The sequence below is a fragment of the Phlebotomus papatasi genome, chromosome 2 (genome assembly GCF_024763615.1).
Source record: "Phlebotomus papatasi isolate M1 chromosome 2, Ppap_2.1, whole genome shotgun sequence".
Classification (NCBI taxonomy): domain Eukaryota; kingdom Metazoa; phylum Arthropoda; class Insecta; order Diptera; family Psychodidae; genus Phlebotomus; species Phlebotomus papatasi.
The window spans coordinates 26,187,303-26,468,704 of NC_077223.1; the positions used below are offsets into that span (position 1 = coordinate 26,187,303).

A 281,402-nucleotide genomic window follows, 5' to 3' on the forward strand; every position below is an offset into this window, starting at 1 on the left:
TTTTTGAGGCTACGAAAGCATATGGAATGATCGTGAATATAATAGCTGACTACATTAAATTACGAATTTGAATAATCCATAACACAATATGGTGTTTACGTAAACATAAGACTAGGAATTTTGGCGGTCATCGGTTCCACGGGCCAATAGTATTAAGAAAACAACAACAATTCAGGATTTTCAAATAGTTCAATGTGTCGAAATCAGTCTAGCACGTCATCGTAAGGTATTCTATAGGAAAATTTTGGTTAAAAAGGTTCTCAGATAAGTCCTGACTGAGTTAGAAATAGATTTTGAACAACAGGGTTATTTGGAAGGACGAACATGATAACGCGGTGAATTACCGTTAAGAAAGAGGGAAAATTGGTTAAAATTTTCCAATAAATACCAAGTCTGGAATGAAGTTAATCATAAAAGAAACATTTTTTATGATGAAATTGAATTTGTTTAACATTTTTTCGAGGTGAAACGTTGTGTGTGTCTCCTCTCGAACAAAATTTTTAAATCTATGGTATACAAGAGCAAATATCATTTTTCTATGTTTCAAGGATATTAACACTATGTTATTAAAAAAGTTAAAAAAGTTAAAAGTTAAAAAAGTAGGCTTATCAAAGATGGTCTTATTATTTTGGCCACCACTGTGTATTATATATACAGTAGAGTCTCCTAAATTCGAACGCTCGGGGGGTATTTTTGACATTTCTCACTTCCCAAATTCGAACGATTTTTTCAAAACTAACGAAATTTGTGTGAGATTAAATTGTACTTTTCTCGAACTTTCTCGCAATTTTTAGTGGTAACATACTTCCTTTTCATTTTGCACGATCATAATGCATGTAAACATTCAGGAAGAAGCACATAAATATGATTTTCATTCATCCAGAATACGAACTTTTTAACAAAATCACACAATTGGCATTTTGAATCCAAACGTCGTTCGAATTAGAGAGATTCAGATTTGAGAGACTCTACTGTATATATATATATATATATATATATATATTCTATTTATTATATAATTATTATTTTATAATTATAATAATTTAGTTTGCGAAAAGTTTTCGGCAAAAAGCTTTTGAAAACTGAAAATTGAGAACAGTTACTAGCGCCATTCGTGAGAAAAAGCAGAGCCCTCAATCGGAACAATGTTTTTGGTATAGTGGCACTAATTCATGAATTCTCGGCATAATTCGGAAGTTCACGGAAATTAGTAAAGATAGTGTTAAACTTTTATTAACTATTACTAACTACAGTAGAGTCCCACTATAGGCCATCGCTCTATAGTTCACAATTTCTCGACCGTTGATTTCAAAACACTGATTTTAAATTAGGTTATGTTTTTAGTACGCGACATGCAATGTTGTCATAATTATTTTAATATTTTTGACAAACTTTATTGAGTAGTTGCGATAATTGTGATCCATAATGAAGAGAGCGAGGACAAGTACCACAATCGCAAAGAAAGTGGAAGCCGCCGAGCAATTTCAATACTAAAAGTCGTTTATAATTTAAAAAAAAATGACAGTGCGACCCAAGTGTCAAATCTGGAACCAAATATGGCCTATAGCGAGGCTCTACTGTATTACTAAACTTTTAGTAATTGGGATATAACAAATATTAGAATTTTATTTTAGATTTATCATGCTGGCTGGAATTATCAAACTCATGCTCCAAGAAGAAGCCCAAAAACTCTACAATTATAAAAATGGAATTGTATAATATTATATATTTTTGAAAATTTAAGTATGCTTGTACCTTTTGTTGTGTTAATGTGTGTATCCTGTGAGAGACGCCGCTGTGAGCATTTTCCTGAGCGCAGGGATTGCTGGCAGGCGGTGTTGGCGATTTGCTAAACTCCGCTCGGCAGTCTTTTGCCATCCGTCGAGTGATTCAGTTCGCTCTTTCGCAAGTGAAATTGTTCTGGCACGCAACAAGGACTTTATTTAGTGTGCGATACTAACATTTATCCCAGTTTAATTAACTTTCTTTGCTGAACTTTTACCGAAGTCAATAATTTCTAGAACTACGTAAAATCCAATGCTGTGCTTTGGTTTGTGGAAAGTAGCCAAGGACTGACATAGGTGAGTTCAGTAAGAGTTACCATGTGGGCTGAAAAGGTGAACGACTATGTCGCCTATGTCCCTCCCCAGAAATACACTTGCCTATACCCTTGCGGTTTGTCTGTAACTGGGTTGCCGAGCCCATTTTCCGGGACTGATAGTGAAAAATTTATGAATATGCCACAAGTGTTTGCCATTGTCTTCAGCTGTAAATGGGCTCATGTGGGTTTTCTCAGGAGGTGAAACGTGATAATAGATATAAGTGATCCTTCAGGTTATTTTCCACTTTGTCAGGTCCTCTATTTCCTTCCACAGAATTTACATGGTTGAATTCATCATAATCTGTAATTCTGCTAGAATGCCAATTGTTTAAATTCTCTCTAATTCTATTGTCTTACCTGGGAAAATTCTACACATTCTGTTTTGGAAAACTTTCCCCCATGTGACAATTAAAGCTCAATTAAGTCTTGTAACTTGTTGATTCTCCCCAAGAATAATATGTTGTGCAATATGTTGTGTCGTGCTTTGTGATGATATACAAACAAATTACACCAATTTAGTATTACGTGCAAAGCGATATTTTTTTCATGTACCCATAAGAGGATTAATAAACACCCCCTTCCTCTGGGAATTTAAACAGTTGCAGAACTCTTTGAGCGGAAAAATTTCCCTGTTTTTTTATTGAATCCCAAATGAAAAATAAACATGTGCTATTATCTTTTTTTTTAATATTCTTCCAAAGTTCATATACATTATAAGGTTTATTCTCATTTTTTTTTTTAAATTTTTTATTCACATTCCACGTAATATGTACAGAAAGTTTAAACATAAAATTGTGCTGTAAATTGCTTGTATGATTAAACAAGACGGAAAAAAAGTAGAAAAAAGGCAAATGAGAAATATCAAATATTCTTATCGTTCTAATTTAAACATTTTTTTCAAAGCAAATTTTCAGATAATTCTATTTTGGTAAAAAAAAATTAAAAAAACAAGAAGTTTTTAAATAGTTTTTCCAAAGCTCGGTTTATATTTTAATTATTGATACATTAGCTAATTATAGGTAGATTTTATAATGCAAAACAATTTAAAATGCTTTTGGAAAATAATGCGGTTAGAAGCTCTAGTAATCAGGACGCATTATAGAAATTTTCAATAGAATTTTGTGAATAGAGCATCATCTATCTACACATACAACTTCCATACAAATGAGTCTCATACACAGAAAAAAAAATTTCGTAAAATTGTTCGTAAGTGTTTGTGAATGCTCGTAAATTTTGTAACTTGCAAAAATAGTTCGTAAAAGTTTGTACTTTCTTCACAAAAACTCTTTGTAACATGATCACTTAATGAGTATTTTTTGTTTTTTCACAAACATTTGTTTGTAAATGTTTGTAAAGATATGATAAAAATTTAATAAAATTTTGTCGTTTGTTCGTATTTGTTCGTAAATTTTTGTTTGTCTGGCAAAAATTTACGAACAAATGACAAAATTTTACGAACATTTTTTTTGTGTGTTTACGAACAAATGTTTGTAAAAGAACAAAAAAATCTCGTTAAGTGATCATACTACGAACAAAGTTTGTAAAAAGGACAAAGGTTTACAAACTTTTTTTGTGGGTTTACGTTTTACGTGCATTTCGTATGTCTCAAGTAGGAATTGACAAACATTTACGAACATTTGAGCTTTTGAATGCTTTCAATGCATATTTATACACTTATAAAAATCGAGTATTTTTATATCTTTTATTTGAATTAAGAATAACGAGTTGCACAGTTTTCGGCAATTAGAAACCACTGTGACGAGAAATTATAATGAACTGCTAATCGGTGCACGGTTTAAAGATATTCTTTAACAAAAAAATTATTTAAGCACTTTAAATATGTATAAAAATATACCTAAAATTTCAAGAAGCTTGATTGTTTCTATTTCTTCCAAAATAAATCACAAAAAATGCTAATTTTTGGCTATCTTATTCAAGAAACCTCCTCAAGTATTATTTAGTAGTAGTTTCCGTTTCTTTTTGATCACTAAAAGATGGAAAATTTCAGGAAAAAATATAAAAAAAATACAAAAAAGTTTGTCAAATACATCAATTTGACAAACTTTTTTTGTTGAATAGACAATGCTTTTTGAAGTACTTTGGTTGATCATTTGTATTTTTTTAAAAATATTTTTCTTGAAATTTTCCATCTTTTCCTGATCAAAAAGAACCGGAAACTTTACTGCGATCACGTACTCAATAGGTAATACTTGAGAAGGTTTCTTGAATAAGAAAGCCAAAAATTAGCATTTTTTCTGATTTCTTTTGGAAGAAATAGGGTAAACGTCCTAATTCAAAACCATTTCCAGACATTTTAACTTTGACAGAAGATTCAACATAAAGTAAATATTTTTTCTGAAGAAAATTACATAAATTTGCTCCTTGACTCTTCTAGAATGTTACTGTTTAGTGAAAATTCTTTAAATATAATTTGAAAACTTCTTAAATACAAGAAATATTCGCGAGCGTAAAATGCTTCTATTGGAAACATATTAATCCAATTGGAGACAAGGGAAAGTTTCTAATTGGAGACAAACAGTGTAACTGAAACCACTACGAAAGGCTTCCAAAACCTTGTTGAGTTGCTCTTGAGTGCAGGATTTGTTCTTATTCCTGGTATTTTCTCCTTTCCCATCTAAAACAATAGGAAAATCTCTCCAAAAAAATCATATTTTCAGGGTTTCCTATTGAAGCATTTGCAAATACTTCAGAAAACCCGTTATTGTTCACGAAATAAGTAATTATTTCATTTGAAAACTTCACGTACTGTTAACAATAAAGATTAGCACTTAATTTAACTAAAACTAGCCAGAAATATGACATAAATGTTAAACAAAACGAATAAACGACAGTCACTTTATTGTGTTTTTCATTGGAAAACATGGTCGATCGATGAAAAATTCGATGGTGAAAAGGTGCACTTTTAATTTTTCTGAGAAATTAACAAATTAAAATTTGTGAATATGAATGGATTTTCGCTTTATTTGGAGCAAAATTAACTAATTTATGAAAGTGAGGTATAGAAAATATATAAATATAATAATTTAGTGCTGTATTTTTTTGTGAAAACAATGATGTTTGAAAAAAAAAAGTTTTGTAAAATCGGGGGGCTTTTTGCCCGCCAAACATTTTTTATGTGCTTGCTAACATTTACGAACAAAATGTTTGTAAAAGTACAAGAAATGCTCGTCAAGTGAACATGTTACGAACAAAGCTTGTGAAAAACTACAAACTTTTAAGCACTTGTTTGTGGGTTATAAGATTTACGTGCATTTCTTAAGTCCCCAATAGGAATTCACAAATATTTAGGTACAATTTTACGAAATATTTCTTTTCTGTGTAGGAATAAAAAAATTAAGTTGCAATACACTTAATTTTTATTTGGTTTCTTAAGTTTGAAATTTAGAAAATATTTTTCCTATCACCGTTATCAATGTTTGCTATGAGAAGTTGAACATTTTTAGACAGTTATAATTTTTCAGAAAAACTTGCAGAATACTTTCGGTAATACGTAAACTTATTTTAGGAATTTTTTCTTGCATTTCTTGGGAATAAATTCTTGGGCTCTACTGAATCTAAACTTATTTGAGCCAATTTATAAATCATTCAAAATACATTTTAAAGTAGCTTATAAGTAATAGAACTGCTTATCGGACGAAAATCACTTATCGGTACATGACCTGTTCAGCACCGATTCATAACCGATTGAAACCGGATCAGACTTGCCAGAAAACTGAAGACCTTTCCAACGAGCCCAAGCATGAACCCATTTGAATGAGTAATACGCTCACTGAAGCCTCTTTAATATTTGACTTTGTTTGAAGGATATGTCCGCTTATGTAATCTTGAAACAATCATCCTTAAAGAGTTAATAGGGTGAAATGAACGTCTATTGACACTTTAAGAACTCGAGTCAGCAGTCAGCACCTATTGACACCCTACTCTATACCATTTGGAATACGAAATTTGAACATCTCTGTTTATAGTAAAAGGTATATTAAAGAAAAAACGTTATATTACTTATATTTTACTAGATACATTAAATAATTTTCAACATTGTGACAAAAGTGTCAATAGGGGTTCCCTGTCGAACAGACGTTCCTCCGACCCTATTATAAATTAAATTGTAAATATTATTTACGATAGTTTTCTCATGAAGTTTTAAAATCCTCAAAGAGTTTCTGCAAAGACATGATGAAAAAATAAACTTTGAAATATTAAATTAAAAAAATACAGAAAGATATGTTTAATATATTGTCGGTTGCACCAAATGCAGATACGACAATAGTTTATGCAACCGACAATATATGAAGATATTTGTAAATATTTTATGGTTTCGCATTTATTTAATTTTTGAATTTGCTCAAATTATGGTTAGTAATTGTGGAATGATAATAGCAAATATAGCACAGAACATATCTGTGAATAATTACAAATTTATGTGCCATAAATTTTATGCTATTTGTGAAGCAAATATTTTATAACCATAAAATTATAAACTATTTTATAATAGTTCGTATAATAGGTGGGCAGCCGCATTTTTGAGATTGATAAAGGAAATAAATATATTATTATTATTATTATTATTATTATTATTAATTAAAATTGTTTAAGTTTATTGGTCAATGGAATTGAAGTGGATACTCCATCTGTGGATTGAAACCCACTCTGAACAGCTTAATGAAAATCCGTTTTCGTATTTTGCTGTTTATATCATTGCCACAGATTTCTGTTGCACTGAGAAAATTTTTCAATGTGCATACAATAAGGTAAACCAGAGTCAGTAAATGGAAAAGAAATTCATTCAATGATTTCCAAGGGTTGTACATTTATTGAAAGATGTGCAATAAAGGATTTTTATAAAAAAAAATAAACACACCATCTCTTGAGAAGCAACTGAAAGTGGGAAAAGTAATTGAAAATTTCCACCATAAATTCGCAATGGAAGCAATAACTTTATTTTTTTTCTGCCTACGATAAAAAAGTTAGCAGAAAATATAATATATTGAAATCCGATAAAAGCTTTTACGCCACTCGTAAGCGTTGATGAACCATTCTGTGAGTTTAATCAGTATTATTCGTGACTTTCGACATTCATTTTTTTTGCGCAATGTCATGAAATTTTCAAATATTTGAAATTGGCGCCTGATACAATTGTTTTACAGAAGTTTTAACAATTTCGCAGTAATGGAATTGCTAATTTTCATAAAATTACCATTGTAACTTTCTGTCACTGGTTGCGCCTTAAAATATTTTCAAAATGGAAATCCTATTTATGTGCATTGTTTGCTAAAAAATAATTATTATTTTAACACCATGACATGGTAATTTATATAAAATAATATAGTCAATAATTAAATAACATCTAGTCTATAAATCGCTTTGCCGGTAATTTACCAATTTATTATTATCGGTTGGGACTGATGTCGTCCGGTTAGAAATTTCAATATCTTTCAGTGACATCTGAATAAAAATACTCTCCAGATTAGTTAAGTTTGAAGTTTGTACAAATTCTGCCCGCTCACAAGTAGATTTTGATTCTCCAATAGTGTCTTGGATGAAAGGTAAATGGAACTCTATTTGCACAAAAAGTCGTTGAAGTTCGAAGAACCCAGCGAGCACCAAATGCTAAGCTTTTTCAAATCAGCTGAAAACATATATTTTTTCAGCTGAGCTCTGCTGACCTCGAAGTTACACTAGCGATCGCAGTGGCAATTAGTCAAAGTTATTCTTTTTCCCCAATCGAGTGAGAGACTTTAATGCACTTGGTTTTTGTCTTTGCTGAGTTGAGTAGAAGCTAAGGTTAACCTTTTCCATTATTACAATTTTATGATTCTTACAACAACCACATTTGACATTAAAAAATAAAGCAAAAAATTTAAAATTCACAAAAATTTTAAAAAATCATATTTATAATATATTTTGAATAATATGTATTCTTAAACCTTTTCCGACCAATAAATTTAAGTTTTTTTGTCTAATTTTATCAAAAAATATTGTGAATTCATTTATAAAAAAATATACTACACCTAAATTAAAATTGCATTGCCAAGAATTCTTGTCCGCTGTGATTTTAGAAAATTAATAACCCAAGAAATTCTTGGGAATTCTCAAGATATTTTGATATTTAATGAATTCTAAATTCGAGAAATATTGAAAAAACTTCGGAACCTCATGGAAATACCAAGAAGATCAAGAACATATAGAATTTAGAGCCTCTATAATTTTTATTTAATGGTATACACAGTCTACTCAAAATTATTTGAAATGATTTCCAACAAATTAGCATATTTTCCTGACTTTAAAGGTATTTAAAAACTCTCTTCTAAAAAATATAAATGCATATCATTTTAATTTAAAAAATGAATCATCAAATTGAATAAATTTTTCATTTAAGAAAGAATACGTACAGTATTAAAAAAACGATAATTGTTGGTTTGTTATTTTACCACGATAATAAAAGTAGTTTTTTGCGTAAAAATGCGCTTTAGAAAATTTATAATCGAAAATTTATAAATAGAAAAGTGCAGCATATACATTATGCATATGCATCGTGCACGGATCATACATTTATTTCACTTGTAAAATATAAAACATTTTATAACATAAAAAAATATATATTTTCCGCATTTGCCGCAACAAACAAAAACGCTTTTATGTAAATTTTTCAACTTAAATTGTGATAAAACAATTATATTTTATTTTGTAGTATCCATAGAAATTTTTTTGTAGTATTTTTAAAAGGCATTATTGAACTCATTAACTCTTTCCGGACCGCAGCATATACTGTAAGCCAATTTCACTTTTTTTTTTAAATCAAAAATATCTTTGCTCAGAAATTAATTGAGGTCCTACAAAAAAATATTTTACATTTAGACATCCTTATAGTTTGTAATCATTCACAAGAATAGGATTTTTATCAGTTCTGAATAATTAAAAAAAAAACATTGTTTTCCACAAAGTATTCATATGCTGCTTTGTGCACTCAGAGTCCCAAAAGAGGCGAAAGAGTTAAGTGGGGAAGTCACAACTTTTAAATGGATTTTTTAAATGCATCTGCAACTTTATTTACCATAAAAAAGTTAAAAAAGTAGAAAAATCCTGATTCAAGATCAATTACAATAGTTGTGACTGACTGTGAGCATAATACATCAATGGCTGTTCCAGGAGAGATGCCAATATTTAATTGCGAAAATTGAGGAAAAAATGCTTTTTGCAAAAGAAAAAACATATTTTTCATAAATAATGAATAATTTTATAATCCCCGACTGAATATTTCCTCAGAAAAAAAAATTTTGTTTTCTCGGGAAAATAATGACGCAATTCACTAAAAAATGCAACATTTTTGGTCGGGAGTATGTTTAATACACCTATTAGATCATTCTCTATAGGCAGCATACCGCAGCATAATTCCTATAATAATATAAGTAATAAAAATCGTGATTATAATATCCCCCAAGTTGATAAATAATTTCAGGGGAAATTCCAAGTCCATTTTGACATTTTGAGAGAAAAAGAAAAAAAAAATGAAAGAGAAAATTTGCTGCTAAATGCTTCCCGGCGCCATCTCTCGGCAGTGTTTAGTTCTGCCATCATCCACTGCGAGCGCTAAACAGTGCCATATTCATGTATTTGCTTAGCACTTTTTGTTCGAGAGCTGCTGATTGGCCAGCAGACCGATTCAGCAAAAAAATGCTGAAAATCCTATTTTATTCTGCTAACTGTGCTCGCTGGGAATTCAAATTCAATTTCGAATTTTCATACTAAATTTTCGAACAAGTTGGGGAAAATTTATCAAATATCACACTAAAGAGCTGGCAAAAGAGTTACTCAGTGATTATGGGGTGATTGCATAATGGGACAAGAACAGTAATCGTTGTTGTTCAGTTTTTTTCCTCACAAAAATGTGAAGACCGTCACATTTTGACACTTGAGCACTTCGAAATTCGAACAGGATGTTACTTCCGCCACTTTGCGAAAGTGTTAAGAAGTAAGAAAGTCTCTTTTTTGGATCTTCAAATAGATTTTCGAATTTTTCAAGATCTACTTCTGTACGGAAAGATTAAATCTAATAGATTATTTGCCTTTAATAAATCCGATCGTAATGCCCTAAACACACTTACGACTTGAACTAAGAGATAGATTAACATAATTACAATTAAAATAATGATTTTACTGAATTCCTATCAGTTTTTTGATACAGAAAGTGATGGAAATGCAATCTAATCATTATTTTGATTATAATTACTTTAAGCAGTCCTTCAGCTGAAGTCATAAATGTGCCCGGGGCATAAGTCAAAATTTTCCAAATAGTTTTGATTGATAAGTAATTAGAAAAGTAAAGCTATATGGCTAAGCCTTATGTCTGAAAACCCTGAGGCAGCCAAAATCCCGAACACGAAATTCCCGTAAGCTAAAACCCCGAATCTTTCCGTACAGAAGTAGATCTTGAAAAATTCGAAAATCTATTTGAAGTTCCAAAAAAGAGACTTTCTTACTTCTTGATAATTCCGCAAGGTGGATGAGATACATCCTGTTCGAATTTCGAAGTTCTCAAGTGTCAAAATGTGACGGTCTTCACATTTTTGTGAGGAAAAAAACTGAACAACAACGATTACTGTTCTTGTCCCATTATGCAATCACCCCATAATCACTGAGTAACTCTTTTGCCAGCTTTTTAGTGTGATATTTGATAAATTTTCCCCAACTTGTTCGAAAATTTAGTATGAAAATTCGGAATTCAATTTGAATTCTTCGAACTTCAACGACTTTTTGTGCAAATAGAGTTCCATTTACCTTTCATCCAAGACACTATTGGAGAATCAAAATCTACTTGTGATCGGGCTCAATGCCGAAATCCCGAAAGGGCCAGAATCCCGAAAGCCAAAAGCCCGAAAGCCAAGATCCCAAATTTTCAAAATCCTGAAATGGATGAAATTATATGGAGGATAATTATGTAGAATAATTTCCTAAGATGCAGAAAATTTCCTTTTGCCTCCATCGCGAGTGCAATCGTGGGAGCTATGACACATTTAAGAATTCGGGATTTTATCTTTCGGGATTTTGGCTTTCGGGACTTTGGCGTCCAGGATTTTGGCTTTCGGGATTTTGACCGGTATCCCTGAAAACCATATAAGTTACCACCACAACAAAACCGAAAATACTAAAATTAAGATTGTAATGAATCTCAGCTGAAAACCTAAAAAACATACTTTTAAGAGAAATTTTGGGAGAGGTTATGGTAGAAAGACACATCTATTTTAAGGGATATTTATCTATATGTGGGAGTGTTATGGAAAATTTGAAGTGGATATCTGTCATCGTTTAGCTTCTAATTTGATAACAAGCTTACGGACAACATTCCAAATATAACAATAGGGGAGAGCCGCATGCTTGAGACACTTTTTATGTTTTGGTTTTAAGATATTATTTCCAAAACTCAGAAAATTATCTTGAAATTTTGTATAGCCCTTGGTATAGCCACTATTGTAGGCTTTGTTAAAATAACTCGATTAGTGTTTTTGTCACATTTATTTATATAATTGAAAAGTAATCCACCGTGTTTGAAACATGCAGGCTCTTCCATATATTAGGGTAAGTGTGCCAAATTTCGACATAGTTGCATGCAAGCGCCAAGGTCTCAAGTTTGAAATGTAATATTATTAATACAAATTGAATATTTTTATTACTTCTTATTAATGAGTGTTTCTTAGAACCTTGTAGACAGTTTATCGTCTTTATTTACTCTAAAATAATTCTTAATACATTTTAAAATAAATAAAAATATGGACATAGCTTTGGTGCTTTATTTCGGCCACCTTCATTCTCCTAGTTCTTTGCCCATCGAGAATTCTTCACATATCTTTTTCACGTCATTTTGTTTGTCGAAGCTACATTGTTTGTTATTCTTTTGCATTGTATAATTTCTAGAGTATGTAAAAACCAAAAATTCATAAAAATTCTAGGAACAAAAAATGTGGCCGGAATTTGGCACACTTAGGGTAAGTGTTCCAAATTTCGGCATAGTTGCATGCAAGCGCCAAAGTCTTATGTTTGAAATGTAATATCTTTAATAGAAATTGATTTTTTTTATTCCTTCTACTTAAAGAGTGTTGCTTAGAACCTTGTAGACAGTTTATCGTCTTTATTTTCTCTATAATCATTCTTAATATATTTTAAAATGAATAAAAATGTAGACATAGCTTTGGCACCCTATTTCGGCCACCTTCATTTTCATAGTTACTTGCCCTTCAGGAATTCTTCCAATGACTTTTTCACGTCATCTCGTTTGTCGAAGCTACATTTTTTGTTATTCTTTTGCATTGTATAATCTCTAGAGTATGTAAAAACTAAAAATTCATGGAAATTCGAGGAACAAAAAAGGTGGCCGAAATTGCAAGCTGGCCCGAATTTGGCACACTTACCCTATCCTATATTATAGGTTCTTTTGCATTATCGGTTGGGAGTTGGGACCACTGCATTTTAAATTTCAACGCCATTTCAATCAAAATTTGATTAAATCTATTGGAAAATATATCTCCAAAAAAAAAACATAATAAAAAAAATCGAAATCGCATATATTCAGATCATTCATTGGTGCTTATGGATAAAATTTTTAATTGGTATATTCCAGAAAAAATGATATCGCAGAAACCAAAACAAACATCAATTTTGAGGGGAAAGTTAAAAGAAATAAAATTAGAGAACTTAAGATTAGGGGGGTCACCGAAGACCTAGAAGTAGATATCTAGAACTTTTTAAGCTGAAATCGATGACAAATTAAAACGAGTGAATTATAAACATTTTGCTCCCTGAAATAGTAAAGATAAATTCAAATTCTAAAAATGAATTTTGATTGCTCTAGAGATCATTGCTCCCCCATTCCCATTTCTACTCCAATCCAGATTATTTAAATTTAAAACATACATGCAAGAGATTCATTAGATGAAAATTTTGCTTAATTGAATCTCTTAAATAATCAACTTTATCCTTAGGGTGAAGGTAATGAAGCGAATACTTCAGACGAAACTATCTCTTGGAGTGAAAATTCTACTTTATGATTGGACTTTTGTGTGAGGGGTTGAAAACTTTTTAATTATTCTTTGTCATTAAAACACTTTGAGTGAGAATAATTTTGGTTCTTTCGGAAACCATTCATGTGGCATTGACCTACCCCGAGAGTCCATATAACCGTTGTAAACCATGGGCATTGGTGGGAGAAATCTTACTTCAATCCCCTTTTTGTTGGGGGATATTTTATCTGAAAAGCTCCTTTTCCTGATGAAATGCCTTGTGAGAGAGAGGAAATTCTTGGTGAGATACAAAACGTCCGTGGTTCGATATGTGAATAAAAGCCATTTGTCTGGGTGTCGAAGAAGTTCCTAATACAGCGAATAATAAAAATTCAATCCGGAAAATTCTATTCATATCGCATAAATGTTAAATTTATTTCACATCGTCTCCCCACATGATGTTGATGCAAATGGTTATCGTACATTTGGGGTGTAAAAGAATAGATATATGACATCACAAGAAGATACATTGTAGAAAGAAAGACTTTTGGTCCTTTTTTTTGAGACGATGAGAATTCTCTTCATTTTTCCTCCCTCAAGGACTCCCCTTTCTCACTTCCTTTTTGACCAACCTTCGCAATTGGCGATGAACGTGAAGGAATATTGCCATTTTACTGCATGCGATTTCCATTTCCGGGCACGTTTTGAATTATCCACTGAGGTTGAATGTGATGTGTTCCATATCATTGCCCGGAGGATTAAGGCACCTGACACGCGTCACGAGATACCGTAGAAAGGAGATTTGTGGTGAATGTATGAATACAGGAGGAATTGTTTTTAATGGGATATATTCAATAAAATGATAATTTTCACCCTAAACTTCACATGCCTTTTTCAAACTTGGGGAAACATTTTGGGCTCTGGATTTTCACATTGCCTGGAGCTTCATATACTCAGAATTTCATAATCTTTTTTGTGAGTTTCATACGTTGCCATTATGATAATGCAAAGGTTAGCTATGTAGGTAGGTAATTCACAAAGGGTACTCAGCAATGATATAAAGACCAAAAGAAAAGGTTTTGCCTTGGGTTTTATTGGGTATTACAATATGCACGAGATTTAAAGCATTCCCAATAATGATGTGACTTTGACTTATAGATGACAACATTTTCGTACCACTCGATTTGTCCTGTGTTCTTTAATTAATTTGTTACATTAATCTTTTTAAGGAAATTGGAGATTTAATGGCTTTGATTCGTTAAGGAAACTGAAAAAATTGACGGTACGAAATATCTGTCATGTGAAGTTTCAAAGATTCAAAGCATTCCCTTATAAATCTCTATACGGTTTTGATCAAAATCCCGATAGCCAAAATCGCGAGAGATAAAATTCCGAACTCCAAAACTTTTGAAGACCAAAATTCTGAATTGGTCAAAATCTCGAAAACCCAAAATTCCGAAAACCTAAATTCCAAACACGAGAATTCCGAAAACTAAAATCCCAAAAGCTGAAACTTCGAATGGTGAAAATCCTGAAAGGGCCGAAATTATATGAAGGACAATATGTAGAGAAATTTCCCAAAAGACAGAAAATTTCCATGTCTTTCGGGATTTTGGCATTCGGAATTTCGTCCTTTCAAGATCTTAATGTTCAAGGTTTTGACGTTCGGGATTTTGATCGGTCCCAAATTTACAAAAACAAAAATCGGGGCAAAAATTTATCTTATAGTGTATCGGAATTTCACAATTAATTTTAGATTTAACTATTTATCTGAATCTTAATATTTATTTAAAAACATAAACATTTGTGCCTATAAATTTGTAAGAAATGAAAACACGGGATTTTGACCTTTGATCTTCTCCTCTTTTATTCCTTGCCAACGTTTCGGAGCTTGATGGCTCCTTCTTCAGGTACAGAAAAAGAATGGTGGGAAAAGGATGTCAGGGAACTGGTTCACTACTACTTTTTAACAAATGGATTCTTTTTCCATACCTGAAGAAGGAGCCATCAAGCTTCGAAACGTTGGCAAGGAATAAAGGAGGAGAAGATCAAAGGTCAAAATCCCGTGTTTTCACTTCTTAAAAACTATTTCATTGGCCGAAAATCATTATATGACCTATAACTTTCCAGTGATTTTATATCTTGAATTTTCAAAATTTGTCGAGGGATACAATCTTCCTTTTTGTTAAAGAATTAATTAGGGGAATTTAGGACGAAATATACCAATTTGTAAATTGTAAAATTTTATATTATCGAACATAAAAAAGACCCAGGCTTCAAATATTTACCATTGATAGCTTTCACGGACCTCCTTAAACGTCTTAAGTTTTAAGAGACACAAGGAAGGAATATTAAAAATAAAAGTATTAAAGTTTTTAAGATTTTTTTTTAATATATTTTACTTATTGAAAATATCAATTTTGATCAAAGTATTTTCCAGTATTCATACATTAGTGAGCATTTCCACAACAATTGGGATTTACCTACTGCCTCTTTAAGACCTTTTCTAATAGTTTCTTATGGTGTCTACATCAGACCTGTGCTCGTTAAAAGTCGTGTAATATCGGAAATTTTGTGTTGATAATTTTAATGGAAATTACAGATAGCCATACCTGTAACACTAATCCCGCTCATTCACGGTGCCATGATAAATATTTTTGCGCCAAAAAGACATAACAGACATAAAAACTCATATAGAAAGAAATTGTCTTCTTGATATCTTTGTCGGAAGACGGATAGCTGTTCACTACACACCCTTTTAATTGAATCTTGCAGAAATACAAAGAAATTGAATGCAAATATTACTTCAAATAGAAAGTTCTTAAATCGCGCGCAATTCAACTATGAGAGAGAGATAGAGATACAAATAACTCACTTGACAAACGTCTGGAGGCGCTGCGGTTGCAAAAAATCTCTGAAATGTGACAAAATATTTTCTTCTCTATTTTATCCTTATTAGCAGGTCGTGTCCCTTCTTGTAATTTGTACTTTCGCACTCCTTATTAACCAAAATAGTGTTGTTCAAAAGGGTTTTTCTCAAACCTATCCTGAATTTTGGGACAGCTCAAAAGAATATGAGTCTTCCAGCTCAAAATTTCATCCCAATGTTTTTGGCCGCGATAAGCCTTGGTCTGCCTGAGGAATCTTCCAGGGCGAAAGTCCGACAACAGAAGCAATTTTCGTCAAATTGCCTTTTTTAAAAAATTCTGACGTTTCTGCTTACAAGGATAGGGGAAGTTTTCTTTAAAAAGGCATTTTTTAAAGAAATTGCTCCTAGTGTATAGAGGCCTTTATTCAGAAATTCTTTTATCAAAATTTTCTATTTGAATTAAAAACTGACCAAATACACAGGATCTGCACAAAGTTGCACTTACTATGCTTTATTTGTCTCCAGTTCGCCTTTTCTACTTTTATCAGTGGAGATATGTTTCATGACAAAAACTTTTTTAGTTAAAGACATTGCTACTGATTTAAAATATCCCAATTCTCAATTTTACAGCTCGACCTCAGAGAATTCCGCAAAGCTGGGACGCTTTGCCATATCTCTTTGTGTGAATATTGTGAATATTTAATTAATCACATTCCTCATAAGTTTGTGCAAGCGATGTAAGCCACTTCCTAGATTAATTCTTATTGTAATTGAGACTCTTGATTTTTTTTAAAGAATATTTTCTATATTCTTAAATTTCTGTATGAAAGAGTAGAAGAAATCCTGAAGAGGAATTTTCAAGATAGGATTTTTTGCAAAAATAATATTCATGGTAGTCTTATAAGTAAGATTGATTTTGTTATTCTATTTATCATATCTTTTGTGGGAATTACAGAACATTATACAAGCTATACAATGCATTTAATCCCTCTTCATTTGAGCGTCTCAAGGTAATTTTCAGAAGATTTCTAACATCTTGAATAAAATATTGTAGCTCGTTCTCCATTCATCCCCACATAAAACAATGAATTATTTAATAAGTAACATAAAGTAATAACCCCGAAAAATTCGCAATGAAGCAGACTTTTCCAATTGTAGAACATGAAAAAGTTATGTTTTTCCACCAGCTTTTCTGCGGGTGCGTGGTGTGAAAAATTTTTCGCACGGGTGTATTTCGTTTTTCTTTTTCTTGGGGTATGGATATTTCGGATAGACCCAAAAACGGGTAACAAGTATGAGACCATCCTGAGGTTATCCATCTCTGTCGCTTGAATCCTCGTCCATTTCATAAAATTTTCTCATGTTGCCATACATATTCTTATGTGGTAGTTGTTGACTTTTTGGCTAGATGGGGAGTGGTTTGTGTAATTTATATATGGGCCAGCAAAAAAGATTCATGGTGAGCCCATAAGAATAAAGCATCCAACACGATTTACGAACAAACATAGCCACTAAAAGCTCACCGTTGCCAAATAAAAATATAGGGGTTGGGGTGTATGTTCAATATTCTCTCTTTCGATTTTGACCTCTCTTATCCAAAAGGATGAAAATCGACATTGCCATTTACTGAGGAACTTTACCTTCGATTTTAGCACCCTTTTCCACCTCCTGACTGAAAGAGGCTCTTAGTGGCAAAGTGGTCGATACACCGGGAACTTGAGTAGCTAATGACTCCAGTGAATGACGGAGTCTTTAACCCAAATACCACCCACCCATTAATTCAAGTCCATTGAATCAGGATAATTGCAGTGCTATATTTCTCAATTGAGGGCAGAAAATGCATGAGGCGGAACGCTGTAGTATTCACAGACAAGGGGTTGAAGTAGCAATTTCTCGGTTCTTTCCTCCAGGAAACTCGAGATGATGATCATTTGGAGGATGGAATGGGTGGGCGTGAGAAGAGATTCTTCACCTGCTAATAGTGAATTACGGTGTCAAATGAGAAATTGACAAGAAGTAGAAACAATTCTCTAACCAAAATCCAATTATGTGTGAGGTGACGAAACAAAAAGTAACTCAAGAAGAGAAACATTTTCTTTGAGTTGTGAATTTTTGAAAAGTTCAAGAGGTGATTAAATTATCATCGTTATCTTTCAGATGAGATTTTTTTCTGGTATGTAGGGCTGTTCAAATATTCTTACGTTTTTTTATCACTTGTGTTTTGTTGCAAAATTTTATATCATATTCAAATTTTCTATATATCTTTACCAAGGTAAAGAAACCTCATACCATCCAATTCACGTCTTACATATTCGTTTACGCTGTACCTATAAATTTCTCATCAACAGAAGTTTCGTTCTTGAATATCTCGTGTTTGTATTTTTTTTCTTTACTCCATTTTAACATAATGGAGTTAGGGTGGTGTCACCACTTCTCGCCAGTGACTCACTTCTCGTCACTATTAGTTAAATCGAAGAAAAATCATATGATACGAGTAATAAAAAGTATATCGGGAAGATAAACTAACGCTGAATATATTTTTTAATATTATTGTCCAAAATAATTAAGTTTGGACCTTTGAATTTTTAATAAAAATACATTCTTTTAAGTAATCCACCGTTAAATTGAGGGACTATTAGTCTGATATATCTATAGAAAACATATCTAAGAAACTTTGTGTCAAATTTAAGTTACTTTATAATAAGGGTTTAAAAATTATAAGTAAATTAATTTCAGTTTTTCCTAAAAGTGGCTATAAGTGGTTACTCCACCCTATGTCTAAGAAAATTTAACGATTTTATTAATTTTCATATAGTTTAAAAATTATATTGGTTCTTATTCGGAAAATTAAAGACGTATAAGGGATTCCTGTTCAGAGGACCCAATATGTTATGCGAACTTTCTCTAATATTTAAATTTTGGAATATAAAAAAATATATCTCCATGAAGAAAAACATTTTATATTGAGGGTTTAATATTTTTTTCCATATTCTTTTAATGCTATTTAGAACTCAAAGAGAGGGCAATTATATAATCCAATTTTTTCAACTTGTGATACGGCCAGAGGCCAAACGGTACGAGATATCGACTTCCGGTCTTCGACGACCCCCCTTTAAGTCAACATTATCAAGGACAGCCGTTTTTCTTTCCCCCCACCCTTTCCCTTCTCCACCGAAACTTTGTACTTTTGGTTTATTTCGAAAACGACTCCTAGATTTTTTTTTTCATTTTCTTTTAAGTTGCAATGGGATATTTAATGTGATTCATGAAGGTTATCTGTAAAATTTATGAATTCTGGAGTCCTGAAGGGAATTTTGTAACAATATGACATGTCATATGATAAATTTTGATATTATAAATTCGGAATTAGAATTAATTCGATACTTTAAGTGTGTTTTCGGTTAAGGAAATTGTTTCAAGAAAATTGTACACGGTGATGACCTTTGTTCTTTCTTCTCTTTTATTCTCTCATATGACGTTTCGGAGGCAGATTTCCTCCTTCCTCAGAATTTGTTAAAAATGCATTTGTAGACCTGAGGAAGGAGGAAATCTGCCTCCGAAACGTCGTATGACAGAATAAAGGAGAAGAAAGAACAAAGGTCATCACCGTGTACAATTTTCTTAATTCTATACCAGTTAGCAACAAATCGCTATTGCAGAGGGTTTTGTGACGCTGAGTATTTGATTTGAATTACATTTTCGAATAGTTTTCTCGAATTTTCCACATAAAAATCCTGAATCTGTCATTAAGGCAATGTCATGCAGTTGCAGAATTCTCCTACTGGTGTGGTTTATCTTGGAATTTTCTGATTTTTATATTTTGTCCCAGGTTCTCTTGCGAACTTTGTCTATCTGCATCTTTGACCTTCCAACAGATTTTGTTGTACATACTTATTTATGAATTTTATAATTTCCGAAAATCACTTCAGGATGTTTCTCCTTTCAGGTACAGAAGCTTATTAAAATCTTATAAAGGTCAGGGCGAATGCCATGGGGAGTGATGTCGTTTCCCTTGATTACTTGAAAATTCTTTTTCCGGTTATCATTTCTGGATGGTGATCCTGCCAATTCCTTGGATGCTTTTAAAGATATGAACTCGAATCTCTCTAATATTAAGCACCGGTCGTCTTCGTATGGTTTGCTTTTAAACCTGAAAAGCTCCCAAGCTATCATTATTTATAGGAAAACTGCCTTTTTCGATCTCTATTCTTTAACACGGAAAAATCATTCTTCTTTGACTTCATTCTTCTTCAACTTCGTTCCAAATGATTTGCGTGGGTCTGCAGATGGTATTCGACAATTTTTTCAGATTAAGTCTTGAGGAAGCAGTTATCTGGTCCTTTTTTCATTTTCTCTTTATCACAATTAAGATAAGAGTGTGAGGGATGAACCCTATTTTTTCAGTAAATAAATATTAAATATTACAACTTCTCTATGCCCAGCCGTTACTAGGGCTTAAGATCAAACGGTTATAGTTAGCGATTTGAAGATTCACCATTGGGGCGCCCTCCAATAAATCGAAAAAATGTCTAACGATATCTAACTACGTTGTCAAACGATCGACGATTGGATCAGCAACTGTGCCAACTGCATTTGCTTTGTGTTTACGCTCGTTGCAAGCGCTAAGCTGCGATACCTACTGGTAATACCGCTTTTAATCGTATCTTCAAACAGTTTCTAAAGATAAATGTTTAATAAGATTTTGAAGAGCTATCTCGACCGATTGGGGCAAGTATGTATTCGTTTGAAAGGTCATGGATTCCCGAATAAGTGCAAATTGTTTTATACCGGTTATGAATCAGTAATGAAATATGAAATCAATTGAATGCAATTTAGGTCAAATTTGTCGTAATCAGTGAAGCAGTTTCAGGTTTCAATCGATTTAATTGAACATTAGTGAAATTCTATAAAATAGATAATTTACGTATTTATGTTAGAGAAGTGTAGGGTTTGCTAACAGTCGTACAGAAAAATAGGATACTCTGAAAGTCTGAATATGAAAGTCGGCTTTATAGTAAGGTGGGGTAACTGGATCGTTTCCCGAAGAGTGCCACTTAAACGCATGTTTTTTGGACTGATGAAATTCTTTTTTACTTCTTCTAAATCCATAGAATTATTCACTGTTTCATTCAGAAACATAATGTAAAAAAAATATCAAAAATATTAAAGAAAATTTATAAAATAATGATAATACTGCAATAAGTCAGCATGCACTAACTGGGTCGCCTTTTCGCTAATTCACTTTTAATTTAACCTTTGGATTTAAAATACTTTTCAGCGAAAATATCACTGCTGGGAAATTTTTAGTGAAGAACCCAGCTGGTACAAGATTGAAATGAGTCGATTACAGTCAAGTGTGCTAATCCGGGTACTCACTTATTTAATGGATAAAAATATTAGTTTTGCTTTTTCTCAACTTGAATAGTCATATTATGTTACTGTAGTGACTATTTATATTACGGAAATAGAAATAAAAATATTATTTTAAGTGGATTAGTCATAAACGATCCAGATAGCGAAGCGCCCGGATTAGCACACTTGACTATAATAAATAAATACATGAAGTTGAGCTGTTTCTTAAGTGTCCGCTTTTCCAAATTTAATTCTAAGCAGATCCTTTTCATTTTATCACGAATCATATTCAAGACTTTTCCACGTATCTATACAAGAACATTAGGAAATACAATTTCTTCAATTGAACAACTTTCATCCTTCATTGCGAAAACAAATATAAAATTTAATCTCAATTCAGGATTCTATTTTAGACTCCTTTATTAACCAAACTTTGTGTTTACAATTTCCCCAACAAATCTACTTCAAGATATTTCGCAAAACATCGTGAATTATTGAGTAAGCATCCCTAAACATTCTATAACCCTCCAAAAAAAAACGTCATATCGCTCGTCGTAAGCATCAAGTATTGATTTATTTAGTGAGAAGAAAATCAAATCAAATTGTCGAGCCATCAATGTCTGGAATGGAAACAAAGTGGATCTTATGAAGGGGAAATTTGTGTGCAGGATTTCCTATATAGCAAATTTGTTAGATCTGAATGAAATTTGTGCTTGAGCTTTAATAATGCTGTTGCGATGGATGTTTCAATGAAATTTTGTGCAACAAGTGTTCAATGGGGTGAATACCATATAATTTTCCCAACTCTAACCGTATTATACCAAAAGCTCTGGGGTATATCTTTTTCCATCCCACTTTTTTTTCTGCACATTGACTGCCAGAGAGCTTTTTCTATGTTGAACAGAGTTAGTTTGCTGTTGGTTCTGACACGGAAAATTGATTAGATTTCACTGACATTGGCTTAAATTGGCTATAATTTGAGGTACACGGTTGATTGCAAAAGTACTACAGGTTAATTGATACTTTAATATGTTTTTCTTTTCAATTTTTGTACATTCGCTTTCACAATAATGTTAAAGCGAATGTGGTTCATGTTAAATGGGTGGAAATCCTTAAAGTCAGTCGTAATTTCTTTGGGGGATTTATCGCCATTTTCTTCATGATTTGATATACATTGGAGTAAAACTGAAAGAAAAGGGATATCATATGATAATTTCTGATTCATATACAATAATCCTTTGTGTCGACCTAGACAGAATCTCCAAGCCATATATTTTATACAAAAAGGATATCAACTTACCGCTCCATCCCTTTGGTTTCTCTTGAATCCCATGAGAATTCATAGCAGTGGGATGTCCCATGTGACATTTGCTTTCCTTGCAAATGGTTTTACAGGGTCTATTGAGTCAGATTTCCCATCAGTGAGGTGGTGGGCTTTCTAACATCTAGAAGAGGGTGTCACGCGGAGAAAAGCCACCCTAACGACCCAATAGTACTCATCGAGCCGGATAACATCGCGCTCTACAACATAAAATTGCCCTTAAACAACTTTCGCCCCAATCCGTGTGGATTTGATGCTTCTGACTGACGTGTTCAATTTGTGAAAGTTTACCGAAAACTTTCTCTTTTCGTCCTGTTAGCCGTAACTTATACGAAAAGTTTCCAAAAGCAACTGCCGAAAGTGATAACTTTAATTCGATGAAGTTCTATAAATATTAAAGTTCTATATTTTCAAGCTTTAATTTTGATTGCTTCAACTGATTGAGGTCAAATATTGGAATGTGTAGGGTCGAATGAACACCTCTTCGACACGGAACCCCTATTGACACTTTTGTCAAAATCTTGAAATTTATTTGAAGTGTCTAATAAAATGTAAATAATATGACGTTTTTTTCCTTAATCTACGTTTTCTGATAAGGCTAGGTGTTCAAATTTCGTATTCCAAATGGTACAGAGTAGTGTGTCAATAAGTCCTGACACGAGTTCCTAAAGTGTCAATAGGTGTTCCTTTCACCCTACCCTTTTTTCAAACTCTTTCATCCATTTTAGTATGAGCTTCATGTTAGATAAAATTTAAGTGATCAAATTTGACGTTAGAACGTTTTCGTTAACATGAGTATTTTCGCTAATTCAATCTTTTTAATTTCCAAAGATAGGGGTCCAAAGTGCAATTGGTAAGAGCTTTCGGTTCTTGGGCGATGTGACCCCAAACTCGACTGTCACAAATTGTGAGTACGAGTCTCGCCCGGTGCAAATGACAAGCGTCTGAATGGACATAATTCTCAGATAAGGTAAAGTACCCTTACTCGACCGGGTTCCTCTATTCGACCGGTGGGTCAATTTTTGAATATTTGATGGTGAATTTCATCAATTTCTATGAATTTGTCACTGATTCGTATTATTTAAAGAATAATTGACCTATTAATGTTAGATCATACACAAAATATTATAGTAAATATAATTAAATTGAATAAATAAATCTACCGGTCGAATAGAGGAACCGGTCGAATAAAGGGTACTTTACCTTACAATGTAATCTGAATAAAAATTTGTAAATTGAAAAATGTAGAAAATGGAAAAAATCCCGGTACATCAAAAATACATAAAATAAATTAATAATGATAATTTCTGAAGCGATTTATTTACGGTTATTTGTTTTCAAAATTGAAATATAAGATGAAAATATATTTAAAAGAGATAACAATGCGCCCCAGGGTCTACGGCGTGCTCGAACTCTTGACTAAAATGCACTAAAAATCAGTTATGCATTGTTTCACTGAGGAAATAATGATTGGACCGAAACGATAGGAATTCAAGCTTACGATTATCCCTAATTGTGATCTTGTATAGCAGTGGATAAAAGCGCTGGTCACCTTTTTTGGCGGTGAGATCCCTGGCTCTATTCTCGCAATCGTGAGTTCGAGTCCCGTCCAGTGCAAAGAATTGAATGTCTAGATGGAGACATTTTCACATGTGATAAAAGAAAACGTAATGAAATGGTCCGCCTTTACCATAAAATCCGGGAGCGCGCAAGAAATATCCGCTTTGCCCGAAGCGCTCATGGGCGCTCTTCTATGATTTTAGTTCTTCCACTACGAGATGTAACATTGATAAATGTGATTAACTTGTTATACAGAAGTCAGTTCTTCTATTAAAAATGCAACGGTCTTGATTTAAAAGTCGTAGGTTGCTCTAACGGTACCACAACAAGATATCCGTAATGAGAGGGAATCAATCTTGGTGTGACCGACAACTCGGGAACATACAGCTCTGTGTTTTGGGCCCTTAGGTGTGGTTAATTCGGTGGCAGCCAAAATCCCGAAAGCCAAAATACCGAAAGCCAAAATCCCGAAAACCAAAATCCCGAACGCCAAAATCTCGAAAACCAAAATCCCGAACGCCAAAATCCCGAAAAGGCCAATATCCCGAAAGCCAAAATCCCGAACGCCAAAATCCTGAACGCTAAAATCCCGAAAAGGGCTAAAATCCCGAACGCCAAAATCCCGAAAAGGCCAAAATCCCGAAAGCCAAAATCCCGAACGCCAAAATCCCGAAAAGGCCAAAATCCCGAAAGTCAAAATCCCAAATGTTCAAAATCGTGAAAGGGATGAAATTATATGGAGGAAAATGTTTAGAATAATTTCCCAAGACACAGAAGATTTCCCTTTGCCTTCAACAAGTGCGGATGCAATCGTGGGATTAGCTATGACACTTTTAAGAATTCGAGATTTTGGCTTTCGGGATTTTGGCCCATTCGGGATTTTGGCTTTCGGGATTTTGGCCTTCGGGATTTTGATCGGGACCCATTTGTTCACTCTGTGTGGTAGTCAATATATAAAATTAAAATAAAATATTTATTGATAACTTATTGGTTTATCAGTTAAAATAGATTCAGACAATCAGAGGGTTGGCCTAGCTGTAGGAAAATCCATTTAAGGTTCAAAGCTCCTCCATCACTTTTCTACATTTCGTACGATCCGTAATCATCGTCCGCTGGCATTGTGGCAGACCCATCCAAGATTACAATGCCTCTTTACCCATTTCGGTAGTCATGACCGAGCTAGCTCATTCTTCCCGTCTGGCTAGAAGCTACAATGTTTGGTTCGATGACGTGGAGTTGCTCCGGTTTGTGGTTTAACCGAATATGGAAGTCCTCCGTTGAAAGATGTACGAACCAGTCCGACAAAGTCTTTTAAAGACCAGAAGCACCTCAGCACGGTTTATTGGTGCTACTTCAAGGATGTAATAATGAACTTTAACGGTTTATGGATGAACGATTTATGGGTATTTCTTATAGTATTGGTTTCTACTCAGCATTAAACCTCTCGTCTGTATTTGAATTGGTATCATTCCTTCTAAGAGATTTCCTAGCATTTGAGCCTAGAGTCAGGCTAATGCTCGAGAATATCTAGCCTGTAGGATTTGGCAATAAGTCAGACAGTACAGGATTAAGTAAAGGAAATTTATGTGGAGAACATTTAGTAATTGATCTGAAACTCTCACTCAGTGTAAGACGTTTTGATATAAATTTTAACTTTCAAATTCTACAGGCTAAACATTCTCGAGGATCAGCATGAGCCTATTTGGGCCCTAACGTGCTGAACAGACTGCATTCCTATCAGTTTCCCACTTAGCCGTCTTTTCGCTTAAACCGTGCTTCTACACTAAGAAAAAAAGTGTGTGCGATTAACTTTTTTCCTCGTAACATTAACACTTTTTAGGTGTAAAGTTATCATGAAAAAGGGTTCATTTAACCCCTAATACACCTAAATAGGGTAATATTTACACCGATTTCGGATCATTAATGCAGGGTAAAATTAACATTTCCGGAATGTTATTTTAACTTTTTCGGATTTCTCTCAGTGCATCTAGTTAGGGCATTAAGGCTTTTACTTTTTCATGGTATTTCTTTTTGCTCATCTGAAAAAGTGAGGAAATGTCAAAAATCTAGATTAAAAATGATTCCAAATAACTTCATTGGTATACCCTTACTTTTTTATATGCTAGGGAGACTGGGGCAAAAAGTCGCAAAACGGATATTTTATTTTCTTACAAGCTACTCGATCGCTTCAAAAATTTCTAATTAGCGCAGTTTTATAGGAAATTTACCGCTCTACAAATTTGTGAAAGTAATTTTCCACTATTTTGTAAGGATATACGTTTATTGAGCCGATTTCTAAAAAGTAATTTTCTGACCATTCTCAAAAATGCTGGGGCAAATAGTACCAGACATTGGGTATTATCACATTTCGATTCGCTAAGTTACTGGCTTCCGTAAATTTGAAAAAAATACCTAGAGGACATAAATATAGAGGACACAGGATAAAGTGATATAATTTGGAATTAGTGTTACAAGTTGGACAATTCGCTGGTACAAGTTGGACATGGCTTTTTTCTTGATAAATACAGTACAAAATTTGTTTTTAAGCACAGGGAACCAAATTATAAAACTAAAGCATTAAAAATATACAAATAAAAATGAAGTACTAAATTTATCAAGAAAAGAGCCCTGTCAAAATTGTACCATATTGTCCAACTTGTAGCACTGTCCAACTTGTACTACTTTACCCTACACCTTTGTAAAACACCGTTTTCTCTATCTGAATGAGAAAAGCGCTTTTCAAGCTGTTTTAGAAAAAACACACAAAAGACTGCAAATCGTTTGACCAATGCAAACAACAAGCAGCGAGACATGATAATGACATTTCCTTTCGCCGTGAGACATCAGAAAGTTCTTCACTTTTTGTTAGTTTTTGCTCTATACCTTTTGTTACTTTTTACCTCAAGTGGACATTTTTAATAAAAGGATTTCTGGAGAAAAGAACCTTTGTGAAATTCTAAAATAGATAGCGGATTCGTATTCAAAGAATCCAAATTATTTAGGAAATATTCATCAGTGCATCGATTTTTGAAAATAAGTATGTAATAAAATTGGTATCTCTTGTGAGGAAAATATTTCAAAAAACAGGCCTAAACATTTCAATATTTTTTTATTTTCTAAATTCCTTGTTCGAATTCTAAGAAACTTACGACATTGAAGAAGGTTTATGGAGGCTATCTAGAAAAAATTTTGAGCCGCTATCTTTTTTTATCTTGGAAGATATTGAATTTTGAATTTTTCGATTTGTGACTTTTTGCCCCAGTCTCCAATATAGTTTATCGTTTTATGTTCATGAAGGTTTTAATGATTTATATACTTTAGGGATTATACTGATTGTACAATATTCACAATCCTTATCACACATTTTCCAACATATGTTTTAGTCTTAAAGCATATATTGATGTTTTGTAAAACCTAAGACATAAAGAGTGTTTTCTGCTATACATTATTTTTCAATTTCCTGAGAAATTTGCAATCCTAATGCTCGATCATATCAGATTGTCCCAATTCAATTCGTTTCACGGTGCGTTTCCAGACCATTCTTCATACTACTCCTCCACGTGTCCTCGACTTTATTTTCGTGTTGATTCACTTCGACATTATTGAAGTGAAAAAGCTATTTCCGTGACTGAGGGTGGGAATGCTATAAAGATGTTGAAAGAACGGAGATGCTGATACATTTTATGTACCAAATGCGTTGAATTTCAATCTTAACTCTTATGCGCTGCATGTATTCTTATCCATGATTTGACAAAAGTGATTCCCCAAAGAGAGCTTCAAGTGAGAAATCACATGTTCCCCCATTGTATGTCTTCTCCCACAGTTACCGATTTACTCACCGAATAGCACTCGTTGGTTAAAGTTGATGTTGTGGATGTTGCAAAAATATTTTTCAATTTTCCCGAAAGCTCTCATGACGGTGACACATATTGGAAAAGTTGCTCCGTTTTGGGGGTGAAAATTTCTATGTCAAGTATATTGGAGTACATGCTTACCAGTAGGGATGTTCTACAAAATCCAGTGCTATATTGTGCAGAATTTTTCCACAAGAAGTGATAATTGAAAATTTTCATTGTCTGAGACAAAGTTACTTTCAATTCCTTTTGGTGTGCTTATTTGACGATGATTAATTGTTCAACACAATGCATACACTGCAGGCGTCAAATGGAAAATTAATTGCGTTTATGGAATAATAACTGCTTGAACAATTATCATCTTTGAATGAAGCATGACATAGTAACTAGTATGATTAAATAATTAAAATTTTTATTACTCTAAAAACGTATACGAACAGAAAAAAAAGAGTATTTAAAAAAAAGAATTTGTTGGGGTGGTTACCGTATTAAACGTAATAGCCAATTTAAACTAGTTCATAAATTATTAAGGCGACGTTAATGGCTAGTTGAAATCTGCTAAGGAATGAGTTATGTAGTGGAGTTTCACTAAAACTAAATCGAGACATGAATAATGATAATTTTTGTTTATAAACATTACTTTCCTCACAAAGGAAATCTCTGAAATAATTTTAAAATAGTTGGGTGAATTTTAATAAAGGGAGGTCTGCGGCGCAATTGGTAAGAGCATTCGGCTCTTGAAGAAACTTAAAGAACCTTGAAGTTTTAACATTAATTATTCATTCCTTTGAGAAAATATCTTGCAATTAATACACTGACTGCTTGAAATCTTTAACTGCAGAAAGAAGCATTAAAAAGCTAATGATTTCATATATTTTTTCCAACCAAATTTACGCTTATAGTAAGGTTCGGATCGTTTTCCGAAGAGTGCTACTTAAACGCTTGTTTTTGGACTGATGAAATTGTTTTTTACTTCTTCTAAATCCATTGAATTATTCACTGTTTCGTTCAGAAAGATAATATAAAAAAAATTATCAAAAATATTAATGAAAATTTATAAAATAATGATAATACTGAAATAAGTTAGTCTGCACTAACTGGGTCACCTTTTCACTAATTCACTTTTATTTTAACCTTTGGATTTAAAATACTTTTTTTTCACAAGGAAAAAAAACAATGAATGTTTTCAATCAACCAGTTGTCATTAACGAAAATATCACTGCTAGAAAATTTTTAGTGAAGAACCCAGCTGGAACAAGATTGAAATGAGTCGATTACAGGCAAGTGTGCTAATCCGGGCACTCTAATGGATGAAAATATTATTTTTAATTTTTCTCAAACTTAAATAGTTATATTATGCTACTGTAGTGACTATATTACGGAAATAAAAATAATTATATTATTTTAAGGGGATTAGTCATAAACGATCCAGATAGCGAAGCGCCCAAATTAGCGCACTTGACTATATCAGTTATGAAAATTTTTAGATCATGTCAAAAATCAGCTGAGTTATTTCTCATTTTATTAAATCTATCACTTTAAAGTGTCAATCCTTATTAACTTTATTGAAATCGAATTGATATATGAGAAAAATATCCTCAGTTCAAAAAAGTTGAAGATAGTCATGTAGAAAAAATTAATTTGTGTGGGGGTCGCTAAGCACTTGGAACCATTTCTAACCCACTGAGAGAAATCCAAAAAAGTTAAAATAACATTCCGGAAATGTTAATTTTACCCTGCAGTATTGATCCGAAATCGGTGTAAATATTACACTTTTTAGGTGCATTGGGGGTTAAAATTACCCTTTTTCATTTTATTTTTACCCTTGAAAAGGTGTAAAATTAACATTAAAAAATGTTGATATATTTTTACACCTAAAAAGTGTCAAATTTATGAGGAAACAAAGATAATCGCACCCCCGTTTTTTTTCTTAGTGCCGGGGAGTAGACAGATCTGCAATTCATAGATTATATGGCTGCCGATGTACTGATTATTGAGACAGATCGGCGCCAATAAGCCGATTTGACCGACTGATCGGCGCCGATCAGCCTACTTGCCATTCGCCGTTCATTTTACACTTAATCCCGGTATTATGCACATTTTCGGGATGGAAAAAATGGCGCGAAATGGCATTACGCATCGAGAAAATTTGCATACCCGCAGGGGCTTTTGACTAAATCGGCTGTACAACGAATTTCGCGTGGAGTAAAAATAGTTCAAACAAAAAGATTCAACTGTTTAATAGAAAAGCATTAACAAAGAGTATTTTTTGGCCAGAGTTCTTCAATAAATGGTAGTGTGGAGAATTACCTATAAATATATTGTGGTGTTATAAATCTGTCAGGGACTGTGTGTTTCTTGGGCTTCCTTCTACCGTTTGTGATATTCACGTACCTGTGGTAAACAATAATTTCTCTGTGATAGGATTCTGTGATATCTAATACCCTCTTCTTCCTGCCCAGTTTACCTGGAAATATATATTCCTTTAGTAAATGTCTTCAACAGTGATCCGGAACGTAGGCGGCTGGCTTTTCCAGAAGACGTTTCCTCGATGACCACCAAATGCCCTTCACCAAATCCACTGAGGCAGTGAAACACAATTTTCACCTTCACCAATTATTTATTTCCACAATTTCTCCACTACTAGATTTCACTGAACACGTTTAACTCTACGTCACGTAAATTTTTCTGTAGTTTGAACTAATATTTAATTTATAATTTACAAAATAAACTAATAACTTTTCTTTCCTCACGTCTCTTTGCAAAAATCAAGTCTTCTTACGTAACTTTTAGACTGGAGATCCCGCTCATTTCCCCTACTTTCCTTCCAGCTGATCTTATTCACCACTTTTTTCTCCTTCTCTCTCCCTCCATGCATATTCAAAATCCAACCGTCTTTTGTCTCTTATTTTTAAGAGATCTCCAATCAATGGAAATTCTATACAGGTAGAATATTTAAAAAAAAATTAATAAAAGAAATTAAAGTTTTATTCTGAAGAAGTAGCAAAATGTTTTCAAATTTCTCGCGTCGCAACATAGTAGGGGAGACTGGGGCAAAAAGTAACAAAACAGATATTTTATTTTTTTACAAGCTACCCTAGTGCCCCAGAAATTTCTAATTTGCAGTTTTATAGGAAATATACTGCTTTATAACTTTGTGAAAGCCATTTTCCTCAATTTTGTAAGGAAATACATTTATCGAGCTGTTTTCTAAAGGGTACGGGTTTTGAGAATTTAGAAAGTATACTTGTAACATCTTTGCCCATCAATGGAATACTTTTAAATAATTAATTTAGGAGAGTCATTACAGCGTATTCGTCTAATTAATTTTGATTTATAATTCCTAAAACCGCGACCCCAATAGGGATAAGCGGTTGAAAATGAATGAATGAATGAATGAATGAATGAATGAATTCCTAAAAGTTTATTGCTTATTTTATATTTTTAGATATTTAAACTTAGATCTTTTTATAAAACAACACCCATTTAACATGGTATCATATAGAATTCACATTTCCTCATTTCTAAAAGCATTCTTTCGTTTCGCTGTCCGCATCAAAATATAATTAGGAAAAAATCTATATAAATTACAACGCAATATGTGAAGACTGGTGCTGAAAATCAATAAACAAAACTAAATTTAAGGTATTATAACGTAGAATTCCAGTGTAATTTAGCCTGTAGGAAAAAAAAACTGAAAGAGGAAATTTTGCATGAATCAGGGAAATGATGAAAATGTTGCCTAATATCTTCTACCATGTTGTTTAATATTTTCTTTGGTGCAAAATAAAAACACTTCCCCCCATGATTGTTCAATAACAATAAGCGGGGGCGGTCGATTTTGAATAATTCATACATAAACATTAATGAGACACAAATATATAGAATAACACGAATTTTTGTGTCTGATTATTCACTGTTACGTTACATTTTGGCTTTTTTTCCCAATCCCTCCTTTAGTCATTTTCGGTCTTTCCCAACTGCTGAGTTCTTCAATGCCGGGGGCAAAACTATGTATGTTTTATGTGTGTAATAAAATACAATCAATGGCATTTTCACATAAACTATTTTCCCCATACCAAAATCTAGGAGAATCAATGTTAAATTAGAACATGAAATTATGCGATTAGTCACCATTTCGCTCCTTTTCATGAATATCTTCCAAGTATTGGTGGTAATTAATCAGTGTTTTAAGGAATCCCTTGATTGTGTTGGGAAGTTTTCGTCATTATGAAAAATGATCTATTTTCTGCCAACACCATGGTTAATTTTATACAAAAGTCTGCAAACTCTATTAACCCACTTTCCTTGGTTCTTTTTTGCTACACTCACTTCATTCACCGGAGCCGTATGCCACATGGCAGAAAATTAAGGGGTGATAACTAATGCAATAAAAGAATACACAGTCTCTTATTAATTTCATTATATTTCACTGAAATTATACCATAAATATTGTTTTTTTTTTGTATTCAGAATACTTTCTCTTATGTTCGAGTATATTCAAAAAAAATATTATGAAGTCTTGGAAAAATTGTTAAAAAAAACTGGTTGGGAAATTTGCAGAGCGTTTTATTTTCGGATTTATAAGTTTGAGCACCCTTTGAATTTTCTTTCACCATTGGTTTCGGTTGCATACCTGTCAGTGATTGAGTTAAACTGGTTACGAAACATTCAGGATAAGGGCTACTTCATCAGTAACATTTCAATTGCCGATATCCGAATTATTATTCTTTTTTTTTTTTATTTTTAGGATTTGATTAACAAATTCCCATGTCCTATGCTTACTGGAAGAATAGTTTGTGCTAAAAACCTAGTTCAAATTCACAGTGACACCTATCTCCAGACGGACAGGAAATCCAGACGGATATTTTGTTCAATTACAATATAAAAAAATTGGAGCACTTCAATCTTTCCAAGAGATCACTAATCACTAATGGAAATGTTACGTATTTTCGTTTTTATTTGGATTTTAGGTTGATAATTTAAGAGTTTACATGTTACTTGATATGGAATTTCACTAAATCACATCATCTTAATTAACATTGCATTACCCAGAGCAGTTTATATTTGAAGCTGTGCGAATACAAATATCTCTTTTAAATCAGTAAAATATACTGATTAATTTGAACAAGTGAAATAGAAATACTAAACATATTAAAATGTATGCATTTACAGTTTGTAAGTAAGGAATTGAGAGAAAGATTAAAGTGATGGTACAACAAATAGGTTCGAAGGAATACCTGTTCGACGGGGAATACCTATTGGTACTTTCGTGAATATGTTGAAATTTAGGGGAGACCGGGGTACAATTAGCCAGGGGTAGAATTAGACAACGGATTTTTCTCGTTTCCCTTAAAATGTACATTGAGCAAAGTATTTTTTAATGACAGTGGGAGCACATCACTATATTTTCTGAAATATTTATAAGTCTGATCCTGTCATCCTACAATTTAGAAGCTTATAAAATGGGTAAAAAATTGTAGTTGTGATGTTACAGTTTTTGGCCCAGCATTTGGTTTTCTGAGTTTCTAGTCAAGATGTCATAGTTTTACCTTGTTTCTGGTTTAATAAAGTTAATTAAAAGATATATTTCGCTTGGATAGTACTTATCTCATTTTTTATATAAGATGAGGATCACTTTAAAAGCCCTCGGAGCAGTTGAAGTCATTCTTCCGTGGTAGGCTAAAACTGCAAATGATTTTTCGCTAATACATGGATAATTGTTGGATGAAAAAATACTATCAATATTTCTAGCAATATTGCCATTTGGATATGCTATTTGAGAAATAAATTTTTTCAGGATGTTTGCATCAATTTGGCCGCAATTAAAAGAATTGCTTAAAAAACGCAGATAAAGCCTTTTACTTTAGGTATAAGTGACATATTTAGCATTAGTGGGCTTCAGTGTATCAAGTGAAACAATATTTGGTATCCCCAATTTAAAATTTCGTCTGGAAAACTAGTGGCTATTAATACCCCAAAAATGGCTATATCTACCCGGGCCGAGGTTACTTGTAGTCAATGTGTCATACTTTTTTCATTATCCTCTCTAGAAAAAGTCAAGGATTTTAGAGCTTTGAATTATACTGTTTCATATAGCCAATATCCTAATGCCACTTATGAAACATAAAAACATTAGACAAACTTTAACATTTTTTCATAAATTATGCGCGAAGAAAAGCCTTCATTTGCTGACTAAATCTGCCCCGGTCTCCACTATGATGTTTATTTTCAATAATCTTACCTTTTTTATAAGGATAGATGTTCAAATTTTATATCCCAAATGTCACAAAATATAGTGCCAATAGGTCACGATACGCTTTCCTGAAGTGCCGATAGGTGTTCCTTCGACCATAATTATATTTCTTTAAGTTCCTGTTCGCCTGCATTGCCAAGTAATTTGGAAGCATTTACTCTGATATGTATTGTGAATCGGGTTTTCTATGTTTTCTTGGTGAGATTGGTTGTGAAAAGTCGGTGGCAGCTTTGTATCAGACACATTTAAGGTGGATTATGATAAAGTAAGATGGAATGATAACTTTTTGATACTATCAAATCGATAGTATCGATAAATCTGTATCTGGTAGATTTAGTGAATGTCGGATTTTTAAACATTATTGGACCATTTATTGTACCATTTTTAAAAGAATGTAACTGTTGATGAATATTCATATTAGTTACAAAAAGTGGAGGTATCATTTTAACAGAATCGATAGTTGATACGGTCAATACTATCGAAAAGAAGTTTATATAGGATAAAGTGATATAAGTTGGACATAGTTTTACAAATTGGACAATTCGCCGGTACAAGTTGAACATGGCTTTTTTCTTGATAAATACAGTACAAAATTTGTTTTTAAGCACAAGGAACCAAATTATAAAACTAAAGCATTAAAAATATACAAATAAAAATGAAGTACTAAATTTATCAAGAAAAAAAAGCCCTGTCCAAGTTGTACCACTTTACCCTAACGTTTGAATTCACTTCCAATCAGAAAAAGAGCGTTTTTAGTAAGTTCCCATAATTCTTGGTTTTAATTTTAAGGGTTAAGGGCAGAATCACATTGACAAAGCTCACCGTCATCGTCAAAGCCTCACCGTATATCGTTAATTTTATGCATTTTCATAGCAATTCTTACGTAAATTCTCAATTACCGTGTTACCTTATCTCATACTCGGTCGCACCAGGTGAAAATAATATAAGAAAACTGAAAAAATAAAACGAAAATGCGATAAACGATGAGCAAAAAACTACGAAAAAAATGTAGTAAAATATCCTACAGTTTTTGATCACCGTTTATCGCATTTTGGTTTTATTTATTAAATTTTCTTATACTATACTTTCACCTAGTGCCACCGAGTATGAGATAAGGTAATACGGTAATTGAAAATTTGCGTAAGAATTGCATTTGAAAAGGCGTAAATTAACGAAATACGGTGAGTATTTTACTGTCAATGTGATTCTGCCCTAAGTCATTATTATCTTTCGTTATAGAAATCCTAATGATATATTGGGAATTACTCACAAGATTACCAAATCTACAATAAATTGAAGGGGATTATTCATTTATTACATTGCGAAGATGCATTAAATATAATTTTCACGGGAATTTCACAAAATGTCTTGGGAAATTCGACTAGGGTAAAGTGATACAAGTTGGACATAGTATTACAAGTTGGACAATTCGCTGGTACAAGTTGGACATGGCTTTTTTCTTGATAAATACAGTACAAAATTTGTTTTTAAGCACAAAGAACCAAATTATAAAACTAAAGCATTAAAAATATAAAAATAAAAATGAAGTACTAGATTTATCAAGAAAAAAAGCCTATCCAACTTGTACCACTTCACCCTAAACATTACAATATCGAAGGGGATTTTTTAAATAGGAATCCTTGGCAAAAAAATTATTCTATATTCTGGAGCTAAATGTACAAAAGTTGTAACAGTTAAATGCTTGTATCCAGTAGCCATATGTTATGGACTTTACCTTATGCAATAAGCTATATGAAAAATATAAAACCCGAGCATAGGAATTTTGATTTTACCAGAAGCAAGGTAACAGAAGTTATTTCCGTAAGATGTTGGGATATTGCATAATGTCATCTCAGGAAATTGCAACTTATTGTCCCCTGGCTGAATGCAGGGTGGGAAATTGTTTTTACTTCACATATTTTCCATTTCCTTCCATAGATTACGTTCATATTGATTTTCTCTTCAACAAGCATTTTTATACAATATACATAATATAATTGTCGTGAATACTGCAAATGACTAATTATATTTTCTGCATGTCGAATCCTTTTCAGATTTTCCCCATCTACTTCCAACGTCAAATGAGGAGATTGTGTCACAACGTCCATGATGGAAATATTATCATTGACGTGTGATAATTAGTGCTGTGTACCTGGGTCGGGGGTGAAATTTCCGCTAATTTGCCGCTACAGCGATGGTTAAATGTATTGTATGTGCCAGAATTAATGTAAACATCAAATGTGGTGAAGTAAGAGTGAATTTTTCGGGTTAGATAGACGGTGCTGAACAGAGTCTTAAGCTAGATTGTGGTGTTTAATAATGACAAGTCAAAGAACTCCGCCACATAGTCCAAAGGCGCCGAAAATTCAGCAGCAATCATGGGATGATTGCAATACACCACCAATAGACATTTTTGATCCAAATCATTCATCATCCCCTCAATCGCCTTCCATAACATTCGAACCACCGCCAAAGAGTCCGAAGTCACCAAGGTAAGCATAAAACACAAGTATATATTCAAAATGAACATTATTAAAAAATTACAAAATATTTAGAAAAAAAAAATTGTAAAATTAAATTAGAATTTGGGTTTATTCATGAAGTTAGATAGGGCCTCAGAGACTTGTTATAGAAACATTCTTAAGGATAATTTACTGCTCTATTAATTTGGCAAATACTATTCTTCTCTACCTGAAAAGAGAATGTGCTTTAGAAACAATTTTCCAAAAGATGAATTCGTAGAAGTTATCACAAAAAGCTGGGACAAATATTTCCACATAGGGTAATTGTACCAAATTTCAGCCAGCTTGCAACTTCGGCCACTTCTTTTGTTCCTCAAATTTCCATGAATTCTTAGTTGTTTTTTATACTCTAGAAATTATACAATGCAAAAAAAGAACAAAAAATGTCCCTTCGACGAACGAGATGATGAGAAAAAAGCTATGGAATAACTCCGCGGAAGGGCAAGGACCTATGAGAATCAAGCTGGCCGAAATATTATCCAAAGCTTTCTCTATATTTTTATCCATTTTCAAATTTATTAAGAATATTTTTTGAGGAAACAAGGATAATAAAATATCTACAAGGTTCCAAGCAACACTCCTTAAAAAGATGTGACAAAAAATGTCGAAATTTGGTACAGTTACCTTATGGGGCAATTTGAGATTTTGATTGGTATTATTACAGCTCTCGAAAATAAAAGGATTATCCTATTTTTTACTTTTCTTGACTACTTTAACAAGTAGGGACACTGTGCCAAATTTCGGACATCCTACAATATTGGACACTTCTTGTGTATACAGTAGACTCTCGCTCAATCGGTTCTTTTTCAATCGGGCGAAAAATTTTATTGACATTTTTCACGTTTAATTATAAAGCTAATTTGCTCAAATTCGCAGCAGTTCTTCCTATTTTATCGTGATTCTTTATAATTGAGCCCTTTTTGTGGAGTTTACAATGACTTTGACGCCAAAATCTATCGATAAACCGGATGACATTTCACCCCAAATGCCCATTTGAGAGAGAGTCTACTGTATATAAACTCCATAATTTTTGTTCAATTTTCTAAGATAATGTTGTACAATGCCCAAAGAAACTAGAGAATGTCGCTTTTATTAACAAAATGCTGTATCAAAGCATTGGAAGAGCCTCTGAAGGCCAAAGCAATTCGTGAAATTTGGTGTCCGATATAGCACACAAAACAATATCTATACTTCGCTTACCTTCAAATATGTTAAGAATAATTACCAACAAAAGAAATATGTTAACCACTTAGGCTCTAAAAAATAGAGGAGGGCCTTCAGTATTCGTACGTATTCTGAATTCGAACATTTTATATTTTTTCTACGTTGTTTTAACGAATTTGACATAGGTTTTTCAGAAAATGTGTGACTTAATACTAGATATTAAAATATATTGCCATAGATCAAATTCATTAAAGGAATATGGGAAACTATATGAAGTGTTCGAAGCCAGAGTGTGTGCGAAGCTTGAAAGCCTTATGTGCTTTCCGGATCATTTTGTGATCCGTATAGTAATTCCGTAAAAGATGAATAGTGCAAAATCGACCATAATAGTTGTTTAATTTAAAAATGTTTACAAAATACACAACATCTTGGTAATTTATTGGCACGTGATTGAAGATTACCACTATTATAGTTGAAAAACTTTCAACAATGTTGTTTAATTTGAAAATGTGTAAAATTTTAACACTATAATACTGTGAAATCGGATAAATTAATTATTTAATTACTATATGTCTAAAATTTCTCACAATTATAGTCATAAAAATTTATCAACAATGTTTTGTGATCTAAAAATTTTGAAAAATTCTAAAAAAAATACCAGTATTATAGTATGATTATAATTTTTCACATTATTATAGTGTGAAAAAATATTTATGGTATTATGGTATTTTTTTGTCACATGATCAAAAATTAATACTATTATAGTTTGATCATAATTTTTCACACTATTATAATGCGAGTATAAAGTTGTATAAAAATTGTTGAATTTCTATTTAAGACTTATACTTCAGTCGAGATGCTTTTCATTGGGCAAAAGTCATATAGAACATCAAATACTTATATGCATAATAATTATATTGTGAATATCCGAATATCAGATGTAATCATCTCGCATTAGGGCTGATCCCGAGTACAGGAAGAAACATTACAAATATCTCAAAAAACAAAAAAAATCAAAATCTTCGAAATGAAATGAAAATTCAACATACAGAATTCAACAATTTTTAAATTCAACAACTTTAAATTAAACAATTTTAAATTAAACACTTTTTTCCAAATTTATCACTGTGCTATCACACCTATGCTTTACACGGTCCCAAGCTTTATAATGACTATATTTTTCGTATGTTTTTCAATAAATGTGACTCATCTTTTCTATATTTTAAAAACTAGGGGAAAGTGTCTTGTTTTTAAAATATATTGCGGAGTCGTATTTATTCAGAAACAGGAAAAATTTGGTCATTGTAAAGCTTGGGACCGTGCAAAGCATGGACACTTCCCCTAATATTCTTTTTATTGCTATATTTTAATCTATATTTTCTGAAACTACTTTTCGAAAAATTCTTGTTCATTCAAATCTAATTTTTTCCGGAACATCAAAATAATGTATGCACATTTTGGGCTTAGTTTCTGTTAATTCAGATTTTTACAGAATCAATTTAAAATTTCAATTTCTTATTGACGAGACAAATATTTCGGTTTTCAAACGCTGCCAAACTTTCCGTCTATCTGTTATAAAATGTTAAGCAGGTTAATCTGAAAGTCATTTTCACATGCCAGATTTATAAAAATTTTATCTCATTTGAAACATAATATTTTTGAGCAAGTATGACAATTGTAGCATATTGATATGTTTTGTTTTAATTCGCAAAATAATTTATTTTATTAGAATCGGAGCGGTACGGTTTTCGATTTTGGTGAGATTAAAATGTGATAAACTGTTTTGATGCGTAACAATATTTTTTTAAGGAGAAAATGGGTTAGTAGTAAACACGGAGTAGTTGTAAACACTGATTTTTATAACTAATGCTTTGACTTTCGTCAACTATTTCTTCAGTAGTCAAGAATCACTATTGCAATCTATAAATCCATTAGGTATTGTCTTCTGAAGTCTAATATTTAAAAAAAAATATAGCAGTGTTGACTGCTTCCTCGCGTTTACTACTGCAATATTTTCCCTTAAACGCTTAAATATATTTCCATAATAGACCTATTGATGTGATCCTAAAAATCCGTTTAACTTTTAACCCTTTAACGACGAGACACTTTTTACGGACTGAAAATCAACAACAAAAATTAAACTGAGAAACATAATCAATGATAAGTCTTACATCTAACCTTGGAAAGTCCAACAGAGTCTGATTCGGTGTATTTTGTGCTTCTATGAACGATAGGGACAAAAATAGCCCAAAAATTTAAGTAATTTTTCTGACAATACCAATGAATAATATTTTTCGCTTAATTGAAAATTATTACGTAGGTATGAGTATTGTAGTTTATATTGCCAAAAGGGTTTTGCTTAAAAAAGATTGGAAGTATAAAAAATAAATAAAATCAATTATGAATTTGAGAATTTAAAAATTCGCCATTTTTGAGCTTAAATATTTAGTACATAGCAAATAGCTAGAGACTTGCAAAAAATATTCTGGATTCCTTTAACCTTGTACCTTAGAATTATGTACAAACATAAGAAAAAAATAACTTTAGGTAGTCAGGAAAAAAGATTTTCTTTATGGGACACCGGTGTTTTAATCGTCCTTAAAGGGTTAAATTAAGTTAAATTGTAAGTTGAAATCATCAATCTGGCAACACTACTTTAATTTATGATCTGTTGGCAGGAAACTACCCACCAGCCCGGGAATAGGATGCAAATTCGATTATCCTGACACAAAAAGCCCAACGGGGAATGTGCACCGCTCGGTCTACAATTCACCCCACTGCTCCAGCTATAATTACGATGTGCCCCCATCACCACGTGGACCCTCCAAGTCGCGCAAATTCATCTATGATGCCATAAGCCCCAAGTACGACTGCACAAGTAAGTTATCAATACCGTGCCCCCCAATAATTGAATTTTGCCCCAACAAACAAGTCACTTTTCTAAGACTGCCTTTCGCAATTTGCATTGCTGACAGCATAAATTCTGAGACGCTCTTGTGCCAAAAGGGGAAACAATTTGCATGTTTTCCTTTGATCTGCAAAAATTCAAATTATTCTGACTCCAGGGATTCTTAGGGAATGACTAAGCACATTTTTTTGCTCGGCTGTCTGAAGAATGCTTAAATTGTTTACACTTTGGGTTCCATTAAGCCATTTTTTTTGTAGGTTAAGTGATAGGCATATAAAAAATCTTGTTGAAGCGAATAACAAATATATTTCAATTCAAAATTCGTCTGAAGAGACAACTGAGTGGGACAGAGCTTTAGCGAAGTTTGCAAAATGAAATATCATATAATTTAATGCTTCAAAGGATGTTTGTTTTCATTTTAATTGAGAAAGAAAGTATTTCAGAAGAATTCTGGGTCTTCTGTTCTGGTTTATGTTAAAAATTATAATGGGAAGTTTTTTTTAGCATAAAAAATCTGCGGTAGTACTACGAATTTGTATAGGGGGAGGGCGGGATAGTTTACAAACTTGTTACAGCGTAACTTTTTCAAAATTATTTTGCTAAATAAATGTGAGCAATATTTGTTAAAGACTTATAATTGTAATTTTTTTAATTGGTGTAACATTTTTTTTTACAATAAAAAAATAATGGGAGTTACGGCGCTATCACATTAAGATTTTCACAATTTAAATTTAAATCCAATTGAGCCAATTGAGCATTATAAGATTTCTAGAATTTACTTGAAAATTCTTACAACCAGGATACATTTTGCAATAAATTTGCTCAATTTTAAATAGTTCCGCGAGATTTTTGAATGTGAATGTTTCCGGAAAATGTGTGATAGTCCTTAAAATGTCTTATAAGTCACTTATCTGTTATTCAGAAGAATCCCCAAAGCCAGAAGAAAGATTTGAAGTCATATAAACAGGAGATTTCTTGGCACAATAATGGCTTTGGAGGAACTTAGCAAATTACTCCCGATACTGATGCTTTAGTCGCGTACAAGTTTATCACTAAATTACTGTAGGGGAAAGTGACCATGCTTTATACTGTAAAATGATTTCCAAGGTTTGTGATTATTTTCTGATTACCACACAAACCGAAGCGATTCTTCCACTATGATAAAAAAATGTCTCACTTATTAGGTTTATAATCCCATCTCAAATAGTTCCTGAAAAACCTTAGATTTTCCTCAAGAAGAAAATGGAAATTCAGTTGCGATTTTTATACAAGTTGGGTCCGGGGCCTTCCTGTATAATAATTGATTCGACAATTCGGAGGCCCATTTTCACTGTAAAAATTTCACCGGATACAAAAAATTGCACATCAATATTTAGACGGAACTTTAATCTATCTGCTTAAATCGTTTGTACGACTGATTTTTAGTTTTAAAATCACTTTTATGTAATTTTTTCTAAGCCATGTTTTTATGACATTAGGGCACTAGCGAAAACCATTTTTTCACTTTGAGTCCAAGAAAATATCACTCTGCAACCTTAAAATTCAGGCAGCAGGGTCGAAGGTTATGTCAATTGTCTATAAAATTGGAGGATTTTAAAAGGTGTAATTATGGAAGAATCACATCTAATGATAGAGTTACCACTTTTAAATTATCATTCATGGACCCTTCTTAAAATATAGGATGGACACAGGCAGAATTTATGAATTGGTCACCACCCACAAAAACAGTGTTCCCAAGTAAAAATATTTTTACATAAATATTAGTACTGATGAACCCTCTATGTGCCTATGATAGTAGTTTTCCTGAACAGCGACATTAATTAAGAAATACTTATGAAATATCATGTATTGAAATTACAGTTTTGGACCTATTTTTGATTTTTGCTTCCTAAAACTAGGAAAAAAGAGCTAGGTTCCTAATTTTTTCAGGAAGTGTGAGACTTAGGAGCAGCTATTAAAATATATTGCGAAGAGTCACGACTATTGATTAACACAAGAAAAAAATAGTTATTATCAAGCTTGGATCGTATCAAGCATGGTCACTTTCCCCTACTAATCTTATTTTTTGGCACACATTACGAGTAAATAAATTTAAGTTGAACAATTTGGTTCAAAAGACTACTTGTTTAACTGTAATAAAATTGAAATTAATGAGCAATTTTAACACTTTAATTTGCTGAATTCAAATTTAATTGAGCATTCACATTTATGCTATTTTAGCGTGCTTAAACATGGTTTGTATCAACAAAAGAGCAAAAATGTATCAATTCAAATGATTTTTAATGCAAAATAACGCATAGGAACAATTCATTTGAAAATTAAATTGAATTTACAAATTCAAAAAATCCTAGTGTGACAGCATGGTTAGATTAGGGGGAAGCGGGGTTCCTTTGAATTGGGGCGGCTTTGAAATTGAGGTTTTGACCAATTGGTTTAACAAAATGCTCTTGGAGTAAAAAATCTAGTGATAAAGTCTATTTCAGGTTATAAATGTGTGATTCTTTCATTTCAAATTTGGTTTGTAAACGAAGAGCATAGGGTAAATGTCCTAATTCAAAACCATTTCCAGACGCTTTAACTTTGACGGAAGATTCAACACATTAAGTTCATATATTTTTCTGAAGATAATTACATAAATTTGCTCCTTGATTCTTCTAGAATGGTACTGTTTAAAAAAACACTTTTTGTTCACGAAATAGGTAATTATTTCACTTGAAAACTTTACGTACCATTAACAATAAAGATTAGGACTTAATTTAACTAAAATTAGCCAGAAATATGACATAAATGTTAAACAAAACGAATAAACAACAGTTACTTTATTGTGTTTTTCTTTGGAAAACATGGTCGATCGATGAAAAATTCGATGGTGAAAAGGTACACTTTTAATTTTTCTGAGAAATTAACAAATTAAAATTTGTTAATATGAATGGATTTTCGCTTTATTTAGAGCAAAATTAACTAATTAATGAAAGTGAGGTATAGAAAATATATAAATATAATTATTTAGTACTGTATTTACCATGAAAACAATGACGTTTCCATTTAAAGTAGCGAAAAATTTCCATTTGGAGGAGGTTTTGAATTAGCTTAATTTACTCTATGGTATCGAAAATTTGAGCACATGTTTGAAGATAGTTTGCAAGGTCCAATTTTATTTTATTTTATTTTATTAAATAGGTATTACAATAAAGAACCTCGGTGTATTCTTGTTTTTCTTTCGTGCTATGAAGGCGTTTCAATTCAACTAATTGCTTAACCGGATTTAATATTAACCCTCTCAAAAGTAATAATAGTTCACGCGAAATATGTTTATTAATTACTCAATGAGTGTGTAGAGCAAATTTGCAATCAGATAAGAAAATTATCCTTTTATATCTCATTTAGCAGAAGTTTTTATGTCACGCTTTTCTCTTCAGACTATGTTTGAAAAAAAGCGTTTAATTAACATGAGTTATTTTCTTTTTTATCCACGCAATTTGAGGCAAGGTTAAATGATGATTATGATGTTTGTAAGATTATTCCATTATCCCTTAAATTTTCCACATAACGACTAGTCCTGAGACTGAAATTTTAATTTTAATTGATAATTTTCTCTCAATGATAATCCTTGCCTTGTCACACAAAAAAATACTCATTTAAAAGACTGAGATTTAACGTGATCCCCAAATACGTTGGTTTTTGACACCTATTTTAATGCGTGCTTTACCACGTTTAAATGTAATTTCTTTTTCTTTTTGACTCATTTTTCTTTCCTGGAACCCATTTTTTTCCTCGCTAAAGCTCGTAGTAATTTATTCTATGTGCGCAAAAATTCCTAAAAAAGGGGTGGAAATATTCGACTCACACCCTTTGATCCATTATTCGATGTCACAGAATTGTCTATCTTCCATCCATTGTATGGGCTTGGGTTGGACACAGAAATTCCTATCTTGTGTCTTTAGTTATTGTTTTTTTTTCTTAAAGGAACGCACATCTTTTTTTCTGTTTGTTTTAGGCAGGAAATTTGATTTCTCTGCCGGACCCATGTCATTGGAGGAAACCAATATGAATTGTTTCGATGGGAGTAGTACGAGTAGCGGAGGAGGACCACAACCTCCATCACCATCAGGACACTATCGTCGGTACAATGGAACGCGGAGTAAGAATTACCCTATGCGAGTGTTTGATGTAAAGGGTGGCGGAGAGAATGGTACGAATTTTAAGTACGACGTAAAGCGCCATTCCGTTGTTACGGAATCTACGCTATCTGGAGAGTCTGAAATTAGCACGGCTACTACGGCATTCTGCAGTAGTAGTGATCGTGGTCGTGGCAGTAGTATAACTAAGAGCGAAAGTAGCGCCCTCACGGACGATACTAGCGCCACCAGTAAGATGGGAACGTCGGAAGCTACGGCGTCTCGGCACAATTCGACAGAGGATAAACAGCAAGCTCAACCTGAAACTCATCATCCTAGAAGAAGTACTTCAAAACGTCGTTACGCTATCAATATCACCCCAAATCCGGGATATCAGGTAAAATACTCTACTTCTATAGTAACCCTTTACCAAAAGTATGTAATATTCGTACAAACAGAATAAACAGTAAAGCGAGGTCCGGGAGAAATTTTCATTAAGTGAATGATATTCACAGAACATTTATTTTCAGTATGTTCTCCCTTTGTGCATTCTTTCGCAATCCCTGAAAAGTTAATTTCAATTTATGCTATATTGAGACATGCTATATAATTTTGCAAATATTTACACTATATTTTTTTTTAGAGTTTCTCATAAACTTTTATGGTTGCAATGTGCAACTTTAATAACAATATACAGTAAACAACTTATTTTAAGTGTCACAGTGGGCTGTCCTAAATGAAAAAAGTTTCTATAATTTCTTCAGTTAAGATAAAATGACAAAACATGAATGTAGATTATAAAAATATCAAGTTATCGTAACATTTTATGCAGCATTACTATCAAAAGTATGTTATTGGTATGGAACTTTACACTTTATTGTGAGAACTTTATGAAATATGTTTTAAGAAATGGCAATATCGGGTCTTTCGCCTCTTGATAAGTTGATTGTGAGACCGAATACTGACTTTCATTTCTTGTTATTCTTCTATTTTCCTTCACCAGAAACTTATTTATGGAGGTAGGGTCAGATAGGAGGGTTTTATGGTACAACTGCATCTTTAACTTATATGTCATTGTTTTAATAACAGTTTGAATGTTCAATGAAACGCAGTCATGCACAGACATATTTTATTTAGGGGAAGGCTTTGACGTTTCGCACAAAAAAATTATGTTCAAGTGATTTTTTCTGACTATCACAGGGGGTGAACAAATATAGCCAACGGTTGAACCGTGAGTGGCAGATAAGCAGATCGCGCCGAGCAATCTCCAAGATTGCGCTGATCGCGCAATCTGTTTACAACAGGATCGCACTGATCGGCAATCAAAATGAACCTGAGTGGCAGACTTGTTTACCCCTTGATAATAATATTTACGGAGCTGCCACTTAATTCTCTTTTCTCGGAAAGACCATTTCCTACTATCTTGATTTTATTATCCAAAATTCCAACTATTACCAAATTTCATTTTCGTACCACTAGGAATTCTCAAAACTGTCGCTTATTGTAGGGTTTTAAGGAATAGCTGTTGAACAGGGAACACTTGTTGGTAGTTTCGGTAAAAATATTGATATAAAATGCAATACAATGGATTTCCTTAACGTACCTTTTCCTCTGTAGAGGTGTTCAAATTTTATACATTTTACAAATAGCACTATAAAATTGCTAATAAAATACAGAAAATACAGGAATTAGATTCTGAAATACTGAATATCTTCTAGATAATTGCAAATCACTGGCTTACTTTTGTGCTGACTACTTTACTAATATATCTTCTAAAACTAGCTAGAACATCGTGCTGACTAATTTAGATATTGCCCCCTCCGGTGTAGGCCAAAATTCCAGACACAAAATCTCGAATGGGTCAAAATCCCGAAAGCCAAACCTTGAAAAAGGACAAAATTATACGGAGGATAATGTGTATAATAATTTCCCAAAACACAGAGAATTTCCCTTTCTTACCAACAATCGCAGTAGTAGTAGTATAGTAGGTAGTTGTATAGCATAGTAGTAGAATAGTAGGGAGTAGTAGCTATGACACTTCTAATAATTCGTGATTTTAGCTTTTCGGGATTTTGCCTTTTGGGATTTTGGCTTTCGAAATTTTGTCTTTAAGGATTTATGCGTTCGGGATTTTCGCTTTCAAGATTTCAGCCCATTCGGGATTTTGGCTTTTCGGGTTTTTTGCTTTACGGGATTTTGACAGTAGTTTGGATTTCGAACCATTCAGGATTTTGGCCTTTTCGAAATTTTAGCGTTTATGATTCTCACTTTCGGAATTTTGACCGGGACCCCCTGTCTACACTTGATTTTTAGCTGAGATTCTTTACAATCTCAGCTTTTGTAGTCTCAGGTGAAATCCGACCTCGTCAGATCGGGCCCAAATTTTGAATATACACGTTTTGACACTCATAGATCACGAATATCATATGCGCCAAAAATCTATTTTCGTGGACGTCCCGTCCGTCTGTCCGTCGTATAACCACTTCTGGAGAGAGAACGGAAAGAGATGTCGACAAGCGGTTTTCGGCAAAGGTTAAATGTCGATGGGCGGCTAGAAGTTGACAATGTTAGACCCTCCACCCTCCTTCAGCCATCTTGGAACACCGCCAAAATTTGTTTTCTCAATAACTCAGCCCCTATGGCATGGATCGATCTCAAATTTTAATATGTTATAGCAGGGCCTAAGAGCTTTCGATCGATATCAAATTTAAGGTCCCCCGATCCCCGTGACCCGAGCTATAAGGGGTCAAAAATTGAATTTTTGAATTGTCATATCTCCGCTTCTAATTAACGGATTTGGAAAAATTTTGGTGTTTTAGAAAGTTCTCGTCGAGTACTACAAACCCTTATGACACCCCAATTTCATGCGATTTAATCGAAGGTTCGATTAATTTTAATCGAAAATCATTAATCATTACTTAAAATCATTTTATTTCGAAAATCGAATTAATCGATTTTCTATTAATCGATCTCGAATATTTCGAAAACTAGACTATGCCTTTTCTTTAAATTTTAATATGTTGTAGCTGAGGTCAAGACCTTTCCAACGATGGGTCGCACTCCTCCCTTGATGTTCCCTGACCCGAGCTATAATCAAAAATGTCTTGACCGGACCATATTTTTGGTGTTTATGGGGCGATTTTGATTAAATTTTGGTATATGTTGTATCTGAGAGCAAGATCTTTCTAATAATGGGTCCCATCCGTCTGTACCCCAACCCACTGTACCCCGACCCTTACTGTACCCATATGGACCGGACTCTATCACTTATGTTTATTAACCGATTTCAATGAACTTTTTTTTTCTTTTGTTGATCTTCCCCACTCGAACTATTTAAAATAGAAAATGACCAATGATAAGCCCAGATAAGCTTATGGTAGCTGAGATTCTTTACAGGTGACCTCGAAATGCGTGCAACTCGGGGTTCTTGCAACTCGGAATGCGTGAAAATTCGATTGTGAGTTGAATTTTGGGGTAAAGAATCGCGTCGATCCAATTTTATCCATTTCGACCACCGAGAACAGTTCACTCGACGCGATTCTTTACCCCCAAAATTCAATTCACGCATTCCGAGTTGCAAGCATCCCGAGTTGCACGCATTTCTAGGTCACCTGTAAAGAATCTCAGCTACTATAAGCTTATCTGGACTTTTTTTTGGATATTAAAGAAAGCACTGTTAGAGGGGTGAAATGTAAAGAATTTGGATTAAGTAGAAGTTTTTTCACAATAATTTTATTCTTCAATGTGTAGGAAGGTAATTCGAAAATATGAACATTTTGTATCTAGATATTTCTCGTTCCAATGCGTTATGTTGTATGTCTCATAAAATGGTATTTGGTAAAGCTAGATATGCGTGATCACTATATACATACTCATGTACTAAAATAGATTAATCAAATTATTTATTGTTAAATTTACTTAAAACCGCTGCTGCAGATAAAATCTATTATTAACTAAAATTAATAACTTAATAATGTCACCATAATGACGAAAATTACGTATCATCGGCTTAATTTATTGAAATTGCTAATAAATTTGTATATTTATTTGTAAATAGAAGTGGACGGGGTGGAATAAATATTAATAAGTTACTGATAACAGAGGCAATCAATCATGAAATTTCATATTCAAATGAAATTTTCTGTTTTATTTTTTTTTTGCTACAGGCTATCCATAAATCGCATTTTATGCTGGATCGCACTTGTTCTGACAGTGTGGTCTCCCAGCGCTGTCGGAAGTCCACAAGCGACCTGACTGATGCCTCTCTTGAAGCAGAAACTTCCGTGAGTTCCATCCCAAGACGCCGAGGGAGTTCCAAGGTAACAAATCCCTTGACGTTTGTCTTTGGACGCCATTTCACGCAATGTGCGTTGGGGGGCTTTTTTACAGGGTGGTCTAGCTTACCTGGCCAGTCGCCGCAGCTCGAGAGAATCTATGAAAAGTGCCGTGTCAAATTCATCTATCTTCTCTAACGAGGATATCGGTCCACTAGCATTTCAAGCCACAAGTCGCGGAAGACAGAGACGCACATCAAACTTTTTGGAGCTCCCTGGTAAGTAAAAGTTTTTGAGTTGACTTTTGAAAAGCCCGTACTACACACACTACATATCATTTTCGTAGATCAAAGTTTAATAATAGTAATTTCAAGTTAGAAGTTTCACTGCAGTATTGAATGTCAGAAACTATTGATTTTTTGGCACATAATAGTAAAAGTTCCAATATGTGAAGACTTCATTATTCTTATATGATACCTTCTTGGATATTTCTTTGTGTCCAGGATCAGATATCGAATGTATCATCATAAAAATATTGCTTTTGCAAAAGCCAAGCTTTTACTCGTCATTTACTTGACTCGTGACAAGGAAATACATTTTACTCCCAACTTTGTCTTTCCTTTCAACGTTTAGAAGTCAAATGGAACCATCCATACGGAAGAATAAAAGACTTTTTACGAGAAATATTCCTTAATGCTATTGCTATTGTAATTTTCTCTTGAGTGAAATGATGAAAAATTGTGAATTTTTAGTTCTTGAAAGCATAGAGAAAGAAAAGAACATCAAAAATGGGACTATTTTACTTTATTCTTGGGTGATGGAGTAAGGTATGCGTTCGAAAAAATGTTTTTAAATAAAAACTTTTAAAAAATCCTAAATTTAATTTTAAAAGTTGTTGGGAATTTATTTACATGATATTTGCTTATTTAACCACATTATAATTAAATTTTTACAAAGAACAGATAAAAGTAAAATATTGTCAATTAAAAATGGAAATACAGTAGAGCCCCGCTATAGGCCATCGTTCTATGGTCCACAATTTATCGACCGTTGATTTCAAAACACTGATTTTAAGTTAGGTTATGTTTTTTTAGTACGCGACATGCAATGTTGTCATAATTATTTTAATATTTTTGTCAAACTTTATTGATAATTGAGTTATGATAATTGTGATCCATGATGAATAGAGCGAGGACAAGTATCACAATCGCAAAGAAAGTGGAATCCGTCGAGCAATTTCAATACTAAAAATCGGTGATAATTTTAAAAAATTACATGGACTACAGCGCGACCTAAGTATCAAATCTGGAACCAAATATGGCCTATAGCGGGCTCTACTGTGAAGCACGAAAATTTATTATTAAGCTTTGTACTCACTTCGCCTTCGAACATTTCATATTTTTTCTCATATTTTTTCCAAAGGTTAATATATTTCAATAGCTACACTGGTAAAAATGAAAGGATCAAATTAGAATATATGCCATCCTTTTCAAAAGGATGGATCATATTTGACCCTTTGAAAGGATCACTAGTGTCTCTTGAAATTTTGTAGGTAAATTTATCACGTTCGTTAGATTATGTTTTATCACGAACTTATTACTGATACCATATTTCATTCATCTGAGCGAACGCAAAAGATGATTTTATCACTGTTTTTGTTCGTTTATTCCAGAGGTAAATAAGTGTCAAAACAGGGACACTTTCAAAGGATCCTCGATGATCCTTTTATTTTTACCAATTGGGTCAATTTGAGCCTTTTATTTGTACCAGTCAGTGTAGTCTTAAGCCACACATTCCCTTAAAAATGGATAAAATTAGTCAGATTCATTAAAATAATATGGAAAAAATTTGAAGTGCTCGAAGCCCATTATGTGTGCGAAGCTTGCAAGCATTCCCCAAGTCATATACAGTGGCGGCCATAATAATAGAATCAACTCCGCAAAGACCACTATTTTACCATGAGCATTTTTGTTTATTCCAATTGGTTCAAATAATTTTGACATAGAAATGTTTAAATAATTACCTTACGTCAAATAAGTGTTGTTTTGGCCGCTAGAGTTCTCTATTTTTCACAGAATACATCAATAGTGAAATTTGGTTAGAACAACACAATAAGACCACTTTTAATTAAATTAAAGAATGTGGTCTATAAATCAAATAAGTTTAAATAAAGCCATATTTAGAAACTATAATTGACAGTTTTCCAGTTTTTTTTTGGCCGAACTGAATTTCACTATTAACGTATTCTGTGTAATATAGAGATCTCTAGCGGCCAAAACAACCCTTATTTTACGATTCTAATAATTTGAAGATTTCTACTGTAGAATTATATTAACAAATTGGGGGATAAATACAAAAGTTAAAAAATATAAGCTTTGCATAATGATTCTATTATTTTGGCCGCCACTGTATGTAAAAGTTTTCCTCGTAAATTAATCATGATAGTTGAAGTTATTAATTGTGATGAAGTTTACGCTGATTGATTCATAAAAAAAACTTTAAGGTGGTGACCGTTTCAATATAACAACCCTTTTCGGTTCAGCTATGTACGTGAAAATTAATTTTTAATGGTAAACAAAATCTAATTGAATTATTTGTAAGCCACACGATGCAGTTAATGCCATCACCAGCTTAGTCAATTATTCAAAAGCTTTTTTATTTGGAATGTCTGTCTGGATGCGCAAGAAAATCATAATTTTTCTGTAATTTCCTATGGACAAGGGCAGAAAAAATAGTCATCAGTATCTGTTTCTGGAGTAATATTCCTATAGATAAGCAACAAAACTCCACCAGGGTTTGAATTCTAATTCGGTGAGTTTTTCACGTGATAAATTCATCGATCTGAGATCTCTTTTTCTCTGTGTTTAAAGAAACTTTTTACAAAAACTATCATTTATATTTAAGATACCGTGAAGGTTTCGCAAATTACTTTGTGTGAAAACTTTACGAAATACTCACAAAAAACCATCTAAGACCTGTGAATTTCTCACGTGAACTCATGAATTTCAGAATTCACCCTCAGAGGTCTTTGAGTATAGAAAAATGGGAAGGGAAAATTTATGATCAATAGGAGTATTTTGTAACCATATGACAATATCATATGACAAATTTTCGGGTATATATGGTAAATTCGGGGGAAGGACAGCGATAAGACCCAGTGAGCGTTGAATGGCCATTTCTAGGAGCTCCATGACGCTCTTAGTATCTGATATGAATCTGATTTTCGATTAATTTTTCCGAATTTACCACATAAACATTTTAAATTTGTCATATGACATTGTCATACTGTTACAGAATTGCACTACATGACGTTCTTTTAAAGTGTCTTCTTATGAATTAATAAGAAAATTTTATTCTTAAGCTTTGTAACTTTCGAAGCTTTCGAAGGAGGGAAAGGGATCCCCTCCGAAAATTTCATGAGTAAACCAACAAATCTTCGGAAATGTGGGAATTTTTTTGAAGCGCAGGAAATGATCCCAAACAGCATTCCCTTAGGTTTTTCCTCTACTGTATCCTAATAGTTTCTAGCATATGTCTAGTAAAAGAGAGTAATTTCTTGCTTAGGGTAATCTGTGTACTAACTCACCAGATTCAAATGATTTATGACTTTTGGGGGAGAAGATGGAATAATCCTGGGCAATTTAATCTTTTGTAAACCGTCCTTTCTGGATGTAAACATAACTTTGTAAAACCACTCCGTTTTCTTAGATTTTGCAACATAACTAAGATATTTTCTTAATTTACGAGTTTATAGTCCTATAAACATTTTAGTTTCATTTTGAAAATCAGTCCGCTTTTCGCGATTCAAGAATCCCAAAATGATGGTCTTTTTGTCCTAATTTATTTTTTTCATTTGACCTATTAAAATTTGTTTAAACAATATCTGCAATTTCTTTGGAATTTTCTTTGATACAAAAATAGCTAAATCTGTAAAGTAGATATAGGTTCCAAGTCTATAAAAAAAGCATTTTTAAAGAGATCATATTTTTCAGAACACATACTTTATTTTTCACTTTCAACCCTACATGTGTGGGAGCATTAGTCGTGAAAGCGAAAAATATGATTTAGAAAATAGAAAAAATGCGATTTCCACACACTTGCTTGCCATCACGGCATGAAGAAATTGACAAGGATGGAGATGAAAATGTGAAGCCACTGAGGGAGACAGGTGAATAGATGCTGAAAACATTATGGTATCTCAACGTAAAACATATAACATGAACATATCACCGCAATAAATGTTTATGGCACTCTACATGGTTGGTGAAACATTACCAAAGTATAAGGGGACGGCTTTCTTCGTTTCCCATTTGCCAACGTAAACACTTTCCATCATCACAGGAAAATTGATAAGTATGTATGTTTGGGGTTGTTGCTCCTCCTACCCCAAGATATCATCCCTCTCTTATCATCCAACATATATTTTCACTAAAAGTCCTACCCCAGAGTGTCTTAACATCGTGGAGATTGAATATTTTGCTGAAAAAGTTGGTTTGAGGAATATATTTTCTAAATTCGGAACAATACTCTTGTTGATTTTTCAATTATAAGTCAATTTTAATTGAATTAAGCTTTGCTATTAACGAACTCTTTGCATATTTAACCTTTCTCCACAATTTGATGTCTACATAATTTTTGGGGTACGTAATGAAAAGTGTCCATTCGACATTTTATGCCCTTCATGGGCTTACTTTCTCATCACAGTATGTTCGAAAGCTTTGAGATTTGAGAGGAAATCTCTTTCAACAATTTCACCATGGTCTACAACATCAACAAACCTTAGGCGTGAATATTTTAACGAGCCAAAGACATTTGACCTTTGTCTTCTAACTCAAACATCTTTCACAGACTTTGAAATTCATGTGTAATGTGTTCTGTGCTAGAAAGCTTTTATAATTTTACAATTTATACAAGAAACACTAGCAAATTAATTGATTAAAAGTTGAACAAAGGTGATAAGTAAGATCTTTTAAATATAATTTCAAAAAATTCTCGATAAATAAACTTTAGTTTTTGTGTAGCTTGAACACCAAATGATGGAGAGCGATATTATAATATTATATTGCTCTTTGGAAATTACCAGGGAAACAACTTGTTTTGCTTGCGATTTTAAGATTTTGATATACTTAAATAGATACTAATAGAAATAGAATAAATAGAAATTTCAAAATTATACTCCTTTTTGCTTGTATAAATAATATGAAGCAGAAAACTCACAAAAATGATTGCATTCCTTGGAAATTATAAAGGGTTTAACTCTCTAACTTTTAGACCTTTGCGTACTTTCACCTTTAAAATTTGTCATTCTTTTTTCTTTATTAAAAAAAATACAAAAAGGAGAGTACAATTAAAGAAAAAGAGAATAAAAAACACTGTAAGTTGACTCTGTCGGAGTCTGTCTGTATATGGTAAAGAAATAGCTGTTGACTCTATTGGAGATTAACTCTATTGGAGATTGACTCTATCGAGGTCCCACTGTATAGGGGAAACTGGGGCACCACCAAACACTGCGATTTTTTAATCAGCTATTCGACTTCTAAGGACAAGACCTATAGGAATTTATAGGCACTATAGGGATGCTTGTCTACTGAAGAAATGGTTGAGATGGTCCAAGTAGTTAAGAAATAAAAATTAGTGTTTGGTGCTACCCCGTGTTTGGTGGTGCCCCAGTTTCCCTATGCCTATATAGGATATAAGACCGCATTTACCTGAGCAATTCATGTCTTAGTAAACATGTTCTGAAGCTGATGTTGCTTTGGATATCGAGGTTGATCAGTTTTAAAGGCTAGGCAATAGTATATTAGACCTTGCCGAGAGCGAATTTTTGGCCCAAATGCAGTAACAATTTTTACTAATAAACTTCGTTTAGAATCCGGGCATAATAATTTTACCGTTGCGCTGGAATTCTCATTTTCATTCACATTTTGCATTCATTTTATTGGACCAAAAACTGTTACTTAGGGTAGGGGCTCATAATTTTGGACAGTTTCTTATTTTGGACACTTTGAGGATAAAATTGGACACTAAAAATAAATTGATTAAAATTATAGATTTTTATTCCAATATTTGATGAATAATGAATTCTCTCTGAATAATTGTTCATTTTGGAAGATTTTAACACTAAATATAAATAAATATAAATATACAGCCAAGTTCTCCAAATGAACAACAAAGTTGTCCAAAATTCGAGTCAAATTCACGTCTACATATCAATTCATTTTTAAACGTATTAAAATTAATTTTAGTAAAAACAAAGACAATAAACCCTTGCCAAGTTCCTAAACAATCCTTCTGAAAATAGAGTAACAAAAAAGTCAATTTAGTATTGAAAATATTGCACTTCAAACTTGGAACATCGATGCTTATAAGCAGACTGTCCAAAATTATGAGCCCTTACCCTATATACATTTAAAATATGAGATCGTATTTTGCTCAAATCTGCCATTACTTAAAGCGTGTGTACGCTGAAACTCCCACATTGAATAATGGCTCTCAAAAATTAACCACAGCATATGAAACAAAAACGAAATTATTTTCGGAAAGTTAATTTTATTGGGATTCTGGTCTTTTTTTTTAACCAATGGCTTCTAGCCGAATTTTCGCACCTTCTTCTTAATTTCCTTCATTAAGGAGTTGACAAACCCATCTCCACGGTAATGGATGGCTTTTTTCCACTTCATTGCGAAATCCAGTAAGTTTTCGGCTATCTGGCCCTTCTTCCTGAGATTTGTTTTCAAAATTCTTCAGTATTTCTCTATCTTCCGGGGTGCAGGACGGGTTAAATTTTTTCCCATAGCCTTGGAATCCTTTGAAAAGGTTTTCGTTGAGTTTCCCTGACCTTGTTTTAGTATTTTGACGGTGTTTGTCGGTTTTATGGGGAGCAGCTTAAGCTTTGTAGGTTATCAAACCATACCACTTCTTGATTTTATGGACCAAGCTTCAACGTATTCCCATCTTTTTCCCAACATCTCGCACGGAGAGATTCAGGTTGTTTCTCGAAAAGCTCAAGCACTTTCTTTTCCATCTCCTTGTCTTGAATCCCAGGCTTTTGGCCACTTCCTGCTGGATTCTGACGAGCAACAGTCTTGAGTTCTTTGAAGCGAATTATAATCTTCCGGACAGTAGAACGGAACACTTCCCGGTCAATTTCGCGATTTCAGCATAACTCGCATTTGGATTTTCGAGATTATTGTCAATTTTTTAATCCTTGTATGCTCTCCATCTTCTTCTAATTAGGGGAAAGTACTCTCCCTTAGAACGTTCATGCTTTCGATTAATGTGAATTTTCTTTTATTTTTCCTAAGAGACTTACACATTTCTACTAAATATTAGGTAGCTCATTATCAGTGATTGATAATTATATCATAATTATGTGTTATTCTCTTAGGAAACATAAAATAAATTCAGATTAGGCATGAACGTTCGAAGGGAGAGTACTTTCCCCTACTCAGTCAAAAAATAATATTTTTTAACAAGAATTTCACCAAAAGAAAGCTACTTAAATTCTCTTGAAACGACCGACGCCGACGAAAAAGAAAACAAAATTCAAAGCCTAGGGGAAAGTGCTGTCCCTTCAAACGTTCATGCCTTCGAACAATGTGAATTTTTTTTGGTTTTCTGAAGAGATTTACACTAAATTATCACGAAATTAACAACAATTGATGATAAGTCAACCAATATTTAATAGAAATGTGTAAAGTCTCTTAGGAAAACTAAAAAAAATTCACATTATTCGAAGGCATGAACGTTCGAAGGGAGAGTACTTTCCCCTACTACGACTGACTTTACGTCAAGCGTTGGAGAAATTGTTTCATGCGCACGCTTTAGGTTGTAAACGAAAAATTCTTGAAATCATAATGCGAAATGCATTAAGAGCAGCCGGAAATCTTTATAATTGCACTTCTATTTGTGTAAATAGTCCATATAGAATGAAATTTTAGAACAAGATGTAGCGTTTGGTTTGGGTACAGATGAAAAAATTGTACCAATGCATTCGCTTTTTAAAAGGCTCTTAAAAGATAATAGTCAACAGCTTTACAATAGAGCTCCACAAAAAAAATCAGATAAAATGGAGATTAGATCTTAAGATATTAGGGTAAAGTGGTACAAGTTGGGCTGTGGTACAAGTTGGACCAATGGTACAATTTGGACAGGACTTTTTGTCTTGATAAATTTAGTATTTCATTTTTATTTGTGTATTTTTCATGCATTAGTTTTATAATTTGGCTCCTTGCGCTTAAAAACAAATTTTGTACTGTATTTATCAAGAAAAAAACCATGTACAACTTGTACCGGCGAATTGTTCAACTTGTAATACTAATTCCAAATTATATCACTTTACCCTAAGTGTTTTATGCAGAACTGTAAAGCATCGGTGCAATTTTGTCTGTCTCTGTATTTTCAAGCGTTCCCAGCAGGATTTTCCAAAGGGAACAATCATTTGAAGAATGATTTAGAAAGCCAAAGAAAATGCATTTTTACTTCTTGTTTCGTCGAGATGATGGTTGAAGTATTTTCATTTCGAAGTTTGAACTATTTCGGGTGTCAATATGAGTCAAACTGTAATTTGTTGCCTCTAAATCAGATCAACGATGGCCTATAATTTAATAAATATAAGTCGTTTAAATTTTTCGAGTAACAACGATAAATTTGTTCAAATCGAAGGCTTTTTATCTTTTACACCAGATATTTGTGGGGGAACTCAATTTTGCAAATTGTTCCTCAATTACTCTTATTTCTGAAGAATGTGAACATTATTCGGATTTATGGTGAATCAACTCTAATTTTTTAACACTGATCTTCAGAAGAAAGAACACATTTTATGAATATATCTTTAAAACATATTTTTTCTAAATATTTCAAAACTTGTCTGTTTTTACAACGTTAGTGTAGGGTAAAGTGATATAATTTGGAATTAGTTTTACAAGTTGGACAATTCGCCGGTACAAGTTGGACATGGCTTTTTTCTTGATAAATACAGTACAAAATTTGTTTTAAAGCACAAGGAACCAAATTATAAAATTAAAGCATTAAAAATATACAAATAAAAATGAAGTACTAAATTTATCAAGACAAAAAGCCCTGTCCAAATTGTACCATTGTCCAACTTGTACCACTGTCCAACTTATACCACTTTACCCTATACAAAACTAATGTCGCTCACTTTTTTAGAGTCAGCTATTCTAAGCTCTAAGAAGAATATTTCTTACCGATGCTCCGATATAAATTTGTACAATATATTTTGATAAAAATATAGAATTTATTTATTCAACGTTTTGTTGTTGTTTACGAAGTAGACTTTCAATTATATTTTATAATACGTTCTGGCATTTTTAATATTACCGAGGAAAATATGTCAAAATATCAAGAAAAATCTTATAACGATAGAAGATACTGAGGAGGGAGTGATTGGAAAAGTCAATTTCAATTCTATTTGAATTACTAAAGTTTTATTTTTCACGCCACGCGTTACATGTAATTTCCCCATTTGCCTCCTGGACAGATACTTTTTTTCCTTTTACCATTCCACTTCTGTTGAGGTAATCACATTCTACGGAGGACACATACAGCGACAATCCAGATATTTTTTGCCCCCCTATATAATTTGTTGAGTGGGAAGGAATCTGCGAATTGCTTTAACACCCACCCAAACACTGCGAAGTAAATAAATGTAATGCGAGAAAAACTTTCTATCACGGTCTTCTTTTTTATCGATTTATGTTTTTCGTGCAGAGATTCTATGACCGTGTGATGATACTGTATTATACAGATCTGTTTAATTTCATGGATTAAAAACATTTTCGCAAAATACTACTTTATATAAGAGAGAAGCCTATTTTAACGTTGGCTATGCTGTACCAAAATCGATATTTTCCCATTTTACTTGTTCTTCCTTTGGAGCAGACCACAAAAGATTTTATAAAATCAAATAGAAACTTTAAAGGGATTTTCTCATCGATTAAATAAGATGAATATCTTAAATTATATTCCTCACTTTAGAAGTTATCAATATATACAAATTATTACGTTGTATGTATATTGCGTTAATGAATAAACTTTTTACAGACATTGAACGAGCACCCATTACAAGGCATACTTTTAATTAAAAGTAAACCCAAATTAAATGATATATCTTATTTTTTGAAACGGATATTTAATTAGGATTAAAATCAAATTAAAACCTAATTACTTTGATCTTCTTCTAGAATATTTATGATTTAATCGATATTGTTTTGGCCATAGGGGAAGGTGGGGCAGTTCATGCAGCTCAACCCTTTTCAAGACTCATTTGCTAAACGAATATGAACATGAATCATATTCGAACTTACTACTGAAAAATGGAGTGTAACTGAGTTAGGAGGCAAACAGATACCTATAGACTCTCTGAAGTCCCTTATACGGGCTTCAGACCTAAGACTTAGCCATATGGCTTAACTGCTCTATTTTTTTTATCAATCGCGATTTTTCGGAAAAATTTAACTTAGGAGTGGATTATTACAGATAAGTGACCTATAGGCATAGGGTTATAAAAAAGCATTAAAACTGCTCGCTATTTAGGATTTTTAGATCTTCGGGAACTGGGCTAAACGCTCTAGTCTGAAGCCGGTCTTAGTCTACCGGATAGTCTCAATGGTGTGCATTAGTGGTGTTTCTCTTTTCAGAGAGAAGAACATACACAAGATTCTTTGCTAAAGCTTTTCCTGAAAAAAGATACATCACTGCCACTGATGCGTCCAGAAGGAAAATTTTTCGATGATCTTTAGGATTTTACACAATGTGATCGTTGCGTCGTCACCATCATCGTCAACGTAAATTAATTCGTTTATTTTCTAACAACCCCAGAAAATCTATGCAAGCCATTGTGAAGAGACCTCGACCCCAGGACAGACCTAAGGCAAGGTGGCTGAATCAAATTCAGGATCTTGCCTTGGAGCGCCTTGGGATCGAATTCGAAAATCTTCCTAAAGTGGCGCAGGATCGACAAGCGTAGTCTACACTGAGAAAAAAGAGGGTGTGTTTTACATTTTTTCCTCAGAAATTTAACACTTTTTAGGTGTAAAAATAATCAACATTTTTTAATGTTAATTTTACACCTTATTACGAGTAAAATTAACATGAAAAAGGATACCTTTAACACGTAATACACCTAAAAAGGGTAATATTTACACCGATTTTGGATCAATACTGCAAGGTAAAATTAACATTTCAGAAAATGCTATTTTTTCGGATTTCTCTCAGTCAGTGTATTAACCTTGATATTATGGGACCGCGACCCCAATAGGTACAACCGGTTGAAAATGACGATGATGATGATTTTCTATCAAAAAAAAATCTATAGTTGATAGTATAAAATTTCCTTTATAAAATAAAGTCAAAGCTCTAAAATGTATTCATTCATGAGTATTCGTAAAAAAATAATGGACAGATGAAAGGTTTTTCCTTTAATAAATAAATAATAAATAATGATGCTGGCACAACGTTCCATGAAGGAACTAGGCCTTGCCGTAAGAAGATTTCTAAACGTGCATTATTGTAGAAGTCAGTTTTTCTCGTTTTTCTATAAATTTGTAACGGTCATAATTTTTAAAATTCATGAGTTAATTCCCCTCACTAGAGGAGAATCGAGAGGAGAGCATTCATAGGGAGAGCGAGATAGTCTTGTGAGCATCGGGTTCTGAGTTCTTTGCCTCAGGACATGTATTGAGTCGTCTCAGGGCCACGGACTACATCATTACTTGTTCTTATACGGAATGAGATTGTCAGTCCGATGTCCCGTGGAATCAAGTAGGGGAAAATACTCTCCCTTCGAACGTTCATGTCTTTGAATAATGTTAATTTTTTTTATTTATCCTAAGAGATTTAGAAATTTCTATTAAATAGTTATCTTGTCATTACTTGATAATGACATGGAAATTGTGTTTAAGTCTCTTAGGAAAAATAAGAAAAAAATCTATTTATTCGAAGGCATGAACGTTCGAAAGGAGAGCACTTTCCCCTACAGTGACGCTCACTGAATGCACGGTGAAAGCTAATGACGATTCGAACCCGAGACATTTGCATCATAGAGCAAGTGCTCTACCACTTGACCCATTAAGTTTTTCGCTTCAAGGTTTTCGCTTTAACAACTAATTTTGCCAGCAAAACCACCGTTCTTTCTTTTAACTTTTATGCCACATCTGTAAAGCGCCCTTGCGCCTCCTACATCACCACGTTCCCGTAACAGGTTGCAATTTTTAAGTATTAGCTTCGGTGATAATTTTTACATAAGCCTATACTTCGGGAGGACAAGGCAAATGACTTTGCCTATATAGAGACCTTGTGCTTGTGGTCAAAATGAGGAGAGCAACAAATATTTCCCTCTACGGTTTACGTGCAGTTCTTTCCACTTCTTTTCCTTAGCACTCTGCTAATTTGTTTGCTTGACATCCCTGTTCCCCGGTGAGAATCCTTGGTTGTAATGAAAAAGCGGCCTTCAGCGGTGAAACGGGCAGATGATGCATCTTTAAGCTACCCCATTCTCCCCTATCATGGAAAATTTTATGAATATAAACATAACGGTATGAAATAATACGTAAAAATGATTCAATTAGTGTCAAAAAGATTGATTTGATCTCAGATTTAAGGGTAAGAGAAATTGCGTGAAGAGTAAAGACGGAAAAGTAGACTCCATGAATATATTATATATATTCATGGAGTATGCCACTTATATATAATTATAGTTAATTAAATCGCTTGTAAATTTGTTTTAGTTTATAGCACGTAAAATTGACTGTGGACCAATTTGAAATGAGTGTAAAATCAGTATTGGAAGTTGTTAAATTGTATTAAGCGTTTTCTATCAAAATCTCGAAATCCGATACTAACGCTCATTGATAAAATTGAGATAAACAGAATCAAAAGGTAACTCCGGTAACTCATTTCAGGAAACTCGAGCCAATCTGACCAGAGAACCCATGGGGAACCCGGGGAACTTATGGGGAATCCATGGGGAACTCGGGGAACTTACGGAGGACTCGGGAAACCCATATATTTTTATAGGGAACACTCGTTTTCAGAAAACTCGGGGAACTGATGTATTTTTTCAGGGAACTCACGGAGGAGTCATGAATTTTTTCAGGTATTCACGGGGAACGCGGGGAATCCATACATTTTCAGGGAACTCTCGGGGAACCCGGGGAACTCATGCATTTTTTTCTGGGAATTCGGAAAACAGATATAAAATATATTTTTTTAGGGAACACGGGGAACTGATGTATTTTAATTCAGGAAACTCACGGAAAATTCAGGGCACCAATATATTTATTCGGGGAACCAGGAGTTCGAGCCACTTTGCTTATCAATAACCCCTTGAATAAAATTGGAAATTATTTGTTGAAATAGATCGATATTACGTATAGACTTTGTGTTTTGTTGATTTATTTAAATTTATCTTTTAGCTGTAATACTTTTTGGTAAAAAAATGAGCAATTGGTCTTAACGGGCACAAAAGCTGAATCGAAAAATTTTTAATAACCACTATCAAAATCAGCCTACATCTTGTCAGATGTCGTCTTTTTCTTGAGCAAAGGAGAATCTTATTCCTGCTCCTCCTTTAGTTTGAGATCTTCTAAATTGCTTGTTATTTCGTGTTTAGATTTCAATAAATGATAAAGTAATATATTCTCACCATTTTCACCTATAATATTTGCCCTTGTATTTGCCCATTCCTATCTTTCCCCTGTTGCTGGATTATTATACTTTCGCAGACTATAAAACAAACTGTGTCTTTTACCACAGAAGAAACATTTATAAAATGCTGCCTAACAAGACTTTCCCCGAAACTTACATTAATTCTATCATAGGATCATCTTTTTTTTCGTGTGAATGGCGGAAATGTGCTATATATCCAAAGTTATTGCTGATTTTATTTCATTTCCACCCCATAATAGAGACAATGAATGGCCACTTATGTGATTTAACACTGTTGGTAGTGGCAATAATGACAGAAAATGATGTGTGTACATGGATTAAAGTTGAATTTATTGATTATCATAAATAGAGGGTGTCTATTTCTCTCATTTGCCTTTCAGTTCCGGATCACATCCGGCCAAGGGTGTGTTCATTGCCGGAAAGACCGTACAATCCTCGTCAGAGTGACGACCTGTATCGTCTACGCACATTTTCCATCAGCAAGGGAACTGTTGTGAATTGTGGGGATTCCATTATCTCGAGGCGTTCTCGGAGTAACACCAGCGTTAATTCAACGACCAGCAGGTAAGACCCTTAAATTAAATTTACAGAAAAACGATTTTTCAAACGCGACCGATCCCTTTTGAGACATGACATCCGGTACTAGCTTCCGTATGTGAGTCATTCCTGGAAATTCCAGTGATGCTCTTACAAAAGTGAAAGCATCAATTCAATGGTCAGAGTACAATTCGATGTTAACTAATTTATTGTTGAAGCGTGACTTAGAAGAAATTCCATCAATTTAACTTAACTTTCTGGTCCATTTTCGGCGAAAGGAAAAGCGGAAGTTTGCAATTTTAAAAACATGAATAGAAATTTGCTGTGAAATTTACGTTAGATGAGATTTAGTTTAAAATTCATGAGGAACACTTTAACTTATGGTTCTTACAAACCATTTCTCTTTCTACGAGTCAACTATAAATACTGTACTTGTATCCTCGGAACTAGCATTTCATGGGACTTGTACGAATTCACAATGTTGAACTCTTTGGTGTAAGGAGTTAAAACATTTTAGATATTTCCCTAAAGAATTTCTTCTGCAATTTGTTGTATTTTTTTGCTGTCTTTTTAATGACTCTCAAAAAAAAATCCTCAGAGACAATTGAGAATGTTTCGCAAGACATTGAATTTCCATGAGATATTTTGAATTAGTTAAATTACAGAAACGTCTGTCCTTTTGTGGGGGATTGTTAGAGAATTCAATGGGGAATTATTCGGGACACAGTGAATTTTTCAAATGTCGTGTTATCTGTCTAGGACTTCTTAAAATTTATCAACCGTTTCTTTAAACCTCACAGGGCCATAAAAATCATTTAGCCTTATGATGTACAACAAGTTTAAATCAATTTAATTCTTGATTCAAGAATACTGACATATTTTTGTCAGTATGCTTTTTGTAAGATTTTAACTTTAATTGATAAAATACGATAGAATCTGTTCGAAGATAAGTTTGTTAAACTCTCTATTTTAGTCAAGACACACGTAGAGACATTAGAGTATAGACATATAGACATTTCCAAGACTCACCGGTCTATAAAAAAGCGAGGTGTGTTTCGAATTACCCTCGTTTAAACGGGCCGTATAGAGTGATAAAGAAAAGCCCAAACAATTAATTAGGACCCGATAATTTATGATGGGTGTCAAGTGAAAGAGGCCAGGAAACCACCATTTGAATTATTTGGCAACTCAAGTTCGGGCCAAACTCCCTATGTAACCTTCTTTTCTGCACACTTCACTGTTCGCCCTCTTTTTCCTCGTGCATGCCATCAAGGTAATCGACGGATTGTTGTGAAAGTTGAAGCATTTATCATTCTACTTCGGATTTTGAGAGAGAGAGGGACAAGAGGATGAAGAGGATTCTTGTGAAAGTCACAGTGAAAATGATTTCTAATGGAAATTAATGAGTGGCGAAATGTTAAGTCACTATATCGTTTTACGTGAAGGGTTTTCTATGAATTACTTCTTTGTTTTCGCTCAAAGAAAACTTACACTTTTTTGAGTGGTTGGATTTGATTTTTGACCACACTAATTAACTCTCAGGGCATGATTATTAAAATTATTATTGATATTAGGTAAGATTCTTAATAATGTCACCTAGTATATTCATCATAAAATCTCATGTCCTCCGATCGCGCTCAATCTATCGCAAAATGTGTTTGACTAGTTCCTAATCACGAATATATGGATGGCTAAAAAACTTTTGCGTTCGTCCGTCCGGAGGCTCTTTGGACCTGAATATCTCCTAAATAAAGAGAAATATCGACATACGGTTTTCGGCAAAGGCTATATTCAGGTGAAAATTGCTGCATTGACCCCCTACCTTTCTTTTTGCCATTTTGAAAACCCCCTCTATTTGTTTTCTCAATAGTTTAGCCCCTATGGCATTGATTGAACTCAAATTTTAGTATCTTATAGCTAAGCCTTAGTTTAGAAGGCCTTTAATAATAATTATTATTAAAAAAAAGAAACCGAGTTGCAAGCACCCCTAGTTGCACGCATTTCGAGGTCACATGTAAAAAAACTCATCTGAGTTTATTACTGGTCATTTTTTAGCTGAGATTATTTACAATCTCAGCTTTTGTGGTCCGAGGAGAAATCTGACCTTGTCAGATTGGGCTAAAATTTTGGATTCACAAAATAGATCTTCGTATTTAGCCATTCAGTGCGTCAATTCCGTTACAATTTATTAATAGGGTAGACGCTGGTATTACCAAAACGCTTCTAATATCGATTAAGCGATGCTTGTAATATCGACTTCTCTTTCCAATTGATGGATAAAAAAATAATTTTTCTACATGAACTTTATTATATGATTGTTTAATTATTTTATGTTTCACGATGTCAAATAAAAAATTTCACAATTTTTCCGGTAATATTTGCAAAATAAAAGTGATTTTCAAAAATGTGTGCACAAAATTACAATAGTAGCCATTCCAACTATTGATTGACTATAACAAGTTTTCATTTCAAAAATACGAATATATGGTTTTTTGTCAGTTAAAGTTGATCATTTCCTTAACTGATCGATAATACCCCTGTCTACCCTACTTAAAATTTACCTAGTTTGGACATTTCGTCCATATACGAAAATTCGTTGAATCATTCCTAATAATGGTTTTTAAAGGTAAAATATTTTAAAGGCACTCAAGAGCGTATTTTCTAACCGAATGTTTGCTTGACTTCTTGGAAAGGTCTTGGAATTCTTGACAAGTCTGAACCGATTTCAATCGGTTATGAAATGGTAATGAAATAAATAAATATTTTTTATCATAAATTCAATTATACTTCTTAGCTATTTTTTGACGACGTTTTGAGTGATTTATAAATCGGTTCAAATCGGTCGTGAACCGGAAAACGGTAAATGATGCAAGAGTATTTTTAAAGAATAGCATCTTAAGTCACGAGTCCGAGTTTTTCACAAAGTCTAGGATATTTTGCCATCGATTATATTAAAATGCACTTTCATTCATTTTGATGGGAAATAGTTTAGTGGCAAATGAATAGATAGAAAGATTTTTGTACTCATAAATATAACAAATTTGTTGCAGGATATTCTACTACGTCACAATAAAACAAAATTAATCAATTTGAGATACAATTCCAAATAGAAAATCATATTACAATGCTGATGATATGTCTCCAGTGTTATAAGGAAAGCAATATGGACTAAGAAGATGGATAAAAATATCAAAGTGGTTCCAGGTAGATTACTTTAATTGAATTTGGAGCTTCATTGTTTGCAGTATTTCTCATATTTTTTTTCAAAATTGATCCATTTCTCTGCTTCAATTTCTATATTATTCAAATAATATTTATAGCAATGCATTTCAAATACAATTAGGTATGGGATAGATGAATGAACGCAAATATTAAGAGTTTCCTAAAACAATTTTTATATTTTCTTCCTGTTACTTTTCCCAAATTGATTTTTTGTATCATTACACAGAATACATATTATCAATATTATAAAATGATTTCCTGTGTAAAATGGTACCAACTACAATAGCTGGTCCAACCTACAATAGCTGGTGTATGATTTAAAAATTACTGAGACCCAAGTCAAAAGGGACTGTCAGTCCTTGGGAAAGTAACGATATCCTTCTGAAAATTCACGGCTTTGACATTTTATTTATCAAAAACGGTTTAACCGATCTTAATGAAATTCGGCTCAAAGTCGATGTATGTTAAACTAGTCGTGCTTTAAAGCCATCGCGCATTACAGGGCAACAAAATGAAAAGTTTTTTCGTGTGATGGAAAACCATCGGTATTTTCGGAGTCCTTGATGTGCCGTGTACATTATCTCTCAAAAAAAGTTTTTAACATTAACAGTAGTAGCAATATATAATTTATACCTATTCTACAGGGCTGAGTGTTAAATATTTATTTTATGTATAATCGTTAGTATAGTTGAATACTTACAAATTATGAATTCTATTTTGTTTTCTGATTCACATTTGATTAGTTTCGACAGATAGGGAAAAGTACTCTTCCTTCGAACGTTAATGCCTACGAATAATGGCAGAATCACATTGGCAGTAAAATGCTCACCGTATTTCGTTAATCTACGCATTTTCTTTGCAATTCTTACGCAAATTCTCGATTACCGTATTACCTTCTCATACTCGGTGTCACTAGATGAAAATAATATAAGAAAATTGAAGAAATAAAACGAAAATGCGATAAAAGGTGAGCAAAAAAACTGTACGATTAATTTCTCTAACAGTTTTTTTTAATGACCGTTTATCGAATTTTCGTTTTATTTCTTCAATTTTCTTATATTATTTTCAGTTAGTGCCACCGAGTATGAGATAAGGTAATACGGTAATCGAGAATTTGCGTAAGAATTGCAATGCAAATGCGTAAATTAACGAAATACGGTGAGGTTACGACGAGCATTTTATTGTCAATGTGATTCTGCCCTAATGCGAATTTTCTTTTAGTTTTCCTACACACATTTCTATTAACACAGACTTACACATTTCTATTAAATATTAGTTGGCTTATCATCAATTGTTGATAATTCCGTGATAATTTAGTGTAAATCTTTTCCGAAAAACAAGAGAAATTCACATTATTCGAAGGCATGAACGTTCGAAAGGAGAGCAATTTCCTCTACTTCTTGTCTTTATCCATATTTTTTGCGCATTATTAAAACGGACGAATGATTTGAAAAAGTGAAAGTTGATGGAACAATTGAATCTGAATTGGAAGTTACTACACTCAGAGAAAAGCACGCGTGATTGAAATCAACCAACAGGCGTGATTCCGTGATATTTTAAAAAGTGATAAATATGAACATATTTGTAATAAATATTAACACGTCCGTGATACAAATAAAAGAAATCACGTCAGTGATAAATAGAAACACAGCATGATGCTATTTATCAAAAAATGAAATATATTGACTCCAAGATTCAAACACGGGCGTGTTAAATAGAAACACGCCGTGTTCCTTTTTAATAAATATACAAATTGCCCCAAAATATTAATCACGGACGTGCTAAATGGTATCACACCGTGTCCTATTAACAAATCCTCAAATTTCCGCGAAATGTTAATTATCGACGTGTTAAATAGAAACACGCCCTGTTAATATTTAACAAATCTTTATATTGCCTCAAAATGTTAATCACGGACGTGTTAAATAGGAACACGCCATGTTCCTATTTAATAAAACCTGAAATTGACCCAAAATGTTAATCACGGACTTGTTAAATAGGAACATGCCGTGTTCATATTTAACAAATCCTTATATCGCCCCAAAATGTTAATCACGGACGTATTAAATGGTACCACGCCGTGTTCCTATTTAACAAATTCTTAAATTGCCTCAAAATGTTAATCATGGACGTCTTCAATGACATCACGCCGTGTTAATATTTAACAAATCCTTATATTGAACCAATATGTTAATCACCCACGTGTTAAATAGAATCACGCCGTGCTCCTATTTAACTAAATCTTAAATTGCCTCAAAATATTAATCACGGACGCGTTAAATGATATCATGCCGTGTTAATATTTAACAAATCCTCAAATTGCCGTAAAATGTTAATCACGGACGTGTTAAATGGTATCACGCTGTGTTACTATTGAACAAAACCCTAAATTGCAGCGAGATGTTAATCACGAACATGTTTAATGATATCACGCCGTGTTACTATTTAATAAAACCTCAAATTGCCCCAAAATGTTAATCACGGACGTTTTAAATGGTATCACGCCCTGTTACTATTTAACAAATACTTATATTGCCCCAAAATGTTGATCACGGACGTGTTAAATGGTATCACGCCGTGTTACTATTTAACAAAACCTTAAATCGCCTCAAAATGTTAAACGCGGACGTGTTAAATGGTATCATGCCGTGTTACTATTTAACAAATCCTTATATTTCCCCAAAATGTTAATCACGGACGTGTTAAATGGTATCGCGCCGTGTTACTATTTAACAAAACCTTAAATCGCCTTAAAATGTTAATCACTGACGTGTTAAATGGTATCACACCGTGTTCCTATTTAACAAATACTTATATTGCCCCAAAATGTTAATCACGGACGTGTTTAATGGTATCACGTCGTGTTACTATTTAACAAATCCTTATATTGCCCCAAAATGTTAATCACGGACGTGTTTAATGGTATCGCGCCGTGTTACTATTTAACAAAACCTTAAATCGCCTCAAAATGTTAATCACGGACGTGTTAAATGGTATCACGCTGTGTTACTATTTAACAAAACCCTAAATTGCAACGAGATGTTAAACACGGCCGTGTTAATATTACGCCGTGTTACTATTTATCAAATCTCTATTTCACCTCAAAATTTTAATCACGCATGTGCTAAATGGTATCATGCCGTGTTACTATTTATTAAATCGCAATTTTTCCACAAAATGTAAATCGCGGACGTGCAAAATAGTTTCACACTATGTCACCATTTATTAAATTTCTAATTTGCCTAATAATGAAAATAATACATGTACCAAATGGTAGTACTGATTGATACTGTTTAGCACATCCGTGATTCACATTTTGGGGCAATATAGCGATTTGATAAATAATAACACGGCATGATACCATTTAGCACGTCCGTGATTAAAATTTTGGGGTAAAATAGATATTTGATAAATAGTAACACGGCATGATACCATTTAACACGTCCGTGATTAACATTTTGGGGCAAAATAGACATTTGATAAATAGTAACATGGCGTGATACCATTAAGCACGTCCGTGATTAACATTTTGAGGCATAAAAGCGATTTGATAAATAGTAACACGGCATGATACCATTTAACACGTCCGTGATTAACATTTTGGGGGTAAAATAGACATTTGATAAATAGTAACACGACGTGATACCATTAAACACGTCCGTGATTAACATTTTGGGGCAAAATAGGTATTTGGTAAATAGTAACACGGCATGATACCATTTAACATGTCCGTAATTAACATTTTGGGGCAAAATAGACATTTGATAAATAGTAACATGGCGTGATATCATTAAGCACGTCCGTGATTAACATTTTGAGGCATAAAAGCGATTTGATAAATAGTAACATGGCTTGGTACCATTAAGCATATCCATGATTAACATTTTGGGGCAAAATAGGTATTTGGTAAATAGTAACACGGCATGATACCATTTAACACGTCCGTGATTAACATTTTGGGGTAAAATAGACATTTGATAAATAGTAACACGACGTGATACCATTTAACACGTCCGTGATTAACATTTTGGGGCAAAATAGGTATTTGGTAAATAGTAACACGGCGTGATATCATTAAGCACGTCCGTGATTAACATTTTGAGGCATAAAAGCGATTTGATAAATAGTAACACGGCATGATACCATTTAACACGTCCGTGATTAACATTTTGGGGGTAAAATAGACATTTGATAAATAGTAACACGACGTGATACCATTAAACACGTCCGTGATTAACATTTTGGGGCAAAATAGGTATTTGGTAAATAGTAACACGGCATGATACCATTTAACATGTCCGTAATTAACATTTTGGGGCAAAATAGACATTTGATAAATAGTAACATGGCGTGATATCATTAAGCACGTCCGTGATTAACATTTTGAGGCATAAAAGCGATTTGATAAATAGTAACATGGCTTGGTACCATTAAGCATATCCATGATTAACATTTTGGGGCAAAATAGGTATTTGGTAAATAGTAACACGGCATGATACCATTTAACACGTCCGTGATTAACATTTTGGGGTAAAATAGACATTTGATAAATAGTAACACGACGTGATACCATTTAACACGTCCGTGATTAACATTTTGGGGCAAAATAGGTATTTGGTAAATAGTAACATGGCGTGATACCATTAAGCACGTCCGTGATTAACATTTTGAGGCATAAAAGCGATTTGATAAATAGTAACACGGCATGATACCATTTAACACGTCCGTGATTAACATTTTGGGGGTAAAATAGACATTTGATAAATAGTAACACGACGTGATACCATTAAACACGTCCGTGATTAACATTTTGGGGCAAAATAGGTATTTGGTAAATAGTAACACGGCATGATACCATTTAACATGTCCGTAATTAACATTTTGGGGCAAAATAGACATTTGATAAATAGTAACATGGCGTGATATCATTAAGCACGTCCGTGATTAACATTTTGAGGCATAAAAGCGATTTGATAAATAGTAACATGGCTTGGTACCATTAAGCATATCCATGATTAACATTTTGGGGCAAAATAGGTATTTGGTAAATAGTAACACGGCATGATACCATTTAACACGTCCGTGATTAACATTTTGGGGTAAAATAGACATTTGATAAATAGTAACACGACGTGATACCATTTAACACGTCCGTGATTAACATTTTGGGGCAAAATAGGTATTTGGTAAATAGTAACACGGCGTGATATCATTAAGCACGTCCATGATTAACATTTTGAGGCATAATAGAGATTTGATAAATAGTAACACGACATGATATCATTAAACTCGTCCGTGATTAACATTTTGCGATAAAATAGACATTTAATAAATAGTAACACGGCGTGATACTATTTAACACATCCGTGATTAAAATTTTAGAGCAAAATAGATACTCCCTCCGTTCCGAAATAAGTCGTACGTTTGGCGAAAAATTAGGGATTAAGGAATGGTTTCAGAGAATGTTTTTGTTATTTGCAAATATCTTGTGTATGAACTATCCTCCATGTTCAGGGATAATATGGGGATCCTATCACGATGGTATGTTGAGGATTCGATATGTTGAAGTTGTCCATTTTTCGCATTTTTTTCAAAGAGCTCCGGTAGATAGTTAATTACTACAAGACGGACTGTGATTAACATTATAGGCTAGAAATTGTTCTAAATTTTTAGTATGAACAAGTAGAACTCAATAGTTATTACCGATATGACGTTTTTTATTGCTCAAATTTCGCAGAATGAGCAATAAAAAGAACATCCTTTTTTATGTTTTCGAATATCTGGATGCAAAATGGTGAGAGATAGGGACTTGGGACCTTCAGCGGACCCCCCATAAGTTGACCCTGGGACCATTTATATGTTTCTCTAAAGCATATCCAGAATTGAAAAAAAGAAATCGCACGACGTGTTTTCGAGCAATCCCAAAAAACATGATTTTGGAGGAAAATGGGACAGGTGGGGGCAAAATAAAGGACATATTAATGGTCCCAGGGTCAACTTATGGGGGGGTCCCCCGAAGGTCCCAAGTCTGTATCTCTCACCATTATGCACCTATTTTAGATTGAAAATAAAACGCCATAAGACATTTTTAAAACATTCGTTCCTCAACTTACCATGAAGACTGGACCCCAATTTTAGTGCTGAACATTAACAATAGTTCTTTACAAGAGATAATTGTTGATACACAAAACATTTACCAACAAACTTTCCCTTAATCCCAATTTTTCCCAAACGTATGACTTATTTCGGAACAAGAATTTTTCCCAAACGTACGACTTATTTCGGAACGGAGGGAGTATTTGGTAAATAGTAACACGGCATGATATCATTTAACACGTCCATGATTAACATTTTGGGGTAAAATAGATATTTGGTAAATAGTAATACGGCGTGATACCATTAAGCACGTCCATGATTAACATTTTGGGGCTAAAATAGACATTTGATAAATAGTAACATGGCATGATACCATTTAACACGTCCGTGATTAACATTTTAGGGTAATATAAGAATTTGTTAAATGGTATCACGGCGTGTTATTATTCAACTCGTCCGTGATTAACACTTCGCGGTAGGGATTTGTTAAGTTGGAACAGAGCAAAATAAAAATTGAGTGAATAGTATCACGGCCTGTTATCATTTAGAATGTCCGTGATTATTATTATGTGGGAATTTATTGAGCTTAATTCATGGTTTTTGCTCTGCAATTTTGGTAAAAATGTCAATAATTGATGCATACTATATGCCGCAGCTTCCTTGAAATGCATATGTGTCGCTCGCATGAATTATAAGTTACAGTGTCACTTATAATTCATGCGAGCGACACATTCGCGTGTGAAAGACATTTTCGCAGAATTTTCATTCGAATAAGGTGGAACATCCACCTTCACCCTTTTGATTGTGCTGCTTTACGGCGGCTGAAGGGCTCAATGCGAGCCAGTAGATTTAGTATTGGGTAGATATAGTATTGGGAACACGGCGTGATACCATTTAACACGTCCGTGATTAACATTTTGGGGCAATATAAGGATTTGTTAAATAGGAACACGGCGTGTTCCTATGTAACACGTCCGTGATTAACATTTTGGGGCAATATAAAGATTTGTTAAATAGTAACACGGCGTGATACCATTTACCACGTCCGTGATTAACATTTTGGGGCAAAATAAGGATTTGTTAAATAGTAACACGGCGTGATACCATTTAACACGTCCGTGATTAACATTTTGGGGCAATATAAAGATTTGTTAAATAGTAACACGGCGTGATACCATTTAACACGTCCGTGATTAACATTTTGGGGCAATTTGAGGATTTATTAAATAGTAACACGGCGTGATACCATTTAACACGTCCGTGATTAACATTTTGGGGCAATTTGAGGATTTATTAAATAGGAACACGGCGTGTTTCTAATTAACACGTCCGTGATTAACATTTTGGGGCAAATGGGTGGTCGTGATAAATACTAACAAAATATCACATCGATAATCACGGCCGCGCTTGATTTTTCTTTCCTAAATATCACGTTTGTTATCACGCGTGTTGCAATATAACACGTTTGTGATAAAAATTGGCTTTTCCGAAACGTGATTATATTTAACATTTTTGTTAAAAAACAACCACGGCTGTTGATTGGCTGTTTTAACACGACCGGCGTGTTAGCATTTATCAATTTTTGATTAATAGAATCACGTTTTTCTCTGAGTATACCCAAAATATCTACCTACACTCTGAAATCTAAATATATTTGAATTTCCTTTGATTTTTGAACATTCTGTTATGTCAAATATTTCCTCTCATACGGGGTTCCATGGTGAAAGAATGTGCGACAAGGGCGCACTTTCTGGAAAAGCGGTGATGGACGGAGAAAGTTTGATTGGCACGTATTACTACGCGATGGTGAAAAGATAGAGCTTTCCCTGCTGTTTCATATAACCAGATGAACCAAATGTTCTCTTTGGTTAAAATGAAAAATTCCATTCTGAGAGTGTGTATAAAAAAAAAACAGAAATGTCACCCTTGGCCCCATTTTTGCCAGCGTGTCCGTCCATACTCTGAAGGTATGGTGGATTGTTAATGTTTGGATAAAAAAATGTTCTACCATTTATCTTTACTCGCATGGAGATGTTTTGTATAAATTTTTCCATCAGCATGAACCTGGATAAATTCATTAAAATTGAGTGAAGTATATATATTTTTTTTAATAATGGGATCTGGGACGGTGAAAGTAAAAGGTAAATGTTCTCATTTACACCATCAGGATCGATATTGAACCGTTTTACACAATGTTTTGTACGTCTACAAACATCGCCACATTTAGAATGATTTTAATTGTAAATGACAAGATAAATGAGTTTTTGCCACCCAAAATTTCACTCATCTTTTGTTGAGAAAGATTTTATTCATCATATTATTAATTTAATTACATCACATAACTACATTGTGAAAATACCGCAAAATTGTTTGCAAGACGTTAGAGGAAGAATGTCTTGGCATCGCCAGGCAGCTTAATTTCGCATCTTGACGGCAAATGGCACGCAGGATGGAAAATGATTAATGAATATTGCTTAGGCTGATGGTGGATGGAAAATGTTTGTATTTCCCACCCAAGTACACTTTCATTGCTCACATTTTCTAGCACAAACTTTGAATATTATGCCAAGGCGTAGAGCTTAAACAATTTTGTCTTTTGGGAGTGCAGCAACTTCTTCAGAAGTATAGAGATATTCAGGGTGATAATGCACGAAGCATGATCACCCGGGGAAAATTAGGCAAATATTATTCAAATCTAGGTTTAACAAACTCCCCAAAAAGTTATTTTGAACCATCAAGCAAAAAGAGATAACAACTTCTGAAAGTTTTTTTTCTTGCTCAGGGACTTCCACAAGTTCCGGAAGAAACTTTCATTGTGTTAATTATGTATATCGTCCAGCGTAATTGTTGAAGAAAATTAAATTGGTATTGTGGGAGCGATAGGGCCTCAGGAGAAAATCTTAAGGATTATGTTATCTGAATTGAGAGGTGATTTTCGAAAAGTTTTTGTGATAGTGAATCTTCTTGTTTAATTTTTAACTGTGTGCTTAAAAGTTTTGTTTTTTAATCTACTTGTGAATCATTCAAGTTTCAGAGACTTCTTAATTTTATGGAACTGGTACATACATATGATACCATAATTAGGTGAAGTACTTAAAACTTCTGCTAAGCTTCCGTTGCACTTCAAACTTTAGTACGAAAAAAATGATTTTATACAAATCCCAAAGCAACAATTAGCCCTAACTTGACCTTCGAAAATATTTAACCTATAATATAGCAGTAAGTGATGTGGTAAAGGAAATTTATGCAAAGTACTTCGAGTAACTTGATGCTACTGTCAGTGTCTGTAAGTCTGAGTTAAATTCTAAGAGCAAATTATTCTTAAGGATAAGCTTAACTTTAAAGCGTGTCCACGATAAAATTGTTCCCAAGAATAATGCTTTAAAAAGGAAGTGTACTATTATATTAAAAAAAAGAAAAATATTTTTTGAAACTTCAATTCATTGTAGCTTTATTAGATATATTAGTTTTTTTTATCAAGTATTTAATTGGCGAAATCTCGAATCTTCATCTTGAGTCCTCCCATCAAGGTCTGTACAAGATCATCACCGTGGTACTTGGTTGTTTCATTCCATTTTTTCTTGAAGTCCTCAATGTTCTCGACGCATTTAGCCTTCTTCTTCAGATCGTATTTGATAATAGCCCAATATGTTTCAACTGGACGGAGATTTGAAGTGTTTGGCGGATTTATCTCCTTGGGTACATAACGAACGTCGTTCTTCTCGTACCATTCTTTGGTTGCATTTGAGTAATGGCACGACGTCAAATCTGGCCAGAAGATCGGGGGTATGTCATGGCATCTGTACAGAGGCAACAGGCCGCTTTTGGAGGCATTCCATGATGTAAATTGACGAGTTCATGTTGCCTTGCATTTGTTGATCAAATCCTATGAATCAAACACACAATTTCACCAGAGCTTTCGACACTTATCGTATCTTTCTCAGTGATTCTTGGTTGGTCTTTTCTTTAGGATTTTTGTCACTAATTCCTCTACTTTATTATGCATCAGTTTTGAATTTGGTTAGGAGCTAATTTTCTTCTTTCTCTTTTGCACCAGTCCGTTCGCCGTGCAAAAAAAGAAAGAAGAAAATTAGCTCCTAACCAAATTCAAAACTGATGCATAAGAATGTAAAGGAATTAGTGACACAAATTCTAAAGAAAAGACCAACCAAGAATTACTGAGGAAGACACGATAAGTGTCGAAAGCTCTGGTGAAATTATGTGTTTGATTCATAGGTTTGATCAACAAATTCCGATCCCACCGGAAGGACAGATTGTCCTGAAAAACCTAGCTTAAAGTTCTTTAAGTTGATTCTTCATTTCGAACTCACGTGTGACAATGTCACAAAAATTACAGAATTCCTCTACGGAAATGTTAAAGTTCTTTAAGTTGATTGTTCAATTTAATTTAAATGAACTTGCAATTGAAACGTCATAGTTTTATTTCAGAACTGTAAATCTTTAATGCTGACACCACCTGTTGAATTAAAAATATTCGTGTATAAGTTCATTTCACTTCTAAATTGATGGGGAAATTCCTATTTGACTTTTTAAATTAAAATTTCAGTATATTTGCCTTTTCGCTAGTCCTTTACATTTAAATGTTTTATTGGACATTAGTAAGGTGCATTTTTGTATTTGACTGAAATTCATTTCGGTCCTAATAATAAAATTGCACTGAGATGAAACTTTTTTCCCATTTTTCTGTTTAAATGCTCTAGGAGATATTTTATTGCTGTATTGCTGCGTATGCTTTTATGACAGATATGTATGTTTTATCCTTAATTTTTGTTTAAAGATATCCATATACTTAAAATCTAAGCAAATTCAGTAAAAGAGATTACATATATTATGATATCACATCATGATTTGATCATTATTATGATTTAACCAAAAATAGAACCTTCAGAAAAGGTCAATAAGTAACATCGTCTGAAAAAAACTCCCTACTTTAATATCTTTCGTTCTTCGTCATTTTCCTTTAGCGGAAAGATGATACATAAAGATATGAAAATCGGTGACAATTTTTAGGGTAAATAACTTTTGAAGCACAGGAAGATGATTTGCGTGTAAGTTATTGGGTTGTATAGGGGAGACTGTCCAAATATAACTTATCTTCAAATAGCGTATCGGTAATCAAAATAGATAACTCAAGTTGCGAAGTTTATTAAAGAAAGTTCCCCCAGATATAAAGGAGAACGGGCATATTAAAGATACTTTAGGGTAAGTGTGCCAAATTTCGCCATAGTTAATATAAGCACCGAAGTCCTAAGTTTGAATTGCAATATTTTTAATTCATATTGATATTTTTTGTTACCTCCTTTTCGGGAGGGTTATGTGGAACCTTGAAGACTAGTTTATCAAATTTATTTTCTTTAAATCACTTCCTAAAATATTAAAAAATTAATAAAAATATGGACATAGCTTTGGGTAGTATTCCGGCCACTTTGTGTCAAATACCGGTCACCTTTTTCTGACTTTTGTGACGCAACGGATAGAAAATTTCAAAACGTCAAACGAGACAAATTTAATATTTTGTTTAATACGATTATATGACCCACAAGCCCTGAGATCTTCCGTGTAATTTGTCCTGAAGACCTGAAGAGTAGCATCTCAAATTTACGCGCAGATTCCCGTAGCAATGTGCCCTTCCTGAACTCTTTCAAGACATTTTCCACATAATCCTTTTCATAGAAGCGATGGTTTTTTTTTCTCTGGACATTGTAGAAGTCAGAAATTGAAAACAAGAACACAAAATGAATAAAAAATTTAGGAAAGCAAAAGATGTTGCCGGAATAGGCAACACTACCTCACCGGAGAGACGCTCACAAAGTATATACTTTTTTACGCGAAATACAGGATCTAGCTGGGAAATTTCACCCGAAATTTAAAGATTGATTCACTATTAACATAAACAGAAACAATCTTTAATGAAAACTAATCAATTTTCATGAAAAACACCAAAAGAAAATCTTTTGTACTTCACCACAAATCGTAAGACTGCTTGAAACACATTTGATCTGTCACATTTTTTGTAAGACTCTTTCCACATTGAGTTTTTACAACGCAATTTAAATTCAAATTATACCTAAAATTTACCGGTCTTTGTGTTAATACATCCTAAAATGAATAAATATTTAAAAGCAAAATGAATTCATTGACTATTCGAAGATAACATACATAATTTTAATTAATTTATTTCCATGGCCGAAATTACACTCAAAGTGGCCGAAATTAGAAGCTGGCCGAAATTTGGCACACTTCCCCTATATTTTTGTCAAAAAAATAGTTTTTTGACAAGAAACTTGAACTAATCTGTCTTTCCGTTTTAGTGTTCAATGTTAAAAAGACAAACAAATATTTTAACAATTTTGACATAATGAATTTTTCGCCTAAATGTAATAAAATTTTAAGAAAATATAATACTGCCTGTTCTTCATTTTGTAGTCACTTACCGATATTTAACTTTTGTTGAAAATCGCTTGTTGATATCTCTCTCCATTCTCTCTGCAAAAGTGATTATATGACAACCGGGACGGTTGGGATTGTCGTCGGTCGGGACAAGACGTTAACGAAAATCGAATTTTAGATTTTTTTTAAAATTTAATTGTCAATATCTTTTGCTATCTTTGGTGAGTAATTTTTTGATACTTTTCCTGTTCCAAACATCCCCGCTCTCCTGTATCTTCTACTTTTGCCACTATCATGCTAATTTTGGTGTTATTTACTATCGACGTTGTGCAAAATATTAATTTAGTAGCTGTGAAGATGTAAGGAGAGTTGTTCAGAAGGTTGAACAAGTACACATTCGGAGACTCCCGAAGTGGTATTTAGGGAGGTATTAAACGCGTTGATGATACTTATCTCTTCCTAGCTGTTGGGATTTACGTCTCTTCGTAATTAGCAAATGTAAAACGATTTAATAATGAGTTTGAGAGGGAATTGACTCTGAAATTTATTTACACAGAGCGAAATAGAATTGGTGGCTACATTAAATAGAAATTAGCTCCATTGAAATGTTATCGACTCTCTCAATCCCCTATACGTGCATTGGCTCTTGATTCTGCGTGTGGTTAATTCATGGAAAATCGTCGGTTAGTTCATTGGGGACTCTCAATACCCAGGAGATGAATTTATGTGGGTGAAAGTAATTTTTTTCTGCCTCTCTCACACTTTATTCACTGGTACATTGTGAAAGAAAATTTGTCTTGAGACATTTGTGGAATGGGAAGAATATTTTTATATGTATTAAATAGAACTTCCATGGGTTTAATTTCAATCCCATGGTATACCCAGAGAAGGGTGAGATTGGGGTGTCGGGTCGGGAGTGAGAGATGTAAGAAGAATCCTTACCCCATAGAGATTTCATCCTGAACGTTTTTCCCTAGCTTACCTAAGCCTGAAAGCTCCCGAGGATATAAGCTGCAGAGGTATAGAAAGATTCTATTTTTGGAACAACCTCACTCCAAACTTTGAATCCCTAAAATCTGCAAAAAGGATCATACTATAAATTTCACCTTTAACATATCTATCCGAAATTTTTGAATACTTTTCTAACAATGTCTTCTCATAAAAATTTACAACAGAATTCTTCATAATTTAAAATGTGTCATTTACATTCCAAAATGACCTTAGCACCCTGCGTGTAATTCTGACCAAATGAGTTTACCTTCAATTTCATCCTTGTTTAATTTATCCGTCTCGCCGTAGTCAACAACGTCATGAGATGTGGCAAATGCCAGCACGAGATCAAATTCAATTAATTACGAAGAAAAGTTAGATGAAGAAAAAAATATGAGATTTTTCTTATTACCAAGAACTGGAATCATTGAAATAATATTTTTCAACACCCTGGATATCTCTTATCTCCCAGGATAAACTCACAAGATTTTGCCCCTGGGAAATTATAAGTCAATTACACATTAATCAAAACGGAACGAAGATGCAGAAAACCCAATTTTCCTACTAAATTATTCTCTAGGATTATGAATTATTCGCTGTTATTAATATTATTTATTACAGCAATCAACATGTTATTTTTTTCGATCAATTTTTACTCTGTGCTTTATTAAGAATCGGTGTTATTGTTCGGAATCAATAAAAACAGAACAGACAAACAAGTAATTATCTGCTTTTCCGTAGATGCATATTTAGATATCTTTATTTCAAAGTATTTTGATTCAAAAATGTAAAAGGTAATAAGTACCACTGACAATTTAACAATAAATACAGTGAGTGTCAATAGTTTGTTACCTAATGTATATTTGAGAAACCAAGTGGAAAAAATGATAGAAAAATACTTCTTCACTTTTTAGTTATTGCAAATAAGGTCCCTGGTAACCTGTAGATCTTTATATATTTAAAAAAAATAATAATTTTATTTCATAGAAAAAAATGTTTTCCAAAAGTTTATCATTTTTGATACGTCAAAAGGGTCAAAAGTTTGTTGCTGTTGAAAGAAAGTGTAAGATTGGTTTCTTGGCTCGTAAGATTCTATTGGTAAGCAAGATCAATCTTGGTAAGAGGTTATATTTTTACTTTTTTAGCATGTTTCAAATACAACTGCAACCTCTTACCTAGATTGGTTTGGTTTATCAATGGAATCCTGCAAAGGAAGCAGTCATTCTTACCAATTTCTTTAATTTACGGTTGATTTTGAAGCTTCTATTCCTTCTATAACCACTCACTCCTGAATTTTTGGAGCGGACATCATGGAATTGCTGTCAGAGATACATATAATGAGGTTATAAACCCTCTGGAATCTAATCTCTGGGTTTACCAGTAGCGTTTTTCAGATGTAATCGCGCCTCATTACTGTAGATGTAGAGTATTTTATTTAAAGTCCTTCGTGAGTTTTCACAAAATTTGGCAATTAACGACGCAGATTCATTACGGCAATATTTCTGAACGATTTTTCATCTTTTAACCTCTTTTAACTTGTCATTTTTAACCTAAATTATAAATTATCAAGAAAACACATTATTTCTTGTTATTGATCATCATTTTTATATATACACATATTTACAATTGAAAACTTTCAATATGTACAAACCCACCATTTGTCTCTTAAATGACATAAACTCAAAATATAACTGGTTTGCATTATGGTTGAATGTTTTGATCATTTTGAATTAGGGTAAAATGAAGCAATTTGGAACCATTTACAATTTGGGACATTTGAGATTTTCTCATTGTTTCAGATGAGCAAAGAGAGGACAAAGACCGTGAAATAGAAGAATAAGACGATTAAGAAGAAAAGGAACTGCTTTTATTTCTTTTGAATCTCTAAAATAGTGAGAAAATCTCAAATGTCCCAAATTGTAAATGGTTCCAATTACCTCATTTTACCCTACTTTTTCAAATGAGGTAGTAATTTTTTGACGTATAAAAAATGATCATGTTTTAAAAACTTATTAAAAACTAGTTTAAAGGATGTAATTTGCAGATTTTGACGCTTTCCGACTGGCGTTGAACAACTAGGCTCAAAAAGCCCTATGTGTCCCCCTATTGATAACTAGTTCATTAAAAAAAAATAAAATTCGCATCGTTTGAAGGTTCACTGTGTGCGAACCATGCTAACATTCCCATACTAAGTCATTGGATTTTATAAATTTGCCTCAGTTCTTTCTAAAATCTATTTAGAAATATTAAAAATAAATAAAATAATAGAGAGAGAATTGAGATAGGGTTGCATTAAAAACGCTATTTTTTCGCATACTTCTAATGGAATCTGGTCTTTAAAGTTGTGCAATTTAGATAGAAAAAAACAATTCTTAATCTAAATTTAATTATGGCTAGGTCTACCTTCCTTGAGAAATATGCGAAAAAACAGTGTTTTCAATGTAGCCTCACCTCTCATTATTGCAGTAAAAAAGTCAATTTCGCTAGCACGGTATTTATAAGATTCAAATAATTTCATGTAATTTACACACAAAAAACATTGTCTTTGGATCCAACTCAAAAATTGTTGAATTTTCATTTCATTTCGTTTATTTTAGCTTTTTTGCCTTTTTATACATTTGTAATGTTTTTTCCTGTACTCGGGATCCTCCCTAATGCGAGATAATTACATCTGATGCTCGAATCTTCACGATATACTTATGCATATAAATATTTGATGTTCTATATGACTTTTGCCTAATGAAAAGCATCTCGACTGAAGTATATGTCTTAAATGGAAATACAACAATTTTTACACAATTTTTGTTTAAAAATTCAACAACTTTTGTCTCAAAATTCAACAATTTTTGTTTAAAAATATAACAACTTTGGCTGAAATACTCAAGGCTTCACACTATAATAGTGTGAAAAATTATGATCAAACTATAATAGTGTTAATTTTTGATCATGTGACAAAAAAATACCATAAAGTTGTGTATTTTTTCACACTCTAATAATGTGAAAAACTATAATCATACTATAATAGTGGTAATTTTTAGATTTTTTCAACAGTTTTAAATCACAAAAACATTGTCGAAAATTTCTTATGACTATAATAGTGGGGAATTTTACACGGATCGCAATTTCGATTTCACACTATTATAGTGTTAAAATTTTACACATTTTCAAATTAAACAACGTTGTTTAAATTTTTTTTAACTATAATAGTGGTAATTTTCAATCACGTGACAATAAATTACCGAATTATTGTGCATTTCTTAAACATTTTTAAATTAAACAACTAAAATGGTCGATTTTGCACTATTATATTAGTAAAATTTTACACATTTTTTACTGTGTAGTTAAGTTGTTTTTTTTTCAAAAGATTTCTATATTATTTTTAATATTATGTCACATATGGCAACTTATCACGAGCTTGCACGCCCAATCAGCCTCAAAGGCTTCATTTTTCCTAAAACTTCATATTAAGAAATTCCACTGAATATGATGTTTGTAGAGATGAGAGAAGTTGTGTGGCGAGTATTTCAGGTTGTATATCAATTTTTTTTTCAACAAGTTAAGAATCTTATTGAAGAGAGGAAAAATGAAAGTTTATTTTGGTATATTTAGATATTTTCCTTTCGCAATCACAATTTCCTCATCGTTCTGCGTAGTCATGACGATAGAAAGAATCATCACCACATTGTATATTGCTGAGGACTAAAGCTCCATCAGCTTTCTCGTGAAAGGTAGATGTATGGGGTATGGGAAGAAGTTTGTCTGATAAAATCTCTGAAACCTGTTGAATCCATTTTCTGGGTGAATTTTCCTTTTAGAAGCATATAATGTCTTTTGTGGCATTTGAATCTTCAAGTGAAATAATTACATGCTATTCATTAATATATTTTCTCTTTCTCTCTTATATAACATCATTTTCATACTTTTTATAGCATCAAATGCCCCAAAGCCTTTATAATTAAATTTCCAGTGCAAAATTTAGCTAGAAAGTTTCCTCCAGGAGACATTATCTTTGACTGGTGGAATTTTGAAAATGGCCAAATAAGATATTTTTTTAGTTAATTAACTGAATTATGAGATATTATTTGGAATTGTTTATTTTGACAACCCTTTGATCATCCAAAAGGTATACTTTAGTGAAGTGAAAGTCTTTTAGCAAAATACAAGAAAAATTAAATTTAGCAGAGATTTAATCGATTGCTACACGCGCCTCAGGAAATATTCTGGATGGAATAAGTTATTCGACATGTTATATGTATGTTTAGCTTGTGAATCCTTGTCCTTTTGCATGGATTTGTTGGGCGTCTTTAAACATTGTTCTTCCATTTATGTAGAAATTCTATTCTTTGATACACGAACCCATTGAAGTGAAAATAAAGCACAGACGAATACGAACGTGCGTCACAGAACTACATGTGGTTTCTATTCACATTAAAGGATTATATATTTGCAATTATATGTATTTTTATGCTTTGTATTTGTAACTTTCCCAACAAAGGCACTTGCATGGTAAAATCTTTAAATCCATGCGTTACTATATGTAATAAAAACATACAAAATATTACATTTATTATATCTGAGGTGAAAAATCAGGGTACATTAACCACTTAGGTATGTCCATTTTAATTTAAAAAATACAGTGAATTTGTTAATATCTTTAATATACCCAAGGTGGTTCTTCTTTGCTCTTTAATAAAATTCTTTAAGACTAGCCAATAATTTTTCTGAAAGAAATACACCAAAAGAAATTGTGTGATTTTGTGAATTCTAGATTTTGTAAATATAGTATCGGCCAAAAGTTTCTCGACGAAGTAATGTTCGAGAAATTAGATGGGAAAAATGATAAAAAATATTAATTTTATTTCATATAAAAAAAATGTTTTTCAAAAGTTGATAGTTTTTTTTATCGGCCAAAAGTTTCTTGACACATTAGTAATTTTTTTTGCCTGATTTCTAGAATTTATCTTTTTCAAGAAGCTTTTAACTGATACTGTAGGCTTCATATCTCAAGTTTAGCCACATGGTTTAATTCCTCTAATTTCTTATCGAGCAACTTTTTTAAAGTAATTATGGCTTAAGATATGACATTGAAGGCAAGTAATCCGTAATAGATTTTACAAAATCACTAAAATTGCGTGTTAGATATAATTATTAGAAAGAGAAAATCCACACAATAAAAAGAAACTAGACTGAGAAAAAAACGGGAGTGCGATTAACTTTTTTCCTCGTAACTAACACTTTTTAGGTGTAAAAATATATCAACATTTTTTAATGTTAATTTTACACCTTTTTAAGGGTTAAATTAACATGCAAAAGGGTAACTTTAACCCCCAATACAGCTAAAAAGGGTAATATTTACACCGATTTTGGATCAATATTGCAGGGTAAAATTAGCATTTCCGGAATGTTATTTTAACTTTTTCGGATTTCTCTCACTCAGTGACAAAACGTTTCTGTTTTGTGGTTTGCTGGAACTCACGAGAAAAAGCTCTCCGTGAATTATCTTTTTGGCTAGGTTTTGGGTGCATTGCATACCTGTTTACTACCGATTAAATTCATACATAAATAAGAAAACCGTTCCGAAATAGAAAATTTCTTAAGAAGACCAAATTTTAGAATGTTTTGACATTTGCAACAAGCATACAGACAAATAATAAAAAGTAATTTCGAGAAAGGTATATCATTTACAAGAACTTTACCGAAACATTCGCGATTAAGTTCGATGTATCCGGATCGGAAATTTCAAGACCTTTCAAGAGAAACCAAATTTAAAGCAAATCGGTTGAAAATTAGAGTCTTCAATGTGATTTAACTTTGAACTTCAAAAATTCGATATCGAAATGTTTTTCGAACATAAATGCATTTGGACTTAGTATTCACCTTGATATCTTCCAAAATCTCGAAATCTTTTTAAAGCACCAATTACATCCTGAGGACACTCAAAGGGCCAAGTGATAGAGCACTCGCTCTATGATCCAAGTGTCCCGGGTTCGAATCCCCTTTAGGTCACTAGGATTTTTTCTGGCGTTGAAGGTGTTCGGATTGCATCCAGTGAGCTTCACTGCACTTGATTCCATGGGCACGGGACTGACAACCTCATCTTGTACAAGAAAAAAAAATCATGTCTAGAAATCCCCTTGCAGGAAGGCCTTATTCCTTCATGGAATGTTTTGTCAGCATTATTATTATTATTATTATTATTATCTTCCATAATATCCTAAACATATTCGAAAATGAAAAAAAAATCCAGGAGCCGTTTTCGAAGTTAACCAAAAACATGGTTTTGAAGGGGTTGGCGGGGGAGGGGGTGAGGGGAAAAAGAGAAAGGACTTCCGTAGATAATATTGATTTATGGGGGGTCGTCGAAGACCGGAATTTCATATCTCTTTCCGTTTGTCCTCCAGTCATGTCACAAGCCTTCGGATTTTTTTTTTAAAATATATTTGAGAAGAGTATGTACATCAATTACGATCACTTTGCCGATTCATTACCGATTAAGTCCGATGCATCTAGGTCACAAATTTCAAGACATTAAAAAAAACCAAAACCGCTATCAAAGTGAAACAATTAGACTTGAATATTCTATGCAAAAAAACTCCACTATGAATTTTACAATATTTTATGTAAATGGTAAAAGAACAACTTTGAAATATCCATAAAATAGCTTTTTTCTGCCCCAATTTCACCTTTTCTTCGATTCATTGATCACGATGTGAGAAAATATTTCATGGTCATTTGCCAATGTGAAAAGCTGAGGCTAAAAGTTATATAGAATAGGTATAAGGGAGTATCTCAAAACCCTATATTTTACATTTAACATTCCCAGACTTCGTTTTTCACGAGAAATCCATAAATTGTGTCCTTTCACATTCTTTTTCACTCATCAATGGTAGAGAAAAGGTTGAAAAGAAAATACCTCTGAAGATTTATTGGGATGTTATTTCAACTGACCTTCTCTCCACAGGTTTCCTCCTACGCTTTCATCCAAGAAACATTACTTAATGACAAATTTATAATGCAATATAAGAAATTAATTGTATAGGAATGTCTGTTCGTATAAGGTAGTCACATTTAATGATACCTGCAACATATAGCATCCATTTATCTTAAAAGGAAAATTGGACGCAATTTGTGAGACTAAATGTATAAGAATAGGAAAAGGAAACCTTTTTTTTTGTAGTAAAACTTCAATATTTAATTATGATAAAATTGCTCCAAGATAATTTTTCACCAAGAAATTCGCAGTGTAATTTCCAATCTAATAATAATTAAACAGATTATTGGCTTCTTATTTTATTATCCGTATAATTAAATCACTTATAGGACTTCCTTTCATAAGCTAATTCCTATATTTCCTTTTCATAATAGAATATTTTTCAACGACCATGGAGCATTGAACTTCACCATCAATTGGCCTTTAGTAAGAGAGTTTGTGAAAGCTTGATACCCCAAACTCAGATCAAATTTCTTTTGAATATTCACAGATGCTTCTGGAAAATCTTGTTTTGCCAAAAGTACCATGGATTTTTTTTTGGTGGAGCAGTTTCCCCATATACCAAATGATTAATGGATGAGACATGGAAAATCACATTATGTACATGTGACTATATAAGAATGAAGGGATGTTTGAAATTTCACACGGATAAATCGTACAAGAAAAGAATTTACCATTGATTTGTGTGAATTGAGAAAGAAATCATGATGAATTGTAGTAGAGTCACATTCAAGATACCTTCATCTCTCATGGTACTGAGTTCCTTCTTTGCACGCTTTAAGGCACTTTTGGCAAATGTCGTTTTTTTCACACAATAATAAAGCTTCAAAAGATAATCGTTGGTTTGCTTTATAACCACGATTACTTTTGTAGAATTACACAGGCATGTAACTTCAGAGAAACGTGTGATCTCAAAATGTGTAATATCAAATTTTGTTAATTGTAATACATTTCCTTGCGAAACCAAGAAACTTCCGAGAACCTCGAAAATTTCTTTGAAATCTCATAAAATTTCGAATTCGAAAAGCTTCGAAAAACCACGAAATTTTTAGGAAACTGCTTTCGGCTCTTGAGAACAGTTGGTAACCTGGACAATTTTGAAATAATTAGGAGTTTGCGAAAACTCTATAATCCAGGCATCCTCTAGAATTGTTGAGAAATCCGAGAAAAACCAAAGACAATGTGAGTAACCATGGGAATGTCCGAAGCTCCTTGGGTTACCAAGGTTGTAAATTCAGGGAACTCGAAAAATCCTGGGGATTTTTCTCAAGAAGTTCTCAAGAACTTGGAAAATCCTGGTCTAACTTTCATTACTTTTTCATGGTACAACATTTTTGCTTCCCTGTTTTTATGCCCTTTTTTGCCATTTGCAAAAATTAATAACCACACAGTTGTGTATATTTTGTACACAAATTTTGTGTAAAATTAATAATTTTTAACTGTGCAGCTTTAAGAACTTGTGGCTCTTTAACATATTGTCGAGATGAAGAAGGATTTCCTTTTGTAAATGATAGATTATGAAAGTTCATCACTCAATTTAGGATGTTCCATATTGAATTAGGCATCTCTCTACGTTCCTGATGAATAAGTATCACATTCAAGATGTATTTATTCTCTCTATAGTATAGTAACATTCCAGCTAAATAACGTTGTTTTATTATTTTATTTTTACTACGGGGAAAAATTATTAAATAAGATAGACTAATTTGTAGGCGGTGCTAGAAGTGTTTTTCCTTAAAATAATTAGGTTACATGCATTACAAAGGAATTCCGTGTAGACAGACTATCTCAAATTTGGGAATTTAGGAATTTGGGATTAAATTTACAACTCAACTCTTTAAACATTTAGCTGCTCCCTTTTCAGAAGGGTTGTTTAGAAACTTGGCAAAGGTTTATTGTCTTGGTTTTTACTAAAATTAGTCTTAATACGTTTAAAAATGAACTGATATGTAGAGGTGAATTTGACTCTTATTTTGGACAACTTGGTTATTAATTTGGACAACTTGGCTGTAAATTTGGACAGCTAATCCACCTTAACAGGATGCCCATTGTTCTTTATTTCATGAACCAATCTTACCAAGTCCTCTTCGTGTTCATGTAAGGGAAACGTAGAATGTCACAAAAAACCCGAAAAATTACCATATCATTCATTGAAGTGAGTTGACTTCGGTACTCCAAGTACGTGCGGATTCGCTCATTCCCTGGCCTTTCCGGGAGTCTTTCAATGCTTTTCTCACTACATCTCTTTCGTAGAGGTGATGCTCCTTTGTTTCTCCAGGCATTTGTCCAACCTAGTCATCACAAAAGCTAAGACTTCACGAAATTTCGAGAGAAAAACACCTGTCCAAAATAAGGAATATCACCTCACTGGCAAATGTCTTAAAAAATTTCCCATTTTTCACACGAAAAATCTAATTCACAAGGCAAATCTCACTACAGGTCAAATGTACAAATCACCATTAACGTGAATTAACACAATATTCAATGAATATTCAATAATATCACTCAAAAAAAGCGAAGAAACATTGTTAGTACTTCACCACAGCTAAATAAGACTGAAGTAAACACGAAATTCTGTCATATTTCTCGTAACCAATTGCTCACACTGAATTTTTAACAAAGCAATTTCAACTCAAATCATATTCAAAATTTAACGTATTTAGTGTTAAAATCAAAAAGAACAAATATTTAGATAGAATTAATTATTCATCAAATATTGGAATAAAAATCCATCATTTTAATCAATTTATTTTTAGTGTCCAATTTTATCCTCAAAGTGTCCAAAATAAAAACTGGACGAGATTATGAGCCTTTCCCCTATGGAAAGATAGGATTTAAAGGCAAAAGGCGCACAACATTAAGATTCAAAGGCTGCCGCAGAGCAATATTTGCAAATTTTATCACCCACAAAAATTGTCTCATCTGAATCAAAATATATTTGGAGAAATACAATCCATGAATAACCTTCTAACGAACAAAAATTTGTATTTTGTTAAATGTTTACAAGAAAAAATGGAAGGGCTTAATGCTCAGCGCACAATAACATTTGTTTTGTAAACATTTTTTTGATATTTCAGTGAGAGTGAATGAAACGCATATCTAGTCAACTCGCTCACTCTCATAAGAAATTTTGAAAACATGTTTACAAACAAAAATTATTATACGTTGGGTATAATGACCAACGCACAATAATTTTTATCTTGTAAACATGTTTTCGGAACTGCCTAGGAGAATGAGGGAGATGACTAGATTTAGCTCTCACTCACTCTTACTGAAATGTCAAAAATATGTTTACAGAACAAAAGTTATTGTGCGTTGGGCATTATACTTTTTTCAGTATTTAAAATAAAATAGTTACAATAAGAAATGTACACATGTTTTCAAAATTGTCTATGAGAGTGAAAGAGATGACTAGATCTAGGTCTCATTCGCTCTCATTGAAATGTCAAAAACATGTTTATAGAACACAAGTTATTGTGCGTTAGGCATATTGCTCAGTAGACAATAAATTTTGTTTGTAAAAATGTTTCCAAAATTTCTTTTGAGCATGAGCGAGATAACTATATCTAGATCTCACTCACTCTCATTGAAATATCAAAAACATATTTACAAAATAAAAGTTATTGTGCGTTAGGCATAATGCCCAACGCACAATAATTTTGGTCTTGTAAATAGGTTTTTGATAATTCAATGAAATTGAGTGAGACCTAAGATCCAGTTATCTCGTTCACTCTCTTAAGCAATTTCGAAAAGTGGTTACATATAACAAAAGTGATTGTGCGTTGGGAATACGACTGCCAATTTGTGCAATTCTTTCTCAAATAAAACTTTGTTAGGAGACGAAAAAGTATAAAAAAAAACTTTATATGGTTTCATACTTAAAGTGAACAGTAAATATATTTTCGATTCATATCGATTTAATCATATTTTCAGTATTCAATATGAATATTCAACACAACTATTTAACAAATTGATTATCTTTCCCATCAGACTTTTCTCTTTCATTCCTTTATTGTTCAATTTTGTCTAATTGAGAAAATTATTCCCATTTATGGAATGCTAAGTGGACTAGTTCAAAAGTAACACATGAAGTAATGAATTTCTCACATCAGGGTGATTTATCTTCAAATTACCAGCAATTGCTATAATTTAATCGTATATTTAGTTATCAAATAATCTAGGTGAATCAATCTACCAAAATAATGGGGTTGAATTTAGAACTTAGAACCACAAGAGCTTAATTTTGTCAGGTATAGCCTATAAAGTCTCACGAATATCTTGGATCGTGGCAATAATTCCAATTATGATGCAATTTTCACAAAATTACGTTTTACGTGCTTACCGTGCTTATAAATCACAGGATCGTACAATGCATATTAATGAGATTCCTGTAAATATAAAATTACTTTTTTTTTATACTAGCATATTAATTTTCATGCCCTTAGCGTGGAATTGTGGCAAAAGTTATCATTTCTTGCGTCATCCTAAGAATTTTTTCAGTTTGCATACAGTTAATAACGCACTGAGGGTGGAATGATGGTATATCATCTTTCACCGCACATAATTTTAATATAATTTCATGATTTGATACTTCAACCTTCATTGCCTAGGAAGTCGATGGAATATTAGAAATATTTTCTTTCCTGAAGGCAAATAACATTTGGAATTTCCCCTGTGATTTTCTACTCCATCCCCATATAAATTGAAATTTCGTATTCAAAATCTAATAAGGCAGGAATTTTAAAAGTATTTTAAACTTTCTTCATAGAGATTGTCATTTTACAAATCGAATTGATTTCAATAGTTTGTTGCTACAGATTAAATAAAATACAGACAGAAGTTTTGAAAGCGTTAGAGTGTTCTTTATTGATTAATAATTTCTTAGGGGAAGTGTGCCAAATTTCGGCCAGCTTCTAATTTCGGCCACTTTGAGTGTAATTTCGGCCACATTGAGTGTAATTTCGGCAACATTGAGTGTAATTTCGGCCATGCAAATAAATTATTTAAAATTATGTGTGTAATCTTCGAATAGTCAATTAATTCATTTTGCTTTTTAATATTTATTTATTTTAGCATGTATTAACACAAAGACCGTTAAAAAATGTGTAAAATGTTTTAAATTTCGGGTAAAATTTCACAGCTGGATCCTGTATTTCGCGTAAAAAAGTATATAGTTTGTGAGCGTCTCTCCGGTGAGGTAGTGTTGCATATTCCGGCAACATCTTTTGCTTTCCTAAATTTCTTATTCATTTTGTTTTTTTTTTAATTTCTGAGTTCTACAAATCTCCAGAGAAAAAGCATCGCTTCTATGAAAAAGATGACGTGGAAAAGGCATTGGAAGAGTTCAGGGAGGGCAAATTGCTACGGGAATCTGCGCGTAAATTTGAGATGCTACTCTTCAGGTCTTCAGGACAAATTACACGGAAGATCTCAGGGCTTGTGGGTCATATAAACGCATTAAACTAAATATTAAACTCGTTCCGTTTTACGTTTTGAAATTTTCTATCCGTTGCGTCACAAAAGGTGGTCAGAAAAAAGGTGGCCGGTGTTTGACACAAAGTGACCGGAATACTACCCAAAACAATGTCCATATTTTTATAATTTTTTTTCAATATTTTAGGAAGTTATTTAAAGAAAACAAAGATGATAAACTAGTTTTCAAGGTTCCACACAACCCTACCGAAAAGGAAGTAACAAAAAATATCAATATGAATTAAAAATATTGCATTTCAAACTTAGGACTTCAGTGCTTATATGCAACTATGCCGAAATTTGGCATACTTACTCTAAACCTTTCTCATGAACAGAAAAATGTGTAAAACCTAATTAAAAGACTGGTTAAATTTGACAAAAAAATGTTTCAGACTCATAAAATTATAGAAAATTTTGAAAAAAATTACAAATAGAGGGAAGAGGGGTATCTTTGAAAGTGGTGCAACTTGAGATTTGTCACTTAAAATAAAATTGAGCCTTATCGTGATACAATTTAGCTACACAAAGAGATTTAGGAGGTAAATTACATTATGATATGGATCAGTTCCATTTAAACATTGGAGAAAAATACCAATTTCAAAGGTGCTCTACTTTGAAAGTTGCCCCACTTCCCTCTATAGTTAATTTTTGGATAAATATTACTAAGCAATTCATAACACGTTTATTACTAGTTTATATTCGATTGGAATCGGTTCAGAATTGTGAGAAATTCCAAGACCGTTCCAATTGGGCCAAAGAGTAATCCTATTCGGTTGAAAAATATGCTCTCCAATTCGACTTCCTATTGATTTTTGCATAGTTTTAGCTTGACTTTGGAGTGGCTTTATTTCTTGGAAAGGTTATTACTGAACAGAGCCAGTAGAATCACTGTTTCCAGAGATATTTGCTTCCATAACCAAGAGATTTGCGCAAAATTTCTACCTTGTTCGAGAAAGTGAAGTATCTTACTGACCACAAAATGTATGACTAAGAATTTCTCCTTGTTATTATGTGTATATAGATTATCTAAACTAGTGGCTTGTTAACAAACATGAAGTTCAAAATTCTTCAGTCTTCACAAACTATTACAGTGAAAAATCTTGAAACTTTCCTATAAGATGATATTCTCTTTTACAGAATAACTTCGAATTGTTTAAGCAAATAATATAATGATGGGATAAAACTTTGTCATAGCATTAATTCGATAACGTCTCTTCTGATTGCTTCTTCAGTGTGAAATTTCATTTGCATTTCTGTATTTGCAGAGCCAGTGAGAGGTCACCGTTTGATGGTTCATGCTGTGGAGGAGGATATTCGGTGGTTGACTCACTTCCACCCTCACCAACGGATAGTGAACCTCCACCACCACCCAGGTGAGTACTCAAACAGCTTCTTATCTCCCTCTCAAGTACGTTTTACAGTTTGTCTAGGTACTGGTGCAAGTACTATTCAGATAATAACGCCAGCACTCTTGTCTTGTACTTAATTAAGAGTATAAGTTAATTGGAAATTAAAGTTGCCCTAGAATTGTGCAAAATAAGTTTTTATTTAGTGTCCTTCTACACATTTCATCCAATGAACATTTATGATTGCATTGGACCAGCGCATGTCCATCATTGTGGCATTACTAACACTGGCAATCCATTATCAGCTAATTCTTCCCTATATTGAAGTCATTTTCCACAAAATTGCCACTGTAGCATTGATAGCAGATACCACAAAGCATTATGCTCTTGACAGATTGTGTTCATTCCAACCTAATCCACACTCGATGGAGAATTTCAATTAAGTGTCATTTTGTATCATTTTCTTTCCACCATAAAACCACTTGGTATTCAATTCAGGTATCGCGTTGTGATGCTTGGCGATGCTGGAGTCGGGAAGACTGCCCTCGTGTCTCAGTTTATGACATCGGAGTATATGCACACATATGACGCGAGCTTGGGTAAGTGAAAAGCTCATTTTCTAACCCCCTATATATAATCCCATCAATTGGCTTTTAGTACAATCATAGCGAAAGAAATTGTCCATGTGTGTGTATTATGAAAATATTTTGCATCTTTCTCGTCTATCCCACTCAAGTAGATGACGAATTTGGAGAGAAAACTGTGAGTATACTACTGGATGGCGAAGAATCCGAAATGGTGTTCATCGATCATCCAACTTCTGAAATGAGTGTAAGTTAATTTTCTTAAGATATTCTTCAAATTAATTCAAAAGCGTATATCTCTATACGACTAATAAACAGTCGTTTTTTTCGGTATATACGCTTTCTCAAATAAGCGAGTTAATTTCGCTCATAATTGTAAAAAGTCAGAAACAGCAGCTCACAATACGCAGGAATTTGTTTACAAAAAGAATTCTTCTTACAAATTAAAGAAGAATACCCCCGGAAACCTTCATTAGGTGACTGTGTAAAAATTTTGCATACTGTGAGACGTAATTGATGATTAGGCATTCCAACAAGATATTCCTTAATGCTGAAAAGCAAGAAACATGTCTTCTGAACCAAGATATATTTACTTAAAATTCCTTTTGGGGAATATCAATATTAATAATGTTGAAGTTATTTGTTTATCAAAAAATGAATCTACAAACATGATATAATACAAATCTACGCGATTTCAGGTTTTCTATATAAATAATATAGTAAAATAGGGGAAAGTGCCCATGTTTGATACCATGAGAACCTTCGTAATGACTAAATTTTCTATGTTTCACAATATATATTTGACTCATCGCAACCATATTTTAAAAACTATGAGAAAGTGGCCAGTATTTAAAATATATTGCGGAGTCACGTTTATTGAGAAACATCAGGAAAAATTTAGTCATTACGAAGCTTCCAATGGTATCAAGCATGTTTTAATACTTTAGTATAAAAACTTTTTTTAAATATTTTCAATCTACATAGTAAAAATGATTTAAAATTTCTTAGTTCAATTTCTAAAATTAAAACGATGGTTATAGCAATGTTACATTATGAAACAAAATTAATTACTATTGTTGTTCTAATATTTTTAATGCAAATTATGCGAGAAAAAAATGCGTCCCAAACATCCCCTTTTGCGTCCCATACTGCCCTAAATCGGGGAGGTTTGGAACAAAGTGTCAAGTTAAATGTTTTATCTTCTCCAAGAAAACTCAGAAGTTTTCCAAGTTCTATCGAGTACTTTTTATAAAAGTCAATACCCATAAGTATCCTATAGATCGTATGAAATTGAAATACATTATCGTGATTTTTTTGGAATACTGTCTCAAAATCAAAACTTGAAAAAGTGTCCCAAATCTCCCGGTCTCCCCTAAATAAAGGAGAAAATAATAATATAAAATATAAAATAATAATAAATGAAGAAATGAATAAATGAATGAATAAATAAAACAATTCAATAATTCAGTACAATACTCCTCCCGTATCAGAAAATGTAGCACTTTTGTATAAGGTAAAGTGCCCTCGACTCGACCGGTTCCTACACTGGATCGGTGGTCAATATTTGAATGTTTTAATGGTGAATTTCTATAAAATTGTCACTGATTCGTATTTATTTATGGAATATTTGACATATTAATGTTAGATCATATGCCAAATATTAGTGCAAATATAAAGAAATTGAATAAATAACTCTACCGGTCGACTTGAGGGTACTTTACCTTATAAGTTTAGTTCCAAAAAAAGTCACATCTTTGGGAAAAAATTAGATTCAGGGACAGTTTTAATACTTTTAGAGTAAATGTTAGTCAATTTTATGTTAAATTAGTTAAATGCTACGATGAGCAAGTGATAATCATCAATTTATTTACGAGATTGATTGCTCGTACTACATGATGTTTTGTAGAACAATGAGATCGATTCATCCTTAGGGCGATATCACAGTCTTTTATGACGTTCTTAATACAACATTCTGATTTCTCGGTGACGATAAGCTTTTGTGGTATAGTGAGATGTTTTAGGAGAACACTTGTCGATGGTTTTCACCATTATGTACGGTGATACAAAAGCCCTCCTCATGTTTTAGGTGGAGAATTCTCTGTCGACTTATGAGCCCCATGGCTGTGTGGTTGTCTACTCAGTGGTTGCCCGTAGCTCCTTCCGATGTGCTGAGGAAACTATCAATTACCTGTGGCGTGAGAATGTCATCAGAGATAAAGCAGTGATTCTCGTGGGAAACAAGGCGGATTTGGCACGTTCCCGTGTTATAACCACACAAGGTATTAAGCTCAAACATAATTGTGTTGACCACTGACCATAATCGACTTATACAACTTTATCTCTCATGCCATATATATTTTGATATATAGAGGGAAAAGCTCTGGCAGCTGCAAGAGATGCAAAATTCATTGAAACTTCTAGTGGGATTCAGCACAATGTGGACGAATTGCTTGTGGGGATACTCAAACAGGTAAATTTTCAAAGAGGATATAAAAAATAAATACGTTTGCGTATTTAAACTTACGATTTCACATCCACAAAGCGATTCTTTGTGGCTCTGGCACAACTTTTAGATCAGGAAAATTTCATGAGATTAAAATTCACATCCCTTTTTTTCTCAGACGTTTTGCATTATGTCTGTCTCACTCTTTCGCATTCTTCTTCTTCTTTTGAACGTCAAAATAAATTCAATTTAGGTCAATTCAATTTTAATTATGAAGGAGTTGGATAGACAAGTACAAATCGTTTAGGAAATAGTTGTAAATTTTGATTTCATGAAATATTCTTGATCTTAAAGGTGTTCCACAGGCATTACTTTCAAAATTTAACTCACAGTCGAATTTGTACGCATTCCAAATTTGCTAACAACCGAACTAACAAGACCTCAGAGGTTGTCCGTGGAATCCCAGACAATAAATTCAGTGAGCTTATCACTGTTTGTTTATAATCACTGAAAGATATCTTGCAATAACTCCTGTCACGACCACAGACAACGATGAAGAATAAAAGAAAATTTAAGCGTTTTATCTATAGTTTATTTTATTGGTAAACAATTCAGGTGAAATCCATCTAAGATTTAATACAATAATTCATACGTGTTTTATTTGATTTCCAGAAGATTCGTTGAAGCAATATATTGATTTTACGTATAGAAAATTCTCTAATTTTGAATAAAAATTGCTTTAGAAGTACCTGTTTGTATTAACGATAGTGCTTTAATTAATAAGATATTGCTAATGGCGCTGGCACACCTTTTCAATTTAGTGAAATTCAATCGATTGAAATTTTACCTCTTGCTCTTTCAAAGTAAAATAAGATATGTTTGTCTTTTTCTGTCAAATGAAAATTGAAATTTCAATTTCATTTTCAATTTCAATTTGAAATTTCATTTGACAGAAAGAGACAGCTGTATCTGATTTTAGTTTGAAAGAGTAAGAGGTAAAATTTCAATCGATTGAATTTTACTCAATTGAAAAGGTGTACCAGCGCCATAAGTGATGATTTTTTAAGTAGATTGTTTTTTTTTGTAAAGAATTTTGTGTGATTTTGAAAAATTAATTGAGAACAGTTTAAAAATGTCTATACTAGAAACTTTAAATATATATTGCACTATCTTCGTGTATTGTAATACTAGCGTTTTGAGCATTTTCAAAGTATTTTGAAATTTGCAAATGATGAAAGTAATTTTATAATACTATTAACTGCTCGAAATCCAAGAGGGAGCAGTTTTAACAATCGTGTTTTTTTTTCAACTTCTCTCCATCCTGGATGCCAAACGGTATGAGATATTGACTTCCGGTCTTTGGTGACCCCCCCACAAGTCAACATTCTCTATCGAACTAAGTTACCCCAAATTACCCCCACCCCTTTTATCCCGTCCAGAAACATGTTTTTTTGACTTTACAAAAAATTGGCCCTAGCGATTTCTTTCATTTTTGTATATGTTTTGGAGGTAGTCCAGCTGAACATTTCATTCCTCGACACCTATCACCGGAAAAATTGCCATCTTGGATTATTCAAGGTCAATAGCCCAATTTTCATCCGATTTGGTCAATAAATTATACTAATAAATAATTTATTGACCAAATAAATAAATTAAATGGTATTTTTGAAAAATTTTCAACTTCAATATGGTTTTTTGGTGATTTGCAGACAAATTAAATTCTACCATAATTTTATATAGGGTAAAGTGATATAATTTAGAATTAGTGTTACAAGTTGGACAATTGGCCGGTACAAGTTGGACATGGCTTTTTTCTTGATAAATACAGAGAGTATCAGATATATTTTAGTGAATATTATAATGGTCTTGGCACTGTTGTAAAAAAAGACATTTTTATAGTGCGCATGTGAGTGAGTGAGACGATTAAAATAAGATCTTCGCAATCTCGACTACTTTTGCTAACAAGAAATATACGTATGTGCAAAACATAAAGAATTGTGTTTTACTCAAAAACGTTCATAAATATTAGTTTTGTCTTATGTGAATGTGTAGAGAATAGCACAAAAGGAAAATCCAGCTTTCATAACTTTAAAAGCCATAACAATATTGATATCGTACATTCCAGCAGCTTTAAGCCCAAAAGGATATTGGGATATGCGCATCATCATGAGAAATATTTTTTGATCGCTCAAATCGAATTCATACCACTTTGTCAAGTATAAATTGGTGAATATGTCTTCAGTTTTTGAATAAATGATTTCTCCAAAAATACACAATAATAAAAATTGAAAATATATTCCCAGGATAAGTGGTACGAAGATAATACTCATTTCAATACGAATTATGTAAAATAGAAACATTATAATTAGTGAACTAGTGACTGCTTGAACTGTAAAGACATAAAAATAAATATCATTGAAAATTCGAAAACTATTGAGAATTTCGGAATGAAGAATATAAACTGTTCTTAAAAAGTGTTTCTTATTTTCGAGATTAGAATCATCTAAATGTTTTATCATGTCACGCAAAACATTTTGTATGGCAATGAAATAAAATCCAATAGTAACCAGAAAGCATTCTGGAGGTGTAGCTATAGCAGTAATACTTGGCAATACAAAAGCTTGATGAATATGATGATAAATATTTGACTCGTTCTGCAGTACTGGTATCCACGGAATAGCATGTATCACCAAATTTGAATTAACGCAATATCCAATTACTGCAACTGCGGCCATGAAATAAACTGGAAAAATTATTCTAAATTTAATTTTAATGAAATAGTACATTATTTAATATTTTGGGCTCCGCACGAAGTTTTTTTCATGCAAAAATTCTCTTATTATCTACAATGCTATATGCTTTGGAGTACGCGTGAGTAAAAGCTAACATTACAAAATTATTATAATGTACAAGAATTTCAATAAATTGAAATTTTTTTTATTGTAAGTGTTTAAAATTGGTACGTTATTAAAAAAAAGCTTCGTAGAGAGCCTATTTGAATGGAAATTACTTATTAAATAACTTTATAAAGAATTGCATGTTTTTAAAGTTAGTTCCAGCCGCTTGAGTTGCCAAGTCGAAAGTATGATTTTGATGAAGTCCTCGAATCCACAGTAACAGCTTATTTAATTCGTTTTCATTGGTTAAGGGTACCAATACTTTTATTAAAATTTGCCATGAACCAAATCCAACCACAATTAGCATAATTGCTTCCAACATAGTGCCTTTGAAGTAGTATGTTGCACTTATTGTCGTTGAAATGTAGTATACAAGTACAGCAAGAAAAGTATATTTTTCAAAACCAAAAAAAAATTTTCGAGGAAAAAATGAACAACTAAGTATTTTAACTAGGCGATTGAGAAAATTTTCAATCTTGATAAATTCGTCGTAGCACTTTGCTAAATCAGTCATTCTGAACAAAAACTTACAGACAACTAAAGTTAATTGGTTTTGACTTCCATTGCAAATGTATTCAAAGCATAATAATTCTTGTTCTCATTTGAAAATATTTAATAGCATGTTTTCAAAAATTTAGATTCGCATATGTTTGTTTATTTGTAACGTATTGGATTTATTTCGTTTGATGTACAATACTTTGACACTCGTTTATTCCCAGGATATCATTACAAATGGAATAGATAAATATTTTAGATTTAGAATATGGGACATTTCAAATTTATTAAACTATACCAATAACATGTGAATAAAGAATATTATTCTTACACAATTTTTAATGTCCATCAGAATCACAGTTTCTTAAAGCTGATAAATAAGCTTGATAGTTCAGATTCTTTACATCAGGCAACTTAGAAGTCTTGCATTTTGCAGTGCTTGCATTGAGCCGAATTTGACTGCTTCTACCATTAAGTACGGCTTGTTTGGTTCATTACCCCCAAGCACCCCAAGTTGCGAGAACTCCGAGGTTACCTGTAAAGAATTTTAACTTTCACAACCTTATCTAGGCTTCTTATTAGGTTTTTTTGAATAGTAAACAAATTTTTAATATCTAGTGCAAAACAAGCATTTTGTTCAAATTTTTAATTAGAAAAATTTCACAGCTCCTTCTTGATTCCTCTCATCAAGGTCTTCACAAGATCATCAGACAATTTTATTCTATTTTTTCATAAATTCCTTCAAACAATTACTAGGACATCAATATTGCACCGCAAAGTATCGTACTGGATGTGACAAAAGGTACAGATTTAAAAACTGTGACAAGTTACCAAAAAATTTAATTGTTTGGATGGCGATCTGCACATGTGGACGTCAGAGCAAGGCGTTCTTCATGCAGAGCACTATGAACTCATTCATTTACATCACGGAGTGCCTCCAAAAATGCCTGTTGCCTCTGTACAGAAGCCATGACATACCCCCGATCTTTTGGCCAGATTTGGCGTCGTGCCATTACTCAAAGGCAAACAAGAATGGTGCGAGGAATATGATGTCCATAACCAAGGATATGAACTCACCAAATACCCCTAATATTCGTCCCATCGAAAGATATTGGGTTATTATCAAAAAGGACCTGAAAAAGAAGGTCAAATTTGTCCAGAATATCGAGGACTTCAAGTCAAAGTGGAATAACATGGTCAAAGACCGCGGTGATGAACTTGGTAAGCTCTTGATGGGAGGAATCAAGAAGAAGCTGAGAAATTTTGCTAATTAAAAACTGGAAACAATATTTTTCTTTTTTTTTAATATTATGTAGTTTTTTATTTTGATACATTTTTCTTCTGTACACTCTTATCGTGAACACATCTTATCATGATCACTTGACGAGTAGTTTTTTTGATTTTACTACTGGTCGAATTTAAAGAGAGAGCAGTTATATAATCCACTTCCTTTCAACTTTTGACACATTATAGGACAGACTTTTTTCTTTCCCCCCATTCCCCCTCCTACGACTCCAAAACCATTTGTTTTAAGTTTCTTTTGAAAACGATTCGTAGAACTTTCATTTATTTTCGAATATGTTTTAGAGATAGTCAAGACGAATATATAACAATTTTTTTATTCACGGAAACTTTAATTTTACAACTTTAGAAAGAAAAATATCATTAATTGATTCAGAGTAAAAAAAAAGATTTTTAGCAAGTATTAGCAAGTTTAATCTATAAAGAAATTTACTTTATGATTCTCTCGTGGAACGGAGACTTGGACAAGGTATTGTACATACAATAGTGTCGAAGGTGTTCTTTTCCGAAAGAAAGGCAAATTTCTGCAGTTTCCTCTTTAAAAAGTAAACAGGTCCTTCCCAGAAGTATCCTCGAAAGAAGCGGGACACCTTCCGTGGTGGCGACAAAATATTCCCTGAGGAGTAAACGCGTTGGGGTCTGTGTGTTTGGAGATAAATCTGCAGCTCTGGCAGTCTCCCCGGATATGAAGATTCAGCGGTATGTGTGGGATAGCATATTTGGATGACATATATCCTAACTGCACGACGGCTTCCGGAGAGTATTCAGTAGTCTTCCTTCTTGGAGAGAAGCATGGTACGCATGGGATCCAATGGCACAATCTGCCACTGCACCTCACCACTTTACCGTCCAATGCACTCTTCTAATACTCAACACCAAGTACCCGGGAATGGAAAAATCGGAAAAGTGGATGGGTAAAATTTGGAGGAAGTACACTAACATACAAACTTACCAAAATGTTTCACAATTTCCATTTAGATCGACGTCCAAAAACATCGATATTTCATAGAAATATTATCGCAACTGTTAAGAATATTTCGCCCTTAAACACCTATGTTCGAAACACATTTCGATATTCAATTTTCGTAGATCAAAGTTTAACTACTTTGGAGGGCCAATTTTTCAATCGATTTGCTTAAATTTAGATCTTTTTTAAAATAACAAGAAAAAAATTTCAGAGAGTATTGGTACCTAAAAGGACGAAATGTCCGCCTTGACTACCTCTAAAACATATCCAAGCACAAAGGTCCTCTGTAATTTAGTTCTTAAGATATTCCCAAAACAAATACTTATGATTTCTAAGTGAGGGAAATCAGAATTTGGAAAATAAGAAGACGTGTTGCTTTTTTCAATGTCCACTTTTTTCTCTTTTAAAGTTGTTATTCTATTAAATCTTCCTATATAGGATCTCTGAGATAGAATAGCAAAAAAAATGAGATTACCATATCTTTGAGGTACATTTATGGGTTCTCCGAATTTTCTCCAAATGCAATTCTATGATCTTAAGTGCGGAAGGCAATAAAAAGTGTCAACTTCTTCTAATTTATTCTCAACTCTAATAGATTTTCAAATATAAAAAATAAATTACTAAGGTGTACCAAGAATCATAATTTGGTTGTGATCATAACATGATATGACTTGACTTAACTAAATGTGTGTATAAGTACAATAAAAATATTCGTCAAGTGATCTGCTTACAAACAATGTTTGTGAAAGAGTACGAACCTTTATAAACAATTTTACGAAATATTTTTCTTCTGTGTAATTAAAATTGTAATGCTTTTCAGTACCAAACCTAGGATAGTGAAACCACGAAAGCATCGGATATACGTGTTATGAATATTATAATAGTGTCAGCACAATTACTCTCGTAAAAACATTTTTAAAGCGCGTAAGAGAGTGAGTGAGACGATTAAAACGAGATCTTGGCAATCTTTATTTTTAGTAACAGTAAACTACATTTGCAAAACATAAAGAATTGTGTTTTACTCAAAAACGTTCATAAATATTAGTTTTGTTTTATGTGAATGTGTAGAGAATAGCACAAAAGGAAAATCCAGCTTTCATAACTTTAAAAGCCATAACAATATTAATATCGTACATTCCAGCAGCTTTAAGTCCAAAAGGATATTGGGATATGCGCATCATCATGAGAAATATTTTTTGATCGCTCAAATCGAATTCATACCACTTTGTCAAGTATAAATTTGTGAATATGTCTTCAGTTTTTGAATAAATGATTTCTCCAAAAATACACAATAATAAAAATTGAAAATATATTCCCAGGATAAGTGGTACGAATATAATACTCATTTCAATACGAATTATGTAAAATAGAAACATTATAATTAGTGAACTAGTCACTGCTTGAACTGTAAAGACATAAAAATAAATATCATTGAAAATTCGAAAACTATTGAGAATTTCGGAATGAAGAATATAAACTGTTCTTAAAAAGTGTTTCTTATTTTCGAGATTAGAATCATCTAAATGTTTTATCATGTCACGCAAAACATTTTGTATGGCAATGAAATAAAATCCAATAGTAACCAGAAAGCATTCTGGAGGTGTAGCTATAGCAGTAATACTTGGCAATACAAAAGCTTGATGAATATGATGATAAATATTTGACTCATTCTGCAGTACTGGTATCCACGGAATAGGATGTATCACTAAATTGGAATTGATGCAAAATCCAATTACTGTAACAGTGACCATGAAATAAACTGGAAAAATCGTTCTAAATTTAATTTGAATGAAACAGTTCATTGTTTAATATAATGGGCTCCGCACGAAGTTTTTTTCATGCAAATTTTTTATTGTTCATTAGGGGGACAATAGGGCATTAGATATTAGGAGTAAGTGGGGCACCTTTGAAATTGGAATTTTCCACCTAATTTTAAATAAAATTGAGCTTTAACAAACAGATTTATAAGCTTAATTACATTATAATATGGCTCAGTTCCACTTAAATATAGTAGAAAAATCCCAATTTTAAAGGTGCCCTACTTTCAAAGGTACCTCACTTCCCTCTACTGCAGATAATATGCTAGACGCTAGACATTGCAAAATTTATTAGAATTTAGAAGAATAAAAAAAATGATAAAGTTCAAAGAAACTTCGTAGAGAGCCCATTTGCATGGAAATTACTTGTTAAATAACTTTATAAAGAATTGCATGTTTTTAAAGTTAGTTCCAGCCGCTTGAGTTACCAAGTCGAAAGTATGATTTTGATGAAGTCCTCGAATCCACAGTAACAGCTCATTTAATTCGTTTTCATTGGTTAAGGGTACCAATACTTTTATGACAATTTGCATTATACCAATTCCGACAACACTTAGCATAATTGCTTCCAACATAGTGCCTTTGAAGTGATATGTTGCACTTAATGTTGTTGAAATGTAGTATACAAGTACAGCAAGAAAAGTATATTTTTCAAAACCAAAAGAAAATTTTCGAGGAAAAAATGAACAACTAAGTATTTTCACTAGGAGATTGAGAAAATTCTCAATTTCAATAAATTCGTCGTAGCACTTTGCTAAATCAGCCATTCTGAACAAAAACTTACAGACAACTAAAGTTAATTGGTTTTAACTTCCATTGCAAAAGTATTCAAAGCACAATAATTCTTGTTCTCATTGTAAAATATTTATTGTCTTGTTTTCAAAAAGATTTAGATGTGCATATGTTTATTTGTAACGTATTGGATTTATTTCGTTTGATGTACAATACTTTGACACTTGTTTATTCCCAGGATATCATTGCAAATGGAATAGATAAATATTTTAAATTTGGATCATATGGGACACTTTAAATTTATTGACCTACAGCCATCCTACAGCTAATTAAGTCGAAAAATGAATTTGTTATAGCAAAGATTTTTTACAGATCTTTTCGGAATATTTGGAATGTGTAAGAATTCGATTGGGCCAATCCATCTCAAGACGACCATAGGGGTACCCTTCATTGTCTCAGATGTTTCTGAATTTTACATTATGTTAAAATACAGGATAAAATAATATACCCCTATTTCTTTTTGCCCAAAAAAAAATCCTGGCCGGAGATGCATGGCGCCAAAGATGGCGTCTCGCTCTTCATTCGTCAATTGAGATTTTTGGAAAATATTTCAAAATGCTTTATCTCGCGAACGGGTTGAGATTTCTTCTTACTCTTTTTTTTATTTGAAAGATAATTTTATAGAAGAATTTCGGTTCGACAGAATGTAGCAGGAAATAGACGGAGACACTGAACCTTTCTTGATTTTCACAATTTTATTCTCTACGACGTTTCGAGGATGGATCTCCTCTTCATCAGGTATCGAATATGGCAGGGAAAATCACGTACAGGTGGGAGTTGTTACACTGCACTTGAACTTTGATCACAAATTGATCTGTGATGTTCACCATTCGACTGACCGACACAGTCTGTGTCAGTCAGACAGATCAATTTGTGATCAAAGTTCAAGTGCAGTGTAACAACTCCCACCTGTACGTGATTTTCCCTGCCATATTCGATACCTGATGAAGAGGACATCCATCCTCGAAACGTCGTAGAGAATAAAATTGTGAAAATCAAGAAAGGTTCAGTGTCTCCGTCTATTTCCTGATAATTTTATACTCTTTAAAACGATATCCTAGTTTTCGTATTATCTGCTCAAGTTTTTTTGTAACGGTTTTTTGAATTTTTTTTTTTAAAAAATTAAAAAAATAATTTTTCTCAAAAACCCCATTCTCAAAAATTTTCATTTTTTTACTGTTGATCAGTAATATTGAGTACTACATTCCCTGAAAAGGCGAGCTTCCACTTTTGCGCTTATTTAAAAAAAAAAATATTCAAATTTTTACAACATTTTCAAAAAAGGAAAAACACCAGTTAAACTCAAAATTTTGAGTTCAATTTTTCAGGGAATACAGTACTCTACAATACTTATAAACAGTTAAAAAATAAAAAAATTTTTGATCTCCCGTTTTTGATTTTTTTTTGATTTTCAAATAAAAATGCCTTTAATTGACAAAAATAAAGCTTTAAATCATATTTAATAAATGTACTAATTATGTTTTTTTGTTTTCTTTAAGTTTCTCAAAAAAATTTTTTTGAAAATTTTTGGATTTTTTTGAAAAATAAAAAAAAAAATTAATTCTGGGTTAAAAAAAATCAACATTTTAACACGTGTGTTAAATGTATCTTAAAGTTGTAAATTTGTCAATAAAAGGCATTTTTATTTGAAAATCAAAAAAGAAAATAATTTTTTCAAAAACGGGAGATAGAAATTTTTTTATTTTTTATGGTGACCCCGGAAGCAACTTGTTTCTGGTTTAATTAATACAATAATACGAATAGTTTATAGTTGTCTTTTATCGATTTTACACTGTGCAATATTAAAATTTTATAATATTCTTTTTCACAGACAATATGTATTAAAATTGTTTCATGATAGAAGGTCAAATTACTAAAAATCTCAAGAAAAGATAATTTACCGAGAGCTCTATCTCGAAAGCTCTAGGGCTAAGGACTTCTGTGACAAAATATTGTTCTTTAAGAGACTGCAATATATCCATGTAACTCGGAAATAATCAATAATATACTACACTATTGTACTTTCTTTACATTCTAGCAATAAAATGTCATATTGCCTTAAGTACAATTTAAGGACACTTTCATGAATTGAACGTTTTCAATTTAAAGAGCTTTGTGTATCCATACTCCAAACGTTCCAAACAGTCCTTCGAACTTAATTTATGGCTTGAATGCCCGGAAGAACATCTGCTATGTGTAATATTTATTTTCCAATATTTCTGATTTCAACAATTTAGCAAATGCTCTTTTTCTTGTGAATTCATGCCCAATTAAGCGGAAAACTCATTTTCTCTGTCTCAATAGATTCGTCTGAAGGAGACGCGCGACAAGAAGGCAGCTGTATGTGCCACAAAAATGCGCAATTCTCGCACACACATGTCCCTCCATCTAGCCAAGGAGATCCTCCAGAAAATCTGCCTCAGTGATATTAGCAAATCCAAGAGCTGTGAAAATCTCCATGTGTTATAAAAGTCACGGAAGGTCGACCATCAATAGAGAGGAATGAAACTGAAAGCCTGACAATCAGCTGAAGTCCGAATGACAAGACAAAAGGGAGAAGATACAAAAACGAAAGGATATCAAATTCAATTATCCACTAAATACCCTGGATGAAAACTATTGATCAATTGACACAGAAAGTTACTAAAGCCAAACTAAAATGAAACAGATCTACAATATTTTTGGACACAGTCAATTTATTTATAATTTTTGCAATTTCCCAAGTGCCTGGAACTAACCAAGATTGTCAAGCTGCAACCTTATGTGAGTATGACATCAATGACTTTCAATATTAATTAATTTTATGTGTATAACTTTTTGTAGGGTGGTGGTATTACTTATTGCCTCTAAGAATATATTGGATATTAATACAAAATTTTGAGATAATTCAATTCTATGAATTCAGATGATTTTTTTATAGTTTTTTTTTAAATAAAAAAAACAAACTTCTTCCTAAAGGCTTAAATAGACTCATAGGAGGCCACAATTGGGCCCCTTATGCTTCTCCACACCACCAGTAAACATTTCCCTTCGAAAGTATCCCAATAGGGGAATTCTGTAACCGGATGACATTGTCATATGACAAATTCAGCTTTTTATGAAGTAAATTCGGAAACACTATTCGAGAATACGATTCGTATTAATTACCGTAAGCTTCACAGAGCTCCTTTTAATATAGATTTGATGCGCACTAGCCTTTAATTATTATCCCGTTCCATAATTTACCAAAAAAATTTCTCATATGACATTGTCATGTCGTTAAAGGATTCCCCTACAGAACTTTCGAAGGTGGGGTTTCTCTGGGTCAAACTAGCGGATTCTGATGATATTGAAATCCGGTTGCATAACTTTGATAATACTTGCGTAATACCTTCCCTCTTGATTGACATTTTTGACTTCGGATACTTCCAGAACACTTCTATTGATTGCATTTGGCACATACCAAGATGAATTAACATCTTGTTTCATTTAAAATTTTGTTGTAAAATCTATTATGCTGATATTTGACTTCTAGGCAGATCAGATATCATAGCAGTTCATTAACCACGTAATTACCACGAAAAAATGCAATTACTCAAATTGTTATCGACCAAGTTGTTAAATAAAACGACCATCATATAAATGTAGTTTTATTTTATAATATCCTAGAGGAGGGTAGGGCTACATTGAAATTAGACTACATTGCAATACTATTTTTTGCAAAGTTTTGAAGTTGGATATTGCCATAATTTAACTTTTGATTCACAATAAAAATTACATTATACGTTAAAGCTCAGCGTCCTTTAGAAATACGCGAAAAAAGGGACAGATAATCCTAACCGGCTTATGTAGGTGAGATTCTTAACGTGAGCTAACTCGGAGTGCATGCAAATTCGATTTGGAGCTGAAGTTGGGAGACGCCATTCAGTTATCTTGAATCAAATTCGTGAAATTATACAAATTTTGTATTTAAACCAAAATATCAAGGATTTGGATGAACTGGCACAAAAGTAATATATGGGTGAAATGTAGACCAGAATGTTCTCTATAATTTTCCCATAGAACATGATCTCATCGATTACTCAGAAGCCAAGATAAGCGAGGTTTTTTGTTTCTTAACTCGTTTTTTCATCCAGAGTTCCCCAAGTAGTCATTTGTTGAACTTCAACTATATCAAAGAATTGTTGTATTTTGTGGGACTTTCCATTTAAAACCCTATTTTAAGTGTCTTGGTGGAGTAGAGGCAGTCAAATTGGCATCTAAGTGATTTCAAAGCGTTATTATGGGAAAAATCAATTTTTTCACACTTAAACGGCATAATCGGAGTGATAGCGTAGTCTGAGTGGAAAATGATGTATGGACGAAATGTAGAGACAAATGTCCTCTACAATTATGTCGAAGTAATCATCAAAATCGGTTCAGCGACAGTCTAGATAATTGAGGTTATGTGATATTGAAATTGGTTTTTCGACTGTGGCGCCCCTAGTGTTGGTCCCACGAAGTTCAAATATTCTAGAAAGTTGTAGCATTTGGTGAGATCTTTCGTTTAAGCCCTCATTCATCAAAATCGGTCACATAGAACCGGAGATATGATTTTTTGAATTTCGTGAACTTTGACCCCTCATATCTCCGGTTCTATTGAAACCACAGCGCACATACGCACCATTTTGGAAACGTCCTAGACTGGACTACAACATACTAAAATTTCATTAACTTGCACAATGCCGTTTTTGAGAAAAGTGACTTTGAATTTCGATGAATTTTGACGCTATCACAGCGCCACCTGTGGTGACTTTTTGAACTTCCATCTGAAAGTGCTCATCGAGACGAAACCAAAAAGGTAAAATTTAGGTCGCTATGTTAATTAGAACCGGAGATAGAGGCCGGTCAATGTTCGAACTTTGACCCCTTATAGCTCGGGTCAGGGGTTATGGATCGACTTAAGGTTTTTTTTGTTTGATAGGTATAATCAACGGCTACAACATACTAAAATTTCAGCCCGATTGCATAAGGAGTTTTTGAGTTATTTAACTTTTAAGATTTAAAAATTTTCTTTTTAATAATAGCGCCCCTAGCGGTGGTTTTATGAACTTGCGATGTAAGAAGGGGAAGTGGCATTTCATGAGAGCTTTCCAAAAAGCCCTCATTTTTTAAATTCTGACAATTAGAACCGGAGTTATGGCCATTTTAAGAATTTTTTTTGGACCCATATAGCTCGGGTCAGGGGGGTCGGGGGACCTTAAGTTTGGTATTGATGGAAAGCTCTAAGGCCCAGCTATAACATACTAAAATTTGAGCCCGATCGATGCCATAGGGGCGGAGCTATTGAGAAAACAAAAAAAGGGGGGTCTTCAAAATGGCGGAAGGAGGGGTGGGGGGTGGGGGGTCAATGCACCAAGTTGCAATTTTCATGCGATATATAACCTTTGCCGAAAACTGCAAGTCGATATCTCTTTTAGTTTAGGAGCTATTAAGCTCCAAAGAGCGGCCGGACGGCCGGCCGGACGGCCGGCCGGCCGGCCGGCCGGGAACGTAACTTAGCCCCCCATATATTCGTGATCAGGAAGTGCTGAAACACATTTTGGCCAAGTTTGAGGTCGATCGGACGACATGAAATTTTGTTAGGATTATAGTAGGTGAGATTGTTAAGAATCTCACCTAATAACGTTGTTAGTGTAGGACCTCGTCCCCCTATCAACGTTCTAGGATCGGTACAAAGACAACTTCTTTTTTAGGACTATAGTCTAAAAAGATTAGAGAAAGATTACCTAAAAGATTAGAGAACTTTTTGGTGTAGTGCAATTCACTGCCCATTTTACAGTTTAGTCAGAAAAAGTCCTGAATATGAAGCACGAAAAAATGTGTGAAGGCTGCCTATATTCCCCTAAATAAAGCTTAAATAAGCGTAAAATATATTAGCGGATAGGTCGTCAGTATATTTAGGATTATTAAAATTAATGTTTTAATTATTCAATTTGGTCAATGAGAAGTTGTACTATAGTACAATAGTACTATAGTAAGTACTATAGTAAGTACTATAGTAAGTACTATAGTAAGTACTATAGTACTATAGTACTATAGTACTATAGTTAGTACTATAGGTCGATGAGAAGTTGTGCTATAGTACAACTTACTATAGTACTATAGTACTGTAGTACAATAGTACTATAGTACTATAGTACAATAGTACTATAGTACTATAGTACTATAGTACAACTTACTATAGTACTATAGTACTATAGTACTGTACTACAATAGTACTATAGTACTATAGTACTATAGTACTATAGTACTGTAGTACAATAGTACTATAGTACTATAGTACAATAGTACTATAGTACTATAGTACTATAGTACTATAGTACCAACTATAGTACTATATTAGTTGTGCTATAGTACAACTTACTATAGTACTATAGTACTATAGTACTGTACTACAATAGTACTATAGTACTATAGTACTATAGTACTATAGTACTATAGTACTGTAGTACAATAGTACTATAGTACTATAGTACAATAGTACTATAGTACTATAGTACTAACTATAGTACTATAGTACTATAGTACAATAGTACTATAGTACTATAGTACTAAAGTACTATAGTACTATAGTACTATAGTAAGTTGTACTATAGTACAACTTTTCATCGACCAAATTGAATAATTAAAATATTAATTTTAATAATCCTAAATATACTGACGACCTATCCGCTAATATATTTTACCCTTATTTAAGCTTTATTTAGGGGAATATCGGCAGCCTTCGTAAATTTTTTCGTGCTTCATATTCAGGACTTTTTCTGACTAAACTGTAAAATGGGCAGTGAATTGCACTACACCAAAAAGTTCTCTAATCTTTTAGGTTTCTATGCATGCATAGTTCACTATCACAGAATTGTTGGTTTTTCCTGGACAGAAAATTAAAAAAAATATGACGATTTGTGTGAATCTTGCCCCCGGAGGCAGCGTTCACACGATGGGGGTTTGGGTTCGTCATTGCTTTTTTTCTCGAAATAAGTTTTATCTACAATTAAAAATTATTTTCCGATTGTTATACTGTAGGGTGGAGTCTACACTTATGGATGTTATACACTTATGGACAGCGTGCAAGAATCTTAAGTTCTTACGTAAAACAGATTTCGAAAAGTTATAAAATTATTAGTTTATGATGTAATTAACATTTTTTTTTGATTTTTCGAAATCTGTTTAATGTAATAACTTAAGATTTTTGTGTTGTCCATAAGTGTGTGCAACATCCATAAGTGTAGACTCCACCCTACCCCCGTGAACCCGCGGAAACTATCTTTTCTGGAGCACTGTTTTTTCTTCCAAATGAATATTGAAAAATCGACTATGAACATGTTCACACGGTTCACACTGTCAATAACCGTCGTCTCATGGAGATGGGAAGGGGACTATTCGCCTGTCGAAGAGGAAATTATCACGAATGTCTGTGGCTTATGAGGCTTTAGTGAGGTTATGATTTTCGAGCTGGAGTTTTCTGATGGATGTGCGAACGCTCATACATTCAGTGTTTGAAACCACACACAGTGTAGTACTTGCGAATTTTCCGCCACCGTGAAAATAATTTCCCTCCGATGCAAAAAATTATGACGTAAATATCATCTCAAGTATACTCTTCATTCACTTCTGTAAGTGATTTTTTTTAGAAATGAGTTTAACTATGAGGAATCAAATGAAATGTGCGCCATCAAAATTACCCATTTTGGGCCAATTTTCTATTTGTGATCCTAGCACTTAAGATAGAAGAGCGTGGCTGCCTATTTTTACAATGAAGATAAGGTACATAAATACTTAACTTATGGCTAAGAAATGCGGAACCAACTCTTTGGAAATAAAGAGAAAATTCGCATCGTTCGAAAGCTCACACGTGCGAAGCCTGCCTACACTTCCCTACATTTTTTCCCCAAATATGGTTCCGCAAGGTGAGTCTATTATCAAGAAGAAGTTTTAAAAATACCATAATACGGAATTCAAAACCGTATCTGCCGTACTTACCGTAAATTGTCTTTGATTTTTTTTTGGGAGAAAATTTATTATACTGAAATGCTGTTTATAGATTTCTAATGCTTACTGAAAATCGATTGAGCGTAGTATTGTTTTAATATCTTCTGTACTCTATGCACGTCTAGTCAGTATTTGCATCAGTAAACTATATTTCTTAAAACTGTAGGTTATGTTTCATTTGGCAAATAGAATACAAAATACTCTTTTTTTTGTAATGCTTCTAAATCTAAATCATTTTCCGATAAATAATTTTTTTTACAAATTGACCATAAGTAAAACCACCACCCTATTGCAATATTGATGCAGCAAAATCTCATAATAGCTTCGCCAATTAATCAAATAACGACTCAATGAAGGACTAATAATAATGCTATAATTTTCTCAAGATAAAGAATAGTTCCAGACACCCTTAAGCCAAACAACATGGTTAATTAATCTGCAGTATCGTCTGCTTTAATTTGAATAAGCTCAATTTCTCAATACTCAATAAATTTATTTGTCTTGTGTCCCATCCTCAGAGTTAAGAAATTGAATAAAAGAAAATGCTTTAAATGTGATATTATAATACTTTCCCGTAAAGTCGTTCTATCCTCCTGGAAACTTGTTGAATGTGAGGATGACTTCGTGTATGTGACCTCTATAAATGGAACGATTGTATGAAAGTTCTAAAGACAAACCAAATCTTAGATAAATATATCAATAATTTTAAACCGTATAGTAATTAATCTTTGAATTATTCTTTAAGTAAGTGTAATTTACCAAATCAATTAAGTCACTATAAAGTGAGGATAATCCTTTGATTGTTTTGAGAAAAAAAAACAAAGAGTAGCAGAACGGCCTAAAACCTAGATCCAGAAATATTTAGCACAAACTTTTTTCAAACCACACCCCTTTCCTTTAAATTGTAGAGAAAGAAAGAAATAAAAACCCTTATCCCATCTCTAAGTGTTCCTTTCACTATTTAGAACAGATTAATGAAACTTACCACAGGTAAACAGTATATAATTGAATGTAATTTAATTGTAATTGCAGATGTTTATTCTAAAAATATTAAGAAATTAAGACTTATTGTAAAATTCTGAAACATACGATTCTCTAACATCATTGTGAGGCCTATTCTGTGACTTTTGTACAACAAATACTCTTTTAAGAACGGTCGTAATTTGTAATGAACATTAAATGAAATCATTTTAAATCTACCCTCCATTAAATCGAAAAACTAAATTTGCTTTATAATGTTTGTTTCTGTCCATTTGAAATATTATTAGTATATTACTATTTCGTATCAACATTAAAGATTTTCAATTTAAATTCTGTTTGATTATTTGGAAGTTCAGCGGGTATAATATTAAAATTTTTAAAATTCAAGAATCTTTAATGTGTTCCATTTTCATTTCAGCTAGGGGAAAGTTAGGCACCTTTAAGATTTAATTTTTTTTTTCATATTTCTGCTCGAACTGAAAGAAAGAGCAGTTATATAATCAACGTTTTTCAACTATTCGTTTTTCAACTAGAGCTTAAACGGTAGGAGATATCAACTTCCGGCCTTAGGATTTTACTGCTTTAAAAAGTTCTTACTACCTTAAAGGGTCTATTTTTCAACCGAATTGGATAAATTTGTATTTTTTGGAAAGGTCTTAATATTTTCAACCGGTTTGCATCATGATACAGGTTTTTCTTTTCAAAGTTTTTAACTTATTATTTTGGAACGACCACACTATAGAAAAAATTGATTCACTAGAGATGTTTCCAAACGTCGAATTGATATTTTATTACCATAAGAAAGTGGTCCTCTTAAATAATTATAACAATTTAGAACTTTTTTCTGAAAAGGAATAAAATAATTGAATTAAGTTGGTTTTGGCTACGCTAAGATGTCTGAAATTTCAGACAAAAATCAAAAGATGAAAATGATTTTTACTTTAGGGTTAAGTGATATAAGTTGCACATAGTGTTACAAATTGGACAATTCGCCGGTACAAAGTGGACATGGCTTTATTCTTGATAAATACAGTACAAAATTTGTTTTTAAGCACAAGGAACCAAATTTAAAAATTTAAAAATTTAAAAATATACAAATAAAAATGAAGTACTAAATTTATCAAGAAAAAAAGCCCTGTCCAACTTGTACCACTTTACCCTAATGATGCAACTCAGCAAAAATTTATTTCTGTGCACTTTTTTAATATTTTAAAACCTCTTCGAAGCATCATCTTCATGTAATTTAAAATTGAAAACTTTCAAAATTGCGACCAAGATCAAACTTCTCTGTATAACGTCAAAATGTTCTAAAAGAAAAACAACAAACGTTGATGTTAATGTAAAGTTATCATTAGAATTAAGTGTAATTTGACTGACAATCATCCTTTCATATCAAATTACTAATTATGTCATCAACTTTTTCTATTTACTTCTAAAAAAAAATAATTTAGTTTAAAAGCCCTGTAGGAAAGATTTGCAAATGGATGGACAGCAACAGTGTAACAAGATAGAGAAAATAAAGAAAGAAATGTGGTATTGATGGTATAAAAAATTTATTTTTCCTAAACTTATGTAAATTGATGTACCATTATATAAAAATATACAAAAAAGTCATATCACAAGTTTTTTTTCATTTTCTTTTTTTTAAGTTTTTTTTCGTTCTTGTGTTTTCTATACTGTAGCAATTGAGGTTATACTTTTCTGACGTTGTTTTGAATTCAGAGCTATCCGTTAGACGTTAGACAGCTTTGAAATTTATAAGTTGGAAACGCGTTGTTTAAGAGCTTCGAGTTCTTGGGCGATTTCAGGCGGTAGATCTACTCCTACTTGGTCATCAAAGTACTTTGAAATGTCCTGAACCTCTTGCTCCCAAAATGTCTTGGGCAGAGAGAAGAGTTCTTTGAGATTCACCTTTTGGGTTAGGCCGTCTACGTTGAGGGATGCTTCAGATGGAACTCGGCCGATGGCTGTTTCCCTGAAGCATTCTTGGTCATTCATGCGGTGAAGGATCCATTCGAGAACGCGACAGTTCTCTCCAAAGCCTGGCCACATGAATTTACCCTGGCTGTCCTTGCGGAACCAGTTGACGTGGAAGATCTTGGGAGCTGATCCGCCAGCGCATTCTGCACGCTTCTCCATAGTGAGCCAGTGCTTGAGGTAGTGGCCGAAGTTGTAGCCGAAGAATGGCCTCATGGCGAAGGGATCATGCATGATCATCTTTCCACGGTGCTCAGCAGCAGCCGTGGCTTCGCTCCTCATAGCAGCTCCGATGAAAACACCATGAGACCAGGAAGTAGCCTCATAGACGAGAGGTACTCCAGCTGGGCGTCGACCACCGAACAAAATGGCACTGATTGGGACACCTTCTGGATCCTCCCAGGCTGCATCAATTATAGGACACTGAGCAGCCGGTGAACAGAACCGAGAATTGGGATGAGCAGCTGGAGTACGAGTAACGCCCATCTCCCATGGACGTCCCTGCCAGTCAGTGATTTTCACACTATCTGCAGGAGCTTCCATGCCTTCCCAGTAGACTCCACCATCTGACGTGGAAGCCACATTGGTGAAGATTGTATCCTTGAAGATGGTTTTCATGGCATTTGGATTGGTTTCATCTGATGTTCCTGGAGCCACACCGAAGAATCCATTTTCAGGATTAATAGCTCTCAGTTGCCCACGCTTATCAAACTTCATCCAGGCAATATCATCGCCCACGCATTCGACTTTGTATCCAGGAAGAGTAGGAGTCATCATAGCTAGGTTGGTCTTTCCGCAAGCTGATGGGAAAGCCGCAGCAATGTAGCGTTTCTCACCATCGGGATTGGTAATGCCCAGGATGAGCATATGTTCAGCTAGCCAACCCTCCCTCTTGGCGATCGTGCTACCAATCCTAAGGGCGAAGCACTTCTTGCCGAGTAGAGAGTTTCCACCGTATCCAGAACCATAGGACACTATCTCATTGGCTGCAGGTTTGTGCAGGATGATGGTACGTTCGGGATCACATGGCCAGGATGCCATTTCGATCTTCCCAGATGATGGGGTACCCACAGAGTGAAGGCACTTGACAAAGTCGCTGTCATCTTCCTGGAGGAGCTCCAAAACTGCCTTTCCCATGCGTGTCATGATCCTCATGGAAGCCACTACGTACGCGGAATCTGTAATTTCGACGCCCACTTTGGCTAGTGGAGAACCTACTGGTCCCATTGAGAAAGGTACAACGTACATCGTACGTCCCTTCATGCAACCAGGGAACCGTTCCTTGATCGCTTGATCGTAGTCTGCTGGAGCAATCCAGTTGCCCAAGCTTCCTGCTACGCCTGGCTTGGGTGTAGGAATGGACTCCTCGCGCTTCTGGGTGCAGATAAACGTACGGGACTCTACGCGAGCAACATCAGCTGGATTAGTTCTAGCCAACCAGCAGTTATCGTACTTCGGAAGCGGAACGATAGTTCCCTGTTGCTGCAGAAGGGTCAGCAAACCACGGTACTCAATATCGCTACCATCGCAAACGTGGACGCGATCTGGAGAGCACAGAGCAATGGACTCCTCAACGAATTGACGGACCCTGGAGGACAGGCTGCTCAAGTCAGTGATGACGACACCTGGGGTCCCTTTGGATGAAACTCCAACGCTCTTCGGCGTGGCATAGTGACCAATCTGGTTGGATAGTCTGCAAAGAGGTAGGTAAAAATTTATAATTTTTGCCAAAAATACGAACAATTGGGATAAAGTAATTTAGGGGACACTTTGTCTTGTTTCATTCCAAACTCCCGTTGTTTGTTTTATTACTTCACTTATTGGCTTTCAGAGAATTCACTAATTCCCCCCGTATTGGAAAGAGGCTGATAAGGGGGCTAGATAAAAATTGACCGGAAAATCAATAAATACTCCGGGAAAATAAAAGGCGATTTCCCATCAAATGACTATAATGGGGCTCAAGAAATGTGAGAGAAAAAAATTTAAACTTACTGTGTAAAGTATTTCTCGATGACTTCAGGCATTGTTGATGCTCAAGATGAATTTCACTTCTTCTTGAATGAAATACCAGAAATGTTGAATATACTCCAAACAATAAGAGAGAGATGCTCTAATTAAAATCCGCGTGAAATCCTAGAAATAGTCAAATGAATTCCAGGACTTTTGACGCTTTTCACTGTAGAAGATTTGCTTATTGAACTGTTCAGTGTAATTCATTTATGTACGGCGGGTATTTTGTTTAAAAAATCTACCACTTTTCTCAGAAAATTGTCTAGCAACTAGACTGGGATGAAAAGAAAAAGTCAAGAAGATTTAAATCTTCTGCTGTGCTTTGGGAGTCACTTGAGAACTGAATAATTCAGCTGAGTTCGTCGTTGGGGTTTTTATAGTCCGGACTGATGAGGTGGGGACGTGGTTGGTGTCAGCCGATTGGACGGATTTGGAGGCTCGTTTGTGCGGCACGCGAAATCGTCTCTCCAAAAAAAACTCAATAATAACTCACAGTGTGAGTCTCTATGAAACCGACCACTTGTTCCAACCAGTATCACAGTCGGCTGATAGTGACGCCACAGAAACAAATGCTGTTACCAACATGGAAAACATGTTATGAAAATATAGCAATAACTCCCTCGCGATAACAACCACTTTTTGCCTCTTTTTGTTTCATCTCTCTGCAAATTTACTCTAGCACCTTGAGTCAACTCCATCGAGCACCTCTTTTGCCAGTTAACTCTCCTATGAGCTATTTCCGTCCCAAAAGCCCAGCCACTTGTTGATTTTCCCGCGCCCAATTAAATTGATCCCCATAATCAATTGTTTTTATGGCAAATCACACCAGTTTTTTTGTTGATCTGCAAGCACCCTCCATTTGGGAGGCCTCTGTTTTTCTTCCCAGTCCCAATGTCAGTTGAAGGAGAGTCTTCGAACTCTTCATCTGGAATCACATGGGCCAAACATTTGATACTGCATAATTTGCTAGATAATTAGAAAATATTTACATAATGTAATTACGAATAGAAACATCAGCCTCGTGCTAATACTGCCCTCTTGGATTATCAATATTGCCCAATCTAGAAAAAATATCAGCTAAAGATTATTTGCTTTTAAAATTAATGAGCAGATTTTTCTGTTGTCATACAACCTATAGGGTAAGTGTGCCAAATTCCGGCCAGCTTGTAATTTCGGCCACCTTTCTTGTTCCTCGAATTTCCATGAATTTTTAGTTTTTACATACTCTAGAGATTATACAATGCAAAAGAATAACAAAAAAAATTGCTTCGACAAACGATATGATGTGAAAAAGGCATTGGAAGAATTCCTGAAGGGCAAGGAACTATGAGAATGAAGGTGGGCGAAATAGGGCACCAAAGCTATGTCTACATTTTTATTCATTTCAAAATGTATTAAGAATGATTTTGGAGTAAATAAAGACGATGAACTGTCTGCAAGGTTCTAAGTAACACTTCTTAAAAAGAAGCAATAAAAAAATAAATTTCTATTAAAGATATTACATTTCAAACTTGAGACTTTGGCGCTTGCATGCAACTATGCCGAAATTTGGCACACTTACCCTATAACACATAATATATATAACAAATGTGTAATGTTACATTTAGGGATTTAACCCATCATTTAGCATAATGAATTAAAAATTTTGAAAAAGAAAAAGCCTGTTTTTTAAGTCTGTTACAGTTCTATTACTAGATATTACAATAGTTTACTTGTTAAACGTGATATCGAGTTCTCAGTTACTAAAAGTACCGTAGATGCGGGTGACGTTGCATTCATAGTTTCTTAAGCTATTCTATAATTCTAGCGCTTAACTCTTTAAGGAAAAATTGGACACCGGTGTCCCAAAAACAAAAAAAAAATCTTTTCTTACTCTAGTATTGAATATTTACTAAATTATTAAGAGATTGTCAAGGTCGGAACGTCCAATTTATTCACCCACTCTTCAAAGTTTAATTTCTAGCTCGGGTACGAAATATCCGGAAATGAATTTACAGGTTCGTAAAGTCAGTATTATATGAAGAAATTGGAACACGCATCAGTTAGATATTTTATTGTTTTTCTGTTTTTTAATAGAATAAATGTATCTAATTTGGTATATTTGCATGCAAGCGCCAAAGTCGCAAGTATGAAATGTAATACACAGAAATTTTGAAATGTGATATTTTAAAAAGTATTTCTTCGAACCTTTTATAGTTTACCATCTTTCTTTTCTCTAAAATCCTTCCTTATATATTTTAAAATGAATAAAAAAAATAGACAAAGCTTTGTGTAGTTTTTCGGTCAGCATGATTCCCATAGTTTTTTGCCCTTTCGGAATTCTTACGAAGTCTCTTTCACATCATTTTGTTTGTCGAAGGAACATTTGTTTTGTTTTTTTTTACATTCTGTAATCTCTAAAGAGTATGGAAAAACTAAAAATTCATGGATATTTGCGGAACAAGAAGTGGCCGAAATTTAAATAAATTTGTCAAATTTAAATAAATGCGTCATGGCTCCGGCACACTTTTAGATCAGGAAAATTTTATGAAATCAAAATGTATCCCTTTCTTTCTGAAACGTTTGGCATATGTATATCTCATTCTGTAGCACTCCATATTCGGTTGAGTTAAATTTAATTTATAATGATGTTTAAAAGAAAAAGAAGAAGGAAAAAAGAACGCGAAAGAGTTTAACTCTTTCGTCTCTTTTGGGACTCTGAGTACCCAAAGCAGCATATGCATATTCTATGAAAAACAATGTTTTTTAATTATTCAGAACTGAAAAAAATTCTATTCATGTGGATGATTACAAACTATAAGGATGTCCAAATGTAAGATATTTTTTGTAGGACCTCTATTAATTCCTGAGCTTAGATATTTTTGATTAAAAATTGTGAAATTGGCTTGCAGCATATACTGCGGTCCGGAAAGAGTTAATAGACATATGCAACAGGTTTGAGAAAAAAAGGGATGCGAATTTCGACTTCATGAAATTTTCCTGATCTAAAAGTTATGTCGAAACCATAAATAAATAAAATTATATCAGCTTTTATTAAAAAAAAAGTCTGATCCTACATGGTTCAGTTTTTTAAACTAATCTAAACTATTTTATTAAACAAAAAGTACAGTAGACTATCTCAAATTCGGGCATTTGGGTACGAAATGTCACCCGAATTAGTGTGAAATTCCGGCGACAAACTTTTTGAAATGCAACGATTTCTTATTAATCTGCATGCACATATTGAGTTTACAAACTCATATTTATTGTAAATTTCATAAAAATCCCTTAATAATGCAAAAACATATCAAAACTAAGGCAAACCATGGTGAATTTGCATATATTTGCTTCACTTGATAATCAAAATCAAACTGAAAAATGCCAACAAACTTTATTCAAATTTAACTATTGCCCGAATTAAAAAAATTGCCCGATCTTAAAAGAGCCTAATTAGCGAGAGTCTAGTGTATTTTAAAAAAAAAATTGCATGTCATAAATATCTTCGAGTCTTAAAGGGTTAATTTGTCTATCAATGGGGAATTATAAAACGTTGTCTTATTAAAGAGAATAGTCGCGGAGATGCATGTGAAGGTTGACTAATGTAATTATAATACTCACTTGTATAAATATTTGTTTTAGTAAACAAGCTCCAAGTAATACGAATTGAGAAAGCACATCTAGTGAATTGATATAAATAATAAATTTATGTATCAAATACCGTTGAAAGATTATTGATTTTCAAAGGAAGCATCGTTTGTCTTCAAAAATCTGTTCAAAGAGTTACGTATATTGAATTTGAACAAGGATCACAGATGTAAGAGGATTATTGATTCCATGCTATTAGATTGAACGAAGACCAACTGACTAAATCTTAAATTGAGAAGGAGTCAATCAAATTGGCTTCAATCTGTGAATCGTAAAATGTTGTTTCCTAATGCTGTTATGATTTGATCAAAACCCAGATTCTCCTTGTCCCTTATCAGCTATTTTTCTGTTGCTTTTTCCTTCTGTGAAAAAATTCCATTTGCCTGTAAATAAGCAAATTTTACGTTATTTTGATTGTTGAGATAGGCATCACAAAAACAAAATCAACCGTCAAATCTTTGTTCAGTTTTCTCGTCAATAAGAAAACTTATTATTTGTCACAATCAAAACAGTCACAATGACTGAAAAAAGAAGAGTTTCATCATTTCCTTGTTACTAAGGTTTAATATTTTGGTTCTTTCACATTTTTCTTCACATCATGACACTTTAATCTCTTTCTTCGCTAGACGATAAGAGGGAATATTTATGCTGAAAGCAAGAGCTTTAAGTCTTTGGAAACAAAAACATATTCTGAACTCTCTAACATGGTATATAGACAAAAATACATTACTGATAAAGAGGGATCATTTTTTTTGCACTTCGGGCTTTGTCCAATTAATTAGGCTTTTTCTCTTGGAGAGATATTTTTGGACCTAGTGCGAATTCAATTGGGAAAAGAAAGGTCAGGAGATTGCGACATACTCTTGGGTTGGCTTTTTTTTTGTAGCAATCGAGCCTCCAAACAGCAAGCAACAAGAACATTTCAAATTTCATTTACGCAATTTTCGAATGCGGAAGGCATTTTAGGAGCTTTTATAAGTTGGAGCAAAAAGAGCATAATATTAGACAAATGCGACTCAGATTTAAGACAAATTGATAACTGTAAGATGCTTCAAGATATTACCCAATGTTGACTTTTTGAGAGAAGAGACAACTTGCAGTTGAAATGCAAAGGGCAAACGAATCCACAAGAAACTAGTTCATTTTTGGCCCAATTTTCTAGTTCAAGCTCGCACAACAAACAGAAGAAATAGCGTCTCACAGACTCTAACAAATATTTGATAATCTACTTCAAATGAATGAACAAGTTTTGAAAAGTAACAACTCCTGACTTGGCAACTTCTTATAGCACTTTTACTTCAGAAGACCTCTCTTCTTCTCTCACTCTCACGCTCAAGTCAATATTATTCCAGAAAAAATACCAAAATATCTTTTGCAGGAAGAATATTGATACGATGGAAGCCTATTACAAAAATGTATAAATAATACTAGAAACTATAGTAATAATAAAAGGCACCGGCGTCCAAGGTGATCTTGGGAGTGGCATATAAGGCATATTATGAAGAAAGAAATCACCTGACTTGGAAGGAACAATTGGAAAAACATACAAAAGTACGCAATCTTCCTATCAAAAGCTCTTTCCTGAATGATGTAATTAGAGTGTTCTTTCCTCCATCTCATATTATACTTTTATTGGTTGAGAGGCGCGTGATGATAAAATTCTTATGAGAATTTCATCAGCTGAGTGAAGAAAAGAGTCAAACAGAAAACCGCCAGGGCAAAAAAAATGTAAACATAATAAAATAATTTGGCATTTGAGCTTGTTTTCCGAAAATGTTGTAAAGGCAAAAGAATAACAGGATGAGGGAATATTTGACAAAATATATTAATCAACTAAGAAATCATATAAAAATATACCACAAACATATTATTTTATATTTCTTTCACTGTAGCATCAATTGCCTAAAAATACTTCTCAATATTTCACTAAATGCTAATTCGGGTTTTTCTTCTCTATTAGCACACCATTCAAAAAAGCAATTTATCTCAAATGGTCCAGCTATATGAGATTGCTCTTCGCCGTTTAGTTGCTACGTGAACGATTTGCTGTTGTGCTGAGTGTCAAATATTCACTTTAAATGCGTTATTGAAAAGTGTTGAACTCTTTTGACGTCACAAATCACACAAATCATTCACTGCCAGTAACCCCCAATTACGTCAAGTGCATTTGGAGAATGTCTAAAATAAACTTGACTCGAAATGAGTAATTTGATGTCTTAGAGGAAATTCTCATTCCAGATGAATGCAAACAAAGTTTAAAACAAAGTTCCATCCCAAGGAGCATTTATCGCTATAAACAAGTAGAGATGTCTGACATCTATACAAAAATTATGGCGAAGACTTTACATATTTCTTCTATATAACCGCATAAAAGAGGTCCATATTTGAGTGAATGGGGAATTTTTACATCCAAAATATAACAATTATTTATTTAAGATATAATCACGACATCGTGTAACGGTAAAAAATATCAATTATAACTGAATAAAATATAATCACTATATAATATCGATTTTATAACTACTGATCGTAGACTTGTCATTTCCTTTCCATTTTCATTTAAGACTTGCTTAAATATTTTTCTCAAATGAGTAATTAATTACCCTAAATGATTCAGTCAGATTTCCTGTAACTCGTGCACTTGCGTATGAAGATTTAATGCAACGACTGTTTTGCGTTAGAGGACACAATATTAGTGAACAAAATTTCCTTCTCGATCTGAAATTCTCAAGAGAAAACTGTGAAATTAAAGAAAATAAAATTGAGTAAATTTATTGCTTTTCCCATTGTATCGCAGAAAAAACTTATGGATTTCAGATTTTTGTTGCGTGTATTGATAGAATACATCACTTTAAACAAAATTGTGAACAAATATCAGCACACACAAATGTTTTTTGCATAAGTTCTTCATTAAATTGGGTTTTGTGTCGCCAATTTTCTATAATTTTCCACGAAATCATTTTCTTTTTGTCTCCATAAAATAAAATCAATATATTATAACTCGAATAAATAAGAAATATAGAAGAAAACACATTTTTACATATTTTTGTGACTAGGGTGAATGGTGGAAAGCGAGACACTTAAGAAAAAATTCAATTTCAAATGCATTTTTAAACTGAATAAATAATTATTTTTTACCATTTTTTTGTATCATTGGATTCTTTGACAAATATTTTAAAAGAATCTTAACAGTGGTTATTAAATATTGCAACCGAATAATCGGAAAATTCACGGGAATTAAAAAATAACACATTTTGAAAAGAAGGACAAAATTTTGGAAAGTTGGACAAAAACTTTTGGAAAGTTGGACATAGTGATATTAATGACGAAATATCATATAAAAAATGTAGAAAATCAAATGTTATGAGGGTTTTCCCTGTATACTTGCACATTTGATGGTTATGCTAATCCCTCCTTTATGTCCGGGTAACAGTTGAGGAACGCCAATTACCAAGAACTTCCTGTATGTCCAACCAAAAAAAAGTTCTGTAAATATCACAGGCGCCTCGCGCTGTCCAGCAGTTATAGTTTTAAAGCGAATGCAACTTTTTAGCACATTTCAATTTCCCATCCGCCCAAATCCTTTTCCACTTGCTTTGGGAGTTCTGTAGAGGCTCCTATTTGTCTTTCTCCAGGAGTTTTTGCGATATTTACTACCCACCCTATCAAAAGAAGTGGTCTTCGGAATCCGGAAATCTTTGCAGCCTTTCCAGGAGATTTTCTCCTTATCAGCTGCTAACTGCTGTTGCAACTATTTCTCCGGATACTTAATGATCTTTGTCATCCTTGTTAACATTATTTCACTGCACAAAATCACCAAATTCATTCACAAAATCAACTTGTCCAACATTTCATAAAACTTGATTTGAATGCAACACGAAATTAAATGACTTTTCCATCCTTTTTAAGTGTAATATTTCACAAATATTTTTTATTCAGCTTTTAAATGGATGTATGTCCTTTGATTTTCTCTGCGGACTTAACAATATTTCACAAATTATGCCAAAAAATCAAACAAAACACTTTGATATTTTCCTAGCAACTTTCATAAGAAACAGAGAAAATGACAACTACCGTGTCAAGATTATGAATATCACGCATGCAATACATTTTTTAAATTCTTCTTGCAAGTCACCCTTTGATTGTTTTATAACGATCTTTGCATTTTTAACTTTTAAAATAATCATAAAATTAAGTGTAATAATCTTTTTATCAAAAATTTAAATATTTAATTGATTTATTATCAAGTTTTTAAGGAGGTGTCTCACATTCCACACTGCTTTGTCCAACTTTCCAAACTGTCTCGCTTTAGGCAAATGACCCTATATTCTTATTATGTCGTACATTATGTATACATTTCAGATTTCTTTTATCAAAAATAGCACTTCACAATAAACAATGAGAAACACTGAAATGATATGCATTTTATGGACTTTTTCTGCACTCTGAACACTCCTTCTGCAATTTAATTTCACGACAGAAGATCAGGAAGTTGTTGTAATGCTTGTATTTTCGCTAAACTGCAATTAAGGAAACAAAATATTAGCTCTCACGAATAAAGTATTAATTCACTATTTTTCTATCAATTGGCCTTACTTTGTCAAATTTGACCTCTTCTATGTGTGTACTCGAATTTACTGTACACACTGGTGCACTTTAAGAGTTTATCTTATAATAAGCATCACTTTTTTCACAAGTTTTTACTCAGAAATGAATATCTGCTTGATAAACAAAGCAGAATTTGACAATCTGGCAGCGTCCTACAAAAAGAACACAAGTTGTATATAACTTGTGTCTTTTATGAAACAAATGTAACTAAAATATATCAGAACATAATGTTCATACAATTTCACGACATTATATGAACATAAAAACAAGATTATGTAAGATAAATATACTTTCGATATTTCCGACATAGATTTACACATTTTCACTCAAATATAGATCATATTATGACTTGTTTATGGATCTAAAAATATTTAGTCGTCATTTTAAAGAAAAATACCAATATATTAACTGGAATTTATCAAATAAAATGTATTATTCTTATTAAAAGAAAATAAGTTATATTTTCTAGGTATCTTTCAGTTAAGTTATTTTTCTGGTATACAACGCATATAATTTTTAGATAATATACTTCCATCATGTTCATACATTATATTTTTTAGAAATAGATCGACTACGTTTAAAATATGTTGGTTACATTTGAGACATACATTATTTATATATCAAATGCCCCTTGGGTATGTTCCATAAAACAATCAAACTCATTTCTTTGCTTGATTCTTTGAATTTTTCTATATTTTAGAGTTCAGGTGTTTCATGCACTGAATTTTCCGATCAAACTGACTTTTTTTTAATAAAAACACTTAAAAGAATGAAAGACAATGGGCTGAAATATATAGGAGCTGGTCCAACTCTTCGCCACAGATGGGACTAGGCCCATTTTGTAGGTATTGTCGTGTCGTATGACTTAAAAATTACCGAGACCCAAGTCAAAAAAACTGTCAGTCCTTGGGAAATTAAGGATATCCTTCTGAAAATTAGCAACTTTGACAATTTCTTACTCGAAAACGGCTTAACCGATCTTAATGAATTTCGGGTCAAAGTCGATATATGACTTAAGCTTTAAATAAATATTTTCAGATTTTCCCTCTGACTGCTCCATCTGGTAGTTCCCATTTACAAACAAGCCATGTTTTAAAGCCATCGCACATTACAGGGCAACAACATGAAAACTTATTTTGTTTATTGGCAAATCACAGGTATTTTCGGAGCCCTTGGTGTATCTTGAACATATCACCCGAAGAAACTTATAGTCCATCACGTCAACTTTTTCAGATATCTTAAGAAATGGTTAGAACTATTTTTATGAAACTTGCTTTTTTCTTTTAAATAACGGCATATCGTAAGTTGTTGGCGCCAAAGAACGTTTACTAAAAAAGAACTGAACTCAAGGAACATTTTCCTAAAAGAAACAGTATCCCTATCCCTCTATTTTTCTTGTATCCAGATTTATCTCAAATATCCTCGAATATTCTTTAATTTCTTTAAAAGTATTTCCTTCATTGCATTCTGTTGTCGTCTTTAGAGAAATATTCTCCTTAAAAAATGAGCAAGGATTGCTCAAGTTCATAGGGTTGTAAAGGTACCGTTACTAAAGAATTTTAACAAAAGGTTCTGAATATAATTAATTAAAATATTTTTTCTCTGAATTTATTACTCAAAGTATTAAAACAACGGTATCTTTTAGGACCCTGCGATCTTTAGAAACCGAGCCGAAAGCTCTGGAGATAGTTTATGTGTTTCCCTGAGTGATTGTCTCTTCCCGACGACTACCGGATTTTCCTATTGTTGATTATAATTAACGTTGGCTTATTCCCACAATGATTTTCTGTTTCAAAAATAGAATTTTCAATTTTTGAAAATCCGGTTTTTTATGAACCGGGCCTTCGACAAATTCGTATGAAGTTATTTGTTCTGAACAGTTGTAGCATTTATTAAGACCTTTACAAATCGCCCAACCTGATCAAATTCAGATAATTAGAACTGGAATTATGGCTATTTTGAATTCATATTTTGATCACTTATAGTTCGGATCAGGGAGTCGTGTGGGGCTTAAGTGTTTTTTAAATCGAAAGCTACTACACTCTCAGCTGTAATAGTAATGATGTAAATACAGTGGGACCTCGATAGAGTCAACCCCCGATGGAGTCAATCTCCAATAAAGTCAACAGATATATTTTTACTCTACGGACTCCGATAGTGTCAACTTGGACCTAAATTGACTCCGATAGAGTCAAGCTTGATATTGGTTTAATATAATATTTTAGAAAAAAACAGTCTTATTGTATATCAACGTAATACTTTGAACACAAGAAAAAATATTTATGTAAGGACATGGTAATTTTGTGATAAAATTCGTAGATTTATTAACCGTGCAATCATTTTCCAACAAAATAATTTTCTTTACGTGATTTTAAGCTTTTTGACCGATTGAAAGTTCTCTTGTCTTAAGATTTTTTGATTAGGTCTATGATCACAATGTAAGAAATTTTGAGCCATCAGTAATTTGTAAGTGAATAATATTATGGCAAAATCAAAAAATTCATTCATTCATACATAATTCATTCATAAAAAATTTTCAACCGCTTATCCCTATTGGGGTCGCGGGCCCATGACACCAAGGTTAACAGCCCACGCCTGTCGGTCCTCCGCCACTTCAGGAAGATGTTCGAGTTCGATCCCAAGGCGCTCCCATGCAAGATCCTGAATTTGATTCAGCCACCTTGTCCTAGGCCTGCCTCGAGGTCGAGGTCCCCTCACAATGGCTTGCATAGCTTTTCTGGGGAATCTTTCTTCATTCATGCGTTGAACATGTCCATACCATCGAAGTTGTGATCTCTCGACCCGAAGAAGCAGCTCCTCGACTCTTAGTTCCTCACGAACGGCTACATTCCTCACTCGATCTCGACGAGTGATTCCCTTAACCACCCGAAGGTACCTCATCTCGGCAACTTGTACTCGCGATCTTACCCTTTCGGTCATTACCCAAATCTCATGACCATAGGTGAGAATAGGAATGAACACAGCTTTGAAAACCGATAATTTAGCCGATCGACTAAGCTCGGCCTTCCTCAACACGCTTCTGCCAAGCTCCCTCATAACTGCAGAAGCCTGACCGATTCGCGACGAGAGTTCTGCCTCCATCCTACCATCACTCGTGAATAACACCCCGAGATACTTGAACTTCTTCACCTGTGTCAATGAGGCTCCACTAACATGTAGAGTGCATCCCACAGATTCTCGAGAAATCACCATTACCTCCGACTTTTTGTCGTTCACATTCATACCTGTTTCGGCACAAACATTTACAAATCGGTCAAGATTTGGAAAAAGCATATGACCGAGTACCGAGAGAACAACTTTGGGATGTACTGCACGAGTACGGACTGGAATCAAAAAATATAAACTCGAATTACAAAAAAAAAACGTACAGGATACTAGATTTTTGAGTATAACATAACGAAGAAACTTTTCTAAATTTATTCGAACTTTTTAAAGACCTTACTCTTCTTTAAAAAATGTACATGATAAACAATCATAAAAATTACGCTTCTAAAGAAAACGTGTAAATTTATTTTAACTTACATTTTTAATTTAAGATATCAGTATCTCAAAAAAAAATTGAATCAAAAACAAAATTAAGCAATAGAAAATCAAAAATTTTTAAGCAAATTCAAATTTTCTTTATGAATAATGCCATTTCGCGCGTTGGTCCCGAAAATGTGCATAATTCCTAGACTGAGTGTATTTACTAATAATAAAAATATTCTTAAAAATCATTCCTTAATCTCCCATTTTTGCCTAAACGCACGACCTTTTTGGGCCAGAGATTAATTTAATAAAATATTCTACTATCGTGTTGAATTTATCAATGATCTAGCGCAAACATAAAAATAATACCCCTTTATATCAATATTTCACATTTTAAATGATTTTTTCGGACTCCGATAGAGTCAACAAGCCTGGAAATAATTAGTTGACTTTATCGAGGTCCCACTGTATTAAAATTTGAGACCGATTCATATCATAGGGGCTGAGTTATTAAATTACAAAATTATCCAAAGATACAAAATTATTTTTTTTAACCACTATTCTTTAAAGAGGTAAGGTTTAATTAAAATTTTGAACTTTAGTTGGTTATAGCTGTTAAATTTTGAAATCAATCCTGAAGTTGCGATAATGCTTTTATCAAATTTATATTTATTTATTTATTTTGAATACATGCACAGTGTACACAAAACATATATTCAAGGAATTCACTTCAAAGTGCTCCATTTTGATGAAATCACAATGTCTAAAGATATACTTAAGAAGTTCTTTATTAAATTTAAGAAAAATATGGTATTTTGTTGAAGTTCAAGATAGCAAAATAACCTAAATAAATTTCAGTGGAAACTATTAGACCATTGAAAGATCCACTCGAAAATGAAGCATTTTGCCTCTTATCTTTATCCCAACCACTCTTAAAGTCAACATTCAACTTTTCTTTCTCTTTAATATTTTGGTCTCGTGTTGCTAATAAAGAGCTAAAGCCGCGAGAATTTGTGACATAGCAACAGGCAATTCCATGAGATTCCACGCAAAGATTAGCCATTTCTAGCCGTTTTATCAATATTTTCAAACAATCAAATTTTATTTGAAGCTGTCTGGATTGTTTTTCTCAATTTTTCCAAAACTCTCTCAGACGATAAGTCATCCAAAAATGCTCTAAAGTAGAGCAATTCAATGGAATTGGTAAGAAGCAGTATTCACTAGACTTATTTCGTCTCTTTGAACTCCTTTAAACTTACTGCAAAAAACGACTTATAAATAATACAAGTTTGGAAATGGTTTATTGTTGTGTCTATGATTTTTTTTGAAAGCAAATTTGCTGTTATTTGTAGGTGCCCGCAAAGAACCAGTTGCCAAGTAATTTTCTATTTTTGGTGAAGGTGTGTTCAGTAAAGGCGAGCCTCCAAACGTTGAACGACTTAAAGAAGTCCAAAACAAAAATGATTGAAAACAAATACCTTATCATTTCTACACTTTGACATGTGAAAATTGATAAGAAAAACAGATTTATTTCTCGTTACATATTTTGCGAGCTCATTGCAATAATTAGCTGCTATTGCAAGTACTTTGTTTATTAAGTTTTCCCTATCTAATTCCATATCAAAATTCTCGTCAATATTTCGTATTAGAGGGTGGATGATTCAATAAATATAGTAAATGCTATCAAATTCACTTCACAAAGATTTAGATCAATTGGATCAAGTTAATCTTACAGGAAAAATCACTTGAAATACCTCTGTAAAACACTTTTGCCGGAAACAGAACATTTATAGATCACAATTCATTGTTGTTAAATAGCTTTTGTGCTTTTCTGCAGTTGTATGGTATTCGATTGTTTTGCTTTTCTATGGTTTTCATCACAAAGTAACTTTCATTAATATTATGCAATAATGCTCCAAAAATATTGATTGATAGTGAATAATTTCCATTAAAATCATTAACCTATTAAATGTGGCAAAAATTCATAACTGCTAATTGGCATATTTAATTATAAAATATCCTATTGTTATATGACTTTTATACATCATTTAGCTAGGGGGAATAGGTTATGGACATACATATGCACTGTACATGTATCACCTCAAAAGTCTGGGTCAAAAAGACTGGAAAACACTATATTTTCTCTAATTTTTTTCTATATAAAAAAATTTATTTAAATTTAAAAGTTCTTAAACGTGTAAAATTACAATATTTAAACTGTATTATCTGAAGCTTTCATTTAAAAATCTTTAAAATTCAGCCGTTGAGACCTGAAGGTGCGATTAACATCTTTTCCTCATAAATTTAACACTTTTTAGGTGTAAAAATATAACAACATTTTTTAATGTTAATTTAACACCTTTTTAAGTGTAAAATTAACATGAAAAAGGGTACTTTTCACCCATAATACACCTAAAAAGGGTAATATTTATACCGATTTTGAATCAATACCGCAGGATAAAATTAACATTTCTGGAATGTTATTTGAACTTTTTCGGATTCCTCTCAGATTATTGAAAAATCATGCTTTTCCGTGGACAAGATTTTCCAGAGTGTATTCATCAGAAATAAAAAAACTAAATATTTCCTGTTAGCTGATGAGTTGAACTCGTACATTAATGGTAAATATTTTTTTAAAGATAAAATTTGGATTTTTGGCAGAATCTTATACAAAAAATACAATTTTCTGCCTATTTTACACCAGGTTTTGTCTTGTAAAATAAGTCGTGATCAACACAAAAAAAATTTATCGTTCAAGTACGAGTTTAATTCACCAGCTAAAAGGAAATATTTAGTTTTTTTTTTAATTTCTGATGAATACACTCTGAGAAATCATGTCCACCGTAAAGTAAGTTTTTTTTCAAAACGAGGCACATTCGAATGAATTTTTAAGATTTTGCACCGAAAATTTCAGAAAATATTTATAGTTTAAATGTTTTCGTGGTATCACACTAGAGAATTTCATATTAAAATTTTAATGTGATTCACATTAATTGATGCTGATATGTGTCCTAATGTGCAATTTTCGTCAAGAGGTTTTAGAAATCGATTCATTTAGTGATAAAAAAAGTGGACTCGAGTCACAAAAATTGGTTTAAATAGATTAAAATAGCATAAATATGATTGATAATTAATGAGCAAATTAATGAGAATTGAGCAAATTTATGAGCAAAATTTGCTCATTAGATTTTCATCAGGTACTACTCAGGTACCACTCAACAGTTCGTAATAGATCGATTCTTTTTTGTTCTATACCTCTTCTTGAATCATTATCAATTTTAAAATAATTTTTTAAAGATTTATAGGTAAAATTAAATCGACATTAATCTTATATGCATCCAAAAACCTTGTGAAAAAGAATATAAGGCAGAGCTCCTTCTCGGGAGTTCGAGCAGCTCGCAAAATCTCTTTCAGGGACAATAGGGAGAACTCGTTTTTAGTCAATGTAAGGTAAATTTATTAACGGTTTGACAATTTTTTTTTTCAAAAATTGAAAATAATGAATTATTGCAGAATGGCCAAAATAGGACCATAATTGATACCACCATCCTACGAATAATTAATTTTGCTATATATTTCCCAATATTCTATTGTCATGGTAGAAATTGATGAACCAAAATTATAAATTATAGCCTGGAGTTTCTTCATGGTAAAATTTTACTAGATGTTAAGGGTTTTGGTTATTTATCAGGCTAATAAATTGTATTTCCATTGGGCACGCATTCCAGAAAACCACGAAAACAAGAAAAGCAACGAAAGCGACAAGCCTCTCATCTCAAGGGTCAGAGAAGTCTCTCGACTTGACCATTTGGCAAATATTCCATGTGGAAAGTGCTCAATGCACGATAAGTGGCTTTTTTGTGGATCTTCCCATAAGAAACAGTCCTAATTCAAAGACCCCTCACATGTGGAAATCTCCATGAAACTGTAATCATCGGGAGGCAATTTATATTAAAATTAATGTAATTGGCTATATTGATAGACTAATCTTTTAATTTCCTTTGTACACAAATTCCATATTTTGAAGTATATATAAAAAAGTATTTTTTTCTGCTAGTTCTCAGGGGCTGATAGAAGATACAATATTTATCCTCATTGGATTTATTACTCCTCGACAAAATATGTTGATCTAAAAAAGGAAAAGCTAATCCCATTGACTTTTTTGCAAAAAAAATCGAAAATTCTGCTAAAAACTCTCAGTTTCAATATTTATGGATGATAAACTCTCATAAAATATACTTAAAATGATCCTACTAATTAATTTCTATCATTGGATTTATTATACCTGTGTCTTTCCGGATTTTGGCTTTCAGAATTTTCCGTGTTTACACATTTTGACGAAGATGAATTAGATGCTACAAGATAATTCCACCCTATCCTTTGAAAAGAAATTACTGCTCTAAAATCATACTACATTACATATGGATGTACAATGGTACAACTATGGAGTAGGGTCGAAGGAACATCTGTTCGACAAGAACCTCCTATTAATACTTTTGTTAAAATATTGAAATTTATTTAATGTAATTTATACAGTACAACTAGCATAGCATTTTTCTCCATTTTGCATTTTCTTATAAAAAAAAAAAGTATTCAAATTTTATATTCTAATTGTTTGCGAGAAGGATGTCCATAGGACATAACACAAGTTCTTCAAGCGTAAATAGATGTTCATTTCACCCTAGGGGAAAGTGGTCTTCTTCCAGCTTCCTGTCCGGGAGCAGAATAGTACTCCTAATTTAGTCCGGCCGGGATGTTTCAAACTGACAATTGTCAACTTCAATGGCATTTTCTTATAAATTTTCAAGTGAAAAACAGTGTTTCAGAAAAATTAAAAAAAAATTGTTGTATAATGATTTTTGACTACAGTGGTGGTTTTATTGAGTGCATTAGGGTTCATGCTAATTAATTATGGGCCGTTTAATGTGAAAGCCCTAATATTCTCAGTGAAAAATTAAGATTCAAAGGCTGCCTCAACCACATTCAAAGGCAGACCATGCAGGCTGCTTTGAATATATCGACATCACATTTTCAAGTTCCTCACCAGGAAAAACTGAGGACTTGCGAGTCCTGAATGGGATAAGCATAGAAGCTTAATTAACAAGAGAATTTTTTAGTGTAGTGCAAAGTAAAACTCATGTTGTAGTTTACTCTGAAAAAAATCTCAAATTTTGAACATCATTTTTCGTTCAAAGGCAGACCACTTTCCCCTATATTGTTGAGTTCGTATTTGAAGATCCTTCAAAACTCCAGGACAAAAATCTGCAAGCCATCACCGGGATCCTCCGGTATGCTATGCCAGAGAAAATGCCATCTCAAAGAGAAGAGATCAACACGTTTAGTCACAAAAGTCACAAATCAATAGGGAAGACTGGGGCAAAATTTCAATATTTTCTAAAATAAAAAATAAAAGAGACTGAGGCTTGAAATTCTTATTATATATAGCCTTCATGAACCTTCTTAAACTTACAAAGTTTCAAGGGATTCGAGGAAGGATTATGTCAAATAAAAAAATAATGAAATTTTGAGCCGTATTTTTGGAATATTTGGCTTACAGAAAATATCAACACTGATTAGCTCAATTTAGGCACATTTCTCGTTAAGCTAGAGAAAAATTATCTTCGACAAAGTTGTAGAGGAATAAATTTCCTATAAAAATATGTCTATTTGATATTTTTAACGTTTGCGAGAGTAAAACGTCACAAATTATTCGAAGACTGACAAAATTTGCCCCAACAATTTTGAGAATCTCCACAAAATCGACTTTTAGAAAATGATTCGAAAATCACATTTCTTTCGAGATAGAGGAAAATAGTCTTCTGCAATGTTGTAGAGCAGGAAATTTCCTATAAGAATATGCTCATTATAAAACGTTTAAGTTTTCTCAGAGCTTAAATATGCGTTTTGACAAGTTTTGCCCCAATCTCCTCTATGTCGAAAGACTGATTGACTACCGAAACACCTCGTCGAAAAAACTTCCGGATCTTTCAAATAAGTCAAAAAGATTCCGTAGTGGCTCTTGTTTGGCAGTTTAAGCTTTTAATTATATTAAAATTTGTATTTGTATATGTAATTTGAGCTTACGTTTCGGAAAGCTTACTACAAGAATTATTTAAATAAAAAAAAATTAAAACCTTCTTCCCTAGCCGGTGTCAGCCGGGCACTGAGGAAGACACGGAGCGTGTCGAAAGCTCCGGAGAAGAGTGCGTTTTTTGATCTTATTGGTTGAAAGCTCCACAGATTATGTTGCCGCGTCCGGACGGACCTTTTCTCCAAAAATGACTCCTATATCGAATTCCATAAAGATTCTCTCAGTTGATCTTGTGTAATTCTACATCAAAATCGTATTTTTTTTTTCAAAAGAATAAAGCCATATGTACAAGGACTCCTAGTGAATATCGCTCTGGGTCTTGACAGTTTTTCATCCAACATAATTACCTATAAAATGTACCTAGTCCCGTCTGCAAACGCCACACAGACTAACTTACATACATTTTTGCACATTGTGCTTTGAAGGTTATACAAGGATTTAATTTAAAAAAATCTGGAAAATTACAGGAAAATGAAGAGATTTTGACATGGTGTGTTATAGGAAAATCGTCTTTAAATCGTCCTATAGAAATTGTTCGTATAGAAATTGTTCCTATAGAAATAGTTTGATAACCTACAAAGCTCAGGAAGCTCCCTACACACAGAAAAATTTTGACTCTAAATTTAAGAATATATAAGATCCTGGGAACTTAAATTGGACGTGAATCCCTGAGGCGTTTAAGTTTAGAAGCTTTGAGCGAAAGAAATGAGCTAGAATCCCTAGCTCTTTCAAGTTAAGAGATCGAGAACTTAAGTTCAGCATTAGCTGGAAAATGAAAAATGTCTACAGATTTGCAAATTACAACTAAAATTAAATGATCAAAGATTTAGAATTAGGGCACTGGCATTCATTGAATTGGATTTAAAATTAAATTCCTGGGTGTTTCAGTTTAAGAATTTTCCATTTTTCTGTGTGTATCGGACCGACAAACAGCGTCAAAGTGCTAAAACAAGGTTGCGGAAACTAAATGGTCACCTTGGTGTATCTTGTATTACAATGATTACAATGTAATCATTACAATGTGCTCGTATAGGAAGAATCTGCTAAACCTAGATTGCCCAGGGACGCCTAGCCCATGGTGAATGCTTTTCTACGTTCCTGAAGTTTTTTGGACAGAAGTAGTGGATTTTATTGGGCATGGGTCAATTGGTAGAGCACTCGCTCTATAATGCAAGTGTCCCGGGTTCAAATCCCCTTTAGGTCACCAGGATTTTTTCTGGCGTTAAAAGTATTCGGATTGCATCCTTGATTCCACGGGCATGGGACTGACAACCTCATCCCATACAAGAAAAAATAATAATGCATGTCTAGAAATCCCCTTGCGGGAAGGCCTTGCTCCTTCATGGAATGTTGTGCCAGCATTATTATTATTATTATAGAAATTGTTCTATGACATCAGCCAAGTTAGATAAATTTATTATTGTAAAAAGGAGTTTTGTCAAATAATTCAACTAATTCTTCAAGCACATGTTTTATACTTTTCATGTTGGTTCTGGATCAGAACTTTTCACCTTATAGCCAATACCTAATCGATGGTATAAGTCTCAGTCATGGCAAAAGGTTGGATCATTTTTCCCGATTGTTTTTTAGGATATCGTTTAATGCTTTGATTAATTTTTGCAAAAGGCATGATTTGAAAAATTACAAAATTCAGGCAAAAGTATAAAAAAATGTGTAATTTGAAAAATTGCCTTAAACAAGTTAATTAACATAAATTGTTTTTTTTCTCTTTATCCGCCGTTACATTCCATTATCGGAGGTATGGTCCTAATACTTCGAAAGTACCAAGTGCGCGCTCCTGCGTTTTAGAAATCACGAGCTTAGTTCGCTTTACGTTAACACGAATCGTGAATTTCCACGGCGTTGGAGATCTTCCCGGACCACTTTTGACATCTTTAACTTGCATAGTGCGCGCCGGATCATGTGATCTTCCTCAAAACGCATGATGTGACCATACCACTTCAGCCGTCTTTCTCTTGCTTTTTCTGCAATGTACTGACCCCACTGAACCCCAAGACTTTCTCTAATGCGATCATTCTTGACTTTGTCTTTCTAAGTCAGTCCCAGGAACCACCTTTACATTCGGAATTCTGCTACAGCAGTACAGACGATTTACCTAAAAAGAATTTTTTTGACGAAAATTGCTCTCAATGTGTAGAAGCCTTAAGTCCTTGGCAGATTTTGGAATTTTCCTATACAGGACTCCACTGGCTAATCACCATTTCATCCAACCGACATTTATTCTGTATTGAACATCAGCATCCAAATTGATATCATACATTCCATCTGCTTTTAGTCCAAATTCGTCAGGCTTCAAGGAATAATCTAAAAGAAAAAATGAAAAGTATTACATCAAATTTACGAATTAAGAATGAAATTTGAAAGTTTTTGGAAAAAACTGAAAGCATATAAATTTAAAACTTAATTAAAAATGACAATAGTGTAAAATCATCTAATTATGTATTTAAAAAAAAATAAACTTCTTCTGAACTTTTGATCTTTTGTTTTGTTGAACTTTTTTGAGTTATTCAAGATTTGTGAATTCCAGGATCATCACCAACATTAATTCAATTGGGACAGGTTTTTTGAGACATTGTTATTTTTCTTTGGTGCAAAAGAGATTCCGATGTGACTTGACTATTTTACTAACTTCTCTTATAATGTAGCACTTCAAATTTCCAGCAAGCCCTTCTCGTGCGTGATTACTTCCAGAATTCCTATCCAAGCCTCATAAAGTTAAGTTTTGATGAACATTCTTATTATTCTCGCTCATTGCATAATGTTCAGAATACTTTCCTTTTAGATTTATAATCTTATTATTTTAACAGGTCCTCTCTATTATCTTCATAAAATGTCTCCCTCCTTTTTTTTGATTCCATACTGTCATTCAAAAACTTAGACCACTGGAAGTACTGAAGTTACTTTTGAACTTTAGATGGGCACAAACCTTCCGGAATTGTGCACGAATTTTTTGAATGTCACCCTCAAAATCCACATTAATGTCATTGACTTTTGGGAAGGCATCTAAATATTCCTTCAATACATTTAACGATGCGACTGTTTTCTCCTCCTTTGAGTCCATGAAGGCTTCCACAACTCCTGAATAATATCCCAATTCAGCACCAAACTCTGCTCCTCGGTGATACCCCAAATGGTATGCTTCTGTATTTCCGGATGAGACTCCTTTACTAAATCCCTCTTCGTAACCTTCCTGGCTGATTCTGTCTTCCGCCAATGCAATCTCGTCAAAGACTTCATTTATATCTTTATCCGGGGCAGTCATTCTGAATGAGCGGTTAAAAATTTCCCAATTCACTACCAAATTTAATGTACACTTGTGCAAACGCGTGGTTATGTTTATATTTTCTGACAGATGAACCATAGAGTAAAATTATAGGAAATCCCACATTCCTGTTCCCAATATCTAATAACTTTAGGAATACCTTCAGATAATTCCACAGATCGGTGTGGAATATTCTGTTTATTCTCCGAAACAATTTTTAAAAGGGAAGCGTGAAAATTCTTCGCTTGCATTGACCGTTTTCGTATTTGTTTTGACTTTGAAACTTCATTAGGCGCAAAATGATAATACTAATCGTCGGTTACATCAGCAACTGTGTTAACTACATTTGGTTTGTGTCTGCATTCGTTGTAAATGATACATCACTACGTGACGCTTGTACTAAAGGAGGCAGTCAAATTTATAGGTTTTATCCGTATACCCTAAAACCGTCTTCAGAATATAGGTTTAGCCCAGTTTCCGAAGTTCTCCAAATCCTAAATAGCAACCAATTTAATAGTTCTTCAGATCCAAATAGATTATTTCCCCTTAATAAACCATTTCTAAGTCATAATTTTCCAAAAAAATTCGACTGATAAGAAATTAGAGAAGTTAAGCCTCGTGGCTAAGTCTTATATGGGCTTCAGACCTAACGCTTAGCCATATGGCCCAACTCTTATAATTTATTATCAGTCAAGATATTTTGGAAAATTTAACTTTGGATTGTATTATTTAGGACAAATGACTTATTAGATTCTGCAAGAGCAATAATACAATCCAAAGTTAAATTTTCCAAAATATCCTGACTAAAAATATATTATAAGAGTTAGGCCATATGGCTAAGCCTTAGGTCTGAAGCCCGTATAAGACTTAGCCACGAGGATTAACATCTCTAATTTCTTATTATTCGAAAATTTTTGGAAAGATATGACTTAGAATTGGTTTATTAAGGGAAAATAATCTATTTGAATCTCAAGAACTATTGAATTGGTTGCCATTTAGGATTCTGAGACCTACGGGAACAAGGCTAAACCTCTAGTCTGAAGACCAGATTAGGTCTGAAGCCCGTGTAAGTCACTATCTCTAACAGTTAGTACTGTAGCTCTTGTTAGGGGAAGTGGGGCACCTTTGAAAGTGGGCACCTTTGAAATTGGGATTTTTCACCTATTTTGTAAATAAAATTGAGCTTTATCGCGATCGTGATATAGGGGAAGTGTGCCAAATTTCGGCCAGCTTTTAATTTCGGCCACTTTGAGTGTAATTTCGGCCATGCAAATAAATTAATTAAAATTATGTTATGTAATCTTCGAATAGTCAATGAATTCATTTTACTTTTAAATATTTATTCATTTTAGGATGTATTAACAAAAAGACCTTTAATTTTAGGTGTAATTTTAATTTAAATTGCATTGTAAAATCTCAGTGTGGAAAGAGTCTTACAAAAAATGTGACAGATCGATTGTGTGTTCTAACAGTCTTGTGATTTGTGGTGAAGTGCAGAAGGTTTTCCTTCGGTGTTTTTCATGAAAATTGATCAGTTTTCATTAAAGATTGTTTCTGTTTATATTAATAGTGAATCAATCTTTAAATTTCGAGTAAAATTTCCCAGCTGGATCCTGTATTTCGCGTAAAAAAGTATATACTTTGTGAGGGTCTCTCCGGTGAGGTAGTGTTGCCTATTCCGGCAACATCTTTTGCTTTTCCTAAATTTCTTATTCATTTTATGTTTTTTTTCACTTACCCTAATTTAGCTACACAAACAGATTGAGAAGCTAAATTACATTATGATATAGCTCAGTTCCACTTAAATATGGGAGAAAAATCCAATTTCAACAGTGCCCCATTTCTTCTTATGACGAAGCGGACAAATGAATAAACAACGCGACATAATTAGGGGGAAGTGGGGCACTTTGAAAGTGGGGCACCTTTGAAATTGGGATTTTTCTCCTATGCTGAAGTGGAACTAAGCCATATCATATTGTAATGTAACTTCTCAATCTGTTTGTGCAGCTAAATTACGAGTATATCACGATAAGGCTCAATTTTATTTAAAAATATGTGAAAAGTCCTAAAAATAGGTACAGTAGAGTCTCCTAAATTCGAACGCTCGGGGGGTATTTTTGACATTTCTCACCTCCCAAATTCGAACGATTTTTTTCAAAACTAACGAAATTTGTGTGAGATTAAATTGTACTTTGAATCAAATTCCCGTACTTTCTCGCAAGTCTTAGTGGTAACATACACTAACGGCCAAAACATTAAATACACCCTTCGTAAGCTTATATACACGTGATTTGGACCGGGAAAACGTTGTAATATCCAGTTCTATTGACTGAAATAGTTTCATATATAAACCTAAGAACAGTTTTAAACAAGATTTGAGAAAATACATGAGCTACAAAATTTATAATTTGAGCATCAGTCAAAAATTAGCTTTTTGGAAAAAAATGAAAAAGTAGCCCCACATTCTAAAACTGATCTAATCTTTTAATAATCATTTAATATAAGCTAAATACTATTAGTAAATATTATTGGGAGTCAGAAAAACTGAAAATAATACCGAGGGAATATTTTTGGTACGGATTGTGGTCGGTTTCCGGTGTGATGTGTTCTGAAAGGGGTTTCTTCTTTGAATATTGAAATTTCAGCCCAAATTCTACTTTTTCATATATTTTTTTATTATTTTTCAAAGTACTATTTATTATTGTTGCAATTTCATTTCTTTTACTTCATTATTTTATTTAAATAAACATGAATAAAATCATCAAATTTAGTTTTCCTCGAAGAATCCTCCTTTAACTTTGATAAGCGCCTCACATATTCGAGGCATCCTGTTGATCAGTTTCTACAAAATGTTAGAAGGGACTTTTCCCACACATCCTGAAGTGTTTCTACCAAGATTGGAACTGATGTCGGCGCCTTCTCTCGAACCATCTGGTCTAAAAATTCCAGAAAATTTCGATGTGGTTACAATTGGGTGATTGGGGTGGCTAATGCATGTAGTTTAGGACCCAGCGTTTCTCTTTCTCAAGAAGGAAACCTCTACAAAGCTTTGAGGAATGCTTGGAATCGTTCTCCTCTTGAAAAACAAACCCACGCCCAATAAGCCGGATGCATTGGCCACCCCAGTCACCCGATTGTAGCCTCATTGCAATTCTCTTGGATTTTCTCGACCACAAGGTTCGAGATTAGGCGCGACATCAGTTCCAATCTTGGTAGAAACACTTGAGGATGTGTGGGAAAAGTCCCTTCAGACATTTTGTAGAAATTGATCAACAGGATGCCTCGAATATGTGAGGCGCTTATCAAGGTTAAAGGAGGATTCTTCGAGGAAAACTAAATTTGATGATTTTATTCATGTTTTCTAAATAAAATAATGAAGTAAAAGAAATGAAATTGCAACAATAATAAGAAGAAATTTGAAAAATAATAAAAAATATATGAAAAAGTAGAATTTGGGCTGAAAATTTCAATATTCAAAGAAGAAACCCCTTTCAGAACACATCACACCGGAAACCGACCACAATCCGTACCAAAAATATTCCCTCGGTATTATTTTCAGTTTTTCTGACTCTTAATAATATTTACTAATAGTATTTAGCTTATATTAAATGATCATTAAAAGACAAGATCAGTTTTAGAATGTGGGGCTACTTTTTCATTTTTTTCCAAAAAGCTAATTCTCGACTGATCCTCAAATTATAAATTTTGTAGCTCATGTATTTTCTCAAATCTTGTTTAAAACTGTTCTTAGGTTTATATATGAAACTATTTCAGTCAATAGAACTGGATATTACAGCGTTTTCCCGGTTCAAATCACGTGTATTTAAGCTTACGAAGGGTGTATTTAATGTTTTGGCCGTTAGTGTACTTCCTTTTCATTTTACACCACCATAATGTATGTAAACATTCAGGAAGAAGTACATAAATATGATTTTCATTCACCAAAAATACTAACCTTGTAACATAACCTCACAATTGACATTTTGAATCCAAACGGCGTTCGAATTTGAGAGATTCAGATTTGAGAGACTCTACTGTACACCACTTCCCTCTACAAAAAAATGTTATCTTGCGAAGATGTGTATGTTGAGAAAATCAATTCTTGAGGGGTGGAAAGTAGAAATTTCAAGTAAGTAAAAAATTAAGTGATCACCTCTCAATAAAGTTTAAATTATTATATGTGCTCCTGAGAAAATGATAATAATAGAAACGACTGAGATTTTACCTAAAGCTAAGCATTAAAAAAATATATACTTACATATTATAGGTTTACACATTATTAGCTTTACACATTATGCATGTGAAAAGTAAGATATTTCAATGATGCTACATAGTCAATATATGTACAAAATATCAACGAACATAATCTTTTGAATGACTTGGGATTGAGTCTAAACTGAAAGAGAATTGTCGGTAAAGTTGGTAGGGTTTTGTTTTGGTTCTCGTGTAGGCATTAATATAAATGTCACAATGACAGTTGGCATGGCAGTTTTTCCTCTAGCGGTGGCTTCCCATAAGCTCCAGTCAGCCATCGTCATTCAGTCGAAAGCACGCATCCGACCGGTGAGCACCTCCGAGTGTCTATTAATTCCGCAAGTAACAACATTTTATCAGTGTTTCTAGACGTGATTGTGCCATTCACTGTACACTTCGTGACACGCGCGTGTGCCCAAAATGACCAAATAGTGATCATTGTGGATTAATTCCAGCATCCAGAGATAATAGTTGAGTGTATCTAGTGGAATCCTTTGTTGATTTCACACAAGTGCTTCTGTGTGGGTGATTGTGAGTGTGTGAATCATGAATATGATGAAGAAGTTGATGGTAGTGTGGGTGGTAGTGTGGTGGAGTCTATTAACAGGACGACTCTGTGAATCTCTCCATCGACATGAGTCCACTGAGCTCCTGGACGACCTTTCCCTGCCCCATCATAACCGTTGCGAACCCATTACTGTGTCCATGTGTACAGATATGCAGTACAATACTACCATTATGCCCAATCTCATTGGGCACACGAAGCAGGAAGAAGCGGGCATGGAGCTAGTGCAGTTTATGCCTTTGATTAAGGTGAACTGTAGCCCTGATATTCACTTCTTCCTGTGCACCCTTTATGTGCCCATATGCACAGTACTCGATAGGCCTATACCGCCCTGTCGGAACCTCTGCGAGAGTGCACGGCTCTGCGAGGAAATCATGCAACGTTTTAATTTTCACTGGCCAGAAAATCTGGAATGCTCAAAGTTTCCCGAGGCCGGTGGAGAGGAGATCTGTGTGGCGGAGAATACTACCGCAACAGCGGCTACTCCGACCGCAGGTCCTCCACTTGGGGCCGGCGGCAAGTCACGTCGGATAAACGTTCACAAGGGTGCCAATGAGCATACGGGTGTTGGACCCTATCGGAATATTGGCTTCGTGTGCCCCGTTCAGCTCAAAACACCACCCGGTCTCGGTTATGAGCTGAATGTTGGAGGAAAGGTGAGCTAAGTTTCCTTACAAAGGTTTTAGATTAGATATATAATTTCCAATAAGTCTGGGGATGTCATTTCACTATCATGAACTAAGGATTCTCCAACCTCATCATTACATTGTTATTCCAAGTCGAGTGCGATCATTTAAATTTAACTCTTATAGAGTTAAATGGTCTTTATTGTAATGTTATTTAGATATATAAAACAATTGTGGATCTAAATAAAATGATTGTAAGGATCATCTTTCTTTAGAAACATGCAAAAAAATCGTATATCAATGTATACCTACTGCTCAACATAGCCCCATCTGCCCCTAGTTATAAAAGTTAGGGCCTTGACAGACTTGAGGATTAGCCGAGAGACGGCTTAGCGTAATTATACTTGACATAATGGTTAAACTTCATTTACATCATTTTCCACTAAGTCGTCTCTCGACTTAAGTCGTAAGTGTATCTAGGGCATTACGGTTTTTAACTTCGATATTAGACCTAAGAAGCGAGATCTAAGTGAATCATTCGAATTTAATTATGAATTCGAATTTGAATTTTAATTCGCCTTTGAAAGACTTTACTATACATAATTATGTATATCATTAATTTTGTAGTGATCATAAGCTCGATGAAGATGTCCTAAGCTTTGGATACTATGCTCCAACTTTGCAAAGTATTAAGGTTGTTTCATTGAAAATTTAATACGCTTTAAACAAAAATTATTATCTTGCCATGTGCTATATTAAGTCTGCGAAAGGGCCTTGACAGAAATGAGGATTAGCCGAGAGACGGTTTAGCGTAATTATATTAGAAATAATGGTTAAAGTGCATTTTCATCATTTTCCACTAAGTCGCCTCTCGGCTTAAGTCGTAAGTGTGTCTAGGTCATAATTTTAATGTTTACTAAGTATAAATGTAATTTACAATTGAATTTTCACGCATTCCGGATTGCATGTACCCTGAGATGCATGCATTTCGAGGTCATCTTAAAGAATCTCAGCTACCATAAGCTTATCTAGGATTATCATTGATCATTTTTTTATTTTAAATAGTTTGATTACAGGAAGATAACAAAAGATAAAGAAAGCTTATTGAAATCGGTTAATAACGTTAATAAGCATTAGAGTCCCGTCAATTTGGATACGATAGGGTCGGGGTATATTGAGATATAATGGGGTTGAATGCGACCTGTCGATGGCCTCTACACACTAGGAGCAATTTCTTTAAAAAATGCTTTTTTTTTTTTAATTTCCCCTATCTTTGTAAGCAGAAACGTCAGATTTTTTTTAAAAAAGGCAATTTTTGACGAAAATTGCTTCTAGTGTGTAGACATCGTTAGATACAATATACTCAAATTTTATCGAAATCGCCTGACTCAAGATATGTCACGTCAAGTTGTTTTCGATTTTAGCTCAAGTCAGGGAACATCGAGGGGAAGTGTAACTCATAGTTGAAAAAATCTCGACCTCATATTAAGGGGGTTTCCCGAATTAGAAACCCAAGACTCAGCTGCTTTTCACGATTTTTTTGGAGAAAAGAAAACGACTAAGTTTTATGAAATTTTGGGTATATATTTATACAGATTCAAAGTGCTTAAATAATTTTTTTTCGAAAAAAAAATATTACAAAATGGCGGAATAATGAGTAATTTACTGGAGCGCTTCGTTACAGTACACCCTAATTGGCGGGATATTTGCAGCTTAATTTTTGTCTAAAAGACACCAAATTAATTTTCAAAATTCATAAGTTTATTTCATAGTTAAACCAAGAAAAACTGAGGAAAATCATAAAATTGGACCTTCTTCGCAGGTTTTTGAAAAAAAAAATAGGTTTTTCGGATAAAATTTTGACTTTAACGTGCTGTAATAAATATAAAAAAAAGAGATTTTCTGATATCATTTACCTTCAACTAGAAGAGCATTTAATTCTGAAGAAAACAAGCCCTTATGCTTTTTAATCGGTCCATAAGTTTTTTTGCTATCTTTCTCGCCAATTCGACAAAATCTTAAAAATGAGAAGTGGAGAAAACGAGCTTCAAAGTTTTGTATGTTCGTCCAGGCGCTTGCAAAATTGCTACGTGCTCCTTTGCTTTCGGCTCTCTATCTTCAAAAATACTTAGTACACTCAGTCCCGGCATTAAGTCCTTCGGGATTATGCACCTGACGGAATTATGCACACACAATTATGCAAATTTGCCTACCATCGGGAGTCAATTTATGAAATCATTTTTGAAATACGCCTGAATGCATACTATGGTGCGATGCGGGAAATTTAAAAACATTTTGCTACTTTTTCAGAACAAAATTTTAATTTCTTTTTTTAAGGTATTTTTTTTTTATTATTCTAACCATTTATTGAAGAACTCTGGCCATGTACTGTTTGTTAATGCATTTACATTGTTGAATTAGTTGAAACATTTGAATCTTTTTGTTTGAACTACTTTTATCGACTTTTACTCTGCGCGAAATTCGTTCAACGGTCAATTTATTCAAAAGAAAGCCCCTGTAGGTATGCAAATTTTCTCGATGCATAATGCCATTTCGCGCGTTTTTTTCGGTCCCGAAAATGTGCATAATGCCGGGATCTAGTGTATAGAGTTCTGAAATTTTGGTGGTATATTCTTAGTTTATCTATCGATTTAAGCAATAAAAAATATTGATTTCCTTTGACCTTGTAATTCGGGAAACCCCCTTAACCGACATATTAAAACAACATTTCATAGAAAAGCATCGTACAGTAAAGTCTCTCAAATCTGAATCTCTCAAATTCGAAAGCCGTTTGGATTCAAAATGTCAATTGTGAGGGTATGTTAAAAAGTTCGTATTCTGGATGAATGCAAATCTTATTTATGTGCTTCTTCCTGAATGTTTACATATATTATGATCATATAAAATGAAAAAGAAGTATATTACTACTAAGTCTTGTGAGAAAGTACGGGAATTTGATTCAAAGTACAATCTAATCTCACATAAATTTCGTTAGTTTTGAAAAAATCGTTCGAATTTGGGAGGTGAGAAATGTCAGAAATACCCCCCGAGCGTTCGAATTTAGGAGACTCTACTGTATAACATTCGAAATATTCGAATTCGAATTTTCGAAAATCGATTTTTCAATTAATCAAACCTTCGATTAAATCGGATGAAGTTGGGTTGTCAAAAGAGTTGTAGTATTTAACGAGGGCTTTCTAAATCTCCAAAATTTTTCAATTATGACAATTAGACCCGAAGTTAGTCATTTGAAAATTCAAGTTTTAAACTTTTATAGCTCGGATCAGGGGGCATGCATGTCTTTTTTAATCGAAAACTTTTATGGCCTCTACACACTAGAGGAATTTATGTCCATATCGAAGAGTTTTTCCTACACAAGCGTAAGGAATTCGCTTCAATATGGACATAAATTTCACTAGTGTGTAGGTAGAGGGCATAAGGCTCTGTTATAGCATGCCAAAATTTGAGATGGATCGATGCCATAGATAGGGGCTGTGTCACCCCCATGACAAGTTGACATTTCTTACACACAGAAAAATTTTGATTCTAAATTTAAGAATATATAAGATCCTGGGAACTTAAATTGGACGTGAATCCCCGAGGCGTTTAAGTTTAGAAGCTCTGAGCGAAAGAAATGAGCTAGAATCCCTAGCTCTTTCAAGTTAAGAGATCGGGAACTTAAGTTCAGCATTATTTGGAAAATGAAAAATGTCTACAGATTTGCAAATTGCAACTAAAACTAAATGATCAAGGATTTAGAATTAGGGCATTGGCATTCATTGGATGGGATTTTAAATTAAATTCCTGGGTGATTCTGTTTAAGAATTTTCCATTTTTCTGTGTGTATAGACCTATTTGAAACCAACTCACAAATTGATCTCAAACTCTGCTCAAAGGGCTCTGTGAGTGAGGAAAAAGTATTTACACAGAAATCTAGTATATTTACCCCTCCACCCTTTACCTTTTGCAGAATATTATTACCAAAATCTTTTCACTTTTAAGATATTTCGCGTAACGGTTGCAAATGCAGAGAAATTCCCATAAAATGAGCTTTTTGTATCAACTTTAGGCAACTTGGAAGGGGATTAGGCTGAGTAATAAGAAAGCATTAATCACATTTTACTGGACCCTAAACTGGATAATTCGTTATCTTAAGGGTTGGAGGACTAATACAATCGTAATTTATGCACCTTAAAAATACAAGTATATTTCACGAGAAAAAATCTAATTCTTGAGAAAAAGCTTAATTAGGAAACTTGCGATATAATGTAGCTTTTTGAGATTTCTTTAAGCAACAAAGAACTGAAAATCGGATTTATGGGAATCGAACCTATTAAGCTACTGATGAACTGTTATGGCTGATTTTCTTGCTCTAATGATTTTGAAATGTGATCCGTATATAATATATCAAGTCTTACCTTTGGTTATAATGTTAATTACTCGTTAATACTTATGCTCTCTTGAGATGATACTTTGTATATCCTGTTCATTTTAGTTCATTTAACGGTCTGGTCATCATTATTTTCACAACTTAAGGTCTAAAATTAGCAAATTTCAACTAGAAATATGATAATTTTATTACTTATAATAATAATAATTTGACTTTGTACTCCATAATTCAGCATAACTTAGGTAATTAAAATGAATCCTCTATGCTTTGAAGAATGAGATAAAAACTAAAAGATAAGAAAATGTATATATTTGAATTTTACAAATATAATTTAGGAAGATTCGTGAGGATTGTTAAAGCCAAACACTCAATTCAATTTTCATAAAACCGCAACGACCGCGCTCAAAAGAAATCTACATTGCCTCGCTAAAAAACTGTTTTTTATCACTTCTTCACGCATATTAATTTTACTCTTTCCGCCAAAATATGACCAGCATAAACTGCCATTCATAAAAGCCACGATAAGAACGTGGTTCGTTGTTTCTCCCTCATCACTGACATCATTCAAAATTTTTCATTCACAATCAAATTCACAAATTTTCCATTAATGCGAGAGGAAAATAGAATTAGACTGGGAAATTGTGAAACACGTCAGAAACAGAAGAAATTCAGTGAAATGGCATTAAATGTTTGCAGAGTTCAACCTCTGGGTTTGGGGCTGAAAATCCTTGTGACAAAGATGTGAAAATTAGAAATTCACAAGGTGACTTGCTCAGTGAGAAAATAACATTTGCATATAGAAGAGAATTTCGTCTGTGATTGTTTCTATAAATTCTGAAATTGTGGTAGAAACTCGATTTGGTCCATCTTATGCGTGAATTTATGATTGAAACACCAAATTGAGTTTCATATCAATTCGTGGGATTTTCTATGCAAATTCCCGCCTTATCGTGTGATTTTGATCAAAAAATTGTCTCTCAATCGTCGCTTTTTTGCCTATTAGGAGACCTCATACGAATTTATTATTCAACTTCCTAAATCGCACAATTTACAACTCTACTCAATATTTACAAGCAAATGAGTTCAAATGAGATTTTAGGTTTTGGCACAAGAAACCGGATTTTCGATATCTTTTAAACAACTTATTCCAGTGAAAATACTTTTAAATTCATAGAAGAATTTATTTCTAAATATCTGAAGCCATAAAATATTCTAAATTTATTGACAGTTGATAGCAAATATCCTCATAAAGTATGATTAATATAATGGCTTTTCTGTCCATGGCAAAATTGACAAATCAACTTATTTCATCATTTTTCTCGCGAGTTCATTTCACTGAAGACGATAAAAAAAGACATTTGATTCTCTTGTTTTATTTTTTGTGAAGAACATTGGGATAAGAAACAGTTAGAGATGGAAGAAATGCTGAAGAGATTTCATTTGACCCCCGTTGTTTTACAACATCAATACAGTTTTCTTTAGTCTTATACTTTCAATGTTTTACTCAAAATCAGCTGATATATTCGTTAAATATTCAAATGCATGCATATTTGCCAAAATATCTCTGGAAATTTATAGAAGGATTTAATGGAATTTTAGCAGTGGTCTATGCCGCAATATCCGATTGTGGTGGTAAATGAAAATGACATAAATAGCTTTTGATGGATGTTGCGTGATTGACGATGCAACAGATTTTTCACCTTCCTCCCCTTTTAATGCTCATATCCGCAATCTTCGTAAATGGGAATTATGCTTGCGCATTGTGGTATGGCATGTGCAGGATTAAATTTAGGCTATAATTATCTGCAGTACAGCAAATTAATTCAGGACTAATTACAAAGATTTTTGTGGGAATAAATGGTACAATCCTTTGCTAAGCTTTTCTGCTAATTTAGCATTGGAAATCTAGCTTAAGCTCTGCCCATAAATAATTTTAAGTCACGCCCCTTTCAGAATTAATTATGAATTGAATGTGTTAAGCTTAGGTATCAGTGAAGTTAATAATTCTTTTATATTATAAATATTACAGATATTTTTTCTTTAAAAAATATTAGAAATATTTCAACCATTTGATGTGATGGCTAGATAAATTGAAATTTTTAATTTCTAATATTATTAGCTTTACTATACAAATCTTTCTGAACAATTGACCTCTTCTACCTGCCTTTGCAAATTAGTGAGATCGCCTACGGAAAAATAGACTACACCCCTTATAAAACTTATAAGATGCTGAAGAAATACTTCTAATTATTTTCATTGGCTCATAATTTTCAATCAGATTTGGGAATCATGGATTAAAATTGTGATAAGAAAGTTTGATATCCGATTGAGCGCGTATCGAGAGATGAGCGTTGAAGCCGAATTAAAAAGTCCACTGTTTGTTGCATTATAATAGCACTCAGCCTGTGATCTATGCAGGATCCTATAAGCTAAGTTATATTAAATTACATATTAGGGAAAGGCGCGCTACCTTCAGACAATTCAAGCTTCGAATAACTAATTTATTTTAAAAATGTTTTTATTGAATTTTACCCATTCTAACATTAAATTTTAATAGCTAGTCTAATGCCTAAATCTCCTGAAAAGAGCCATGGCTCTAATCCATTAGGGACCTAGAAAAAAATTGAGTTGTCCGAAGCATGATTCGTCAAGGGTAAGGGCAAGGTAGCGTGCTTTCCTTTTTATTTTTTTTACCTCTTAAGTTCTAAAATATTATTAGACGAGATGGGAAAGAGAGACAGAATTCTTTCAATGACGAACTGGCGCGATTGATTTTTGAGGGATATCCCTTAACTGCTGTAATTTCTCAGTAATAATCGAGACTATTGTGAAAGTTTTGGGTTAGAATTGTTTACTAAATGGAATCGATCATAACCTTGTGAAAAATCGCTGAAATTGCCTTCATTTGAGAAATTCCAGATTTTTAGGAACGGGGATAAACCTCTAGTCCAATCGGCCATATATAGTCGTAAGATAAGTAGTTTTTTAATTAAACATAGAGTTTTGAACCATAGGAGGGGCTTAAAATTCTCTTTCTTATATAGTTTGTAATGAAAAGGAAAGTTAAATCTAGAGAGAAGGACTCATAAAGAGTTGCTGTAAACAAAGTATAGGAATTTATAAATTTTAATTTTCCTTCAAAGTTTCGAATTTCAAACTAAGCTCTTTTGCCTGATGTACACAGCCCCTTATAAACCTGAACTTAAGTTTTAAATATTCTCTTAAGATGTTAAAATTTTCAGAATTCAGAATCTTATTATTAATTATAATTAAAGTAATGATTAGACTACATTTCCATCAGTTTCCCACTAAGCCGTCACTCAACTTAAGCCGTAAGTCTGTCCACGGCAGAAGCCACAAAAGGACTAAGTTTGAATCTTGGATACATTCAGTTTGTAAAATTTTGCGCAGATAATAGAAATTAATATAAATAACCTCTAATTCCTGATAATAAGATCTCAATAAGTAATAGTTTGAGCTGAAAATTTACCGCCAAAACATACGAGTTAAATCTTTCGAGTATCAGCTAGAGACTTTGATGCTGAAAGAGTGGTAACACATTAAAAAATTTTCAATTTTTTTGTACAACTTGCAAACAGATAAAACTACTACATCGCAATATTTTAAAAATTATCCAAAAATAGTTAATACCTAAAATAAAACCATTCCCAAATTATAAGATAATCATGTAAGATTTGAAAAAAGAATGATTAAATTAATTTTTTACGATTTGTTATGTTCTCAAAGATAATTGAGCAGTAAAAATTTCGAATTATTTTTGATTTATTCATAATCCTTTAATACTAGAAATAGATAGGTATTTCGACTGTTTGCCTAAGGCATAACTCAAATAAAATAATGATCTCAATTTTGAGATCAAGATCAAGAAAATGTCATATTTTGGTATTCTGAAATCAAAACAAATCAAAGTTTCAGACGTTTCAGATATCAAATTTGACAAATATTTTGGAATCTTGAAATCCAAGACACAAACCCTGCAGATTTCAAGATTTCCAATTCTGGAACTAATTTTTCAAAATTTCGAGACATCAAATTTTTTGTTTTCTTCGTTTTTAAAAGTTCCAAAAATCTCTGAGAGGTGCTTGGAAGATTCTAACAAGATTGATTCGCATAGAATTTGATCTAAATATGGAATATTTTTATAACTGAGGAATCAAAAAGGATATTAATATTAGAAATGAGACATTTGACCTTAAAAATTTAATCGAAATGCTACATATTCTTAGATAGAAATATGTGTATAAAGATACAACACTCTGAGAGTACTTGCAAAAGGATCACGCTCAGTATAACTATGGATGAACATTTTTTATTCGTATTTTCTGTATTGATGATCTTATTACCTCTCTGAACCATATTTTTTACTGTTTAATACTAATTTTTGTAGAGAATTAACAACAAGTTCTGCAGATAAATTGAGATGTTTTTCAGTAGTGACGTTTCGTTGGAGGGAGAATCTTGAAATCTGGATTTTTAGCTAAGACATTAGAAGTTCTACAAATGCATCGCATTAGAATATGTAATATTTATTTTAGGAATATTTGACAGAAATTTTAAATCTTGATCTTTGTTTCAAAATTAAAGCCAATGATTGATAAAATTTTTACCTTTAAATGTCCACTGTTGTCTTAGCTTTTGATAGCTAATCTTCAGAGCAAAACCGCGGAAGGCTTTTTAACAGGTTCTGCATGCCAAAAGTCCATCAGATACATAGATACACAAATTTTAATATATAGCACATGTTTTCATTTCTTATCTTCAATTTTGGCACTATTTAAGCTTCGTTGTCACTGAGTTAGAGAGCCAAATTCCATAAAGTGTTATCAATGATCAAAAATGCAGGATGTCGAAAAGAAATCAGAACGTTTTCAAATATTCATTTTATTCTAGAAATTTTTAGAAATATTCTCTCAAACATTCTTTGAATTGCAAATCGTCTTGTCACGTCAATCTGAATTTGCATGACATTTGCGTAAATTTTCTAAATTGGGCCCCAAATCGATCCAATAATTCGCAGAAATATTTCTTTTGTAGAAAAAATGTATTTCAATGATTTTACACATCAATTGCCTTAAAGAACAAAGAAGCTTCAGAAAGCATCAATTACCTTGTTTGTTGCTTAAGAAGTTCAAGGAAATCTTTTCAAATTTAAATGTTTGTGAAAGGTAACATAAGCATCTCGTGTATCCAAAGTTAACATGAAATTCTCATTCGTCAAACGCTCGTGGCAAAGTTGACTGGGAGTTTTTCTGATCAAACATCATGTAAAAAACAATTTCGCATTTTAAAACATTTGTCTCAGTGTAGCTTGAGTGTTGTGAATTTCCGTCTAATTTCCCTCCAAGTTGGAAGAAATGCGAGGGAAATTGATTATAAATGCACCAAGGTTGACTTAATATACCATCAACTTGGTCAACTCTGATGGCCCAATTGAGGCACTGAAGTGCCTGAAGCTCACAAATACCACCTGAGAAAATGGTGCCTGAGGAGAGAAACTTGGTCTTCTTGTTCATCTCCATTCGTCTCTTCTGGGTGAGGCCCAAGACCATCAATGTAGCGGGAATATTTGATCGTGTATTTCACTCTTTGGTACATATTTGAAGAGAATGAAAAAATGGCGATGCGAAAGATGAAAAGGCAAAAGTCATTGGCAACGGTGAAGCAAGATAGTAAAATTCTCTAAAGTCTAAAAAAAAACCATTCTGCCCAAGCATCCCATGAAGATTATGTTGAGGTAATTCCTTTTTGCCCTTCAGCTTCTCAGCATTTTGCATTTTTCCTGCTGTGAAAAACCTCCGAGTGGTTTTCCTCAGGAGTTCAATATCCAAGAAATGAACCATTTTTGAATGATGTGTAGAATCTGCAAAATTATTTGAGTTTCTTGACCTCATGAACTCTCACTCTTTTTGCCAGTAACCGGCAGTTGCAATGGCTGTTTGGTACCCAATGTGGCTTTCAATTAAAAAGCACCCAAGTGAAGCAAATAAAGTGAGGAAATAGTTGCATTCTGAGCGAAAAAGGGTCACTTTTAATGTGGGTGTGTTCCCCAGGAGTTTCACTTTCGCAAATGCAGCTCTTTGCATCAATGTGTCCTCCGAAGGAGGCCAAACGCCTAATATGTGTTAACGTCAACTCTCAAATAAAAAGATTCAATAGCATTATGGATAGAAATAAATTTATTGTCATCGACAAAACCCTACTGCCGAAAATGGGTTTTTATGAATCATCCATCTGCATATTAATCCATTTTTTTCTAGTAAAATTTGGCAATCAATCACTTTTTAACTGCTCGAACTCCAAAAGAGAGCTTTGAATAAAAGTTAAAAACAAAATTGCACTAAAAAAACAATATTTGAAAATTTCACAGTCAGCCCAGACACATACCAATAAAGCTAGTCATCAATATTATTGTAAAAAATTCCATTGAGAATTTTCTTATTTATTATAAAATATTGTTAAAAAAAATAACAAATAAAATGCAATTTGTAGTTGAAAAGACTAATGATTTAAAGTTAAAAACTAATTCATAGTTTTAAATTGAGTTTTAATTGGGTAATCTAGATATATGGTATGTGTCCTGGATCACTATTTTCTATTTTAAACAATCAATGTGTTTTAGTTCTTAGATTTTATAGCAAAATTAACATTGTATTATTATCTAGAGACTACAAAATGCAAATAAGGGAGAGTGGAGATGTTTCACGAACTCAAACGATTTTCAAGATTAATTTGCTAAACGAATATAAACCATATCCAAGCAAAATTAAATTCTGTGACTTTGTCTTGGGTATTAAGTATCTAAAAATATATAGCACAATTTAATCTTTAAAGGGTTACGTGTGCCACGAAGACTAAAAAAAGAACATATTTTCTCAATTTTTTTCAACATAATAAAAAAAAATTATTCATGTTATTAACATTATAAATACAATATTTAATCCATTTTTTTTGGTTTTCCTTTCAAAATTTTAGAAATTCATTTTTAGATCAGAAGGCGAATTATTGAAATCGTACTCGCACCCGTCAGCTCTTTAGTGGCTAAAAGAAATCTACTTGCACACCCCGCAAATTCTTGAGTACATTCAACGATTACTTTACATTATAAAAGAGTCGTTACATAAGGATTTGAATCTGCGAGGTGTTGGAGTGGATTTTTCTCGGCCACTAAAGAGCTGACGGGTGCGAGTACGATTTCAATAATTTGCCCTCAGAATTCGAAAAACAAAATATTTTACCTCTTTGCAAATGAGTTCACTCGTACTTGGACGAAGGATTTTAGAAAAAAAAATTAAATTTGTATTTTTGGGATAATTTCATACAAAAATTGTCATTTTTGTTATATTTTTAATCACGTTTTATCTTTTGAAAAGAGTTGTTATTATGGAAACAAAATATCTTTCGTACAAGTATAGGGCATATTTGGCTCTGACTTCAGATAAAATAACACGTATAACAACAAAATAAGTTTAAAAAAAAAAGATCTCTGAAAACCACGCTTCAGCGGCTGAATATTTGAATTTTATTAACGAAAAATTCAGAAAATATCGTTTAAATGTTGTACTTTTATATGCTTAAAAATTTGAATTAAATAATTTTCTTATTTTGTTGAAAAAATATATTTGAAAAAAATACTGTTTTTTTAGACTTCTTGACCCACGTAACCCTTTAACTCTTTTTTATCTCAGAATTGAGGGTATTGTAACCCTAATAATTAATAAATAAGTAAGTCTGATAAATAACAATAAATAAATGCACCAGTCACTGTTCACTACGGCTGCCGAACACCCGATTGGAGATTGACCGAAGACAATCAGCCGATTTGGCATTCACGGTTCGCTCACTTATTTTATTTTGACGTAGGTAGGTAGGTTCATTTCATGAAATATGATTGTGCATTATGGAACAATTTTGAACTCTTTTTTTATGCCCTGGACACACTTACGACTTAAGCCGAGAAACGGCTTAGTGGAAAATGATGGAAATACACTTTAATAATTATTTCTAATATAATTACGCTAAGCCGTCTCTCGGCTAATCCTCATGTCTGTCAAGACCCTTACATCTAGGCAGTTCTGTTCTAAGGTATATTTTGTTTAATAACTTTCATTTAACATGTCAATTATGGTGTCTACACACTAGAAGCAATTTTCGTCAAAAATTGCCTTTTTAAAAAAAAAATCTGATGTTTCTGCCTACAAGGATAGGGGAAATTTTCTTTAAAAAGGCATTTTTTTAAAGAAATTTCTACTAGTGTGTAAAGGCCGGTCAAATGAAAATCGAGGATTTGGGCAGACAGAAAACCTTGACAATTGCTTTCTTTTCGTATTTAAACAAATTACAATATTTTCCTTCCTTTATTTAATATTGTCGAAGTCTAAGAATTTTTGGAGTTTTATGAAGGGTGGAGTCATCACTTAGACGTAATACACTTAAAGACAGCGTGTAAAATCTTGAGTTTTTACCTAAAACAGATTTCAAAAAATCGTGAATTACCAATTTATGATGTGATTAACAATTTTGTGATTTTTTGAAATCCGTTCTAGATAAGAACTTAAGATTTTTGCAAGCTGTCCATAAGTGATTACTTTACTTTATTTGCGAAAACTATGTAGGATGCAGCGAATTTTTCGATTATGAGTCCTTTAGAATATATGTAAAATTAGGTGGTTAGTAATTGCATCAAATGTTGTTGTACTTTCATTTCTGTTATACCAGCATTTCATGCAAAAGAGGACGGTTCGTCGATTGGATCAGTAAATGCAGTTAGCACAATTGCTGACCCAATCGCCGTTTTGTATCGTCGATCCCATCAAATGCGAAAACAAAAGAATTGTACGAAAATGGTCGATGCAACCGACTATATCCCAATATTCCAATTATAATTGCCACTAAATTTGAACGAGTTATAGAGCCTTAGGACTAAGAAATCTAATACAAAAAGTATTGAAATTTGAATTAGAATAGTCTATAGAATTACTAGAATTGTCTATATCTAGCTATAGAATTGTAAAAAATAATAAAGTACAAATCGACGACTCAGAAGTCAAACAACTCGATTTTTTTTTACAAAATTCGTTTTATTCGCTTTTTTGATACTTCGTTATACCCTCTATCTTCCCTGTGAATATTATACTTGAAAGATAATTATTTTCAAAGTTATAGAGATTTAAAATCTCAAAAAACCTATACTTTGTGTAATATCTCAGCTTCAAATCGCTCTCCTGTAAAATTTGCCACCTGCGAGTTATTCGTTTCTTATTTTTAGCAATCGAAAAGGTCTTCCTCTGGGGATCTCTATCGTAGTTTTCAAAATACAAAATGATTTAGGATAAATTTCTTTGTGATTTTCTTTGGAAGATTACAAATAAATTTATTACGTGATCGTAACTTGTGAATCCGTGACTCGTTATTGGTAAAATGTAGTTCTTTTGAGTAACTTTTCAATGGTTCTTCCTTAATTAGATCTTGCACCTAAAGTCTCATAAAATCATCCACTGTATCATCTGCAAAAGAATCATTTACAGCACAGTCCAAGAATCCCACCTAGCTATTTTTTTTTCTTGAGGCAATTGCAAAAGTACTCGAGATGGTGCAAATTGATGGTAAATTTTTACATCTGCATTCTCCCTCGGACTACAAGAAAAACGTGTTCTGACCAATTTTGGCATAATAGCTGCAACATCTATGGCGAATTAGTGTTTTCCGCAATATGCTTTAAGTTCAAAAAGACGAGTAGCATTGGTTCGTGATGGAGAAAATTGATAACGGCTCCTGTCGCTTAAGCAATTAATTAGATGCTGGGTCAGAAATTCGTTAGCGGAGCAAGAAAATGTTCGCCTGGGGAATGGGAAAAAATATTGGTCGAATTGAGTGAAAGGTCTCACATATTTTACCATCAATTTAATATTGATTTTCTGCATGGAGACATATTTTTATATTTTGCCACAACATAACGCGCTGTTGCAACTTCTCGGTTTTTTTTTTGGTTGTACATGAGTCTCAGGTGAATTTTTCAACTGAAACCGACTCCAAGAGAATGAGGGACAGTGGACAAAAAGAGGAATATTTCTGTATTATTAGTTGGAGAAACAGCATCGATTTGATCGATGATCGTCTGAGAGAAACACGTTTCTCCAGGTGATTTTGATGCAAGAAGTTGTAAAAAAGAGCGGCCAAGAGGTACATAAAAGCGTCGCAATCTGACCAGTTAGCGAGAAAATCAATTAGCCATTGAGGAGGTAAAAGACAACAGATTCATCGTCACATATCAGATTTCTAATCAAACATTGAGACCGTCTCACCTGATGAGGAGCATAGGTGCTTTGGTTCAAACAAAAGCGAAGTATCTTCTTCAGTTCCTCATACCCATCTCCCTATCTCTAGCTCTCATGCCATATGATATACACTACAATTTTACGGTCCAATGGAGTGAATATTTTTGCTGTGAGAGAAAAAAAATTGCTCGATTTAATGCTAATGAGCAAATTAACAATCAAAGAGATATTCAATTTCACTCTTTCTCTTTCTGTCTGAATTGGAAAATTTACTCTCATTTTTTACCCGCATTTCTTTCCCCAAGAAACTCCCAAGAATTTCAACTTTAAATTATTTTAAAAGAAACCAAACTCCTCTTCTTTTTTAACTGACTCCCCGCAAGAGAAATTTATCACTTCTCCAAGTTACCGCACAAAGAACTAACTGAACTTGAAGATGTTAGAAGATTATTTAAGAGAGATTAAAACCTGCTGATACTTTAATGGAAAAGATTCTTTTTGCACCGGTTCAGCGAAAAAAACTCATATCAAGATTGTTTCAATTATCTCATAAATTTCAAAATATTATTTTCACGTGCTTATGAACAACTAAGAGTTTGTGGAAATTCACTTTCAAGTGATTTAAATATTCTTTTTCACAATGGGAACTCCTTAAATAAGATAAATTTGCAACATTTGAGGGATCAAAGGGAATTTCTGAAAAGATGAAGTATCAAGTTTGCCGCAGAGATATGAAAGTTATCTGCAGCAACGAGAGCTTTTGATGTGCTCCAGGGCACTTATTGCTAACAAAGAAGAGTTTCAAAGGGTTTGAGGAAAACACAAGATACTCCATTTCCAGCAGAAACTTAAAGTTTTTGAAAAGTATTTGCAAACTATGAGAGGTAAACATCATGCTGGTATACTGAGTACACAAAACTTTCTTCTTTAAAAACTAAAGAATATTTGTGGATGGAAAGATAAATGATTTACGTACAAAAACCATTCGGGATAATTCAAAAATATACCTATTCAGAGAAGTATTATTGACAGATAATATATAGAATCTTTCAAAAATTAAATTAAAAAAATCAACCTTTGAGACTTGATTTTCAGAAACGTGCTTTTTTTGAAAAACTTACTTTGCAGTACTCATGATTACTCAGAATAGATTCATCAGAAGTAAAAAAAAAACAAAATATCTGCTGTTAATGAGTTAAACTAGTCGTGAATACCGAAAAGTAAATTTAAAAAAGTGTTTCCGAAAATCATATCGAAACGGCTGAATTCTAAAGATTATAAAGAGGTATATAAAGAGCTCGAATTGAAGAACAAAACGAAAAACAAATTTAAAGAAAATATGCTGTTTTTTTAGTTTTCGTTGCCTACATAGGGTAAGATGGGGTAATTTGGAATCATGTATAATTCGGAACTTTGAGATTTACCAACAGGATGACAAAATGTAAAAATAACAAAAAAATAATACTCTGGAATGTAAAGTCTTGTACTTCTTCGTGGTTTTCTTGTTGTCTTTGACGTAAAGGTCTAGTCCAAATCATTGAGAAAATCCTAAAATTCCAAAATATATCATGATTCCGAATTACCCCATCTTACCCTAACCCCGTAAAAAATTATAATACTTTCTTTATAAAAATTCTATTGCTTTTAGGACTTCAAAAATATAAGGTGTTTCTGTTCTTTAGTATTACTACAGTTCAGCATAAAATTAAATAGTATGTAAAACCTTAAATAAGCCCTTAATACTTGAAGACCTTGAAACTTAAATAAGAATCCTAACATCTTCCTGAAGTGGCGAAAGATCGACAGGCGTGGACTGTTAATTTTGATGTCATGGGCCTGTGACCCCAATATAAGTGGTTGAAAATGATAATGATGACTTAAAATAATAATTTGTTTTCTAATGTAGGTTCGAGCCCCGCCTTGTACAAATGATTGAAACGTTTTAATTTAATGGACATTTTTCATTAAAGATTTGTAAACTGAATAATAAATTTGTAAACTTAACAGTGTACAAAATGGCAGTGATAGCCTATAGTATATTAACACTTAAGCCTACCAAGACCGGTCAAATTGATCTATTTAGAAACTTTTTAAAATTAACACATTTTTAAACGGTACAATGTCACTATCACACTTTATGAATTTCTCAAAATATGCATGTAATATATTTTTCAGAGTTTATATTTTAATTTTTCCTCTTTTCCAAGAAAAAAAAATTCGAAGAAAACCACCAAAACGATAGGTGGGTTTGTGTTAAAATAAATACAAATAAAAACTCTTTCTACTAAGTTTAAATTTAGGACTTGTGCAGATTAATTACAAGGTTTTTTGTGTTAATTTTTTATTAGTTTAAGAATTTAAATATATAAAAAAACATTAAACTTTCTTTTGATTTTTTATTTATTTGCTAAGTAGCGAAAAGTAGTGAATTTATGGACCTTGGAATATGTTTTTTCGAAATTTTCAGGTTTTGCTTAAAAAAATAAGTAATTTTACTAAATTTGTAATTGGAGCAATCAATTTCGAGTTGATATTAAAAGTTTAAATGTAGTTTAAATACAAAATATCTACCTTATGAATAAAAGATCTATATGAGATATTTGATAATATCTTCGTTTTAGTTTATTCTAAAATAGCCTTGACATATTCCTTCCCAAAGATCTCTACTACACAAAAACCATTTTCGTCAAATATTAGGTGTGATTCTTACATATTCACACTTATTTTCTTTTTGTAGGGGCTGAATGCTTTCAGAAGATGAAATTTAAAGGTTCTAGATAAGTTATATATCGATCAATTTAAGACTAATGCTTTCATTTGAAATATTTTAGAATCTTGCACATAATACGTATCGCAACGTAATGTCTTTAAGTGCTACTTTATCTTAAATTTGGGCATATATTCAGGTGATCTATGAATACATTTAAATCGGTTGTATAATACGTTAAACATATAAAAACGAAAGATAAAACAAATATATGAAAACCTTAAACTTTTTAGTGGGATTCTTATTTTTCCAACAGATAAAATGTAATTATGACTTACTTTACGACCATAAAAATGGAAAATTATAAGAATGGTTATTGCATATTGTGAATAATATAAATATTTAATCTTCGATCATATTTATTCCTTGTTTATTTTTCTCACATTTTCACATTATAATACGATAATTTGCGAATATCACGAAGAGCGAATGTTCATAATAAATTTTAAGACGAAAAAAAAAGAATTATTTATGCTTTATGCAAGAATATGATAAAATTTCATCTAAACTCTATGGGACCGCTTTTTTTGCACTTATTATTATGCATAAATTATTTTTTAGGCGAAGCATTGACACATTTGTTAATTAATGTACAAACATATTCCTTACGTTAAAAATAAATTTACTTGAGATATTATCATCAATATTGTTCTCACCGCTCACAGATTCTACTTCACACAATTTTTCGATAAGATTTTTAGAAATATTTTGAATCTTTCCGTACAGAAATAAATCTTGAAAAATTCGAAAATCTATTTTAAGATCCAAAAAAGACTTTCTTACTTTTTAGTACTTTCGCAAAGTGGCGGAAATTACATTCTGTTCGAATTTCGAAGTGCTCAAGTGTCAAAATGTGACGGTCTTCACAATGTTGTGGTGAAAAAGACAGAACAACGATGTTTACTGTTGTTGCCCCAGTATTTAATCACGCCTTAATCACTGAGTAACTCTTTTGCCAGCTTTTTAGTTTGATAAATTTTCCCCACCCTATTCGAAAATTTAGTATGAAAATCGAAATTGAATTTGGATTCTTCGAACTTCAACGACTTTTTGTGCAAATAGAGTTCCATTTAACTTTTATCCAAGACACTATTGGAGAATCAAAATCTACTTCTGTTTGGGCTCAATGGGGATTGTAGTTTAAGAGAAATTGATTTAATAGATTGTTCAAAGTCACTCCAATCGCCTGATTTTCATTTACAAATTCGAAATTTTCTCGAATTAAGAAAACTTTTATCCTGAAACCTATTTGGAAAGATTAGGTTTTTGGAAAATCCCTGAACTGGTATTAGTTTTAAGAGCGTTTAAAATAAAGGTTTAACTTGAGATGCTCAGAGCATAAAGCCTATTGTGTATACAATTCCATATTAAAATGGCCCACTCTTGCTCTGAGCAACGTAAGTTTTTGTTTTAACGTGATGGTATAAAACCAATTAATCCACAAACTTTTAAAATCTAGTGAGACTTAAAAGATTTGTGTGATCGCAGTTAAATGTCCAGTCTTAAACTCATTTAAACCCGCACAGAAAAAATATTTTGTAAAATTGTTCGTGTTTGTAAAATTCTATGGCAGACTTACGAAATGCTCGTGAATCATATAACCCAGAAACAAGTTCGTAAAATTTTGTACTTTTTTTTTAACAAACATTGTTCGTAAAATGATCATTTGACGAACATTTTTTGTACTTTTACAAACATTTTTTCGTAAATGTTCATAAACACACAAAAAATGTTCGTAAAATTTTGTCATTTGTTCGTATTTGTTCGTAAATTTTTGTTTGGCATTCTGTCATTTGTTCGTATTTGTTCGTAAATTGTTGTTTGTCTGGCACTCTGTCATTTGTTCGTATTTGTTCGTAAACTTTTGCCAGACAAACAAAAATTTACGAACAAATATCAAAATTTTACGAACATTTTTTGTGTGTTTACGAACATTTACGAACAAATGTTTGTAAAAGTACAAAAAATATTCGTCAAATAATCTTTTTACGAACAATATTTGTTAAAAAAGTACAAAATTTTACGAACTTGTTTGTTGGTTATATGATTCACGAGTATTTCGTAAGTCCTCCATAGGATTTCACAAACATTTACTAACAATTTTACAAAATATTTTTTTCTGTATGAAATAAACGATTGATTGCATAAACAATTGATCAACCATGATTCTGGTCATTTCTTTCAGATAACTAAGGACTGTGGTGCTCCTTGTCATCTTATGTTTTTCGCTGAGAGTGAGAGGACTGTACTGAGGTATTGGGTAGCATCTTGGGCAGCAGTTTGCTGTGCCAGCTGCCTCTTTACTGTCCTCACTTTTCTCATTGACCCATCACGCTTCCGCTATCCGGAGCGTCCCATCGTCTTTCTGGCCGTATGTTATCTCATCGTGGGCTGTGCCTACGTGGCGGGACTGGGAGCCGGTGACTCTGTCGCGTGTCGTGAGCCATTTCCACCGCCTGTCAAAATCGGACGCCTCCAGATGCTCTCAACCATCACACAGGTAAGAATTACTTTCCATTTCGGAGCCATCCCACTTGGCGACATGACACACAAATGTCTCACCAACCATGCAGAAGATCACGAGAAATGTATCGACACACGGATAGGAGATGGCTGTAGGTCATTAAATTAAGGCCGACTGCAGAAAATCGTCTGGTTGGTCGAAAAAAAAATCAAATTAATTCCTAGATTAGTTATTAAAACGACCCCGTTAGTCGCAAAGTGCTCAGGGAGAGAAATATTATATAGAATGAGTAATGGCGAGTTCTAATACAAATTATCATCATGTTGACTTGTGCAATTTGCCAGACATCATTTGAGATTACAGCTTATCAATTTTATGTTGCAAATAGCCCCAATATTAATTTGTTTTGCGATAGCATTTGAATGAGAAAGTGAACCCCCATGAAATATCACACTCATAATTCTTCAGCCACCTGGACAAATTGTCGTGAAATGCACGACAATAAATCACAATAAATATTATTCGCCATGTCCAATTTTCAATCGCTTAAATCATTCTCTATTATTTGTGATTATTCAAGCGCCACTCCCTCACAATCTCTCCGAATTATTCTCTAGGTTAGCACAAATTTTGCCTGTATTTATCAAAATCGAAACAGGTCACCAAGGCTGGATTTGTTGATGAGACATGTGAAGAGGGATGCATATTTATTGACCCCACTCAGCCAGATGGAGTTTTAGACAGAAACATGCTAAATGTGATAGTTTAATGGAAAAGACAGGGGGTACCCAGGGATTGGGTTTGATGCCATAAAATATTTATCGCCTTTCGGAATGATATTGCTCCCAATAAAATGTTTTGATCGTTTGATAAGGCATCCGCTTGACAGCATACTAAAATTTCCAATTCTATCATTTTCAAATTGAATTTTAAATTACGAAGCTTTATTTTTGTTTGACCGTTTGACCTAAAGAGTGTTTAGCCCATTATTTACATATGTATATGCAAACTCTTGTAATTTTTGAAAATATTTGCGGTATTCATAAAATATTTACAAACTATACAGAAAATATTCACAATTTTCAAAAATATTTATAGACCTATTATATGGTAATTGTGAGTTAATTGGAGGAGCACAGAGCAGTTTCACCCAATACAAATTTAATTTAGGACACTTGCCAAATATGTAGAACCGTAGAACTTTATTCAGATAACATCTGTTAAATACTTGATAAACTCAAAATTTCTGTTCAAGTGATTTTTTCTCTCGGTTTCAACCAAAAATCATACGAATACCTAAGAGTTGACTGTACTGATCAATATTCTCTAAAATAAGTTATCCATTTTAAATTTTTAAAAATTGATTTCATTTAAGCCTTAATACTAAAACGACTAAAATGCAACGAACTACAGAATAAATCAACTTCAACGGAAATGTTAAACTGAACTGCTATTTTTTTAAATTTATCTTTATTTTTAAATTTAGATACATTATACAGCTAAGTGTTATCGCACTAAGATTCTTCAATTTCTAAATTCAAATTCATTCTTAAATTAATTGTTCATTTTCACTAATTTATTAATATAAACTAATACTTGCTTCACAAAAACACGTTTAAATATGTTAAAGTAGTATAAATGTGGTTGCATATATTAATATTAATTCAGCAAATAAACATGTTAAAATTGCTCATTAATTTCAATTTTATTGCAGTAAAGTAAGTAGTCTTTTTAACTAAATTGTTCTTATTACGCTCATTACATTTATTCATTCGTAATAAATATTATTTGTGAGCAAAAAATGAAATAAATACAGTGATTTAGTGATAAACTTGCATGAGATAAAGCCTAAGTATCGGGAGTAATATGTTAAGTTCCTCCAAAGGCATTCGAAAGAAATGTTGTGACAAGAAATCTGCAGTTGGGATGTCTTCATACAGATTTTCAACAAGACTACATGAGAGTGATTTTGCCTGCAACTCTTTCTTCTGTCTTTGAGGGTCCTTCTGCATGACGGATTTGTGATTTATAAGACGCATTTTAAGTACTACCACTCATCTTCCAGAGTTATTCACAAGCAAAAATCTCGGGCACTGTTTAAAATTGTGCAAATCCCTTGCAAAATATGTCCTGGCTGTAATAAATTTCAAGTAGTTCTAGAAATCTTAATACTTAATTGGATTCAAAATTTAAGTATGAAAAATCCTAGTGTGATACCACAGTTTAAACCCTCAATTTGATGAAAATTTTCAAGTGAGCTTGTAATATATGGCCGTCATTTAACTAAGGATAATACAGGGTGCTTGAAAATAATGCAACAACTTTCAGAGCGCATAGCTATCAAACCGCTGATGACAGCGGTTTCATATTTTGCATAGTGGTAGTTCATTTTATTGGTTAAAAGCCTACAAAAGCATTTTTGATAATATTTTGTAGATCTTTTTTAAACCGTACTGGAACTCAAACGTGACAATTTTATGTGGCTATATTTTGCAGGAAATGCGGAAATAGCTATCGTTAGGGCTCCTCAAAATCCTGAATGTAATTAAACTTTTCGTTTTTCGAAATATAACTTGATACAGGGATACTAGTAGCATTTTAAAATGCTTTGGTGGAGGTCTAAAAAAATTGCTTCATCGTTAGTCATCGTTCTTAAAGTGAAGAAGCAAATTGAAAAAAAACTGCGTCACATCTGCAAACAAATAGATCGCAAATAACCATAAAATAAATATTGTTAAAGGACCTCTATAAAGCCTTAAAAATCCTGAAAAGGAAGAGGACATCGTCGATCCACATAAAGAAGTTATGCTCGATCGACAAAGGAGTAAATTCGCTTGCACGTTTATGGTTAGTTCCAGAAAGTCAACTCTTCTGATAAGAAAAATTTTCAATTGAGCAACTGATGTGCAAAAAAAAATGTGTCTATCTGAAGAGAAGATTATACGATAATTTAGACGTTCAAATGGCCACCGGAAATCAAGGACCACCTATTTGAAAGTCTGAACTTCCTTGAAGACAAATTATCGCTTTCCACTTTGGTTCTTAGGTTGTACCGTCAAAACGAATGCCAATGTGTTTCTGGAAATTGTCCTGGAAGGAGTGTTGGAGTGGTAGACAAACAAAAATGTTAATAAGAAGTAATGGAAGTTTGATCAAGACTCGACAACGTCGCAGAAATCACGCTCTGAAGAAGATTTGGATAAAAAAAAGTTTCACACTCCGTTTTGGGTGCACAATGACCTTCACGATTCTTGGATGCAAAATCGTTTGACTTCTCCAAAAGAGACATTTTGTTGGTCAAGGTTAGGACTAAAAAGTAGCAAAGTGTCGATAAGCTGAAGGCAGCCCTGCCTCGTGAATAGAAAGACATTCAGAAGGCTGACATTCGTGCAAACTGCCATAGCACTTCCAAGACCATAATTAAGTCAAAATAAGATCGTATTGAACAAAACCGATAATATTCTAAGATTTTGATGTATTTCATACCATTTTTTCTTTATTTCAAAAAAGTTGAACAAAAAATAAGGATAATATAGCGCTTTAGTTTGTTGCATTCTTTTTCAACCACCTTGTATTAACGATTTTTGTTTTAAAATAGGAGGTTATGTTCTGATGTTCTTTTCGTCACTTTAAGACAGAGGTGTGCAAGAACCGTTGAAACCAAATAAACGTCAAAATAAGTTTGTTCTGGTAGCATTTTGACCATCGACATACATGTTTCATTTGACGTTAATTCGGTTTCAACGATTCTTGCGCACCTCTGCTTTAAGATATTGCCTATTTACACGTACAAAATATTACTTGTTTAAAGATATTAGTTGATTATCCTATACTTAAGAATTTTCTAATATCATACATTTGCGATATTAACATACCTTCCCTAATGCCAAAAACTTAAACTATATTATTATTATTAGAAATAGAAACAAAACCGTCAGAGATTGCGGCTTGGAGTTGTCGAAGTATCCCCCATAAGGATCATTACGATGATTTTCAAATCTCTCTTAAAACTCTGGAAGATTGTCTAGGTCTAGGCTTACTTTTCGTCCATATACAACAGTAACCTTGAACTACTCTTTATTATGATTAAGGACTAAACGGGACTGCTATTTATACAAGTCATTTTGGAGCCCAAACAGTCGACAGGTGGAGACTGGTCAGTGCGATTAATAGATTTACAATTCACGGTCTATAATACTGTTACTCGCTACCCTTACTAGTTCATTTCCTACTAACAAATAATTAAATAGCTATAGAGAGAGCATACTTATCAAATGATTGGTACCGTAGGCCAAAGAAAGATACATCAGACACATTTTCTAATTGCAGACAATCCTTAACCGGTTTTTAAGTATGGTCCAGTTATGATTCGAAGTTCGTTTTTTGTCATTAAATCAATTATATTACCTATACACTATTAGGCAGTATTTTAGAAATATAAAAGAAATTGATAACACGGGAAGGTTTTCAGGCTTCGCACACACTCTCTCTTATGCCCTAGACACACTTACGACTTAAGCCGAGAGACGGCTTAGTGGAAAATGATAGAAATGAGGTTTAACCATTATTTCGGATATAATTACGCTAAGTCGTCTGTCGGCTAGCCGTCAAGTCTGTCAATGCCCTTAGAACACATCTTTTATCCACATTGCTTTAATGAATTACATCTAGTGATAATATATTTCAACGAGTCCCAGTCAAAACTCCGGGAGCCAAAACCCAGAAAGTCAAAATCCTGAAAGCCAAAATTCCTAATGCCAAAATCACGAAAGTCAAAATCCCGAATTCTTAAAAGTGTCCACGATTGCATTCGCGCTTGCTGGGGGCAAATTGAAATTTTCTGTGTCTTGGAAAATTATTCTAGTTATTATCCTCTATATAATTTCATCCCTTTCACGATGTTAATCATTCGGAATTTTGGCTTTCAGGATTTTGGCTGCGTCCGATTTTAATAGCTAGTCTTAAGTCACACATTTCCTGAAAGAATTTGGTCAGATATGGAAAAAATATGAAGTGTTGGAAGCCAGAATGTGCGTGAAGTCTGAAAGCCTTCGTCATACAGTAAAAACAAAAGAAAATTATGAAGTAAAAGTAAATTTTGCGAAATGCTTTAAAATTCAGAGTAAACTGTGAAATGTTCGAACTGGTTAAACAAATACGTTAAATTTGAATTCAAAAGTCTGACAGTTACGGGAAAACGATTATTTACGAATGTTCCGAATGTATCCGAACGGACCAAAAATTATCATTTGACATGTGAATATGGTATTTGCAGGGTCACCAGCAGTCCAATGCTTGCATTGTTCTCTTCATGGCGCTCTACTTCTGCAGCATGGCAGCTTTTGCATGGTGGGCTTGCCTAGCTCTAGCCTGGTTTCTGGCTGCTGGGCTCAAGTGGGGTCATGAAGCCATCGAGAGCAGGGCTCATCTCTTCCACGCTGTCTCATGGGCTATTCCTTTCATCCAGACAGTGAGCGTCTTGGCGCTGGGAAAAGTCGAAGGTACGTGTCTTTTGATGCATTTTGTGGTTCTCAGAGAAGAACCTCTCTGACAGTTTGTTGATTGACAAACACCAAAAGCCAATGACTGATGAGTTACTTTTCTCCGATTCAACATGATCTATTTGCTTGTTTCCCGACTCTGAGGATTCTCAAGAGATTCACCGAGAATTTCAGAAGTCAATCTCTATAATTAGACATTTTCTCTGCGCGACTGAAGGAAGGCAGTGAAGCATCAAAGGAGAATTCCTTCTCATTTGGTACATTTATAGCCACAACTCGTCTTACTGAATAAACAAAGTGTTGCAGTTGAGCGTTAAGTGTCAACGACAAAATTTAACTACTTTGCAATTTATAGCATCAACAGCTCATTTTAACAATCAAAGAAGAATCTCCGTCAATTTAATTTTATACGTTTATCATTGTTCCATTGGAGAAATATTTCTTCTACTTTTTGTCCTCGGTGACTGTAAGGTTTCCCTATTGCGTTCAATTTGCCAGACAGATTGAGAGATTTCACCCATGACCACCCACTGGGTGAAGAAATTGGATTATTGTGTTCTTGAAGAAGCCAAACATTTTTCACATTAATTACCAAGTGCGACAGGTTACGACCACAGTTTATTGTAATTTGTAAGCTGAAATAGCCAACGGTCTCGTATTATTTTTCAAAGTATACACAACTTTCTGTCAACGTGACACAATCAATGACATTAAAAATTGACAGAAAAATCCGTTGAACTTGTATTTCAATTTAAATTTGAATTCAAAATTATTTAATATAGGCTAATCTCCTTTGATTGTAAAATAATCTGCGAACTAGTTCAGGTTATTAAGTTTTGAGACGTTTATAGACTCTAAATTAGACTTGGAAGATTAAGAATATTCGCAGAGTTTCTTTATCAGGAAGAGTTTTGGGTGTGTTCATTTTGAAGAATTCTTAAAGATGACCTCTTAATGCTTTTCCATAATTCCATCCTCCATCACGTGTTCTCCGTTAGGTGATTTTTTTTCTAGAAATTCCAAATGTGGGCTGAAAATTAGTGGGAGATTGAGAAATGGCAGAAAAAGTCTTCAATAAATTTCACACTATTCTAATTAGAGAGGCATAGCAGGAAAAATATTAATGAATAGTCAGATGAAGAAAAAAATGAATAGAAGTCCCGTCAAAATATTGTGATTTATTCCGCAAGAGAGACCAAGAATGGGAAATGAAGATGGAAATTTTAATGTGAAAAATTAAGTCTTATTTTCGCCCAAGCGAATCAACATATTCTTAGCTGTATTCTTCATTCAAATCACAGCTTTTGTTATTCTGAATGTCTGTATATATTTTCTATGATCATGCTTATAATATATTCATTTAAGGGTTTTGTAAATCATTAAATCCGAGAATGATCGATCACTGAAATCGCATATCGATTTTGAGTAAAAGATCTTGATTAGGGTAAAGTGATATAAGTTGGAATTCGTGTTGCAAGTTGGACGATTCGCCGGTACAATTTGGACACTGCTTTTTTCTTGATAAATACAGTACAAAATTTGTTTTTAAGCACAATGAACCAAATTATAAAACTAAAGCATTAAACATATACAAATAAAAATGAAATACTAAATTTATCAAGAAAAAAAGCCCTGTCCAAATTGTACCATTGCATTGTCCAACTTGTACCACTTTACTCTATATATTTTTTTGCTTTTTAATCAAATCAAATATATTGTCAATTTCCTAAAAATTTGAACATTGAAGGATGTTTATTAAGGCTATTCAAGGTAAAAAAAATGAGGTCTCAGTTTCTTTTATCTCAGAATAGGACGAATTTCAAAATGTTTTAATTTTTTACATTTTCCTAAGATTTTCCTACTCTTTAATACTCAAGTTCTCATTTAAGGGAACAGTCTGAATAAGGAAGCCAAAAATTAAGTGCTTTCGTGATATTTTTGAACGTTGATGGTAACCGCCAAGCTTCATACAATGTTTGGTACAAGTTTATAGATATTTAAGGTAATTTAAATTTTTTTCGAAAAAAATATTCCAATATGACGGACTTGTGAGTTGTTCATTGAAGTGCTTCATCGCGATATTGTTCAATTGGCGGGAAATCTGCAGCTCGTAATTCTTATTCAATTTACATACATGTAAAATCGAGTGAAATCGGTAAAAAGCATTTAATTCGAACTTTATTTAGTGTTTTTTTTTTAATGAATATTTTCGGATAAAATAATTAACTTCAAGGTGCAGTAAAATATAATTTTTATAAACTGAATTTAGATCAAACTAAAGGAGAATTTAATTATAGGGGAAGGCTTCAGGCTTCGCACACACTCTGGCTTCAAACACTTCATATTTTTCCGATATTTCTTTAATGAATCTGAATCTGTGGAAATTCAATTTTAATAGCTTGTTTTAAGTCACAAACTTCCTGAAAAAATAGCTCAGATTTATTTCAAGTGTGATTCATTTCAATCGATTGTTTTTTGCTCTATCTCTCGCCAATTCTATAAAATAGTCGAGTCGAGAAGCTTCGTGATGGAGGGATTAGTCAATTCCAAAGGATTATTCAATAGGGGAATTTTGTAACGATATGACAATGTCACATGATAAATTTTCGTAGTAAATTATGTAGCAGAACAACATTAAAGTCCAATTAACGTTGAATAGCCATTGCAAGGAGCTCTGTGAAGCTCTTAGTAACCAGTAAGTATACGATTTTCAATTAACTTTTCCGAATTTACCACATAAAAAATTCTTAAATTTGTCATATGACATTATCATACTGTTACAGAATTCCCATGCAGGAGTACCGATTTAGTCTGAGAATTAGCCCTAAATACACATTGAGGTTTCTTCCTTATGCCCTAGACACATTTACGACATAAACGGAGAAACGGTTTAATGTAATTAAAATCAAAATAATAATTTGACTAAATTCTCATCAGTTTCCGACTAATTAAGCCGTTACTCAACTAAAGCCGAGAGATGCAATAGTCAGAAACTGATGGAAATGTACTCTCATCATTATTTTAATTATAATTACGTTAACCCATTCCTTACCATGGTATTACACATCATACATGAATTGAGTGATTCTAAATGATTTATTTCTGGGCAATTGTTATCCGAATTGCTATCGGGAATGAATTTTTAGTAACTTTAGTCCTTTAATTACTTGAGAAGAATAGTCCGACAGAGATGAAAATACATTTTGTTGTTCTTTTCTCGCTTCACGGAAAGTCATGCAATTTTTTTTTGCTCAAAATGGAGGACGGAAAATACGACATCCCGTCGAATTTATTAAATTGGCCTTCAACAGGGGTCCATCAATCCTAATAAGAAGTGAAGCTATTTTTCACTTTTCCTTGTAAAAATTTTGCAGGTATTGCACCGCAACTTAAACAAATTTGCTCGTAGTTCTTGTATAATTTTGGCGAACATTATGAAATATGTATTTTTAGATAGGTTTTAGTGCACGATTTCGAAATATATCAGAGTAATAAGTCAATTCTCTTTAGGAAAAAACTTGCCAGTAGTCTTAAGTACCTCTATGCAAAAAAGTATAGAAAAATGAAATGTCGAGAGGCCCATGGCCTTCGTCTCCTTTCTAGATTTGAATTCTGATTGCCAATTTGGGTTCTTGGATAGTTACTTTATCTAAATCAATAGAGTTTCTAATAAATTAATGTAAAGAATTTAAGTTATGTGACCGTTAAGACATGTGTTTGGCAGCAGCTCCCCGCGCCCCCATAATAGATTAAAAAAAAATCTTTTCAAGAAAATCATCTATTAATCTGTAGGAAACTATGATTCCAAAATATGATAATCACTCTTAGAAAAATTTAGTTTTAAGAACCTCATATACAGTTATGGAAACTATAAAATATAGTAAGCATACACCCATCCATATACATATTTAGGTAGGGTAACTAAATTAAATAGTTGACCAATATTAGTTGGAATATCGATTTCATTTAATTAACACAAACAAATATAATTGTATGAAACCATTATGAAATAATTGCTGCAACTTATCCACGTAAATACTGCCTTATGTTCTCACTACTAATAAAATTATTATGAGAAATTTTTTTAAGATTATGAGAACCATTTTAAACAGATTTAATAATAATTACTCGATCAACTAATTTTCATTAGTAATGATGTCTAAACTTTTCTAAGAGTGTTCTATCTGAAGTATTTCCAGTACATTGACTGAATGGGTTAAGACGTCTCACGGCTTAAGTCGCAAGTGTGTCTAGGGCATAAAATGTATTCGTAGATATAAAATAGTATCGAATTATTTATAATAATGATTCTATTTTCACCCTTATACTTATTTCAGTTGTTTCTAAAGCGGTCTTTAGACTAGAAGTTTAGCCCAGTTACCGAAGGTCTCAAAATCCTAAATAGTGAGCAATTTCATTGTTTGTTTTTTTTTTGGAAACTTAATAGCTAATTTATCTTTAATAATTCAATCCTAAGTTAAAAGTTTCTAAAAATATTGTCCTTGATAAGAAATTAGAGCAGTTAATAACCCATATGGCTTATATCTATAAGCCTTAGGACCCAAATAGACTGAGGCTGATCCTCGAGAATATTTAGCATACAAAATCTGGCAGTAAAGGATCCGGTAATTAAATTTATGCAAAGGAGTTCTAATCGATGATCCTAAGGTCGGCTTCAGACCTAAGGTTTAGCCCAGTTTCCAATGGTCTCGAAATTCAATATAGCAACCAATTTTATTGGTTTTTCGAAATTCAATGGATCACTAGCCCATGTTGACCAATCTTAAGTGATAATTTTCCAAAAAATCTTGATTAAGAAGAAATTAGAGGAGTGAAGCCATATAGCTAAGCCTTAGGTCCGAAGGCCGTATAAGCCCACAATATATAACAGTTTGGGATAGATCTCATTGGTGAATTTTACAGGCTAAATATTCTCAAGGATCAGCTTGAGTCTATTTAGGTCTTTAGACCTGTAGCCAGAAGCGTTAGTTACCACTCAATTTATTTTATATGGAAAGAATCAGAGCATCTATAAACTAAAACAGACTCATCTTCGGCTGTAAAGCTAATATTTAATGCTTTGAATATTTCACGGATTTTTCAAGCAATATTTTCATCAAATTATGGAGTTGATATAATGTAGGATTGTCGTTGGCGATGTTAGTCTTCTTTACTTTTTTTTAATGTGGGTGAGTTTCCTTACCAATAAACAATATATCGTACATGAGAACATCATAAATTTTAACTAATTCAGTGAAATGCTGTCACCACTGGTGAATTTATTTCAATTTTCACAATTTCCACCCACTTGGGAGGGATAAAAGAACCTCACCAGAGAATGATTTTGAGTTATTAATGGGCTTTAGTGGCAGCTAAAAGAGTCAATTGGAGATCCGAAGAAGCACCGTTGAAAGAATGTCATGAAAGCAAAATTTTCTACTGCAAGAATCGCATTTCACCACATTTTTCAACTATTATAAAATTCTGTTTTTTGTGTGAATTTTCTCTATTACTCTTGTAGCATGTCTCTCACAGTGTTGGCAATAAATATTCAATTTAGTGTGACAAACTCCCAACGACTCCTCGAGATACATTGTGCAAGAGGTGAGATAAGAAGGAAGCGTCTTGTGTTGGAAGATGGCAAAAGGAGATAGAAATCACTCTAACATTAATTACCATTTTTTTTCTCCAATTGACAATTCATGTTTCTTAACTCGCCAAACAACCCATTCCACTGCACAAGAACTGCAAAATGTCTCTTAACTTGCAAACAGCTAAGGAGTAAATTGATTGTGGGCAAAAGTTAATTCGATTTGTGGATGGCTCTAAATTGAATTCGATGAATCATTTGCAAGACGACTCTTACACTATATTGAATAATGGTGAAATAATTCGTCATGCAATTCAATCTTCCGCACATATTTTACATATCACCGAGCAATAAATACATTAGTTTATCCATTTTCTCGTTAACATAGAAATTGGTAAATTACAAATACTTTCTATTGGAAGAACGTTGGAAAATGAAACAGTTGCATTTTGAGCGATCGGTTTTTAATTAAACCAAATAACAGATGTGATTTACGAAGTCGAGATTGAAACGAGATTTATTTGAAAAAAAAGCAAAATTTCGTTGATTCATCCACGGTTATTAAATTACCGGTTATTAATTATTATAGTTATTAAATTGCTCAATCCCCTATGATTTAAATATTCATAAGATTCATTTATTAACTCCCCTCTATTCAGCAAATTCTGGATAAAGAATACTTCGAATTTTGCAATACCGCCCAATATCTATTGTGAAAGCTTTGACTGAAATAACTTTAGGCCACGCCTTAATCAAGAGTTATTTTCAGTTAGATTTTCTATTTTCATTTAGAGTGCTTTTGACGGTTTAATACCAATTAGGGTCAATATATTAAAAAAATCTGTCTTTTTTAAAATAGATCTTGCCATTTATAATACATCTTTCGAAAAATAAATTTTATAAAATAATACGTTACGCCTTAGGTTGAAGCCACGCCTATTTATATAGATTGTCTTCACCCAAAATTCTAATTATACGCTATCCTGTAAAATTGGTAGAACTGCAATAAGATAAAACTGATTCAAAAATTATTGTTTTCCAAGTTCTTTTCTCTTTCGATATAGAAAAAAAATTATTTGGGGGCGTGGCATATCTTTTCTACACAAAACAAGATTTTTGCAATATTAAATTCGCTGTTATGAATTGCTTGGGTCATATTGCAGTTATACCCTTATTCAACACTAATTTAAGAAAGAAACTTTATTTACCTCTGCAGAAAAATATCTGAAAAGGAGTAACATAAAATTATATTTATCCAGAAAATCTCTAGTATGGTACATACTTCCTCTATGCATAACATAAAATTATAGAATTTAGAGTGACGGTATTGTAACTTGTATTGAATATTTTATTATAAGTCGTTAATTTGACAGGCTACATTACTTAAGCATTAAGACTGTGACCTCAACGTTAATGAAGCGACTTCATATAATAAATAGGTAGTTATTCTACATTATATCTATAAAATATTTTTTACAACCTTATTTGAAAGTTAACGGGCAGAGACACATTATTCATGTTTTCAAGAATAAGGAATAGAACAGATATTCGCAATGACATCAGTTTTTCTTTAAAAAAAAACCCTCTACGAGTAGAGGTCAGTTTTTGAAAAAAAAATTTATGTTTGTGTTACGTTACCATACAGAGAAATAAATATTTTGTAAAAATGTTCCTAAATGTTTGTAAATTCCTATGGGGGACTTACAAAATGCTCGTAAATCGTATAATCCACAAACAAGTTCGTAAAAGTGTGTAATTTTTTCACAAACATTGTTAGTAACATGATCATTTAACGAGAATTTTTTGGACTTTTACGAACATTTATTCGTAAATATTCGTAAACACACAAAAACTGTTCGTAAATTTTTGTCATTTGTTCGTAAATTTTTGTTTGCCTGATAAACATTTCACGAACATTTATGAACAAATGACAAAATTTTACAAACATTTTTTGTGTGTTTACCAACATTTACGAATAAATGTTTGCAAAAGTACAAAAAAAATGCTCAAGAGTGATCATGTTACGAACAATGTTTGTGTAAAAAGTACAAACTTTTACGAACTTGTTTGTGGGTTATACGATTTACGAGCATTACGTAAGTCCCGCATAGGAATTCACAAACATTTAGGAACATTTTTACAATTTTTTTTTGTGTAGTTATAAGGGTCATTCAATGAGAGAATTTTTTAAGTTACAGTTCTGTAAAGGGGTGGCAAAGCATCCCACGCTTTGCGAAGTGCTCGAACTCGTGATTTAGATGATATACTTCAAAAGTACTTTCGCATCATTTACCGTTTACCGGTCATCAATCGATTTGAAAGAACCGATTTATAAATAACTCAAAATATCCCACCATATAATTTTAAGAGTAATAAGATTGATTTTCGGACAAAAACTACCTTGAGGTTCATAACCAATTCATAACCGGTTCACAACCGATTTTAGCAGATTTATAAATCAGTCAAAACATTGCCCAAAATTACTCAGGAGTAATATAATAGAATTTCGGGTAAATATTAGTTATTGGTTGTGAACCGGTTCATTACCGATTTATATCAGGTTGAAATAGATTCAGGTTTGACAGGAATTCCAAAACCTTTCCAATGAGCCGAAACAAATCTGAAAAGTAGAAAATGAACCGAAATTTGATCTAATGTAATTAAAAAGCTCGGAGTAAGTCAAAACGAGTTGAAGTGCACAAGGCAATTGGTTGAGATCAGTGGCAAAAACAATCAGAGCCAGTGTCCCCATAGCTCAGTTGGTAGAGCATTCGCCCAATATTTTCCTGTCTCTATTGGGGTGAAATTGGTGAAGTTGGGAATCACTGGTTTTGATTGTCGTCTCTCTGTGCAGAAAAAACATATACTCTTATGGGCTTACGTATGAAACGAGCAGAGGTCTTTTCAAAAACACTCACAATGAACTAAATAAAGGTTATTGGGTAGTGAAGGGACCCTTTCAAGTCCATTTATATTTTATAGATCGACTGTAATCCTTTCGTCCTTATCTGACAATAGACTTCTATAAAACCTTTTCGAAATTTTTAAATTTAAAGGTTCAAAAATTTTAGTATTTTTCGAAACCTAAGAGATCATTTTTTTCAAAAAATTTAAGGCATTTGAGGTCTTGTCCCTTAAAGGGACGTAGTGCCACCTCAGTAAAACTATAATTAGTTTAGTGAAAGTATTTAGAAAAAAATTAATAAATACTTAAAAAATATCAAATGTACTTTAAATATTTATTAGATACATTTTACATTTTTTGCGAAAATCGTGTTGTTTTCTGAAAACTACATTTTTCCTGAGTGTACTAGTACATCTTCATCAGCCACCTCCATCGCATTTATGCTTCACTTTCAAGTGCTTTTTCGAGTGACTATGTCTCTTAAGGTGTTCAATAATGGCGCAATTCATTGAAGTTGAAAGTAATTATGTAAATATAAATCTCATATCTCGATGTATAAAATATTGAGTGGGGAGAGATGCTGAAAATATTAATATATATTTTATCATAGAAATTTTCTGTCTCGATGGATATAATATGATGAAGAAAAATGGAAAACCGGCTTGTACCTTTTGGAGAGTCTTGAGACATTTTGCAAGTATAAGCGTATGGTGCAAAAAGTATTGACAATTTTCTGGGTTTCAACTGGCAAAGACATTTCAATCGGATTGTCTCCGAATGCTGGGAATTTGCTGGTTGCAATCCTCCTTGGGTATTGTGTCTTCTACCACATTTCGTCAGCAACTGAAACTTCCAACTTCTCCTGCTGGTAATTTGTTTTTTTTTTTAAATCTTTTTCTTTTTACTTTGTGCATCAACCTCAACATCTTCTCTATCTCTGCCAATATTTGAATGGTGTTTTTGCTCCTTTCTCTTAGCCGCTTGAAAATTCTTTAATGTAAATTTATCGAAGGTCTCTCTTACATTGTGTGGCAACGCGGCAAAAAGAGTCTCAATTGAAAATGACACACATTCCCATATAATTTTTTATTATGTGGTTATAGAATGAAAGAAAACGCAAGAATATGGCAACAAATATAATCACATAATTATGTGAAATTCGTCTCTCTATCTATCTTGCAATAAAAGTCACTTTAAACATCTTCAAACACGGTTGACTCACTTTTATAATCAGATGGTCTATAAAAATGTGCTTGTATTCTGAATAGAGAGATTAAGAGATTTGATTATGTGATGGAATAGAAACCCTCTTTATCGTTTTTTGCGTGTTCACCTACAAAGTTAAAAGAAAAAAAATGACGGGCAGATAGCATTTACAATTACCGCAATAAGAACTAATTATAACGTGGCATTGTTTAATTTGAGGTGAACTTTTTCCTAACCATCGTAGTAAAGCTGTCCAAATGGTGATTTTTTTCTGTTTCTTTTCGTAATGCCTCATGAAGTGTCTTAGAGATTCTCTGGAGAAGAATTTTAAATCACTTGGTAAAATGGAGAGCAATAAATCAAAGTGACAACACCTTGAAGGAATTTTCGTGGTTTTTTTTTTCTTGCCCATCCCACCTTAGTCTGGTGGAGCTTAGGAACTTTGGCGCAATTCTCTGTGTCTATCTGAATGGGTATTAAAACAAGAAGTGATTTAATCTTCTCGACTGACTCGCAATCTAGTGCATTAGTCTTTGGAAGATACTAAAACAGGGGTGTTCAATGTCAGAGGAAATTTATGAAACATTTCCCAAACATTCAGAACTATTTGAATTAATATTGCCATTCCAAAGTCTATATGTTCGAAGATCTATTGAGATCCCAAATGTTGGGGAAAGTAGTCTGCCCTTGAATGCTTCAATTTTTCTCTCATTTTCCAAAGCAAAAATTCTATTTTATTATTTGAAGTTAAAAGAAACTAGTTTATATAACATTTATAATTTATTGAATGAAATGTAAGAGAGAAATTGAAATATTTAAAAGCTGGCGGTCAAGAAGCCAAAATCTTGAATGGTTTGAAATTCCGAATTTCCAAAATTCCAAATAAGTCATAATCCCGAATAGTCAAAATCCCAAATGGGTTAAAATCCCAAAAAACTAAAATCCCGAATGGGCCAAAATCCCGATTGGGTCAAAATCTCGAAAGAGGTCCAATCCCTAATTGGTCATAATCCCGGAAAGTCAAAATCCAGAACGCCAAAATTCCGAGAGCCAAAATCCTGGGGTGGAATGTTAACTTCTCGACATAATCGAATCGATAGTATCGATAAATCTATATTTGTTAGATTAAGTGAATGTCGCATTGTTGGGCCATTCATTGTGATATTCTTAAAAGAATGCGACTGATGATAAATATCTATATTAGCTACAGGAAGTGCAGCTATCGTTTAAATTTTTCAGAATCGACAGTCGATATAGTATCGAAAATAAGTTATCATGTCACCCCTGAATTCTTAAAAGTATTCTACTCCCACATTCACATCCGCGCCCTTTCGGATAATTTCGTCCCTTTCAGGATATTAACCGTTCGATATTTGGCTTTCGGGGATTTGACCTATTCGGGATTTTGGGTTTCGGGATTTTAGTTCTATCGGCATTTGGCTTTCGACATTTCAAACCATTCGGGATTTTGTCTCTTCGTTATTTAGGCTTTTCGGGTTTTTTTTTGTCGTTCGGAATATTCGGACCACCCCAGTCCTCAAATTCAGTAGAGTCTTCTAAATTCGAAATTTTGACATTTCTCACCTCCCAAATTCGAACGATTTTTTTCAAAACTAACGAAATTTCTCACAAGTCTTAGTGGTAACATACTTCCTTTTCATTTTATACGGTCATAATGTATGTAAACATTCAGGAAGAAGCACATAAATATGATTTTCATTCATCCAGAATACCAATTTTTTAACATAACCCTACAATTGACATTTTGAATTTAAACGTCGTCGTTCGAATTTGAGAGGTTCAGATTTAAGAGAAGAAGAAGAAATTCTTGCTAGGTTCAACTACCTTTAGGAATAACCGAAAAAATCGTTTTGATTGTAGACCCCCCCGCCCTACAACCAAAATTTAATTTTTATTCACTATACCATATTTTTGTTAGTTTATTATAAATCCATTGCTGTCAGAGCACAATTTATCTATTTTTTTTTTAGAAGATAGCTAAAGATTAAGATATTAAAAAAATTAAAGGTTCCTTTACAAAAGCCGTGAAATGTACATATGGTAATAATGAAAATTTTGTTTTCAAAATATTTATTTCTTCCATGAAATTTATCTGCTTTGTGTTTCGAGATACTCACTGACAAAAAGAAATGTTTCGTAAAGATCCTTTATCACGGCACGATATATTCGTTGATTTGACACCTGTCAAAATCACATTGCCAGAAAAGATCATATTCTTGATCATAGTTTAAAATTTTTATTGATGGAAGTTTTTCAATCGAGTTTCATTCTTATTTTCAAATTCTATTATTTCCGCTGCAATTTGGAAACTTTTCCCCAACAAACACTGAAAGATTCCAAAATGGAATTTTCCATTATTTCTAGTGAGCACAATTTACGAATGAGACACACGTCAAGTGGCTCAATTGCCATTACACAATTCCATTTAAGTGTCTTCATGTACGTCTTCAGCATCATTTGTCTGATGGAGGAGAAAATCGTCTCCAATTTGGATTGGATATTCCTCTTTTGATACCAACTTCTATATCATCAAATCTCGTAGGTGATTTTCACATGAAATCCAAAATGTAGCTCTCTGGAATAATTAAGTGAATTAATGATCTCTTTAAAAAATGTTAGTTGTCTCTCAAAGATTTGCCTCAGATATTTTATGCTGATTGACTTCTTTGTCCATGACTGTCTTCGAAAAATGATAAACAAGCAACACAATTTCTTGAATTTTTAAGCTCGATAATTAATTAATTTCACCTACTGGTGTTAACGGTTGAAAAATTCTAATGCTTATGTAGTGATTTATCATGATTTCACTCCCCACACCCACCGGAATTGTTTACATTTCTTGGTAGATTATACCTGAGACACCAAAAAAAACTTAAGAAAAATTGTCAACATGAGGTTTTGTTTGCGGCATTCAAAAGAAATGCCTGAAGAATTGTAAAGAAAAATCTAAAAAAAAATACTATAAACATCTCGGAGACTTCTTTTTTACTAAAACGCCCAAGACAGGATTATATTTGCTTTCTCAGGTACATTACTAGCTTTAGAGCACATTCATAAATCTGCACAGACATCATCACCCTCATGTAAACTGTCCCATTTTCAAAAGATGTTACAAAAAAGTTGACTGAAAATAAATTAACCCCGAGTGACTTTTATCACTCCAAAAGCGAACCAAAAGAGAACATTTTCCGTGTGTTTTCTTTTTCAGTGCACACACAAAACCGAAAGTTCATTGTTTTCATCAGAGTTTCTCCTCAATTAGCAATTTCAGTTGAATTCAAAGTCATTAAGGGCATCCTCTTATCAATTTCTGAGATAATTTCCATTGAGAAAATGGCACGTCAAAAAAAATCCGTATTTATGCTAATTCAAATGTGGCGCGTTTCTAATCAATTGATTTTTGAACATTAAATTCAACTGCGAAGAAACCCATAAAATTCACCTAAAAGTCACTTCCAATCACATTTTATGATAGCTATAGAAGGCAAAACCAGTGTTCAAAGAAAGACGACTTTTGTGGAGCAAAATCAATCAACTAACTTAGAGGTAGTTTTGCTGTTATGCTTTCACTGTTTCTATATACATTTATTTACCAAATAACTGCGGGAATTTCGTGTAGCGCCGAGACATTCATTTTGAGTAGTATCGAATTTGTGTAGATTTTGTCATGAATATTTTAGTTTTAAATTAAGAATTAATATTCGTTTATAATTTCTTATTTATTGTATAGAGAGTGTAATTAAATGTTCTAGGTTACCTTTTGGACAAGTGCATCGTTTAAATTGATTAATTGTTGACAATCAATGATACTTATAGGGGAAATGCTCATAATTTTGGACAGCTTTTAAATTTGGACACTTTGAGGGTAAAATTGGACACTAAAAATAAATTGATTAAAATTACAGATTTATAATCCGATATTTGATGAATAATGAATCATATCTAAATATTTGTTCTTTTTGGAAGATTTTAACACTAAATACGTTAAATTTTGAATATAATTTGAGTTGAAATTGCTTTGTTAAAAATTCAGTGTGAGCAATTGCTTACAAGAAATATGACAGAACTTTGTGTCTACTTCAGTCTTATTTAGCTGTGGTGAACTACTAACAATCTTTCCTCGCTGTTTTTCAGTGACATTATTAAATATTCAAGGTAAATATTCAAGGTTAAAAATCTTTAGATACAGTACCCAAGGAGATGAAATTTCTGATTCAGATACCAGAAAAGAACTGACTAAAGCTCTGAATGTTAAAATATAGGCAAAAATATCAAAATATTTTGTAAAATCCGATAAATGGCAGCGGCAGCCACTTGGTCCCTCTGTAACACTTTTGGTTAGGGTTCTACGAAGTGTTAATGAACGATATAGCAAATTTCTGGGCTTCTTGTCACATTCTACGGTTCCCTTTCATAAACAGGAAGAGAACTTGGTAAGATAGGTTTTTGAAATGGAAAACAATGGGCATCCTTTTTGATGCAAATTATCTGTCCAAATATACAACCAAGTTGTCCAAAATAAGAGTCAAATTCACCTCTACATATCAATTTATTTTTAAACGTATTAAAACTAATTTTAGTAAAAAAAAAGACGATAAATAGCTCGCCAAGTTTCTAAACAACCCTTCTGAAAATAGATTAACAAAAAAAAATTAATTGGTATTGAAAATATCGCACTTCAAACTTGGAACATAGATGCTTATAAGCAGACTGTTCAATAATTTGAGCCTTTACCCTATTGATAGTTTTGTTCGATTTTTGCCATAACGCTTGCAGATAGGCGTCCTCATTGTTTTTGGTCCTTCAGTCCTTAGCGTAAAAATTGTCATTGTCAACGAGAACCAAATTCTAACCGATTTCAATTAAGCTGAAAACATGTATTTTCAGCTGAATTCCTCTAACCTTAAAACGACACTCGCAGGGCGTTGCTAATTTACACGTAATTGGTTAGCACATTTTGTTCGAGAACTACTAACCGGTCAGCATATTTTTGCTGATCGATTCTGCAAAAATGTGCAGAAAGCGCAGTTTTGTCAGCCACCTGTACTTGCTGAACAGTGTCGAAATTGTCATTTTGAAGATGTTTAAATCAAATTTTAATGGGTAATTTTAAAACGGACAGTTTTCCAACGTTTCAAACGTTTTCTGCAGTGCACGTTCGCAGTTAGTTCCCTCAAGCAAACGTTGTGCATCTTTTTTATTAATTCTAGTTAAAACAGAAAAGCAAACCCTTATGCAAATGCTGTTTCTCTAGTTCGAGACACGTTATTTTCAATAAAAAACTAGGTTGTTTACTTTTTAGCAAAATCACTTATATAATCATCATAAATTCTCGTATTTCTCAATGCAAATAGGGTGAGATAACGCATATGAAGGTTAGTAATTAAAATTACTCCACGCATCTATACATAATACAATTGAAGTTCACAATATTTTTTTTCATTTTCATGCCTTTACAGGGGCGTGGCTTATTTTTTTATTCGATGTAAATGTATTCAGGACAGTCAATGGGCGTGGTTCGCTAACAGTACTTTATAGTACTCATTTACGATGTGGTAAATATTGTCAGTTCATTGTTTCAACTTCACTTGCCCATTACTCCTGAGGGTGTGACTTATTTTCCTTATTTTCAAGTTCCAGTATAGTAAATGCATTATGAATACTTTACTACATGCTACTACTTATTACGACTTGCTGTTATCTACTGCGATTTCCTGCATTCCTTAGCAAACAAATTGCAAAATTTAACAAAGTGAAAGGTTTGAAATAATAAGATGAAATATAAAATTTTCTTGTTTAAAGTAGAGAATTTGGTAACAAAATATATAGGTAATTTTGAAAATGCGTTTTTACTACCATTAGGGTAAAGTGATATAATTTGGAATTAGTGTTACAAGTTGGGCAATTCGCTGGTATAAGTTGGACATGGCTTTTTTCTTGATAAGTACAGTACAAAATTTGTTTTTAAGGACAAGGAACCAAATTATAAAACTAAAGCATTAAAAATATACAAATAAAAATGAAGTACTAAATTTATTAAGACAAAAAGCCCTGTCCAAATTGTACCATTTTGTCCAACTTGTACCACTTTACCTTACTATTTTTATTAAAATAACTGTCCTGCGTTGCTTATAAATCTAGCAATATTTAAATTAGTTTTTTTTTTAAATATTATCCAAAGATAATTCAACCATCAATGTCATCAATACTCCTCCTTTTCAGAGTATTTTTCATTATGTTATACACTGTCTCTGTCACTTATTTCACATGAGTGCGGATTTCAAGTTATTTAAATGTTTTCTTTAGGATTTTGTTATACATTATTGCACTGACTGGTAAAATGTCTAAAAGAACAAAATGCTTTTCCTTATAGAACATGTATTAAATTCTCAATAAATCCAGGATGTAAATGTCGGCAAGACGAAAACCTGCTTTCATGACTAAAATTCTTAAGTTTTCTCCACTTATATTCTTGGGTAAGATGATCTTGGTGGTACCGCCTTCCTATCGCTCAAACTCCCTCCGCGTGAAAAGTCCATCTAAGAAAACTAATAGCTGTGCTTTTAGCGCAAATTCGTGCCCCTATCGCTGCTCTTCCCTAAGTGGTCAGCTAGATTCTTTTTATCGATACTATTGGCACATTCAATTATTTATTGACAACAAAATACCTTTTATGGCGCTAAGCGTCCAAATGCGATAGAAGACCGCTGTCTATAGCGTGCCTCTATGGCAAAATTATGGTTGCTCACTAACGGCCTGTTTGGAGCGGAATTGTGGGTGGATTTAGCAATTTCTGCACACAATGACCATACGAAAGAAATTTAGAAGAAATGATAATTGCCCACTTTTATCTCCACTCCTAAATGGATGGTCAGTCAGGGAGATGCTAAAGGTGGGGACGTTCCACAGATGAGATGCTACGAGGTGAAGATCTTTGGCTTATTGTTCGGCCCGATGATGTGGTATTGAGAAAAAAAAGAGCAAATGACCTCGTGTCAGAGATAAGTGTTCTTCCCATTTGTGTTGAATTATTGCAGAGCATTTATTGCACTCGCGTCAGATCAATTCAATCCCATCTCTCAGAAATTCTGTTCTATGGTTGAAAAATCTGTGGTGATACAGCATCTTGAGGGTTTCATGTACACAACATTGCCATCATGTAGAATGGCTGTAATCATCAATTTTCCCTGGTAAATGCGTAGTGGGCACGAGGGGTGAGCAAAACCAGAGACAATCTTCACAAGTTCTAGTTAGAACTTCCTTCGCACTCAAAATTGTACAATATCTCAGACTTGTGGATGGTTGTTGCAATGTGACGTGTAAATATGACCATTATCTCGTCTTCCTTCAAATCTCATTCTCTTAGCAGAAAAGCACAAAATTGTCGATAAGCAGAAGCACTGGAGGGACGGCAGATTACAACCAATTTATTTTTGTAGCCTATGCGCTAAAACACGTTTAAATTCTCCTTCTGCTTTTTGATGCGACGCTCAAGCTAAAATTACTTAATTGCACATGACATCACAGTATGGTATTTCTTTTGAGCCATCTCGCACCCAAGAGATGCTTTTAAAAAGACATTTTTGCATATATCCTCCCGCCGTGACTATGCTCTCTTCTATGTTATGCCTTTGATGGCGCGAAAAACAAGAATATTCCATTAATGTCCGACTCACGAACTGCCATACGACAATGCTTCTTGATGGTGCCACCAAAAAGTTTAGCAAAACTCCAGAGTCTAAAGGGGCGACAAGGCATCTAATTTTGATTTACACTGAGAGAAAAAGTCGTTATGTTGAAGAATGGAAGATTATCTATATCGCAAAAACTAGTCCTCAAGACGTCAATATTTAGTAAGTCTGACGTACTGGTTTAGTCACATCTTATGCATTTGAATTTCAAAAGACTATTAGTAGGTAAGGGGAACTGGCAAACATGGTGTAATTGTAAACACTGCGATTATTTTTAAATTTAGATATTAGATTTTAGAGGTCAAGACCTAGAAGAAAGCACGTTACCTTCAGACAACTTAAGTTTCGAACAACTAATTTTTTTTCAATGTTTTTAAATTTAAATAAATTTTTCAAATTTCCAAAATAGAACCATGGGTCAAATCCATTAAGAATATAGCAAAAATTGTGTTGCCCGAAACTTGAGTCGTCCGGTTTGCGGAATCTTTGTTTTTTTCCATTTTGTTTTTTACACTTTTGTTTTTACCAGTTTGTCTTTGGAATCTTTGTCTTCGGTAATTTTTGTTTTTTTGGAAACTTTGTCTTTGGAAATCTTGTCTTTCATATATTTTAAACAAGTATATTTAATTAAATAATGAAATTACAACAGTGTTTTGGGAAGGTTTTAGTTTCGTCCTTTGGGGCCAAGGGAAATTGTCTGTGTTTTGGGAAGTTTTTGTTTTCGTTCCTTGGAGCAAAGGGAAATTTTCTGTGTTTTGGGAAGTTTTTGGTTTCGTCCTTTGGGGCACAGGGAAATTTTCTGTATGACAGACAAAATTTCCGATACTTGTACAAAATGTATGAAAGACAAGATTTCCAAAGACAAAGTGTCTCAAAAACAAAAATTACCGAAGACAAGGATTCCAAACACAAACCGGGAAAAACAAAAGTGTAAAAAACAAAATGGAAAAAACAAAGATTCCCGATCCCGAGTCGTTCGATGGTAGCGCGCTTTCCTATGTATAAATTCATAATAGGGTAGAGTCAGTACTTTTCGCCACCCTTAAGCGTTTATGGCCTCCTTAGGTGTAAAATTTTTGTCAGACTAAAATGAATTATTGTATAACGATACTTTGAATCAACATCTATCTAAATATCTAGGATACTCTTCGAGAATTTTAGTGAATCTCATTGAAAAATTTGCATTTTCACCAATTGTTCTTGTTTCAGTATTTTTCGTCACTTATTTTACAATGAATTTTAAATAATTAACAGACGTGATAACCCATTAAAATAGTAGAATAGAGCATATTATGAGTGTAGAAGTACCATTTATTATTAAATTCTTTAAATTAGTTGTTTTATCTTAGGTGGCCAAAAAGTGCTTACATGGCGAAAAGGGCTGACTCAACCCTACCACAAGGATCCTTGTCAATTGAAGAAATAGTCGACCTACTCGACACAAGTCAAGTAATGTAGACATAAAACTCAGTGTTTAGAACTACCGCGTGTCTAATACCGCCCTATTAGCCCTTAATCGGAAAGAAGGAATACCACGTCAAATTGCTTAAGCAAGAACCTCCTTGACATAGGGGAGACCGGGGATGTTTAATATACATTTTTGTGTTTAGATATTCAGATATTATTCTAAAAGGGACAGATAATCCTAACCGGCTTATGTAGGTGAGATTCTTAACGTGAGCTAACTCGGAGTGCATGCAAATTCGATTTAGAGCTGAAGTTGGGAGACGCCATTCAGTTATCTTGAATCAAATTCGTGAAATTATACAAATTTTGTATTTCAACCAAAATATCAAGGATTTGGATGAACTGACAGAAAAGTGTTATATGGGTGAAATGTAGACCAGAATGTTCTCTATAATTTTCCCATAGAACATGATCTCATCGATTACTCAGAAGTCAAGATAAGCGAGGTTTTTTGTTTCTTAACTCGTTTTTTCATCCAGAGTGCCCCAAGTAGTCATTTGTTGAACTTCAACTATATCAAAGAATTGTTGTATTTTGTGGGACTTTCCATTTAAAACCCTATTTTAAGTGTCTTGGTGGAGTAGAGGCAGTCAAATTGGCATCTGAGTGATTTCAAAGCGTTATTATTGGAAAAATCAATTTTTTCACACTTAAACGGCAAAATCGGAGTGATAGCGTGGTCTGAGTGGAAAATGATGTATGGACGAAATGTAGAGACAAATGTGCTCTACAATTATGTCGAAGTAATCATCAAAATCGGTTAAGCGACAGTCGAGATAATTGAGGTTATGTGATATTGAAATTGGTTTTTCGACTGTGGCGCCCCTGGTGTTGGTCCCACGAAGTTCAAATATTCTAGAAAGTTGTAGCATTTGGTGAGATCTTTCGTTTGAGCCCTCATTCATCAAAATCGGTCACATAGAACCGGAGATATGATTTTTTGAATTTCGTGAACCTTGACCCCTCATATCTCCGGTTCTATTGAAACCACAGCGCACATACGCACCATTTTGGAAACGTCCTAGACTGGACTACAACATACTAAAATTTCATTAACTTGCACAATGCCGTTTTTGAGAAAAGTGACTTTGAATTTCGATGAATTTTGACGCTATCACAGCGCCACCTGTGGTGACTTTTTGAACTTCCATCTGAAAGTGCTCATCGAGACGAAACCAAAAAGGTAAAATTGAGGCCGCTATGTTAATTAGAACCGGAGATAGAGGCCGGTCAATGTTCGAACTTTGACCCCTTATAGCTCGGGTCAGGGGTTATGGATCGACTTAAGGTTTTTTTTGTTTGATAGGTATAATCAACGGCTACAACATACTAAAATTTCAGCCCGATCGCATAAGGAATTTTTGAGTTATTTAACTTTTAAGATTTAAAAATTTTCTTTTTAATAATAGCGCCCCTAGCGGTGGTTTTATGAACTTGCGATGTTAGAAGAGGAAGTGGCATTTCACGAGAGCTTTCCAAAAAGCCCTCATTTTTTAAATTCTGACAATTAGAACCGGAGTTATGGCCATTTTAAGAAAATTTTTTTGGACCCTTATAGCTCGGGTCAGGGGGGTCGGGGGACCTTAAGTTTGGTATTGATGGAAAGCTCTAAGGCCCAGCTATAACATACTAAAATTTGAGCCCGCTCGATGCCATAGGGCCGGAGCTATTGAGAAAACAAAAAAAGGGGGGTCTTCAAAATGGCGGAAGGAGGGGTGGGGGGTGGGGGGTCAATGCACCATGTTGCAATTTTCATACGATATTTAACCTTTGCCGAAAACCGCAAGTCGATATCTTTTTTAGTTTAGGAGCTATTAAGCTCCAAAGAGCGGCCGGACGGCCGGCCGGCCGGGAACGTAACTTAGCCCCCCATATATTCGTGATCAGGAAGTGGCGAAACACATTTTGGCCAAGTTTGAGCGCGATCGGAGGACATGAAATTTTGTTAGGATTATAGTAGGTGAGATTGTTAAGAATCTCACCTAATACTAATACACAGTGTTAGAATTTTATATGGCTCATTGGGCTCATATTAGACTGATGGTATTGACTTTAATAAAATTCCTCGATAGAGCTCGGAAAATATGCTTTCTTGAGAAAGGAAAATTGTTTTGTGTGTCACTTTATCGCTACCATCCCTAATATGGGGTAGTATGGTACAAGAAAGAGGTTGTTCGGAACGTTGTTTTTTCTGGCATGATTTGGTCTGTCTGATACCAGGCAAAATCTTTTGGAAAAATCTTGATTAATTACTGTAGACATGTAATACAAAGAAAACAACTAAAACATAAAAAAACTACTATTTTGATTAATTTTTAAAGATTTTTTATAGAATATAAATAATAAAACTGAGGATATTCATTTTTTTAGTTGGGATTGATCTTAATGCTGCCTAGTCTAGTTCCATTTATTTTATAATCATGGAAAAATATACTCTGTCCCAAACTACCCCTGTCCCAAGCATCCAAAGTCATCCTTACTGAAATTAGGAAGAATAGCGATATTATGCTTTCTTGACCCCTCACACTCGTTAGTCAATCTTCTCTAAAAAATCTTTTCAAAGTAGAGTCAGTAGTCTGAGGGAATGTTGGTATTAATGTTATACTAAATTTATTTTGGGCGTAAATTAATCAAAAATGTGCCAAAACTTTTCTTAAAGAGAGAATTTAAATAATTTAAGTAATCGCTAATGAACGTATCAAAACGGGAAAACTTAAATAAAATATAAAAGAAAAAGAAATATTTCTACATGTAGTCTGGCATCACGATATTCAAAGATCAGTCTTTTGATTTATGGCGTCATAATTTATAGTCACCGTAACGTCTCTGTTTCAGCACTAAATTTACATCTATTTTAATTGCTGTAAGTGTAGTAGTTACTCTGTTTACGTTACATCAAGGACGTTCTAACGACGTTTTTATGACCAATTGTTGCGCTTCTATGGTCATACAGTGTCAATTGGCTGTATGAGTTACCTCTGATAGAATTTTGCAATTTGTAAAGAATTTTTGCAATTATATGGAAAATGAAGTGCAAATCGCTAAATTCGATAATACAAGGACCAAAGACTTCTTTTAATAAAATTTTAGAATTTATCACTCTCTCTCTTTTCATTTATATTTAACAAGTTCAATGCAATTATTGTGAAGTTTGTTTCAGGCTCAATGAAATTTAACACTTTGTTATTAAATACTTATCTCAAAATACTAATTAACCTTTAAAAGCTTAAAGATATGTTTGAAAATTAAGCGGTTTGATGGAATATTTCTATCAGTGCATAATAGTGGTGTTGAAAATTTACTGCGAAAGGAAATAATCTTTAAGATAGTGAAAAGGAGATATCTATTAAGTGGATAACAATAAACTTTTTTAATGGCAAAGAGACTGAAGCAATTGGCTCATTAAAAAAACATCGAACTCACCACTAGTCTTTGCAGTCTTTCGCATCTCATATAAGAAATACCAGAGATGGTCACCAGCAAAATGTTAATTGCCACGGAAATGGTTTCACTCCTCGATGGCAATAATTGGAGTAATTGGTGAAAAACGACACAGTGGTTGTGATTTAATTTTAGCAAAGTATCTAAGCAATAGGATAGCGATAATTGCTTCATTATTTCTTGTAATGTGCAATTTTACCATTTTATGGCGTTAATTGTGTATATTCAATCCTTCTGTATGATTAATTACACGACCAAAGGTCTTTTCCATTTCTCTATGTCTGTCGGCTACAAAGGATCTTTCAGTCGGCAATTGCAATTGCGATTCTCGAAGTAAAATCGATTCTCTTTGCAAGATTTATTTTGTTCACTAAATGCTGTGAAGATGGAGTTGGAAAAGGTTGGATGGCAACACAACAGTGTCTGCGAAAAAGCCTTCCTTGGAATTCTTATTATTTTGTCTTATAATACATCGTAATCGTATAAGACAATTCACCTTAGAAAAGCAATATATACTAATCGCTTCCCAAATAGATAACAATTTTAGATAAAATTTAAGTTAGCAACCTTTTGTAAATTTCTTTTAAATTTTTAAAATGCTAGTGGTAGGAGAGACGAGGACAAAATTATCCAGCAAATGATATTTTATTTAAATGTTTGAATCAAACTGATAATTATTTCAATGAATACGAAGGGGGCTATTTACTCTAAATGAATAGTGGTTTGCTTAGTATTCTTTCTAAGATTGACTCACTCTGTTTAATTATACCCTTAGCTAATTCTACCCTGGTTCCCTTGCCGGTTACTCCTATAGTCTTTGGCCAGACTTTGGATACCTCACAGAAATCACTAACCATAAAATTTGGAATGGTCGAAAAGGTGTGTTCTTTTGGGAGTAAGAAAAGATTTCAGAATATATTAAACATAAAAGTTGTGATGATTCTAGATGAGCTTATTGTAGATCAGATTTTTAATGTCGGCCAACTCGTGCAAATTCATTCATTTTCAACCGCTTATCCCTATTGGGGTTGCGGGCGCATGACATCCAAATTAGCAGCCCACGCTTGTCGATCCTCCGCCACTTCAGGAAGATGTTCGCGTTCGATCCCGAGGCGCTCCCACGCAAGATCCTGAATTTTATTCAGCCACCTTGTCCTAGGTCTGCCCTGAGGTCGAGGTCTCCTTATAATGGCTTGCATAGCTTTTCTGGGGAATCTTTCACTCGTGCAAATTTTATTTTTTTAATTGATATTAAGAATGTAGTACAGAGATTTTGAGTCAATTTTACGAATTAATGCATATTTGAAAATTAAGCCTAAATATCTCAAATGATGCATCCTAGTCCAAGCAATAAGTGATCATAATTTGATCAGATTTTTGATGTGCATTAGAGCTTCCAAAAACCTGGAGTAGAATGATAGCTTTTCACAGATAAATCTATATCTGTTTGATTAAGTGAAAGTCGTTTTTTACGGATCGTTGGATTATTTATTGTGACATTCTTAAAAGAATGTATCTCTAGATGTCTATAGATAAATACCTATTTTATTTAAGCTATATTAGCTAAGAAAACTGCAGCTGTCGTTTCAATATTTCAGGATCGGTAGTCGAAATTATCGTAAAGAATTCATGATGTCACCCCTGATTCTTCCGATTTCGAACAGTATTTTGTTATTGATTGCATACTCTGAAAAAAATGTTTTGTCAAATTATCAAGACAAGTTTAGTAGTAGATTTGACAAGTAGTTTTGTCAAATCGGCGGCCAACTGGATCTTGTTAAAAGTTTGTCAAAAGGGTGTTTTTTCCATATAAAATGCAAGAAAAAGTTTTGTCAAATTGGCAAATAACATCCTTTCGACAAAATTTCAACAAAATCCATTTATTCGTTTAACAAGACATTTTTTTCAGAGTACTAGTTCACAAATCTTCAAAACATCAAATATGTGTGACAGTATGTAAGAACGCTAAATCGGAAAATATATTTTCAAAATTATACGTTGTGGAACAACTTATAAGTCTGATTTTCGGTTTTGATGAAATTTAAGTTTGTGGTAATGAATGCAGGAGACCTTCTCAGTAAGAAGTGACATTATACTTTTCTCATCCTGGATTAACCCAATCCGTAAACGATTAAACGCGTTTATACTACACGTAGAGTAATGCCCTAGACACACTTACGACTTAAGCCGAGAGACGACTTAGTGGAAAATTATGGAAATGTGGATTAATCACTATTTCGAATATATTTACACTAAGCCGTCTCTCGGCTAATCCTCAGGTCTGTCGAGGCCCTAAGATAGAGTAATTTAGAATGTTGTCTAATTTAGAACATTGTGATTTCCTAACAGATTTAGATGACAAAAGAAAACAATACAACGATGAAGTATTCCCGAATATAAAGTCTTGTACTTCATCGTGGTTTTCCTTTCCCTTTGACCATATGAAACAGTAAAAAAACCTCCAAATTCCAAAATAGACATGATTCCGAATTACCCCATCTTACCCCACTATATCTTCAACTTTTATTAATCGATTTAAATCAACTTCTTTCCTTCTTATAAGTCTTACATACTCGAGATATTTAAAATATACAGACAAATAACTTTTGATTAGCCCCATTAGCCCAGTGAAGCTTTTGTGATCTGAAATTATTTTCTTCTTTAAAGTCGGATCGGTCAATATGCCAATGAACAGGGGAAGACTTTCAGGCTTCGCACATACTCTGACTTCTAACACTTTATTTAATGAAGTGTGTGACTCTGTTATTTAATGAATCTGAAAAAAAATCTCAGATTCATTGAAAGAATTTGGCAAAAATATGAAATTTTCAAAGCCAGAATGTATGCAAAACCTCTGAAATCCTTCCCTTACTTGGTTTAAGAAGTAGGTATTCCTGATTCGAATTCCTTTCACGTCACCAGAAATTTTTCTGGCATTAAAGATGATCGAATTGCATCCTGGGACCTTCACTGCACTTTAGTCCATGGGACATTGGAAGTGACGAGTTCGTCTATGTAATGCCCTGGACATACATACGGCTAAAGTCCAGAGACGTCCGTTTATAGCCAAGTCAGTTCCTGACACTCTGTTAAGGAGACTTAGCATTCACTGGTATCCACAAAGCATAACTTTCGTGGGTCTTTATGCAGATATTTCTACTAAAATGCACTAATACTTATTTGAAAATGAAACTATTTGTAAATTTACTTCACAATTCACGTATAGCAACAAGAATTATTCACCTGAATGGCCTAAATTGTCTTAAGTCGCGAAATAGCTTCCACCTCACAAATAATTGTAATCAACAATAATTATTGCACGTAAACTGAGATATAAATTTACAAATAGTTTCATTTTAAATAAAGTACGTACATTGCAATAAAAATATCTGCATAAAAACCCACAAAAACTATGTTTTGTGGATACACTGAGAAAAAAAGGGGATGCGATTAACTTTTCTTCCTCGTAACTTTAACACTTTTTAGGTGTAAAAATATATCAACATTTTTTAATATTAATTTTACACCTTTTTAAGTGTAAAATTAATATAAAAAAGGGTAACTTTAACCCCTAATACACCTAAAAAGAGTAATATTTACACCGATTTCGGATCAATAATGCAGGGTAAAATTAACATTTCCGGAATGTTATTTTAACTTTTTCTGATTTCTTTTAGTGTACCAATGAATGCTAAGCCTCGTTTGTAGTCTGTCACGAACTGACTTGGCTATGAACGGGCTTAGTCGTCTCTGGACTTAAGCCGAAAGTGTGTCAAGGGCTTAATGCTCTAGCAGAACTATTACTTATTATTATACTCTGATTTAAATTTATTTAAAGAAATCTCAACTAATATTAAACTTATTAGTCTTTGAGTAATATTCATGATCCATGCTCTATCACTTCATCCCGTTTAAAACTAAAGTATGCACAAACCATTTCATCAAGACAACAGAGTCTTTAAAAGAGAAAAATGATTGGTTATTGCCGAAAATCCACTCATTTTTATCAATGTCATAAAGTTAATTCAATAATAAAATATGTGTCTAATGAATGAACATAAGATGAAAATGTGGTAAAAATCCCACCTCTGTCACCTCCCACGATTTTATCACACTCAAGAGAAAGATATTGTTTATGGAAGCCAAAGAGTTGCGAGAAGAATAAAAAAGAAGACGATCAAATGCCGTAAAATGCACTTCTTGTGCGATGATGAAAAATTTGTTGGCTTATTTTATGACTTGAACCACCAAACACTCCTCATCGAGAGAATATTAAATGTCACAGTTGATAGTTGTTAAGAAAAAAAGAGTGTTGGAAGGAAGCCACTGAGGTCAGACTTAAGAAATCTTGTGGTAAGATTGTCTTGAATGGGATGATTCAGTGACAACACAATGGAGCAAGAAAATCAATCTCTTTTGCAATTTTGTAGAAATGTTTTCTACCCTCAATCTCACCACAACCACCCCATGCATTTTTCCAGAAATGGGGGATTGTCAGTAGGGGATGATTTTCCTAGATGTCTCTACTGAACAAACAATCGTGATTGTGGAAAATTGTTTCATGTTACTTGACAATGTGTGATTGAGGTGTGTCAATATTTTCTTTTCCTGCCTTTCATTTTCAACAATCTCTATCAATTTTAGCGTCTCTTTTTGTCGATGTCGCCTATTGACAGAATATTGAAGGAAAGTGTATCAGAAGAACGCCAATAATTTGATATCAGAGCCATTAAATCAAATTTATCAAATTTGTCTGTCGGTGAAAAATGACTTTGAAAGCCTCTTTCTCCCAAGCACTATAAAGCATTCTGAGTAAATAAAAAATTAACTTGGGCCACTATCTCAATATCATGGATGGGGCCTATCTTCAGTAAGATCAAGTGTCATCGATAGACAAAATTCCCAATCTTGAGGAACTCTGGCTCAACTCATTTTGGGAGACCACCCAGAAATTGTCTTGAGAAGTGAAATTTAATCCAAAAAATCTCCCCACGTGTGACAAAAAGTGAGGGCGCCTAATTAAAATTTTAGATGACGTCGTTAGTGGAAGAAATGTGTTTGAAGAGAAGCCAAAGTGACTCTATGGGACTTTACTTAATGATATTAGGAAAGTTTTTCACCGGGATAAAATGAACATTACTTTCACGAAAAGACGTGAGTGCTTTTGCAAAAGAGGTATCTATGTTATAATAACTGTGCCTGTCAGAATTTATATAAAATTTAATTTAAGTATTTTATTTAAAGACCTTTCTCTGATATCATGAAAATTATCTTAAATGGAAATGGATTTTGCTAATAAAAGGTGTTGAAATTGTATAGTTTAATTGAAATGTAATTAAATATTTATTTATTTATTTTAAAGCGATCGTTAAACTATCTTCTACATACGTTTTATTCGTCACTTGCGAAGTTATATCTATTCAATTTTATGAGCGTATTAGCGTAATTAAACTTTACTTATAATATTAGCTATACTAAACTAAAAAGGACCACGGAAGCTTAGATTGCAAAGAATCATAGCTAAAGCATTAAATCCTTATTTAAAAGTTGACTCGTATTTCTAAAATAATCTTTAACATTACGATGGCAATTACTTTGACGGCGTTATCACACTTGCACATTAAAATTTTAATTTGATTCACATTAATTGTCGCTTGTGAGTGTCCAAATATGTTATTTGTGTCTTTGTGTCACTTAATATTTGGGGTTTTTCTATTTATTGATAAAGAAGTGGACTTGGCCTGCAAAAATAAGTTTAAATTTACCTAAAGTATAAATATTTTTCACATTAAAAAATTAAAGAGAAAATCGCATTAATTTTTCGCATTAATGCTATAAATCAATTTATATCAAATTTTGCGGGCCAAGTCTACCTTTTTATCAACAAATAGATCAAATTTTGAATGTAAAATGATTCAAACACACAAATTACACATTTGGACTCTCACCAGCGACAATTAATGTGAATCATATTAAAATTTTAATGTGCAAGTGTGATAACACAGTGAGACTATATAAAATATTACGGGAAGCCCTGTGGGAAGTAAAAACACAATTATCCCAAACAACAGAGTCGAACATGTTTAAGCTATCTTTAATTTTAAAGGTAATCTTTTAAACCGGTGGCAGCCAAATTCCCGAAAGACAAAATATCGAAATCGAAAGCCAAAATCCCGAATGTTCAAAATCCTGAAAGGGATGAAATTATGTGGGGGAAAATGTTTAGAATAATTTTCCAAGACACAAAAGATATCCCTTTGCCTCCAGAAAGCGCGGGTGCAATCGTGGGAGTAGCTGTGACATTTTTAACTTTTTTTTTTTGGGATTTTAGCTTTTGGGATTTTGGCCCATTTGGGATTTTGGCTTTCGGGATTTTGACCGGGACCCCTTTTAAACTAGTTTAAATACTAATAAGGGGAAAGTGCTCTCCCTTCGAACGTTCATGCCTTCGTATAATGTGAATTTCTTTTGTTTTTCGGAAGAGACTTACACTAAATTATCACGGAATTATCAACAATTAATGATAAGCCAACTAATATTAGAAATGTGTAAGTTTCTTAGGAAAACTAAATGAAAATTCACATTATTCGAAGGCATGAACGTTCAAAAGGAGAGTACTTTCCACTACCTTCGGCACACTTTTTAGATCAGGGAATAAATACTGAAATTCATGAGATAAATTATTCACTTGAGAAATTCACACTTCATTTAAATACGTGAAGTTTTATTAATTCGGAATTTTGGCCCTCTCAGAATTTTGACTTTCGAGATTCTTACTTTCTGAATTTTGGCTTTTCGGATTTTGGCGTTAGAAATTTTGGCGTTCAAGTTTTCGGCTTTCAGGATGTTGTCGTTTAATATTTTGGCTATCGAGATTCTGGATTTGGATTCAGATCGGGACTCATTAAAATAACGTTTTTACTTATTTAAAAAACGAAAAATTTAAAAAATTTAAAAATTTAGTCTTTAAATGTTTATTCAACTCAAGGATTAGACATCAATTAAAGATCTTCCTAAAATTTCACTCGATTCTCCTTTTTTATGTCCTACTGCAGTAGAAGACCTCCGCCAAAAACAAATAGTAGGGGAGACTAGGGCAAAAAGTCACAAAACGGATATTTTATTTTTTTACAAGCTACTCGAGCGCTTCAAAAATTTTTAATTAGCGCAGTTTTATAGGAAATTTACCGCTCTACAACTTTGTGGAAGTAATTTTCCTCTATTTTGTAAGGAAATACGTTTATCCAGCCGATTTCTGAAAGGTAATTTTGTGACCATTCTCAAAAAGGCTGGGACAAATAGTACCAGACATTGGGTATTATCATATTTTGATTCGCTTCATTACGGGCTTCCATAAATTTGGAAAAATACCTAGAGGACATATTTTCATAGAAAATTTATTCATCTACACTTTTGTAAAACACCGTTTTCTCTGCGAGAAAAGTGAGAAAACGAGAAAAGCGCTTTTCAAGCTATTTTAGAAAAAAAAACACACAAAAGACTGCAAATCGTTTGACCAATGCAAACAACAAGCGGCGAGACATGGTAATAACGTTTATTTTCGCCGTGAGACATCAGAAATTGCTTCGGTCTTTGTTACTTTTTGCTCTATACCTTTTGTTACTTTTTACCCCAAGTGGCCATTTTTAATAAAAGGATTTCTGGAGAAAAGAACCTTTGTGAAATTCTCAAATAGATAGCGGATTCGTATTCAAAAAATCCAAATTATTTAGAAAATATTCACCAGTGCATTAATTTTGGAAAATAAGTAGGTAATAATTGGTATCTTCTGCAATGAAAATATTTTTAAAAAAATATGGCTAAAAATTTCGATATTTTTTTATTTTATAAATTCCTTGTTCGAATTCTAAGAAACTTACGACATTGAAGAAGGTCTATGAAAGCTATCTATAGAAAAAAAATTGGGCCGCTATCTTTTTTACCTTGGAAGATATTGAATTTTGAATTTTTCGATTTGTTACTTTTTGCCCCAGTCTCTCCTATCATTTTACAATAAAGCTATGTTTGTTTAAATTTGAATAGAATTCGTTGATTTCAATGAAAATGTTACCGCAAAATTGATTTCGCACCAGAAATTCCTGATTATTATGAGTGAATTCGCAGTTCAATGACTAACTTATAGCTGTGAATTCCATAGTCATTTCGAAATTTTGATGCTTTTTGTGGACATTCCTTCCTAGTGTTTTTCCTCACAGAATAGATACAATATTGGTTTTTATCGGAAATCAATTTATTTTTTAAACCAAGCCCATTCACATCCAGACTACAGTCAAAGAACTATTCGGTCGTCAGGTGATGTTATTCTTTTGAGATAAATTCTACATCACGTTCATAGCGTTCAATAATCTCACTGTGGATTCTTTTTTGGAGGGCAGCAAAGGCATGTAATCATCACATGGTGAGACCAATTACACACTATTTTTTCGTCTTTTTTTTTCACTCACTCCACATCCTATTAATTTCTTCTCACGAAAACCACTCTAATTTTATGACGATACCTCTTTTTTCAATTTTTATGATCTTCTTACTCTTCCAATGAACTTAGTTGCCCCTTTTCGAGGCTTTTCCCTTCGTGACTGTGCTCTCGTATGTCCAAATAAGAAATTTCAGAAGTTTTACGATGGTTTATTTGAAGACACTTTTCAACAAACCATTTATTGATAAATTGCAATAAATTTTATGAATATCGCATGGTGTATAAAATTCTTATCAAACAATGTCGGAAATGGGTCTTTTTCATCCTATTTCATCTGACTTTATGACAATTTCGGTTTTTGAGTATGGGTTGAGTTTGGTTTTAAAGTGAAATAAAAGACATTTTAACGGGGTTTTACCGAAAATATCACGTATATAACCTGGGTACGGCGGATAATTCATATAAAAGTTGTGGGATTGGTCTTTTATTCTCTCTCAACTGTCTCATTTTTCTTTGCCATCTTCTTTGCAAAATCCCATGAGATGCTGGGGACGAAGAGTAATGAAATTGGAGAAAGAAACAATTCTCTGGATTATTTTACCATAAAAATTTCCAACGACTCAATCTCTGTATTCTTGGGATGACTGCTTTGTCATATACGAGAAGGAACCCAACAAACATATTGGTATTTAACTTCACAATTTGATTTTGAGAAATGAACGAGGAGAAATTTTTAATTTGACGAAGAAGAAAAACCTCAAGAATTCAACGGTTGATCGTTAGAAGGGGGAAAAACATGTAAAATGATCTTCACTTTGAACTCCAAATAACCCACTCATTGCTCATTCTCTTTGGATTGGGCGCCCAGTACGAGGTAAATGTTTACAGCACGTTTTGTTGATGGCATAGAATATGCGCTAAGCATCAAAGAAACTGCCTCAACCACCCCCGCAACACAACACCCGCCACAACTCACCAGTTTCCGGTGAAATTGTTGGGCAAAGTGATTGTGTAAAGAGATTCCCGCCAAAAAAGCATCTGAACAGTCCTAAAGAAACTATTTATAGAGCTAACAGATGATACAGGAAATTCCGGGAGATTTTAATTTGAGAGGAAATCTGGAGTTAACATTTTATGGGAATCTTCTGGGAAATCCATATGATGGTATCCACAGATTATTCCCCTCATTTTTGATTGACGATAATTTATGGCTGAGAGTTTGCTCTACCAACTCAGCAGATGATGATTTTGATGCTCTATCAAGATAAGAAAATAGAGAAAGTTCTTCTTTTCTCGAAGAAAGGAAACTTCAATAAAAGTCCTAGTTCGGAACTTTTAAAACGAAACTTAATGCTGAACAGTTGCAAAGAATATAAAAAAGGTATCCGTTTATAAAAATGTTTTTTTTTTAATAATAAAAATAATTTAATTAATGTATGTCTATAAAATCTCCTATTAGGAAAAAAAGGAGGTATTTAACTTTGCAGTCTACCATGAAGAAAGTTGATACTTTCAACTCAGCGTTCTTTATGAAGCGGTACTCATTAAAGTATTTTTTGTCAACATTTATGACAACTATTACATTTATCAACATTTCATAACTGATTTTTACGAAGAAACCTTGCTAAGGTAATATGCAAAAGTCTCCGTACCTGCTATATTAAATAGCCCCTTAATTAAATTTGAAATATTAATTGTATTTGTATAAGTACTTTTAATTATTTGTTAATATATGGAATAAACAATTTTATAGTCAATAAATTAGTAGTACATACATGATCAGTAAAAAGATTTATATGAATTTGCAATAATGAAGATTTATGAATTTAGATATATGCATTTACTCAATGACAAAAAAATGAAAAACTAAATTATTCAACATAGATCAGGAGGGGAATTCTGTACCACTCTGGCAATGCCATATGACAAATTGGGTTCGAATCTTAGGATATCTTTTTCGAAAATGCGATTCTGTAGCCGTGACATTGCCATTTCAGCTCACGTTGCATTGTCAGAAGTCACATATTTGAGATTTCTAGCAATTCAAATGACAATGAATTTTGTTAAACAAATCAACCAAGACGTACTGTATTTTCATAAAATCATCAAGTAAAGGGATTGCAATAAAAATTCAATGAATTGCATTTTAGAACTCATATGATATGACAAAAAAAGCTCGAATGGCATTGTCAGGTTTGGAACTCACGCGTGACAATGCCACGAAAATTAAAGAATTCCCCTACATTGGTGACATGATAAATTATTTTCAATAGTATCGGCTGACGATAGTTGTACTTTTCGTAGGTAATATAGATACTTAGCAACAGTCACATTTTCTTAAGAATATCACAATAAATAGCCTAACGAAGCGTAAAACGTCGTCATTTACTTAATCTAAGAGATATAGATTTATCGATACTATCGATTCGACAGTATCGAACAGTTATTATTATACCACCCCAGCTTACTGCAGGTGAGATTCGTAAAGGGTTACGTAGGTCAAAAGGACTGGAAATCAACATATTTTCTCTATTTTATATTAATATGATAAATATTTATTTAAATTTAAGATTTTAAGCATATAAATGTAAAACATTTAAACTATATTTCCTGAAATTTTCATTCGAAAATCTTAAAAATTCAACCTTTGGGGCCTGATTTTCGGAGATCATTTCTAAAAGGACTTACTTTGCAACGAATTAGATTATTCAGCGTATATTCATCTAAAATTTAAAAAAAAAATCTAACTCATAGAGTCGAAGGACCACATGTTCTATAGGGAACACCTATTGAAACAAGTAAACAGAAGTAGATTTTGATTCTCCAATAGTGTCTTGGATGAAAGGTAAATGGAACTCTATTTGCACAAAAAGTTGTTAAAATTCGAAGAGTTCAAATTCAACTTCGAATTTTCATACTAAATTTTCGAACAAGATGGGGAAAATTTAACAAATATCACACTAAAAAGCTGGCAAAAGAGTTACTCAGTGATTATGGAGTGATTAAATACTGAGGCAAGAACAGTAAATGTCGTTGTTCTGTTTTTTTCCTCATAACAATCTGAAGACCATCACATTTTGACACTTGAGCACTTCGAAATTCGAACAAGATGTAACTTCCGCCAGCTTGCGAAAGTATTAAGAAGTAAGAAAGTCTCTTTTTTGGATCTTCAAATAGATTCTCAAATTTTTCAAGATCTGCTTCTGTAAGGAAAGATTGGCAATTTAGTCGCAATATTGAAATTGATCTAATGTATTTAATAAAACCAAATAATATAGCGTTTATTTTCATTAATATACCTGTCATTTTCTATAAGGATAGGCGTTCAAATTTCGTATTCCAAATGATACAAAATGGGGTGCCAACAGATCTTGATACAATTCTTAAAGTGCCAACGACTTTACTTGAAAAATAACAATTTCGGCGTATTTTACACTACGTTTCATCTTTTAAAAAAAGTGGTGAGTAAGGTAAAAAAGAATCGACCGTTCAAGTACTAGTTTAACTCATCAGTTATCAGGAAATATTCAGTTTTTGACGTCCGATGAATATATACTCGGCGAAATCTTGTTTACCGCAAAGTAAGTTTTTACCAAAACCGTCTTCAAAAATCAAGTCCCAACGAAAGCGATGTTCGAAAACCATTTCTATATCGAATTTTCGAAGATCAAGGTGTAACCACTTTGAAGGGTCTATTTTCAAACCTATTTGCTTAAATTTAGTTTTTTTGAAAGATCTTAAAATTTCCAATCCAACTGCATCGGACTTCATCGGTCATGAGTCGGTATATTACCTGTAAATTATTTACATTTCTCGGATTTAGTTTATTATTTGTTCGAAAGCTTGTTACTCATGCTAAAATATTGTAAAACGTACTTATTTTAAGCAATTTCTTATTTCGGAATAGTTTTTTTTTAGATTTATTAACTACTTTTTTCTAAACTCAGAATACTTCTTAATGGGAAACGCTTCTCATGTAATGCTACGGCCTTCACGAAATACCCTACATACACTGAGAAAAAAAAGAAGCTGTGATTAACCTTTTTTCCTCAGAACTTTAACACTTTTTAGGTGTAAAAATATATCAACATTTTTTAATGTTAATTTTACACCTTTTTAAGGGTAAAATTAATATGAAAAAGGGTAATTTTAACCCCGAATACACCTAAAAAAGGGTAATATTTATACCGATTTTGAATCAATACTGCAGGGTAAAATTAACATTTCTGGAATGTTATTTTAACTTTTTCGGATTTCTCTCACTCAGTGTACGTATGAATATTTCATGTTCCACATGATTTTCCCCTATGAACATTATCTCGACTGAAGTAACCGTGTAAACAGACGGAATTTCCACGGGAATTCCCACGAGCAAATGGTAAATTTGCTATACAAGCGCCCTCTGCAAAAGTGCACGAAACTGCCCGAATGTCTTGAAATATTTTGAATTTCAAATGGAAATTTTCCGTTGGAGGGTGAAATATTCAATTTTCTAAAATGGAAAAAAGCTATCTCGCTCGAGATAGCTTTTTGCTTCCGGAGAATTCCGAAAATTTAATTTGGAGTGTTTTTAAGCAAATAATATATGAAAAAACATGTAAAATCTCCTGTAGTGATCAAAACATTGATTTTAAAAGCAAATTTGAAATCGAATAATAATACTATAATAATTTTGAAAGGATTAGTGTTTCTGGATTAAATTAAATATTCATCAATAACATTTCAGAAGAGGTTTAAATGATTGGAAAGGCAGATTCAAAATTTATCTTTTTCAATAAATCCCATTATTAAAAAATGTAAAGAATATAATAATGTAGATAAGGAAATACAAAGAATAGTAAGAACTATCGAAGTTCACTGATGAAAATTATAGCCAGAAACCATATAAACTGCCTTTTCGGATATAAAATATTACTTCAATATTTTTTATTGTTTACTTTTTTTTGGAAATAAAATTTTAAAATATTTTACAGTCTTCTTGTTTTTTAAAACAATTTGTATTCAATTATTATACAATTAACTAATTTTTGTAAACATCTCTGTTCCGAATGAATTGACTGCTTGGTCACCCAGGGACACTTTATACATTTTCTTCTAACACTTTATAAAATTTTAAATTATCAGCACTACAATTAAACGAAAATTAATCAATAGGTCCTATCAGCAAAGATATCCAAAGCCTGTCGTTGATTTATCCACTTTAATTGGGGGTTTTTGACAAGATATTTACGCTATAACAACGTTTCTAATCATTTCTCGAGAAATTTTAAAAGATTTTCCATGAAATGTATTAATAGATAATATTACTAATATCCTTGTGGTATAATAAAGCCACTTTAATAAAATAAAGTACGTAAAATATCTTCTAAATACACATTCCGTTATTTATATTCGGAAAAAAACAAAATTTGAAATTCAAATCTTCGGAGCATTTTTGTGTTGCGCTTGCAGTCCACCAGAGGCGCATAGAGCGGATGGTAAAAATTTGACAGTTCAATATGGGAATTTCCATCCGGAATTCCCATCCGGAATGGAAAATCTCATGGGAATTCCCGTGGGAATTCCGTCTGTTTACACGGTAAACGTCTTGAATGGAAGTTCATCAATTTTTACACAATTTAGCTTGAATGGAAACTCAACAACTTTTACTATTGAGTTAAATCCTGACAGACTACAAATACGACTTAGAATTTACTATTTACTTCCAAATCATCACTTTTTTATGATTTAATGCCGATATTTCCATATACTGCAATAAATTCTGCAGTGGCCGTTTACTCCACTGAAAATGAAGTTACTTGTAAATTTTACTCCACAACCCACGGGTAATTGTAATAATTATTCATGAGAATCGCGGAAACTGACGTAAGTCGCGAATATGGCGACTTTATTAACTATCTTACAAATAATTGTAATTAACAATAGTAAATACACGTGACTGAGATACAAAAATTACAAATATAGTTTAATTTAAAATGGAGCACACGTACATAGCAATTAAAATTTCTGCATAAAAAACCCACAAAAGTAATATTTCATGAGTGTCAGTAAATGCTAAATCGCGTTTTTGGTGTGTTAGAAAGTGGCTTGGGTTATTATCGAGATTAGTCGCTTCTGGACTTTAGTCGTAGGTGTGTCCAGCACATAACCTCCACAACTTAAGTAATTTCTTTGTAAATAACTTTTACGCAATTTTTCTCAAAAGCTTCATATTTCAAGCATTAACCAGGATAATTAAAATTCATGCCAAGAAGCTCCTTTTCAGCCACAAAGTCTGCTCAAGAATGAGCTTTGTGATTTTCATCTTTTATTTTAATTACGAGCGACTTTTGTGGTCAATCGCGGTAGAATCTTTGTGGCATGTTTGAGAAAAGCTTAGTGCAAAAGGGGAAAAAAGGCATAAAGTAGACTTAAAAGTTCTCTGGTGTAATCCGATTGCGAATCTATGTCTCTTGGAGTTGTAGGGAGTGGTTAATTGTGTCTGTATTCTGTTGTCCGCTCTATGGATTAATCCCGATGGAATTGTTACTTGATGTATAAATTAAGAGAAGGAACTCCTACGTGGCAAATGTTGCATTACCAATGGCACTTTCGTGGTAGTATTATCGTAGTTCTTTTTTTTTTCTCTTCGTCTGTCTTGTGAGAGTTGGAGGGAAATGTGAATGAACTCCAAGGAGTGTGTGAGCGTTCTTCCATTGATTTATGAATTGCAATGATCATGAGGAGTGTGAGAGACATAAAATCCCTCCAGAGGTTCTATCTCTTGCCCTCACCTCTGCCCATCAAGGATACCAATTTAGCACAATATTCCTATATTTAATTATCACGGGTGATAAATGACTCTTGTGTGTCAAGAGAGGAAGATATTCTTAAAACGTGAAGTCGCGCTGGACTTCTTCGACACGAAAATGGTCAACATTTGCGTATGAGATGTGTGAATAATTCTTTCACAGGAATAAATTAAATGATGAAGACGATGGGAGACACGATGGAAAGAAGAGAGACAGCAAGAGGAAGAATTAAGATATCACCGATCGATAAATCACGACAAAATTGCTCACCTGGAGAGGTGAATCTCTGAAATAAAAAAATAAGTGCGTCGTGCGACAAATCACTGGGAGAGGAAAGGACAAAAAGCAATCACCTTCCGGGTGTTTTGAAAATGAGCCAACAAATTAATTTTTCTCTCACTAATTTTTTCCTCATCTCTCACTTTCACGTGGAAGAGAGTGAAATGGAAAATATTCGATTTTGGGCTTTTATGATAGCGATTGAGAAATAAAAATTTCATGGGACCTTTTTTCTCTTCAAATCTTCCTAATTTGCCTCTTTTCACATCGCCCAGATTGCCATTAGAATTTTAGAATCTCCACAGTAGTAATTTAGTTGGTGTGGAAGAATGTTTTTTTTTTAATGATCCCCAATGAACGCCAATAATTCAAGAGTGATCACCTTCTGGGACACATTTTATGGGTTTTGCTCCCTTGGAGAATTGGAAGAAAAAAATGCCACATTGAGGAGGTGATGAAGAATTCTAATACAAGAAACTTTTTGAAATTGCTCTCTTGAACAGCTCGTAAAATTAATCTTGTCTATATATCGCAATGACGGTTTTGTTTTGGAAAAAAAATCCTAAGACAAATTTCTGTTCTTAGTCTTGTCACTAAAAGTCATTGATCCAGACAAATCGTATTAATATATGAAAGTTAAAACTTGTACATATAAAAGTTCTTTTAATAAGTTTATGCATTATATTTTTAGATATTTAAATTTTAAGGGATAGGGGAGAAAAGGGCAATTTAACGCAAGCTCAACTTTTGGAAATATATATTTCTGGGATAAATATTTATTATGTGGGAAATATGCTGTGATTTATATCTAATAGCCACTATTTAAAAGAAAACTGAACTTCGTTTGGTTGAAGATATAGAGTGGCGGCCAAAATAATAGAATCATTTTGCAAAGCTTACTTTCTTTTAACTTTTGTATTTTTCCCAATTTGTTGATAGAATTCTGCAGTAGAAATCTTCAAATTATTGGAATCGTAGAATAAGGGTAGTTTTGACCGCTAGAGGTCTCTATTTTACACAGAATACGTCAATAGTGAAATTTAGTTCGGCTAAAAAAAACTGTAAAAATGTCATTTATAGTTTCTAAATATGGCTTTATTTAAACTTATTTGATTTATAGACCATATTCTTTAATTTAAATAAATGTCGTCCTATTGTGTTGTTCAGTTCAAACCAAATTTCACTATTGATGTATTCTGTGAAAAATAGAGACCTCTAGCGGCCAAAACAACACTGATTTGACGTAAGGTAATTATTTGAACATTTCTATGTCAAAATTATTTCAACGAATGGAATAAACAAAAAGTTCATGATAGTGGTCCTTGCAGAGCTAATTCTATTATTATGGCCGCCACTGTATGTAGTACTAGTTCATAAATGTTTGGCAAAATAATCTTGTCTGCTGCCTAAAAATACTCCACCCTCCCTGCTGAAGAAAATTCCTTTTCTTCCGTACGAGTGAATAGTTTTCCCCCGCGACCACAACTGGCATTTAGCATTTTAAGTTTTTAATTTTAAAAAAATACAGTTTTACATATTTTCAAAAGTTCTAGATTTTACTACTTGAACTCAATAAAAGAGCATATTTTTAATTTCAAATATTCATGAAAAAGTATGCGTGCACTCCTCTGTCCAACGGAAAAATTACCAAACGGTAAGAGAAATTAACTTATTACCTTTAGCGTCTCCCTCAAAGTTAATATAATATTATCTCTAGAATTTTTCTTTTGTTTATTTTGAAAACGGCTTCAAAGATTTCTTTAATGATAGGCTAAGTGCCCATGCTTTGTACGAACTCAAGCATCGTAATAATTAATGTTTTCCTATGTTTCACAATAAATGTGACTCATCGCACCCATATTTTAAAAATTTTAAGAAAATGCCTAATTTTTTAAATATTATATATTACGGAATCACATTTACTCACAAATATAGAAAAAATTAGTCATTACGAAGCTTGGGATCGCACGAAGCATGAGCAGAACACTTCCCGCTATTCAATATTTCAAAAGTTATACCAGTTCGTAGGGCACATTTCTCAACCGAAATCGATAATGCATCGATGACGTCTCGTATTTGATTAATATTTTGATTAAGATTTCTATAAAGTATTAAGTCAAAGGGTTCTAAAATCCGCTATTTTATTCAATTTTAATTTTCGTATGATTTTCTGGATATTTAAGAACCGCAGTCAGTAAAAGAAAATTTTCAAACTGCACTATCTCATGAGTTCAAGCGTTACGCAAATTTGGGACGCTTATGGCCTTTACTTATTAGAGATATCGTCGGTTGCGTCTACCTCTGTCGTATCTGTATTTGTTTTGTATCTGCATTCGGTGCAAGCTACAATACAGACGTTCTCTCTTGCGTGAAATGCTGACACAAAAGAAATGCAGATACGACAGAGGTAGACGCAACCGACGATATGTAAGTCCATGTTTAACATTACAGTAGAGCCCCGCTATAAGCCATCGCTCTATAGTCCACAATTTATCGACCGTTGATTTCAAAACACTGATTTTAAATTGGGTTATGTTTTTTAGTACGCGACATGCAATGTTGTTATAATTATTTTAATATTTTTGGCAAACTTAACTGAGTAGTTGTGATAATTGTGATTCATAATGAAGAGAGCGAGGACAAGTACCACAATCGCAAAGAAAGTGAAAGCCGTCGAGCAATTTCAATACTAAAAGCTGTTGATAATTTTAAAAAATGACATGGACTATATAGTGCGACCCAAGTGTCCAATCTGGAACCAAATATGCACAGTAAAAAATATTCAGCTACTTTACCATGATTTTCATTGTAAATTTTACATAAACATATAGCAGTGTGTGTACTGATACACATTTGTGTAATTTGTACACATTTTGTTTGAAAACTGTGTAATTTTACACAAAATATGTAAGAAAATGTACACAACTGTGTAATCATTCGCAGTTGGTTACACAGTTTATTACCATTACTTAAAAATTAAAATTACACACTTTCAGATTGCGCGTTTTGCTGAAATACATATTAGAGTAACTTTACAAGAATAATCGTGGTAAAAAAGCAAACCAACGATTATTCTTCTAATTATTTTTTTACTGTGTGGTCTATAGCGGGGCTCTACTGTATTGAAGAAATTTTGAAAGTTTTTTTACATACAAAACTTTAAGCAATTTGCGTTTTCTTGCTAAATATTGAGGAGAACTTACGATTATAATTAGGGGGGACACGGGCAGAATTAATCAGGGGTAGAAAGACAATGGGATCTTATAGTTTCCTTAGAAATAATATTGAGCAAACTGGCAAATTGCCACTAATTCACAGTATAACTATTTCCCTATTCATTAAAATGATTCAGCCTGATTCAAAGAGGTTTTTCTCAAATTCATTTGTTGACTAATTCTACACCGGTCTCTCCTACTACTATTATGATAAATAATTAAGGCATTGTTGTAAAGTTTTTTTTTAAGGTAATCTATGTAAGGCTATTGATTTATGATTTATTATAAGATAAACTTTGAGTGTAGAATCCTAAAAAGTAACACTTCTACTTAATCTTTGATCAGTCTGATCTGAATATTATATGGGCTTCAGACCTGAGACTTAAGGGCTCTACACATTGGGAGCATTTTTCGTCAAAAATTGCATCTTTGAACGATATTGTCTGCACTGCTATAGGCAAAAAATCAAATTTCTGTCAAAAATGCAATTTTTGATGAAAATTGCTCTCAATGTGTAGAGCCCTTTAGCCATTTGTAGCTTAACTGCTCTATTTTTTTCAAAAATCAAGATTTTTTGGAAAAATGTAACTTAGGATTGGATTTATTAAGGACAAACGACCTGTTAAATTCTGAAAAAGAAATAAAGTTGGTTACTATTTAGTATTTTGAGACCATCGTAAACGGGGCTAAACCTATGTGAAGGCCGCTTTATCCATTATCCAAGTTTAGCTATGATATATATATTTTTTAGAGAGAAATTTGTCCTTGCGTTCTCAGATTGGCTAAGAACATTGAATTTTGAATGCTTAAGCCAATCAAAGAGCATGATGAGACTAAAATATTTCATTTAATTAAATATTAAATTAAATGTGGACAATGGTCTAAAACTATCTATCAATGAAGTAATCAAATTTTATCTAATATTTCTATTCTAACTAAATTTCACTGGTATCATTGTGATTTCTTTTCCAAGTCCATTTGGTCTGACTTTACCTTGCAATCCAATTTTCTCAAGAAATGTTGGAAGAATTGGAATATAACACAAAAGAGGATATATTTCTCTTCATTTTTTACTCATTCCATAGTTGGAGAGAAATCGAAATTTATAGAATTTGAACCACATTGAATGTTTTGTAATTTTTTTTTCTCTGTCTCGAGACTTCGTTAGTGCCTTTTATTCCTAACAATTCCTTGAGTGGGTTTTTTTTTGTATTTTGGTTTCTTGGAGAGATGATGTTTTTTGGGGTCTGTTTGAATAGTAATTAATGAGTTTCTCTTCATTTCTCTGTGTCTATTTCGTGAATATGACGAAGAAGGCAACATGTGGGCGTTGTTAACATGGAAATTAACTTTTCTCAGAGCAAATTCTTCCCGGCGAGACAAAGACAGGGACATGAAATTAATTCCCAATAAATGCTAATCAATTTGACTGAATGGTGATTATGGAAAAATTTATTATTAAACCACAATGTGGACTTTTACAGAGAATCTCTCTTATTTCCAAGGAGACAATTAATAACATGGTAAAAAAAATCAATTATTCTTGCATGATGGTGAGACATTGACTCCAAACATCCGTGGAGTATTTGTGCTCTCTGGGATGCTGTAGATAACTTCGAGGAACTGCCGGGGAAACCGGTTGCAAGACGACCATTTGATTCTTCTATACTTCTTAAGAATAAGAACCACAACATACAAGACTTCTTTTTTGCTTCCTCCGCCACATCTTGAGCCACATTTCTCGTGAGTTGTTGTCCTTCTGCGTCTCATTCTAGCATTAAGACCCAAGAGCTCTGCAATATCTTTCCCTCAGCAAATGCACTTTTCACCGATCGCGACACAATAGACGGATTGTGGAGCGGCTTCTTCGGGGATTTCTTTCTTTACCAAGGTGAAGAATCTCTTTCATGACAATGTTGGTGTGAAATCGCGTGCACTTAAGCCTCCTTTTCATTCTCCACTTAACTATTTACCTGGTGCTCTTTGTCGCTTTTAGATCCATGAAATTGATCATTTGTCTCCTCCCCATTTTCAAACTCCCTTTTGAAAGTTTGTTGGCATCTGCGAAAATGCAGGAACATTCTTCATTCATCCCTTCTTTCTTTTTCCACAAAGATAATCTACTACCATCTTTCCCCTTTTTGCAAATTGTTCTGTCATGCGGAAGACTTCACCCCATGGGGAAAACCTATTTCCCAGAATCAACACTCTGTTGCTTGAGATTTTCCCGCGAGAACCCTCACTGAGATTGTGGAAAATATTCAAGTAAAAAATTCACATCTAAACTTATTTATTTCTCAATTCCTACCCGGAAATTATCATTTTCATCTCACGATGATTTTTATTGAAAAATTTCCCTCCTTATGACAATTTCCAGATGGTTTTTCCGTCCATACGGCAAAAAAAGTAAATAAGATGTACGAAAATTTAAGATGTTACACAGATAAAAAATATTTCTTAAAACTGTTTGTAAATGTTTGTGAATTCCTTGGGGACATACGAAATGCTTGTAAATCGTGTAACTCACAGAGAGTTTGTAAAAAACTATACTTTTATCAAAAACATTGTTCGTAACATGATCACTTAACGAGCTTCTTTTGTACTTTTACAAGCATTTGTTCGTAAAGTACGTAAAGTAAAAGGTTACGGGAAGGTTTTGCACCTTCGTAATGTTGCAGCTTCGTAAAAGTTGATTTTTTTCCAAGTTACTAAATGAATTTCATCCATGGACATATAATCTAAAAGCTAGTCCTACATCTCACATTTCCTGACAAACTTGGAAGCCTAGGCCTTTTTTCCTGGGTCCAAAAGGCATAAATAAAAAATGGGCCTAAAATCGTATTCTGATGTGTAATATTTTATGCATTTTTTCACACTGCAAGTGTCTTTTCGAAAAAGAAACTATTCCAAGTTATAGAGGGTTTATTAGGATTAATATTTACCGTGAAAATCTTTTGCTTGAAGGGGGTCGTTTTTGTGGGTGGAGGAAAATTCATAAAAATTACCACCCTTGCAGCTCAGGAAAATTGAATTTTGTAGCTTCGTAAAAACATCTGTCAAAATTACTTAGCATCGAATTTGAGAATTCCTCACTGATTTTGGTCACATTGTGCACACCGCTCGGGACATTTGACTCATCAGTGATTCCACTGAATAAATTCACAAGAAAATTGGAATATTAAACAATTATCACTAAAATCTCGAAGGAAAAGACGCACTTTACCATCAGAATGAGACTTCGTCAGATGTTTTTATTTCACTTCTGTCAAATAAAACATTAAGCCTGAATCTGCTTATGGTAGGTGTGATTCTTTGATTGCCTATGCGGTACGTTTTGAGAATTTTTCATCGCATTTGCTTTGTTTTCAAGCGGAATTTTTTACATTTTACTTTAAATTGATGATTCGAAGAATTACTGATGTTCAAAAAATGTTCTATAAGACAGATTCGAGACGTTAAAGAAAAAATAAGGATTACAATAGTTGTGATTACTTCTTTCTGATTAGTGCAGTGATGAAACTAGACTGCTTATGGTAGATGTGATTCTTTCATTGCCACTTCGATGTATTTTGAGTATTTCTCAAAAATCTCTTGAAATCAGTTACGTCCGAAATATGTTCTGTAAGACCCATTTGAGGTGTTAGAGAAAATCTGAGGATTACATTAGGTGTGATTATGAGAGAATCATACCTAACCAAGCTCTTAACTGACTGTCAGAATGCAGGGAAAAAATGGTATTCCGAGTGTCAAAAAACGTGTGTTAGAAAAATAGCTTAAAATTGAATTTTAATGCGTGATACCTCCTACAAATGGTGAAAACAAATAGATGAAAGTTCCATCTAAGTAGTGATGCCCAAATTTTTGTGTCCGGTGTAATGTTTTCGGGGAAATTGAAGCCTACAGAGGTGGGAAAAAGTGATACGAAGCTGAGTTAACTAGGGCACCTTAGTGAAAAATGCAGCTACATTTTCATTTTCCTGTAGAGGAAAATCCAAGGACTTCCTGGAATTTTGTGAGGCCGAATTATGAACCCAATAAGTAGGAGAATTTTTCGATATAGTGATATAATTGATTCGGTGTGTGTAGCATTCAGTAAAAAATCTAAAATCTTGGACTCCATTTTTAATACGAACCTTCAAAACCTTCCCCTAGTTAGAAGTTAAACCATTTTCAAATTATAAAGTATCACTGAGAAAAAACGGGGGTGCGATTAACCTTTTTTCCTCAGAACTTCAATACTTTTTAGGTGTAAAAATAAGATATCAACATTTTTTAATGTTAATTTTACAGCTTTTTAAGGGTAAAACTAACATGAGAAAGGGTAACTTTAACTCCTAATACACCTAAAAAGCATAATATTTACACCGATTTCGGATCAATACTGCAGAGTAAAATAAACATTTCCGGAATGTTATTTTAACTTTTGCGGATTTCTCTCAGTGTAGACATTAAAATTAAAAAAGTAGATATCCTCTAATTTTTCCTTTTACAAATTTTTGTATTGAACTTATTAAACTCTACCTTTCATTTTTTTTTCTGTGTACGAAAAGAGGTTCCCCCACGAAGAACTCCTTCACAATTTGTGTAAGTTTGCTCCCTCAGACTGGTTGTGAGGCAACATTTTGGAGCACTAACGAGGGGAATGAACTCTTTCGCCCCAAAAATTGTGCCTTTTTCTGCCCAACTGAAACATACTTCTTCTCAATATACTTCTGTAATTGGAGCAAATTGAACTTTCAGATGCAGAAATTGCAGAAAAGTATTTCTTTTGCTTCCGAGAGAACTTTTATAGTGCCTTTTTTTTGTATCTGCTCAATAATTTTATTTCTGGACCTGCATTAAGTATTTCATTAGGATTGATGGAGTTAAAGTAAATCTAGCGTAGATGTGCGATGCGGATAGATGTAAAGAAAGGCATAAAAGATCTTAGTTTTTATAGACTAAGCTCGTACAGTAAATTTTCCTAACCCGATCAACTTCTCACCCATTGAGAAATAAGTCGATATAAACGCATAAAATGTAACTTAATAAGAGATTTCTCGTCTCAATTCCATCCAGAGTGGATCAATTTGATTGAGTTCCTTCTAATTCGTTGAGAGGGTCATTGATTTTTTTTTGTATCTTTCATCCATCGTCTTTGGGATTTCATAAGATGATGGTCAATTTAACGAATCAACGGCATCACCAATGAATAATTGCTCCTCACCGGGTCATCATTTTTCAACTTATGTATACACCTCTCCATTTCCTCCAATCATCTTCTTCAGTCCTTTCGACATTTTCGCTTCATTTCAATAGAAAATATTTATACACGGGATAAAAGATAGAAATCAATTTTTCAACTTCCAAAATTACTTGGAAGATTGTTTTCATCTTTCCACTTTTTTTTCTTACACTCCATCATCTTTCGCCATTGAATTCTTTGGCACTTTTTTCTCCATCCAATACCTTTTGTGTCGCTTCATTTGAATAAGACACACCAAAATACAATGGGAAACTCAATCTCTCATGGCATAAACATGAACAGAAGATCAAAGAGATCATACATGAGACATTCAATGGTTGAATTTTAATATTTCATTGATCATTAATCATTAAGCTTGTAAAATTCTCTGGCACAGCCATTATTTTTCACCAAGATGGAAATTTCTGCAGACGAGCTTTCTCGCCTTCTTTCATCCTCAATCAAACGCACAAACATGGACTTATGACAAAATAATTGGAAACTCTGCAATGGAGCAAATGTTATTGTGAGGATCATGGTTGATGATGGTTATGTTAGTCTGTTAGACATTTTCCTCATTATGTTGGAGGAGTTTTGCACCAAAAAAAGAGCTTAACTGAAAAATGAACACGAAGAATCAATAATTGGCGCTTTCACTTATGAACCCAAAAAGCGATCACGCGAAATGATCCAAGAAGATCGAAGTAGAGATCGAGTTCAATCTCTGAGATCTCGTTTGTCAATCCCCACAGTACATACAGAAAATTCAGGCTTAACCTCATCCACTATGGATGAGATAAATGGAAAACAAGTGCATTTATGACCATCGATCATGTTCTAATGACGATCATGATCGTTTCACATGTCTTCTATAGAAGTAAGTCTCTATGGGCATATCCTGTGTAAAAGTCATCAACATTGGCACTTCATTTGCCATTTGAAAATGATTATTATTAAAAGATTATGATACTCCTCTATCCTCCCTCAATCCTCCTTAGCTTAAACTATCATCTTGTTTGAGAGACTTTTATCTCACCACTCAGATCAGTTGAGGGCTCCACAAACAGGTGCGTGTGTACACTTTTAAAACAATGTTTGATCGATTTGGAATAATCTCACGTCACCATTTCACATGCTACCCAGAGAATATAAGCTCCATTCAGTGACAGTTGGTTAACACAAAGAGCAAGATGAATCTCTGGTGTGTTCCCTTTCCAACCGTCTCTTCGGGTTAATGTTTGAAAATCTATTTTACATTTCATGCTGAGCAAATACGATCACTCATTCAGTTACTCAATAATTTCTTTGACCCCTAATTTTCATCGTATACCAAATTATATGTTAATTCTATACACGTAAAATCCACAGGTAATTACAGGTATTTTCGCCTAGATTCAGCCAGTGTGATCATATTTTAACATGAAGTTAATGCCTAATCTATGAGACTTTTAATGGGTTTTTAATGCCTCTCTTGTGCTCAATGAAATCCAACTAAAGTCTCTTTGATCAGCACGATATAAATGTCCCTCAAGATGAGAAATGGATTTAAGAAATTAACAGCCATAGTAATATTAGCCATAAAGACAAAACTTATAACTGATGACTGAATACTGAATGTTTTGGGGTCATTTAAAAATTTTATTCATAATTTAACCCTCAAGCGGCCAAGCCGGTGAAATCAGCAAAGTGAAAAATTAGGTCTGTGTCCAACAGATTTGGCTGTATTTTCGTAAAAGTGATAAGTAAAATCACATTTTATAAAATCGAAAAAGAAAGTCTTAAAGTAGAACGGTCAGAACTACATATAGGGTAAAATGAGGTAATTTGGATCCATTTATAATTTGGGAACATTTGAGACTTTCTCACTGTTTCAGAGGAGCAAAGAGAAAACAAAGACTGCGAAATAGAAGAAAAAGACGACTAAGAAGAACAGAAATAGCTTTTCTTCCTTTTGAATCTCCAAAACAGTATGAAAATCTAAAATGCCCCAAATTACCCCATTTTACCCTAGAGGGAGGTGGGGTACCTTTGAAACATGGCTTTTTTTAAATGTATTTGGACCATACAATATCATGCTTTAGCACTACTAACTAATTGTTAAGCTAAATTACATCACTATACGGATCAGTTTCATTGTAAAATAGGAGAAAAATGCTTAGGGGGAAGTAGGGAACATTTGAAAGTGAGGCACCATTCAAATTGGGATTTTTCTCCTACACGAAAAAAAATATTTTGTAAAATTGTTCGTAAATGTTTGTAAATTCCTATGGAGGACTTACGAAATGCTCCTGAATCGTATAACCAACAAACAAGTTCGTAAAATTTTGTACTTTTTTCACAAACATTGTTCGTAAAATGATCATTTGACGAACATTTTTTTTTTACTTTTACAAACATTTGTTCGTAAATGTTCGTAAACACACAAAAAACGTTTGTAAAATTTTGTCATTTGTTCGTATTTGCTCGTAAATTTTTGCCAGACGAACAAATGACAAAATTTTACGAACATTTTTTGTGTGTATACGAACATTTACGAAAAAATGTTTGTAAAAGTACAAAAAATGTTCGTCAAATGATCATTTTACGAACATGTTTGTGGATTATACGATTCACGAGCATTTCGTAAGTCCTCCATAGGATTTCACAGAGATTTGCGAACAATTTTACAAAATATTTTTTTCTATGTATGTTTAAGTGGAACTGAACCATATCATTATGTAATTTAGCGTCTCAATCTGATTGTGCACCTGAATTATATCACGATAAGGCTCAATTTTGTTTAAAAATAGGTTTCAAAGGTGCCCCACTTCCCCCTAATTTTAAAAATGTCTCACTTCCCCTTATGGATGCTGGTCCGGGAATTGCTACAAACGAGAGTAGGCGCATTTTATAAATATACTGATACGTTGTCTTCAATAATAAAAAAACTGATAAAATTAAAGATAATAAAGATTAAAAAATTCCCGGAATTCAGAACGATAAACGCTGGAAGTCCTTGTGAAACAGCCTTCAAGAAGAAGTTGGGGCTCCTTTGAATAGGGGCACCTTTAAAATTGCATTTTTTTTCTTCTAATTTTAATTTAAACTGACTTACCATATTGTAATTTAGCCTCACAATTAGTTTATTGAGCTAAATTACAAATCCGAGTCCAATTTTTAATTATTGCAAAATTGCCCCACCTCTCCCTACCCTTCCAAAAAGTCGCTGTTTTGGCAATGTATTACGCAAGAACGACTGAAGCAATCTTGATGAAATTCGATATAGGGTAACTGTATGACTTAAACTTTTTATCCACGAATATCACTCCTCATAAAGCAGTTTAAATTTTTTTCATTTAGGGTAAAGTGGTACAAGTTGGACAGTGGTACAAGTTGGACAATGGTACAATTTGGACAGGGCTTTTCGTCTTGATAAATTTAGTACTTCATTTTTATTTGTATATTTTTAATGCTTTAGTTTTAAAATTTGGTTCCTTATGCTTAAAAACAAATTTTGTACTGTATTTATCAAGAAAAAAGCCATGTCCAACTTGTACCGGCGAATTGTCCAACTTGAAACACTAATTCCAAATTATACACTTTACCCTACTCTGAAATTTAACAATATTTTAATTGGAATTAAAAAAATAGACTTAAATAATTATTTAACATTTAGTAAATTGATTTTAAAGTAACACTTGCCCCATAATCATTTCACTGAACTTACCTGCTTCAGGGTTAAATCAAAATTCACAAACCAATAAATAATAAATTCAATATTGGATAACAGTATATATAGTTTCTCTGTTGAATGGACAAAGTTTTTCTTTGGTGATTTGCCAATCCAAGGATGAAAACTTATAAATTTGCATGCACGAATTTCTCTGAAGCTATAAAATTTTGACAGAGACATTATCACTCTTCGAAATACCATATATCAGCAGATTATCGTAAAAATAGAGATTTTTTTTCCTTTTCTCTATGAAATTGCCGAATAATTTTCCCATCACTATTTTGCAAGAGAGCAAAAGCATGAATCATCGATGGATTTGCGAAATGTTTTTGGGATTTAGTGTTGCAGAATAAATTTACTTCTCTTTGTCTCTTGTGTCCACCCTCGTTGGATTTTAGCACTGGAAAAAAGTCCTCCCCCGCATGATTCGGGAGACGAGGAAAAAGTATCGATTTCTTCCACCCTATACCCAGAAAGAAAATTTTACTGCAACCCCAATGGCAAATGTCGCCCTCGTTTGATGACATGATTAAAAGACCCATAGTTTGGAACTTATTGTCTGTCTGACTTTTGGGCTGCATTTTTCCAGAGATAGTCTTCCTAGCCCAAGGGAATGATGGTGTTTTCGTGCGAGGAGGAATTCACATAAATTCCCATCATTGTAGCACTTTTTGGCACAATTGGCACGATAAATGGCGCAATTTTTGACTCACTGAATGGAAGGATGATGCTGAGAGTGAAAAGACACACTCTACTTTCACTGAGTATCACTTATTTTCATCATTAAGCACCATCTTATTTGCCACAAATTGCGACAAAATGCTAAATTAAGGTACTTGAGGGGAGGAATCCTTTCAATTTTGTAACGATTTATTTCCACAAGAGGGAGTGGCCATATGTTGTTGATATGCTCAATGGAATTTCGTAAATGTAAAATTGGATTTATTTAAATCTGTGGATGTTTAGGAAGAAGGAGGAGACCTATAACATTCAGTTGTTACGGCTGTTGCCATCTTGACCTTACCTATCCATCCCATTGAAAAACTCTGCGTTAAGCTTATCATATATAAAAGCCTTATGCTCTAGACACGCTTACGACTTAAGCCGAGAGACATCTTAACGTAATTATAAAAAAAATAATAATAATTAGATAACATTTCCATCAGTTTTTGACTAATCCGTCTCTCAGCTTAAGCCGAGAAACGGTTTTGATAGTGGGAAACTGATGGGAATTTAGCCATCTTTCATCTTAAATCGTAAGTGGATGTAGGGCATTACATAGTTTGATGTTTTAAATATTGATGAAACTTAAATTACATAAAACACCTTCTGTTTATCAAACTGAAAAAAGCTTCTTTTTGATAATTCTTTGTTCCGGTATTCTGAAGACCCTTTTAGTCACTTGGGATTCTAGTTTGGGACAGAATCAACAGGACATGATGAGACTAAGCAGTCAGCATTGTTTAACATCAAATTTCGGTAGAAAACTTATTTTTTTCGACTGTAACATGGAAATTTGCACATTTTTGCCTCTAACAAAAATAGATTTTTAGCCCTGGAACTGATTTAAAATGTATATATTGCGGCAATATGGACAAATTCGGATGAAAGGTGAAAGGATCTTGTCATTTTTATGGAAATTTTTTGGTTGTCAATTTCCATCCCTTTCAAGACCTTAATTAATCCCTTATTTTTGTTCATTACACATTTTCCTTACAAAATTTCAGCAAAATTCATGAAAAACTTTATAAAAACGATTATAATTAGGTTAATATAGTTATTAATTTAATTACTAAAAGATATTTACCTTCACTGATTGAAAATAAATACCCTGGAGCCAAATTTATTGAGTGGAGCTATAATTATTGCCACCCGAAAATCGCCATTTTGATAAAGATTCTACTACAGTACTCACAGTTCTAACGGTATGAAAATCGAATGGCAATTTTTCATATCGGTATGAAAATACCTTCAAATGATTTTTTTTATTTTTTTCTAAAAAAAATTTTTTTCAAAGTTTTTCCAGTATGAAAAAGTGGAGCTATGATTATTGCCAGCAGTGTAGTTGTATTTATTTTTGAAAAAAAAACTTGAAGTGACCAAATTAAGTACAAGTCTGTCCAAAAGTTGCAGCCTTATTGCCGTTTCCATTTATCTTTGTTGTATGTTTAGTTCTAAGATTTTCGAGTTTTTATTGTTACTAATCTAAGACAGTAAGTGCAACGCGGTACTTTCGAAAGCATATATATTTTTATATAAATTTAACACAATACAAGCAAAATGAAGTTTTTTTAGTTAAATCCGCGATAATAAACCAATAATCGTAGTTAAGTAGCTATTATCGTAAGTGCACGCTAATAAGAAAAACCAGAAACAAAGCAGATACGATAAGGGTAAATGGATACGAAAATATGTTAACAAATGCAAGGGAATCAAAATTTCCTGGCATGAAATATTCAAGAACAAGGCATCGGAAATCGGAAATTTATTCACAAGTTCGAAAACATATTAAGTGATATTTAATTATTTTAAGATAAACTTACAAAAGGCATTAAACAATAATATGTACTTTTAATTTTAAAGTAACTCCCTATTTTATTTAAAGTAAAATACTTTTGGTTGGAAAACTAGCAAATTTTCTGTGTTAAAAATTAAAGTGGTTCATAACTTCTCGAATTTGTCTTTGCTAAGAATATTTTACTACTAACAAATCGTAGAGGAAACTAGGGTAGTAGTAAACATGTAAATTTTGATTCTTATTTCTTTAACAACTGAGACATGGACCATTACTTCAGTAGACATGAATTTTTATAGTATATCTATAAATTCTTATTAGTCTCGTCCCCTAAAATCAAATCTAATTAAAAAAAAACACACACACACCAGCGTTTAGTTGTATCGCTGTTTGGTACTGTCACTGTCCCAATTTTCCCGAATTGCATTGTCATTATGATAAATTAGTGTTCCATATTTAAATTTAATCGTACGAAGAAGTTAAATAAACAAATGATTTTAAACTTTTAAAATAAAAAAAAACGGTATAGTAGGGTAAGTGTGCCAAATTTCGGCATAGTTGCATGCAAGCGCCAAAGTCTCAAGTTTGAAATGTAATATTTTTAATAGAAATTGATTTTTTTTATTCCTTCTACTTAAGGAGTGTTGCTTAGAACCTTGTAGACAGTTTATCGTCTTTATTTACTCTAAAATCATTCTTAATACATTTTGAAATGAATAAAAATGTAGACATAGCTTTGGTGCCCTATTTCGGCCACCTTCATTCTCATACTTCTCATAGTTCCTTGCCCTTCGTGAATTCTTCCAATGTCTTTTTCACGTCATCTCGTTTTTCAAAGTTACATTTTTTGTTATTCTTTTGCATTGTATAATCTCTAGAGTATGTAAAAACTAAAAATTCATGGAAATTCGAGGAACAGAAAAGGTGGCCGAAATCGCAAGCTGGTCGGAATTTGGCAGACTTACCCTAAGTGCGGATAACTTTGTCACCTGCGGGACACCTTTGTTCGTAAATTTTTCTTTATTTCTAGAAGTTAGGGATGGTCTTTACCGATTCGATCTACCATGTCTGTTCGGTAAAGAGCATCCTTAATTTCATAAAATAAAAAAAAGCTTACGAACAAAGGTATCCCACAGGGGACAAAGTTACCCGCACTTTCGGTACGTAAAGTTATGTCCGGTTATGTCACATTAGATCTTAAATAAATATAAAATCAAATATTTTGGCATTTCCTAACACTTTTCCCCCAACAACAAATTTGCGTAATGATTGATATTTCAACAACAAATTTGCATTATGATTGATATTTCCTTAAATAACCGTCAATTTGTTATTAACAATATTCTTCACTTTGACGACTATGTCACGATATGGAAAGTAAACTCGAATTAAGATTGCGGTTTTCTTCAGATAATTTCAAGAATATTACTCATTTCCGTGTATTAATCAATCCAGTTTAATTTGATAATGATGATCCCCTCATGATTAATATTGCTTATAAAATACTTATTTGTAACTAATATTATAATTAGTGCAATTTTCAAATATTAAAATACATTCATTAAAATTTTCACTGTTTCTATATTATTTAAATTTACCAACGAAAGTTAGAAGTTTTAACGCCAACAATATTAACTCTCTGTTCTTTTATTCTCAAATTCGTAAATTCACAAAATTCCCTTTAAACCCTGTAGAATGAAATAATTTTTTAACGGTCTTATATAAGAACAAGCCATAAAATATAAATCTCTCGTGCATTAAAAAATTAGTGCTTTGAAATTAGACTCCATTAAGTTTCACTTAATCCATTTAATGACACTCCAAGAAGAATTGGGCAATTATCCCTCAAAAATTTTTTTTTCAAATTTCTATGGATACTTTTTCCCACGTGTCAGCAACACCTTTATTCCCAGTTAGATTCTTGTCCATCATCCGGAGACGGTAATACAAAGTGGCTTGCGATAGAGAGGAAATTAAAATAGTTGCGGGAATTAATATTAGTGGATATAAAGAGATGCAATTGAATGAGACTCTAATTGCTCTGCTAGTACACGCGGAAATGAAATTCATTGAGGTGTGAAGTGTGTTTGCTAGTTAAAAAAAGAAGATGTTGATTGAGGGGGAATAAATTCATAGTTGATGAGGTATTCCCCAGAAACTTTCCACGGGGCATCTCTCATCCAGAGATGATGGAAACTGTGGACCACACGTGATTCCATGATTAATTTTAAAGACGTCCGAAAGGCGGAAATCTCAGGTATATGCAATTTTGTCTTCGGACAATGGCATTAGGCTATCGAGTAAAATCCCCATCATTTTCTCTTCGGACTTTTTTCTCTCCTCCACCAGCTCTGTGATTGTCATTCCCGCGCTTTTCAGAGGAACCTCTCTCATGTGGCTATATCCCAACTGGTTTCTCTGCAGAACAGTGCATCTATTCCGGGAATTGAACAGTAGAATTGTGTGCGCAATTATGCAATGGCTGCCCAGTGGATGCCCCATTTGGAAAGTATACAGCAGCACCAAAGGAACAATCAACGGAATCATTATTTCAGTGCGCTGGAGAACATAGAAGAAAGCCCTTTTTCCAACTCACTTGAGGGATCTTTCATGGTGTCCCATGAGTTTCTTTCAACTCTTCTTTGTCGCGAATTTGCCAGGGATTGCAAAACTTGATAAAATCTGTCTCTTGAATTCTCTTAGTTGTATTTCCCAAAAAAATTATTGCAATTCCAATAACATCCTGGCAATTGAATAAACGTTAACTTAATTACGCTTTAAGGTTTTTTAGATCAACGCAGGCAATTAAATAAGAGATGTACCAATATTGAAATTATTTTTTATTTAATTTACTTTATTGAAACAGATCAGTTTATATGGGATTCAAAAAAAAGCCAATAAAAGGCAAATAGATCAATTTATCGTTTTAATTAAATTGGTTGGCCATTTTAATATTTATTTATATGGCTTTTATCAATATAGTACATAATAATTTTATATTTTAATTAATTATTGCTTTTTCATGCACAAATCCAATTTAGTTCATTTTTTATAAATAAACTAGGGGTTTGTTTTTCACTTCTACAGTCAAGCGGTTCACATTAACTATGAAAAATGCGACCATTTTTAATGTAGTTTTTTATACGCATGTCACGTAATATTTTTAAAATTAAGTTAATTTACAATTTACAGAATGTTTGCTTTATTACTCAAGATTAAATTAACTTTTATTTTATTTTTGTATTTTTGTAATTGCAATATTTAAAGAAAAATACGATTTTTTGAGGTGTAGTATCAAATGGGGCATGGAATTAAATGGGTCATATACCCTGCCTTTATAAGTCTTGAAAAATAAAAATCTTATGTCAGAACCGTCAGAGAAATGAGGGCTTATAGCCCAAAGACAACATGCGGAGGTGCCTTGGTCACTAGAGATACTCCCAGAATCTTCAGCCTGCGTATTCACCTTATGACGATCTAATCCAAAATGAAATCTCATCGGCTAACCGCGCTATGATACTCCTTTTTGAGAAGTAGATCTTTATCTAACACTAGGAGCACTCTTATGCCCTAGACACACCTACGACTCAAGCCGAGAGACGACTTAGTGGAAAATTACGGAAATGTAGTTTAATCATTATTTCGAATATAATTACGCTAAGCCGTCTCTCGGCTAATCCTCAACACTGTCGAGGCCCTTAGGGAGAACCAGTGCCACACTGGGGACCTATGATGTCAATTTTAATAGCAACGGCAGGTTTAATCGTTGAGGAGAAGCTAGTGCTAACATAATATCAGAAAACTAAATAATATAAATAAATTAAAAGAATGGCTATATAAGTTAATTAACATTTGAACTACATATATTAATACTTAAAAGACTGACAGAAAAAATACATTAACTTTACACTCCTGCTGTTTATAAGTATTACTTCAATTCTAACACTTAAGAACGGTACTGATCAGATCTACTATACCGACTATACCCGATCGATGAAGACCATTCTTAACATTAAACCTACCAAGACTTTTTAAAATGAACACGTATTTAAACGGTGCAATGTCACTATCAATCTGAATGAATTTCTTAAAATATGCAAGTAATATATTTTTCCGTGTTTAAATTTTAATTTTTTTCCCCATTTGCAAGAAATATAGGGGGCAAGCAATATCTACTCTTAAATCTAATATACTTAGGAGGTGACCTGCTTATGCAATCGACTGGTGTGGGCTCCAGACTGTCGCGAGCTCTCCGCACTATGTCCTATCACTTGTACGACTCGAGACGAACTCACGTCCGTACTCAGTGAGATATTACGATCGACTTAACTAATACAGTCGTCTCCACCATCACCAGAGGCGCTGGCTTAGAAGGGAGACATTGCGTCTCGAATATTTAGGGTTGCCTCAGCAGAGCGTTTATTGCTATAAGGCGGGAAATTTAAGCTCTACAAAAAGAGTTGTTGAGTATCCTACCGTATACTGCAGTCTGTTACTTGACCAAGCGCGCTAGGAAAAACGACCAAAAACAGTCGAAAGGTTTAGTGTTCAGATTAGGATTCAGATTTTTTATGGGTCGGTTATATTCATTGCGGAATGCTTCACACAGGCCACTTACTTAGGCCCATTATGCACTCCCTAGTGAATTTGACCAAATTTGCTTCAAAATCTAGGGTGAAAATTGATAACAACATTTTTCTCTCGATTGAAAAAGAGCCGATTGAGCGAGAATCTACTGTACACACAGCACCGCTTTATATCACGGTAAACCAGCTTTGGATTATAGATCTGGGCAGTGAATGTGTATTTTTGTATTCGACTGAACTCTGCATGCCAAACTCGTTTTTGTACCAATCTCACTTTTCAGGCTGTTGATTGTCAATGCATTGGCATTACTTTTCAATTCAGTCAATAATGGACGAATTCGAGGCTAGTACGACAACTGAAAAATCTGCAGCAGCCTAGGCTCGAACTCGGAGACCTTACAGTCCTAAAGCAACTACTCTATCCGTTGATCCACTGAGGCCCTCAAGACAATCCTTAAGTGTTAGAATAAAAGAAAAGCTTACGAACAGGAAAGGGAAAAGTCACCCCTGAAGAGCAACATCACCCGCATCTACGGTATATCTTCTCATTAGCAAATGGGTAGGGGAAACCGCGCTACCTTCAGATGACTGAAGATTCGCACAATTAATTTTTTTCAATGTGTTTTAAATTAACTTGGCCCATTGTAATATTATATTTTAATAGCCGATTCAATGCCTCAAATTTCCAGACTGTAAAATCCATTAAGAGCATAGGAAAAAATTGAGTTGTTCGAAGCTTGAGTAGTCCGAAAGTAGCATGTTCTTCTCTATTTATTCCAGTAAACTAAAACTAACAAAAAATTGTTGAATTTCAAACAGTTTGATTTTTATCAGTACCACAATGCGGGTGACATTTTGATTAACAAAAATTGAATTGAACAATTGATTAATTTAGTCAGAAGTGGTTAGTGGAGCCTATACTCTGTGTTACTGGTCCGGAAATGAATGAAGGATCCCCTTTAGAAATTAGTTCAACTCGGCGTATATAATCAGCTGGCTAATTTCATACGAGAATAATATGATAAGCATTCAATGGAATAATACAAAGTTAAGTAACTATTCGAGTATGTTAGAAAGATAGGCTGAGCTTTTAATACGATTAATTAACAAGAACAATATTGCTGACTAAAAGAGCTTTCAGTGCTATTTCACGAAGAACATTTTCAAATTATAAGGCACTTCATTCATCTCAATAATGAACACTTGGGATTTCCTGAATCTCTTCAAGACATTTCCTTAAATTGAATGATAATGCTGATTTAATCTCTAACTTTGATGGATTAATTGATTACGAGGATGAGGCATGAAATCTCTGAATCGCTACTTAAGCCATATGTCCAAATTCTTGCCCTTTCACGGTGATATCTCGGAAGCAGCTAGTGAGTGTTTCAAATATTTGCTCAGCACAAGTGAAGAATTCATTCTCCGCATGGCTAAGATTCTCCATCCCTGACATATGAAGAATAATCAGAAATTATCATCTGGTGCTCTTCTGCGTATCTCAACATGTATCTTATGCTCTTAAGACTCTATAGTAAATTGCCGCTGAACTTGAGATGGAACAATGATTTTCCAAGTTCATATGACATGGAAAAAGAGTTTATCCAGATGACTTTTTTTTTGGAAGTTCATGATGGACGAATTTCTTGCTAATTTAGACATCTTACTGGAGTGGGACGAGGATGCGCGGGAATTATGCGAAAATGTGCCTTTTGTGATGGCAAAAATTGCAATAAAAGAACACATTGTAAATTCTTAAACTTCTTTTTTGCTCCATTCCACCATTGTTGAGTGTCTGTGTTCGTGGTTGAGGCCAAGACACCAAAACACACCGTGCAGATGATGACTTGCCAGAGTCGCCCTATAGGAAAGAAACTGGTTTGCAGACAACCTATTCATTCTCGTGGCCACTTCTTCGATTTTTCTCCCTCGTGGTTAAGTCTGAAGATAATAGCCATCTTCGAGATGTTTTTCCACCATCTTCGGTCTTCGGAGGGGGCTACAATGTTGCCACTTCTCCTTCATCCTGGAATGATTTTTCTTCGATCTCTCTTGCTCTCTGGCCACCTGTCTGATGGAAAAATAAGAGTAGCCAGTGGTAAGAAATCTCTTTGGTTATCTCCAACAGATCAGGGAATACTTTCTACCACATCCCAATAAATTATCTTGCAAGAATCGTCAGTGGAAGCCAAATGGAGAGGAATGCGCGCGATATCCCAACAACTTCCCATACGAAGGGATTGATGGAGGTGACAAGAAATTAATTGATGGTGATTGGAGCTCCTCGCAGGAGGTGCATGGGGAGCTCTCTTTCGAGACGCCGCCGAAGGAGGTCAATGCTATTTTCCTGGGTTGCGTTGGATTGAGTAGAAAAAAAGACCACGGGAATTCATAAATTTCACCATCCCGCCAAGAGAAGTTCACTTGTTCTGCATAATTCAACCGTGAATTGCTATCCACGGCGTCAATTTACTACATGTTTTCTCTTTCCCTCTCCCCCTGTAATTATCTCCAATGGGTGCTCCTTCTGTTAATTATATGATAATTACAAGTGTCGTTCGAGAGATTGACCATTTTGGACCAAATACACAGAAGCGAATTGGATTTTCAATTCACAGGGGTATAACTTCAAAATATTGTTTGTTTTTGGCAAAGAAATGATCCAATCCTAACGGCGTTATCACACTTGCACATTAAAATTTTAATGTGATTCACATTAATTGTCCCTTGTGAGCGTCCAAATATGTTATTTGTGTCTTTGAGTCATTATTAATATTTGAGGTTTTTCTATTTATTGATAAAGAAGTGGACTTGGCCTGCAAAAATAAGTTTAAATTTACCTAAAGCATAAATATTTTTCACATTAAAAAATTAAAGAGAAAATCGCATTAATTTTTCGCATTAATGCTATAAATCAATTTATATCAAATTTTGCGGGCCAAGTCTACCTTTTTATCAATAAATAGATCAGATTTTGAATATAAAATGATTCAAACACACAAATCACACATTTAGACTCGCACCAGCGGCAATTAATGTGAATCATATTAAAATTTTAATGTGCAAGTGTGATAACACAGTGACACTTACCAAAGAATAAAATTACTACACAGATGTTATAATAATCCTTTACAATATATGTTTATATATTATATATATTTATATAATATATATATTTATATATTATATATATTTATATAATATATATGTTTATACATATAATATCTCAATTTGTTGAACAAGGAATAAAATGCTTCAGGAAATGAAGAGTAGGGGAAAGCGCACTACCTTCGGGCGACTCACGATTCGGACAATTCAGTTTTTCTCTATGCTCCTTATGGATTTCACTCATAGCTCTTTTCTGAAAATTTGAGGCATTACTAGCTATTAAAATATAATATTTTATCAGACTAAATTCATTTATAACACATTGAAAAAAAATGATTGTGCGAAGCATAAATCGTCCGAAGGTAGCGCGCTTTCCCCTAATAGTAGAGATACGATATAATTTTATGTCTCGATCTCGAGAGAATAAAAGACAAGGGGACAGTTGCAAAAAATAAACTGATATTTGCGAAATGATTTTGAAGTAATCCCTAAATAAATTAATATTTTGAATAAGCAAAAACAGTTACAATTCAGAATTTTATGAAGCCATGAACTTAGATTTTCTAAATAGGTTGATGTCTGGGTAAACTTATGGCGTATGTCCAATAATTTTTGATTTGTAATACAAAACTGGACATGACGATGAGCAAGATGGGTTTTACAGGATTTTGTTCATATTCACAATATGTGAAAAACTCATACGTATATTAAAACAAATTTTGTTCTGTATCGAACGTAATGATTTTTGCAAATAGGTTGATGTCTTGGAACTTACAATATCCCTTCATTCAAAACAGAAGTTTTCATTCACAATAGTGTCTTGGCTAAAATATAAAATATGGTTGATACTCAAATAATCCAAACTCAGTTTCGAATCTTTAAAACAAACTTTGGTACAAAATTGGCAATATTTTGTAAAGTAACAAATTTAAAAAGCTCTTGGAATAACTTCACTGTGATTATGAGAATTATAAAAAATGATTACAAATCTACTACAAATGTGTATCAGTTAAATCCGTTAAAACACTAAGTTGTGTTGTAAATTCCTCACAATTTTCAGAGGGCCCTATATGTTTAGGTATGATTACTTCATAATCATTTTGTGTGGAACGTCTCGTCAAATTTAATTGTAGTATATTGCTTACCTCGACTGATTAGTCAATTATTAATATCCCATTTCTTATTCTTATTGCTGCAGTAAAACCATGCATATCACTTCAAGTAAACTATTTTATTATACTTCTTCTTGTTAATCTTTATGACATAAAAGGAGACCTTATAACTACCTTAACTGTAAATACCAAGTAGCAGATATTATGTAAGAAATTAACACCATTTCCGATACTTTGTTCTAAAATTTTTCTGGTACTTTCAGAATTTATATGAAAAATTTTCAAAATCTATACTTTGGTTCCGAACTAATATCCCTCTTTTTTAATACATCTATTTACACTATGCACTCAACTATAGAAAAAAGTGATAAAACAGAAAATGAAGACCCTTGTTAGTACATTAATGAAGTAATATATTAAGTGAGATTCTTAACAATCTCACATACTATTTAATATTATTATATCCATTTAAGATCTATATTTAATGTTCTAGCTAATTCAAAGGCGTGTTTTCACTTTCGTTAACTAGAGGGGTCGTTTAATGTTTCTTATTAAACAAATTAGATCATGCTCTGTCTAATTTAGTCTCGGTTCTTGATACTAAAGTAACGGTTTCTTTATAATTATTTTTTTTACATAAGTTTGTCCAGTTAGTCTCATATAGTGGCACTAATTTAACGTCACTTTGAAAATTATTTTTTTCAATGTTGTAGGTAGGGAAAGGCTTTCAGGATTTACACATACTTTGGCTTCAAACACTTTATATCTTTCCTATATTCCTTTAATGTATCTGACCTCTAGTGGCAAAATATTTTAATAACTAGTATTAAGTCACACTTCATGAAAAAACGGGTGGAAAAGCGTCCCACATTTTGCGAATTGCTCAAACTCGTGACTTATATGTTATACCTTAAAATTACTTTGCATCATTTACCATTTACCAGTTTTTAATCGATTTAAACCAATTTATAAATCACTCAAAAGATCTCCCAGTTTGAACAGTAATTTATCTGTTCATAACCGATTCATTACAGGATCAAAACCATTTTGAGCCTATTTATAATTTATAAATATTTATAAATAGGGGAGACTGGGGCAAAACTTGTCAAAGCGCATATTTAATTCTTTCACGACTTCTAAGAAAACTTAAACGTTTTATAATGAGCATATTCTTATAAGAAATTTACAGCTCTACAACATTGCAGAAGACTATTTTCCTCTATCTTGAAAGAAATGTGACTTTCGAATCATTTTCTAAAAGTCGATTTTGTGGAGATTCTCAAAATTGCTGGGGAAAATTTTGTCAGTTTTCGGATAATTTGTGACGTTTTACTCTCGCAAACGTTAAAAATATCAAATAGACATATTTTTATAGGAAATTTATTCCTCTACAACTTTGTCGAAGATTATTTTACTCTATCTTAAGAAGAAATATGCTTAAATAGAGCTAATCAGTATTGATATTTTCTGTAAGCCAAATATTCCAAAAATACGGCTCAAAATTTCATTATTTTTTATTTTACATAATCCTTCCTCGAATCCCTTGAAACTTTGTAAGTTTAAGAAGGTTCATGAAGGCTATCTATAATAAAAATTTTAAGCCTCAGTCTCTTTTATTTTAGAAATGTGGGTGCGATTAACTGTTTTTCCTCATAACTTTAACATTTTTACGTGTAAAAGTGTATATCAACATTTTTTAATGCTAATTTTACACCTTTTTAAGGGTAAAAGTAACATGAAAAAGGGTAACTTTAACCCCTAATACACTTGAAAAGGGTAATATTTACACTGATTTTGGATCAATACTGCAGGGTAAAATTAACATTTCCGGAATGCTATTTTAACTTTTTCGAATCTCTCAGTGTATGGATGATTCAGCGGTATTTTCGTATAAGGTCGAAGTATCACACGACTCGATTTCGAGCTATCCCAAAAACAAAACATGGTTGAAAAGAAAGGGGAGGGGCGCATGGGAAACAAAATTCATGTTAACGATCCTTGGATCGGTTTATAGGAGGTCCTCTGAAGATCCCGAGTTGCAATCTCTTACCGTTTGGCCTCTAGAGCTAGTGACAGCCGGACTGTTTGTCATTTATTATTACTAAAAAAAAAATACATAAGTGGCAATAAGTGGGGACTGAAATGACCAAATTTGATTGCGTCACCCTACGTGTGGCTCTGGTATATCAAAATGTTTGACATGTACCACAATTACCAAATGAGAACAATTTCCTCTCTTTCTGCGAAAAGTACACGTGATTGGTGTACAAAAAGCTCTCGGGAACTTCCTCTAAGAACCACGGCATCGAAAATTTATTCAGAATCACTTACGATTATGATGAACTTCAATTAACTTTTTAGGCGCCTTGGTTGTTTTTGCAATCAACACTGGCTCGACTTTTAATGACACATTTCCACACACTCTCTCTCGAATATAATAACGTTGAGAGCCCTTAAAAGATAATGAGTTTGGCAAATAAATGAGCTACTCAAATTCAAAGACAAATAACGTTAAAAAAAATTGACAAATAGGAGGATTCATTTAACATAGAGACTCACACCTTCTAGTTCTCCTATCTCGATGGCAAATTCCAAATTCATATTCATGAATTCTACGCAATTAATTCACTCATGAATAAATCACTGAGAACTTTTTTATCTTGAGGATTAATGGGAGTGCGGGGAGAGGGTGTACCATGGGAAAAGATGAGTGAAATATTATCCATTAAAGAGTACTTACATGGTGCACAGATTGTCCCCGCAAGAAAAAGAAGCTCCCCTCGAGATGCACTTTCTGATGAATTATTATCAGTGCAAAATTGCCACTTCCAGGGACACTCTTTTCTTTTCACCTTTTCTACACCACGCCTCGTGCTATCGCGATCATCTTGGAACATGGGAAGTTATTGAAAAATTATGGAAAAAGTCTTTTACTCTCTTCATGATGATGATATAGAGGAAAAAAAGAGGCAGTCACCTCTTTGGCTTTGTTTTTTTTTTTCTTTTTATTTGTTTTGAGGTTCACCCAACAACAAGAAATATAGCACTTTGCATGATCACTTAATGTATTCCAGCCTTCCCGGTTGAAGTCGTGCAATTGAATCGGTTGGCCAGAGTTGTCGGGATGGCACGACAACCTGAGGATTTTAATCTAATTTGCATAGGTAGTCTCCGTACCATCATTAATAAATATTAATGCTGTGCACACGGCACAAGGAAAAATTGACTCGTAATTAAATTGTTAAATGCTTCATAAAAGCGGACGTTGGAAGATCCAATGAATTGAATAAAGGTGTTTTTGCACTCTTGGGACTCAGCCTGAGAGAGTTCCATGGCAATTTCACACAGAGAATGAATTGATATTTCAGAAGGTCGATTGGGAGATGGAAGTTCTTTGGACTTCTGATTTCTTTTTTATATAATACGATACACTTCGTCTCTTAATGTCTTGATTAATAAGACATCAGATCGATTTTGATATAACTTAAATTGCAAATGGCTTACGGTGAAGTATCTCGTAAAGTTTATATACATAAAAGTCTAGACATTAAAATTTTGAGTTTAGCGTTATAATGATACCTTCTCCATATCGACTGTTCCATTCAGTACTATTTTATCTCAAAATACCAACGCTTCAAAGAAACTATCTGAAATTGGCAAATTCATATACTAATGACTACTAGAACATTTGTTGATAAAAATAGTTAAACTTGTTCTAAATAGACTTGAAATAGGATAAACTGGAGTCGTCGATATAATAATAAAAACGTTACATCAAACTTAAACGTGACTTAATCTATTCGACTAAATATTGTCATTTACTTCAACATCAATCAAAAGTGACGTGCTACTTCGAAATATATTTCCTCTTTAATTAGAGCACCTCTTAAGATGGCTAATTGCCCTCTAATTGCTGAAGTAATTTTGAAATTATTATCCATTACATTCACATAAGAGTATTAAACTTCTTTTAAAGAATACTCCTAACTGAGTCCAAGATAATATACATCGCTTGAGAGTAGTTATCACATTGTCTGTCAAAGTTTTACACTTTTCTTTTTAAAATTGTACATTTTTACATGTACCAGTAAACATGTTCACAATTATTATGCTTAATCTATCGCATAATAAAAAATAGATAAAAGTGACTTATAAGAAAAGCATAAAATAAAGACGTTTAACTTTTGGATAAACTGCATAGGATTCTTAGTGAAATAGGCAAGTTTGTTAATTTCTTATTTGTTTAGAAATAGTAATAAAAATTTATAGATTAAAAAAAAACTATAACAAGATTGAAGATGACGGTTAATCTCAAAGATAGCTGCCACTTTAATAAGGACAATCTGCCAAAATCGTATTGAAATACACAAATTCTCACCATCCTTTACAAGATTTACAACACACTTCTAATGTTAACTTGAAACGATAATTTTTGTTAATTTTCTATCTTTTTCTACGTTTTTATTTCCTGATATAAACTACTAAAAACGATAGGTAGGGGAAGGCTTTCAGGTTTCGCTCACACTCTAGCTTCAAACATTTAATATTTGTACCATATTCCTTTAATGAATCTGACTATATAGCAATATATTTTTATACCTATAGTAAAGTGGGGTAATTGGATCGTTTTCCGAAGAGTGCTACTTAAACGCTTGTTTTTGGACAAATGAAATTCTTTTTTACTTCTTCTAAATCCATAGAAATATTCACTATTTCATTCAGAAACATAAAATAAAAAAAATTATCAAAAATATTAAAGAAAATTTATAAAATAATGATAATACTGAAATAAGTTAGCATGCACTAACTGGGTCGCCTTTTCGCTAATTCACTTTTAACTAAACCTTTGGATTTAAAATACTTTTTTCACAAGGAAAAAACAATAAATGTTTTCAATCAATCAGCTGTTATTAGCAAAAATATCACTGCTAGAAAATTTTTAGTGAAGAACCCAGCTGGAACAAGATTGAAAGGAGTCGATTACAATCACTTATCATTAAATAAGACAGAAATCTAATCTCCCTTCAGGTCATGTTCTTCATTTTTAAGATATTTTGTAAACCAATATCGAATGCGTATACCTATCAATATGTATCATCTTGAGTGTGAATCTGAGAAGGTGACTTGAACTTAAGGTTCAGAGGCCACATGCCATAATATAGGTTATTTATAAAATTTTTATCGTTCTGTAAACGTCTAAAGCAGAAATCTTTTTAAAAGAACACTGTCGTAAGGCTCTGCAAGAACAAAAGAACAAAAGCGTAAGGCTTTGCTGCAGTTAATTTGCAAGAAATTGCTGCTTTAAAAAAAAGCTTTTGAATCGTTTTCCAGAGCTTCCGATCCTGGGTATGGAACCTGCTAGGCAACACATATACGAAGGGTCAAAAGCTTTGAAAGATGTTTCGAAGATAATTCCAAACATCGAAAGATCTGAAAATAAAGCAACGCCGTCAGATATTCCTATCAGAAATTTTATTTCTATTTAAGAGTAACATCTAAACAGTCATTCTACGAAAAGAAACATCGAAAAACATTGTAAATCTTTAAAAGACTAAAGGACTTATAAAGCTTTATAGACTTGTTTCGTAAATGTAAATGATTTTGTACTAAAATAGGGGTTGCTTAATGATCATAATGGCCAGCGCACAATAACTTTTGTTTGTAAACATGTTTTCAAAATTTCCCATGTGAATGAGCAAGATAACTAGATCTAGATCTCAGTCACTTTTATTGAAATGTCAAAAACATGTTAACTAAACAAAAGTTATTGTGCGTTGGGCATAAAGCTATAAATCTAAACTTTTGTTACATGAGTAATGGTGCTATTCGAATGAAAAAATGAGCGGGTTTTTTAGCACATTACTGTTCTCAAGTACTAAAAAGAATTAATTTAATGTTTTCACTTTCATAGTATTTTCTACATTTTCTTTATCATGATTGACAAGATGTAAGGTTCTTCTCTCTACACAAAAACTTCATATTTTCCCCAGTTTCAAAATCACCAAATAGTCATGACGGGAACCGACACAAAAGAAAAGTTTAGCCGAAATTCGAATTCGAATATTCCCTCCGAGTAAGCTCTCACCCGATAATAATGCCATCTGACATTCAGTCAGTGTGAGGTCGGGTGATGCAGTTGGAAGGCCGGGAGTTGACAACTTTAGCCTCAATCAAGGATTTTCCCAGGTTTTGCATGAGTTTTCCCGTGAGTTCTCAATGGTGAATAGTCGGCGAGCAATATTAATATTCTCTACTCGTTATTTTCCTTGAAATGAAGTATGGGAACAGACATGGTCTCTTTTAGTACTTGAGAGCAGTAATGTGCTAAAAGAACATGGTCACTTTTTCATTGGAATAGCACCATAATGGTGCTATTCCAATGAAAAATAAACACGTTTTTTAGCACTTTACTGTCCTCAAATACATCTTCATTACTAACTTTTCTTTCTGTTGGTTCCTGTCTAGACTGTTTTACCCAGTCTTCGATCTGTTCTAAAATCATCAAACAATCGTGATAGGAACCAGCACAAAGAAAACTCACAATATGCGAAAAAGTCATATCTTTCCCCTGAACACTTTTAGTACTTGGCTGTTCTGATGTGCTATTTGTGTAATTCATTTCTTCTTGGGCGTGTTTCCTATTACGACTTTTGGTAATTTTAGAACACGATGAAGACTGGTGAAAGCAGTCGTGACAGAAACCAACATTAAAAAATCAATAATGCAGAAGGACATGAGAACAGTCATGTACTAAAATAAAATGTTCAGGGGAAAGACTTCCCCTTTTCATTTTCACTTTTCTTGGAATAGAACCGTAGGTGCCTACCTTTGAATTGGGGCAGCTTTGATTTGAAGCCAAATTTCCAAGCTGCCCTAATTCAAAGGTGCCGCACTTCCCCCTAAATCTTCAAACCTGTTTGTGCACAAAACTGCAACATCGCTTTTCCTCAAATGTAAATGTAATATATTGCAGCCCTTTGTTTTTATTTTGATCAATAAAATATTGAAAATAAGCAAAAATTATGGTAATTCTTATTATTTTATATTTTTTAAACCAATATAAAATTCTATTTATAAAGTAGTATGAGAATCGTGAAGAAAAGTAACGAAAAAAACTTAAGAGCACAGAAAATTAGTTATTTTGATTCTAACATGCCCCTTTTACCTTTCACAGGTGATGTTCTGTCAGGAGTTTGCTTTGTGGGACAACTAGACACCCATTCCTTGGGTATATTCCTGCTCTTGCCACTGTGCATCTACCTTGCAATTGGAGCTCTGTTCCTCCTGGCAGGATTTGTGTCCCTCTTTCGGATACGCACAGTGATGAAGCACGATGGAAATCGCACGGATAAACTGGAGCGCCTGATGATGCGGATTGGCTTCTTCAGTGGGCTTTTCATCCTGCCATCTGTGGGCTTCCTGGCGTGCCTATTTTATGAGTACTATAGCTTCGATGAGTGGATGATCCATTGGAATCGCAGCATGTGCACCAAATTCAGCACACCCTGTCCACTTCCGCGACCCCATCGAGATGATCAAACACCAATCTTCCAGATCTACATGGTGAAGTACGTTTGCAGTATGCTCGTGGGCGTTACAAGCAGCGTGTGGCTGTGGTCGGGGAAGACAGTGGTGAGTTGGCGCCTCTTTATTGAGCGCCTCCAGGGCAAAGACGCCGCTCGCAGTCGTGCCACGGCGTATGTGTGAATTGCCCGCCAAAATGCCCCCCAAAGACTTTCGCGAGTGTGTCACGTGGTTGTGGCGGGAAAAGTACGATTGAGTGGACAGTGACTCATCGTATTAAATTCTCATCTTTCGACGTGTTCGTCCAAACAATGGACAAAAGTTCCTCCATCGTCACGATTGACATCACATAGTCCATACACGTGAATTCTTCAATTCTTGAGAATTCTCAGAGACAATCGATTCAATTCTTACTTGAATACCGGAACAACAAAAGAGAGAGAAAGTTGATGTGTGCAATGAATTCTGAAGAACGCTTTTGAAAATTTATTGAAATAACGATTAATTATGCTACAATTTTTGGTGGGATTTTTTTTAGGTTATCCTGATGAAACTACGACTGGTTAGAGCCTCAAATATCAAGTTATTATTAATCGTATCGAGATATATTCATTACAAAAGTAATCATTTAACATTGTCCATATCCCGTGTTAGAAGAATCTGCTAGTCCATTTGTAGATTCGCCCAGGAGCGCCTTCCCCGCATTGTGGATGCTTCTTCCATGCTCCCGGAATTGTCAAGAAAATATCAAGTGGAGTGTTTAAATTTAAAAATTTATCACTCAAACAGGAACAACTTTTCTGTGTTCCAATACAAGTGAAAATTTTGGGTTTCGAAATTTGCACTCAGATAAAGAATTTGCTAAAATCGATGCACCCTTGATTTTAGTACATTGTACATTGTTAAATTGATTTAGAACATTTTGGTTTTGATTTTAGATCCTTTTGGCATTGATTTTAGCGCATTTTGGTGTTGATTTAAGATCGTTTTAGTATTGATTTTACATCCTTTTGGCTTTGATTTCAGCGCGTTTGGTATTGATTTAAGATCATTTTAATATTGATTTTAGATTACTTCACGACTCGATTTGGATAATTTTAGCATGGATTTTGGATAATTTAAGCATTAATTTCAGATCATTTTGGCATTGATTGTAGATCATTTTGGCATTGATTTTGTTGCAAAAATGCTCTAAAATCAATACAAAAATCCGCTAATATAATTCCAAAACCACCTAGATTTTTTTTCTAAAAGTAGTATTCCGGATTCAATGCCATTTTCTACTAAAATATGGTTTTTAAATTCACTGCCAAAGTGTACTAAAATTAATACCAAAATGTCTAAAAGTTCAATACAGAATTCTCTAGACTTAATGCCATTTATTACTAAAATTCGTTTTTTCGAATTTAATGTCAAAATGTACTAAAATTTGTGCTAAAATGTCGCTAATTCTTTAGCAGAATTCGATATCAATGCCAAAATTGAATTATTTTTCAGATATTTTGGCATTCTTATGGCGTATGGCATTGATTTCAATAGCATTGTTCTTGAATCTTTCTACTTCAAATTTTCTCTCTGTGATAAAATCTTATTCTCTTTTGTCCTTAAGCATTATCATCCAGTAATTAAGAATTTAATTCCGAAAATCATTTTAGATCACAGACATTTAAAAGCCTTCGCTAAAGAAAAATGCTTTCATTTTTTTAAGGTTAAGCCAGACATAACCTAACTTTCAAAGCAGATCTCTCCCAAATTTGTAAATAACCTACAAAACCTCTCTTTTGTTTCAGTATTCTCAAAGAATTGAATTGAATTGTAAGAAAACGTAGAATCTTAAGTAACAATTGAAAATCTTTAGATTTTGATGGCGTTGTAGCCATTTTTGCTAGGTTAGGTAATTTCGTCTGTAGAAGAGCAGAATTTTTCGAAAGAAATTACTGTTTCCAAGACTGAATTCAGCTCATAAACGGTGCATTTTTTGCATGGAAACATTTTAATCTCACAAAACTTTGCTAAGAAATACTCATTGTCATAACACGAAATTTTAGTCTAAAAATAATGTGAGAAAAATATCGAGCTTTATATATTACGAAATTAAAAGAAGAAAAAGAACAAGAAAATTGTAAAATTTATTAAGTAACTAAAAGCCTCAGTAGAGTTTCCCTGGCGAGAATTGTTTGTGCTTCTCGTGGTGCATTTTTAGAGAAAAAAAGAAATGAAATAGAAAACGGATTAAAAATAATGAAAATCGTTGTAAATAGAAAATATTGATCGTTAATCAAACCACCAAAACTTGTAAATAATCTTCATTAACTTTTAGGAATCCTTTTAGAATATATTAGAGATTTAAGACGGATAGTTTAAGCTTTTTTTCTAGTATAACTTTTAACTAAGTTTGTAAAGAATGACTGCCAAAAACTGTCTCACATTAGTAATAAATGGAAAATGTGTAAAATTTAGCATTAGATAAAGTGTATAGTATCTAACATGTCTTTTGTAGTTGATTTGTGTACAGTTAAAAAAATGTACGTCGCAATATAGAATGAAAAATTATACTAAAAAAAAACAACAAATTGAAAATGCCTTTTCATTTTTGACTTTAGAAGGATAAACTCTTGGCTTGAAAGGAAATGGAAAGGATGTCTATTTGCATTGTTTTCTTGTGAAAGGGAAACGAAGCCAAATGTAAGGAGGAACTGCAAAAAGTACTTTTCACGTTCATGACTGAAATAATATTTCACTCTTGAGAATTCCTTGTAAATTCTCTTCTTGGTCTCTGTGCTGGAAATATGCAAACGTGTCTTGAATGGATGAAGAGTCTCTCCAACTTGGGACAACCAAAAAGAGAGGTTCACAGTTGCAGATAAAAACTTACCCCAGAAACATAATCAACTCTCACTTAAATTAACTTACCAAATGAGAAAATTCTTTTTGAATAAATTTAACAGAATGGAAAACTTACATATTAGTCCAGAGAGGGGAGTGGTAGTCTTCAAATTAATTGGCTCATGTCGCTCATGCAGAGTCTCATATTATCGATTTTCGTATTATAAAACCCGAGGTAAATCCCAACGAAAGACATTACAGATGATTACGGGCAACCTTGCTTGTAACTTGGTTATTAAGTTTATAGTGAGATTAATTTTTAGGGAAAAAATCCCGTTGAGTACAAAGATTATCAAATAATTAAAAGAATAAAATTCGCTTGAAGTGATTTTAGGGCCTTTCGAATAAACTTTTAATTAAAATTGTCCTAATTGTTCTGAGATTTCTTCTTAAAAATTCGAACATCTGTTTTTATGCATTCATTCCGTGTGATTATAAGGTACAATTTCCCAAAGAGAACAAATATTCGAAGATTGGTTTCGAAAGACAAGAAAAGATATTTTACTTCTGGTTTTGTCCGTGTGGTTGTATTTAATATATCCTGTTCGAATTTCGTACTTCTTACAGTATTATTCATTAGTACAGTATTATTCATCTTTTAACAGAAACACTTTTGGAGAATAGAACTCCTGCTATCAGCTTTAGTTTCTTCCGGTGTTCGTCAGAGGATTTTTTGCTTCTCAAAACCAAAAAGCCTTAATTTTCTCCAAAGCTTTCGACCCTTTCGATCTTCGAGTCTTGGGTGTCTGAGACTTTTTGGTATTGAGAAAAAGACAATCCTCTGACGAACACCGAAAGAAACTGAAGATAATACACAACTACGTTAGATACAGTATTCCAGATATCAACGTACGAAACTTTTACCTTTAATCACGGCTTGAGTTTAGAGATTTCGAAGATCGGTTTTGAAATCCAAAGAGCCATTTGTACTTCTTGTAATGTCCGCGTGGTGATTGAAACACTTGAAACACTCCGAAGTATCTCGAGTGTCAACATGTGTCACTCTTCACTTTGTTGCGAGAAATAAAAAGTAACAGTGCCGATTATTAGGGGAAAGCATGCTACCTACGGACGATTCAAGTTTAGAACAATTCCATTTTGTCTTTATGTTCCTTATGGATTTCACCCATAGTTTTTTTCTCAAAATTTAAGGCATTGGACTATCTATTAAAATATAACATTATAATGGGCTAAATTTATTTATAATAATAACAATAATAATAACGCTGGCACAACATTTCATGAAGGAATAAGGCCTTACCGAAAAGGGATTTCTAGACATGCGTTATTATTTTTTCTTGTACAGGATGAGGTTGTCAGTCCCATGCCCGTGGAATCAAGTGCAGTGAAGATCACTGGATGCAATCCGAACACATTTAACGCCTTTTAAATTTATTTATAATAATACATTGAAAAAAAGAATTAATTGTTGGAAACTTCAATCGTCTGAAAGTACCGCACTTTCCCATATCATATATTCCTTCTCCATGTAATTTCCTACACAATCACCGAGTAATACTTTGAACAATTTCTTATGGTTATATTTAATAGATTTTCCCAACTTTGTTTGAAAATTCCAAAAATTGAATGTTTCAATTTTACGAAATTAACCGACTTTGTGCCAAAAGTTTTTCGTTTGCATTTTATCGAAGACACTATTGGAGAACCAAACTCCCAGATGTGAATGCGAAGATTCCATTCATTCTTTCCAGCTGAGACTCTTTACAACCTCAGCTTCTATGGTAACAGGTGAAATCCGACCTCGTCAAATTGGGCCCAAATTTTGGATTTACACGTTTTGGCACTCATAGATCACGAAAATCATATGTGATAAAAATCGATTTTCGTCGGCGTCTTGTCCGTCCCGTACGTCGTCGTAAAAAGCTTTTAAATTAAAGCTATAAAATTGATAAATTATACACCCTCTGTCCCGAAATAAGTTGTACGTTTGCTAGTACATTTTATATGAAAGAATGTACGACTTATTTCGGGACAGAGGAAGTATTATTATTATTATTATTATGCGTAAGTTACGATAAATGCTAATTTAACTTTCAATATTTAAAAAAGAATAAGAATCAAATTTTAAATTTCAAATTTAACAACTTTAAAAAAATAGATTGCAAAGAATCTCAGCTAAATCTTAAAATCGAGTAAACAATGCTGCAAATTTATGAAATTTTACTTTTTACAAATCGCACGTCGACTTTTATTGTTGAAACGATTGAAAGCTTTGCGAGATTTTACTACTATTTACTTATACATAGAAAGGAATGAGTAAAATTTGGAATTCTTGTCAGATTAGAGATTATTTTTATGGCTAAATCATTGCAAAAGTTTGTTTTTCAAAAATATGCAAATTTAAGCACTTTCCGCAACTTGTTTTAATGTGAATTGTAATGATAATAAAATTCATGAAGTAGAGTAAAATAGCCCAATTCTGAACCTAGTTCCAAATGGTAATTTTTCATAAAACACAGAACTTTTCCTTAATAAACACAGTAAGAAATTTATATTCATATATCATCTACATCACAATCTTATTATTTAATTCTTTGCTCTGCAGATGAATCGAAAATCAATTCGTATTGATAAATTTTTAAAAAAAATCAATCGGAAGAGGATCGAAATTTGGTTAATCTACCCTAATAACGATAATAGCTCAAACATAAAGGGTCCAGGGCCCAGGACAACATGATTATCTTGTTGGTTGGTGACTTTACTTATAATGACCTAAAGTTTTTAGATGGCCAAAAGGGTCTATTCCATGATACTGAACTTTTGAAGAAGCTTAACGATTCTCAACGCATTCTTAAGGATGCAATGGCCATTTGTAATATTTCCAAAGAGTTGTAGCATTCATTTAAGTGTCTCTAATTTATTCATTATTAGAAGCAGAATTATTGTCATATATAGAAATTTCACTTTCAATAAATCCGGTTGCATCCGTGTCCGTGCTATAGAAGTTACCTTTCGTATTCGGACCTCGTTTAAGTCATTAAGAAATTTAAGGTAAGAAAGAATATTTTTGATCAAAACGTGTTAATAATATCCCTCGAAAATTTTGCATGATATCGGGAGTATTACAAAATATAATATAAGATTGGATTACAAAATTTTCACATATACATATAATTTTCTTCCTAAATAATTATAGAATGAATTGAATATATATATATATATATATATATATATATATATATATATATACTATTTGGTTACAAAGATCTAATGTAAAATGAAGATTTTAAACACTTGATCAAATAAGATACACTTTGCTAAATTTGAAAAATAGCTTTGCAGGAGAAACTTCTTTAAAAATTATTGTAAGTTAATTCTAATTAGCTTAATTTTTTTTCTTGATTACTAGTCGCGGAGTTCCAAAGGAATGAAGAAGTTAAAAAGACTGTACTGTACAGATTTAAAGCAATTCTGTGCAATTCTGAATAATCTCTATAATTAGCTGCGATTCTTTACAATCTCAGTTTTGGGATTGTGCTTTAACTAATTTGTTACAAGTTTCAGTCTGAATAAATTTAATTTTATTGCCGAATGTTCCTGATTTTTAAATGACCAGTTAGGCCACTGAATTTTAAGAGTTTTGAAGTATTATTGCTTTGCATTAATAGTCTGTGTGGTTAGAGGTCGGGTCTGATGAAAACCTTCAACAGAGTTCAGACGAGACTCTATAAAATATTTTTATTATAACCCATATTTTAAACACTCAGACAATTCCATTGCTTACTTACTCAAATCCTTTTGAGGTTAATTTTAGGCAAAATATCTAAGGTTTGCATAATTTACTAACATAAAAGTTCACTGAAAACAGAAACAGATTTATATTTACATTTTTTCTTTATTTAATTCATTTAAACCTCTTTGCCAGATTCCCTTAAATTATTATTTGCAATTTATTCATCTGGATAATTATTAATTTGAACGAAAATCTATATTCCGATATTATTAAATTTAACAAAATTTTCTTTAAATGTACTGAATTTTTGTTGATATAAGTGTGACGGTACCGGTCTTTTTATTTACCATTAAATTTTTTTAATTAATTTTAAATGTTTACATCAGCCTTTGAAAACAGCTCGGCTAACACAAGGTAAGCTATTACTAGCGAAATTATATTAATTAGAAGCGTTGTTCATGCACTTAAAAAAGAGCTTTGTCCAACTGCTTAAAATAAGTCCTTAACAAGTACTTAATTAAGGAATTTATTGGGCACCAGTAACAACATCTGATGACACAAAGTGGAAACTGGAATAGAAAATGCGATAGATACATGTTAACCATTGGATAGAAAGAGATTGAACAATTTGACATGTCAGAAAAACATTACCACAAAATGTTTTTAAGTAATACATGAAATGTTTTAACAAAAAAAATCTCTTTATTCTAGTAACAAATCCATAAAGAGTGGAGTTCAGTGAAATAAGTCACGTATAAATTAACATACTTGTTTGGTAAGAATAACTAAGTACTTGGTAAGTATAACTAACTAAATAAAGGCTCTATCTTTAGTCCTAATTTCTGAGGTCTTTAAGAAACTAAAACATAACGAACTTCACAATAACGAACCGGAAATGAAACTATGAAACTTTAAATTGCTCCAAGATTACATGAATTATAAAGCGATCGGGAGGACCATTAAACTTTTAAATGAAGAATATTTAAAGGAAAGATTGGAATAGATTAAGCGTCATTAGTCATTAACATGGAATCGTAAATCTTTAATTTTGACACTTTAACCCTTTAAGGACGATTGGAACTCCGGTGTCCCATAAAGAATATAACTTTTCCTGACTACCTAAAGTTATTTTTTTCTTATGTCTGTACATAATTGTAGAAGGTTGAAGGAATCTAGAATACTTTTTGAAAGTCTCCAGCTATTTGCTATATAGTAAATTTTTACACTCAAAAATGACGAATTTTTAAATTCTCATAATGAAAATTAATTTTTATATATTTTTTATACTTTCAATTTTTTTAAGCAAAACTATTTTGAGAAAAGAAGCTAATAATATTCAAAAATAATATTCTTCATTAGAGTGAAAATTATCATTCATTAGTATTGTCAGAACTGTTACTTAAATTTTTGGGCTATTTTTGTCCCTATCGTTCATAGAGACAAAAAATACACCGAATCAGACTCTGTTGGATTTTCTAAGGCCAAATGTAAGATTTTTTACTGATTTTGTTCATTGGTTTCATTTTTATTGTTGATTTTCGGTCCGCGAAAACTGTCTCGTCGTTAAAGGGTTAAGCTCTCCTTAATGTCAGAATTGAGGGATATTTTTAAAACTTTCAAAATCAATATACGTTTCTGTAATACTACGACAAATACCTATATCAAAATGTATTGCATTTTATTAAGTTTATTTATTTATTTATTTAAATATTTCAAAAGGTAAATTTGCTTGAAAATTTGACAATTTTGGATTAGAAATTCTATTAGCTCTGCAATCTATCACATCATAACTTATAGACCTTCTACGTGATTGATAAGATTTAATTACATCATAAAAAAATTATAATTTCATAATAAATATTTTTTCAGTCTTGATATCGATCATCGATATTAAAGATATGATCATTATCTCAAAATAAAACTGTTTTTTTTAAATTATTCTGTGCTTTTTACCAATTAATTCCGAAATATTGGTTATAAATATAAATGCTTTACATTTTGCTAAGTAATTTAAAAAAAAAAAAACAATTTTAGTTTGGAGTGATAATTCGATGTTCAGTGTCAATACCTTTTCTAACACCTTTCCTATATCTTTACTCAAAGCTCAAGTCTATAAAAATCTTTATCTGATTGAGAAGGAAAGAATCCTTAACATTTATTATTACCTAGAATTTATGCAAAGCGACTTTATAGATAAATCCACTGGTCGTCATAATGCTAACATTAATTTATATTGCTACAAGATAAGAAAATCCCCAAATAAATTCAAAAGAAAATTCTGGTCTGAAAATTTTCTGTTCCCTCCTGTGGAGTTTCATCGTATTGATTTTTGTATTGTACAAATTATGTGGCTGGCTCGTGATGAAAGGAAAGTTTACACAAAAACCACGCACAGTCAAAGAGGAGGATTACCGGAAGCAACAGCATGGAAAATCCCAGCCACAGACAGTAAAAATAGATACAGAAGCTTTTTCCGCGCTATTAATTACCAGCATTCTGCCCTCTGATTAATTATCCGGTATATAGCATATTGGATAATTTGAAATTGATTCACATGCCAATTTCCCGGAGAGCTTTTGATTTCAATGATATTCAAAGAGGTTGGTATTTTAATTTACTGAGTTTTAAATGCTCAAAGCTTTGTGACGGAAATAATTTTCCTAAACATCAAATGAATTATTTCGCAATAAATTAGTAGATAATTGGAAATTACAGCTTTGAGGCACTTTGAGTTCATAATTTGAAAATAATTTATTCAAATTTTTAAATATTCACATTTTAAAAGTATAATTTTAATTAGTTTTATAATTACCTTACAATTCATGAAATTGACTTTTTAATTTAATTAATTGATAAATTTCACGGATCATCAACTCACTGTTCTTTTCTTTCGGATTTTCCGTAAATCGTTTTGTTCTTATTATTGATTCCTATTCTGAGAGACGGTTCTCAAGGAAATTAGTATTAAAACAACTCTAGGCAAAATGAACCTTATTATTACGCTTAAACTCTCTGTTTTGAGTGTTAAATTAAACTCTATTTTTAAAAATAAGTTTTGTAATATGTCTCTAAAAGGTTAGGCTATTAGGGTTAGTACAAACCTCATATTTTTATAATAGGTCTAATGTTGACACTCAAATAGTTGCATATCGAGCGTTGGATTAACACTCGTGACATGACTGCTCACTGAAGCAACTGTCAGTATGTCACTTCAATGTTCATCAATTTCTATGTAAAATTTCATCTCAACAGAGATGTACGGGGAAATAGGGCACCTTAAACATGGAGTAGCTTTGAAATTAACCTGTTTTCTTCTATTTCTAAATGGAATTGAGCCTTATCATGATGTAATTTAGCTTCGCAATTGATTTGTTGAGCTAAATTATATCATAATACGGTTCAGTTTCATTTAAAAATAGTAGTAAAACGTCCAATTCCAAAGCTGCCCATATTCAAAGGCGCCTTACTCCCCCCTATGCTTAATTGTTTTCTATTTAGGAATAGGGTAACGTGTGGTATTTCGGGACACTTTTTAGCACTTTCAAATTTCAAACAACCTAATGACTTCTCAAATTATTTTTTTTCTTTGTTGATACAAATATTTGTGTTCCTTATTCTATCCAGTATAAGATTCTTACCGAAAAATGTTGAAAAATGCATAATTTATTATTCAAAATAGCAAAAAATATAAAGAAATAAGAGTGATGAATTTCGGGGCAATTAGGCATTTCGGGACAGACAAAAATCGCTATTAAGCAATTAAATGTCACTGAGCCTGACTAAGTACCTTTAAGTGGAAGTCGTATTTTAGGACAGAATGTCCTTCCGGTGAGCGTCGGTGTATTGGGTGCAATCCGAAATAAAACACACCAATAATTGTGTGTTTTATTTTGGAATGCACCCAATACACCGACGCTCATCGGAAGGATATTCTGTCCTAAAATACGAGTATCATCTACCGTCGGCTCATCTTTCTCTTTAAGTAGGTCTAAACTTCACTCTTTCATAAAAAAAATTGTTTAAATTTCACTTGTAAAGTGGCTTAAATCGAAAAAAAACTCAGCACTGTTTGTGTTGACATCTGCAAAATTGACTAGGTTTTGCAAAAAGTGGAATGTGATATTCTCAATTCACGCATATTTCACACTTTAAATTAAATAAAATTTCAAAAGCTTTATATTTGTCTGATACGTAAAGAGCTTAAAATTTTATATAGAACTTAAAAATAATAAGAAAATAAATATTTAAAGAATTTTTCATGTGTCCAGAAATACCCATATTATGTCCCGAAATGCACCTTGTCCAGAATTATAACATGTTACCCTATACTTTAGTCGAGAAGAATTTTGTTTGGCAAAATTCACTTAGAATATCTAAAAAAAAAACAATGGTTTAAAAGTGTACACCACATGCAGTTTTTCACAAAAGAGGCCTTTTTGACCTCGCTATAAGGAGTGATAATATTATTTTGAATATATTGGACATCGATTTCGACACTGAGAAAAAAAGGGGGTGCATTAACTTTTCTTCCTCGTAACTTTAACACTTTTCAGGTGTAAAAATATATCAACATTTTTTAATGTTAATTTTACACCTTTTTAAGTGTAAAATTAACATGAAAAGGGTACCTTTAACCCCTAATACACCTAAAAAGGGTAATATTTACACCGATTTCGGATCAATTCTGCAGGGTAAAATTAACATTTCCGGAATGTTATTTTAACTTTTTCGGAGGGGAGTGAAGGGGAGTTTCCTTGCAAGACAACGGTGGACATATGTGGGACGGGAAAGATCATAAATTAAATGAAAATAAATTCAAATTTAAATACACGAAATGAGAGCTGAAACAATACCCACTCATCTTTATAGGGGTTGTGAGTAACCTGAACGAGTGTTGAAGTAAGCCTTGAGGATAATCTCAACCCTCATCTGAGGATTGGTTAATTCGAATGTTGAATTTACGTTGTGACAATACTCAGCTCATGTTCTATTATCACTCAACCTTCTTCAGTGTACTCATTTCCCGTCATACATTTATTTTCAATCCATATTTCTTTATTTAAATTACTTTTGCGCATTCAATTCAAATTGCTTTTAATATAGATAGAGAATATTATGTGCATTCAGAGTGTTAAAATAGAAATGTTTGACTTAATTCGAGTTCACTTCTTTAATTATTAATACCAATTTAATATTCTCAGTCTTGTGATGTTGGTTAAGTCATACCTGGAGCAAATTCTGTGAATTATTAATTGAGGAAAGAAAGAGCACTACACAACATTTCTCTTCCGAAGTCCACTCCAACAGTATTTTAATTATTCAAGGGAATTTCTTGCACCTGGAAAAGTTAAAGATCCGTATAATAATGGTCATTGCCTTTAAATTTCTTTCTACATATTGTAACTTTAAGTGTAGTTTTTTCTTAAAGAATTTTCTTTTGTTTAATTGTTGTAACACAGGCCATAACATAGTGCTCTAGGCTAGAGCATCAACAGCAAGATTTGTCGTGATAATTTACCTTTTATGATAAAAATAGAGTTTTGTCCATGAAAAGAGAAGTCATTATAAAGAGTATGTTAGTTGAAAGAGGTAGAGAGTACGATGTGTTTATTTCGAGGAGGTCACTGTTTGCTGGATCACACCATGAATAAAAGATGATGACAAAGGCACGTAGATTTTCACCTCTTCCTGTCTGCTTCTAGCCATTCAGCCACGTTTTCCTATTGATTCTGGGCTTCAAGAGGATTCTTTGCCACATAAAGGGCCTTTTTCTCTTCCAACGAGGAAATCGTGTCAATCTTTTGCCGGGATTTTTTTTTTGTTCTTTCATCGTCATCTTCAGCCAAAGACTGAATGGTGCTCTATTGGAATAACATGATGACTCCCCGCTGAGACTTCTTATTTGAGGAAATTTTATTCAGCAGGGCGCATTTCATTGAAAATACAAACCAACTTGTGAAAAACCATCCAAACAATGCCCTTTATTGTGCACTGACAGACGTGCTTTATTGATTTCGGCCGCGAACGAGACTGGCAGTGGGCAAAAAGGGCAAAAAGAGTGGAAAGGGATCCCGCCAATTGTGCACAGGAATAAATCATTAGCGAGGGAATGACGACAAGAGTGGCAAGGAGTTCCCCACATTTTCCGACCACGAAAACACGCGATGGAATAGTCTGCAGTGAAAGAGACGTTTCATAAAACCAGATTTTGACAGTAAGAGGCCAGATTCTCATAAGCCCAGTATCCAAGTGCAATTAGAATGGGTACAAATAGAGATAGGGGAAATGCTTCTAATTTTGTCCAGTTTCTTATTTTGGACACTTTGAGGATAACATTGGACACTAAAAATAAATTGATTAAAATGATGGATTTTTATTCCAATATTTGATGAATAATGAATTCTATCTAAATATTTGTTCTTTTTGGAATATTTTAACACTAAATACGTTAAAATTTGAATATGATTTGAGTTGAAATTGCTTTGTTGAAAATTCAGTGTGAGCAATTGCTTACGAGAAATATGACAGAACTTCGTGGCTTACTTCAGTCTTATTTAGTTTTGGTGAAGTACTAACAAAGTTTGTTCGCTGTTTTTGAGTGATATTATTGAATATTCATTGAATATTGTGTTGATTCACGTTACTGATGATTTGTACATTTGACCTGAAGTGAGATTTGCCTTGTGAATTATATTTTTCGTGTGAAAAATGGGAAATTTTTTAAGACATTCACCAGTGAGGTGATGATTGTTATTTTGGACAGGTGTTTTTCTCACGAAATTTCGTGAAGTTTTAGCTTTTGTGATGACTAGGTTGGACAAATGCCTGGAGAAACAAAGGAGCATCATCTCCACGAAAGAAATGTAGCGAGAAATGCCTAGAAAGGCTCCCGGAAAGGGCAGGGAATGAGCGAATCCGCACGTACTTGGAGTACCGAAGTCAACTCACTTTAATGAATGATATGGAAAGTTTCTGGGCTTCTTGTGACATTCTACGTTTCCCTTACATGAACAGGAAGAGGACTTGGTAAGATTGGTTCATAAAATGAAGAACAATGGGCATCCTGTTGAGGCGGATTAGCTGTCCAAATTTACAGACAAGTTGTAAAAATTAATAACCAAGTTGTCCAAAATAAGAGTCAAATTCACCTCTACATATCAATTCATTTTTAAACGTATTAAAACTAATTTTAGTAAAAATGAGATGATAAATAGCTTGCCAAGTTTCTAAACAACCCTTCTGAAAAGAGAGTAACAAGAAAAGTCAATTAGTATTGAAAATATGGCACTTCAAACTTAGGATATCGATGCTTATATGCAGACTGTCCAAAATTATAAGCACTTCCCCTATGATGAATTCAAAATTAGCATCTAATAGCTTATGCAATCTTCATTCATTTCCTCTAATTATTTTCATACGTTTTGATTAAAGGGGAGAATCATTAGCATGTTCCTATGAATTCATAATGATCTGAAAATAGAAGATACTCCATATCGTTTATTCAGGGGCTTCAAGATCTGAGAATTTCATGGGAAACTCACGGCTTCACGGAAGATCTGAGAAATTTCTAATCATCATAGGGTAGAACGGGGAAGAATTAGTCAGGGGTAGAATTATACAATGAGGTGTCTTTTCAAGTATTGAGAAAACTACTATTTATTCAGAGTAATTACAAAATTTATTTCCTATTCATTGAATTATTTCTGTCTTATTTTCAATTTTTCTTTTACAAATTATAAACATAGAAAAATTTCATGTCCTGGCTAATTCTGCGCCTGTCTCACCTATTCTTACAAAAAAATTACAACTCTCATTTTGTCAAAAACCATTTTCCTCTATCTCAAAACGTGTTTTTCAAAGTTTTCACATCATTTTTAAAAAACTTTCGGAAAGTTTCGTAACTATCATAAAATAAAAGGTAGAAAACGCGAACTTAAGGGGGTATACGGGTTTGAAGGCTTCAAAAAATCATTTTTTTTTAATTTTCTTATTAAAGAGGATAATAAGTAAAGAACATTTTCTGAAAATCTCAAGCCAATCGGAGCAAAACTCTCGGAGGTAGAGCAGTTTCAATTATGCATTTTGTCCGCGCGCGCATGTGTTGTAAAACTTTAAACACGTTTTTCTCAAGACACCATTTGCAAAATCGGTTGTCAATATATTTCGAAAACACCTGAACCAATATTTCTGAAACTTTGCACACTTCTTTTAGATATAGTTGGCTCGTGCTTACATGAGGGTTTTTAGAAATATTGATTTTGACGGATTTTATAGTATAAAACATGTTAAAAAGTGGCTGAAAATTATCACTTTTTGAAAAAAAAAGTTGTGCCAAAAATCGAAAAAAAATTTTAAAAAATCCTACTGTTAAGCACGAGTCACATTCATGAAAATACTAGTTTTATGGATTTAAGATAAAGCTGCTAGAAAAAAAACATGACAACGGAAAAAAATTAAGGTGTTATCATACCATTTCTCAACGGCTCAATTTTCAAAATTTTTCAAAAATTTTCCAGTGAAATTATGTGCTATATAAATTATATAAATGAAACTATGTATGAGATAGACGAAATCTGAATTTATGAAATTTCATAGTTCAAAAATAAAAAATGGACAAAATTATATTTTTTTCCTATGTCAAACCCGCTTACCCCCTTAAGACGAAATGGGTAGGGAGTAAAAATTTTTAGTCCCTGTCAGATTTTACTCTGCACGTCTTTTTAGTAGAAGAATTTGTCGAGGAAGAACCTTTCGGTAATTTCAAAATAGAGAGCGGATTTATGTTTAGTACAAATAATATAAAAAGAGAACTCAAAATTTTATTTATTTTTAATTTTTATTTTTCAATTGACTGCTCGAATTCCGTAAATTTCACATATTTATTTATTGGCATTGTACACAAATGAGCAGCTAATCCAATTCTATCTATGAAATGTCAAAATGAAATATATTGAAAAAATCGTAAACTCGGAAAATTCAATTCAGGGTTTTTTTCAATGCTTATTTCGGGATGAACTATTGACTTTAGCTTCTTGCAAAAAAAAGAGAGAAAAAATTCAAAGACCATTAGGTAAGTTTACATAAACAGTGATTTCTTTTCTTTTCTTACTATTGCGTCCACCGTCGTCTTTTAGCGTTGGTGACCAACCTCCAAAGGCAAACGGTGAAAATCCTTCGGTTGTATTCGTTTTGTTCAACATTTACGTCATATTTCTGGCTAATTTTAGTTAAATTAAGTGTTAATCTTTATTGTTAACGCTACGTGAAGTTTTCAAATTAAATAATTACCTATTTCGTGAACAAAAAGGGTTTTTTCTGAAATGTCTACAAATGTCTCAATAGGAAACCCCGGAAATATGATTTTTTGGAGAGATTTTCTTATAGTTTTAGATGGGAAAGGAGAAAAGACCAGGAATAAGAACAAATCCTACACTCAGGAGCAACTCAACAAGGTTTTGGAAGCCTTTCGTCATGGTTTCACTTTTACACTGTTTGTCTCCAATTAGAAACTTTCCCTTGTCTCCATTTGGATTAATTTCTTTCCAATAGTAGAATTTTACACTCGAGTATTTTTCTTGTATTTAAGAATTTTCTTTTAATATATTTAGAGAATTTTCTCTCAACAGTAACATTCTAGAAGAGTCAAGAAGCAAATTTATGTAATTGTCTTCAAAAAAGAATTGAAATATTAATGCGTTGAATTTTCTGTCAAAGTTAAAGCGTCTGGAAATGGTTTTGAATTAGGACATTTACCCTGTCATGTTTTAAAAACTACTTGTTTATTTCGGGATCTTTGGAAAGGTTGTAATATTAAAAAAATAAAAGAGATACATTTATAAAAAAGTCGCATAAGGGGAAGTGGGAACATTTTTAATTAGGACAGTTTTAAAATTGAGTTTTTTCTCCTATTTTTTAAGGGAACTGAGCCTTATCTTAAATGTAATTTATCTTTGCAATTATGGTTTGTATACAGTTAAGAGATCTTTTCAGACTAAAATTGTAGCCCGTAGCGTATTCCGTAATCGTATCGAATTAATCCCACTTGTTTATTTTTTTATTATTTAGTTCAAGAGTTTCAATTGTCCTAAAAAGTTATGGTATATTAAATACTCAAAATTGTGTCAAACATCTTGTTTCAGACAACAATTTAATCAACTCTATAGGTTTTTCTTTATTTTCGTGTTTTTTTTTTCTACCCAGAAAGGACTGACACCCCTGATGCACCGGGAATGAATTTATCTCATTAATTTTTCAAAGTTACATTTCGAGAAGGCTGCTATAAATATTTTACACACACACAAATAATTCATTTTTATAATTTTCTAATCTTTATTCAATTCGATTCTCTTTAGTAAAAATTTCAGATTTATAAATATTTATTCGGTATGTATAAATATATCTAAGAGTTGTGAGTCAATTTGATGTCTTCCTAGTCTTTCCTTAATCCAATTGTTGCATTTCTTTATCATGTCAGGTGTCATTTCTTCGCGATATGAACCAACTTTTCCTTTCCGGATAAAATTGTAACTGTCATCTTTTTTACGATTTACCACTTTGTTGTGTTTATCTCCAATATCAGCAAAATTAACTGATTTATTTTCTGAAAAAATAAAAAAATTAATTAATAGACAAAGATCGAGTGGAAAAAATAAATTAATCAAAAAAGAATATTACTAGACATTTTTTCAAAGGATAGATGATCAGTTAGTTTGTTCATTTGGTCGACCGTATAGGATTTTCCTAAGAATTCGGCTGTTCTTCGAACAACACTTAATAGATCTTTCTTCATTTCCTCGTAGGTTAAAAAGAGGATGTTACCCTCATTTTTCATCCTCCAGAAATCAATTACATGGGAATCATAAGGCGCATAAAGAACTAAAATAAATATATATATTATAAAAAAATAATAGTTAGAATATTATTAGGGGGAAGTGGGGCTACTTTGAGCTGTGTGGCTTGATTGTTATACAACTTCTTCGCCTATTTCTAAATGAAGCTTTTCCTTGCAATTATTTTATTTAGATCCACAATTATTTTGTCCACCCAAATTACATCACGTTAAAACCCAGTTTCCTTTATAAATACGCGAAAAAATCGTATAACAATGTAACCCCACAGCTCAAAGTAGCCCCACCTCCCCCTATAGAGTTAAAAAGATTTTGTTTAGGTTTTCTTACCAGCATCGTTAAGAAATATATCCACAAAATCGTTGAGAGATCCACTGTAGAAATCTACGTGTTTGTAGTGATGAAAATAAGAAACAATCACATCTTTTATATTCCTTGCCACATAGATGATCTTGGGTTTTACTGTCCAAATCTCTTTGGGCAAAAGATGAGCGGGAAGGTGGCTTTTAATTAAACGAGGAGATGGCATACTTTCCACGTAAGTTAAAACATCCATATTAAATATTTCTTTTAGGGTCGGACGCGCGATTGTATTACCTCTTTATAAGAAAAGATTTTTAAAAAGTTAAATCTTCTTATCTATAACAAAAGTAAAACATTGTAACTTACTCAAAAAATGGAAATCTCATATGGAGTGGTTTCATGTGGCCTTTTTCGTAATCTAAATTATTGCAAATCTGCCACACCATTTCTTGTGCCCAGGTCGTGCCAGATTTGGGGAAAGTTACCACCCAAATATCATCAGGTCGAACTTTAAAATCTTGAATCACTTGCACACTAGACTGATAATTGGCAGGAAAGAAGGTAGGTGCGAGACACCATTTTTCAGCAACGGTAACATTTGGACGAGTACAAGAAACACGAATGAATTCACTAATTTCAAAATATGATGCTTTCTTCAAAAGATCTCTGTCTAATACATCCTCACAGACAAACGACATTTTTCTAGCTTGAAAAAGACCACCGAAGTCAAACTTATATAGGTAAATGCAAGGTCGTTAATAAATCGTAAACATTTATTTATAAGCAAAAACTTAAAACACTTCCATCAACGAGCTCCACACATTAAAAGCTACTGATAAACCAAGGTTGACTTATTCCAGATAAGATTCTTAACTTGAGCAAATTCGATTTGGAGTTGTAGTTGAAAGATTTTGAGCAGTAATTTTGAATAAAATTTTTGAAATAAATACAATTTTTGTATTTAAACCAAAATATCTAGGATTTGGATAAACTGACAGAAAGATAAAATATAAACGAGAAGATTCTCTATCATCTTACCAAGAAACTTTATCTTATCTTATTAGAGCGTCATTTAGAGCAAGTGATCCCATCCCCAACTTTTTCTCAAAGAGGTTGGAAAAATCCCTGCCTCTACCCATCAGGCATGAACTGGGGTCCTTTAAAGAATGTTAGAAAACCTGACTGAAGGCAGGATTTTTTCCTGATCTCTACTCTGGAAAAAATTAGAGATTGAGTGCCACCTACTCTGACTCATTTTATCTTATTGTTTGCTCTGTCTGCAGCCAAGATAATTCAGAATATTTATTGAGGCCAATGAGGAGATATTAGGGTCGGAAGTGGTGTACAGCTGAAAATTAAGTGCTTGGAAGTCTTTGGAAGTGGGAGTGTTCGAATAAAGGTCTTCTCTGTCCAATTCCGAATTTTGCAGATTATACGCTACTTTTACTTCAGATTAATTACGAGCGGTAGTATAATTCAAAAAAGTGTGTTGACATTTTACAAGATTTTACAAGAAATGTCACCCGAATTAGCGAGAGATTTGGGCGAGAAACTTTTTGAAATGCATCGATTTTACAAATTGTGGAAGTATCTGGAAGTGCTGTACACATTTTCACCTTAATATCTCCCCCTTGGTTGAGACTTTAAATTTATTTATTCTTTATAGACCAGGTCAAGGGAGTCAGGGGGCCCAGCTCTTTTTTTTTAATTTAAAACTCTAACAGCTATAAGACTTGAGCCTTATCCATGCTTTACGACAAAGCCAGAGAAAACAAAAAAAGAAGAGTCTTCAAAATAGAAGACCAATGCACCGAGTTTCCAATTTCCATTCAATAAACTTTGCCGAAAAATTCAAGTCGATATCACTCTTATTCCCTAGACATACTTACGATTTAAGCCGGGAGACGGCTTACGGTAATTATAATTAAAATCTGATTAAAATAATGATCAGATTACATTTTAGGTACTTTCTGACAGGGCACAATCACATTGACAATAAAATGCTCGCCGTAGCCTCACAGTATTTCGTTAATTTACGCATTTTCATTGCAATTCTTACGCAAATTTTCCATAACCGTATTTTCCTTATCTCATACTCTGTAGTATAGGTGAAAATAATTTAAGAAAATTGAAGAAATAAAATGAAAATTCTATAAACGGTGAGCAACAAAAACTGTACGAATAATTTCTCTTAGGGGAAACTGGGACCACCAAACACGGGGTACCACCAAACACTGCGATGTTTTAATCAGATATTCGACTTCAGAGAACAAGATTTACAGAAATTTATAGTAAATATAGGGATGCTTTTCCACTAAAGAAATGGTCGAGATAGTCCAAGTAGTTTAAAAATAAAAATTAGTGTTTGGTGCTACCCCGTGTTTGGTGGTGCCCCAGTTTCCCCTACAGTTTTTCTTGCTCACCTTTTATCACATTTTCGTTTTATTTCTTCAACTTTCTAATATTTTCACCTAGTGTCACCGAGTATAAGATAAGGTAATACGGTAATCCAGAATTTGCATAAGAATTGTAATAAAAATGCGTAAATTAACGAAATACGGTGAGCATTTTACTCTCAATGTGATTCTGTCCTAAACCGAGAAACGGTTCAGTTAGTGGGATACTGATGAGAATTCAATAAAATTATTATTTTGATTATACTAATTACATTACACCGTCTTTCGGGTTAAGTTGTATTAGCGTGTCTGGGACATTGGTTTGGGAATTATTAAGTTCGAAAAACTGGTTCCATATTCGTGATCAGGGAGTAGGAACACACTTTGTCAAAGTTTAGGCCCGATCGGAGAAGATGAGAATTAATCGGAATTACAATAGGTGACATTATTAAGAATTTTACTTGATATTTCGAGCTCTGTCTAAATATTTAAAAATATATATATATAATATTTAAATTACTGGCAATACTTGGTGCTTTGCTCCATTTAATACCATCTCGAGAAATATCGCGTTTTTTCTATACTTTCAATTTATTGACAACCATATCCACAGGAATAAAATTCAATTCTCAAATTAAAACACAAATTTAAATTAATTTAATTTTAGGCCTCTTGTAATGAAAAACTAACTATGCTATCACTTTGGACGCTGGATCATTTAGTTTTAGCTAGAATTTGCAATTTTTTGTTCGAATAACCTGAGAATATAAAAGCTCCAATTGCTTAAATTCGATATCTCGACCATCTCGACAATTTATTTCTGTAAGTTTGCTGTTTCAGGCTAATTTCCAAAAATTAAATAAAATGGAATGGCAATTAAATGACTTCTTCAGGGACATGTTATTTCAAATCTCAACATTTTATTGTAAAATTTGAGGAAAATACACGTTATTGGAAAGAAAAAAAACATGATTCATGAATAATTAATTATTTTATGACGCCTAAACTGAATGGCGTATCGAAAGTTTTTTACAAGAAAATTTTGGCATAAAATTCACCAAAATGCAGATTTTTTGTTTGGAAGTATCTTAAATAGGCTTATTTCCTCATACTCTAACGACAATGTACTTAGCACGTAAATCTTTTATAAATTTATATATAAAACGTAAAATTCGCTATTAAATTTTCCGCCAAGATTGATAAGTGTAATTTCAGAGAAAACATTCCAAGCCCATTGAGAATTGAAACTCTTAACACTAAATGAATGTTTATCGTGTGCGAATAATTCAAAATTAAACACTTGAAAAATTCGCGTTTAAATTAAGTTTCTAAAAATCTTAAAAAAATTAAAATTTATAATTTAAAAATTTGAGTTGGGGTCCATTTGAAATAGAGCTTTATTGTCCTATTTATAAATTGAACTGGACCTTATCATGATAATAATTATAGGGATCTCAGTGGCGCAATAGGCAAAACCGTTGGCTCTTGGGCGGTGAGATCTCTGACTCGACTCTCACAGCTGTGAGTTCGAGTCTCGCCCGGTGCGATACAACTGAATGTTAAGAAAAAGGCATTTTCACTGTCACAAAACGTAATAAAAGCAGAATCATTCACTACGGGGAATTCAGAATCATTCACTACGATCATCAGATTCTTCCAACACGAGGCACGTTGTAATGATTACATTGTAATACCAAATAAAGTGTCTCGATACGATTAATAATAATGGTAATAATAATTTAAACTTTCAAACAAATTGTGAAGCTAATTACATTATAATAAGACTTACCTACATTTAAAAATAAGAGAAGGCCCTCTCTAAAAGGTGCCCAATTTCCCCCTATAACAGAAAACACAATTTATTTTATTCAATATAATCCATTGGAAGAACAATAGGGGAATGATTTCAGGCTTCGCACCTACTCTGGCTTCGAAGTACTAAGTCACGCATTTCCTGTTAAAATTAGGCCAGATTCATTGAGGGAATATGGAAAAATATGAAGTGTTCGAAGGCAAAGTGTGTGCGAAGCTTGAAAGCCTTCCCCTATATCCAATATTGTTCATCTGAAATTACAGGAGCTTAACTTTCAGCAACGCCTGTGAAACAGCTTCAAAATTTAACATTTTATTTATTTTTTATTGCAAAGAAAAGAAGAGCATATAAAACAAAAAAAGACCCTTTTTATTTTATTCTTCATAATTCATTGAAGGTATTCTTAAGGCTTTTAAAATACTCAGATATTTTAATTTTCAATATTATTCTACAGAAGAATTATGAATGAAAGAAAAAAGATTGGTTTCCTAAGAGTTTTTAATATATTCTTTTTAAAATTTCAGAACATATTTATGACTTCTGCAGATAAAATTTCAGCTTTTTTTATTCTAATTTTTCTTTATAATGAAAGCGTATATAAAATATATTTGCATTACTTAGGAATATACCATAAAATCATATTTAAAAAGCACCAACTGCATATTCGCATATTTCGCTCTTCTTTCGAATGTTTTCTGTTTGTTGCATAAAAATATATCTTTGGCAAAACAAAGTATTCCATGCTTTACGGAATGCTCGAACTCGTGTCCTAGATGCTTTACCTCAAAAGTATTTTACATCATTTACCGTTTACCTGCTCTTAACCGATATGAACCGATTCATAAATCATACAAAATAGTTACTTCGAAATAGCCCCAAAATGGCCTTTACATATTAGTGAAATTTAACTATGTCAATATCTGGCAGTTTTTACTACGGGAGACCGGGGTAAAATTAACCAGGGGTTAAATTAGCCAGTGAGTGGATTTTTCTCGTTTACCTTAAAATGTACATTGAACAAAATTAGTTTTTAATAAAAGTGAGAATACATTCCTATATTTATCTGAAATACTTATCAGTCTGATCATGTTATTCTACAATTTAGAAGCATTTTTACAAAATTATTATAAAATTGTAATTTTGAAGTAAAAGTTTTTGGCCCAGTATTTAGTTTTCTGAGTTGCTAATCAAGTTATCAGTTTTACCTTCTTTTTCGTTTAATAAAATTAATTAAGAGATAATTTTGCTCTTACACTGAGAAAAAAAGAGGGTGCGATTAACTTTTTTTCCTCAGAACTTTAACACTTTTTAGGTGTAAAAATATATCAACATTTTTTAATGTTAATTTTACACTTTTTAAGGGTAAAATTAACATGAAAAAGGGTAACTTTAACCCAAAATACACATAAAAAGGGCAATATTTACACCGATTTTGGATCAATACTGCAGAGTAAAATAAACATTTCCGGAATGTTATTTTAACTTTTTCCGATTTCTCTCAGTGTAATGACTCTGCACTTTATAGTCATTTGGATGTGCGATTTGTGAAATACGTAGATTTTTTTCAGGATGTTTACATCAATTTTGACTTAATTAGAAAAATTTTATAAAAAAAAGTCGCTTAAATCCTTAAGTTTGGGTGACATATTCAACATCAGTGGACTTCAGTGTATCAAGCAAAACAATATTTGGTATGTCTAGTTTAAAATTTCGTCCGGAAAACTGGTGGCAATGAGTACCCCAGAAATGGCTGTATCTAACCCCGATCAGTAGGGGAATTCTGTAACTGTATGGCATTGTCATATAACAAAATCAGAATTTTTAATGTGATAAATTCGAGAAAACTATTCTAAAACGCGATTCATATCAATTACTGAGAGCTTTACAGAGCTCCTTCACTGAGATAAACCCGAAAAAGTTCAAATAACATTCCGGAAATGTTAATTTTACCCTGCAGTATTGATCCGAAATCGGTGTAAATATTATGCTTTTTAGGTGTATTTTGGGTTAAAGTTACTCTTTTTCATCTTAATATTACACTTACAAGGTCTAAAATTAACATTACAAAATGTTGATATATTTTTACACCTAAAAAGTGTAACTATCTTTAACGTTGAACCGATGCAATATGATCTTTCCTCCCGTCATCCGACAGATCCTTTCACTTTTCTCCCCCTGATCTCTTTTCCAACCACCCTTCCTTACCTCTCACCTCAACTCAAAGCCCCTCATGTTCATTTGCAATCTTCCTTTTATGGATAACCCCAATGATCACTCACAATACCGCAAAGGGAAAGCTTTTTTAGGGCCCATATAAACATTAATTTAATAACCAAAAATCTTTAAGGGACTATTGACATGCAGGGGGGGGGGGGGGGGTACTTATTCTTTTCCGGAATCTGTGGCATCTGATGAGTCCTCAGGGTCCTGAAGTCGTGGAGTGGTACAGTTTTACCCTCCGTTTGGTGCATCCCGAGAGATCTCTGGTCACATAACCTCAATCCAAATTCGCACCGGGTGTTCCTCATGGCGTTCCTCCGATGATGGTGGTAGTTCCGAAGATCCCCAGATCAGTCTCCTCTTCCGGATCAGTATTATGGGTTTACCTCCCAAGCACGGTAGTTCTCTTCTCCACCCATAATCAATATCCTTTGTTCCCTCCGTGGGTAAAAGGATGTCGAGGACTCCCACTGCACTGAAGGACTTGCACCTCCTCACTCTCACAACCACTCCTCACCCCTCTTCTTCCCTAAGGAGGAAATAGATTTTAGTGCGAGGCACACTTGTTCAGACTCCAATCCAGACTGCCCTTCCAAAGGAAGGTGACCGATTATATCGCCTTCGGCGATCTCCAGTGCACCACTACACACAGACACAAACACAAAACACAGAATGCCCGCGATCCCGACTGACCATTAAATACCTTTTCGACTGTTCTCAATTTTAATTTGAATTTAACCGAAAGTGCATGTAATATCTCCTCTTTCTTAAGAAAAAAAAGAAAAAAAAAGAAAAAGAAAAAAAATGCTCTAACTTACGAGGAAGAAAGAAACAGTCGAAGATAAGAAAAGAAATTAAATTAAAATATTTAAACTTTTAAAACTGAATTAAAATTATTAAAAGAAAAAATTTTTGTATAAGAAAAAAAATAGGATAAGAATCTGTCAATGCTCAGACTAACGCAACGATCATCCACCGCAGGAATACCGGAAGATGTCTCCGAAGAATGTAAAGGAAATAGAGAATAAAAATTAAGAGAATAAAAAAAATGCATGGAGAAATGAGATATCCCGGAATATTCCCCCCACTCCTTCACCCATTCGATGAAAAACCTACAAGTCTCTCTTGAGAGAATCCTCAAATAGGTTAGAAAAAGGGGTAAAAAGAGTCATCAGAACACCCACCGAATCCACGGACCCAAACTCCAAATTGAGCGCACTCAACAATACACCGGATGCTCAAAGTTCCAAAGTTGAAACTCAACCACAATTCCATGAGTTCTCTACACTCATCTTATATTTCCCCCCTCATCACCCCTCCGGACATTCCGTAGCCCAGGTGAATACGATTAAAGAAAATCAGACAGTACAAATTACAAGAACCTTGCCGTAATTAGATATGTATTGAATTTATGAGTTCCCAAACCTTCCACTCGGACCCCCACCGAATCCCTACTCAACTCCCATAAGTCCTCCGACAAAGGATGCACACCGGTAGAGAAGGGAATCAATTCGCAAGGCAAACAGGGGAAACGTTACTGGGACTGCTAATCCACTTCTCGCCTCCAGGATCCATTCAAGAGACGGCACCCCCTCGCCTCGATGCACCCAACCACGGCACCTTCTCTCCTGATTGCGCCGCTTTTGTCTTCGGCATGTCTCCTTAACTAGTCAGCCATCTGGTCCGAATCAGTGTAGCCTCTGAGCTTTTGGCTTGCTCACTCGGCATGATCAGCTTCAATTATTTCTGGAATCCGGTAAACTATTAGACCATTCCGGTTGATTGCTTTTTAGTCTATGGCTGGAATACAGGACACAGGAACGGTTTTGTCACTGTTGGAGACCATTACGACTTTGCACCAAGATCGGAATCGCCATATCAACAAGCCGATTTCTCCGAGCTTCAAGACATCCCGGGAACCACCTCCATTGTATATGAGTGTGTGGAGCTGCTGTGATTACAATTCTACCGCATATGTTACTATGAGGCCTTATTCAGACGTCCTCATAGATTTGACGTTTCTTTGAGCGGTGATTTGCTCCTCTTTGACGTAGGTTTTAGGTGTTCTCCATGTGTTTGCCTGGGTGGATGTCTTGGGAAGGATTGGTGCTACTTTCTGTGAAGGTTGCCTTGAAAAAGGCAATGACCGGAATGCCTAGCGGTCGGATCTTCCGCCCCCGAATTTCAGACTGGAGTGCGAAAAGTGGAATAACCTAAATTTGGCTTTATTATTGGAGCTACATTGACCCCATCGTATACCGGAATGGACACCGATTTCCCGGGGTACTATATGCAGTTCTCAGAACCAATTCAACGTTCGCCACTCGGAAGGTACGGAAAGCTCTTCACAACTTCAAATATGGGCAAATTCTGATATCCGACCGGCATGTTTGCATTTCAGAATGCCTAGGTCAACAGCAAGGAACCCGAATTGAACCATCATAAGAAGGTGCAACTAAAAATATTCAACTTTGAGACTTATACCGTGTAATGTTAAAAGTACCGAAAAGGATTAAACAGAAAACCGACTGAATGGGTGAACCGAAAAATAAAAAGTAAATATCAGGACTATCCGAAACATCCTTTGTCAAAAATTACCGAACGCAAAAGCCTGAGCTACAATCCCCACTAGAGCACTTCCCTTGCGGAATAGATAATGGCTCCAGAGTAGGATTTGCAACTTTAGGGCAATCATGACCGGCACCGACCGAATATTCCGAAAGTTAACCGAAGACATCCAAGTAGTCGTGGCCACAAACCACATTGGATGGTTTTCCGAACAGGAGATATCATCAGATATCACCGACTCCGACAGTATCCCTGAATGGCTTACGCCAAGCCTCCGAAAGAGGCCGTCCAAGGAGTAGTCAGACCGAAAGAAAATGGCCTTAGGCACCCCGAAAGGCAGACGCCAATGCTTCGACAGGAAGCTGTCCAAGGAGCCAAAAACCGAAAGACCGAAACCGATTTTTAGCCTCAAGAAAGGCCGACGTCAATACTTCCCAATGAAGCTTTAAAAGACTGAAGAAAAAGGATAATAAACTAGGGCATCTTGAAAGACGAACGCCTGCGCTTTCTAAAGAAGCTGTCCAAGATGCGGAAGGAAGAACGCAAAGGAAAGATATAATTAGGGGCCGGAACGGAATCCGAATTCTGAATCGAAAAAAAAAATTGGACCAAAATAGAATAGAAAAAGAAAAATCCGGTATAATATCCCTGCAGTGAATAACCCGCGCCAACCGTAAGAGCACCATCCAGAGGATGTGTTTCTAGCCGAAAGATTCGTTTTAGATTTCAATATGTCCGACAAAATGTTGTATAGCTCAGCTTATTTCCGAAGACCGAAGCTATCACAAGGGTAGAATTTTGGGCTTTCCGAATCATAGACGGTTATACTATATCCTTCAACACGAAACAAATTTGGTCTCATATCTGAATCCTCACAATCCCAAAACTTCCCTATAAAGGTAATGTCCAGCTGCATTGAACTCCCATTCGGCTTCATGATCCGAAGCGCACGATGCTCCATAAATCTTAGGAGAGCATAAGCACTTATAGGGTTTACAAGATGATGTTGCCCCCCACCCCATGTATAATTTCCCGATGATGAAAAATAGCCAATATAAAATTCACAGCCAAATACTATGGGTTATGGAACAATCAAAATCCAACAAAATTCGAGAAAATAGTAGGGATCGCATGGATATTCAAAGTTCGCCAAAAGTCGACAATAAAACAATATACTGCTAGACGTGGCAAAAAGAGTCTTTGTTCAGGGCACACTTTCAAGTAAAATGTAAAAAGGCACAAAAATCCAATTTAATCGGATAATAATCAGTAGCTGTTTTTCAAATAATAAGTATAGAAATTTTTTATTCCATACTGTCGGATAATGCCAAGACAAAAAAGTAATGGCCTATCGGATAATCGGATTATCCTAACTGTACCCCACTGAAATAATCCAAGTCAATCCGAGACACGCGCCCAATGTGCCAATTTATCGAAGAAATTCTGAACATTTTTTTAAAATTATTTTTAATATAGCCCTTTTTAAAGATCACTCATCACCAGGACATTAAATCACGGAAATAACATAAAAAGTACACAACACACACATATAGATTTGCCCTAATCATTTAAAATTTTCCGTAATGTTCTAACATTTACCACCCCAATGCACGGGTAGCGAAGATTGCTCCGTAGAATTAAAATTATTGCATTGAGTGCATTTAAATTACCACCCCAATTCCCTTTGTGGATGATTAGATAAATCAAGGCAATCTAAAGTAGCATAAAAGTATTATATGGGCCGGACAAAACTAAAGCAAAAATTATTGAACAAACTCAGTCTGGTTGAGGCCCAATGAAAGTCACGGATTTATTTCGAAGCTATGCTGGGTTTATACGGTTAAAGAAAAATTACTTAAACTACTGCCGGAAGTCTTTGGGGAGAAGGAATGCCCACATACTACTTAGACATTAACCCTCCTCATTCGTCCCAGAGACGATTCCCGATAAAACTAAATTTATAGGGATGAAATACCCTAAAAGAACGTCTTTGGGGAAAGGAAATGATCAATCCGGAATCAACCATTAGCTCCTCTCATTCGTCCCAAAGAAGAGTTCTAGTAAATACAAATATTAGACTTAAAACTGAAAATTTGAGGATGATTATCATGATACCAACCCTCTTCCCACTTACAAAAAAAAGAAAATGATGAAAAAGAAAAAAGACTTTAACCGTGGGAAAGAAAATAGAGAATGAGACTGCAAATAAATAGATTAAGTTACCGTAAATTGGGTCAAAAAGCCGCGAGTTGGGCGCCAAATGTAACTATCTTTAACGTTGAACCGATGCAATATGATCTTTCCTCCCGTCATCCGACAGATCCTTTCACTTTTCTCCCCCTGATCTCTTTTCCAACCACCCTTCCTTACCTCTCACCTCAACTCAAAGCCCCTCATGTTCATTTGCAATCTTCCTTTTATGGATAACCCCAATGATCACTCACAATACCGCAAAGGGAAAGCTTTTTTAGGGCCCATATAAACATTAATTTAATAACCAAAAATCTTTAAGGGACTATTGACATGCAGGGGGGGGGGGGTACTTATTCTTTTCCGGAATCTGTGGCATCTGATGAGTCCTCAGGGTCCTGAAGTCGTGGAGTGGTACAGTTTTACCCTCCGTTTGGTGCATCCCGAGAGATCTCTGGTCACATAACCTCAATCCAAATTCGCACCGGGTGTTCCTCATGGCGTTCCTCCGATGATGGTGGTAGTTCCGAAGATCCCCAGATCAGTCTCCTCTTCCGGATCAGTATTATGGGTTTACCTCCCAAGCACGGTAGTTCTCTTCTCCACCCATAATCAATATCCTTTGTTCCCTCCGTGGGTAAAAGGATGTCGAGGACTCCCACTGCACTGAAGGACTTGCACCTCCTCACTCTCACAACCACTCCTCACCCCTCTTCTTCCCTAAGGAGGAAATAGATTTTAGTGCGAGGCACACTTGTTCAGACTCCAATCCAGACTGCCCTTCCAAAGGAAGGTGACCGATTATATCGCCTTCGGCGATCTCCAGTGCACCACTACACACAGACACAAACACAAAACACAGAATGCCCGCGATCCCGACTGACCATTAAATACCTTTTCGACTGTTCTCAATTTTAATTTGAATTTAACCGAAAGTGCATGTAATAAAAGTATTAAAGTTATTAGGAAAAAAAAGTTAATCGCACCCCAGTTTGTTTCTCAGTGTTGCAATAGCGATTTGATGCCAAATGGCCTTTAACGTTGTCCTGCTCCCACATTTACCATTAAAATATGTCATATGACATTGTCATTACAGAATTCCCCCACAGGGCACTTGTAGCCAACGTGTCATACTTTTTTAATTATCGCCTCTAGGAAAAGTCAAGGATTTTAAAGCTTGAACTACACTGAAAAAGCTCCATTTGCTGGCTAAATGTACCTCGGTCGCCTCTACTCTGAAAAAACTTTTGTCAAACGGATGAATGGATCTTGTTCAAATGTTGTACACAATTTTAAAATACACAAGTGCAGGCAATTCGCTTCAATATTGACATAAATATTTATTTTTGGGTACTTTACCAATTCATTATCTATTGAATCCGATATAGCTGGGTTGGAAATTTCAAGACTCTCCAAAAAATAACTGAATGAAAACAAGTTAGTTGAGAAATAGGCCCTCCAATATGGTTAGGCTTTAACCCGCCAAAATTCGATATCGAAACGTTTTTTGATCATTAAATGTCTACGGCTGAAATATACACCTTGAGCCTATCAACTTATGAGGGGAGGGTCACTGAAAACCAAGATTCGATATTTTCTACCGTTTGCGCTCCAGATCGGTGACCAGTTTAAAAAAAAAAGTAAATTATATAATTGCTCTCTCTTTGAGTTCGAGCAGTAATAAATCAGTTGCATGAATTGCTTCAACTTCCCCTAACTACAGTATTTAAAAAAAAAGCAGGTGTAATTGGAATAAGATATACGATAAGATGTGCATCGTAATGTTCTTCATGTTAATTTTCAGAAAAAAAGAGCATTTTCGGAGTGTAAAGTGTAAGTGCTAATTGTTCAATTGAGATCAGACTCTATAACTCTTTGCGCCAATTAATCGACAAAATGTCTCGAAGGCAGAGAAAAGAATACAAAAAAACTTAATTTAATAAGTGCTCAGTAGACTTACATTGTGCCTTTTTGTGCCAGTTATTCGCCCCTCGGTCATTTTACAGACACTGGAATTAATTCAAATGATAAACATATGTGTTGAAAGTGACCGTGTTGCAAAGAAAGAGAGAAGTTATTCTTGTAAATCAAACGAAAGGTGATAATGAAAGAAACCTCTAGAGCAATTTCAATTCATTTGAACATTCATTCATTTCTTTTCGCAAGTTAATGAGGTATTTCAGTGGAAAATCTCACAAGACTCTTAGACAGGAAAATCTTCTATATAAATATATTTTCTGTGAGCATGTGATAAGAAGGAGGGAAAAAAAGCCAGCCAGAGAAATCATTCAACTTCTCAATGCTTAAGTGCTGAGACAAGGTATGAATTTCATTGTGAACCATTGAGAACGTTTGTGGAATTATTGAGTAGGATTGGCTTGAATTTTAAAGCATCACTTTTCAATTTCTTATGAATTGAATTGTTGGGCAAAAGTACCCATCGAGCAATGGATTCTTTCATCGTTGAAAATGTACTGGTGTCTCTGCGCTGGAAGAAGGTGAACTAAAAAGGTGCAATTTATTCCCCATAAAAGCCACAGCCAGAGGAGAGTCCAATAAATTTTTAATTCTTCGCCCCCTTCAGCTTCTGGGTAAATAAAAAAAAACTAAGCTAGTGAAACCCACAAAAAGGTCAGACCTTTGAGTCAAAAGCAAAGTGGTTCATTTTGTTGGAAGCCAACAAGGTACTCTCACATAATAATTACCAATTGCATTTCTAATGGTTTCTACACGAACGTTTTTGGCGCGCTTATTTTCCCTCCATTTTCCACCCAGCCATTATCGACAAAAATATCCGCGAAAAATGATCTGTGACGTGTAAGAGAGCAATAAATGCGAGAATCTCGTGTTTTATGGAAATTCCTCTGACCACGGAACAGCCACAAATGTTCCCAAGCTTCACAATATTGGCACTTTCTATATGTATATGATTTTTCGTAATTTTTCCCACACACTGCTACCCGCGTCAATCGCTCTAAATTCGTGGAAATATTTCAATTTTTCCTGAACATGGGGCCGTGCAAGAATTTTTATACCACACAGAACACAAATTCCATTTTCAATTTGGCGAGTTGAGGGAGATTCGTGAAAACAGATAAAAGATTTTATCGTTGTATTTCACGTTTCGTGAGTTGAGAATATGCTCAAAGAATTTCTCGGTAAGCATGAAAGGGCACTGTTTAATTCCAACGATTCAGGCAAATTCGGAAGAATATTTTCGGAAAAAGTAATGCAAATTTTCAATGAATATTCGAAATCAGAAATTTCACCAAATATCGAATTTGCTTCAAAATTAACGAAGAAATTTTCCCTCGAGTAATCGAGAGTTAAACAACGAAAGAGAAACAAACCTAACGAATCTACGAAAATTCACTCGGCGTCTTTTATACGGGATGATTTCGAAATGCACCCCACTGTGCTATGCACCGGTGAGTCTCGGGAAATTTCCCCTAGTGGTTCATTCCTGTGATAAATTTTCTCCATCATCTGTTATAAATTCTCCAAGTGTGCTCTAATCAAATAGATAGTCTGGAAGACTTTCTATTTTATTTCGAAAAGTTTCGAACGCCAATCACACAGTGTTTTACAATCAAAAATTTGTTAAAGAGTGGTAAAGTTAATACTTATGCCTGGTGATGAACACTTTATAAGGAAGAGTAGATGGGACATACATCCCCTATATCAAAACCGTCCTTCCGCAGAATTTTATGCCAATATTGTTGCTAAATTAAGAAAATATCATAAGTTTTTATTTTTCTATAAAGAGTGATAGATACCGTGTTCCTATTTCACCAGATTTTCGACACTTGACAAGTTTGAAAATAGCTCACGAGAGAAACATCTCTTCAAAAACAAAAAAAAAATATTTAAAACCGCTTGAAATATCAAAATATTCGAACATTAGCAAAATAGAGCTTTCGAAGAGGGGGATTTGAAGCGCCAAAAGATAAGCAAAAATGCACCGGTCTAAAGCTCAGTGGGGGACTTTTGTTTCAAAATAGCGGTTTCGAATTAAAATCCCCCCGATTAGATGCTCTCTATGAGAGTCTCTCAAATCTTAATCTCACAAAATTTGAACGACGCGACGGTTAAATTCAAAATGGCAATTGTGGGGTTATATTAAAACATTCGTATTAATGGATGATTTAAATTAATCTTTCAACTGGTACAAATAAAAGGATCAAATTGATCCAAGATTGACCCTCTTGTAAAGGATAGACCAAATTAGCATGTTCTATTTTATAGTAAATATGCATTCAAAGTCCGAAATTTGATCAATCCTTTGCAAAAGGATCAGATTTGGATCAATTTGACCCTTTTATTTTTACCAGTGTACCCCAAAGTCCCCAAGTGTTCGAATTTAGAAGACCCTGCTGTATTTTGCAAATTATATTTCAGCAACAATAAATTTATGCAGAGAAAATTAAAATTAATAATGAATATATTTTTTAGATTTATTGCAAATATTTAAATAATTACTTAAATTTGACAAAGGAAATAAAAATATAGGGTCGAAAGAACACTTATTCGGTAGGGAACACCTATTGGTAAATTAGTCAAAATATTGAAATTTAATAAATGTATCTAATAAAATGCAAATATTATGACGTTTTTTCAATAATCTACCTCTTCCTATAAGGCTAGGTGTTTAAATTTCGCATTCCAAATGACACAGAAGTGGGTACCAATAGGTCTTAACACGAATTTTTAAAGTACCAATAGGTGTTCTTTCAACCCTACTTTGAATTGAAAGGGAATTTTAAATAAATTAAAGAACAAATTGAAGAACAAGTGTATGAAATACCATATGGAATTTCAATGAATGATCAAATTTAACGAAAAAGCGCCTAACTTAACTAATATACGAAAATTCACTATATTTCTAGTGCGGTACCCTCCGTCAGAAGTCATTTATAATAATTATTATTAGTTGGACTCACAAGTAAAGAGCATGAAAATTAAAAAAAACGAGATGGCAAAGCATCCCAGCTTTGCGAAGTGCTCGAACTCACGAAGAAAGTCCTCTCCGTTAGCATATTTTTTGTATGCACATAGGGTTACTGCTGATTTAATCTAGTTTATAGACAATGAGAAAGCCATTAAGAAATTATTTAAAAAAAAAATATTGAATTGGGCCAATTTTGAGAAAAACCGAAAAAACATTGTTTTTAGGAAATTTTAATTATTGGGGATCATTATTCAAAAATCGGTACTTAACCGGTTCATTACTGATGAAGACCGATACAGTCGGGTTCGAAATTTCAATACCTTTCCGAAAAATACAAATTTAACCAAATCGGTTGAAAAATGGGCCCTCCAAAGTGGTTGACCTTTGACCTTCAATAATTCAAAATGGCGAACTTTCCGGTCATAAGTATGTTAGGGTGAAATATTCGACAGGACTACCTCTAAAACATATCCGAAGATCATTGAAAGAGCTTGGGCCAATTTTGATGAAAACCAAAAAACATTGTTTTGTAGGGATAGAGGAGGATGGGGAGGGGAAAAAACGTCGAGAGATGTTGTTTTTTTAATGGGGTCATCCGGGTCATCAAAAACTGGAAGTCGATATCTCTTACCGTTTAAGCTCCAGAACAGTGACAAGTTGAAGAAAAAGACGATTATATGACTGCTCTCTCTTTCAGTTCGAGCAGTAAAACGCTTGTACTCTTGTACTTGAATGCAAAATCCATACTTCACAAACTATTTCAACAATAACAAATTAATACGAAAAAAAACACGATTTAAAAGACATAAAACAGATTTAAACAAATAAGTAATATTAAAAAAAAATAAACATTAATATTTTTGCATCTTGAATTTATTGCAAATATTTGAAATATTTACTCTAAATTCAAAAAAAAAATTTGAAAGTATGATGAGTTAAAAGCAATCTTAAATTCAAAGACAAAAATATCGAAATTTTGAATAAAATGTAATTGAAAAATTCATTGAATGATCGAAAGTTAATCAAAGAAAAAGAATCAAACACTGCTTAACATTCGATTAACAACTAATTAATTTCATGACAATGTAATTCATTTAACGAAAAGTAAATTATAAATAAATTTAAAAATTATTTAAAACATAAAAAAAATAAATTTCACAAAACAATGCTTTAAATCTTGAAAAGTTGAAAAGAAATTTGGCCACTTTTGGAGTTATTGTGTGGTTTTTGTGGTTTCTTTTAACGAAATAATTCAAAGGATGAACGAAAACCTAACGAATTTCAAAATCGATAAATTAATGACCTTCCTATCCTAACTTTATTCGCAACAAAGTCGATGAATTTCGAAAAAATTAAACTTACCTTGAATTTTCAAACGAACTTTACGCAGAAGTTCCGGAAAATTTGTGAAGTATCATATTAAGAAACTACCTAATAAAAGAATGAAAAAGTGATTATGAGGAAAATTATAATGGAGAACGGATGGAAGAAATATTGAGCTATGTTGCTTTTCCGCACAACATAAAGTGAACAACATTTCAAAATTCAAGCAGAAAATACTTTGGTCATCATATCGACGAAACGAAATGTAAAAATGTCTTTTCTTTGACATTTGAGCCCTGTCTTCGAATTTTTTTTAAATCAATCTGTAACAGACATAAGGAACATTATTTTTTTTATTATTTTCGAAATAATTTATAGTGTAGCTGGCTTGGTAGCTGATTTTGAGTTGTAATTCGGTACATAATCAGATGATAGATCATAATTTTGTTAATTTTTTATTTATTTTTCAAGTTTTCAAAAGATTTTTAAACTTCTCGCACTTTGGCAGATTCAGGCAGAAGACCTGATTTTTTCTGTTTTCTTTCTTTTTTCGCTTCTTTTTTGTAAAAGTTTTTTGGATGATACAGGTAGCTTATACAACCTGACACATAGTTTTCCACCCTTTTCACTCTGGAATCTGCACTCAGAGAAATCCGAAAAAGTTAAAATAACATTCCAGAAATGTTAATTTTACCCTGCAGTATTGATCCAAAATCGGTGTAAATATTACTCTTTTTAGGTGTATTAAGGGTTAAAGTTACCCTTTTCTATGTTAATTTTACCCTTAAAAGGTGTAGAATTAACATTAAAAAATGTTGATATATTTTTACACCTAAAAAGTGTTAAAGTTATGAGGAAAAAAAGTTAATAGCACCCTCTTTTTTTCCTCAGTGTGGTCACCAACACTATATAATAATAAGATATCGATAACCGCTATTAAATAATAAATTTTTTAAACCCTGTATCTCTTACGGGGAAAACTGGGACAGTAGAACAGTAAATATTTGGACTTATATCGACCATTTCTTCACTCGATAAGTATCCTTGTGGTATCTATATGAATTCATATATGACTCTTTCTGTAATTTATAAAATCGCAGATCTTAGTACTACCCCATGTTTACTACTGCCCCAGTCTCCCGTATGTGTATTATGCTAAGGGCACTAATTCAGAAACAGTTTTATTAATACTAATAAAATTGAAATTACAATTTTTGCATAATGGTTTTTGCTAATTTTGTAAACAAATGATCACATACAAAACAACTAGAGTGTAAATGACTATGAATAAATAATACTAAACAAATATTTAAAATATTCAAATCTATATAGAATAATTTGAAAATATTCATAATTTAATTTGAAGCAGACATTATTTAATCTGAAACCTAACAAACTTTAAATGTTACGACCACATTTAACTAAACTATAAAATGTAGACAGGTAATAATAATTGAAATGGACGAACTGCAAGTAATAAAACCACATCACTACAATTATTGATTTGCCTGAAAATTTACATAAAATCTCAATTAATTTCTTTTTACTGAGAAATAATTACCCCCTTGGGAATAATTGCTAATATTTGCAGAGAAAGTCTAACGACCAAAGAAACTTCTATAGAGAAATTTTCCTGTAAATCCAAATGGATTCTTTAATCTGGAATCTATACTTTAAATCTTCCATATCAATTGACTCTTCTACTGAAGATATACTCTACCCCTTGGCAGAAAACACCCGCGGAAATGGTACCGATGAGGCGTTAACATGCAGACATATTTTGCTAAATCCATCTCAATTTAATCTCTATTCTAATGAGATATCGATTGGATTTTTCCCTATAGAAGAGAATACCGAATAAACCCATTTCTGCATCATTTTTAGGGGAGTGAAGGGACCATTCCCAAAAGTATCAAAAACTTTCTCTGATGTGGAGAAAACTTTTCCCTTCATCCCTTTCTTCCGGCATTTTTGTGACAAAATCTTCTCCCTCGAGAGAGTTAGAGTGGGAATTCCTTCCGGGAAAAGCCACGTGCCCTTTCAAGTGCGTTTTGCTGTTCTTTTTATTGATTTTTTTCCGCTGACTTTAATACGGATGGACAGACACGGTTTTGCTTACTTTTTCTTTACAGTAAAAAATATAAAATTGAGAACAGTTCAACCGAAGGTGCATTCCCTCATCAAGATTCCGAAGGTTCCTTTATCAATTAACAACAAATTTCACCAACCATGGATCTTGATACCAGGAGGGGAATTCTATAAGACAATGTCATATGACGAATTTAAAATTTTTAAGTGGTAAATTCGGGAAAAAAATCGAAAATTAGATTCATATCAGTTATTATAAGAGCCTCATAGAGCTTCGAAAATAAATATTATAAATACAAAAACTTTTCATTCTTTTTAGCAGGATTAAAAAATATTAAAGAAAGATTAATTCAAAAGACAATATTAGATTTTATTTGTTTTCATAGTTTATTTATAAAACAAAAAATTCGTAGATTAATTCATTTTCACTAAATGAACTATATTTTAAATGAAACCGTTAAGATATCATCTGAATAACTTCAATCCTAATAATAAAGCAAGCACTGTATTTGCAAAAGTCAATCTACTTGGAATTCTATTTTCACAAATTGTTGTTGATACTTGGAAAATTTAAAGTCCATTTCGAATTTTCAAATTAAATTTTCACACAAACGGACTAACAATCCGAGACACTTCGAATTCGAGTATATGAGCCCAAACAGAAGTAGATTTTGATTCTCCAATAGTGTCTTGGATAAAAGTTAAAAGGAACTCTATTTGCACAAAAAGTCGTTGATGTTCGAAGATTTAAATTCAATTTCGAATTTTCATACTAAATTTTCAAACAAGGTGAGAAAAATTTATCAAATATTACACTAAAAAGCTGGCAAAAGAGTTACTCAGTGATTATGGAGTGATTGAATACTGGAGCAAGAACAGTAAACGTCGTTGTTCTGTTTTTTTCCTCACAACAATGTGAAGACCGTCACATTTTGGCACTTGAGCACTTCGAAATTCGAATAGGATGTAACTTCCGCCACCTTGCGAAAGTATTAAGAAGTAAGAAAGTCTCTTTTTTCTTTCCGTACAGAAGTAGATCTTGAAAAATTCGAAAATCTATTTGAAGATCCAAAAAAGAGACTTTCTTACTTCTTAATACTTTCGCAAGGTGGCGGAAGTTACATCCTATTCGAATTTCGAAGTGCTCAAATGTCAAAATGTGACGGTCTTCACATTGTTGTGAGGAAAAAAACAGAACAACGACGTTTACTGTTCTTGCTCCAGTATTCAATCACTCCATAATCACTGAGTAACTCTTTTGCCAACTTTTTAGTGTGATATTTGATAAATTTTCCTCACCTTGTTCGAAAGTTCAGTATGAAAATTAGAAATTGAATTTGAATTCTTCGGACTTCAACGACTTTTTGTGCAAATAGAGTTCCATTTACCTTTCATCCAAGACACTATTGGAGAATCAAAATCTACTTGTGATCGGGCTTTTTGGATCTTCAAATAGATTTTCGAATTTTTCAAGATCTACTTCTGCACGGAAAGTATGGGAGCATTTCAGATACAACACAGACGAAACGACAAGTAAAAATGTCTTTTCTTTAGCTTTCGAAATCGAACTTAGAATTTTTTATACTCCAGCTGTCATGAAGCAAATGCTGTAAATTGATTCTTCAATCCTCTCGTTCAGTAACCTTCTCGATCTGAGAACTCCCTCCGGTTGAGGTTTTTCCTTTACCGATTCAAAGGTATATCATAGAGAACTTACCTAAAAACCCGTTGGAAGTTCGAACGTTTAAACCGACGAGTTACACAAAAATGAATAAGTTCGTGAAAAAGACATTTCTTTGAATGAAATTTCAATAAAAACGTTCTACCAGCCTGAAATTCCACAAAACTACACTAAAATTCACTTTTTGTAGAAAAATTTTGCACACTGTTGTTGACATTGTTGACGATTGAAGTGCCAAAAATATCGAAATTCGAAATAGCTTACACTTTTGGCTTTCGGTAGAATTTCGAATAGGTTTGGCTTGGCTTTTCAGTGGCTCTTACCATCCAGAAGTAGATCTTGAAAAATTCGAAAATCTATTTGAAAGATCCAAAAAAGAGACTTTCTTACTTCTTAATACTTTCGCAAGGTGTCGGAAGTTACATCTTATTCGAATTTCGAAGTGCTCAAGTGCCAAAATGTGACGGTCTTCACATTGTTGTGAGGAAAACAAACAGAATAAAGACGCTTACTGATCTTGTCCCATTACTTAATCACTCCATAATCACTGAGTAACCCTTTTGCCAGTTTTCTAGTGTGATATTTCATAAATTTTCCACGTCTTGTTCGAAAATTTAGTATGAAAATTCGAAATTGAATTTGAATTCTTCGAACATCAACGACTTTTTGTGCAAATAGGGTTCCATTTACCTTTCATCCAGGACACTATTGGAGAATTAAAATTTACTTGTGTTTGGGCTCGCTTTGTCTCTTCGAAAGGTTATTACTGAACGGAACCAATAGTGTCTTGGCTAAAAGTGAAATTTTACTCTATTTGCACAAAATGGCGCTGATTCTCGATCATTTGAAACTCAAACTCGTATATTCAAAATAAATTTTTGCACAAAGTTAGGAAAATTTATGAAATACCCCAGTTGGACAGTGATCATGAGGGAATTTTAATGCGCAGGCTGTGAGCATACAGGATATCATGACTACTTCCATACGGAAAAAAACAAGATCCAATTTTATAAGGGGTCACCGAAGACAAGATCTCAATATCTCTTACCGTTTGCAATTATATTGTGTTAATTGACAAATGAGAAAACGGTCAAACAACATCACTGTAAACCAAGCCGAAACTTCAAAATTCAAAATGCCAAAATTTTAACAATATAATGCCTTCTCGAAATATGATTACACTAGCCGTACTCACTATGGCGTTGTTATCTCGTAATCTCCGTAATCTGTTATCTTGTTATAATTTTTCAATTATAAAATACATTACGAGAACATAACGAGATAACGAGATAACGATATTACAAGATAACAGCGCCATAGTGAGTACGGCTACTATGTTTTTGAGTTCTGGCAGATAAAGAATTAAATTTATAGGAAATAGGGTTTCTAAATTGACATTTTGGATCCTTTTGGAGCCATTCCAATGAAAAATGAACATGGGTTTTTAGCACTTTACTGTACTCAAATGCTTCTACATAATAGATTTTTTGTATTGGTTCGCGTCACGACTGTTTGATGGTTTTATAACACGACAAGGACTAGGATGAACAGTTGAGGCAGGAACAAATACAAAGAAAAGTCAATAATGCAGAGGCACTTGAGAACAGTAGAGTAAAGTGTTGAAAAAACATGTTTAGGAGTAAGATTTCCTCTTTTCATTCTGAATAAAAAATGAAAATTGAACATTTTATAAAGTTTATAAGTGCTTTTCCGTAATTGACTTTTTTCTTTGTGTCAAAGAAAAGTCGATAATGCAGAAGCACTTGAGAATAGTAAAGTGCTTAATAAAAAATGTTCATTTTTCATTGGAATAGCACCATTAATCAGCAAATTTCACTGATAATTGCAATTTTTTTCTTAGAGAATGTTCCAACAATTTCTCACTCTTTAAATTCAATTTATGACTCCTTTAAGGAATATCAGCAATATAGAAAAAAAACTTTGACAAGTGTTTGTGTTTATAGGATTTCATGAATAATTATTTCACTCTCATTTAAACGGAAGGCAAGAAAAAATTTCTGAAAACTTGCACTGAAATAACATTTGTGAGTACAAAAAGTCCATCTCAATCGTGCTGTAAGTTTTCATTTACTCAGGAGATGAAAGACTTGACGGAGTTGATGAAAGTTTTTCCGCACCCAGATTGAGACGGCAAATGATAAAATGTGAATTGCATCTGGTAAATCGTTCGCTGGGTTAATGGGTTTCCATTTTAATGGCTCTCACAAAGTGTTTTCGAGTCTCTCATGGTAAGAAAAAAAGATCCATTGATGCTCTTTCTGTGCTCATGTCGTAAATGGTCTTTGTAAGCCCCTTCCTGTCCCCTGATTCTACTTGATATTCTTCCCTAAAACTTTAACAAGTTTGTCCTCTATACTTCTCATCAGTTTCGCCATAAAACAGTCCACACCGCGCACGCAAGAGAGATAAGCGTGGGCAATAAAAGTTGGGGAAAAACTCATTACAATTAAATTAATTTCTATGTTTTCAGTGGAGGACCTTTTTCGCGGGCGGGAAAATAACTTCTATAACAGCTCAATTAATTGATTACTGCGGTGCGCAATTCACGTTCATGGCCGAGTCTTATCACTCTCTGGATGAATGGAGAGCCCACAAAAATGTACCATGTACCTCAACTCCCACAACTTTGCTGTAAAATGTAGACGCCGAGGAATGTCTTTGATCGTATGAATTACAATTAGTTTAACTTTTATTGCCTGAAAAAATTACTTTTATTGCATCAATATTTTTTTCGTCGGAGCGTCAACAATGCGTATTCCTCCTAGAGAGGTACTGCTCTACCATTAGCCTACTGTTAGGCGTTTTGTCCGAGTGTAACAGAATTGCTGCAAATCGAAATTTCTCTATATTCCAGATACCAGAAAGTATTTAAATATCAACGGAAAATCTTCAAGCAGAATAAAGATTTCAAAGAACTATAGGGGAATATTGGCATGATTCGCATAGAGGGAACCTTCAAACGATGCGAATTTTCTCTTTGTTTGCAAAGAGCTGACTTACCATTTCTCATCTCGTTTCATGAGCTTAATAATTATCTATCTTATGGCTAAGAAATGACGAACTAGCTCTTTGCAAACAAAGAGAAAATTTTCGTTGTTTGAAGGTTCACTCTGTGCGAAACATGCCAACATTCCCCTAAGATGATAATAACTAAATCACTGGTTCTGTAGAATTTCCTTTAGACTTTCTGTGATAAATATCTCCTACTAAATTTAAACTTTATTTCTTGTACATTTCTAAATTATTAAACTATTATTTTTTCCAATCAGACAATTCTTGGTAAGCACTAAAATAAATCGACTG

At 33.2% G+C, this 281,402-nt stretch overlaps 5 protein-coding genes and 1 long non-coding RNA gene across 11 annotated transcripts; 2 read left to right on the top strand and 4 right to left on the bottom strand.

Moving 5' to 3' along the window:
* Positions 1–1,888: 1,888 nt before the first annotated feature.
* LOC129803201 (uncharacterized) lies at positions 1,889–108,267 on the top strand. The gene is made up of 13 exons (XM_055849614.1): positions 1,889–2,081; positions 36,380–36,817; positions 40,690–40,889; positions 44,917–45,434; positions 49,204–49,356; positions 49,427–49,589; positions 63,381–63,564; positions 93,985–94,092; positions 94,564–94,664; positions 94,805–94,896; positions 96,736–96,928; positions 97,019–97,119; positions 107,667–108,267. The coding sequence occupies exons 2-13, from the start codon at positions 36,645–36,647 to the stop codon at positions 107,829–107,831; spliced, it is 2,151 nt and encodes a 716-aa protein (XP_055705589.1). The 5' UTR covers positions 1,889–2,081; positions 36,380–36,644; the 3' UTR covers positions 107,832–108,267.
* Positions 108,268–115,889: 7,622 nt separating this feature from the next.
* Positions 115,890–122,185, bottom strand: LOC129803208 (phosphoenolpyruvate carboxykinase [GTP]). Of its 3 annotated transcripts, XM_055849631.1 has the most exons (4): positions 121,938–122,185; positions 119,330–119,401; positions 118,323–119,265; positions 115,890–118,023 (listed from the first exon to the last, which is right to left on the bottom strand). In XM_055849631.1, exons 3-4 carry the CDS (start codon positions 118,352–118,354, stop codon positions 116,109–116,111), a joined length of 1,947 nt encoding a protein of 648 aa, XP_055705606.1. In that variant the 5' UTR covers positions 118,355–119,265; positions 119,330–119,401; positions 121,938–122,185; the 3' UTR covers positions 115,890–116,108. The 3 variants fall into 3 exon arrangements, with proteins under 3 accessions (XP_055705606.1, XP_055705607.1, XP_055705604.1); XM_055849632.1 differs by lacking the exon at positions 119,330–119,401 and having other exon boundaries at positions 118,323–119,306; XM_055849629.1 differs by lacking the exon at positions 121,938–122,185 and having other exon boundaries at positions 118,323–119,727.
* Positions 122,186–134,555: 12,370 nt separating this feature from the next.
* LOC129803290 (uncharacterized) lies at positions 134,556–139,026 on the bottom strand. Its single transcript, XR_008751847.1, has 2 exons — positions 138,803–139,026; positions 134,556–138,477 (listed from the first exon to the last, which is right to left on the bottom strand). It is a non-coding gene; the product is annotated as an uncharacterized LOC129803290 (long non-coding RNA).
* A 13-nt stretch (positions 139,027–139,039) lies between these two features.
* LOC129800296 (uncharacterized) lies at positions 139,040–139,435 on the bottom strand. Its single transcript, XM_055844576.1, has one exon. It carries the CDS (start codon positions 139,433–139,435, stop codon positions 139,040–139,042), a length of 396 nt encoding a protein of 131 aa, XP_055700551.1.
* Positions 139,436–143,971: 4,536 nt separating this feature from the next.
* Positions 143,972–241,694, top strand: LOC129803217 (frizzled). Of its 4 annotated transcripts, none has more exons than XR_008751846.1 (5): positions 143,978–144,910; positions 164,518–164,832; positions 170,072–170,297; positions 238,772–239,483; positions 240,980–241,694. XR_008751846.1 is itself a non-coding variant. In XM_055849662.1 (5 exons), the coding sequence occupies exons 1-5, from the start codon at positions 144,236–144,238 to the stop codon at positions 240,995–240,997; spliced, it is 1,692 nt and encodes a 563-aa protein (XP_055705637.1). In that variant the 5' UTR covers positions 143,978–144,235; the 3' UTR covers positions 240,998–241,694. The 4 variants fall into 4 exon arrangements, 3 of the variants coding, with proteins under 3 accessions (XP_055705636.1, XP_055705637.1, XP_055705638.1); XM_055849662.1 differs by having other exon boundaries at positions 238,772–239,229; XM_055849663.1 differs by having other exon boundaries at positions 238,772–239,229; positions 240,998–241,694.
* Positions 241,695–256,010: 14,316 nt separating this feature from the next.
* Positions 256,011–257,604, bottom strand: LOC129803242 (luciferin sulfotransferase-like). The gene is made up of 4 exons (XM_055849692.1): positions 257,218–257,604; positions 256,879–257,147; positions 256,376–256,576; positions 256,011–256,301 (listed from the first exon to the last, which is right to left on the bottom strand). Exons 1-4 carry the CDS (start codon positions 257,547–257,549, stop codon positions 256,078–256,080), a joined length of 1,026 nt encoding a protein of 341 aa, XP_055705667.1. The 5' UTR covers positions 257,550–257,604; the 3' UTR covers positions 256,011–256,077.
* Positions 257,605–281,402: the final 23,798 nt, after the last annotated feature.

What these genes read in the sequence shown, in the direction of transcription:
- LOC129803201 (XM_055849614.1), top strand. Translation starts at nt 36,645, where the DNA reads ATGACAAGTCAAAGAACTCCGCCACATAGTCCAAAGGCGCCGAAAATT. An exon ending in CCCCAAATCCGGGATATCAG is followed by an intron (nt 45,435 to 49,203) that starts GTAAAATACTCT and finishes TTTTTGCTACAG; the next exon opens with GCTATCCATAAATCGCATTT. An exon ending in ATCCAACTTCTGAAATGAGT is followed by an intron (nt 94,897 to 96,735) that starts GTAAGTTAATTT and finishes CTCATGTTTTAG; the next exon opens with GTGGAGAATTCTCTGTCGAC.
- LOC129803208 (XM_055849632.1), bottom strand. Translation starts at nt 118,354, where the DNA reads ATGCCTGAAGTCATCGAGAAATACTTTACACA. An exon ending in ATCGAGAAATACTTTACACA is followed by an intron (nt 118,024 to 118,322) that starts GTAAGTTTAAAT and finishes ACCTCTTTGCAG; the next exon opens with ACTATCCAACCAGATTGGTC.
- LOC129800296 (XM_055844576.1), bottom strand. Translation starts at nt 139,435, where the DNA reads ATGACTGCCCCGGATAAAGATATAAATGAAGTCTTTGACGAGATTGCA.
- LOC129803217 (XM_055849661.1), top strand. Translation starts at nt 144,236, where the DNA reads ATGAATATGATGAAGAAGTTGATGGTAGTGTGGGTGGTAGTGTGGTGG. An exon ending in TGCTCTCAACCATCACACAG is followed by an intron (nt 164,833 to 170,071) that starts GTAAGAATTACT and finishes TGGTATTTGCAG; the next exon opens with GGTCACCAGCAGTCCAATGC. An exon ending in GGCGCTGGGAAAAGTCGAAG is followed by an intron (nt 170,298 to 238,771) that starts GTACGTGTCTTT and finishes TACCTTTCACAG; the next exon opens with GTGATGTTCTGTCAGGAGTT.
- LOC129803242 (XM_055849692.1), bottom strand. Translation starts at nt 257,549, where the DNA reads ATGTCGTTTGTCTGTGAGGATGTATTAGACAGAGATCTTTTGAAGAAA. An exon ending in ATGAGATTTCCATTTTTTGA is followed by an intron (nt 257,148 to 257,217) that starts GTAAGTTACAAT and finishes TTTCTTATAAAG; the next exon opens with AGGTAATACAATCGCGCGTC. An exon ending in TATATTTCTTAACGATGCTG is followed by an intron (nt 256,577 to 256,878) that starts GTAAGAAAACCT and finishes TATTTATTTTAG; the next exon opens with TTCTTTATGCGCCTTATGAT.